Source organism: Sturnira hondurensis, unplaced genomic scaffold (assembly GCF_014824575.4).
Source record: "Sturnira hondurensis isolate 20B ecotype Veracruz unplaced genomic scaffold, ASM1482457v3 Scaffold0021490, whole genome shotgun sequence".
In the NCBI taxonomy this organism is placed as follows: Eukaryota; Metazoa; Chordata; class Mammalia; order Chiroptera; family Phyllostomidae; genus Sturnira; species Sturnira hondurensis.
In genome coordinates, this window is record NW_028094121.1 from 1,399,321 (window position 1) to 1,687,678 (window position 288,358).

At 44.0% G+C, this 288,358-nt stretch overlaps 3 protein-coding genes, 1 long non-coding RNA gene, 1 other non-coding gene and 2 pseudogenes across 15 annotated transcripts in view; 5 read left to right on the top strand and 2 right to left on the bottom strand.

Moving 5' to 3' along the window:
* LOC118977628 (uncharacterized) overlaps positions 1-3,361 on the top strand; it is a 4,781-nt gene extending 1,420 nt beyond the window's left edge. The window contains exons 2-3 of the long non-coding RNA XR_005064572.1: positions 1,654-1,727; positions 2,676-3,361. This is a non-coding gene — a long non-coding RNA (uncharacterized LOC118977628). The remainder of the gene's footprint in view (positions 1-1,653; positions 1,728-2,675) is intronic.
* A 22,392-nt stretch (positions 3,362-25,753) lies between these two features.
* Positions 25,754-28,643, top strand: LOC118977602 (peptidyl-prolyl cis-trans isomerase A-like; annotated as a pseudogene).
* Positions 28,644-41,325: 12,682 nt separating this feature from the next.
* SCMH1 (Scm polycomb group protein homolog 1) lies at positions 41,326-178,530 on the top strand. Of its 10 annotated transcripts, XM_037032480.1 has the most exons (17): positions 41,331-41,510; positions 74,848-74,928; positions 79,447-79,576; positions 85,190-85,258; positions 85,694-85,717; positions 94,642-94,712; positions 104,715-104,949; positions 123,167-123,255; positions 126,254-126,497; positions 143,286-143,518; positions 147,090-147,216; positions 157,767-157,967; positions 159,732-159,923; positions 167,764-167,958; positions 169,743-169,808; positions 176,183-176,325; positions 177,378-178,530. In XM_037032480.1, exons 3-17 carry the CDS (start codon positions 79,564-79,566, stop codon positions 177,501-177,503), a joined length of 2,028 nt encoding a protein of 675 aa, XP_036888375.1. In that variant the 5' UTR covers positions 41,331-41,510; positions 74,848-74,928; positions 79,447-79,563; the 3' UTR covers positions 177,504-178,530. The 10 variants fall into 10 exon arrangements, with proteins under 10 accessions (XP_036888383.1, XP_036888384.1, XP_036888375.1 ...); XM_037032482.1 differs by lacking the exon at positions 85,694-85,717; XM_037032481.1 differs by lacking the exon at positions 74,848-74,928.
* LOC118977689 (U6 spliceosomal RNA) lies at positions 114,744-114,850 on the bottom strand. Its single transcript, XR_005064583.1, has one exon. It is a non-coding gene; the product is annotated as a U6 spliceosomal RNA (small nuclear RNA).
* Positions 178,531-180,804: 2,274 nt separating the features above from the next.
* Positions 180,805-184,460, top strand: SLFNL1 (schlafen like 1). The gene is made up of 4 exons (XM_037032549.1): positions 180,805-181,292; positions 181,843-182,363; positions 182,642-182,785; positions 183,712-184,460. The coding sequence occupies exons 1-4, from the start codon at positions 180,896-180,898 to the stop codon at positions 183,838-183,840; spliced, it is 1,191 nt and encodes a 396-aa protein (XP_036888444.1). The 5' UTR covers positions 180,805-180,895; the 3' UTR covers positions 183,841-184,460.
* Positions 184,461-186,739: 2,279 nt separating this feature from the next.
* CTPS1 (CTP synthase 1) lies at positions 186,740-216,313 on the bottom strand. 2 transcript variants are annotated; one of them, XM_037032568.1, is made up of 20 exons: positions 216,173-216,313; positions 213,871-213,934; positions 212,819-212,997; positions 210,867-211,037; positions 208,312-208,412; positions 207,453-207,569; positions 204,762-204,845; positions 204,223-204,303; positions 200,533-200,684; positions 199,140-199,272; positions 196,460-196,548; positions 195,337-195,431; positions 194,711-194,773; positions 192,978-193,021; positions 191,689-191,785; positions 190,400-190,455; positions 190,220-190,316; positions 189,544-189,688; positions 188,961-189,047; positions 186,740-187,627 (listed from the first exon to the last, which is right to left on the bottom strand). In XM_037032568.1, the coding sequence occupies exons 3-19, from the start codon at positions 212,982-212,984 to the stop codon at positions 188,963-188,965; spliced, it is 1,776 nt and encodes a 591-aa protein (XP_036888463.1). In that variant the 5' UTR covers positions 212,985-212,997; positions 213,871-213,934; positions 216,173-216,313; the 3' UTR covers positions 186,740-187,627; positions 188,961-188,962. The 2 variants fall into 2 exon arrangements, with proteins under 2 accessions (XP_036888463.1, XP_036888462.1); XM_037032567.1 differs by lacking the exon at positions 213,871-213,934.
* A 69,951-nt stretch (positions 216,314-286,264) lies between these two features.
* On the top strand, positions 286,265-286,664 carry LOC118977603 (heat shock factor-binding protein 1-like; annotated as a pseudogene).
* Positions 286,665-288,358: the final 1,694 nt, after the last annotated feature.

Genomic DNA, 288,358 nt, shown 5'->3' on the forward strand with positions numbered 1-288,358 from the left:
CTAAATGTGGTCTCCCAGTGTGGAGCTCTTGCCTTGACAACTTGTTTGCAGCTCTGTCTTGCACACATTACCCTCTGGCACTAGTAGAGGCTGACAGGAACAGAGATAATTTCTTGCCTACTCAACATTCAACCCATTGTTCCTAACAGGAGTCTAGCTGGGCTCAGGAACTTCCCTTCCTATATGGGGCCTGTGCTTCAAAGCAGCTGGCCCTAGCCCCAGGGGAGAATTTTGACTGGCATGAGTCAGTATTGGTGACTTGCCTCCCTGCCCATGATGGATTTAGGCACAGGGGTATAAGGGACAGCTTGATGGGGGACATCTGGGAAAGGAACCTCATTTCTTCAAGGGACACTATGTTGTCTATGTCTAGGTGAGATGCTTGGATCTGGGGTAGCCCTCTTATGACCATGAGGATGAAACGAACATACTCAAGGTAGCAGCAAAAGACAGAAAGAATAAACCTGGGCCCTTGGTAACACCACTGAGTGACTGTATAGGAGCTCCTCCTCCTTCTCTGGAGGGAGTTCCTATTATGTGAGGTCATCTGTTTTCTCAATATTCAAAAAGGCTGAGTTTAAAGTATTCTGTTGCAAATACCCAAGAGACTGATATACGCTAGACTCAGGCATCCCTCCCTGCTCACAGCCTGCGCCTCTGAGGCTGACCCCTGTCTGTAGGCCTGTGTAGACCCTGGACTTCGAGATTCCCCACCATAGCACTCCTCTTACCTACCACGACACTCACCTTGTCGGTGACCTGCATGTGGCACCACAGCCCTCCTTCCCTTCAGCCCCAGCAATCTAGCTTTAGATCTTCCATCGTGTCTTGGACCTTGGTTTCCTCAATATACCTTGGACCCTTTTCCACTGCCCCCACGCCCTTATAACGGAGGATAAAAAACACTTTGCTCAAGTCCTGGGTGTTCTCTAGCTGAGCTGTCCATTGTCTGGTGCCCTGGCTTGTTCAGCAAGAAATCAGACAGAAGCTGCTTCATGTGTTGATCCTGGCAAGGCTGTGATCAGGAAACTAAGTCAAAGTCAGCACTTGGGAAGATGCAAGATGACAAGTATACCGAAGGGAAATGCAAGATGATGGTTCAGGACCAAGAGTTCAGAAACCAGTCATGGAGGAACTGAGTGTGAAGAGGCCTGTTGGATTAAAAAAAAAAACACAAAAAACAAACAACAGTGTAAGGTGTGGAGGCAGGTCTGCTGGGTTGAAGGCGTTGGGCAAGACTGAATGGCCCTCTGGATACCTAACAGCCCCTCTCCTCTCTTGTCCATCCTCACCGAGTGTCTTGTGTGGATTTCCACGTTCCCCTTTAGTGAACTACAAACTCCCTACTTAAAGTGGTTCAGACTTTGACTCCAAATCGACTCAGCACACAGACCGCCTACTCCTGTACTCGGGTGCAGAAACGCTGTGGTAAATAAACAAGGGCCCCTGCTCACGGGGAGCTTGTTGTCATCGAGATGGTTTCCTGTCCCAGCCCCAAGTCTTGCAGAATCTGCCCCTAGTCCCTACCCCTAAACCCAGAACATTCTCCTCTTCCCTCTGCATTCTCTTTTCCTTATGATTCCACTGAATATTTACATCTGTCAGGAAATTTTCTCCAACTCTCACCACTGGGCTCATTTTATGCCATTCCAGCAACCCTTGGAAATTTCCTATTGAACTATGTCCAGCTGGGAAAAACGCAGCATGTGTCCTTTTGGCCTTCAGAGGTAGGTAGGGATGTGTGTGTTCGCCTCATTACAGCCAAAGGTCACATCCCCCAATGCATTGCTGTCCGAACCCATTTGGATGGCAACCTGAACCGAGGCCCGGCTGCCCTGGACTCTCCCGGAGCCCCAGCCCTGCTTCTCTAGATGTCTCCCCTTGATGTTCTGCCAAGACCTCAGACTCATCACATCCCAAACCGTCCTTCCAAACTGCTTCCCCTCCCATGGCCCCGTTCTTGGCTTGCAGCCACATCAGCCGGCCAGGCACACTGGCTCAAGACCCCCGACTCATTCTCCAACAGACACACATGCACTGTTATACAGCCACTCTCAAAACTTAGAGACCCCATAGCTGCATGAGATCTTCACCCTCGTTAACAGCCCATTCAGTCACGTGACACAAAAACTCACACTTCTTCCCACAGAACTCACATCAAATTCAGAGGCATAGTCGGTCCCACAAAAATAAAGTCAAACCCATGCAGAACTTCGCTTTCCTGCCCAGTCACATCAGATCATGTGTATGATACATACAGGCACACACTCACCCATGCATGGTCCTGGGTGACAAGATTTTCATCAGGAGCATTCTGGGAAAATGAAACATCGTAAAGTCCCATCATCTTGAACCCAGACCTGGGCCCTGAACCCATTAATCCTGCAGGGTGGGGAGAGCAGGCAGTGCCTCTCCCTGTGCCTGATAGCCTCACGATTTGCACCTGCTCTCTGGGCCCTGGCGCCATAATTCACCCTGGGTGCCCACAGGATGACTGCCCAGCCTGGCATTTTCAGCAACCTAAACTCCAGACTTGCCTGTGCCTATTCTCCTGGCTCCAGAGCAAAGCTGTGTCCCTAAGATGGGGATAGATGTAGAAAATGTAGGTGCTCTAAGGGCTCTATCTCTCAGGAAAGAGAATCACAAGATGTTTTTATCACCTGTATGTCTTCCAGGATCCCCTGTGCTCAGCAGTTGGCCAGAGACTCCAGGACAAACTCTTCTCTCTGCCCAGAACACAGTCAAATCCAAGCTGCTTTAAATAAATTGGCAAAGAGGATCCTAGCAGCCTGAACCTGGGGCGCAGACACCAATGCAACCTGCAAACTACTGCTCCCGTCACTTTGCCTTCCCTTTCCTCCACCTCCAAACCCATATACAGACCGCCATGGCTCTGGGGCTGTCTTCCTGAAGACAGGCCATTCCTAAGCCATCCCTGGAGCTGCAGCTCACTGCTCGGGGCGGTGGCAATGTAGAGGCAGAAAGCAGGATGAATTACTTACATACTAGTGTGATATCATGGAGTATCTGGGCACGTGGCTGGAGTGGATAAAAGAGATAAGGTAAGGAGAGGATCTGACAAAGATACAAAGTTACAAGGCAACTTACGATTGACTCCAAAACAAGGAGGACAGTTTTTCTTTTCAGCCACTGAGAGCTGGGCCCAAGGCTTTCCTGCACTCATACAGCCTTCCGGAAGAGGCTCTGACTGAAATGCGGGGTCTGGCTCAGCCCCTCTAACTTCCTGCTTCTTCCTATTAAGGGTGAGCAGGCCCACAGTGAGGAAGGATTGCCCAGGGATTAGCTGCCAGCGGATTCTTGTGCAGGACTGCTCTTTCCACCTTTTCTGTCTTGGAACTTTATTTACTTACCTTTGTTTCCTCTCTGGACCTCACTGGGGAAAATATCAAATAATCAAATGTTATTGGCATAACTGACCAAGAATTTGGAAAACAATAAAGCTGAAATCATATTTCACTCTTTTTTTTAATCCTCACCGAGGACAATGTCTCATTGCTTTTTTAGAGAGAGGGAGAGCGAGAGAGGCATCGATCAGATGCCCCCATATGTGCCTGGGCCAGGGATTGTGGGCATCCGCATTCGGACTGGGGATCGAACCCTCAACCTTTCAGGATGGGACAATGCTCCAACCAACCGAGCCCCACCGGCCAGGGCCATACTTCACTCTTTACACAAAAATAGATTCAAAGGAAAAAACATAGATGGTAAAAAGTGAAACCACACAAGTACTAAAGCAGAGTGGATATATTTGTATTACCTGAAGGAAAAGTGCCCTTTCTAAGCATGACATGAAATACAAAAGTTATAAAGGAAAAGCCTGGTAGGCTTAGCCACATAAAAATCAAGTACTTATGAAGGACAAAAAAATAAATAAGATTGAAAGTCAGGATCAAGTAGAAAAAGATTGGAAATATTAGTTGTAATATATAAAAGAGCCCCTACAAATATCAAATAAGATAAATATTCCGACAGAGAAGTGGGCAAACAACATGATGAGACACCTTGCAAATGAAATATGAATGCCCATTAAGCACCAAGTATGCTGATCAAAGAAATGCAAATCAAAAATCAATTGTCACCTATCAGTGAGCAAAAGGTTTTTCAAGAACTGCCAAGGGTGTATGTCATTGGCAATGGTGTAAGGAGAGGGACTCTCTCCCACCCTGTGTTCATGGGTTGGAAGACTTACTACTGTTAAGATATCAATACTACCTAAAGCAATCTACAAACATAAGACCAATAGAATAGAATAGAAAGCCCAGAAATAAACCCTTGCATATATGGTCAAATAACGTTTGACAAGTATACCGAGACCACTTAATGGAGAAAGGATCATCTTTTCAACACATGGTGCAAAAGAATGAAGCTGCACGTTAACCTAATACCATATACAAAAATCAACTCAGAATGGATTAAATACCTGAACATAAGACCTAAAACTATAAAACCCTTAGAAGAAAACATAGGGCAAAACTAAATAACATTGGATTTAGCAATGATTTCTTGGATTTAACAATAAAGGCACAGGCAAAAAAAAGAAAGAAACTGGACTGAATGGAAATGTGAAAATCTGGTGTGTCGAGGGTGAAAAAGCAGCCTGCAGAATGGGACATAATATTTGCAAATGATATAGCAGGTAAGGAGTTAGTATCCAGAATATAGAGAGAACTAACGCTCAACAACAAGAAAATAAACAAACCAATTCAAAAATGGGCAAAGGATTTGAATAGACATTTCTCCAAGAAAGATACAGAGATGGTCAATAAACACATGAAAAGATACCCAACATCATAACCATTTAGGCAATGCAGATCGAAACTACAACGAAATACCACCTCATGCCCTTTAAGATGGCTACTATCAAAAAAAAAAAAAAAAACCAGAAATGCCCTGACTGTCCAGCAAAGCAAAACCCTGGTTTGATTCTGGGTCAGGGTACATGCCTGTGTTGTGGGACCGGTCTCTGATCGGGGCGTGTGAGGGAGGCAACCAATCGATGTTTCTCTCAGACAATGATTTTTCTCTCCCTCTCTTCCTCCCTCCCTTCCCCCATCTCTAAGAATAAATAAATAAAATCTTTAAAAAAAAACAAACAGAAAATAACAAGTGTTGGTGAGGATGTGGACAATTGGAACCCTGTGCACTGCTGGTGGGGATGTAAAATGGTACAGCCACTGTGAAAAACAGAATTAGAACTAAAAATAGAATTATCATATCGTTCAGCAATTCCACTCCTGGGTATAAACCCGAAAGAGTTGAAAGCAGGGTCTTGAAGAGATATTTGTACACTGATATTCATTGCATTATTTACAACAGCTGAAATGTGGAGGCAACCTACATATCCACCGATGGAGGTGTGGGTAAGCAAAATGTGGTGTATACATGCAATGGAATATCATTTATCCTTAAGAAGGAAAGGAATTCTGACATACGCTACAATATAGATGAATGTTGAGGAGATTACGCTAAGCGAAATAAGCCAGTCACAAAGAGACAAATACTCTGAGATGCCACTTCTGTGCGATGGCAGTCAGGGTAGTCAAAATCAGAGACAGACAGTGGAAAGGCCGTTGCCGGGCCTGGGGGCAGGAGAGAACGGGGGCTGCTGTTTGACAGAGCAGTTTCGGTTTTTCAAGACGAAAAGAGCTCTGGAGATGGATGATGGTGACTGTCACGCAACGTGGTGGTGGTCGCACAACAATGTGACTGAACTTAAAGCCTCAGAACTATACGCTTTAAATTGGTTAAGATAGTAAATGTGTGTTACGTGCATTTTAGTACAATAAGAAAATGGGAACAAAAAGCTAAAGAAAAAACCCCCAAACCCGACAAGGGTGTCTGTGGTTGGCAGTGGCATAGCACAGGGGCCCTCTCCCGCACTGCTGGTGGGGGAGGAGAGAACAGCTTCAGTGTTTCCGGAGGCCAGCGGGCCATGGTACCCACAGCGGAAGCTAATATATACCTACCTTACCACACCCCAGGCATCCTCCTGGGTGCTTTGCATGTACTGATCTCTTTAATCCAAACAGTAATCCCCAGAGTAAACCTTATCATTACCCCCACTTTGCAGATAAGGAAACTGAAGCCCAGAAAGGTTAAGTAATTTGCCCAAGGTCCCTTTGCTAGGGAATGGCAAAACGGGTATCGAATCCCAGGCATCTATCCCACAATGTTAACTGTGCAAACCTTTTGTCCCAAAAATTCTACTCCTGGGAATCCATCTTAAGGAGTTAATTAGGCAAGCGCACCAAGATGTGTATACAAGGATGTGACTCTCTGTGTCAAATACATCAGAGAAGAAAAGGGAACAATATAAATGTTCATCAGTAGGAGATCCATTGACTAAATTATGTTACTGCCATAAAACAGAAAGCTATGCAACCATTAAAAACTACGAGGTATATTTCTATTCACTGATAAGGAAAGACTGCAACAACATATTGTTGAGTGGAGAAGCAGGTTGCAAAACAGCATGCATAGTATGATCCCATTTAGGTAAAATTATATATATATATCACTCAGGATCTGGGAGGAGGCTCACTGAAATGCTAAAGGTTATTGTCTTAAAATGGTGAGGATTTCAGATAATTTTTCTTTTCTTTCTTCTCTCTCTTTCTTTCCTTCTTCCTTCCTTCCTTCCCTCTTTCTTTCTCGTGTTGTTTGGATTTTGTGCAGTGAGCATATATTATCTTTGTAAACAGGCAATTTTTAAAAAAGCCTCCAGGAATTGATATCTTCTTATGTGTATCTCTCTGCACTTTGTTCAGCCAACCTATAATGAGAACTTACTATGTGTTAGGCCCTAGATTGGAAGGCAAAAGAGTGAAAGGGATACCTAGAGGCATGGGCTGGAGGCGAGGGGGTCTGGGGGGGGAGGGCGAGTAGAGACAAAGCCACAGTGGGAAGACTGGGGAGAGAGATGCCTACAGTCTGTTTGACTGAGACAGAATCTGGGCCAGAGCAGAAAGGCACCAAGAACACGCAGCAGCGAGGAGGAAAGATGAGAAGGTACAGACACAGGTACTTGGTATGGGCACCGTGTCTCACTCCCAGGTTGGCTAATGCTGTCCTGTTAATGAAGTGAGTGATTAATAGCCAAGGGGATAGAGAGCTGGTATATGAGATTAATCCCAGTTAATGAATCCATTGTTAACGGCATTAAATAGCAACGGGGGGAGGGGATGAGGGTGAGGCAGCCTCCTCTCAGCACATCCAGGCTTGGGCTGGCTCTACAGCCAGCGGAGGGGAGCCTTTGGCATGGGGTGAAGAGAGAGAGGAGAGAAGGAAGACAAGCGATGAACATGCGTCGCATACCTGCTGCAACTCTGGCACTTTCTCACACGCCCTTTCTTGCTAGTCCAGCGGCTTCGGTGTCCCCATCTCACTGGACCAAGGAAATGACAGCCTGCCCCATCCCTGACTGCTGTGCCTTCATCGACCTGACTCCAGGCCAGGCTCTGTCTGTCAGGCCACACTCCCTTTAAGGGGGAGCTGAGTGACAGGTCTGGGGAAGGGGGTGGAGGGTGAAGAGAAGCGGTCACTAGTCACTGGAGACAGGAGGGCATGAAGGGACAAGAAGAGCTCTCCGAGAACCAAAACAGGAAGAGCCTTTCATGGAGGCAGAGAAAAAGTAGATGGCAGAAGTCCCTTTTTTTGGAGGACAATAGAGCCCAAAGGTGAGGTGGCCCAGTGTGCACTGCCTCTCTTCCAAGAGACCCAGGCCTCACGACTGTCAAAGCACCAAAATGGAGACCTCTGTCTCCCCAGGCCCCCTTCCCCCTGGCTCTAGCCAACCACCCAGAGCCATCTGAGTGGGAGCTTGAGGCTCGCTCCTGCCTGCCCGATGCTTCTCCGCACGTACAAAGAACATTTCCTCAACCCTCAACTGGTCCCAAGGCTAGAAGCTGAACACACGCTGATTGGCTTGACCCTCATGATATCCCCGAGTAACAGGTGTTAATATTCCCATTTTATAGATAAGATCACAGAGGCTCAGGGACAGACACTGCCTGGCCGGAGATCCCACAGCAAGCTGGTGATAGAGCCTGGATTGGAAATTAGTCCTGCCTGGCTCCAAAGCTCTGTTCTTGCTGCAGCTCCTCCTTCCCCTAGACTGGAGGCCCTCCAAGGGCAGTCTGCACACCAGCAGCTGCAGCATCAACTTGTTAGAAAGGTGATTCCTGGGCCGCACCCCAGACCTACCGGAGGCGGCTCCCACATTTGTGTTTTAACCAGCTGGGATGATTCTGAGAGCCACTGCCCTATACGCGGGCGGCGGAGGAGCTCCTCCAGCATGATGCCGGGTGGGCCTCCTGGACCCTCCTGCTCCCCCTACACTGAAGCACCGGGGGCCGGTCGCTCTCCTAGCTACACTCCGCGTGATCTCATTCTATCCTCTGGCTTTAAACAGCATTTATATGCTGACAACTTCCCAATTTATATCCTCAGCCCTGACATCTCCCCTGAACTCTCATACATCCCGCTACCTACCTGACATCTCCTTTTAGATGTCACAAGGCATCTCAGAATTAAAGTGAATCATGGTTGTCCCCCAACCTGCTCCTCTCTCATCTTCCCCCTCTCAGTAAACGGCAGCAGCAATGACCCAGTCGTTCAGGCCCCAGATCTTGGAATTGTCTTTTTCTCTTTATCTCATAGCTCACATCCAAGCCAGCAGAAGACCCTGCTGGTTCTGTTTGCAAAACATAATTCCAATCTGACTGCTGTTTGCCACCTTCACATCTGTCCCTGTGCTCCAAACTGTCTTTCTCTTCTCACCTGAACTCATACAGTCACTTCCTAAACAACTCCTCTGCTCCGACTCGCACCCCCTGCAATCTTGTCCATAATCAGTGTCCAGAGGGATCCTTTTAAAACATAAACCAAAGATTATGTCACTTTCCTACTCAAGCCCCTCCGGTGGCTTTCCACCACATACAGAATTCAACCCACAGTCCTTGCCTGACCGCCAAGGCCCTGTATAATCAGACCCCCACATCCTTCATTTCTCTCCACCCTCACCCACTTTCTCACCTTACCTGCCCACCACGCCACAGCCACATCTGCCTTCTCGCCCGACCTCAGGGCCTTTGCTCGGGCCATTTCTTCTGCTCAGAATGTTCGTGCAATTGCTTCATCCCATTCTCTGCCTACCACCCCTGATCCTTACTCAGCTTTGTTTTATGCAAAGCACTCATTTCCCCTGACATCATGCCACCAACTCATTTGTTTCACTGTCTGTCCCTCCCGCCAGGCTGTATACTCCATGGGGACAGGGACTTTTCATTCACTCAGTAACTAGAACCGTGTCTGCCACGGCGGGTGCTCAATCTGCATTTGCCGAGTGAGTGAAGGAAGGAATTCATTAATTAATTTCTCTGAACTTCTGTTTCCCCACTTGTAAAAATAAGCCTATTCACCTCATAAAGTAGCTATGAAGATTGAATAAATATGACAAAATACATAGCTTACGATTGGCATAATGTAGATCCTAACTAAAGATATTTTTTATCATTTTGGATCTTACCTTCCCTCCATCACTTAAGAATCTACTCTGGCTCTGTATTTCCTACCACGTTCAGTGTGAGCCTTGACCAGGCTGGTGAAGGGCTGACCAGGGTTTGCCAAAGTCCGCCATCAGTCAGACGGCAACCCAATCTGCCTTCTCTCTGTCCCCTGAAAGAAATCAGCAATAAATTCTCCTCTATATGATACTTTACACTTTTACTGTTCGTCTTACACTGACGTCAAACAGCCTTCACAACCATCCATCAAGTCCGTACCATGATGCCCATTTACAGAGGAGTATACCAACAGTGTGAGGGTGGAGCCGGGGTGGCAGGCACAGGGCGTGGCTGAGATGGGGATCACCCCTAGTCATCCGAGGCCAACTCCCCCTGCTCTGTGCTCTTTCTTCTACTTTAGGATTACCCTCCATACCCTCACTTCCCACCTTTCTCTTGTGCCTGGACTGCCCTTCCCTCTGCTCCAAGTCTCAGTTCTACTCTTGCTGAGATCCAGCTCCCCTTTCTCCTCCTCCTGGAAGCCCTCCTGACTACCCCTCTCTCCTCCAAACTTCTCTAGTACAGACTGCATTCTGTACTCTCTTGCCCTGTTCCCTGATTGTTTCCCATGTATATTCTCTCTTCAACTACAATAGTGACCCATAATTTTAAAATTACATTTGCTATGTAGGCAAACAGATTACAGAGATATAGAGAAAAAAATAAAAATTCCCCTTCATTGCTCCTCCCCAATCCTACTGCTCCTCGGAGTAACCACCGCCAACAGCCTGGCCTGACGGCTGGTTCACAGACTCCTTCCAGGCATTTACCCACCTACACATGCTCACATGCAAACAGCAGCGTTTGACAGGTGGGCTCATACCGCACCTCTTCTCCAACTTGATTTTTTTGACTTAGCAATCTTCTCAGTGATTGTGCCCTGTCAGCACGCACAGACCCCCTTTTGAAGAGCTGTAAGACCCAGGATGCACCACGATTCAACAACCCATTTCTCTGGTGATGGACGATGGGGTCATGTCCAATTGTTCGGTGCTAGAGAACATGCTGCCCGTCAGCCCGCGTGCACCTCTCTGAGCACACGTGCATTCCTGTGGGAAGCAGAGCTGAAGTGGCAGGGGCAAGCCCGCCCTTCAGAGAGGCTGGGCCACTTTATACTCCACGGCGGCGGCCCGCAGACTGACCCTGCACTCTGATTCACAAAGCACTTCCACAAGCACTATTTTATTTGCTCCTCACAAGAACTCTGAGAGGTATCAACATGAGTACCATTTCACAGGCAAAGACTGGAATTCGGCCCCATCCTGTCACTCTCTGAGGCTGGTGCTCAGATCTGAGCTCATACAGACAAGACAGGTCCCCAGATTCTGCAAGTGGTGGAGGGGATCGCATATGGGCACTTCAGGAGTCCCAGCAGGGTCCTGAGCAGCGGAGGAGCAAGGAGACTCAGGTGGGGGGGCACACAGGTGAGACACTTGGTAGGGGCTCAAAAGCCTGAGGAGGGGCTTTCTTCCCACTCTTCGCACAGCTCAGAAGAGCCTGGGCTCAGGCTGAGAAGCAGGGCTGCTATGTTGCCATGGAAACGGAGGGTTCCTCTCTCCCTCACAGCAGGAATCACGGTGATTGGGGGGTGGGGGTGGGAGGAGGATGTTTCCCTGGCAGCACCAAGGGTTGGGGCTAGGAGGTCAGTCACTCCACCCCCTCCTTCCCCCTTCTCCTCCCCATTCACTGTCAAGGCCAACAGGCAGCAGGAGGTATGGTGTAGGTGCAGGGGGTGCTGGTGTAGAGAAGAAGGGACCCAGTCCGTTGGTGGGAGTGGGGTGAGGTGGGGAGGCAGGGGATCTTGGAGGAAGCTGCAGAAGGTACCTCCTTTTAGACATCCCATGTATCAGAAGCTCCCTTATACCCCAAGCCCTGCCCAGGGACTCCTACAGGACACGGCCTCCACTCACACTCACTCACAGTCACATGGTCAAGCCCACTCTCCAGCGCAGCAATGTCCATGCTGACCCGAGGCACATGTGCAATGAACTTCTTGCACACACTGCCAACCACATGCATGCAGAGTCACACACTGATATGCTCATACGCTGACACGTTTCCACATTCATTCATACACAGTCACACGCAGACATGCAAACCACATGCACCTGCTACCTGATGCACAAGTGTGGTCACATTTTCATGCACACGAGCAAACACGAATTCTCTCTCTGCCTCTGTGACTTATTGTCAGTCCTGGAAGCACCTTGCCTTCTTCATATCTTCTCCTGCTCACCTCCTCTCCCCTTTGTCTCTCTTCTCCTCTCCCCCTCACCCTCAGCCTGTCCTTGGAGGGAGTCCTGCCCTCTAGGCTCAGCCGTGGAAGGAGATGTTGTCATTTCCGAGAGGGCAGATTCTCAGACACAGACAGCACTCAGCCTTGAAGAAGCAGGAAGGGCTGGAGGATGCTGTGTGGAGTTTAATACCCCGCCCACCTCCCTTTCCTTGCAGATGATACTCCTGTCTCATCCCAGCTGGATTTAAGAGCTGCAAAAGCTCTTCCCCTCCCCCCAAAACAAAACAGACAAAACCATCCTATAAGCTTGCCACTGTAAAGGAAATTGTGAATATCTGAATAACTATAGTTAACAATAATAGGCAGTTAAGTGGCTAATTATTGAGGGCTTGAGTACCAAGTTCATGGTCCCACTTATTCCTCACATCAACCTCCAAGGCAGGGAATAGTATATCCATTCCACAGAGCAGGAAACTGGAGTTTAAAGAATCCGTGCATCTTCTAAGTGATGGAGCAAGACCTCAAACTGAGGCCTGCCAGATCCAGTGATCCCTAACCAACATGCCCCAAACCTTCAGCTGCCCGGGTTCCGCACACTGAGCTCCTGCACTGCACAAGGGCACGTTGACAGGAGGTCTTGGGTGTCAGCAGGGTGACCGGCACAACCAAGCAGCAGCGGCTGGATGAAGCAGAATACTAGGCAGCTCTCTCCTGAGGGTGCTGGTCATTGGCCTCCCACTCAGGGAGCTTCCACAGGTAGTGCCCAGGGTTCGAGCCGCCTGCTCTGTGTTTGGACTCCTCCTTGCAGCCTCTCCTCTCTGTCACTAGCTTGCTCATCCTTCCAAGTCCCCAACTGCAAGTAGTCCTTTTGCAGTGAATTATTCTAGTTCTATTTCCCTTCTGGCCCACTCCAGCCAGGCCCAGAGAGCTATTAGAAATGACTACAATGGCTCATCAAGGTGTTATGCTAAACACAACTTAGCTCATTTCTAAGGAGAAGTCTGTTCTCAGTTACTATTTTTTTCCTCCCTGCTACACAGAGATTATTATATTCTCCTAGCTTTTTGAAGGTAAAATGTTCTTTTTCAAAAATGTCCTTACTTGATAAAATTTGAAGATGACAAATTCTATGAATTTCATTTTTTTTAAAATTAAAGGGCCTGGGAACTACTGGTTGCCTACTAATCTAACCCAACCCTTCATTTTCACTGACAGAAAAAATGAATGCAAGAGAAGAGGCTCGTCAAAAAATTGGCTTTATTTGTGAGTTCCACAAACCCTGGAATCGAAAGACACAGTTCAAAGCCAGCCCAGCAATTGTGTGACCAACATTGGGCAAGTCACTAGACCTACATGAGCCTTAGTTTCTTCATCTGTGCAATGGACTGATCTGAGAATCCAATAAGATACCGCATGGTTATCGCTTGGAAACTATAAAATGTTAGCAAGATTTAGTCATCACATAACACTTCCGCTGCAAATCTGGACCAAATACAGGCTTCCTGACCCTTGTCCTGCTGTTTCTCCACGCCTCGGTACGTTCAGTTGCGCCAAGGGTGGACCGTGGAGTGAGAAACCCGCATCCAGCTCTAGCTCCTCCATTTACTAAACATGGCACTGTGGGCAAAATAACTCACATCCCCGTTGGTCCTTCATCTGAAACCAGGGAATTAGAATCTTTAATTTGTGGTTGCTGGGATCAAATGAGTTAATGTAAGGGAAGGGACCTGCCCAGTGCCTAGCACATGGCTGGCTGACAGTCAGTGGGCGTTTTCTCCCTTTCCCCTCAGACTCTTCCCCTCCAGCTGTCATTCTCTGAATTTCTTCAGTGGTGACCAATCTCTTGCTTCCTTTGAAGGAAGATTTGATTTTGGAAAGAGCCCAAGGTCACCGAGAGGCTCATCTGGCCAGGGAGGCAGATGATTAGTAATCAAGCCCAGGAAGAAACACCCTTTGGATGTGCAGATGGGTTTCAGCCCTGCAAGGGGGAGGAAGAGCTTCTCCCCCGGTGCCTCCAGCGCCAGCTTGGAAGGAAGCCAGTCTTGCTGGGGGTGGGGGGCCCATGGTGCTACTTTGCAGGGCCTCTTCTGGAGGCCACCAAGGGAAGCAGGTCTGCAGCTCCCAGGAAGGGGCAGTCATCCTGTGTTGGCAGTTCAGAGGGGATGGTTCTGGCCTCTGTGACTGCCTCTCATCCTCGCCAAAAGGGATGTCAGAGCCAGAATAACACATCATCCGGTCCACTCCCCCATGTTTTTAAATGAGAGAACTGAAGCCCTTCCCTCCCCAACCTGTTCCATGATGGACGGAAGTGAAGCTTCAAGTGCAACTCAGAATGTTGGAGCTAATAACTGACCTCGGAGATACACAACCCAACTTTCTTTCTTTCCCAACACACTCTATAGACAAGGATGCAGAAGGCAGGGACAGAGAAGTCGTGTGACCAAGGCACATGTTCCCCAGGTAGTGACAGAGCTGCTTCACACCCAAGTCTCCCGCCCCAGACCAGTGGTCCTCTACTGCCCAGAGATACGGCTCTGTGCACGAGGAGCGAATGACCGCTCCTCCAGCCCCTCCTGAGAACATGCACAGAGGAAGGAGGGCAGCCCGGGAAGAAACCTAGGAGCAGGGAGGTCACCCAAGGGAGCAGCAATGTGGGCTTACATCAAGGGTCCTCCAGGAAGCATCTAATCAGCAGAGGGGCCAGCAGCAGCTCTGTCCGTGCCTGCCAGGACCAGGCAGTCCCCGTCCTCTTCCACCTTCAGCTTCCTCATCTGGAACAAAGAATAGGTGCTGCACTGTACGCACTCCTGGCCCTTTACCCCCTCCTCCAAGGGCTGCAGCCCCTTAGGGTCCCACAGCTTGATCCCACGGCAAGGGTGGCAGGGGTGTCCTGCCCTGCTCATTCCCACATTGGCCATTGGAGGAACAGCAGGTGTCAGCAGCGGCAGAATTCTACCTCAAATTCCCCCTTTATGGGGTTCCAGTATTATCTTTGCCCCTCAGTTTCCGCGACCCACCCCGCCCCCCCGCCCCCCAGCCCAATCTCCTCACCCCTTTGGCAGCGGCTGCTGGGAGCTCAGCCTAGGGAAGCTGCGCCACCTAGGGGCTCTCAGCCTCTACTGCAGCTTGGCAGGGGGAGGAAGGCTGGATCTGGGAGTTCCCTTCTCTCTCACGGCGAGTTCCGGATGCTTACCTATCTATCCTCTCCGTCCTCACTACCACCTTGAAAAGGACAGGCTAGGGTTTTTAAGACAAGGAAACTGAGAAGATCAAGTGACAGCAATGTGGCAGAGTCCAAATCAGAGCTCAGGCCTTCTGATTTTAGCAAACTTTTACTCCTTTTTTTTCTTTCCCTAATTTCAAGGGTATCTCTGGGAGGAGTGACAGTTAAACATAAGAGGTAAGTCCTTCTTCAACTACTGCCCTTAAGTGGGACAGGGATAATCTTAAATGGCTGTGAAGCATATTTTGTTGGTTTCGATATAGGTGTAGGATGGACAGAGTCTGACCATATGCTGCCTTGTGGCCTAGGAGAAACAGCAGGAGCTGCGACAGACTGGGGGATAAAGTCCTTGCTCCGTCAAGGTCTGGTCCATCCCCACCCCCCCACCCCCCCACCCCCATCTGGGAGAGAAGTCTCTAGGAAACTGCATTCACTTTTTTACAGGGTCCTTGAGAGGATTGGCAACAAAGTGTGAGAAACACCTGACACCTGGCTGGTCTCAGCAAGTCGGTCCTCCAGGCAGTAGCCGGAGCAATCCTGTTACTGCGCCCGAAACCCACCACCGGCCTCCCAGCCCCCACAGCAGCCTGGAGGCTGCTTGGGACCTGCCTCCCATCACCTCTCTCCTCACATTCCTCCTTCTTCACCCCTGGAACCTCATTTCGCCAGTACATCCCCATCCCATCCTCCTCCCCTCCCCTCCCCCCGCCCCCCACTCTGTGCCCAGCCTCCTCTCTGTTTCTAAACACACGAGGTGTGGTGTTCACTCTTCCTTCTGTCTGAAATGACATTGGCATAACCTGCTCCCTCCCTCTCTTCTGGTTTTACTCAAATGTCGTCTTCCGGAAAGGGGCTTCCCTCCCTAACGTTTCAACAACCCCTCCCTTCCTTGCACGATTTTGTTTTTTCTCCTTTCACGTCTGTTACCACCTAAGATACCGTCTATATCTAACTTACTTCTCTTGTTTATTGTCTGTTTACCATTTGCTGTGTTCCCTGCTGAGTTCTTGTCATATAATAAATATTTGTTAAATATGTGGATGACTATTCAAACAATAATTTTTTAAAGAATGAAAAAAAAACCCAGAACGCCGACCTTTCCAATGCCTTTTGGAAACTCAGAAGATAGTTAACATGTTTAAGACTTCTATCTATAAAATCTTTTTCAATATAATACTAAGTGTTATCCCCAGAGCACTGTGAGGAGCCAGGAAAGGGGCTGCGTGCCCACTTTACGAGTCGGGAAGTGGAGACTCTGCAGAATGAAGGGCCTGGGTCTGGGTCACGCAGCTGCTCAGGGGCTGAGCCGGGAGCACCCAGCCTGCAGGCTCGGAGAGCCCAGTTTCTAGGCTCAGAGGCTGCAGAGCTTTCTCCTTCCCGTATTTCAGTGCTCCCATGGAGCAGGAGACCTGGAAGTACTTACGCAGAAGCACTTGGTTGAAGGATTGTTCTGAGCATAAGCACAGTACTTAAGTGGCCACCCAGCCAGCTTTCTGAAGGCTATCCCACGGGACGAGAAGAGCCTTTCTAACATCTGTGAAAGCTTATTGGGCTCCAACTCTAAGGCAAGATCATGAGACCAACGCCAGGCAGAGAAAGACAGACTGCTCAAACCAGCGTGGCTGGCTTCCCAGAGTAGAAGCCACTCCCATCAGGCAATCCCAGGGGCCATAGATAGTCTTGGAGGGAAGCAGTGAGAAGTCCAGGAATTGAGTAGGGCACAGGGATCTTAGGGTGGAATCCCAACTCCATTGGAAACTTGCCACATGACCTTGGCCTTGTCACCACTGGGTCCAGTTTCCCAGGAGCCCCTCCTGTCTTCTCTGCCACAAGGCACCCATGCCTACCTCTGACAGAGCACGCAGCATGTTGTTTTGATATGTGAGCCTCCCTTTCTCCCCAAGTCAGTGGTTCTGGACGAGGGGGAATCTACCCCCACCCTTCCCCAAGAGGACATTTGGCAATGTTTGAAGACATTGTTGGTTGTCACAACTGGGGGGGATGTTAGTGGCATCTAGTAGGTAGTGGCCAGAGATTCTACTACACATCCTATAACACACAGCTTCTCACAAGAATTATTCAGGCCCAAGGATCAAGTGTCACCCTAGAGAGCTCCCAATTCTTCTCTGCACACCCAGTGCAGGGTGTGCTGCGTGGCACATGTAAAGCCATCCACATGTTTGCTGATCACAGAAGCTCCTGGGTGCCCCTTCACTCTGGGTGTGTATGATTTAAAACCCCTGACTCTACCCTGCTGACCCCACTCTCCTCCTCATTGGCCAGGCCAATGGACCTGGGGTTGGAGGTCAGAGGGCCTCCACAGGAGGAGGTGGCTCAATTATCTTCTCCTGTGGTTGCCACATCTCCCCGAGGTGCACAGCCCCCAGCCCTGCCCCCAAGTCACGTCAGTTTCAGAGACGGCTGGGGCCTTTAGAATCAGACCAACATGAGTTCAAGTCTTAGGTTCCTACTCACTCTCTCTCTGTGCACTTCTTCAAGTCACCTCTCCTCCCTCATCTGTCCCTCCCTCATCTGTGACTGCCTGTGCAGGGCTTTTGTGAACATGTGTGAAATGCTGGACCAGCCAGAGGAAAACTTCCTATCAACGGTGACAAGGTGGCTGGTTCCCGTTAGAATATCCTGTTTCAACAGCACGGCTGGAGAGAATGGCTTTCCTGGAAAATCTCTGCTTACCACGGCCCCTAAAGCTGTGGCCAACTGGCATGGCCAGGAGCAGGGTCTGGCCCAATCGGCGGTAAGCCAGCCTCAATGGAATGATTCAAGAAGATGTGCAGAGTCCAGGAGCAGCCCTTTGAAAGCAGGGCTGTGTCTGAGATGTTTGCCCACGCATCCCTAAGGCTCACCACAACATCTGGCACCTGGTGGGCTTTCAGTGAACACTGGTGGGCAAACGCATATTCACTATTGCTCTTGATGGAGCCCTTTCTGTGCCTATGCCCGTGCCCTGCCCAAGCTTTGCATACAATCCCGTTTAATCCCGTAATAGCCCTATAGGTATGATCTACATCCTGTGTTTTCAAAGGAGCTGAGGCCCACAAAGTGAAGCTTCACGCCCAGGGTCACAGAGCTCATAGGTGGCCTCTCTGGGATTTGAGCTCAGATCAATTGCCAAAGCCCACAGTATTTTTATAACCCTCCCTGTATCCCCTCTATCCAGGGGTCAGAAACTCTCTTGAGAAATAGTTCTAGGAGCAGGTCCCTCCAGCCCAAAGTAACTCCATGTTGCACTCAGGAGAGAAGCCAAGGGCCAGCTAGGATTCTCACTTCTCCAGCCGCCCCCCCCCCCCGAGTCTTGTCTTCGCCAGTGTCGGAGAGTCCCTGGAGCTGGGGGAGACTTTAGTGAGCACCTATCGCCATTCCTAGCAGAACCTCCAGAGTCGAGGGCCAGAAATCCACTCTTGCCAGCGACGTCCAAACTTTATTCCAGAACTTCTGACATGGTTCAAGTCCCTTAGCTCAGCTCCTGGGATGCGTGTAGCAGGGCATCATGGCTGCTCCCTGTGCCCGACATTTCCTGTTCTGTCTTCCGCCAGTCTCTCCAAACACCTTGGGTTCTACCTCTTAGGTCAGTGTGACCTTGCTGGGATCCGTCATCACCCTCACACCTCTGAGTCTTTGCTCATGCTGTTTTCTCCACCTAGGAGTGCCCTTTCTTTTTTTTTTTTTTAATATTTTATTTATCTTTAGAGGGGAAGGGAAGGAGAGAAGGAGAGAAATATCAATGTATGGTTGCTTCTTGTGAGTCCCCTGCTGGGAACTGGCCTGCAACCCAGGCATGTGCCCTTACTGGGAATCGAACTGCGATCGTGTGGTTCGCAGGCCCGCACTCAATCCACTGAGCTACACCAGCCAGGGCAGGAGTGCCCTTTCTATCTGCTCTGCCAATTGGATTCCTTCTCAACCTGGGCCTGCTTACCCATTAGGCACAGTGGGCCCACAACACGTTAAGAGACCCACAAAAATGTTTTCATGTAAGTCAGAACAAAAAATTAAACTTTGCGTCAAAGAAAATGTTTTTTCCCCATTTTATTTTTTGTACTCTTTTTTTATTTGTTGTTCAAGTACAGTTTTCTGTCTTTTACTCCCATCCCAGCCTACCCCCCCAAAGAAAATGTTTTAATACATAATCTTACTGATTTGCATTTGTACCAATAAGGTTGTAAAATGTACTTTTAGTTATGTATGTGCGTGCGTGTGTGTGTGTGTGTGTGTGTAGGAAGACACCACAAAGGTAAAGCGTGTACTGCCCACTAAAGTCATAAGGGGGCCTATCTTCACTCTTCAAGACCAGCTCTTGAGTCACCTCCTCTAAGAAACTGTGCCCTGAGCCCACCCCCAACAGAACCATCTCTTCTCTGTGTCCCCACTATCCATTTTATGCCTCGCACATGCCATTATAATCATTGCCAACCTGTTTTTCCATTGGATGGTGAACTTGGTAAGGTAAAGGGCCATATCCTATACATCCCTGTGACCCCAGCACCTAGCTTGGGGTTAGCACATGGCAGGTAATCAGCAAATATTACTGATTCAGTTGGAGCTCCTCATACCAATAAGGAGCAAAGGCCTCACCTCCTCAGGTCACCCAATAATGTAGACAGCAAAGCTGTGTCTAATTATGTATTCAGTCACATGTGCCCATTGTGGGCCAGACACTCTCCTGGGCAGCAGGAGTCAACTGATGATAAAGAAAGCAAACCTGGTCCTGCCCTCAGAGAGCTTCTGCCTGCTGGCTCCTCCCTCCAGGGCCTGCCCTGACACTCTCCCACCATCTCCCCATCCTGCCCCGTGATGTGCCCTGACACAGGTGCAAGGAGAGAAAACACTGCTCCCCAGCCCTCCTTCCCCACCTGCTCCAGCCCCTCAGGCCCCACTGCCTCTCCCACAGGGTTCGCATTCCTCCTTCCCCCTCTCCTGGAAGGTGACGACTCCAGCTCCTGCGTGCTCATTAATTTCACGCTCCATCTCCTGTGTGACTGACCTACTTTCTGCCTTTTCCCCACGTGGCTGCCCAGCAGCTCTGGTTCTCTCCCACACCTGGGGCTGGATTTCTGAAACCTCTCCTTCTCCCTGCAGCCAGGTGTCCCTTGGATGCCTCTGCTCCCCCACCCTTACGCTGCACCAGAGGGTATACATTGAAAAATATCCCTTCTCCCAGCCCCATCCATGGACACCCTGCCCTTCTGGAATCCACCATTTCTGAAGAAGTCTGGTACTTCCTCCGCTCACAACAGGGCCCAGGTCCTTGCTGGCCAAGCCCCTTTATCCTCCTCCTGCTTTCCTTCAAGGCCAAGTGCAGGCTGTACTCTCCAGTCTCCCATTCCCCCCACCATCTTCCCTCTCCTTCAGCCGGTGTCTATTTACACCCTGCCCACTCAGAAAGGGATTTGAGGCATGACTTTTAATTGGTAATCCTCATTTGGCATTCAACACAGAGACTCACATCTGGGCTTTTCTGGGACAGCCCCAATGTCAAATACCCACTTCCCTATTTCCATGAACGCATGGTGGAATAATAAAAATAATAGCTAACATCCACTGTGAGCTACTCCAACACAGGCTTTGCTCTCAGGGCTTTACACAAATCAGTTTCTTTAATCCACACAATGAGTCTATGAAGTAGGTACCATTTTTCCCTTTGGGAAAACTGAGGCACAGAGAGAGAAAGACACTTGTCCAAGGCGGTGGAGCTGAGAGTAGAACGAGGCAGACTGGCTGCAGAGCCCGGCCCTGGGCCATTAGCGAGGCAGGCAGACTACAGACTGTTGCTTGCAAGTGGAACTGGCTCAAAAACTCTGTGCAGAAGAATGTGCCCCAGGCACTATATGTAAGTTTTCATATAGCAAATAGGACAGATTAATTGCCTTCTCTCATACTCTCTCTCAGGCAGGAGTTAATGGTGGAGTTGGGGCTTCTAGAACTCTGTGCTCTTTCTAAGTACATTGGGCTGGAACGAGGGAGCTCTGGGTTCCCTGCACATACCTGGAAGTTTAGCGCTGTGCCAGCTCCCAGCAGGTCCAGCTGCTTGCTTGCTCCTTGTGAAGGGGTGTGTGCTGAGTCCACAGGGGCTGTGAGGATTGTCTAATCCTCTTCCAGGCTGTGAGGACCAAGGACACTGCATCACGGGGTGGGCAGTACCTGGCTTCAGAATCACAGCGCATAGGTGCAGAAACATCATCAGGCCCGCTCCACAAACTATTTGACGACATGAGGGGCGCAGGGCAGCCATGCAAGGTGGGTTGTGGCTTTCTACCCACTTGGCCCAGTAGGCAGGGCCTGAGCTCAAGGAAAGAAGTCAGCCCACCCCGTGCAGGGGAGGTGCCGAGTCCCCACACCTCCGGCACCACAGTGGAGAGCTGTAGGATTGGCTTTTTATGCAGCAGAGTTCATTTAGTTTTAATAATGCATATTTGTTTCTGATTATACAGATAAAACATCCTTATTGCAAACATTAAGAAAAACTTGAAAAGTCATCTATGATCCCACAATCCAGAAATAAGGATGGTTAACACTTTGCTGCCCTTTCTCTCAGCCATTTTGCCCTGCCTACATATTTTCATATCATTGGGATTCTATCAGTTATACCATGAGTATTTTCCCATTCTGAACAAGTCTCCAAATTGTGATTTAAAAATTTTTTGATCCCACAAGACATCTCACAACATCTTCAACTATTCTTATTGGATGTTTATTTACATTATTTTTGATCAACCCCATTTCAAAACTGCAACGGTTGTTGGAGGAAGAGGCTGCACGGTCTGGTCATAGACAACTGAAAGAATAAATGAATGAAGGAGTTCGGTCCAGATGTGTGAGGCTTTGAACATCCAGAGAAGGGTGTTTAGACCTGATGCTGCAGTTGCCAAGGGACTGGAAGGCCTCGAGCTGGCCATGAGAATGCTCTTTGAACTCTCCCAATGCCAGTCCAAGGCTTGGCTTCCTCAGGAGCCGGTAAAGGGGCAGTCCCACCCCCAGGACTGGCCTAGGGAACAAAGCACTGCGGGAACCCCAGGGAACTTGCCAAGCAACCTCCCCTGGTGGTGCAGGACTGAAAGAGGCACTCGCTCTAGTTTTCACAGCATTCAAAGGCAGAACTGTCAAAAGCTGGCCCCCAAATGTTCATATTATGTGGGAGAAAGTCTTGGGGAGAAAATGAGAAAGGAGGAGAATTATGCAATTGAAAACATGTACGAATCCAGACAGAATAATGAAGCACAGACACGAGATTCTGCACTCAGTGGAAATTGCATTTTGCCATGTTTTGTGGTTTGAGAGAAAGAGAGAGACTGACTCAGAGAGACAGATGGAGACACATGGGGCAAAGAGAAAGAGAAGGGGGAAGAAAAGAGACAAAGATGCAAAGAGAGAGGAAGCAGCAGCCAGATGGAGCTCCTCAAAGGAGAAGAGAGGGAGCAATGGGGATTGGGGCAAATAGCTTTGTCTTCTCCTTGCCTCCTCTCCCCTGACTTTGCAGCTGGGCCTGCAGAGGGTCACCCCGGCAAGTCCCAGGGCCCAAGCTGGTTCTGACCTGGGCAAGAAGAAAACCAGGAGACCTCCACCCTCCAATCTGGGATGTTGGGATTTTTTTTTATTTTTAAAAAATATTTACTCTGGATTTTTTTCTATTTTTAAAAAGTATTTTCTCTATTTCCAGTTTTGTTAAAAAACTAACCACTCATGAAATACTACTTAACAATAAAAAGAAACCACCTATTGCTACATGCAACAAGCTGAATGAATCTCAAGGGTATTACATTGAGTAAAAAAAAGTCAATCTCAAAAGGTTATATACTGTATAACTCCATTTTTATGACATTCCAGACATGACAAAATTGTAGAAATGGGGAGATTAGTGACTTCCAGGGGAGCGGATGGTGGGAGGAAGGTTGGTGGGCAGGACTTTATGGGGCAGCACAAGGGAACGTCTGTTGTGATGGAATAGCTTTGTATCTTGCTTGCAGCTTGCATGAATCCATACATATGGTGACATGACACCGACCTAGACACACGCATTGTGCCCACGTCAGTGTCCTGTATTTGATATGGCACCATGGTGGAAACTGAGGGAGGGGTTGTATTTTTGAAGCTTTCTGTGAATCTGTAAGTATTTAAGAATAAAAGTTATATACATGAAGTTACTAAAAAAACAAAAAAGATCGCACATTATTGTTATAATGAGAGGCTATCCCAAAATCTTAAGCACCACACAGCTGAAAGCTGAAATCGTCATAACGACCTAAAGGCAATAACCCACACACAAAGTCTTGCTTAAGCAGAAATCCTCTCTGAGAACAGAAAGCTGAGCAGAGACCAACTGGAGGATTTGCAGAGAGCGTGGCTGAGAGGGCAATGCACTCTGCCTCTTTCTGGCTGTGTGACTTCCGGCAAGCCATTTCACCTCTCTGGGCAGATTTCTTATTTGTAAAATAAATTTACAGACTAAAGGGACAGCATTTACAAAGCACACAGTGCTCAGACTATGAGTCCCTTCCTTCCTTGAGGTAGCCACCAGCCACGACAAGTGCAGTGGCCTACGAGGACCCTGACCTCTGCTGCGGCCGGGAAGGGAGATTACCACTGAGGAGGCTCCTAGGAGAATCCATTATGTGCCACCAATCATGCTATAAAAGTTTTTGAGCCCCACTACATTTGGGGAAAAGATACCCATTTTCCCCTGAGAAGGTCTTTCTGGAATTATATATTTTAGAAGAAATTTGATAACATTGAGAGAAAAAAATGCTTTGGCTTTAAAACACAGACAAAACAGTAATTCCATTAGTATTTTTAAATCATAAAAGATAGAGATAAATCTTACTGCCACTTTAACTGTAAAACACCCACGATAATGCAGGTGTTGAAGTGCAATAAGTAGCACTAGCAGGTGTGGTCACCTGTTCAGAACTGGTCACACAAGTGGGTGGACATATGTGGGGCGGACTGAGTGGGCCGAGTTCTCGGGAGCTGTGGAGAAGCTCCACCTCACCTGCATTCTGAAATCTGCTGGTGGAAACACTGAGAACCACTAGGTCTGAGTCCAACACTTTGACTCATAGGTGCAACCCCAAAAGAAGAACAATGTCCTGGGCTCTCAGGGCCCACATGGCAGGAGGGTGAGCTTTCGGAAATACATCAGTGTGTGGAGTGAGGTCGGCCTTCAGGGCAGCAGTGTAGACTCTGAGGACAGTAATAACATTTGGGTGACACTTTTTGATGCACAGGATGCTTTTGTGGAGCTATTTCCTGTGCTTCTCCCAGAACCCTCCTTCCTGCATTAAGCCCCCTCCATCCAGGCGCCCAGTGGAAGGTCAACCATTCGCCGCTTGAGTTCCCCCAGTGACAGCAGCCCTCTTCTTGTTGGACAGCTCCTGTCGTCAGAAAGCTCTCCCCGCCAGCCCGGTGAGATGTCTCTGACCCAGCCGATCGACCCCACACACAGCCTGTCATTCAGCCAGTTGAATTCTATTCCCGCACACTTTAAAGATGAAAACATTGTTATGAGTCCCTTGTTGAAATTCAAGTATGGCCACGAACACCTAAAGCCCCGCGTCAGGGAAGACCTTTGAGGTGCAGTGTTGGCAGGAAGTCCCATGATGGAATGACTTGGGACAGTCAGGGCGCAATGAACCAGGAAAGCTGAGAGGCCGGGAGGCCCCAATACATTTTATTCACAGGGCTCCTGGGCCCTCCAGAGCCTGTGTCTCCTTGGGGAAGAAAACAGATGTACCCAGAGGGGCAGACTCCTTCCTTTCTGGTACCTGCTCACTTCCCTGCAGACATAGTCCTATCGCAGGCAGAGTATCTCCACTCTGGGGAGATTCGAAGGGTCCAGAAACTTCTGGTCAAGATGGTACCGTGAATTCATGTGTTGAATCCCATTTTCATGCACTAAAGTCATAGCAATCAGAGTAAAAGATAAATTCAAAACAGGGATAGCCATGCTCAAACCTGGGTAAACATCTTTGGGGACCAGGAATGCAACGGTCACACAAAGGGTGACAATAATGCGGAAGCTAGGGCTGAGTGCAGAAGCAGGGGGACTAGCCAGGAATTTGACTCCCTCGGGCAGTGAGCCCCAGGTCAAGCCAGGGCCAAGCCTCACGCAGGTTCAGTGACAGGATGCAAAACTTCCAATTGCCATCACATGATGACAGCTTTGAGTTATCGATATGAAACCTGGTTCTGGACAGGGTCTCAGGAGTCCAGGGTGCCTTTGCAGCAGCTTTTACATTCACTACAGCATGTCTAGGTGTGAACTTACTTTTGTTTCATCTGTTCAGCATTGAGTATGCACTTTGAATCTGAGCCTTCAAGTCTTTAACTCTGAAAAAATTCTCAGCCCTTATTTCTTTAATCTTGCTTCTTCTGCATCCCCTCTGTTCTCCTGGAACTCCTGTATAGCATCCCGTCAACCTATACTCCGTGTTTCTTCATTGTTTGGGGCATAGCACACCAGTTATCCCCAGCATCTATTTTCTTTTTCCTTATAAATAAAATTCTTGACTCTTTAATCAGGTGCATGGCCTCTTAGAATAAAGAGTACACATCTCAGTCTTCCTTTTAGCTGCGTATGGATTTATAACCAAGTTCAGGACAATGATCATAAGTAAGCATGAGTCTTGAGGAACTTCCTTGAAATGTATTTAAAGCAAGGGAGCATGCTACATTTCTGCTAGCTGGAAAATACACGAGATGGCTGGAGCTGGTGGAGCCATCCTGGACCACGGGCAGGAGCGCATAGTAGGAACCCTCATGAAGTTATCCTAAAGTTCCTTGTGCTGGAACTACTCCATGATAGAGAAATGGACTGGTGTCTTGTTTAAGTCATGGTTATTTTCCCATGTCTTATTTTGGGTTTCCAAAAAACAGACTCCAAGACAAGAATTTGAATGCAAGTAGTTTATTTGGGAGACGATGCAAGGAAGCACAGTGAAGGAGTTGGGAAATGAGACAGGGAAGGGAGAAAAGCCAATAAAGGACTTGATCATGAGCAGGTTACTGCTGGGGGTACCTGAGGCTCTATCTCCCCGTGGGACAGAAGACTATGTGAAATGGGCTGCATAATTTCCCAGAGGAAACTGGTTGAGGATCTTTCCCAGGGCTGGCTGACCCAGTACGCTGCCTGCCCTTCGTGAAAGCTGAGCATGCTCCTACTGCCAGGAAACGCCCTCATGTGGAGACGCCGGAAGCTGTCATCCTACAGAGAGCTGCCTTCAGGTGACTGCTGGGATCAGCCAAGGAATGTGGGCCAGGCACAGAGTGTGTGCAACCTATCTGTTGCCTTAGAACTTCTCTGCCTTCTACACTGCTCTTTCCCACAACTTATCTGTTTATCTCTTGTTGTATCCTGAGTGAAATCCCCAGTTCTCTCTTCCAAATAATTAATCTTTTCTTCTACTACATCTAATCTAGGTTTATTCTTCTAAGTTTATTTCAATAACTGTATTTCTCATTTCCAAAGTTTCTAAATGGTTAGGTTTCCTTTCTGGTTGTTTTTCATTTATAATTAATTATCTTTTTATGAATGTTATTCCTGACTATACTTGAAGGGCTTAAACATTTATTTTGAAGTTGTTTCCAGATAATTCTATCCTTTTACTTTTCTCTGTAGGGGAGTCATTCTTCTGATTATTAATTTTGTTCACTGTTTTCATCAGCATTAGTTTTCCATGAGTATTTCAGAATTTTAGTTTATGGGTTTTACTTAAGTGGGATTAATTTTTTTCTGCATATTCAGCCTGCCTCGTGGTTTGATGCTTTCTCTCCAGACTCCAGGGACCCATCCAGAACTAGGTTTATGCTGATGACTCAGGCTCTCACCCTGTGATGCTGGCGAGGGGTTCACACGTCCGGTCACTAAACCTGTGTGATGTGTGGCTCTGGCTCATTACACACAGAGGAAAGCCAATTACTCAGTTATTAGTCCAACTACTATTTATCGAGCGCCTTCTCTGAGCCAGGCCTGTTCTAGAGGTGGGAATACAAGGATGACCTATACAGTAAGTATAAATAAGTCTATCGTTAATTATCAGTGACGATGCCCTTGGAGAAAAATAAAGCAGAGTAAGGGAGTAAAAGAGATGCAGAGTGAGGGTTAGACTATCTTCGGTAAGTTGTTTATGGAAGGCCTCTCTGTACACTGAGTAGAGAACTGAATGAAGTAATACAGTAAGTGATGCAAAGATCTGGGCGGGGGAAACACCCCAAACAGAGAGAAGAGCAAGTGTCAAGGCCCTGAGCTGAAAGTGCACTTGTTATGCTCAGGAAACAGAGAGGAGGCCAGGGATCCAGCAGAGCAGGCAGGGAGAGGGATAAGCGGCTCCTACGTGTGGGGCCGGAGCCGACTCAGACGAGCTATGGAACGCTCATTGTCCAGTGACGTCAGGCCAGAAGCCTGAAACTGGCTGTGGAGGGAAAACAGTTAGCAAGTGCTACAAATCAGGGCTCCCCACCCCTGAAAGCCTGTTGTTAAGCATTTACCAGCATACCACTGCTTGTAGCTGGTGAGAAATTTATTCTAATCGGAACAGGAGGCCAACGAAGGGGTTTTGAACTAGGAAATAACTGATGTGGTTTCATTTCAAAAGATCCCTGTGGAGGGCAGACCCCAGGGGTGCAAGAAGGGAGGCAGGGAAGCGAACCAGGAAGCAACACAGTGGACCAGGTTAACAGGGGTGGGGACCTGGTCTCGAGAGGTCACAGGGGAGGAAGCTGCTTTAATTCTTTGTTCTGTTCTCTGGTGTTTCCTCCCTTAACATCTTCTTTAGCCTCTGTCCATAGTGATTCCACTGGCCCGGAGAACACATTTTCCTAGAAAGAGGATAACATGGGAATCAGGGGGCCCAGGTAGAGATCCCAGATCCACTTCTTAATAGAATCACTTTGGGGGAATTATTTAACCTGAGTCACAGTGCCTGTGGGTAAAACAAATAATACTTAAAAAGGGTGGCCATGAAGAGTAAAGAGTGTGCCATTTCCATTCACATTCTTTCCTGGGTCACAGCACCTGACCCTCAGGTCCCCGGGGCCTCTTCCTCTACAAGGCAATGTCCTAGAAGGAATAAGAATGAAACTTCTGGCTGCCTTGAAGATGCCACCGCTGCCTCGGACCTCCTGGTGCCCAGCCGTGGTCAACCACACCGTGTTCCTCGACATCACTGCTGCCAGTGAGACTTTGGGCCAAGTCTCTTTTAAGCTGTTTGCAGAGAAAGGTCCAAAGACAGCAAGAAAAAAGTCAGAGGAGAAAGGATTTGGTTATGAAGGCTCTGCTTTCACAGAATTATTCCAGGATTTATGCGCCACACACCACACTGGCACAGGGGGCAAATCCACCTTAACGGGAGAAATTTGATGAGAATTTCACCCTGAGCCACACAAGTTCTGGCATCTTGTCCATGGCAAATGCCGGTCCCAACACAAACGGTTCCCAGCTTTTCATCTGCACTGCCAAGACCGAGGGGCTGGGTGGCAAGCATGTGGTCTTTGGCCAGGTGAAAGATGGCAACGATGTTATGACAGCTAGGGGTCCAGGAATGGCAAGACCTGCGAGAAGATCACCATTACTGACTGCAGACAACTCTAATACATTTGGCTTGTGTTATATCTGAACCACCAGACCATTCCTTCTGTAGAGGAAGGAGAGCTCTGGAAGGGTGCTCTGGAGAGCTCTGGAGAGCACCCTTTCATGCCCATGTGCTTGGAATGTTCTATAATGTTCATGCTCTCAACGCACTTCATTGGGTTCCATGTTTTCCTTACCTCTTTCAGCTGGTTTGCAGAGTTAAATTTATGATTATGAAATAAAAACTAAACAAACGAACAAAAAAAGAATGAAACTGCTGATCACCGGTTCCCCTAGTTGTCGGTGGTCTCTCCTGCTTCCTAAAATAGATCGCTAGCGCCACCTAGTGTCTAAACTAGTTCTTGCAGGCCAGCCTTTCAGGGATTTCTTTTATTTTTATTTTTTTAAAATATATTTTATTGATTATACCATTACAATTGTTCTGTTCCCCCCTTCATTCCCCTCCACCCGCACACTCCCTCCCCCACCATTCTCCCCCCCTTAGTTTATAACCATGTGTCTCAAGTTCTTTAGATTCTATATTTCCCCCACTAATCTTGCCCTCCCCCCTATCTATTTTCTACCTACTGTCTATGCTATTTTCTGTACCTTCTCCCCCCTTCTCCTCCTCCCACTCCCATTGCTAACCCTCCATGCGTTCTTCATTTCTATGGTTCCACTCCTGATCTAGCTGTCCTCTAGGTTTGCTTTTGTTTTAGGTGTGATTATTAATAACTGAGTTTGCTGTCCTTTCACTGTTAATATTTCTCATCTTCTTTTTCTTATGTAAGGCCCTTTAACATTTCATATAATAAGGGCTTGGTGATGATGAACTCCTTGAACTTGACCTTATCTGAGAAGCACTTTATCTGTCTTTCCATTCTAAATGAAAGTTTTGCTGGATAAAGCAATCTTGGCTGTAGGTCTTTGGATTTCATGACTTGGAATACTTCTTTCCAGCCCCTTCTTGCCTGTAAGGTCTCTTTTGAGAAATCCGCTGACAGTCTGATGGGTACTCCTTTGTAGGTGACTGTCCCCTTATCCCTTGCTGCTTCTAGGATTCTCTCCTTCATTTTAGTCTTGGCTAATGTAATTATGATGTGCCTTGGTGTGTTCCTTCTTGGGTCCAACTTCTTTGGCACTCTCTGAGCTTCCTGGATTTCCTGGAAGTCTATTTCCTTTGCCAGACTGGGGAAGTTCTCCTTTATTATTTGTTCAAATAAGTTTTCCACTCGTGGCTGTTTCTTTCCCCCTTCTGGTGCCCCTATAATTTGGATGTTGGAATGTTTAAAGATGTCCTGGAGGTTCCTAAGCCTCTTCTCATTTTTTTTTGAATTCTCATTTCTTCATTCCTTTCTGGTTGGATGTTTCTTTCTTCCTTCTGGTCCATTCCATTGATTTGAGTCCCAGTTTCCTTTCCATTGCTATTGGTTTCCTGGACATCTCCCTTCATTTCAATTAGTTTAGCCTTCATATGTTCCTCTAATTTGTGACTATAATCACCCAGTTCTGTGAGCATCCTGATAAACAGTGTCTTGAATTGTGCTTCTGAGAGGCTGGCAATTTCTCGGTCGCTTAGAGTTACTGGCTCTGAGACTTTGAGTTCTTCTTGCACCATCTTTTGGACTGTTCGTATCTGTTACATAGCAGGATTGGAGCCCTAGGTGTTCACCAGAGCAGGGCAACTCAGTCGTGGGGTTGTGACGCTATATGTGGGGGCGGGGTCAAAGAGGAGTAATGGTGTCCTGTCTGCTGTCTCCTGCTGTGGCCCCCACAGGTGCGGCAGCTGCCACCGTCGCGTTTTGTCCCACTGCACGCAAGTGTGCCACCACCGTCAGCCCTCGCCCCCTGGGGTCTGCGCGGTCCGTCTCACTGTGCGCGAATGTGGGACCGCAGTCAGTCTGCCCCACACCCCGACTGGTTCTGGGCTGCCTGCGTGGCTAGGTCGGGGGATCTGCCCTTCCCGACCCTGCTCCGCTGCTGGCTCCACCCCTCTTACCGTCCCCATTGAACTGTTAGTGGTTGTTGGACTTCCGTGTAATTCAATTTTGTATTTTTTGTCTGTGTCTTTGTTCTCCAAACCTTTGTTGTATTCAAATTTGGTTGTGGGAGAAGGCACAGTGTTTCCACCTATGCCTCCATCTTGGCAGAAGTCCCAGGGATAATTTCTTGATTGTGAATCCACTCAAGGTTAAAGACTCCTTTGCCAGGTGAAGCCAACAGCACATTAACTGTCCTAACATTCATTGTCTGACCTGCCAACAAAACCTGCTCTCTGTTGTCCCCCAATCCCTACTTACACGTCAGCATTGCCTCCACATCCAGAATGTAGAGGGCAGGACCTATAGCTTCAGAATCCACTCCTATTTCTTGAGCAATTATGTTGTGTCAGGCACTCTGCTTTAATCCTTAAGGCAATTCATTCTTAATGTTCATCTGGAGAAATTGAAGTCCATACGTATAAAGTGACTCGCTTAACATCACTGGGTAAACAACGGAGGTAAGACTTGACTCCCGGACTCTGCAAGTCCATATTTTTTCCACAAAAGCATCCAGCACAAGCTGGGCAACCAGAGGATGTTCAGAGCATCATTTTATTTGTCAGGCTCTTTGAAAGTAGTGAAGCAAAGAACACTGAGCAGGAGTCAGGTTTAAGGTCTGAAATAAAAAACTTGCTGAGTAACCTTGGGCAGATCAATATTCCTTTGTGGTCTTCAGCATCATTATAATTAAAGAAAAGAATGGGACTACATGGTCCCAAAGTCTCCCTCCAGGACTGAAGTTTAACAGCTGCAGAGTTGGGAGGGCTCTAGATGAAACTCAGGGCTCTGAGGCCATTGCAGAGTGAGCCCCAGCTTTGCCACTCAGTGGCAGTGAGATCGTGGGTGAAACACTTATCCTGGCCTCCATTTCCTCATCTGCAAAGCAAGTATATAATGAAAGTGCTCGCTAACTCTGAGTTGTCATGGCCTTAGGGCAGACTACTCCTGCCAGGAATGGCAATCTCTTCTTCATAACAAAAGAGGCACATGCCTGGCTTTCAATAGGTACAGTGGTTTGGTGTAGTTAAGAATGCAGGAACCTGGGCTCTTTGTCCCAGGCTTGCCAGTAATTCCTATGTGACCTGCAATAAATCATTCCCCCACTTTGAGCCTTAGTTTCTTTGTCTAATGATCTAAGAGCCCCTGAGCTCAGGAAATCTATGAATAAATATTTATTGAGTCAATGTGTGAAATGAATGGATGAGTGAATAACAACCTAATGTTACTGCCCTGCCCCTTACCCATTCACAGAGGATCACTAGTCGCATAGGCAATACTCATCATACACGAAGATGTATGCTGTAACCAATACGCACTGTTGGGGGAGCTGAGTGAATGGAGGTAACAGAAAAGGAGGAAGAGGGAGGTTTCAAGCAGGATGAGCAGGACTCGGCCTGGAGGACGTTTCAGTCAGATGGAACAGCAGGTCAAAAAGCAAGGCTGTCTTAGCACGAAGTCTTCCCGCTTGTCTGCTCCCAGATGAAGTAGCAACTAGGCCCTGAAGTTAACATAGAGATAAAACAATCTCTTCTTTCTGTGACAGATGACTGATGTTTTTATTTCAATGCCATACTGAAGAAAGTGTCTTCTCTCTCAACCAGAAATATGAAATCATATCATTAGCAGCTGAGTTAAGGCTGAGAATTAAAATGCACTGAATTCTAAAGTTCTGATTCTAAGGAGAATGTTAAGTGAGTCTCACTTCCAGTGCATATGACACACTTTAAAATATATTTTATGGAGCTTGACGCTGTTAATTGGGACATGTGTGATCTGTGAGCGATACAGCTGCTGCAGGAACCTTTGGAATCTAATACTTTTACATCCATGATTTCATGATCATAATTACTTAGACTCTCAGAATCCTAGAATGTTAGTAATAAAAGACCCCTCAGAGACTCAACCACCACATCTTCCTGACAGAAAAACTCAGGCCAACACATGGGAAATGAGCTGTTTAAGACCATACAGCAAAATCATTAATTTCTGACACCAGAATGTAAGCCCCTAAGCTTCATATCCAGGCCTCTTTCTCTGCACTAGGATTACCTACTCCCAAGGGACTATTATAAATTGAGAGTCGGTCTTTTCAAATTGTACACTTCAGTAACAAATGTTCATTTTGAAAATGGTTCATTTCCTTTGGGTCCAATGAACTTCTTTCAACAAGGTCAATACTAAAAAGTTGTAACAGGCCCTGGCCGGTGGCTCAGTTGGTTGGAACATTGTCCTGTGCACCAAAATGTTGCAGGTTTGATTCCTGGTCAGGGCACATACCTAGGCTGTGGGTTCATGAGGCAACTGATCAATGTTTTTCTCTCGCATCGATTTCTTTCTCTCTCATTTTCTCCCCCTTTTTCTGTCTCTAAAATCAATAAACATATCCTCAGGTGACAAGTAAAAAAAAAGTTGCACCAAACCTCAGATTTTTTACCATCTCCTTAGTATTTAGGTGACAAAATCATAAAATCTTATAGTAGAAAGAGACTTGACAGATTTATCTCGTTCCACCAAAGAAAGAGCTTTCTTGAACATATATAGTCATAATATTAATTTCTTCCAAGGGACTTTAATCACATTGCTTGGTCACAATTCCCAGGTTCAGTGAGCTGAATTCTGTTTCTATGCCTATTCTACTCATCAAGAAAAGGGGAGGAAGAAAATGGTACTCATTTGGGTATCAATCACATGTGAGGGGCTTGGATATAGTGCCTCATTTGATTTTTAAAATGCCTTTTTAAAATAGATGTGATCATCCTAATATAAGGCAGTGGGGTTGGGGGAGAGTTCAGAGTTTTAAAATGCCCAAGTTCACCCACAGTAAGTGAAAGATTCAAGCCTGTGTGTAACTCTTTGGAACACTGAGAAGACCTGTCTCTCTTGCCTTCTGCCTTTCTTGTAAAACTCAGTATGGCTCATTAGAGCTTTCCTTTTAAAATAAAATCCAACTACTTAAGTGCTTTGATGGTTCTTACTCCAAGTAAACAGTCCAAACTCTCTAGCTATATATCCAGTATCCTTGATAATCTGCACCCAGCTGGACTTTGCAGGCTCATTTCCCTCCACTCTTCTAGCACACCCTAGGTTTTCCGCGAGGATCCCTTCTGTCTCTGCACACGCTGGACTTGCTGCATGTGTGCCCTCCTCCTCTTTCTCTGCCTAAAAAAATCCTGCTTTTCCTTCTAGGTCCTCCTAAATATTACCTCCCTGGTGGAGCCTTCCCCAGTGTCCGCAGAATTCACTCCTCTGCTTTCTCCCAGTACATTGTACACACCTCCGCATCAGCCCTTTTGCATGTCATGGTCCTTTGTAGTCCAAATCCTCAAGGAGAGGGATTGTGTTTTACTTTCCTTTGCATTCCCAGTGCCTGGCACTTCACAGTGTTTCAGAAATGTTTATGAAATAGAATGGAGGCTTAATCCTTTTCCAGATGGTAGCCCTTCACTTATTTGGAGACCCTTCTAAGGCCTGCCCTATGCCATTCCATCGCATATTAAATATAATTTATAATATATTACATATTTTACATATTTATTGTGCATAAATATATGTTCTATTCTACCCTAGTTATTTCTCCTCTAGACAAAAGATCCCCAAATCCTTCAGCTGGTTATTGTAAAGTCAGATTTCCAGATTATTATCATCTAGGTCATTTGTGTCTAAATGATAATTTGTAAACATCCCTCTTTTAAAATATGATGCCTAAGTCAAAACTTAATGGCCCAGGTAAAGTCTGGCTGCAGCAGAACAGAGAGGATTCCAACTCCCGAGTTGATGTAACCTTTGTTTAACCTCTACCGTGTGCCAGGAACCTCTGCCTATCTTATTTTCTTTCACTCTGACAATAATTTTGGAAGGTAGGTGTTATTCCTCCCATCTTATGAGTGAGGCTACTAGCCGTATGGCACTTTGAATGTAAGTTAGCATAAAGTTATAAGTACAGAGCATATAGTGAGCGGGTGGTCAACTAATACCTTTCCAATAATTTTTACGTCCATTGCTGTCAAGTCATTTCTTTCCAGGTTATGAGCTAGTGACAGGCTTAAGGGCAACTGAGGACAAGAAGAATCAGTGCCTTTAAAAGGGTGTAGAGCCACAGCACAGAGAAAAGGCGGGTTTGGGTTAATGACCAACTTCCTAACAATAACAGCCTTCATCTCAAAACTCAGACAGAGCCTGGAATTTCTCAGCCACATAGCTTCCTGGAACTATTTTTATTTGGTATTTTACAAGAGGAACAAGAGTAGAAGTGTCTTAGATAAACAATGAGGTCTGAGGCTCAGCACTCCTCTGCAGAACTTTCACACCATCATAATTTGAGCAGCCAGTCCAGGCAAGGCCCTGCGAATTCAAGTAGACAATAAGGAGGCTGCCTCTTTGATCCCTGACCTGAGCTTAAGAGGGCCCCACTGTGCACATTCACTCCATAAGTACTACTGAGGACCATTATGTTCTAGGTACAGTGCGAGGTGCTGGGCATTTAATGAATGCAGAGAGACTTCCAATCTTCTGGAGCTTACCATCAGGGGGAAGACAGATACAGAAGCAAATGATATGAGCAACGATGACAGAATGTGCCCAAGCTACTTGGAGAGCAAAAGAAGGAACATTTAACCCATCCTGGGGTGAGGTTGGAAGAGAAGGGACCAGAGGAAGCTCCCTGGGGAGGGCAATCGTAATTAATAAGTAAGAGTTATCCTGGTGAAGGCAGAAAGAAAAGACAAAAGAAAGAAGAAAAAGTTTCATAGCAGATCTCAAACACAAGACACAGCATAACGTTTCTATACAATGTGGAAAGAATTATAAGCAGTTTGGTGTTTAATTAAGTCCCAGAGGCTGGGAGGTAGACAGGATTATTAAGTGTGTGTTGTGTGTTAAGCACTGTGATAAAACCTGCACATACATTATTTCAGATTGTTAATTCACTGTGTGACCTTGAGCAAGTTACTGCAACTCTCTGGGCCTCACTAGTAAAATGAAGACTAGATGAGTTCCAAGGTTCCATCTAATCTCAGCCTCTGGCATAACTGAGTGGGAAGGCATTCTCATGTATAGTCTGTCTACCACATTTACAGAAATGCTAGTCAGGTTGATGGAGCAGCATGGCTTCCCAAAATTACAGGCAGAGTATTTAAGAGGAAGTGAATTCTATTAGACTCAAAAACACTTACTAACATTTACCAATGTGCACAGGATGCAGAAATGATAGAGATCAAAACAGCTGTCTGGCAGGGTAGAAGTGTTAAAAGTCTCTGGAAAGGGTCAAATGGGGGCTGTAGGGAGCTCAGAGTTGGGAGCTCCTAGTTGGCTGGAGGGTTGGAGCAAGGCTTCTTGGATGAGAGAGCATTTGTGATGGGACCCAGGATGCAAAAAACGGTGAAGAGGATGAGCAGAGGCATTTCAGGCAAAGGAAGCAGCAAGAGCCTAACAAAGACAACCCAAAACTATACTTCTGCTCCCCTCACCTGCCCTCTCCACCCCTGCAAATCCTCTGCTCACCCTACCCTACCCATTCTCAGGATTCCTAGCTGACAGTTGAGACTCTCCACAGCTAATTAAGCCTCATTCTCTCTTCAATAAGACCCATGTATCTCCCATATAGATCCCTGGCTCCAGCCTCACAAAATGACTTGCCACTTCATAAACGTGCCCTTCAGTTTGCTGTCCCTATCTTACCGTGCCTTCTCCATGCAATGCCCCACACCATCCCTCCTCCACCTCCAACTTTCCTACCATTCAAGGCCCACCTAAAATAGCATTTTCTTTATGAAGCCCTTTCTGAATCTCTTCCAAACACCACAACATTTTGATTGCATTTCCCTTGCAATGCAACTTTCTGCCTTGTATTACAATACCTTTCCTCCTCAGATTGTAAGCTCCTTGAGGAAAAGTGCTATGCCATTTTTGTTATCTCTCCCAAGGGTCTTGCACTGGAAGCGCTCAATAACTAACCAGACAGCTGGCTCCCCAGTAAACACATGGGCTGTGAGCCACGTGGTCAGAGGGCAGTCTGAAAGAACCTGCACTTTGACTATCAATTAAGGAGAACCAGAGTCATTCTGTCACCTTTTGGTTATCCAGCTTCATCCTGCTCAACTCAGATGTGTGTTTTGGTGGTAATGAGCCCACCTCTAGTGCCAGCAGTCAGCTGTTATCCCACCCTCCTAATTGTTTCTAAGAAGGCCAAGGTTCCTGATCAGACTAGAACATTTCCAACCATTCTTCTGATTCCAAACAGAATACAGATGAAGTCTGGTCAAGCTGCATGTTGAATGATCGTAGGCAGTCTCGAAACAGAAAAGAAGCAAGGAAAGGCCAACAATAACAAGATGTGAAGGGGAAAACATCCAAATCAAGGAGTTTAAGGCCCTTATGTGTTCCAGTGCTACACCCCCCGCGGGCACCCCCCTTTCTAAGCACCAAAAGACATCTTTTTCATTTCCTTCATCAACTCTCCCTCGGGGTCACTGTCTGCCAACTAGCATGCTGAAAGTAGAATACTGTTCCCTTGATTATCAGCCCGGGGATAGTAACTCCTTCGTGTTTTGCTGTCCCTTATGGAGGGTTCTGCAAGTTTTATTCCTTAATCTAATATATAAAACAGCAGGCCCGGGGGTTTTCCCTTCTTTTTACATCCTCCTTTTAAAAAACTACATCCTGACTGATTTGCCCATTTTCTTCCCTCACCATTGCCTCTGTACTTCTTGGTTTCCTCGATCTGTGACCCTTTCCAAGGGTCTAGTCATAGCCCAAATCCACCCTCCATCTGCCTCTTGCTTTTTAAACCCCTTTCATCTCCTCTTTAAAAATTCAAACATTAGCAATTAATGAAATCTGTGCTGTGCTGTGCCCTGGGACACTAAGCAGAATCAAAGCGAAGACCCACCCTCAAGGAAACTACGGTCTAACTTAAGATACTACAGTATGGTAGATCTCATACAGAGGCATTTATAGCACAGAGGAAGGAGCAATTAATTCTTCCTGAGAAGTGTCAGAGAAGTTTTGAGCTGGATCTAAAAAAGAAGCAGGGCTTCAAAAGAAAATGTGTACACTTTTTAATTTTTTCAGCAGACTCGTAGAAATATCTCCTTCATGCAAAGCCTGAAGCATAGAAGCTACACTTGTAAACAAAGTTCTTGATCTCAAGAAGCTTCCAGCATAGGAGTTTTAAAATGTATCCAGTCCTAATAAGGGCAATATTAGGACTGCATATTAGGTCTGCATACAACTGTAATAGCATAATCAATCAAATACACTTAATAAGAAATGCATTGCACAAAAAATATAAGTATGATGCCACACACAACTGATTATGCTATTACAGTTGTATGCAGACGTGGCTCACAGCCCATGTGCCATGGAGAGTTACATGCCATGGAGAGTTACGTGCCATAGGAGTTCTTAGAGAAATGTAGCAAAGAACATTCCTCACTGGGTATAGCAGGCAGAATTTTTAAATGGCCCCCAAGGTTCCTAGCCATTTGTGCACATGCCCTGTATAATCCCCAAGAGCGTGACGGTTAGGAACCTTACTCCTATGATTAGTTTGTGTTATATGGCACAGTTTCCCCTAAGTAGGGAGTTTGTCTGGGTTGACCTACTTATAAGTGTTTTAAAAGCTCAAAGAATTTTTTTTCTGACTGATTGAAAAAGAGGATATTTAAGAGATTCAAAAAGTGAGTGGGATTTGATGTGAGAAAGGTTCTCTCTTAAAGAAATGGAAGGAGCTACATTTCCACGCATGTCTTTATACTTTTACTACATGTGTACATGTGTCCCTAAACAAAATTGGTATTGTTTTGCTTATTTTTAAAGGTTGTGTGTGGCATCATACTTATATTTTTATGCAATGCATTTCTTATTAAGTGTATTTGATTGATTATGCTATTAAAGTTGTCCCATTTTTTCCACTTGGCCCCCCTCCACCTGGTACCTCCATTTCCTCCAGCAATCCCCCACCCCTTAGTTCATGTCCATGGGTTATATATACAAGTTCTCTGGCCTCTCTATTTCTTATACTATTGTTAACACCCCCCTTTCTATTTAGTACCTACCGATTATGCTTATTCCCTGTGCATTTACCCCCATTTTCCTCTTCCCCCTCCCTACTGATAACCCTCTATGTGATCTCCATTTCTATGATTCTGTTCCTGTTCTAGTTGTTTTCTTATATATTTTTTGTTTTTGTTTTTAGATTCAGCTGTTGATAGTTGTGACTTTGTTGTCATTTTACTGTTCATAGTTCTGATCTTTTTCTTAGATAAGTCTCTTTAACATTTCATATAATAAGGGCTTGGTGATGATGAACTCCTTTAACTTGACCTTATCTGAGAAGCAGTTTATCTGCCCTTTCATTCTAAATGATAGCTTTGCTGGATAGAGTAATTTTGGATGTAGGTCCTTGCCTTTTATCACTTTGAATACCTCTTGCCAGTAACTTCTTGCCTGCAAGGTTTCTTTTAAGAAATCAGCTGATAGTCTTATGAGAACTCCTTTGTAGCTAACCATCTCCTTTTCTCTTGGTGCTTTTAAGATTCTCTTTATCTTTAACCTTTGACTTTTTAATTGTGATGTGTCTTGGTGTGGCCCTCTTTGGGTCCAAGTTGTTTGGGACTCTCTGAGCTTTTTGGACTTCTACATCTGATTCCTTTGCCAAGCAGGGGCCTCTTCTTTCATTAGTTTTTCAAATAAATTTTCAATTTCTTGCTCTTCCTCTTTTTTTCCTGGCATCCTTATGATTTGGATCTTGGTACGTTTGAAGTTGTCTCAGAGATTCCTAAGCCTCTCCTTGTTCTTTTTTTGAATTCTTGTTTCTTCTTTCTGTTCTGGGTCAACGTTTATTTCTTCCTTTTGTTCCCAATCATTCATTTGAATCCCGGCTTCCTTCTCTTTACCGTTGGTTCCATTTACATTTTTCTTTACTTCACTTTGTATAACCTTCACCTCCTCCTTTATTTTGAGGCCATACTCAATTATTTCTCTGAGCATCCTGATCAGTATGTTGAACTCTGCATCTGATACGTTGGGTATCTCCATGTTGCTTAGTTCTTTGTCTGGAGTTTTGATCTGTTCTTTCATTTGGGCCCTATTTCTTTGTCTCCTCAATTTGGCAGCCTCCAAAGTCAGAGTATGACATCAAAAATGGTCTCATTACAACAACTACATAGGTTCAAGAACTGAAAATAATACAAGAACAAAAATCTGTTCACAGTGCTGATTATTATCACCAAGTCTTTGGAAATAACAGCAAGTTTCTCCCTCAAAGCCCATTCCAAGACACCCAAGGAGAAATCACCCTGTCACCCTCTGCCAGCTCAGTTCAAGGTTGCACCAAGAACCTCTTCTCCCACCCAAAAGTATCATAACATAGGTGATTTAGGTGGCCTCCAGTTGCTGTCCAGCTCCAGGCATCTTTCACAGTCTGTGCACCCAGGCCTCACTCACAGGTTCCCATGCTCACAGGTGGACACGCATCACTGTTGGCACCCAATCCTCAGGCTACCCCCACTCCAGGGCAGGGAGAACCTGCCTTTTCCCTTTCCCAAGCTCCTTTCAAACTCCTCTCCCAGAATTCACTGGGGGCCAAAAGCCAGTGGGGCGTCTAGCCTTCCAACCCATGAGGGCCACACGTGGGCCGTGTTGGCTTTTGCCCCTCTTCCAGCCATGTTTAGCAGGCAGGTAGTCTCCAGTTACTCCTGCACACTTGCAGACCCTCAAGAGCTAAACGGAATGCGTCTGCCTGTGGATTCCCTCCTTCCATCCACTCTACCAGAGGTGACCACTCCCGGTGGGAAGGGCACAGGCATGAAGTCAGTGACACTGGAGATGAGCCTCCACCTTGTCATACTGGCTTGGTGACCTTGGAAAAGTAGCTTTGCCTCTCAGAGCTTCAGTGTCACTGAAGGCCTCTCTGAGCCCCCTTCTTCTAAAATAGGGCTAATCCGGTGTGGAAGTGGCAGTTAACCAGAGGAGTGTAGCAAAGAATGCTAAGGGGCACCAAAAGGATGAACTTGCTTAACGTGTGAACCAGTGAAGGACTATGCAAGCTTATACCTACTAGATATTTATTTACTAGATCCCCGCACTGTTCTGTGGGCTTTACAAACATTAACTTACTATTTCCTCGCACCATCCTTCTGAAGTAAGTGCTATCGCACTTAAGATGAGGGCCCTGGGGTAGAGGTGCGAGGTTTCGCACCCAAGCTCATCCATCACACAACTGGTCACGAGCATGTGACAGTAGAGCACCTGCTCTTTGCCCGAGGCGGCGCCCCACGTTAGCCGCCCTGCGTGGCCGAGACCTGACTGCTCTTGGGTTCGCCTTCTCCCTCAAGGGCCTATGCGTGGCCTTGGGGCGAGTGACACGCCACGGCGGGATTCGAACTCAATGCCCTGAGCTCTCTTCAGGGCTGGGTTTACCCATCCTTGAGACGCCGCTCGGACAGCCGGCCAGGGGACGGAACCGGGCCCCACGAGCAGAAAACGGGAGGTGGCCACAGACAGCGAGGCTCAGACACTGGCGGCGCCCCCACCACACCGCTCCGCCCCCCACCGCCCCCGCGCGCGGGCCTAACGGCCGAGGCGCGCGCCACAGCGCGGCGTTGGGGCAGGGGCGGGGCCGGGGAGCTGCGGGCCCGCCCACCGGGGCACCTCCCCCCTCGCCCCTCCCACGCCTCAGCCCCAGTCGCAACCGCCTGGATAGAGCCCCCCGCCGCTCGCCCCGCTGCTGCCGCCGTCCCGAGCCGTCCCCGTCCGCCCCCTTCTGGCGTCCTCTCCTGCTCCCGACGCAGGGGAAACATGGCGGCGGGGAGGGAGTGAGCCGCCCCGCGCTGCTTCGCGTCCGCAGGTAAGCGCCTCAGCAGCTGCCTCCACCAGCCTGGACAGACTTCTCCCAGAGGGGCCTGCGTGACCGGGGGCCGCTCTGGGAGAGGCGGCGGCGCTGGCGGGACCTGCCAGCTCGCGCTCCCGCCCCCCCACCCCGGACCCTGCTGTCTCTGTAGGGGTCGCTCGGCCTGTCTGTGGTGCAGGCGCGGCCGCGGCCCTTCCCCACCTTGTCAGCTCCGCCGGGAGTCCCGGCGGCCAGTTCTGCCTCCGCGGCCGGGCCGGCGCGGCTCAGTGTCCGGCCGGCGGCCTGACGCGGTCGGGGCACCCCAAGGGCCTCGGCACGGGGAACCCAAGGACGGGGGGACCTTTGGAGGCTCGGCGTCTCGGGGTTGGTGGGTGCAGGAGCCGTTGCGTCCTGGCCGGCGGGGCTGGGGTCGGCGGGGGAGGCTGGCTTTGAGCCGAGGGCGGAGAGCCAGAGGGCTTGTCAGTCCGAGTGCGGGTCTGTTGGCCTGCGCGGACTCAAGAGCTGAGAGACGTCCGTGGGTCCTGGTCCCCGTGGGCTGTCAGCAGCCGTCCTCCGGACTGGCTCCTAGCGGCCGGGGCTGCGCCGGGACACTCACGTGTGCCGCAGGGGACCGGCGGGGAGCGCAGGTTTCAGACCTCAGACCGTGGGGCGAGGGCGGGGGCACGGGCGCCGGGCACCCAGGTGCACAGCTGCCAGGAGGGCCGGACGCGTGGGCAGAGCGCTGGGCCAGCCCGGGAGGAATGAAAAAGGGTTTCCGGGAGATGGCTTAATCCCAGAACCTCTCCAGACTGGAAGGGGATTTAAAAGCCATTCAGGGTCCGTTTCTCCTATCCCATTACAAAGTAGCTTTGAAAATCTCAAATTCTACCCTGATAATTTGACCAACCTGTTTGAACACCTCCAGTGGTGGGAAACTGACCTTTTCCCAAGGAAACCCAGTCTGTTCCCGGACACCTGGTTTTGAGAAATATATATACTGCTGTTTTTGTTGTTGAAAAAAAGAGCTGCTTCCTATTCTTCCTAGTTCTTTTTCCTTCCTAGTAGACTCTCTTTTAAGAGACCTTAAAATAACAATGATATCCTTGGAGTCTTGTCTTTTTACTAATTCCAGTTCTTTCACTTGATTATTGTATGTTGTGGTCTCTGATCCCTCCTCTGAATGAGCTCTAGTTTGCCAATATCCCCTTTAAAGGAGAGCTTCTTGATGTAAGAAACTAGTAAGTTTCTCCAAGAAGCTCCTTGGCCCCAGGGTTAACCTGCNGGGAAACTGACCTTTTCCCAAGGAAACCCAGTCTGTTCCCGGACACCTGGTTTTGAGAAATCTATATACTGCTGTTTTTGTTGTTGAAAAAAAGAGCTGCTTCCTATTCTTCCTAGTTCTTTTTCCTTCCTAGTAGACTCTCTTTTAAGAGACCTGAAAATAACAATGATATCCTTGGAGTCTTGTCTTTTTACTAATTGCAGTTCTTTCACTTGATTATTGTATGTTGTGGTCTCTGATCCCTCCTCTGAATGAGCTCTAGTTTGCCAATATCCCCTTTAAAGGAGAGCTTCTTGATGTAAGAAACTAGTAAGTTTCTCCAAGAAGCTCCTTGGCCCCAGGGTTAACCTGCTTAAATTAAAAGTACTCTAGGCCCTTCCTCATTTCTGTGCTGTTTTGATCTTTTTTTAAAAAAAGGTCTAGTACTGTTTGTTCAAACTTGGGGGTTTTCCCTCATTTTATAAATGTCCATAAACACTTTATCAAATGAGCTAATGTATATCAGAGTGTTGCAATGCACCATGCAAATAAAAGTGTTTATTATTTTTACTCTGAAAAAGGATTGAGACCCAGTTTGGTGCCAAACTGCAATTTAATATTTAGTTGGCAAGGGAAATGCTTTATTATATTGAAGTCTGTGCTCTATTTCTAACTTCCAGAAGAAGGCCCAAAAGTACTATGAAAAAGAGTATTTTTGTTAGTCACCAGCATTATTTTTTACCGGCCTTTTCACCACTTAGCCTTGGTATATGGGGTTAAGTTTTTAGAAAAGGTCTTTTACCAAGGTCCTAAATCCCTGCCTAAGCAATCCTGTTGGTTAACAATTGGTTTTTTTTTTTTTAAGATTTTCTTTATTTATATTTAGAGGTGGGGAGGGAGAAACATCAGTGTGTGGTTGCCTCTCCTGTACCCCCTACCAGGGACCTGTCCTGCAACCTTGACGTGTGTCCCAACTGAGAATCCAACCAGGGACCCCTTGGTTCACAGGCCTGAGCTCAATCCACTGAGCTACACCAGCTGGGGTGGTTAGTAATTTTTTAAGGCCAGAATAATGGGTGATGGTCTTGCAGACAAAATGCTAAGTTCTTATATCTGGGACCCTGTTTTGATTCTAAGTAAAGTTCTGCTGTTTTTGTAACATAGATAAGCAGTCAGAATTGGTTCTTTATCCTTTTTCTTATGTCTTCATTTTTTTTAAAGTTGTTTAGTGGTTTTAAAGTTTGTAGTATACATATTAAGTTTTGATTTCTGGTATGTAAGTTGGATGAAAAATGTATATAACACTATTCTGTATAGACCCAGGAAAAGCTCTGGTCCCTTCCCTCTGAAGGACTTGGAGTTAGTAGTAGGAAATCCTAAAAACTGAGAAAAAACTGGTGTGAATATCTCACTGAAAATTTAAGTTCAGCATAATCTGACCTTTACTCTACATTGTGTATCTACTGTGTGTCAGGCACTATGCCATGCGCTGTGTTTAGCTGGTATACTAAGATGAGTAAGATACATTTTCAATCTTTGTGCAGCCATATAAACTGAATGCTAAAATAGGACATCTCAGAATAAGAGATAAGAGCTATGCATACAGTGTTCCAAGGTTAGGATGCTTAGACTAGCCTAGGACTTTAGGGAAAGCTTTGGGGAGAGATGACACCTGACCCAAATCTTAAATGGTAAGTAGGAGTAAGTTACACAAAGATGAATAAAAAGTGTGCTTCAAACACAGAAACCAGCCCTGGCTTGTGTGGCTCAGTGGATTGAGTGCCCGCCTGCAAACCGAAGGGTTGCCAGTTCAATTCCCAGTCAGGGCACATGCCCAGGTTGTGAGCCAGGTCTTCAGTGGGGGACTCAGGAGACACAACCACACAAACATGGAAATCAGCGTGAGGAAAGTCATCAATGCAAGAAAAAGAATAGCTTGCATGGAGAATCACAAGCAGTTTGGGACCCCTAAAATTAGCTTCCCCTTGCAGACTCTTTCAAATCACTGAAAGGTTTTTATCTGACATGGCTGAATAACATGTTTAATTGTGATCAAAGGGATGAGAAAGAAATGAAGGCGTTATGATTGATTGGATATGCCAGTGAGACAGTGAAGAGTCTGGCATGATCAGATTTTTGGTTTGGGTGACTAAAGGGATAGTGGTGATAGTAACTGAGACAGGAAACACTGGCTGGTGAGTTCAGTTTTAGAATTGGATATTGTGTGATTTTTTGAGTTAGGTCAATGAGCAAATGTGGTGCAAGTAAGTTAAAAAGGAAGTTGTGGTCAGAAAGTGGAATACGGGAGTTAAATTGTCTGATGTGGAGCTGTTTGTAGGTCTGTCTGTGTGCGTAGCTGAAGTACAGTAGAGGTGAAGGTTCATGAAGCTGAGTATGACAGGAACTGTGAGGCTGTTTTATTGAATGAATCTTCTCTGTGGATGGTGAAGTGATTTAGGATGCTAGAATGTGGGCGGGGGGGGAGAATATTGTGACCCAGGTGCAGTGAATGTAGTGGATTAATCGGGAGGGTGGTGGATAACAGATGAGGAGAAGGGTGGAAAGTGATATAGCCAGATGGCATAAACCTCAAAGGAGGAGGAGTTTTTAAACAAGAGAGCGAAAAGTAATGGCTTTTGACTTTTCTTCCCTGGAAGCAGGCTACTGATCTCTTCATCTTTATTCAGGACTCATATTAATCATTCTGTTTGTTCTGAAGAGTCTGTTCTTAGTCTTGGAAAGTAGGAGGGCAAATATCCTATATCAAATCTCTCCTGATAATATTTTATGACAAAGACAATGGAGTTTTATTCCTGAGATTAGTGGGTGGATAGGAAACAATCAGATCTATCTAGACTGTGTCACTTACTCGCCTTAGGACTGTAAGCAGATTGTTTAACCTCTGTGACTTTCAGTGTCCCTAGCTATAAAAAATTAATTTCTACTTCATAGGGTATCACAAAGATTATATAAAATAATGTGTGTATACAGACATATATACATATGTATATGAAGAGCAATTGGTGCTTCATAGATGCAAAGTAAATGTTAGTTCTCTCCCAACTACCTTTAAATGACTTCACCTCTACTGGCAGAAATGAAGTGTTTTCACGCTTAACCTAAATTATAAGGCAGTAAGTACTCTACGGGAGGTTGGAGCAAAGTGATATAGGAATTCAGAGGAGGGAGCTGTGATTCTCAACATTTGGAAACAACACACTCAAGATGAATTAGACATCACACTCAAGATGAATTTCATCTGGGCCTTGAAGAACACCATTTCAGTAGATTAAATAATTTAGGTTGAGATACAAGGTAGGGAAAGTATAAGGTACGTTTGTTAAAAAATGGTGGTTGCCACAGGTTTAAGTATTGTATTTGTTAAGTCATTAGTGAGAAATGGGGCTAGGGAGATCATATTAAAGACCTGAAACTATGGAGTTTGGACTTGATTCCAGATACACTAGGGAGGTGTAGATCATATATCCTCTCTCACAATCTTAGTTTCCTATCTGTAAAATTAATAAGCATTAACTCAGAAACTTTGGATTTGTGTTTGAAGCAAACCAAGTAAGAGATTTCACATTTGGAAATAAGTTCCTATGTAAGCCAATTTTATGTTTAAAAAAATAAACGCTAAGATTTGTTTTGTAGTTGTAGTTTAGTCTTTGCATTAACTTTGCTTGTTAGACAGACTTACTGGAGTTGAGAAACATACAGAATGCTCTGGCCAGTGTAGCTCAGTTGGTGGGAGTGTCATTCCTGTCCCATGCACCAAAACGTTGCAGGTTCAATTTCTGATCAGGGTACAAAAAGGTTCCATCCTTGGTCAGGAAGCCTACAAGAGGCAACTGAATGATGTTTCTCATATCAATGTTTCTCTCTCTCTCCCCCCCCTTCCTCTCTCTCTCCCTCCTTCTCTCTCCCTCCTTCTTCTCTCTCTAAAAGCAATTAAAAAGTGTCTTTTGGTGAGGATTTAAAAAAAGAAGAAACATACAAGATTTCACTGGTAGAAAGTGACTAAAGATGCTCTGATTTCACATTCTTTTTTATACTATCATACTAATTTAGATTTGAAAAGAAGCCTGGACTCCTCAACGTCACTAATATTAATTAAAGAACCCAAAGCTGGTCACTTTGCTTCCCTGATCCTTAGTTGCCTCATATATAAAATGAGGGAAGATATAGGTATAAGGTTTAGCTAAGATAGTATGTGTAAAGCACTTTATATAAGGTCAGTTACATGCTAGGTTCTCAAATGTTGACCCCACCCCCAAATCTGTAAATGAGAAAATTTAACCAAACCATTGACAAGGCCTTAGTGCTAACTCCCTGGTGACCAGGAAATTGCTAGAACTAATTATTTTGATAACCTTATGGCCAAATAAACCCAGAAAATCTTATCATCTGTTATCTTTGTCCCATTCCTCCCAATCATCTCTCTTCTTCTATACTATTAGTCCTATGCTGACTTGGCTTCCTTTCCCTGTCCCTCTCTCCCAACCCTGCTATTTGCTCCCTCTCAAACCTTTCCAGTTCTCAGAAACTCCAGTTTTCTACATTCTTAACCATTTTGCTGGATTGCATGTGTGTGTGTGTTCTGGCCTTAAACGGAAGCTAGGTTCTCTGCTGAGTGATTGGAAAGCAATATCACTTGGGTGAGGCCCATTCTCTCACACCACTGATACTCGAAAGGAGAGTGAGAGGATGACTGTAGTTTCTCATGTACCACTATTAATAGACTGTTATCTCTGCATCTTTTTAAAACCCCTGTGCTCTCTGGCACAAGGGCTATACCATTTTGTCTTCTTCTTCTTTTTTTTTAATAGATTTTATTCATTTATCTTTAGAGCGGAAGGGAAGAAGAGAGGGAGAGGAATATCAATGTATGGTTGCCTCTCATGTGTCCCCCACTGGGAACTGGCCTGCAACCCAGGCATGTGCCCTGACTGGGAATCGAACCGCAATCCTTTGATTCGCAGGCCCGCGCTCAATCCACTGAGCTACACCAGCCATTTTGTCTTCTTATATATAGATCTTCTCTCATTTAGGACCTAGCACACACATTCTTCCCTTACAACTCAATTTCTGTCCTCATTCTAAGTATCTTCAATATACATATGGACCGTTGTTTCTCCAACACATTGGCCTCTTCAACTCAACTTTTTTTTCTTTCTTTCTTACTCTTTTTAGCTAATCAGACACCATGGGCCTTGTTATCACCCAGAAGTGGCCAACCTCTGAACTTTTAAATGAAGACTTGCAGCTTTGTTCAGAATTTCTCCTACCTGGCCTTTCTCCTTACTAGATCTGTTCTTTGACCTCATTCAGTCCTATCTTTACTTCCTTCCCTGTCCAGCTTAATATTCTTAGTCTGCCACGTATTTCATTCATTCTTTTGTCATTATCTGCCATTAGTTTGCTCCGTTGTCCTTCCGTCTCTGGGTAAAATCTCAAATAACTTCTCTCTTCTTGTCTAGATTAGCTCTACTGTGCCCTGCTAAAAAAATAAAATCACAAAATTGTACAAATTAAAAAAAATTATACATTAGACCTTTAAAACCTAATCATTTCTTTGCCGTCTTCTCTGTGAGGTCTTATGTCAAACCTGTTCCTTAAACTATGCCTGTATTTTCTGGCTTTGGAAGAAGAAATCTTGGGTAAGATTTAACCTCTTACCCAAGGTTAAATCTCTGACCCCTGTCTTTTCATTTCCTTCAACCTCTCTCTTCTGGCTCTCTCTTTCTCTCTCTTTTTAATGTAAATCTGCTTAGAACTTCAAAATTTATCTCATCTTGAAATAAAACTTATAAATAAAATCTTAAGCCCATCTTTCCCTCCAGTACCACTTAGTCCCCTGCCTACACTTTACTTAAACTTCTTGAGTTATATACATTTCATATATGAACTTTTTCATTCTCACTTCTTGCATTCTCGTTTTAATCTTCATCACTTAATAATGATAAACTTCAGTTTCCTCATCCAAAGACAGATGATGATAGTATGTATTAGGTACTATAGCACCTTAAGATTTGAGTGATTTTTAAAAATATTTTATTTATTTATTTTTAGAGAGAGGGGAAAGGAGGGAAAAAGAGAGGGAGAGAAACATCAATGTGTGGTTGCCTCTCACATGCCCCCAACTGGTGACCTGGCCCGTGGCCCAGGCATGTGCCCTAACTGGGAATCAAACCGGTGACCCTGTGGTTCGCAGGCTGGCACTCAGTCCACTGAGCCACACCAGCCAGGGCTTTAGTGATTTTTTTTTAAATATTTTATTTATTTATCTTTAGAGGGGAAGGGAAGAAGAGAGGAAGGAAACATCAATGTATGGTTGCTTCTCGTGCATTCCCTGCAGGGAACTGGCCCCTGTCGGAAACTGGCCTGCAACCCAGTCGTGTGCCCTGACTGGGAATCGAACTGCGATCGTCTGGTTCGCAGGCCCGTGCTCAATCCACTGAGCTACACCAGCCAGGGCATTAGTGATTTTTTTTAAAGTGATGTAATCTGCACGGTGTCCAGCACATTGTAGGAATGCTATATATGTTACATGTATATGTTACTTTTATTATTATTGCTATGTATTTGTAAAACACTCATGTGGCGATAATCGCCTTTTCCTTCCTTCCTCCCTCTCTCCCTTCCTTCCTTCCTTCTTTCCTTTCCAAACAAAGGAAACTGAGATTTACAGTTTTACAAACTTGTCCAAATCACACAGTAGTGGCAGAGTCCCTGAAACTGCTCTGATCAGGGTCACCAGTCTTACTGCTAACACCAGGCAGGGGCCCTAACAACAGCATTTCACACTCATTATTATTTCCACTTCCTCAGAACAGTTTTTCCTTTGGCCTAGGTGCACCTCAGTGTATTGGGTCCTCCTTGGCCACCTCATCTCCAGTGCTGTTTGGATGGGAGCTCCCTTTCTCTTTCATCTTTGGTCCTAGGCTAACTTCTCTACATTCCTTTAGCAATCTCACCCACTCACTTGGCTTCCAGTAATATTTATGTACTCGTAACTCAAATTTCTATCTACAGTTAAGGTATTATTTCAAAATCAGTAGATCTCAAGCTGAACTCAACTTCCTTGCTACTTTTCCTGATCCTCCTCCTTTATTTAAGAAATTTTTTTCTTCCTTATAGTTTAGAGAAATTTATGTTTACTCAATAAATGTTGTTGATCACTCAGATCAATTATATATATTCCTTTCAGGGAGCTCATCATTTATGATGCATACTTAACTAACTCTTGCATAGCAATATAAGGTTAAATGCTATATAACTATATAAATAGTCCAACGATTCAGAGGTAGTAGGAGAAGTCACTAACTTCTGGAGTGGTCATATAAAGTCGCCACATTCATTGCTGAAGGAAATTGAACATACATAATTCAGGAATAGGGGCTGAAATGGGGAGGATGAGCATTTGGAAACAATTGCTTTTGGAAAGGTAAAAATAAAAATTTGTCATTTCTCTTAAATCCTTAAAATATAACAAACTTCATTAAAGTAAAAGTTTTCATAGGATAGATCGATTATAATTGATCATCATTTCTTGGCAGAAAGTTTCGTAGATGCAGTTACCAGCAGTTCTTTGGCTCATTCTGTTGAGTGTATACTATGTGTTACACTGTTGGTATATTGAACAAAATCATATGTTGAAATCCTACCCCCCAGTGCTTCATAATGTGACTATTTGGAGGTAAAGCCTTTAAAGAATTAAGGTAAAATGAGGTCAAATGGGTGGGCCTAATCCAACATGAATGATGTCGTATTACAGGCTTACTCTGATTTTCAAAAGTTTGTTTTAAGCCACTTCACTTTTATGGAAGACCTACATTAGCAGTACCTAACTGAAAGAAATATGAAGAGGAATTTTGCTTTTACCAAAAAATGATTGAAAGTGAAAATGGTGTTCAGCGCTTGTTTTGCAGTGAGCCAATACAGAGGCAGCTTGGACGCGGAGCATTGAGAGTGGCACAACCAAGCTCCTTCCTCAGGAACTTACTTAAACTCAGCATCTCAGCATCAAGCCACTGTAGCTTTGATCTGTGTCTGTGAGCATCTGTGCTTTATCTTGATTTGTTTTATATGTCTGTTAGCAAGATGTGTCCTGAGGTGATTACTTTTTGACTTTACACCTTTTGGCTTAGAAAGGTTTTGTAGAAACTAATTTCATATAGTGGGAGAATCCTACATAAGAGGTTAAGACACAAAGGAAAGACCATGTGAAGATGGAGAAGATAGCCATCTGTGTAAGCCAGGAGAGAGACTGCAGAAGCAATCAACCCTGCTGACACTTTGATCTTAGACTTCTAGCCTCTAAAACTGAGAAAAAAATAAATAAATTTCTATTGCTAAGTAAGCCACCCACTCAGTGGCATTTCTCATGATGGCCTGAGCAGACAAGTACATATCTATCCCAGAGGAGTTTGTATCCAGTTCTGCCTAAGAGTTTCAGGGGTGGTATAAGTGGCATTGGGGAAGAAGGAAGATGAGGAAGGATAGATGGTTACAGTTGCATATCATTGAAGAATGTTATACACGTTCTCTATACAAATTGAAACATGTAATAATCCTGTTAGGTAGGATGCCAGATGATAATCAGCACTATTTACTGATAACAAACCGAGTTGTATGTGAATTAAACGATGCACTCAATTTCAGACAGCTAGTAAATGTCAGAACAACTCAAAACCAGCTCTTCTTACTGCAGGTTTTGTGCTTTGTCCAGAATGATTCATTGCCTCCTATGACCCATCTTTTAAGGCTCTGAACTGTTGGAACCCCCTGCTGGAAATACTTAAGGAAATTTAAGTATTTCCTTAAATTTTGAAGCATATAAAGGCTGCTACATTCTTTTTTCCTTCTGTATTTATTTATAAATGTTGCAAATGTTAGCTTTTAAAATTAAAGGGTGTACATACTGTATATTCATTTTAATCACTCTGTTTATTGCTCATTGGTGTATTATAGTCATGTCTCTAAGTGCTTTCTTATTTGTTATGATTATTTTACTTTCATACTTACATACAGTTTTCTCTGGGGCATTCAAACATGAATAAAGTCCATTTTAGTCATTGTGTCTTGTAAAATAGAATAGAAAACATGAGAGCCAGCATACTTGTTTTTGGAGATATTTGGAATGTTAGATTTCTAGTCGAGTGTCCGGTGTTCTTTTTTTTTTTTTTTTAAGGGATGGGGAGGAAGGGGAAAAAGAGAGACAGAAACATCAATTTGAGAGAGAAACATTGATCAGTTGCTTCTCGCATGTGCCACATTTGTCTGGGGATAGAACCTACAGCCCAGGCATGGGTCCTGACTAGGAATTGAACCGGTGACCTTTCATTTAGTGGGGTGCTCAATGAGCCATTCCAGTCAGGGCTTGGTGCTTTGTCTTATCTCCAGTTACCTCAAGGGACTGCTAGAAAGTCCCCAAACTGATTAAATTTGTTTCTTTAAAAATAAATGAATTTGGGAGTATAAAAGTTTATAAAACCTAATGGTATAGAGGGTCACAATTCCAAAATAAGGGAATATAGGATCTTAAAAACATCTAATTTACTTGTCTTCAGTTTTAAACTCATTCATTCAACAAATATTTATTAATGTTTACTAACTCTGCTATTTATAGTGGCAAAGATGAATGCCATAAATTTTTCAATTCAAGGACAAGCCGCCGATTTAAAGAATGTTTTAGTGATAAACATAACAGCCAAATATTACTATCTATAACAAAAGATTCCTACAAATAGATTAGAAAAAGACTAATAAATAGAAAAATGACAAGGCATAAAAGAGACAGCTTAAACATTTAACTATTCTTTAGTAATTAGTGACAGGCAAATTAAAGCTCTAATGAGATATCATTTCATACCTGTTAGACTGGAAAAAACTAAGTCTGATAATACCGAATATGGTGGGAATGTGAACTTAAGAGAACTTTTGGACACTATTGATGGTAATAGAAGTCGCAAAACTACAATAAAGAATAATTTGGCAATATCTATTAAAACTAAAATGCATGTAACCTACAATCCAGTTACTTCACTCCTAGATAAATACTCTTTAGAAACTCTCCAATGTATGTGTAAAGAGGCATACAAAAATATTCATACATTATTATAGCATAAAATTCAAACTAGTCCAAATGTCTGTCAATAAAATAATGAAAATATTGTGGTATGTTTACCAGTGGAACTGTATACACTAATGAAAATAAATGAACTAGATGTATATAGTAACTAGATCTATATAGTGAATGAACTAGATCTATATTTATCACCTGTTACAAATAAAAGGTTGAGTGAGTGAAGCAAATGGGAGAACACATTTATATAAAGCTTAGCATTCATTACTATTTAGTGAAATGTGCTTACATAATAAATATTCAAAGAAATGCATGGTAATGACATTGGGTTGGCCAAAAAGTTCATTTGTTTTTTTCCATAAGATGGCTGTACTAGCACTTTTAGTTGTCTTCAACTTCATTCAAGATAATTTTGTTAGATTGTATTGTGACAGCTGTCAGACCAGTGTGTATTAAAAAAACATCAAAATTGGTGAATTTTTATATAGCCATTTTAATATTGAAGACTGAAGAAAATGCACAACATTTTCGGCATATTATGCTTTATTATTTCAAGAAAGGTAAAAACGCAACTGAAACACAAAAGCTTTGTGCAGTGTATGGAGAAAGTGCTGTGACTGATAGAACGTTTCAAAAGTGGTTCGCGAAGTTTCGTGCTGGGGATTTCTAGCATGATGCTCCACAGTCAAGTAGGCTAGTTGAAGTTGATAGCCATCATATCGACACACTAATTGAGAACAATTCATATTATGTGGGAGAAGGCCAACATACTCAAAATATTCAAATCAATAAAGTTACTGGTGAAAATTTAAAAATGTGTCTTTTATTTTATGGAAAAACTATATGGATTTTGGGCCAACCCAATACATTAAGGACAGTGGGTATCTCTGAAGGGCAGGTGGTAGACTGGTAATACTGCCAGGTAGAGCACACAGGAGGCTTAAACTGTATTGATAAATATTTTTCAGCTAGTTTGTGGATAAATGTGTGTCCATGCTTTATACCTTTTTATGTATCTAGAATATTGTATTATGTATGTATTTTTAAAGAATAAGGACATATAGTCCTTGTAGAAAGTATAATGGCTGGGAGGGAGGGGGTAGCAAAAATATGAAGAGGCATTATTAGACCGAATCATGTAAAATAGTTGTTTTTATGGGTCTAAAATGGTCTAATATAGGCAATTTCAAGTGGCTCAGTCTCATTAAATCTAGTATAACAAGTGCTGTCATTGAAATATATTCAAAGTACTATGGGAACACAAGGGCAGGAACAGCTAACTGCCAGGGTAGAAGGAGGAAGGTGATCTTTGGAAAGACTCCAGAGAGAGACAGAGGGAAGAGAGAGAGAGACAGACAGACAGACATTTAACTGTATCTTAAAGGTTGAGAAGGAATTCACCAGATAGAAGAAAGAAGGCCTTTCAGATAGAAGAAAAGACTCATATTGAATGGATGGCATCTCCTAGGTGGAGTGTGTGGAGGTCAGAGAAGTACAGTTGAGGAAGAGACTAAGAAGGAGAACAAAAATAACAGCAAATGTCTGTAAAGCGTTTACTATGCATATTTATAAACATAAAAATGTACATAATCTTCCCAGAGTTAAGTAATCTGTCCAAGGTGACAGAGTTATTAGCAAGTGGTAGAACCAGGATTTCAACTCTGGCATTCCAGATCCAAAGTTTATGCTCTTGGCCAGTAAGCTATGCTCTGAATCACTGTATTATAAGCAAAAGTTAGGAAGAAATGGTGTTTTGAATGTCAAGGGAACAACAGTTAAGTTTCAAAAAGAAAGGAACAGTCAGCCGTGTGAAAGTTCCTAGGCAGATAAAGTAAGAATACTACAAAGAGACCATTGGATAACAACAACAAATCATTGTGCTCTGAAGTACAGTAAGGGATACCAAGATAAGTGGATATCTGAGAATAGTAGTAATTCAATCTACCAGTTCTGTGGGCTAGTAATTATAATTCCATTTAATTATGGAGAAATGGAGTCAGGGAAGCTACAAAATAGAGCCTCTCTATTTTTAAACATTTGATATATCAACACAGTTGAAAGAATTTTAACCCTTTGCTGTCTATATTATCATTTCTCAAAAATGTAACTAGGGTTAATATTGACAATCTTGTTTATTCTGTATATTCTGGTTTTACTAAAAATAGAACTTAGGCTGTTGCTACTGTATTTTCAGAATTGGATGATATTCTAATAATCAGTAATTCGGTCTCCAATATTTCATAGGTAAGAAGGTGAAAGAGACCTTGTAAGTGACATGATATGTGGAAAGAATTTTGGCTTAGTGGTTGAGTCCCAGTTCACATCTCTGTCTGCCACTCACTGGCTCTGATTTAGGCAAGAGGCAGTTGCAGCCAGTGATCACTTAAGATTTATAGCTCTCAGATTCTATGACTATTAGGTCAGTTATTCAGTGAAGAAACTGATGCTTAAAGAAGGGAAATTTCCAGAGTCATGAAAACTGGAATTTGATTCATTTGACTCTTGGTTCAAGAAATCTAATAAAAGGCCCTGACTGGTGTAGCTCAGTGGATTGAGCGCAGGCCTGTGAACCAAAGGATCTCGGTTCCATTCCCAGTCAGGGTACATGCCTGGATTGCAGGCCAGTTCCCATCAAGGGAGGCACAAGAGGCAACCATACATTGATATTTCTCTCCCTCTCTCTTTCCCTTCCCTTCTAAAGATAAATAAATGAAATCTTAAAAAAATAAAAAATATACTTAAAAAAGAAATCTAATAAAAGGATCATCAAACATTTGAGTGACTGCTGTATATCAGGCACGTATTAAGTACCTGGAAAAACTAAAGGCACACGAAATTGTTTTAGAATTTAACCACTATACAACCAGCATCTCCTTCTTTATTTATACATATCCTGTCTTATTCCAGAATGTATTTAAAGCATACCAACTCTGTGTAACATATGATAATTAAGAAAGGGAATAACCTTTTTTGATTATCTGTCAGTCACCCATTGTAACATGCAAACACAGTTTTTTCACCCACCTGCATACAGGTGTTATTAGCTCCATTTTATACATAAAGAAACTGAGACTCAAAACTATCTGCCAAAATCATATAATTTATAAGTGATAGGCCTCAATTTCAAATCCAAATTAGCCTGACTTCAACTCAAATGCCCTTTCCATTTCACCATGTACCATATTTTGCCATGTATAATGCACACATTTTTGCCCAAATTTTTGAGGGAAAAATAAGGATAGGCATTATACATGGGTATAATGACTACGTACCATGGGTATAATAATGGGTACAATAGTCCCATGTATAATGGGACTATTTTGCTGTGTATAATGCACTCCTATGTATAATGTGCACAAAAACATGGGTGCACATTATACACAGGAGTGCATTATACACAGCAAAATATGGTACACTTCCCTTAGCCAGTGTTAACAGAATTCTGAGACTTTATCAGTGAAGAAGGCAAGGTTTACTGGTAAGAACAGGGTGGCTCAGTTGGTTGCAGCATCATCCTGTATACACCCAAAATTTAAAAAGTTACAGGTTTGATTCCCAGTCAGGGCACATACCTAGGTTGCGGGTTTGATCCCCAGTCAGGGCATGTAGGAGAATCAACTGATAAATACTTTTCTCTCTCCATCTTTCTCTCTCTCCCCCTCTCCACTGCTCCCCCACCTTCCTCTCTCTAAAAATCAATAAATGTATCCTCAAATAAGGATTAAAAAAAAAGAATGGACTTTTTAATGTATCTTATCTCACCAGAGAATGTAAGCAAACTAGAAAAATCGTAGAACACTTTAGTGAATCAGAGTCATGATTATTTTTAATTTGAGCAAATATATGAACAGTTTTCTTGTTAGAGCCAGTATTTATATTTTAATAAGTTGCAATGTTTCTGTACCTCCTCAACCTTTGGTGAACATCCACTTCTTCCTTCTTAACCAATAAATATTTGCCAGACACCTAGTAAGTATACAAAATTGAGAATAAGATGTGATCCCTTCCCTCAGTAAGCTTGTGATCCAGGAAACAGTTGAATTAAAAATGTTAGAACTTTACCTCAGTGGTCTTCCTCCCCAAAACCTGTAACTTTAATCATGAGAAGAACATCAGACAAATCCCAGTTGAGGGGCATTCTGCAAAATACCTGATGAATATTCCTCAAGACTGTGAAGGTCATCAACCAAGGAAAGTAAAGAAATTGTCAGCCAGGAAGAACCTAAGGAGGCATGACAACTAAATGTAATGTGTTTTCCTAATTGAGATCCTGGAACAGAAAAAGGACTTTAGGTAAAAACCAAGAACATCTCAATAAAATGTGGAAGTGTGGACTTTAGTTAACAATATACCAATTAATTGTAATAAATGTATTATACTAATGTAAGATGTTAATAATAGGGGAATCTGTGTGCAGAGTTTATGGGGACTCTGAATTACCTTTGCAGTTCTTCTGTAAATCTAAAATTGTTCTAAAATACAGGTTTATCTTTTAAAGGTTATAAAATTTAAATAATTTTCTGTGCTATTTCTTTGGGATTCAAAAAATAATCAAATGGGACTACATCAAACTAGAGTTTTACACAGCAAAGGAAACCAACAAAATGAAAAGACAACCTACTGAATGGGAGAAGATGTTCACAAATGATACATCCAATAAGGGGTTAATATTTAAAATATATAAGGAACTCATATGACTTACCAAAAACACAATCTAATTAAAAAATGGACAGAGGCTAATAAAAAGCAAAAAAAAATGGGCAGAGGGCCTGAATAGAAATTTCTCCAAAGAGGACACACAGATGGTCAATAGACATGAAAAGATACTCAAAATTGCTAGTCATCAAGGAAATACAATTTAAAGCCACAATGAGACATTGGCTACCACCTGTCAGAATGGCTATCAATAAATCAACAAACAGCAAGTATTGGCGAGGATGCTGAGAAAAGGGAACCCTTACACTGTTGGAGGGATTGTATAGTAGTGTAGCCACTATGGAAAACAGTATGGAGAGTCCTCGAAAAATTAGAAATAGACTTGCCATACAATCCAGCAATTACACTTCTGGGTATATAGCCAAAGAAATCCAAAACACGAATTCAAGAAGTGCACCCCGGTGTTCATTGCAGCATTACTACTAATATCCAGGATATGGAAGCAACCTAAGTGCCCATCAGTAGATGAATGTATAAAGCTTGAAGCACCTCTCCTGGTATGAAATTCTCAAAAACCTTTCAGTCTGTCCTGTATTTCATGGGGCCCAAACCGTCTGATAAGAGGGTCCTCCACAGATCTTTCCTTGGTAACTGTGTGTATATGTAACCACATCTCTATTTCTAATTCTGCAATGGTTGATTGTATCCATGAGTCAGGCAAATGATTGTCCAGCCACACCCTTGTCCCTGTTTCCAGAGCACACTGTTTGGATAGCCGAGACTTTTCCAAATCATCAAGTGCTGGTTCCTTTTTGCTTAACAGTTTATTCTTCAGTTCATCTCTTCTCATATTTCACTGTAAGCACCAAGGAAAAAGTAGGCCACAATTTCAACACTTTACTTAGAAATCTCCTCAACTATCTAAGTTCATAATTTACAAATTCACCCAATGGCTGGAGACAATTCAGACACATTTTTCTGCCAATATAACAAGTAGTGTTTTTCCTCCAGTGTTTAATAACATGTTCATCATTTCCTTCTAAAGCCTCACTAGAAGTACCTTTAATGTTCATATTTCCACCCACCATCTCTTCAAGGTAGTCTAGGTCTTCTCTGTCAGTCCTACTTATCCAATTCCAAAGCTACTTCCTTAGTTTTAAGTTCTTGTCAGAGCAGCACTCTACTCTCATCATTACCAAAATCTTCATTGGTTTGCTGGGGCTATCAGAAGCCGGAAGGAGCAAAGAAGGAGCTCTCCAGCAGACTTCAGAGAGAACATGACCCTGCAACATCTTTATTTTAGATTTCTAGCCTCTAGAACTGTGCAAGGATGAATTTCTGTTGTTTATTACATCCAGTATGTGGTACTTTGTTATAGCAGCCCTAAGAAGCCAAAATAGTTACCTGGAGGTACTCTAGTCATTAGTGAAAGACAGTGAGTATATGTGGTATCTTTCAGTATCCACAGGATTTTCTGCCATTTCTCTTTCTTCTTTTAAACTATATTTGTGTCTAGGTATATTATAAAGTTTACTGCATTTCACTGTGTATAACACACACTGATGTTTTTGTGTGCGTTATGCACAGGATTATTATACCCAGTGTCATAACCATGGTATGTGATCATTATACCCATGTATAATGGCATCCTTATTTTTCCCTCAAAAATTTGGGCAAAAAGATCATGGCAAAATATGGTACTTGTGTTGACAGCTTATAATGTGGCTTTATCTTAGGAGAGTACCTCTAAAGCATTGGTAGGGATGCTTTGGTACCAAGAAACCTTTATTTGTTTACTTATTTTTTAAAAGTTTATTGTATTTTTTCCATTACCATTTAACCTCCTTATGCTCTGCTTCCCTGTAATCGCCACACTGTTGTCCACATCCATGAGACTTTTTTCCTTTTTGCCCTATCCCTCTACCCCTTAACCTCCCCCCACCACCATGGCTGTCAATCCTGTTATCTGTGAGTTAGTTTCTATTTTGCTTGTTAGTTCCGTTTGTTCATTAGATTCCACATGCAAGTGAAATCGTATGGTATTTATCTTTCTCTGACTGGCTTATTTCACTTAGCATAATGTTTTCCAGGTCCATCCACACTGTCACAAAGGGTAGAATTTTCTTCTTTTTTACAACTGAGTAGTGTTCCATTGTGTAAATGTCCCATAATTGTTTTATCCATTCATCTACTGATGGACACTTGGGCTGCTTCCATATCTTAGCAATTTTAAATAATGCTGCAGTGAACATAGTGTTGCTTATAGTCTTTCAAATAAGGGTTTTAGGTTTCTTCAGATATATTCCCAGAAGCGGGATCACTGTATCAAAAGGTAGATCCATTTTTAATTTTTTGAGGTATCTCCATACTGCTGTCCACAGTGGTTGCACCAGTCTGCATTCCCACCAATAGTGCAAAAGGGTTCCTCTTTCTCCATATCCTCGCCAGCACTTGTTTGTAGATTTACTGATGATAGCCATTCTGACAGGTGTGAGGTGACAATCTCATTGTGGTTTTAANGCAGTGAACATCGTGTTGCTTATAGTCTTTCAAATAAGGGTTTTAGGTTTCTTCAGATATATTCCCAGAAGCGGGGTCACTGTATCAAAAGGTAGATCCATTTTTAATTTTTTGAGGTATCTCCATACTGCTGTCCACAGTGGTTGCACCAGTCTGCATTCCCACCAATAGTGCAAAAGGGTTCCTCTTTCTCCATATCCTCGCCAGCACTTGTTTGTAGATTTACTGATGATAGCCATTCTGACAGGTGTGAGGTGACAATCTCATTGTGGTTTTAATTTGCATTTTTCTGATGATTAGTGACATTGAACCTCTTTTCATATGTTTATTGGCCATCCGTATGTTCTCTTTGGAGTGTCTATGCAGATCCTTCACACATTTTTTAATTGGATTGTTTGCTTTTTGGTGTTGAGTTTTATAAGTTCTTTATAAATTTTGGATATCAACCCCATATCAGATGTATTGGCAAATATGTTCTCCCATTCTGTGGGTTGTCTTTATTTTGTTGATGGTCTCCTTTGCTGTGCAAAAGCTTTTTAATTTGATGTAGTTCCATTTGTTTATTTTTTCTTTTGTTTCCCTTGCCTGGGGAGATGTATCAAATAAAATATTGCTACAAGCAGTGTGTGAGATTTTACTACCTATGTTTTCTTCTAGGAAGGAGGAGCCTTTAAACTTTTGGAGGGTTAGGGCTTTAGTTTTACAGACCTTCCTTCTGCTGGAAAGCCTAGTACTGGTTCTTGGTTTCCCTCTCATCTGGGTGATGCGAGAAAGCTACAGTGGCACTTCTGTTAGCTTTTGGATAGGCAGTTGACCCATAAGTGATAAATTACCTAATGAGTCCTTTATTATTACTTCTAATGGACATCTGTGATTTTCAGTTTTGAGTTATTTTTTAACAACACATTCTTTGCCTCTACTAATAAGGACCTGTGCCTTTTTGGATTCCCCCTAGTGCCAGTCACAGAATTTGTAGGTCTCTTATAAGATACTCTATAAATGCTGCTTTATCTGTGGCATCACTAGTGAGAGACCAGCTCTAATGATAAATAAGAGATGTTAGTTGCCAGAGCTGTCATTTCAATTTATCTTGCTTGCACTGAGCTCATTAATAAATTGCCACAATGGTAATATGAAAGTAATGAACCTTCTGGAGGCCCAGCTGGGGCACAGTGAGCTAGCAGGGACCTTCAGGGCAACTGCCATTGTTATTGACAGTTCAGATAAAGGATTTCAGGCTTCCCCCACCCCCTTTGGAATAGTTATATTTTGCAAAATCGAAATCCTTTTTCACACTTTTGTACTTTTTAATTTAGTGGGTTTGGATTTAACTCTGCATATACCTGATGCCTACTATTGTTGGGCAGTGTATTAGACCTTAGGGATGAATAAAATATCCCTTAGGGCTTCACTGTCAAATAGTATGTAGAGGCATACAAACAAGTAATTGTAATACCACATTTAAATGTTGCAAACAGAACCCAATATCAACATAGCACAGAAGAAGAAATGATTATCTAAGGAAAGGTACTAAGAAGTCTGAGAAAGAGGAGATACATTGATTTCTGAGTTAAATTTTGAAGGATGAGTTGTAAGCTGAGAAATTGAATGGATAATGGGAAAAGGGACTTCATTATAGATGAGTTGAGGGACAGTAGACCATTTAGAATAACTTAGGGGAGGAAGGTAAAAAGAAGGAGAATGGGTAGATGAGGTTGGAGAAGTAAGTAGTGGGGCCAAATCTTAAAGAATTTAGGTTTTGAAGGGTTACACACGTAATGCCAAGGACTTCAGTGGATTTCATTCTATAGGCTACATGAATCCACTGAAGGATTTTAAATAGAGAGGCAATATGATTGACTTTTTGTTTTACAGGGGCTACTCTGGTTGCCACACACATGGTGGGATGAAGTAGAGAGGGGTCAATCAGAAGGCTATTGGTTAGTTTTGTGAAAGCAAAACAAAGTATACTGCTAAGTACACTATGCATACTATACTGCAAAGTAACAACATAGTATACTGCAAAGAACATGATCTAGATTGTTTAACATCCCAGTTCAGACACCTAACTCTAACTCTGATGTTTCCTCATTGGTGAAATGGGAATAATAGTAATCTCTTACTAGATATTATAGAAAATCATGTGAAGTAACATTCATACATGGAATGGTGCCTATGAGCTGAGTATAAATCTTAGATGTTATGTATTTTTTATAAAGATTTTATTTATTTGTTTTCAGGGAGAGGGGAAGGGAAGGAGAAAGACAAAGAAGGAAACATCAATGTGTGGTTGCCTTTCACCAGCCCCCTACTGGAGACCCGGCCTGCAACTCAGGCATGTGCCCTGACTGGGAAGCCAACCAGTGACCTTTTGGTTCGCAGGCCCACACTCAATCCACTGAGATACACCAGCCAGGACAGATGTTATATTTTTAACTTCTGTGTTTTTGACTTTTAGGTAACTTATAACCAAGTATGGGATTTTTAAGAATCATTTTTATTTTTCTAATACCACTCTGTCCCAGTAAAACAGAGAGAAATCAGAACATTTACCAACATTTTATATTCACATTAAGATCCATATTTTAGGGTTTTCCAAACATTTAAAATATATAACTATAACTAAAGCTTTGTCTTTGTTTAAAGGTTTTCTTTATTTATTATTAGAGAGAGGGGAAGGGAGGGAGCAAGAGAGGGAGAGAAATATCTATGCCAGAAAGAAACATTAATGCAGGAGAGAAACATTGACTGGTTGTCTCTCCTTCTCCTACATGCTCTGACCCTGGGGACTGAACCCACAACTCAGGCATGTGCCTTGACTGGAAAAGAACTGGTGACCTTTAGCTTTGTGGGACAATCCCACCCATCTGAGCCACGCCCAGTCTGGGCCTAATTAAAGCTTTTTCCTTTGGCCACCCTGCCAGACTCTCAGTTGGAGAATCAGGTTTAGTATCTTTGATTTGGTGCTACAAAAGGCGAAGACTGGAACCTTAGCTCAGCAAATGAGCTTTTTAGCTGAGAAATAGTATTAGTTTACTCTGCCTTTGTTTCTTCAAGTGCTTAATAAGGATAATGTAACTAGGTGTCATAGCCACCTTGTGTATCTATTGTGAGAATCACATCCTTTCTGTAAGTAAACATTCATTGAACTAACTATGGTTCCATTACAAAGAGTGTAGAAATGAATCAGATCTGGATCCTAATTTCAAGGGAATTATAGTGCAAAATAACTGTAAAAGATGTATACAATTAACTGTAACACAAATAAGAATATGTTAGTCATTTAACTTTGAAAATTATAAAGGAGTGAAACTAGAAGTCATTTATATTTTGTATAGTATATTGTAAAAATATGTTTTATAAAATATATTTCATTTGTTCTTATTTAAATTGCTTCTCCAAGTAAAGCTGGAATAGAATCACTTTCTTATATACTTGTGGAAAATAAATGATGAAGATAGATTTAGATTTTAGGGAGATTTTTAAACCTGTATGCATATTTTGATCCCAGGTTTAATATTCACTAATTAAGGTATTCTCTGAGACTTAGGGGTGGGGTGGGGTATATGTGTGTAATGGAGATAATGTGATTTGCCTCTCAGATTTGTTGTGATAAAATGGTTGCGTATGTAAAAGTGCTAAAAAGACAATGTTGGTTCTTTTAGTCTTTTTGTTCTAGCCTACCCAACTTTTCACTGTTTCCCAATGTTGAGTTTTGAGACAGTAGCTTCTCTGAGATATTTTAAAGTAGTCTTTTTTACTTGTGAAAACTTCAAACATACAACAAAATTAAAAGGATTTTACAATTAAAAAATTATGTTCACCTCCTGAATTTTACCATTACTTGTAAATATTACATGTCTATTTATATGTCCCCCTACCTATCCAGCTATATTGAAATTTTTCTGGTGATTATTTAGGACTTTTCTGAAAGAGGTTTAAATTAATTTAGGAAGCCAGGTGTGCCAATATATTTTAAATATTTATAACTAAATTATATCTTTTCTATTTGCATTGCTTGTTCCTATAAAGAATTTTATTTACTAGGTTATTCATTATTTGGATCTCTTTGTACTGTCTGTGCTCCTACCCAGTCATTTCTAACCCTAACTCATCACCATTGCATCCTGAGGGTGCCTTGGTTAAGCTTTTTTCAATGTCACGTTTAGAGTAGGTTCTTTATGGTAGTCTTTGTTGTCTTTTTCTCCTTTTAAAGTGTCTTTAAAATTAATTTTAAAAGATACTGTATGTCTTGTGCCTCATGACAAACAGTGTAGCTAGAAGCTTTTTTTGATTAAGAGTAAGATGCTAGCTAGCACAGGTCTTAAAATCTCAGGTATCTCATTACTTTCCATCAACTCCCATTTCTTGTTTCTTAGCTTGGTTTTTTTCCCAGGACAGTTGATTTATTTAGTATGCCCTGGGAGAAAATAGAATCCTTTACCTACATTTGGTTAGAGGCTATCGGCAATGGATTGATTTTCTCCATTATCCAGCACTATTTAGATTGTATGTTATAGAAATTCTTCAAAGTTTCTGATTCTTTGATGGTACTCTTCCCCATTTTCCAGGGCTGATAAGTAGCTGGGTACTTACTCATATTTTTAAAAGACAATACATGTCTTTTAAATGAGTTTTAATCAGATAGAATTTGTCTTCATGTTACATGGATTTCTTTAACAAGTGTGAGGACTGTATTGAGAAAAGTCCATGCAATCAAGACAGGACATATGATGGAGAAAATCAGCCAGTGCTGGAAGCCTCTATCCAAACATACGTAAAAGACTGTGTTTATTCCTAGGGCATACTAAATAGTCCAATTTTCCTGGAAAAACCTTAAACTTTAGAAATAAGAAGTGGGTCAAGATACCTTGCTTTGAATCCAAGCTCCACCATTTACTGGATTAGTAAATTTACTGTGTAACTTTGTGCAAATTTTAATATATCTCTCTGCAATGGTTTCCTCATCAACAAAATAAGATAAGATAATAGTATCTATCTTACTGGATTGTGAGAATTGAAAAATTTAGTGCAGACACTTAGAACCATGCTTGGCACATAGTAAGTGCTTAACATTTAATTTTGGTATTTATTTCCTCTAGATAATCGGTTGTCTAACACAATAGCTGTGTATTTAGTGTGACTGAAGTACTAATTTTAAATCTTACTTATTAAATTTAAATGTAAAAACTGATTCTTGATATAGTTATTGGAAAAATTTTAAGTATGTTTTAAATAACAGTATATGAATCTTTTTCAACTATAAATTTATATAATATTAATACAGGTCAAGTATGTCTAATAAAAATTTAGCATCTGAATTGAGATATACTATAATACACACCAGATTTTGAAGACAATATAAAAGAGAATGTAGAGTATTTTCATTGACTTTTATAATGATTACTGGCTGAAATGATATTTCAATATATTTTGTTAATTAAAATTCATAATTAAGATACTTTTATCTTTTTTAACTTTAAAAACTGTGATTACTATAGAAAAGTTAAACCAACATACTTGGCTTGAATTACATTTCTGTTGGACAACACTGCTCTAGAGCATGGGGCCAAGGGGAAGAGCAATGGAAGAAGCTTATGGACTGGAGAGGTCTTTTTCCTAATTATACCAATACCCACAGAGGTTCTGAAAAACCTTCACCTAGTGGAGCCTCCCTTCCCGTCAAATTAATCCTAATTCCTACCCTCTTGCTGAAACTCAATGCTTTCAATGAGTCTGCCCTTACTGATAGTGTTTTGTATTCTTCAGATTTGTGAGGGTAGGAAAAAAGTTATGAATCGCTGCTCTGTGTTAAAGAGCATTGCACCAGTTAGACACCTATCAGTGATTTTTAAGTGTATTTTACTGATTATGCTATTACAGTTGTCCCAGTTTTTTTCTCCTGTTTATCACCCTCCTCCCTGCACTGCCCCCTACCACCCAGCATTTCCTCCCCCACTTAGTTCATTCCATGAGTTGTACATATAAGTTCCTTGGCTTCTCCATTTCCTATACTGTTCTTAATCTTCTTCTGTCTATTTTGTGCCTACCTATTATACTTCTTATTCCCTGTACCTTTTCCCCACCATTCCTCCTCTGCCTCACTGATTGATAACCCTCCACATGATCTCCGTTTCTGTAATTCTGTTCCTGTTTTAGTTGTTTGCTTAGTTTTTGTTTTTCAGGTTCAGTTATTGATAGTTGTGAGTTTATTATCATTTTACTGTTTGTATTTTTTATCTTCTTCTTTTCCTTAGATAAGTCCCTTTAACATTTCATATAATAAGGCTTTGGTGATGATGAACTCCTTTAACTTGACCTTATCTGGGAAGCACTCAACTGCCCTTCCAATTATAAATGATAACTTTGCTGGATGGAGTAATTTAGGATATAGGTCCTTGCCTTTCATGACTTTGAATACTTCTCTCCAGCCCCTTCTTGCCCGTAAGGTTCCTTTTGAGAAATCAGCTGATAGCCTTATGGGAATTCCTTTGTAGCTAACTCTCTCCTTTCCTCTTGTTGCTTTTAAGATGCCCTCCTTATCTTTAATCTTGGGTAACTTGATTATGATGTGTCGTGGTGTGTTCCTCCTTGGGTGCAATTTCTTTGGGACTCTCTGGGCTTCCTGGACTTCCTGGAAGTCTGTTTCCTTCACCAGATTGGGGAAATTTTCCTTCATTATATGTTCAAATAAGTTTTTAATATCTTGCTCTTCATCTTCTCCTTCCTGCACCCCCATGAATGGGATATTGGAACACTTAAAGTTCTCCCATAGGTTCCTAAGCCTCTCCTTATTTTTTTGAATTCTTGTTTCTTCATTCTGTTCCGGTTGGATATTTATTTCTTCCTTCTGTTCCAAATCATTGATTTGAGTTCCAGTTTCCTTCCCTTCAATGCTGGTTCCCTGTATATTTTCCTTTATTTCACTTTGTGTGGCCTTCATTTCTTCCTTCATTTTGCGACTGAGCTGAGTCAGTTCTGTGAACATCCTGATTACCAGTGTTTTGAACTCTGTATCAGATAGGTTATCTATCTCCTTATCACTTAGTTCATTCTCTGGAGTTCATTTTCTGATCTATTTTTAATTTGGGCCATATTTCTTTGTCTCAGTGCACTGAGATAAAATCAGTCTGGATGATTGTTTCTTCAACTCCTTGGTTGTTGGACTTCCATGCAAATGATTTTCTGGCAGTTTTGGTTGTTCTTTATTTTTAAATCAGTTGTTATCTGTTGGGGACAAGAAAAATAGTCTCAGCCCCAAGGAGCCTGCATCCCTAGCAAACATCCTGTAAGTTGATTGCCATCTGTTTAGTTTCAAAATTTTCCTTTCAGTTGAGTCAGACCCCACCCTGTTCCCACACTCGGGCGCTGTAAGCCAATAGCTAACCACCACATCTGCTTCTGTGCAATGCTTGCTTGCCTGCCTCTATATAAGGACTTAGCTGTAAGCACTGCGCGCGACTCTTGTTTGTGGCACCGTGTTTCCAGACACTTTGAGAGTTCACCCCTGCGCAGGTTAAACTTGGCCAATAAAGTAACATCTTGGAAACCCTGAAAGTCTCCAACATTTGTTCTCACGGTTGGTGGATGCAACATTATCCTTTTTTTGGTTGTGCAAGGAAGCAAGGTATTTCTGCTTATGCCTCCATCTCAGCCAGAACTCACCTGTCAGTGATTTTGATGAAGTAAATATCTGGAGTTCTCTGAACTAGTACGACTATATAAAATTGTTCTCAGAAATAAAGTCTCCCACTAAACCTGGTCCAGTGAACCCTAGAGACTTGAAGTGAGGGAGAATTAAAATAGGTTTTAATTAAGGGATAAATTGCTAGGTCAAAAGCTGAGGAAGTAGAGAAAGGCATTTTGTGTTCTGAAAGCTAAATTTCTGGAATTAAAAAATAAAACCTCGCCTGGCTAGTACAGCTCAGTGGATTGAGTGCAGGCCTTCGAACCAGAGGTCGCAAAAGCAGGTTTGATTCCCAGTCAGGGCACGTGCCTGGGTTGCAGGCCAGGCCCCCAGTGGGGGCCATGTGAGAGAGCCAACCACACATTGGTGTTTCTCTCCCTGTCTTTCTCCCTCCCTTCCCCTCTCTAAAAATAATTTTAAAAATTTTTTAAAAGGAAGCAAGCAATGAATGCATAAATAAGTGGAACAACAAATTGCTGTTCCTCTCTCTCCCTTCTGTTCTCTCTCCAAAATCAGTCAATAAATTTTTTAATTAAAAAAATAAATAAATAAATAGAACCTCAAGAATCCATGCAACTGGACATACTTTTTTTTCATCTCCAATGCCTCTTTGTCCCTACTTATTCTATGGTTATGTACAAAGGTTTTCTGACCTGTTTAAAGTGGCATTATTCTTAGTAGTTAACATGAAAAAGATTCCTACTAAATACCGAGTAACTCAGCAAATGGTACGACTTGTCGGCCTTAGCTGTTTGGAATGCTTATTATATATTCTTTTTGTATCATCCCCAAATAATTTTTTTAAATCAATGATATGCCTTAGCTTAATACCACTCAATGATTATTCCATGCTCTCTCAGTGAAGTTCGTTTTTATAGAGAAGTGAACCCTTTCCTTAGATAGCTATACTGTTTTGGATTCACATAAGGCACATTTATTGTTACAGAGAAGAAAGAGCTAGTCTCAAAGTTTCCCAACCAGAAATGGACATCAGGGTAATTGCCTGAGGAGCTTGCAGAAAGACAGTTGATAATATTTGTTAAATTTTCCTTATTTCAGTAATAACAGGATTTTCTATGAAACTATAAAATCAGACACTTGTAGAGGTGGATGATGATAAGGGAACAGAGGCATGCAGCTAGTTTGCAATAAACATGGGACCTGCCTGGGAAGGCACTATAGAGTTCTAACCTCCTGGTTTCCAGGTGAAGAATGTGAAGCCTTGAAGAAGTGGCTACAAAGAATGAACCAGGCCAAGTTTAGGTCTAAGTTGCCCCTCAGTTTCTTGGTACATAAAAAAGAATTGTCCCAAATATCTCCATGGCCTAAGCAGGGAGGATTTCATCTAGTTTCAGAGCTGTATCTCTGAGGAGGTAGTTTTCTATACAGGACTCTATCCTATTCGACTCTAATAGCATAGAGTTGATCTTGAGATGTCTGGTACTATGTGGCATAGACGTCTTTCAAAGGTCTGCTTGGGCAGTGTGAACAGATAAGAGTGGTAAATGGGTTAATAGTCTCTTATGGGCCCCCAAAGCCATATGAGTCTGACCTCAGATTTTAATTTTGTCACCATGAAAAGCTTTTAATAATAGTAGCTCCTGTCTGCAGATGGTGACATTCAAATCTTCACTGTAGGAAACCTTGGGGAAATAAGTCACTTTTAGAAGTTTAGTGTTCTGAAGCTACAAGTTTGTTTTATTCGTTGCACATTAAAACTTTATTTTAAAAAATTATTTTAGTTGGAAATTATTCTAAAATGGATTGTACCCTTTCTTCTTTTCAGTTTAGTTTGTTGGGCCTAGTTTAACCTTTTCTTAATGACTTAGACCGTTATGGGTGTGTGTGTGTGTGTGTGTGTGTGTGTGTAAAGGGTACAAAGTTCCATGGGCTTTTATTTTTAGTAACCTGTTTCTAACTTTATTTTTTCCACAAGCCTAGTTTTAATACATATTTTTTTTACAGAATGTAAGGTTTTTCAGAAATGCATAATGTAAAAACACCTGTATTTAAGTCTGTGGATCTGAATCAAAAAGGCTTGAAAACCACTGCCCTAAGTAGCTCCTTCTTTATGCTAATAATAATGTCTTACAGTTGCATAGTAGCTATTTGTCAAACCTCTATACACATATATGGCCTAGGATAAATAAACTAGGGAAGGGATTGATTTCCTCTTGTTTTTAAACTGTGTGGTAGGCAAGCATAATGGAATCTAAGAGAACATGAACTTTGAAATGAGACAGTCTTTAATTTTAGCCTTTCTTTTTAGTAGCCACATGACCTTGGGTTCCTTAATCTAATTTCAGACCACAGGTTTTTTAAAACCTTAAATGGGAAATGCTAGAATGTTAGGTGCTTAGATCATGTAATGAAGATAAAAATGCCTGGTAGGAGCACTGTGAATGAATCTCACAAAATGTTGAGTGGAAGGAAGTGGACATAAAAGAGAGTACATATGATGTAAGTATTTCTGTAATGTTCAAAGCAGGCAAAACTAGTCTACAGTGGTAGAAGTCAAGACAGCATTTACTCTTGAGTAGAGTAATGCTGGGAGATGATGCAAAGGGAGTATTTCAGGTGCTAGTAATGATCTCTTTCTTGGTTTGGAGACATATTGTAAAAGTTCATTGAGCTTCATACTTATGATTTGTGTGCTTTTTATTAGGTATATTATACTTTAACAAAAAAAAATTATTTTTAAAGTGCTTAGCATAGAACCTAGCTCATAGTTGGTTCCCTTTCTTCTATGATGGTTCCATTAAATTAACAATATGGAAGTTTATTTAGCAAAATGATCTTAGCCTACATTTTTTGGTAACCTTTCAATTTCTTTTTTTCTGTTGTGGTTCTCTTTGTCTCCTAATCCCAGTTTTATACCTAGGCTTGTGTATATTGATGGTAATCCTAAAATGGTGTAGTCTCAGTAGTTCAGGTCAGTCAGACATGATGAACTTTAATGTCTGAGCAGTGTGATCTAGGAGTAAATCAGGAATATGAATCTTTTTTTTAGATTTTATTTATTTATCTTTAGAGGGGAAGGGAAGGAGAGAAATATCAATGTATGGTTGTCTTTCGTGAGTCTCCTGCTGGGAACTGGCCTGCAACCCAGGCATGTGCCCTGACTGGGAATCTAACCACAATCCTGTGGTTCACAGGCCCACACTCAATCAATCCACTGAGATACACCAGCCAGGGCCAGGAATATGAATCTTGATTTGATGCTATTCTCTAATCATTATGTGATTTGATGTTTTGCTTTAAAAAAAACAAGATTTTTTTTTCTTTTTAGAGAAAGGGAGAGGGAGGGAGAAAAAAAGGGAGAGAGAGATCTGTGTTTGAACAACTATTAAAAAAGGTGGAAAAAAAGAGAGAGAAAGATTTCTCGGTTGCCTCTCACATGCCCCCAAACAAGGGACCTGGCCCACAACCCAGGCATGTGCCCTGACCAGGAATAGAACCAGCAACCTTCCTCTTTGTGGGACAATGTCCAACCCACTGAGCCACACCAGTCAGGGCTGATGTTTTGCTTTTTACATGGAGATTAAATGGATATTTTTTTGATCTGTATGATCTAACTTTGTCTTCTATTAGACCAACTTCATTATTGAATGTTTTCATGGTGAGATATTAGGCTTACTCATTTATCTCTGGCACTTTTAATACCAGCCAATTATAGTGTAGCAGGCTTTGAAATCCTAAACTGTCCCACCCATTAACACCTTATAGATTTTTCTCAGCTTCTTAGCACTGAAATGGAACCATACTTACCATTTTTACCTTGTTGTTTATACTCATTGTTTTTGTACTACAAATATAGAACTAGAACTTGTATACTTGGGAATTTATGCAAGATCTGTTGTAAAAAACTTAGAATTGTTGAAAATTCAGTTTTAAAAAATTGAGAATGTTATTTTTTTCTAGGCAATGTTTGTGATATAAAATAAGCCTATGACAAGTGTCTGCCTTTAGGGATGATGGAATCCTGATGGAAGGAGAGGTTTGTGATATAAAATGAATTTGTCTGCATTTGTTTTTGGTCTTTTTGACATTGGCTTTAAAAAAAATTTATTGTTGTTCAATTACAGTTGTCCCCATTTCCCCCATTACTCTCCCCTGCCCTGCCCACTAGCAAGGCCTTCTAAACCACAGAGAACTGTGGTGATGCGTGGTTGCTGATGGAGCCAAGATACAGAGAACTGACTTGTGAGTGATCAGTAGTATGACAAAAGGTTAGGGAGGTGAGGAAGTACCTCCTCTCTATCAGATGCTTATTTCTTTTCATTCATTAAAGTAGTTAATGCCACTTAACCCTCACAGACCCTTTGGAGTAGAAGCTATTATTTTTTCCCACTTTAAACATACATAAATTGAGGCCCAGTGACATTTAGTCACTTGTCCAAGTTTACATAGTTAGTGACAGAGTTAATATGCAAATCTAACACCCATCTGTACTACTTGCTATATATAGATAGCAACATTATCCAAAGAAAGGATGTGTTTATCAAAAGGTATTAAGCTTCAAAACATACTAAATGGGAGGTCATAACGAAGACTAATTGGAGGTTACATCTATGATTACCCAGGAAGGGGAACGCTATGACTCCAGGACTTACTTTCGGAAGAGTCCTGTGAGGCTTTTTGTATTCCTGTTATAAGTTGGTTGAACAGGACTATCAAACTCAGCAGCAGAGTTGCTTGTTGGCTGTTTTGGTTTTTTGTATGTGGTAAAATACACGTAACATAAATTTTACCTTTTAACTCATTAAGTACATTTCAATGTTAGGTAGCATTCACTAATCCATTTTTGCAACTTTTCCATCATCCCTAATGGAAACCATGAACCTGTTGAATCATTACTGTCCATTACCCACCCTGCCCAGCCCCTGAAATCTATTTTACTTTCCATTTCTGTGAATTTGCTGATTCTAATTACCAAATATAAGTGGAATTACACAATATTTGTCACTTCAGTTTTGGCTTATTTTACTTAGCATAATGTTTTGAGATTCGTCATATTATAGCAAATATCAGAATTTCATTGCTTTTTATGGCTGAATAATATTCCTCTGTGTGTATGTGTGTGTGTGTGTGTGTGTGTGCACGTATACACCACATTTGTTTATCCATTCATTTATTGTTGGATACTTGGATTGTTTTTTCCCTTTGGCTATTGTGAGTAATGCTGCTGTGAACATTAGTGCACAAGTATCTGTTTCAGTCCTTGCTCTCAATTATTTGGGTATGTATCTGGGAGTAGAGTTACTAGATCATGTGGTAATCATACGGTAATTCTGTGTTTAACTTTCTGAGATTTTCCACAGCACCTGTACTGCTTTTCATTCCCACTAACAATTGCAAGTGTTCTAATTCTCCACATCCTCACCAGCACTTATTTTTGTTTGTTTTCATAATAGCCCTTCTAATGGATGTGAGTGAAGTGGTATCTCATTGTAATATTGATTTGCATTTCCCTAAAGATTGATGATGTTGCAGATCTTTTCTTGTGCTTATTGACCATCTGTGTAGATAAATGAATGAATGGCTATTCAAGTCCCTTGCTCATTTTTGAATTGAGTTGGATGTGGGTTTTTGGTTGTTAAGTTGTATATGTTCTAGATATTAATCCTTTATCAGATACATAGTCTGCCAGTATTTTCTCCCATTCTTCAGGCTGCCTTTTCACTCCTGTAACAGTGTCTTTCATGCACAGTGCCTTTTGTTTTAATGAAATTCGATGTTGTTGTTGTTGTTGCCTGTGCTTTAGATGTCTTATCCAAGAATCACTGCCAAATTTGGTGTCATGAAGATTTTCCCTTATGTTTTCTACTAAGAGATTTATAATTTTAGCTCTTATATTTAGGTCTTTGAGGCATTTTGAGTTAATTTTTGGTATAGTGTGAGATAAACATTCTATTTTTTTTTTTTGCATTTGGATATCCAAGTTTCCCATCATCATTTGCTGAAATGGGTATCTTTTTCCCAAATGTGAATGGTCTTGGCACCTTTGTTGAAAATAATTTTACTCTGTACATTAGGGCCTATTTCTGGGCCCTTTATTCTTCTATTCAGTTTGTCTATATATCTGTCCTTATACCCATATCACACTGTTTTGATTACTGTAGTTTTGTAGTAAGTTTTGAAATCAGGAGGTATGAGTCTCCCAAATTTGTTCTTCATTTTCAAGATTGTTTAAGATACTTGGGGTTCTTTGAAATTCCATGCGAATTTTAGATGACTTTTTATATTTCTGCAAAAAATAATCATTGGGATTTTGATAGGGATTGAGTCTTTAGATCACTTTGAGTATTATTGTCATCTTAACAATATTAATCTTCCAATTTATGAACACAGATGTCTTTCCATTTATTTATGTTTTTTCCATTTTAATATTATCATTGACCATTTGACACCATTTACTGAGTCTTGGGGCTTTTCAAGTTTATTTATTTATTTACCTTTAAGCCTACTCTATCTTTTTTTATTGTTGTTCAAGTACAGTTGTCTCCATCTCCCTCCCCACCCCACCCATCCCCACCTTCCACCCTCCATCCTACCCCCTTTTGGCTTTTGTCCATGTGTCCTTTATACATGCTCCTTGATGACCCTTCCCCTCTTTTTCCCCATTTTACCCGCCTCCTCCCCTCTGGTTACTGTCAGTTTGTTCTAAGCCAGGCAGTGAAAGACAAATACCATATGACCTCACCTATAAGTGGAACCTAATCAACAAAACAAACAAGTGAGCAAAGTATAACCAGAGACATTGAAATATTTATGTTTTCTTTAATATTTTCAACAGTGTTTTGTAGTTCTCAGTGTACAATATTTTAGTTCATCTGGCTGTTATATTTCTCACAGTAAGTTAATAAATGAATATTCTAGTTTACCTATCATTGTTTAATGACCAAAGATCTGTCAAGAGTCAATCTATTTTTAACATAATTAGGATTCCGAACCTACAAAGCTGAGGGAAGGATCCCAGAAATTGGAAACATAACCAAATCACAGCCCTTGGAAAGGCCTGTCTGAGTGTCCAGACTGCTGGTTTCCTCTGATAAAATCCTAATTTCACCAATAGTTTGGTGAAAACTATTTTATCTACAATAGTTCGTTCACATTTCTAATTTTTTCTGTCTTTTGCTTCTAGATTTCTTCATCTCACTAAAGAGAAATGATTTCCAATTTGGTATAGCTGATGGTACCATGCAAAAATCAGATCCTCGAAAAGGTCAGAACCCGTATTTATATGTAGTAGAAATAGAGTTATCCTCTATTAGGCTGTGTATGAATGTATGTGTCACAAATAGTGACTACAGTGAATAAAAGAATCTCACCCTTTCTTGCCAACTTAATCCTGCAATTTGAACAAGGCTGGTACATCATTTATACAGCTCTTTACAGTCTGCAAAGTACTCTTCACATAGTTATCTTACGCAGTCTCTACAGTAATCTTATGAAGTGGTACTGTTGCTATTCCTGTTTTATGGAAACAATATGGGGTTATGAGACTTATTCAAAATCTTAACTCTGAACAGCAAGAGTTATTTGTAGATCTTTAGCCTCTAAATTTTGCCCTTCTTACTACATCTTCTTACTACATATGAACTTACCACATCATAAGTTGATAATCAGTATCAGAATTTAGTAAACATGTAAGTGTTGAAGCTGTATGAACATTGGAAATAATGTATGTAAAAGTCTGAAAAANTAGTTATCTTACGCAGTCTCTACAGTAATCTTATGAAGTGGTACTGTTGCTATTCGTGTTTTATGGAAACAATATGGGGTTACGAGACTTATTCAAAATCTTAACTCTGAACAGCAAGAGTTATTTGTAGATCTTTAACCTCTAAATTTTGCCCTTCTTACTACATCTTCTTACTACATATGAACTTACCACATCATAAGTTGATAATCAGTATCAGAATTTAGTAAACATGTAAGTGTTGAAGCTGTATGAACATTGGAAATAATGTATGTAAAAGTCTGAAAAATGTTAAAATCCCTTTAGATATAAAATACCAATAAGAAATGAGATCTTGATATTGAATGTCTAACATAATCTTTGGGGTGGCACCAAACGCTTCAATATGTAATGTACCATTGTCTTAGTATGGCAGATGAGTCTGTTCACAAGTTGCTGCCTACCTACTTACCTATTCTCATCTCATTCAGTTGTTGTCATTTGTCTCCGTAGATTACCCTATTAAATCTATAATAAACTATGGGCTGTTATCCAAATATACTATGCATTTCTAGGAATTATGATGTGCCCTTTAAATCTATAATAAACTATGGGCTGTTATCCAAATATACTATGCATTTCTAGGAATTATGATGTGCCACCACTGGTATTAGTAATCTTCCCTGTTCAAAAAGCATGAGCCAAATGCATTCTAAAAAGCATTATCTTTTCCTATGCTCTGGATCACACCTCTGTAAGCCTCTGGAAAGGATAAACATTATACATAGTTGAAGCCTACTAGGATGGCCTGTAAGACAAAGGTAGTCATGGCTTTTCTGCATTTTCATTAGCCACTTATTGTTTGCTGCTTGGCTTGTTAAAGGAAATAGTGATAGTCTCTGGGGATTCTTCTCTCCGTGCATGTGCAGAGATGCATAATCGCTACAGAGAGTAGGGGGAGGGACAGTCACCAGGAGAGATTTGTTCCATCTCCTTTGTTCACATCTGCTGCATGTACAAGACAGAATTCACTGGTCTTTTAAAGAAAGTGATTGCCTAGCTTACCTCCCCGCCGCTCCTCTTCTGGGGGATCATCCCAGAGGAATATTACCATCTCATCACACTCATCTCTGAATGGAACAAAGTAAATGGAGAGCTGGAGGCAGAGGATCATTTGAGAGTCACTAGGAATACTTGCTAAGAAGAGAGTGGCTGATCAGTGGCACATCTCAGATCAGTCTCCAGCCTCCCCTATAGCTTGTCCTCCATGACCACAGTGGGATAGTCCTGCTCCCAACGTTTCAATTTGATTTCTGTGCATATTGGAATACAATTATGGCTTATTAAAACCAGTGTTATCTAACACTGAAAGAGTTCTGTCTTGTAATGGGTTTTCAGAAGTATGTTTAATATTTCTCCAGTTTTCATTCTTCCTTCCCTGGTCTCTTCCGCCCTTCCTCCCCCAGCATGTAAGCCTGCATTACTTTTGTATTTTCCAAGCTCTGTGAATATTTAAATCATGGTACCAATGGACATCCTTTGTTTAAACTAATTTTACCTCATTAAATCCCAGACTACGCCTAATCTTATTCAGTGTCCAGATCAAATAAAATGGGTAGAACATCCACATTCACACCTGGTTGTAGTTCTTTCAAGCAGGCTATTTTATGTTGAAAGTGATTATATGGTTTCTTTTTTATTTGTTTATTTATTTTAAGGGGAGAGACAGTGATATTAAAAGCATAGTTTTTGTGTTCAAATCCTGACTTTTTTTCTAACTTTTTAGAAAATTAATCACCTCCCTGGTATCATTTCCTTATTTGTAAAAAGGGGTAATGATATCGTACTAAATGGTATTAAACTGGAGAGGGCGGTGTTATTGAAATACTTAGCACAATATCTGGCACATAATAAACACTTGAAATACAAACTACGTAATGCTAATAATTGCTATTTTAATATACAAGTGATAATTTGCAACTGAATTTTTTCTTAATATCACAGTATATGAAGAATTTTTTCTACTTTTTGTTGCTTCAAAATATGACCTATTGTGATTTTTTTGTCACATTTCAAAAGGATGCGTCCATAGCCTTGTAGATTTTTCTGTTGCTTATTACCTTTCAAAGGTTTCCAGAAATACTAGAATCTTTGCACTGTCAAGATCTGTGCCATTCAGTAGAGTGGCCATTGGACATGCATCTAGTTAAATTTAATAAAAATTAAATACAATTAAAATGTGCTGTTCAGTCACACTAGATGCATTTCGCCTGCTGGATGTCACATGTGGCTAGTGGCTGCCCAGTAGACAATGGAGATATAGAACATTTCCATTATCACTGAAAGTTCTATTGAATGGCACTGCTTTAGGTGTTACTAGTCTATGCTCTTGCACTCTTTTATCAGAAATCAATGAGTGCCTATTTTCTAGGATGTTCCAGAAACTACTGGACATCAGGGCTCTGGACATCGAAGGACTGAGGTTACTCTTCTTACTCCAGCCTCTTAGTGTCGTTACTGTGTTTTAAAATAAATACAGAAACTTTCATTTCCCCCAAGATCACATTACCTTAATTTGTAAATGTCCCAGTCAACAGTAAGAGAGGAAGCCAAAGGGAAAAGAAGCAAAGTAAAAGTAATTGTAGCAGATATTCCTATATTAGTTACTCGAGTTGTGAGAATTAGCATCCCTAGAGGTTCTAATGTCCTTTTGGCAAGTACATTGTATTATTCACAGGATGAGTTTTCTCTCTGAGAAAGGTAGTAAACATCAAGTTTTTCCTTAATAATCTCTATTATCCATATTATGCACTTTAAAAAGTCATCTTTTTATTCTTCACAACAGTCCAGTGAAGCAAATAGCATTAGCGTTACCATTCCCATTTTTTTTGCTGATAAAAAACTGAGGTTCAGTGCAATTAAGTTACCTGCCTAAAGCATTTAAGGAAAAATGGTCTTTAAGGAAAAATAGAGTTAAGATCCAAAACAGGATAAAAGTGAACTTCCAGTTCAGTATTTTATTTTCTTTTGTTTTTATTTTGTAAAAGAGTGAAGTTTCTTTAGAGCAACTTGGAAACCGATGACTGTTGCATGAAATACTCTCAAGAGAATTACTATAGTCTCATTTGTCCAATGACCCATGTGTATTTGTCGGGGAGGGCTGCCATAACGAAATACCACAGGCTGGGTGGCTGAAACAACAGAAATTTATTTTCTCCCAATTCCTAGGCTGGAAGTTTAAGATCACGGTGTTAGCAGGGCTGGTTTCTGATGAGGCATCTCTCCTTGGCTTATAGACAAGTGTCCTCACCGGGCCTTTCTCTGTATGTGTTTGAGGGGAAGAAGGGGAAGAGAGCTATCTCTGGTCTCTCTTTCTTTTTTTTATAAGGATACCAGTCCTGTCAGATTAAGGCCTACCCCTATGACCTCATTTAATCTTAGTTATTTCCTTAAAAGTCCTATCTCTCAACACAGTCACATTGGAGATTGCAATTTAACATATGAATTTTGTGGGAACACAGATCAATTCATAACATCATGGTAATGGTGTTTAGTATCTTTTGTTTTTTCTGGCTTTACTTGGTTAATTGGAAACTATATTTATATTCAACATTTGCGTGGAACTGGATGTAGCAAATATTTTTATCTCTGAATATTAAGGCTTAGTTAAATTAAACTCGTATACTTGCTATAAGGTACTATCCCACCCTGAGATATTCTTTTTTTTTAATATTTTTATTTATTTTCAGAGAGAGGGGAAGGGAAGGAGAGAGGGAGAGAAATATCAATGTGTGGTTGCCTCTCATGTGTCCCCCACTGGGAACTGGCCCGCAACCCAGGCATGTGCCCTGACCGGGAATCGAACCACGATCGTGTGGTTCGCAGGCCCGCGCTCAATCCATTTAGCTACACCAGCCAGGGCCCACCCTGAGATATTCTAATAGGCAAAAAATTTGTATCTTACTGTCCTAATTTTCTTACCATGTAGCCTTGTTTGTTAATAGCTGAGAGTCTCAGTACTTTACTGGGTAATAAATGTTCCCCTTTCCTTTCATTTTACAGATGGAGAAATTCACATACAGGGAAACTGTTTTCTCGGAGGTCAGAGTGAGGTATTGGTGGATCCAGGGATAAATCCCAAACTTCTTAACACCTTGACCAGTTTTTAGTTCATTGAATATGCAGCCTAGTGGTAAGTATCTTTTTACCCTCCCATCCTGGAGGTAAGCAGGGTTAAGAGCATTGGCAAGGACTGAATTTAAGGAATTTCTCACTACTAATTAGGTCACTCATTATCCTTTTCAGTTAGCCATCATGTCATTTTTGTCATTAGCATGAATTTTTCTGGGTCATGAAAGGAGTTTTGCTTTATAAATACTTTAGAATATTTCTCTAATGGTTCGGCTATACTAGAGATTATAATTAAGAAAGGAAAGAAAGAGAAACCTATTTCATGAATTTGTTCTCTGTTTTAGGCATCATGCTAGACACTCTGTATTATGTTATCTTACTTAAAATGTCCTTAAAACTTATAACCATTTCTGGAAGGTATACATTCTTATCATCGTTATAGTGATATTTTTATAATATTAGTTGAATTAAATAGACAAATATCCTATAAAATTCGGAATTTAAATTCTAGTAAAATTTGAGGTTTGTGAAAATGTAAGAACCTTATCAGAAGTCTTTAAAGCTAAAATCTCTTTGTGTTTCAGCATAGTTTCTGAGGTGGGATGATTTGTCTTATCTGATAATTAAGTGAAGCTTGCTTTTCCACTTGACACTAAAATCATATTTTCTCTAAATCTCTTTCTTCTGCCTCTCCATCAAAAATAGTTGTGATTCTTTAAATCACTAGGGAGGCTGTTAAAGCCTCCCAACAGTTAAAGCCTTGTGCAAAGCCAGGCTATAAGTGGGCCTCCAGAACCAAGGTCCCATCGACCATAAGCATATTCTCTCCTGTATTCCTCACCTCTGCTTCTCCGCCCATTGCCTTCTTGCTTTTTGTAGATCTTCATTCTCCATTATAGTAAAAAACAGAGCCACTGACAGGAACTGTATTTTGCTTCTCTTAGGATATCCCCTTCTGCTTCAGCAGTGCTGAACTTCAGTTGTCCAACATGACAGTACTGTCCATAATCTGTTTTTCTCTTTCATGGATCAAAGGCTGAGTGCCTTGCTATATATGTCTGTATCTAAGTATCAATCTCATGTCAAAATTGTTTCCATGAAAGCATGCATTTAAATATTAACTTCTTAATATGTATAGTTTTTCTCTCATTGTATAACTATTTTGAGTTTGGTAAAAAGACGGACTTTTTTATTTTTATTTTTTGAGTGCTTGTTGTGTGCCCAGTCCCAGCAATATTGACTGGCTTAGTAATATTTAGCTCTGATACTCTGTGACCGGCACAGAGTACTATAGTATAGTACTATACTATAGTACTATAGTATACTATGGTACTATACTCTGCTTGGGGATGTTACCAGAAAGCTATTGCAAAGTAACAGTTGCCCTCGACTGTGCTGAATAAATAGGAATCTCCCAAATAGAGAAAGATAGAAAATTTTAGAGAGATGAAATAGTATGACGTGTTTGTTATGTATGGATACAGTTTAGGGCTTGATCTTTGAAGACTTTTAAAGGAGGTAGTGACAAGTTTTATCTTATCCATACTTTAGAAAATTGATACTAAACTATGGATTGGAAAGGAGTGAGATGAGACAGGAATTAAGTAACTTTTCATTGGTCAAGGTGAGAGATAATTAAATCTTAAAAAAAATTGTTGTTTGAAATCTTAAACTCAGATTTGAAAGAGATGAGATAGTCATTTTAGAGGTAGAACTGATATAATTTGATAACCTGGTCAATTGGAGGGCTTGGGAGCACAGACAATTACAGAGGATTTCAGGCTTTTGAATTGTTACTGTTAACTGGGTATGACTGCCAGAGAAGAAATATACTGCTTGGGGAAAGGGAATAAAACAAAACCAGTTATTTAAAAATGGTAGCTATATATCATAATATACTCTGAAACATGGCTATAATTCTCATCATGCTTTGAAAAATTATGTGACTAGCTCCTTTTTTAATGTGTGAAATTCTATCAGATTCTGTATTCTTTTCATTTAGGAATTGACATGGGGACAGTTATGTAATCCACTGAGTAATTTATGATGATGCTTTAAAATTAAGCATTTTGTAAGGTAGTTGTTGTCTCCTTTTCTTTGTGTGCTGCTTCCAGGCTCCACTTGTTTGTGCCAGGAGCTTCAAATATTTCTTCTCAGAAGTTCCTTTTCCATTGTCTTAAATTAAACTTCATTTGGTGCCTCCCTACCCAGTTACATTTGTTAGTCCTTTTGTTCATTTTGCTTAGTCTTTGAGTCTGGCTTTCATTTTTTGTTTTTACTAGGATTTTTTTTCTAAATTGCATTAGTTGCTTTTAAATATTGTTTTATTAATGATCATGCAGCCTGGTTTCTATTTATCATGGCTTCCTGAATTAGTTTTGCACATACTAGTACCTCATCTTTACTTAGGTGCTATAATACTGAAAACTTGTATATATAATGTACTGTATATTGGTATTTAATTTTAAAGAATACATTCCTTCTCATTATAACAATAATTGTGAGAAACTTTAAACATAAATTCAGTTATGATACCCTAATATCTTTGTCAGGAATTTTTAAGCCTGATCAACTTTGTAGTTTTTAATAATTATTTAGAGGAGAACAAATATGACAGATTACTAGAAAGATAGGGGACATCAAACCAGGAGAGAAGGCACACTCTTGGAGTGGGACACTGGCCAGTATGACTGCAGGGTAGTAGAAAGGGGAAAGTCATAAATAATAGGGTCAGAGGAGCAACAAAAGCCAGGTCTTGCGTAGCTTTGTAAGGCACCCTTAACTCAGTGTGGAGCTGCTGGAGGTCCTCAAGCAGGTAAGTGACATTATCTGGGTAATGTTTTAAAATGCTTACTTTGACCTGTATGTGGAGAATACTGTGGAGTAGGGCAAGAACAGAATCAAGAAAACACATTAGCAAGCTGTTGTAATGTTCCAGGTAAGAGGTGATAGTGACTTGAACTACAGTGCAAATGGTGAGATTAAGATCAGTGGATGGATTTGGAATGTGGGCCAACAGAGCTTCCTGATGGGTTGGATGTGAGTGTAAAGGAAATAGAGGCATCAAGGATAATTTTAAGGATATTTGGCTCGAGCAACTAGGTGATGGAGATGACATTTATGGTTTGGGGAAGGCAAAAAGAGGAACTGGTTGGCAAGAGGGGGCATTTCGTTTTAGCCAGACTGTTTCAAACTGTTTAGTTTGAAATTGCTTATCGATAACCATGTGGAGATGGGCTATAGGTAATTGTATATGTAAGTGTGGAATTAAAAAAAAGAGGACAGTGCTGAAAATAGAATTTGGGAGTTATGTCAATGGGGTGGTGAGCAGAAAAACCCTATTTGAATGAGGCGATTATTTGAGGAAGTGTGGAGTCAGTGATTATAGACAACTCTTAAAATAAGTTTTCCTATGAAGGAGAGCAGAGAAGTGGAAGGATATAGCAGGAGGGACATGTGTGGGAGTAGGAGGGGATGTTTGTTGGCTTTTTGTGTGTGTGTGTTTGTTTGATAGGTGATAGAGTGATAAGAAGGCTGGCGCAAGCAATCTATTAGAAGGGGAACACTTGCAGAGTCCTTAAGAGGATGAGAGGAAATGGGATCTGAAGTAAAAATGGAGGGTTGGCTTTTGGTAAAAGCAAGTTCACTTTATCCTCAGCAACAGGAGAACAGTCAGAAAGAATGATGAATATGTAGCATCATTCACTCAGCAAATGTTAACTTAGAACCTACTGCTATACTGTGCAGCTGGGGGTATACCACTAAACAAGATCTGTACTTTTCTGAAATGAATGGCATGCAGAAGGTTCCTATCTCTTATTTCTGTTTTCTCAATGAACTCAGAATCTATATACTCCCCTAAGAGTGAAGGTGAAGGAGTGCATATTTGGAGTATGAAGAGAGAGAAAAGGATATTAATTTGGGGGGTGTTTTTTTGAAAGTAGAAAACCTAGTAGGGAAATGTGGCATGATTTCTAGATGATGTTAAGTAGCATTTGAGAATTATGGCCATGAGTTTAAAGTGAGACTAGTGAGCCTGCATTTGTTTTTCTTCAGCACTGGTGAGCTGTTGGGGTAGGCGTGGGTACGTGGATAAGTGCCTTTAACCAAAGTTAGGATTGAGATTTGGAGGGAGTCAAGAGTGTTTGCCAGAAAGTGATTTTAATGAGAGACCATGGGATCTGAGGTAGGTAGGAAGAGAAGTGAACACATGATGGGTGATTGGTGGTAAGAAAGTGGTAGATCAGTACATGAATCTACATTTTCAAACAAGGAAAATGTACTCCCATTATATAGTAATATATCCTCTTTGTAGAAAATTTTTAAAATACATGAGATTAGAAAATAGAAAGGAGAAAAAAATAGTATCATCACCCAGAGATAATTTGTTGTTTATATTTGCTGTTTACTTCTGTGTTTTTTAAATCTTTTTAAATATTTATTTATTTTAGAGAGGGAAAGGGAGGGAGAAAGAAAAGGAGAGAAACATCAATGTGTGGTTGCCTCTCACACATCCCCTGCTGGGGACCTGGCCTGCATCCCAGACATGTGCCCTAGACTGGGAATTGAACCTGTGACCCTTTGATTCACAGGCAGGCACTCAGTCCACTGAGCTACACTGCCTAGGGCTGTCTTTTTCCTAATGATAATTTTTTAGGCTTGTCGTAGTTTACCAAGGCCACCACAACAAAGGCTGTGAACAGGTGATTTAAACACAGACTTATTTTCTTGAAGTTCTAGAAGCCAGAAGTCCAAGATCAAGGTGTTGGATTTGTTGGGGGTTTTTTTTTTTGAGTCCTCTCTCCTTGACTTGCAGAGAGACACCTGTCTTCTCCCTGTGTCTTCATGTCATCTCTGTGCCTGTGTCCAAATTTCCTCTTCTTAGGTAGATACCAGTCATATTAGATTATGGCCCACCCTAATGACCTCATTTTAAGTTAATTACCTGCTTAAAGACCCTCTCTCCAAATAGTCACATTTTAAGACACTAGGGAATGAGGATTTCAACATGAGTTTGAGGTGGGGACACAATTTAGCACATAACACGAGTGTTTTGTTTGTTTGGTTTTTACATAATTGTTATTACTCCATGAATATAATTTTTGATCCCATATTTTACCAGATACATTATAACTTAAACATTTTCTTATTTTTGTTGTTTAGTCTTTGTAAAACAGCTACAAAATACTGTCAAGTGAATGTATTGCAAGTAACTTAATCAGTCTTCTCTTTTGCACATTTAGGTGTGTCCCCCGCCCCGCCCTTTTTTAAAAAAGATTTTATTTATTTATTTTTAGACAGAGGGGGAGGGAGGGAGAAAGAGAGGGAGAGAAACATCAATGTGTGGTTGCCTCTCACACATCCCCTACTGGGGACTTGGCCTGAAACCAAGGCATGTGCCCTGACTGGGAATCGAACTAGCTATCCTTTGGTTCACAGGCCTGCCTTCAGTTCTAAGCCACACCAGCCAGGGCCCCTACACCCTTTTTGTTACTTATAAACACTACTGAAACTTTTAAAGTAAACCTTTTTTCCCCCTGTAGTTTGGATTATTTCCTTAGAATAGAGTCTCAGAAGCAGATTATCGGAAACTAGTAATACATATTGTTAAGTTAGAGAAGTATTGAATCTTTTTTATTTTCTTTTCACATGACTGATTTCCTATTCCCCACAGAAACAGACTGGAATGATGTTAGAAAACACAAATATGGTCATCTGTTTGAGTTTGCAGCCCAACATCAAGGTAAGAAAAAAACTACTTAGCATGGAAGACTTTTATTTGACATCTCTTACCATAAAAACTTTGTACAAAGGAATCATTGGATTCATCAGTTAAAACAAAAGTAAATAGAGGTATCTGTAAAAAGAAATATGCTTTCTTTTGAACTGGAAGTCAGGAAATTTAGATTCTATGTATAGATAATCCCAAATTAGCTTCATTGCTTTAGGCACAATTGCATAGCTTCTCTGGACTTATAATTTTTAAGAGTTTAGGCTTAGGAGTTAGGCAGAATTGGGGTGTACTTCCACAACTATTACTACTGAACTTAATGTCTTTTAAAATGAGAGAATTAGACTAGACAAATTCTTAAGCCCTTGTTTTCCCCAGATTTTCACCTTTCTGTCATTTCGGTATGTTTGTCATAATGACTTATGCTGTGACATTTCTCTTTAATAGAAGCTACTGACATCCTGGAGCTAGGTAAGATATTTTTCTTGTATTTCTGTTAAATAAGGGGAATTACTAAGCCAGGAATTTGATATAACTAGGAAAAGAATTCCATGTGTCTGTCTCATAGACTAGTGAATCCCGTGCTCTTGTCTGCCTGATGAGCCCCTGTAGTTCATCTCGGTTGCTCTGTCAGATTCTCCTTATCAGGGGGCCACAGGCCAAGCTAAGAAAAAGGGAGGGGGGGAATTTAATTACATAGAGTACAGAGAGGATGGAAACTGAACCAAACTGGAAATAACTTCTCAATTTATTAAATCCAGAATTAAAGCCAGCCCCCACCATCCATAATTCAGGATTTGGTGGGATTCTCCCAAAGTAAATGTTTTTTTATTTGAGAGATATTGAACTGAAATTAAACCTAAAGATTTTCTAAATTGTTTAACTAAATAAACACTAAAATATTAAAGTATCAAATAACAACAGTCAGACTAATACTGCATTTGGTTTTCGTCCCTGCATGGTACTTTGAGAAGTAAAACTAATATTGGTATTTCTTGATGAGCTTTCAGGGTCCCTATATAAAAATCATTCTTAACTTCTTAGGGTTCTTTTTTTTAAAAGATTTTATTTATTTGTCTTTAGAGGGGAAGGGAAGGAAAGGAGAGAAGGAGAGAACTATCAATGTATGGTTGCCTCATGTGAGTCCCCTGCTGGGAACTGGCCTGCAACCCAGGCATGTGCCCTGACGGGAATCGAACCTTGATCATGTGGTTCGAAGGCCCGCATTCAATGCACTGAACTCCACCAGCCAGGGCAACTTCTTAGGGTTCTTTAAAACTTTTCTACATGGTACATGAATATTGATAGTCTGATGCATTTATAAATTTTTGTTTGAGTATTTTTACATCTTTTGTTACTACGACTTCATGTGGTTAGCTCTGTTATTATCATTGCCTATTTGCTTCCTCTGCCTATTTTTTCAGCAACATATTGCCTTCATTGCCCACTGACAAAGAAAATAATGTAAGGTAGTAGAATACTAGACTAGACTAGGAGCCAGAACTTCTAGGTTCTTTGGAAACCAACTCTACCACTTAGTGACTTGGTGATTCTGATCCTTAGTTTTCTGACTTAGCACACAGGGATAATAATCCATTCTGCCTACTTAACAGGGTTGTTAAGAAGATTGCATGATCTAATGGATGTGAAAACATCTTAAAAACTCAAATACTTTTCACCTTTGGAGGATTGTTATTTTCATCCTGTTCAGCGAATATCCTCAGACTTTAAGTCAAATTTTGTGACATTCTTTGAAGTGAAGCATTCTGTGAATGTGAGCTGAAGAAATGAATGAAATGAAATAATGCAGGTAAAGGGCCTGGCACTTGATAAACGATAAATGATAGTCACTTTTTATTATTCTTTAAAACTTTCCTCAAGCATTCTAAGGTGTTAGAAAAACAGGACTAAGTATCAGACAGGCCTTAGTTCAAATTCCTATTCCCCACTTCCCAGTTTTGTTACTTCAGGAAAATTACTTAATCTTTTTGAGCCCAATTCCTTATCTTTAAAATGGGAACAAAACCTACTTTTCAGGTTATGATGAACGTGGGAGATACTGAACATACAATGGTATGGTGCAGGCACACGGAAGGCACTCGGCGATAGCTGTGGTTTGGGCTGCTTATGATGATAACAATTATGGTTCAGTGACAACATAAGGTATATTATAAACAATATATTTTGTTGACAGGGAATTGTGAAAAGTAGATTCTCAGTTGAACATAAAGTGTATAAACTGATATAAAACTTTGAAAGTGTATTTCTCCTTGTGGGAGTAGGGGTAGTATGGCTAGGTATATCCTCTGATAAATTAATTCTACATCTTTCCTTTTGCCCATCAGGCATAAAGAGCAGCCCCAAATATCAAACTGAAATAAAATTCAATAGACTTTTAGGATCTCAGAATTTGAAGAGGCCTTAAAATAATCTAATTTGGCCCAGCATTTTTTAAAATCTGGTATTTTGAATTGCTTACGAATTATCTTGTATTGAACTCCTCATAGTCACTGGGAACTTCTTCCCCAGGCAACTAATATTATATTTAGACAGATAATTATTGGGTCAATATATGTTTCTTTGTAAATTCTGTTAGTCGTACTTATAACTTTTAGGGCTGCATTGAGTGGTTTTACCTAGTTTTTCACACACTGGCCTCTAATTAATTAGGAGGCAGCTTTGGGGACTGCCTTCTCACCACCACTCTACTTTCCCGGCTCAGACCAGCATAGTCTCACACCTAGGTGTTAGAACAGCTTCCTAACTAGTCTTCCTGCCTCCAGCCTTACCCTCCTCTGGCTCAGACCAGCATAGTCTCACACCTAGGTGTTAGAACAGCTTCCTAACTAGTCTTCCTGCCTCCAGCCTTACCCTCCTCCGGGCCATCTGCACACTGCAGACAGAATAACTCTCCCCAACCCTTCAGCGCTTCCTCTTTTTAATGTGGTGTATGAGGCTGTCTGATACCCAAATACTGCTTTTCTCTACAGCCTCTCTTCTAAACTGTTTCTTTAAACTTCACCCAGTAGCCATACCAAAAGATTCAGTTTTTAGAACTGCTTTTCCTCACTTCTGGGCCTTTATACATGCTTTTTTTTCTTTCTGGAAAAGAAAACAATTTTCTCTTTGATTCCCACATTACTTCCTGTGGGAATCCTTTCACAATCCCTCTAGGTGCTCCTATATAGCACACTTGACTCCAAGCATAGCATTTATCACAGTTTATAGTAGTTGACTGTTTGGGCTCTGTCCCTCACTGGACAGAAGCTCCGTGAGAGCAAAAATAGTATTTTCATTATGATTGTATCTTCAGCACCCACACACTATAAATATTTGTTAGATGGATGAAAACTTTGATTCCTTATTCATGCTAAATGTTTATTGTTCCTTCAGCTGGCTCTTGGGTGACATGGTTTTGTGTTCCTTTATCATTTAGGTCATCATTTAGGTTTTGGTTTGTTCTATCCCTCTCAAACTATAGCTCCCAGAACTAAACTTAATATTTTAGAAGTGAATTTACTAGTCCAGAAAAGAGTAGGACTATTGCTTGCTTCCCTTCATTCACTAAACTTTCATTTAGCCTGTTTTAAGTTTCAGACACTGTGTTAAACAGTGATGATTTTTTAAAAATTAATAAAAGATAGCCCCATCCTTACATAAATAATTATGATGATATAATGTGGTGAACATGAAAATAAAGGTGCTAACATGTTATAGGAGAGAGGGAAATGGATGGATTTGTTCTGGGAAGACAGGTAAAGTCAGAAATCCTTTTTTTAAATTTGGTGTTTTATTTTTAGATGATCCATTATCAAATATCAAGCTATTGATCTAAAAGCCCTATGGACACTGTGTATATTAAAAACTTAGCTTTGGACATTTTAAAATAACTGGCTTTTATTCATGCTGAATGTGCCACAACTTATTAATCATTTGAAAGTGCCAAGAAAGCATAAGGTTGAGGGTATGACTTATTAAAAGGACTTGCTCTATCAGATATTTAAATTAGTTATGAAATTATAAGAAACAAAGTATTCCTGGTGCTGGAATAGACTGACTAGTGAGAAGAACAGAATGTGGAGTCTGGAAATAGATCCAAGTGTATATAAGAAATCAGCATATGATCAAGGTGGCATTTTAAATCAGTGGGCAAGGTGATTTAGTCAGTAAGTGATGTTGAAGCACATTTATTGAGTAAAGATGAAAGGGAAAGCTCTACGTTGGCCTCATTTGTCTCACAAAATAAATTACAAATAGATCAAACATTTAGATGTGAAAAAATGAAACCTGAGAAATTCTAGAAGTAAATATGGGTGAATATTTTATAATTCTGAAGTGAGGAAAGAGGATATAAAAACCAGAAACTATTTTTTAACAGGGGCTGAGAAATTTAAGGGCAAATCCTATGACACTGACACAAATGTCTTCAACATATATGACAGAGGACTAATACCTTTAATATACAAAGAACTCTTAGAATCTGAGTAAGCAGAAGACTAACTCAGTGAAAAATGGAAAAAATAAAATACAAATTGACTATAAGCCTAAAAAGATCTTCAACTTTATTAGTAATCGAAGAATTACAAGTAACAGCATAAGAGCATTTTGTCTTTTTTCACTAAGATTTATCAGAATTATAGGAATGGTTAAGACAGTTGTGGCAAGGAACATAGTTTTAAGTACTATTGGCAAGCATTATATTGTATCAAAATATAAAATGTTATGTTTTGTCCATTGATATCACTGTTGGGAATTAACCCTAAGGAGTTCATCTTAAAAGTGGTAAAAGATATGTGCACCAACACTAGATACTCGTCAAAAATTAGAAAACAATTAAATGGCCAATATTATTTAACAGATACTGTTGTTATGTAAATTATGGTACATATAAACAATGGAATACTTTTCAGACAGTAATCTTGGAGTAGAATTTATGGTCTAAAGACTATGAGTGTCTCTATTGTTTTTAGAAATTTGGGTTGCACACTTTAGGTGGAATGAAGTGCAGTTCTTGTAGAGGAATGTGGCCACAACAGTGGCCAGCGTGCGTGGAGATGCCTGACGTAACTGTGTGGAGTTAGGAGCATTTGAGAGATTTAGGACATGTGTAGAAAGATTAGATGTATGTCTAGCGTCAGTGGGTAGAGGTTAAAAGAAAATAGACTTTGGCTGACTGTAAGGGTAAAGTCTGTGCTTTTGTACCGCTAAACAATAGCAAATAATGAGTTTCTCATCATTGGAAGTATTGGAGTAGATGCTGGAGGAACCTTTCAGGTCTTAATTTTCATATCACCTCATCAAGATTCCTTCTTGACCATCCTGCCTCAATTAGAACACAGAGTGTTGGCATTCTCTTTCCTCTTACTTTGCTTTATTATTTCTTTACTTGAAAGGGGCCAGAAATTGTATAATTATTATCCTCGGTCTTTGTTGCCCTCTGGACCAAATGATATATATTTGTTTATTTATTGCCTCTCTTCCCCTTATAACATGAGCTTTATGTGGGCAAAGAGTTTGGTTGTTTTATTCTTTGCTATATATCTATCACCAGTGCCTAGAACCAGGCTTGGCATATAGTAGGTGCTCAATAAATAATTATTGAATGAATGACTATTGGAGAAAGGGATTCATGCATTCAACTAGGTTGATCTCTTGTGCTTTATGTTTTGGGGGGATCTTGTTTTATAATAATAAATATAATTTTGTTGTGTGCATTACAGTTTATAAAACATTTTCATTAGTATTATTCAGTAATATAAATGAGATGTCTGGCTTTTTCCCATCCATAAGGTTGCAGCTCAGATACTTTCTTTGTAGGACATCTGTCCATAACTTTGCCATCTAAGATAGTTCTCAGCCTCTATGCATCACACCTCATATTTTATTTCCTTCAAGCTTTTCTCACTTACTACCTTATTTATTTGTTTATGTGTTAATTGTGTCTCATCATACACCAGAATATGAATTCCATGAGGGCAGGTACCTTCTGTCTTATTCTAACACTTAGAATTTGGCACATAGAGGATACTGAAACATAAGTTGAATGAATAATTGAAGCCACTCTGTAAACTTTAAAATGTTATATTAGTTAGTGTTAATCTTCACAATAATTTTTGACCCCAAGCATGAATTAGTTTTCCCTGTTCTGCATTCACATGGCAACCTGTACTATCTCATTAACATAAATTTACTGTAATTATACCACATTATTTGTGTATTATTCATATAGCTCTGCTTATGTTTAGACTATAAGCTCCATGAACTTAGGAACTATGTCTATCTTGTTCCCTTAACAGTTAACACAGTGTTTTTGCACTTGGAAGTTTAATCAATATTCATTGAATGAATGAGTGTATGTAGTCTTGTGCAATATGTATTTTCTCCATCTTTAGATGAATCAACTGATACTTGGAAGGATTAAGTAATTTATCCAAGATAGTTATTTGTAGAAACAAGACTTTAACTGACATATTCTTGCTCTCAATATCATATTCTTTCAACTATAGTAGTAATTTATAGATGCAAGTGTTAACCATAATTACCTAATGAGCCATTTAAGATTTTGTTTATTTATTTATTTATTTGTTTGTTTTTAGAGAAAGGTGAAGGGAGGGAGATAGAGGGAGAGAAACATCAATATGTGAGAGATACATTGATTGGTTGCCTCTCATACACCTCAACTGGAGACCTGACCCACAGCCTATGTGCCCTGACTGGGAATTGAACCAGCAACCTTTCGGTTTGCAACCTTTCAGCACTCAGTCCACTGAGCCACACCAGCCAGGGCGAGCCTTTGAAAATACAGATTCTCAGACCACACTCAGAGCCTACTGAATGAGATCTTCTTAAGATGGGGCCCAGAACTCTGCTTAAAGAAATAAGAAAATTATTCAGGAGATTCTGATGATAGGCAACATTTGGGAATCAAGGATAATAGCTAAGGATTGGCAAGCTGGTCAGATCTAGCCTGCTGCTTATTTTTGTAAAGTTTTAGTGGAACACAGTCATGCTCATTAATTTACATATTGTCTGTGGCTATTTTCACACTACATTACAAAGTTGAGTTTGTGACAGAGACTGTATGGCTCACAAAGCAGAAAATTTTTACTGTCTGGTCCTTTACAGAGAGTTTGCCACCCCTGATATATTTATACTTTGCTGCCTGTCCTATTTCTGTTGTGGCTATTTTAGTGCTTGGAGATGTGGTAGACATATTTGTTTCCATTGTGGACATCACAGTAGGTGCCCGCATATTCTTACAAATTAACTTATTTTGTAATTGTCTTGACAATATGGGACTAAGCCGTAGGTAGCCTAAAAGTCAGATATAAGAAAAATGCTAAACTATGTATGGTTCAAGCCAGACAGCCCTCACAGTGGGTGAACTGCTTTTAATGAAAAGATTCCTTTTCATTCAGTTGATGATAGGGTGTTCCCTAAATGGTGGCAGATGTGAGGTTTCTTGCCTGTATAACAGGGATTGATTACCATAACTGATCTGAAATTAATATCCTTATTATTTTGGTACCCCTGATGCTACCATAGTTCTTCAAACCAAAGTCTCTTGGGTGCTTTAAGTCAGAACTCAAGCTAATACAAGCAATTACCCAGCACCGACCAAACCTCTAGACCTGCATTGCCTAGTATAGTAGCTGTTAGACATATGTATGTATTTAAATGTAAATTACTTAAGATTAAATAAAGTTTAAAATTTAGTTTTCTTATTTACACTAGTCATATTTCCAAGACGTATTATTCAACTGAATCTTTATTTATGGAATAATTTGTAATGTTTCCATTCTCTTTTTTAAAAAGATTTTATTTATATAATTTTTTAGAGAGGGGTAGAGAGGGAGAAAAACATCATGTGTGGCTGCCTCTTATGCACTCCCTGCTGGAGGACCTGGCCCACAACCCCAACTGGGAGTTGAACCAGTGACCATTTGGTTCACAGGCCTGCACTCAGTCCACTGAGCTACACCAGCCAGGGCATGCTTTCTTTTTCTAACAGCCAATAGTGATTAAATCTATTCAGTCCTTGTGTTAGGGCCATCTCAGCTAAGAACAAACTTTATTAAATTCTGATAAGCTCTTTAAATCTTGACTCCAGGAAATATCCATCTCATTTACCCTATGGACCAACTGTCTCTTCATGATGATTAATCATTGACCAGTTCATGAAATGGCTTAGAGACTGAGATTTCTAGCCAAATCTATTTGGCTTGGTAAATGGTGGTGGGAAAGGGACCAGTTTTAAAACAAAAGTTATAAAGTCAGTAGAATATATAGTCTTGGCATCATCTTTGAAGTTATTTAGATTTCATCATTCAGTAACTCATTTTTATTCCCAGCATCTAGTGCTTTTTGCATGGCCCAAAGTGGCTCTGTGCTGCTCCACTGCAGAGGAAACTTCAAGAAATGCTGGTTTGCTACAGTGTTTTAGCTTGTGAGCATCTCTGGGATCTTCCCTGCTCCGTCATGGGGGCTCCTCTAGGTGGGTATGAGGGGGAGATTGGTAACTGGTCTAACTTTTAATAAAGAACTTGGTAATCTTTTGTGATCCAATAAAATATGTATTCAACAGCCCGTCCCTTAAAATGTTTTCCCTGGTCCCAGGATAGTGTCACTTTAAAGATTGTTCCCCTGATGCAGTGTTCCTTAAACTTTAAGAGGCCCTAAGACCACTTCAGCAGGCTAAAAGACTCTGTGGACACCCACCCCCCTCAATTGATTCTTAGATACCATCGTCAGAAATGCTACGTAGGACCTACTTTTCTCTAAATTACCAGACCTTTGTCATTTTGCACCTGAGAGCCATGCAGCATAGGCAGGGATGGGAGGAGGGTAGAGGTGGAGGAGAGAAAGCCAGTTTCTAAACTGAGGATTCATGTATAATTTCACTAATTCTGGCTTTTTCTGCTCTCAAATCCTCTTACCTAATGTTTCCAGATTATATATATTTGAGCTGAAAAGGGATACAACCATATTGTGTGTTAAATGCCATCTCTGTGGCAATAAGGGACCTCTCCAGGAGTCAGATTGTTCAAAAGGAATCTCCTCATCCATTTTCTACCTGTTCTGTTTTCCACAAGCTTCTTGGGCACTTCTTTGAGACAGTGGTATATATTCCTTTGGCATTTGGGGTCACTTTAGTAACTAACATGAACAACACCTCAGGTCATCTTTAGACCATGGTTTAAAAACATGGATCTAAAATGATCCACTCAGGTCACCTTGGTTCCTCACCCTAATATTCCTTTGAGCCCAAACAGGGAAAGGTAAGTTTTATTACACTCCAAACCAGTCTGAAAATAGCCAAATATTTAGAGTAGTTTACATCCTGAAAGCATTTTTAAAGAAATTGACTGTGATAGAGATTTCTGTTTCCTTTACAGGTCATTTTACCTGGGACAAATACCTAAAAGAAACATGTTCAGTCCCAGCGCCTGTCCATTGCTTCAAGCAGGTAATTGATTCTCAACATCCTTAGTAGGTTGGAGGCAGATAGGCTTTTTCTGGTCCTTAGACAAGCAAAGCAAAACATGAGGTTGGAACTGTTGGGTTTCTCACTTGAAGGCCCTGTAACGAAATTCTAGGGAAAAATGCAACTCAAGACTCACTATGAGTTTTGACAGCATACATTCTCCTCAACTTCATTCCAAATAACACCTTTTCCTTCTTTACCTCCTTGAAGATATTCTGTATTTCTGAAAACAATAATTTTTACTATAGCTCTTAGATTAGACAGATGTGATACATTGTTATAGCCCTTAGTTCTTGAAAGTAGAGCAGTGTTTGTTTCTCTGTACTCAACACCCCTGCCACAGTCATCTCTTTCCATAAAAATACTGGCACTGAGTCCTGTGGAGCAAGGGAGTATTCTAGGAGTTCATCAGAGGTCATTCAGAGCTTCCCACTTAGGATTAAATGCCTCACAAAATGCATAGATGATGTTGACTATATCAGTACATAGTAAGGCTAATAAACAAAGATGTGTACTGCTGCTAAACAGCCAAACATTAGGAAGTTATGTACATTCTTCTTCCTTTAGTATTCAGGGGTTATTTTCTCAAATTGTCAACATATTTGAGTTTGAATTTTGTCTATGCTCTAAATAAAGAAAAAATTCAGGACTTCTGCTCATTCTAAATAGTAGGGACTAAATTCATATTCCCACCTAAAAAATAAAAAAGACAAACTATATTAAACAGTGGTTTTTAAATTACTGAAAATCAAGCAACCAAGCACAGTGAGTGCACTCTGAGAGATGGATAACAAATAAGCTGAGCCCCTTATGACTTCCCGGCTTAGTGCCTTAAGAGAGTGTTGAGACATGGCCCAGAGAAGGGAAACCAAGGTTGAGCCCGTCACACTCCCTAATTTGAGGATATGGATCTGAGAGACTAAGGAAACCAAGGTGGCTAGAATTTGCAGGACACAGTGACACAGAGGAGAGAGCTGCACAAAAAGAAAACAGCAGAGTTCTCCCTTCCAAGTATTCAGCAAAGTACAGTATAATTGTTCAGTGTATGCATGTGAAGGAACTACCCAAACCCAAGGGAAAAACCATCTGAAAGGTTTAAATGGAATAGAGTCTGGCACTCACAGTGGGCTGGGAATACTGCCTGATCCCACCAACTAGACTGGAAAATCTCAATTCATGTGGTATTGGGTCAAATACTCAGGAAACTCTTGCTCAGTAGTGGTAAATAATTAGCCTTAATGTGAGTACTGTTCTGGGCCTGCCTAGCAAATCATAAAGCAAAACTCAAAATGATCAAACCAGTTCCAAGTAAAAGAATGGAGAGTCATATACCATACTGACATTGTCTGTATTAATATGAAAGTACATTTCAGATCAAAGAATATTGCCAGGGAAAGAGAAGGTATTTTATGCTAAGGGATCAGATTCCTCAGATCACAGGTGGCAAACACAAGGCCCACAGCCAGAATCCAGCCCTCCACCTTGTTTTATCTGGACTGGCACCTTGTTTCTACCCAGTGGCAGCTAAGAAGTAGTTACACTTATACAGTCCTAAAATTACATTCAGTCCTTTGAAGGCAACCACAAGGCTGATGTGGTCCCCAGTAAAAAGAAGTTTGACACCCCTGCCTTAGATGAAGCAAAAAATGATGAGACATAAATAAACCTAAAATTTATAGCCAGACTTTAAATACTCTATGACTAAAGAACAAATAGACATAAAATAAACAAGTATGTAGTACACTTAACAGTATCAACTGACTTGACCTCATTGATACTCTTTAATTACAGTAGAATATGCATTCTTTTCAGTTGTACACACAACATTTACCAGGTTAGACCATATTCTGGACCATAAAATAAGGCTTGATAAATTTAAAAGGCTTTAAATAATACAAAGTATGTTCTCTGATACATTGGAATAAATTAAAAATCAATAGCAAAAAGCTACCTTGAAGATCTCCAAACATTTGGAACCCAGTATCACATTCCTAAATATCTTCAACTAAATGAAAATGAAAGCAGAGCATTTAAGAATCTGTGGTATGCTTCCAAAGCAATTTTTAGAGGGAAATATATAGCTCTAAACACTTACATTAGAAAAGAAGAAAAGTTTCACTTAGTGAAACTTTGACCTCAACTTCTACTTTAAAAAACTAGGAAAAAAGGACAAGGTAACCCCAGAGTAGCTTAGAAAAGGAAATAGAGCATAAATCAATCCCATAAAAAACAGAAAAGTAAAAATCATTGAAACCAAAAGCTGGTATTTTGCTTTGACATAAACCTCTGGTTAGAATGATCAAGAATAAGAAGAGAGAAAATATAAATTACTGACATCAGAACTAAAGGAGGTAACATCACTGTTAATTCTATAGATATTAAAGAGATTTAAAGCAATATTATGAACAAATTTATACCCCTGACTTTGACCACTAAGATGAAATGGATAATTTGACGAACGACAAAATTTACCAAGCTCACTTAAGAAGATAGGAAATGTGAGTAGCTCTATTTCTGCCACAGAAATCTAATTTTAGAAATTTAATTCCAGACCTAGATGACTCCACCAGTGAATTGTTACAAACATTTAAGGAAAAAATAATGCAAATTCTGCAGACTCTTTCAAAAATTTAAGAGAAGAGAATACCTCCCCTTTCATTGTAGGAAGCAAGCATTATTCTGATACCAAAACCAGGCAGACACATTGGTAGAAAACTACAAAATGACATCCCACGTGAAAATAAATATAAAAATTCTAAAAAATTTTTAAGGAAATTGAACCTAACAATATATTTAAAAAATTCACAAACAAGCAGGGTTTAATTTTAAGAATGCAAGCAAGATTGATTTAACATTCAAAAATTGACCAGTGTAATTCATTCACCACATGAACACACTAATGAAGGAAAAATATGATAATCTAAATAGATTATCTGCATTTCCAATGCAGAAAAAACATTGGACAAAATCCAGTGTCCATGGCTAATGATAATAATAATACCTCACAGCAGACAAGAAGGTAATTTTCTAAATCCTAAACTGCAAAGAGCACCTATGAAAAAAATCTACAGATAACGTCACATTAAATGCTTTTTCCTTAAGGTCAGAAACAAGACAAGAATGTCTGCTCTTGCCACAGCTATTCATCATTGTACTACCAATGTGACCAGGCCAAATAAAAGAAAGAAAAGGGATCCAGACTGAAAGACTAGAACAAAAACCAAAGAAAAATATATGGGAAGACTGTCTGCATTTAATCATGGCAAGGTTATGGAGCATAATATTATCATGAACTACTGATGAAAATGTAAAATAGTTCAATTACTTTGAAAAATACTTTGGCAGAAAAACTTTAACATATTACTGAGCAAAAATAAAAATCATTAAATTAACTAGTAACTAGTAATTACACCCTAAACTTGTAAAAAGTATTTATACCTCAGTACTAAAGCCAGTGTTTTACTCAGTGGTAAAAAATAACTCAATAAAGTTATAATAGAAGAGAAATTCCCACTTACATAGCAGCAAAAATTAATATTTATGAATGAATTAACAAATATGCAAAACTTATATAAAGAAAACTTCAGAAAACAGCTTAGTAAAAGCATGATCTATTAAAAATTCATAAAGTAAACTTTTTCAAAATTAAGAACTTCTGTTCTTCAAAAGACATTGATAAAAGAATGACAATGTAAGCCACAAACTTGGAGAAAATGTTGGCACATCACATAGCTGACAGCAGTACTCCAAAATGATCTATTGATTTGACATGATTTCTGTCAAAGTCCCAGATGCCTGTTTTGCAGGAATTGACAAATTGACTCTAAAATTCATATGGAAATACAAGGGACCCAAAATAGCCTAAACAATCTTGAAAAAAAAAGAGAGTAAAGGTAGAGGATTCACATTTCTTGATTTCAAAATTTAGAACAAAGCTATAATACTCAAGACATTGTGGTACTGACATAAAGATAGACATGTAGACTAGCGGATTAGATTTGAGGGCCCAGAGATAAATCCATACACTTAAGCTCATTGATTCTGGACAAAGATGCCAAGGTAGTTCAGTGGGATTTTTAACAACTAATCTGGGGACAACTGGATATCCACATACAGAAGAATAAAGTTGGGTCCCATCTCCACACCATATACAAAAATTAACTCCAAGTGCATGATAGACCTAAATGTAAAAGCTAAAACTATGAACCTCTTAGAAGAAAACAGAGGAGTACATCTCAGATTAGGCAATGGTCTCCTAGATATGGCACCAAAACCACAAACAACAGAGGAAAAACTAGATAGACAAAATTAAAAGCTTTTATATTTCCAAAGACACTATCAAGAAAGTGAATGGGAATACAGACTGGTACAGCCATGGTGGAAAACAGTATGGAATTTCCTCAGAAAACTAAAAATGGAACTGCCTTTTGACTCTGCAATTTCACTGCTGGGGTTCTATCCTAAGAACCCTGAAACACCAATCCAAAGGAAACTATGCACCCCAATGTTCATAGCAGCACAATTTACAATAGCCAAGTGCTGGATGTAACCTAAGTGCCCATCAGTAAATAAATGGATCAAAAAGCGATGGTACATTTACACAGTGGAATACTACACAGCAGAAAGAGGGAGCTCCTACCCTTCGCAACAGCATGGATGGAACTGGAGAGCATTATGCTAAGTGAAATATGCCAGGCAATAAGGGACAAATACCGTATGATCTCACCTTTAACTGGAACCTGATCAACAAGAAAAAAGCAAGCAAAATATAACCAGAGACATTGAAATTAAGAACAGTCTGACAGTAACCAGAGGGGAGGTGGGAGGGGATAAAGGGGGGAAGGGGTGAAGGGTTTTCAGGAACAACTATAAAGGACACATGAACAAAAATCAAGAGGGGGGTGGAAACAAGTGAGGGAGGTGGGGGATGTCTGGGGTTGTGGGGGCAGTGGTGGGGTTTAATGCAGACAACTGTACTTGAGCAACAATAAAATAATTTTTTAAAAAATGAGAAAAAGAAAGTGAAAAGGCAACCCACATATTAGGAGAAAATACTTAGAAATCATGTATCTAATTAAAAAAAAAACTTGTGTCCAGAAGATAGGAAGAACTCTTACCGCAAATAACCTAAGATTTAAATAGGCAAAGAATTAGAGTATTACATATTTCCCCATATATATACTTACAGCCAACAAGCACATAAAAGATGTTTAGAATCATTAGTCCTTAGGGAAATGCAAATCAACTGCAATGAGATATTACTTCACATCTACTAGGATAGCTGAAATCAAAAAAGCAGGCAATTACAAATGTTGCTGAGGATGTGGAGAAATTGGAACCCTCATATAGAGCTGGTGAGATTGTAAAATGCTGTAGGCACTTTAGAAAACAGTTTGAAATTTACTCAAAAGAAAATTACCACATGACCCAGCGATCTCATGTTTAGGCATGCACCTAAGAGAGAGAAGTGGAAACAAGCACACAGAAACTTATACACAGATGTTCCCACCATCATTAGACATAATAACCAAAAAGAGGAAACAACCCAAATGTCCATTAACTGGTAAATGGATAAGCAAAATTAGTATATCCACATAATGGAATGTTATTCAGCAAAGGAAATGAATGAAGTACTGATATACACTACAGATTAATGACTTTTAGGGATTGGGCTGAGGGGAGAATGGGGAGAGAAGGCTAGGGGGTATGGGGTTTGGGGGGAGGGGATACAAAGATTTATATATGTATGTTCATAAAAGATTTATTTGTAATAGTGAAAAACTGGAAACACCAAATGTTCATCAACATGATATACTACTCAGGAATCAAAAGAAGTGGATTATTGAAGCATTCAACAATGTGGATGAATGTCATAATAGGTATGCTGAATATTAATATCTATCAAAAACGCTATAGCCAACATCACACTTTGATGAGAAGCTGGAAGCTTTACCACGAACATCAGAAAGAAAGCAAGGATGTTTCTCTCACCACTCCTTTTCAGCATCGTATTGGAAGTCCTAGCTAATGCAATAAAACGAGAAAATAAAATAAAAGGTACATAGACCAGGAAGGAAGAAATACATCTCTATTTGCTCATGACATGATTGTCTATGTAGAAAATCTAAAAGAATCTACAAAAAAATTCTAGAACTAATAAGCAATTATAGCAAGGTTGCCAGATATAAGGTTAATATACCAGAGTCTATTGTTTTTTCTATATATTACCAATTAAAAAGTGGAATTTGAAATTAAAAACTACCTCCAAAATGAAATACTTAGGTATAAATCTAACAAAATATGTATAAAATTTATCTGAGGAAAACTACGTAACTCTGATGAACAAAACCAAAGAGGAATTTAAAATTGGAGAGATAGTCCATAACCAAGAAAAGGAAAAAATTTGTTTTTTGTAACAAATGTCGGTATTGTAAAAATGTCAGTTCTTCCCAACTTGGTCTATAGATTCATCGCAAGCTTAATCAGAATTTCAGCAAGTTATTCTGTGGCTATTGACAAATTGATTCTAATTTATATGGAGAGGCAAAAGATCCGGAATAGCCAACACAATATTGAAGGAAAACAAAGTTTGAAGACTGATACTATCCAAATGCAAGACTTGCTGTGTAGCTACAGTAATCAAGACAGTGTGGCATCAGTGAGAGAATAGATGGATGACCAGTGAAGCAGAATAGAGAGCCCCAGAATAGTCCCACATAAATATAGTCAACTGATCTCTGACAGAGGAGCGAAGGCAATACAGTGGAACAAGGTAGTCTTTTTAACAAATGGTGGTAAAACAACTGGACAGCCACAGCCAAAAAAGACTCTAGACACATACCCTATTCTCTTCACAAAAATAATTCAAAATGGGCTACTATAAGATAAGAGAAAAACAAGATGAGCTTTGCTGAAGTGGTGACTCTTTAGATCCAACACAAAGGCATGATCCATGAAAGAAATAGTGGATAAGCTGGACTTCATTAAAATTAAAAGCTTCTGCTCAGCAAAAGACACTATCAAGTGAATGAGAAGACAAGCTACAGACTAGGAGAAAATATGTAGAAAAGACATCTGCTAAAGGACTTTTATACAAAATATACAAAGAACACTGAAAAACTCAAAAATAAGAAAACCAAGAACTTAATTTAAAAATGGGCCAAAGATCTTAGATACTTTACACACACACACACACACACACAAAGATATGCAGATGACAAAAAAGCATATGAAAAAATGTTCCAAATACAAGTTAAATACCACTACACACCTATTAGAATGGTGAAAATCCAGAACATTGACTCCAAATGCTAGCAAGGATACAGAGAAATAGTAATTCTCACTCATTGTGGGAATGCAAAAGGGTACAGCTATTTTGTAAGATAAGTTAATGATTTTCCTTATTTTTTAAAGGATTTTATTTATTTATTTTTAGAGAGAGGGGAAAGGAGGGAGAAAACAAGGGGAAGAAACATCAATATGTGGTTGCCTCTCGTGTGCCCCCTACTGGGGACCTGGCCCACAACCCAGGCATGTGCCCTGACTGGCAACCCAACCAGTGGCCTTTTGGTTCACAGGCCAGCACTCAATCCACTGAGCCACAAAAAGCCAGGGCCAAGTTGGTCATTTCTTACAAAACTAAATATATTCTTACCATATGATATAGCAATCATATTCCTTAATGTTTACCCAAAGGAACTGAAAACTTATGCCCACACAAAAACCTGAACATGGATGTTTATTGCAGCTTTGTTCATAATTACTAAAACTTGGAAGCAACCAAGATGTCCTTCATTAGGTGAATGAATAAATAAACTATGGTATAGCCAGAGGAAGGATTATTATTCAGCCCTAAAGAGAAATGAACTATCAAGCCATAAAAAGACATAGAGGAAACTTAAATGCATATTATGAAGGAAAGAAGCCAATTTGAAAAGTCTCTATACTGTATGATTTAAACTATACAAGGGGGGGGTCGCAGAAAAAAACCCATAGTTATCTTCTGGCAGGTGATGAGTACAGGCTTTCCCCTCTAGGTGAGTGTTCTAGGAACCCATCTGTGTCAGTGTACCAGCTGGTGGTGTTGTGAGGGGCTGTGTTTGGCGTCATTATATTTTTTTGAAGACTCAACATGTTTGCCCATTTCATGATGGTTATTTATGAGTGTGCCTGCCCACACTACACTGAGTATTCAGCACTTCTTGACCAAAAATGGCATGACCACCATATTCCACCCTCCGTATTCACCCCATCTCACCCCAAGCAACTTCTTTGTTTCCTCGAGTGAAAAAAAGTCCTCAAAGGAAACATTTTGCCAATGTGGAAGAGGCGAGACAAAAAGTAGCAGAAGAACTGAAAGGCATCAAAATTGATGAGTTCAAAAACTGTGCTGAGCAGTGGAAAAAACATCTCAATAGGTGTATCACATCAAGTAGGGAGGACTTTGAAGGTGACTGAAGTTTAAACATGTAAATACACAATCTTTTATAAAGAAATTCTGGGGTGTTTTTGGGTCCCCCTTCATATGACATTCTGGAAAAGGCAAATTATGGAGACAGTGAAATGATCACTAGTGGCAAGTGGTTGACTTGGGGAGGGATGAATAGACAGACTACAGAGTATTTTTAGGTGGGTGAAACTTTCGTATGATACTCTAATGGTTAGTATGTGTTATTACACATTTGTCCAAATGCAATGTACAACACCAAGAAAGAACCCTAGTGTAAACTGTGGATTTTAAAGAATTTTGATGTACCAATGTAGGTTCATCAATATAACAAATGTAACACTGTGGCAGGGGACACTGATAAAAGGAGGGATGATGCATACGTGGGGGCAAGGTGTCCTTGAGAAACTCTGTATCTTCCTCTCAGTTTTGTTGTCAACCTAAAACTGCTCTTCAAAATTCTTTTAAAAAATTAATTTTTTTAAAGATTTTATTTATTTATCTTAGAGGGGAAGGGAAGGAGAGAGAGAGAGAAATATCAATGTATGGTTGCCTCCCATGTGTCCCCTGCTGGGAACCGGGAACTGGCCTGCAACCCAGGCATGTGCCCTGACTGGGAATCGAACTGCGATCCTCTGGTTCGCAGGCCTGCGCTCAATCCACTGAGCTACACCAGCCAGGGCTGAAAAAAATTAATTTTTGATACATTTAATAATATGGGTGAATATCAGCATAGTTATGCTGAGTGAAAGAAGCTAGATCAAAACAAACATGTATATTCTCTGTTGTTCTATTTAAGACTAGAAAATGCAAACCAAACTACAGTGATAGAAAGTAGATCAATGATTGCTCACTAACAGTGGTCTTGGAAGGGCTAGACAGAAGGATTATAAAGAGACATGAGAGAACTTGCATATGTTCATCTTCTAGATTGTGGTGATGGTTTCAAAGCTATGTATAAAATGGCATCATGGATGAATACATATGCCAAGATTTACCAAAGTGCATATTATATATCAATTAGAACTTAAAACTGTTTTTAAAGGTATGAATTTGATGCATTAAGTTAATGTCAAAACAAGAAAAAAATTGACCCTCAATAGATTGTCTGTATGCTAGACATACAAAGTAATATACTAAGATGCTTCATGAAGAGACACTTAGGATATGATAGGTATATAGGATGATTTCTGTAAAGAAAGCATTGTGAATACCTAGAGGATTAGGGAATTGGAGAAGACAGAATGAGAAGGCATTTAAGTAAGGACTTTTTGAGGCACTGTTGTCCTTTTCTTACTGGTGTGAGTCAGTATTTGATGCTTCACTGGAAAGTAATTTTTCCCCTTCATCCTACTTCCAGTGTTTCTTTTCCATGTAACTCTTCCTAAGTATTAGGAAATAATTCAGTGTTTTGTCCCTGACTCAGCTGTAACCACTTTGAGTCCAAAGCATACATTCTCAGGTTTCATCTCTTAACATCCTTACTGAATATGCCATTTGCCTTAGTCTGCCTAATCCCCATGGCTTGTTCTCCTCAGTCCTACACACCTCCAAGCAACGAGTTCAAGATCAGCATGAAACTGGAGGCACAGGACCCCAGGAACACCACATCCACCTGTATCGCCACAGTAGTTGGACTGACAGGTGCCCGCCTCCGCCTTCGCCTTGACGGTAGTGACAACAAGAATGATTTCTGGCGGCTGGTTGACTCAGCTGAAATCCAGCCTATTGGGAACTGTGAAAAGAATGGGGGTATGCTGCAGCCCCCTCTGGGTGAGTAACTAAGTCCAGCCCACCGTAACCAATGAACTATCTTCCCAAAATTGTACATCCCATTATAGGAAAGCCTAGGGTTTTCTGCCTACCTCTTCTTTTTCATATGATTCCTCCCCCACAAAAAAGCCCACCCAAAATAAAATGAGCTATAAAATCTGAACATCTCCATTTCTACATTAGTTATAATATTCAAGCATCTCTCAAATGCCCCTTTTTCTAACAAAAAGAAAAAACACACTCTTCTTCCTTCTTTGTAAGTTCCCATTTACCCTGATAGAGTGGAAGGAGGTCATGCCATTTAATCTGCCTCAAAAACCATAGAGCTTTTATGAAATCCTACAATAATAACAAGAAGTAAGGGGAAAATCTCTTAGTAGGAAGGATGACTATTTCAAGCTTCCCTTATCTCCTTTACCCTAAATGCTCACTTGGTCCTAGGAATTTTCTCACACTCAATTAATTATTCAGTAAAATGCATTATTTTACTTAAACTAATAACCCTACCAGATTTTCTCATCAAGATCAGATTGGCCTTTTTTTTTGTCTTAGTATGCCTGAGAGATATAGCCTATCTCTTCAGTTATTATGAATCATTATTGCAGTGAGTCTCCATGGAGGATAGAGAGATGGGCTATGTGGTGTGGACTGTGTTCCCACCGGGAGGCTGTGCTAGATTAATTGAGCATCAGAAAACATGTATTGTTTGAAAGCATTCTCCAGGTTGTTATTTAGCATTTTCCCCCATTAAAAATTATTTGTAATGTAAAATTTCAAACATATACAAAGGTATTAATAGCGCTGTGAGTGTCCATGTATCCTTTATCCTTGATAATTAACACACAGTCAGTCTTGTTTTATCTATATCTTTACACATTCCCTGCCCTCTTGTGCCCAGTTGCCCAAATACAGTATCATTTGTTCATTAAATATTTAGTATGTATTTCCCATAGGCAGCAGTTTTAAATACAACTGTAATAGCATCAGATGTAAATAAACTAATGATAATTTTTAATATCAACAAATTTTTATTCAGTGTTTAAATTTTCCCTCTTCTCTCTCTCTTTCTCTCTCTCTCTCTCTCTCTCTCTCTATTACAATTTCTTTGAATCAGGATCCAGATAAAATACACATATTGCAGTTGGTTGATATGTCCCTTAAGAGTCTTTTAATCTTTGAGTTCTCCTCTTTTAATTTTTTCTTGTAATTTATTTGCTGAAAACCTAAGTCATTTTGCTGATTATACCTCATAGTATCATTTAACGTGTTCTTCTATCCTCTTTCCTGGAAATTGTTAGCTAGATCTAGAGACTTGATCATGTTTAGGATCAGTTTTTTCCTGAGAATATTTCATAGGCTGTCGTGTTTACTTCTATAGGAAGTACATGTAGTATGATTTTCTCTCATTTTTATAATGTAGCAGTCAGGGACTGACAGATTTTCTTAACAGGTCAGATGGTAAATCTTGCAGGCTTATGGGCCATAGGTTCTCTATTGTAGCTACTCAACTCTATCTTTGCAATGGGAAAGCAGCCATGGATAATACATGAACAAACGGACAAAGCTATGTTCCAGTAACACTTTATTTTCAAAATGGGTGGTGTGGGCAGCCTGCTGGCTATAGTTTGCTGACCTCTGATTTAGATTCATCAATGTATTATGCTTGTAAAATGGGGAATTTTAATCTTATCATTTCATCCATGTAAATTAAGTGGAATATGCCTATTAAAATAAACTTTCATCAACTATTTCATTATTCTTAGGCACAGTTCATGTAAGAAGGATGGATTAATGCTTGATTCTTTTCTTTCTTTACCAGTTTTCAAAATAATTGCTTTCCTGATATCCTCCAAAAAATATTTAAGAAGGGTTTTGTTGTTGTTGTTTAGTATCAAAACTCAAGGATTCATACATATTTGATGTTTTTCACTTCCTTTCACTAATTGTTTATTGAATTGTCCCATCTTTGGCCTCCTAAGAGCCTCATCAAGTTGTCTCCTGGCTCTTAATTATTTGATAGCTTTCTTGGATTTTTGAAATTTCAAAATGCTTTTTGCTCATCTTACACATTTTTTGGCTCAAATAAGGAATCAGCTATTTCTTTTAGCTGCCCTAGGCTCTTTTTAGTGTTTAGATACCATAATCTGAGCACTAGAGTGCTCAGTGCTATTGAGTTGGTCGTTCTTTTTTGATCTTTTTAGTGTAGAGAGGTAGGAACATCTTTTTTTTTATTAAGATAAAAAGTCATTAGTTTATAGTGATACTTTGTACTAAAATGCAGGACAGTGGTGTTTTTACTGATTTCATCTTAGATGTTTAAATCTGTATCTCCTTTGTACCACAGCAAAACTCTAGTTTTCCATGTCACTAAAATTAATTCATTTGCTTTATCCTACAATACACATACAACAGTCTCAGGATAACTGTCAACACTACTACCATTATGACAACTAAACAGTGTTTGAATTATTTACAATATTTTGCTTCACCTCAGGGGATGTCTGATAATGTTATAAGGTCATTTGAATTAGTTTCTCTCTGGGTGGTAGTGCTACTAACTTGATATAAACTTAGATTCACTTGTTTCATTTTACTTTTGATTTTTAAAGATTGCTTTAAAAAAATTTTCTTTATAGATACATACATAATGTACATTGTTTTTAAAGTGAAATCTGTAAAACCAAGCATTTTCAGAGAAATCCCCTTCATCCTGTTCCTTTCCTTTGTCCTAGGTAACCACTTTCTTTTACTTTTATAGTTTATGCTCCATTTTTTTAAATATAAACAAATATATCTGTGTGTGTATCAGTATGTACATATATAGATATGTATCCTCTACCTTATAGAAACTACAGCATACTATACATACTTTTCTCATTAATTATATGTCCTAAATGACTTCTTACTAGTATGGAGGTTTTCGTCAATCCTTTTTATAGCTGCATGGTACTGAATTATTCTCAACCTACTTTATGAATCACTGTTTAGAAGTACCTTGAGAGGCTATTAAAAATATAAGGTCCCAGAGATAATGGTGACCACCTAAATCAAAAGTTTACCATAAATTCTTCAGAAATATACAGATCAAAAAGGAGAGTAAATCAAACCACCCACAACTTGTGTCTAAACATAACCAAGAATATCACAAATTTCAATTACATGTTCACATATTCACTGGTGCCATAGCAGTGGAACTTGCTGGAAATTTGCCCTTAGGGTGTGTGGGAAAACTGTTACAGAGAGGTGTCTCTCTGGAGAAACTCTGCTCCAAGCCCACTTCAGGTGAGGGAGAGAGGTGCTGCTGCTGCTGGCTACTGGTTACTGCTTGTTCCGGGCACTGCGGGAAGTGGGCCGCAGAGAAGACGGGAGTGCTGCAGGAGCCTGCCAGGCGAAACACAGGAACCGGAAAGGAAACCTCTTTTCCTCTGTAATAACTTTAGATGGTATCAGAGAATATCACTTAAAACTGATAAACCAAATAGTAGAAGCACACTTGAGGAAAAAGAATTAAGGAAATCATAGAATATGTTAATATAAAGGTAACCACTAAAACAAAACTTCCTAAATACCAAAGGAACAAAAAGATCAACAAAAGACCACACAGTGAAAGAAATAAACTAATTACAGAAAACACAGGAAATAAAACAGAATTGAGACCAAATGTGTAATTTATATGAATAAATGTAATTGCTTTTAACTCAACTCTTAAAATAATTTTTAGATTAGTGCTCAAAGTCAAGCCCAACTTAATACTACAAGTAGAAGACATACCTAAAGGAAAGTGAATCAGAAAAGCTTAAAGTAAAATTATATCAAGGGTACACCAAGGAAATTCAAGTGAACAGTAGCAGAGGTTATAATTCTGGTATTAGACAAGGTAGAATTCAGACCAAGATGTATTAAACAAGACAGAGAAGCAACTTTATAATGGTTAGAGATTTCATAATTCACAGTACAAGTATAATAGTTAAAAATACTTCAGTATCAAATTACAAATCATCTGTCTCACAAAATAGAAATTATGGTAGGTACAAAGACAGACACACTAGTAGGAGATTGAACACATCTCTCTTTAGGTAAGACAGTCTAAGAGGGCAAAAAGGAAAGGTATTTGAAGACTAATGAATAAGGTAGATTGTGTGTGTGTGTATACATACCAAGTTTTATACCCTGCCAAATACCCTTTCTATTTGAAATTTAGAACTCTTTAAACAACTCTTGCTCAAAAAAGGTGAATATAAATCAAAATTGTAAAATTCCTAAAACATAATGATAATAAAAATCGTGTGTCCAAATTTTGAGATACAGTCAAAGCAGTGGTTGGAAGAAAATGTGTAGCCATAAATATTTGAAATCAATAAAAATGAAAGGATAAAAATTTAAAGATTTTAATTCCCAAGTCAAAAAGCTAGGAAAAGAATCACAATACAAAGAAAAGACAAAAGAAGAAGAAAAATAAAGATAAAAACAAATTAATGAAGTAGAAAATAGAAAAGCAATAAGTCACAACACCAATCCATTGGGGAAAAAATTAACAAAATACACAAACACTAGTTAGCCTAATAAAAAAGGAATAAGCACAGATACACAAAAGTAGAAATGACCAAGAGGAAATAGCTCTAAATAAATTTGAAAGGCTAAAAGAAATGGGAAAATTCCATCTTTCCAAATTGATCCAGTAGCATTACAATGTTTTAATGAATTCAAAGAACTGTACCTATAAAAAAGCACCACATACTTATTTTACAAGGAAATACTACAAAAACTTAGCGATCAGATAATTCCAATGCTACTTTAGTTGTCATAGGTCAGTGACACCAACAGAACTTTTTGTGTTGATGGACACATTTTGTATCTGTGTTGTCCCGTATGGCAGTCACGAGCCACATATGGCCGTTGGGCATTTGAAATGTGGCTACTGCAACTAAAGAACTGAATTTTTAATTTTATTTAATTGTAATTTAAAACTTAAAAGCCTCTATGGCTGGTGGCCATTGTACCTAGACGGTGCAGCTCTGGACTATTGGAAAAGTAGGAAAATATCCAAATACTTTTTATGAGGCAGGTAAAACTTTTATATCTAAATTTGATTTAAATGCATACACACAGAGTCATGTATGAACATTGTTATAAAAATCCTAATAAAATATTAGGAATTAGAATTCAACATGCTAAAACAATCTATCATGGCAAAGTATGTTTTTCTGGGGTTGAAAAGAAGATTAAACTTTAGAAAAGTCATAAATGGGATTTACCATATCAAGATAAGGAAGAAGGTCATATGAACTTTGACAAAATTCAGCACACTACTAAAGAGTCAGGTTTTCCAGTTTCAAAACTTTTACTGCAAAGCCATGGCACTTAAGATATGTGGTACTGACAGAAATACAGACTTCCAGATAAGTGGATTCGGTTTGAGAGTCTAGAAGTAAACCCGTACAGTTATGCCTGACTGATTTTCAACAACAGTGCCAAGGGGAGTCGGCGGGGTTGTCAGCAACTGATGGTGGGAAAACTGGTTATCCACATGTGTAGAATGAAGTTGGACCCTACATTCACACTGTGTATAAAAGTTAAGTTACAACTAGACAATAGACCTCAGTTTAAGAGCTAAATCTATAAAACTCTTAGAAGAAAACATAGGAGTAAATCTCAGATTAGTCAATAGTTTCTTAGATATGGCACCAAAAGCATAAAGGCAGAAAATAAATTAGTTTCCAGGCACTGGGAAGAAGGGAGAAATGGATTGGCTGCTGGTAGATGTGGGTTTCTTTTTGGAAGAGTGATTAAAATATCCTACAGCTGGATAAAATAGTTTTTGTACAACTCTAAAACTCACTGAGTCATAAACTTAAAAGTATAATTTTTATGGAATGTGAATTATATCTCACTAAAACTGTTATTTTTTAAATCATATAGTGTTGGGAAAACTGGATATCCCATGTTCAAGAATAAAGTTAAGGACTTTTACCCTACACTATATACAATAATAAACTCAAAATGGGTCAAAGGCTAGAATGTAGGAGCTAAAACTTAGAAAACTCTTAGAAGAGTGAAAAGCTTAATGATTTTGCAACTGGATTTGGCAATGATTTCTTAGATATGACAGCAAAAGCACAAGCAACAAAAGAAAAAATAGTTAAATTAGACTATCAAAATTTAAAACTTTTTGTTCATCAAAGGACACTATCAACAAAATGAAAAGGGAACTTACACAATGGGAGAAAATATTTGCAAATTACATATCCGTAAGGGGTTAGTATCCAGAATACCTGTATTTTAAAAACTCCTTCAACACAAAATAGAATACTCATTTAAAAATGGGCCCTAACTGGTGTAGCTCAGTGGATTGGGCGTGGGCTGCAAACCAAAGGGTCACTGGTTTGATTCCCAGTCAGGGCACATGCCTGGGTTGTGGGCCAAGTCCCCAGTAGGGGCACATGAGAGGCAGCCACACATTGATATTTCTCTGACTCTCTCCTTTCCTTCCCCTCCTTCTAAAAATAAATAAAATCTTTTTAAAAAATGGGCAAAGGACCTGAATAGACATTTCTCTAAAGAAGATATGTACCTAAAAAGGGCTTAATATCCAAAATTTATAAAGAACTTAAACAACTAAACATCAAATCAAACAATTTAATTTAAAAATGGACAAAGGATCTGAATAGACACTCCGGCAAAGAGGACATGCAGATGGCTAATAGACATGAAAATTTGCTCAGTGTCATTAATCATCAGAGAAATGCAAATTAAAACCACAATGGGATAACACCTCACACCAGTCAGAATGGCTATCATCAATAAGTCAACAAGTGAGTGCTAGTGAGGATGTGGAGGAATGGGAACCCTTGTGCACATAGTTGGTGGGAATGTAGATTGATGTTCCCCTCCCAAAATTTAAAATGTAGAAAGCAGTATGGAGTTCCCTAAAAAATTTTTAAATGGAACTGCCTTAAAACCCAACTATTATACTTATGGGAATATATTCAAAAAAAGCTGAAATGCTAATTTGAAAGAATAGATGCACCCTTGTGTTCATTGCAGCATTATTTGTAGTAGCCAAGATTCAGAGGTAGCCCAAGTGCCCATGATTAGATGAGTGGATGAAAACACTATGGCACGGTACCCTGGCTGGTGTGCCTTAGTTGGTTGGAGCATCATCCTGTAAACCAAAAGGTCACAGGTTCAATTCCTGGTCAGGGCATATGCCTAGGTTGCAGGTTCAGTCCCAGGTCAGAAGTGTATGAGAGACCACTGATTGATGTTTCTCTCTCACATCCATGTTGCTGTCCCTCCCTCCCCCTCTTTGAAATCAATGAGCATGTCTTCAGGTAAGCATTAAAAAAGTAAATTAAAAAAAAACCCTGTGGTATAGTTACACAATGGAATACTACTCACCATGATAAAAAAAGAAATCCTACCTTTTGCGGCAGTAGCTCCAATCCCACCTCTCCAGTAGCTGGACCTGGAGAGTATTATGCTAAGTGAAATAAGCTGGTCACAGAAAGACAAATAGCATATGATTTCACTTACATGTAGAATCTAATGAACAAAATTTAAAAAGTAGAAAGAGGCTGATAGATATAGAGAATAGACTGACAGCTGTCAGAGGGAAAGGGAGGGAGAGAAGGCGAAGGGATTAAGCAAAAAAAAAGAAACAAAACCTCAGAGACACAGACAACAGTATAGTGACTACCAGAGGAAAAAGGAAGTGTGGGGAGTTAGAAGAGCGTATAGGGGATAAACAGTGATGGAAGGAGACTTGACTTTGGGTGGTGAACACACAATACAGTATACAGATGATGTATCATAGAGCTGTACACTTAAAACCTATATAATTTTATTAACCAATGCCACCTCAATGAATTCAATAGAAAATAAAAAATAATTTAGAAGGTGCTCAATATCACTAATCTTTAGAGAAATTCACATCGAAACCGTGATGAAAAACCACTTTACACACATTAAGACTGATAGCCATTATCAGGTAAATAGAGAAAACAAGTGTTGATGAGGATGTGAAGAAACTGGAACTCTTGTGTATTGCTAATGAGAATATAAAATGGTGCAGCTACTATTGAAAATAATATAGCAATGCCTCAAAAAAAATTAAAAACAGAATTACCATATGATCCAGAAATTTCACTTTGGGGTATATAGGCAAAAGAATGAAAGGAGGGACTCAAACAGATGTTTGTATACCTATGTTTAGCTGTATTATTCACAATGACCAAAAGGTCAGAGCAACCTCAGTGTCAGCAGAAAAATGTGTAAAGAAAGTGCGGTATATACACACAATAGAATATTATTCAGCTTTTAAAAGGAAGGAAATGCTGATACAGTGTGGATAAACCTTGAAGACATGCTAAGTGAGATAAGCTCATTGCAAAGAACAAATGCTATATAATTTCATTTACATGAGGTACATAATGTAGAGAAATTCATATAGAGAAAATAGCATGCTGGTGGCCAGGAGCTGGGAAGAAAGCAGGGAATGGGGAGTTACTGTTTAATGGGTTGAGTTTCAGCCGAGGAAGATGAAAAGTTCTGGAGATGGATGGAAGTGATGGTTGTACAGCGTAAATGTGCTTAATGCCACTTTTGAGAAAGAGGGGAGATCTCTATCTATATACACATATAGCATACAGGAAATTGTATTTTTATATAACTTAATTTTATGAAAAGAAACAATGGGATGTTACACCAGAAAATAATGAAATGGTCATCTGTTGGGAGTGTCTGGGAACATGGTAGAAATTACAGGAAAGAGAGGGAGACTTCTCTGAGGATACCCTTTTATATTCTTTTGACTTTTGAATTATGTAAATGTTTTAGTTAATAAAGTTAAATCAAAAACAGATGTAGCATATCCTAAAATTGATTACAAGCAGCAACAAACTGAACTTTTCTTTTTTTTTAATTTTTTTTATTTAACTTTTGTTCAAGTACAGTTTTCTTTCTTGTATTCCCAGCCCTGCACCCCCCCAGTGCTCCCCATCCCCCTCCCATCTCTGCACCCCGTCTTAGTTATTGTCCATGTGTCCTTCATACTTATTCATGTGAGTCCATCCCCTTTTACTCTGTGCTTCTCTCCCCTCTACCCTCTGGACCCTGTCAGCACGTTCTGTATTTCAGTGTCTTTGGTTACATTTTGCTTGCTTGTTTGTTTTGTTGTTTACATTCCTGTTAAAGGTGATATCATATGGTATTTGTCTTTCACTGCCTGGCTTATTTCGCTCAGCATAATGCTTTCCAGCTCCATCCATGATGTTGCAAAGGGTAGGAGCTCCTTCTTCCTTTCTGCAGCATAGAATTCCATTGTGTAAATGTACCATAGTTTTTTGATCCAGTCATCGACCGATGGGCATTTAGGTTGCTTCCAACTCTTGGCTATTGTAAATTGTGCTGCTATGAACATCGGGGTGCATAGGTTCTTTTGGATTGGTGCTTCAGGGTTCTTAGGATATACTCCTAGCAGTGGAATTGCTGGGTCAAAAGGCACGTCCATTTTTAGTTTTCTTAGAAAATTCCATACTGTTTTCCATAGTGGTTGTACCAGTCTGCAATCCCACCAACAGTGAACTAGGGTCCCCTTTTCCCCACAACCTCTCTAGCACTTGTTGTTTGTTTCTTTGTTTATGATAGCCATTCTGACTGGTGTTAAGTGGTATCTCATTGTGGTTTTAATTTGCATCTCTCTGATAGCTAGCGATATCGAGCATCTTTTCATGTGTCTCTGGATCCTCTGTATGTCCTCCTTGGAGAAATGTCTGTTCAAGTCCTCTGCCCATTTTAAAAATATGGAACGCTTCACGAATTTGCGTGTCATCCTTGCGCAGGGGCCATGCTAATCTTCTCCGTATCGTTGCAATTGTAGTATATGTGCTGCCGAAGTGGGCACTGAACTTTTCATCAAAGGGATATCATAACCACATTGAAAAAAGAATTCAAATAACCTGAACACAGAACCTTCACAGTACACTTTTAATGGGGTGTATTAAAGAAAAAACAGAACTGCAAAGAAATTCTGACTTTTTCTTAATAATGTTAATGGTTTTGCCACGAACTGGAACTACTTTGTATATATTGAAGATAGAGCAAATGAGTAAATAAGATACAAATATGGAATAGGAGATGAAGAACCTTGCCATACAGGATTTTTGAATTGGAGTTATGTATATGAACTCTTAACTTTAAAGTTAAGAAACATTCAATTCAAATAATTCATATACAGGGATGGGCAAAAGTAGATTTATAATGCCATTGTGACATTCTTTTAAGTTAATAAAGCTGTTTTGTGTAATACTCATGAGCTGCGTGTCTTCTTCCATACAAACAACTGTAAACCTACTTTTGCCTACCTGTGTATGTGTGTGTCTGTCCCAACTCTGTCCATTGAAAAGGCCTAGAAACAATGACATCCCAAAGACACCTCAGAAGCAAAGAGCACACCTTGATTTTGGTTTCTAAATCCCATTCTCTACTAAGAGGAATTAAGCTCCTTGGAGAAATGGCTGATTCTAAGGCTGAGCAGAAGAGAGAATACAAGGTGACTCTGGAACATCTCTAGCCAGGAAGCAGAGAAGTCTCAAAGAATGATGGGGACATATTAAAAAGATGTAGGAACCAACTAATAAGAGTTCTTACTAACCAAAATTGAAACCATATGAGTGCCAAAAAGGACAATAAAAATAAAAGAACAGTGGTGATGGTATCCATGGATCCCTAGTGATACACAAAGAACAAAATCAGGAGTTTCAGGGAACAGTCTTCTTTATAGAATGCCAGCTAATAAGTATGGGTGGAATGGTAGAAAATTGCCATTTTATTGTTTCTTGGAAGGATAATCAATGAATTAAACTGGAGTGTAAAAAAGCTTATTGGAGAATAGAATATTCACATAGTCTCCAAGTTTCTTCCTACCAATTACCTGTTAATTACAAAGAGAAATTGCAGTGAGGGAATCTGTTAGCCACCCCCTAACAAGTCATTAAATTTAGTGTCATCAATAATTTGACAAATTGACAGTAGGTGCCTCTTGAAGTAAGGCAGTAAGAAGTACTCGACATCAGTTCTATAGTATTTATGCCAAAACTGTTCAGCATGAATGTAATCCTAAGAAAACATCAGAAAAGTTCCAAGTTGTGGGACATGCTGTAAAACGGCTAGTGCAGACTCTTCAAAAATACCAAATTTATGAAAAACAAACAAAAGGCAACAGTGCTATTGTAAATTAAAGGAGTCTAAAGAACATGACAACCAAATGCAATATGTGATTCTTGATTGGATCCTGTATTTTAAAAACAGTTACAAAGAACATTTGGGGAACAATTGAGAATATCTTTAATTAAAATTCTTGGGTATGGTAATATTGCAGTGTTAAAGGAAAATGTCCTTATTCTGAGGACAAAGGTACTGACATATTTAAGGGTGAAGTGTCATGATGTCTGTAATTTGCACATAGTTCAGAGGAAAAGTGTGTGTAGGTATATGGAGACAAAATGGCAAAATGTTACTAGTTATTGAATCTAGGTGAAGGGTACATAGTTGTTCATATACTGTTTTTGCTACTTTTCTCTAGGTTTAAAATTTTTCAAAATAAAAAGTTTAAAATAAGTTATGTATATAATTATACATATATATGTGTGTGTGTTCATGTTCCCCAGGCCTCCTCTGGACCTCTCCCCAGAGTTGCTGAATCAGAATCTCTAGGTAATGGGGCTTGGGATTCTGCATGGTAAATAGCTCTCCCGAGACTCTAATGCAATTGGTCTGTATTTGGGAAGCATTGCTCCAGAAGAGCATTTTTCTCCATTAAAATCTTGTATGGTTTGTGTGTGTGTGCATGTGTTTGTTCTGTTCACACAGGAACGTTCATTACTCCCTTGCAGAATCCTCTCAGGGGGGATAAAGGTGAAAAGGCAGAATGGTTCACCGGTGAAGCTATCTCAGTGCTGCCAACCTTTCCCTCCCATCCCCTTGTTTTACTGACCTCTTCTACTACTCAAGACTGTGATTATTCTAAACAGGGCTGTCTGGGTCACTAGTTCTCAAACTTAGTTGCCAGTGGAATCACTTAGGGGATTCTTAAAATGTTCAGTGCTAGGTCTTGGATCAGTTAAATCAGAATTTCTGGGGTGATGCTGATGTATTCTTTGATACCCGCAGGGCATTCCAGTGTCCAGGTGTGAGAGTCACTGATATAGATAGAGTAGAAGCTGACCTCCAGTGAGGCCACTAGCCAATTATGTCAGGATCCTAGTACAAACACCCTGCTCAGCAGACTTGGTCACGTGCTCTGGTGTGTATGTGCTACATTGACTTGAAAGGAACCCTTTGTATGTTCCTATCACTGATAGCCTTCTCACTTGCTAAGTAGCCTCCAGGTCCTGTCAATTAAAAGAGGGATTTAAAAATCCACATCTTACTTTCTGGTCACAGAAATTTGACTTCTGTTAATAGAAGTGGGGGTGGGGGAGAAAAGTTTAGAGAGAAGTGACTTTAACCATGCTGACTTAAATGCTTATTTTATAGAGTTAATTTGTACAATATTTACTGAGCTCCCTTTTTTTCTGCAGCAAGGCCCCTGGCATCAGGCAATGCCAGAACCATCTATACCTATGCCTATCTCAAGATTAGTCACAACTCCCGCCCTCAAATTAAATTGAGTTAACTTGTGTTTGAGTCTGAACATGGAAGTGTAGCAGCAGCAAAGTGGAGATGAGTCCTATCAGAACTAAATCCCAAGAGTCCTCCCCTGGTACAATGATTTCTTCAGGGAAGACTTCTCAGTATCTCCCTTCCAGTTCTGCTTCTTACCTCTCTGAGTCCAGGGTAACATTTAGATGGGCCACCAAATGTCAGTCTGGAAGCACTGCTTTAATTCATTGTCCTCATCTGACAAATACAGAAACAAGGAAAGGGAAATGAGTTGCCCAAAGGTGTACAGTGCATGACATATCTCTCTACATATATCTGTGTGTGTACATGTAGCTAAAGCTCCTCTTGGGGGAGAGTGAGTTGGGAGTGTCATGCAATCACCTTGACAGCCATAGGGTCTAATAATTTCCCGAAGCTTGGAATTATGCAGAACAATGGCGGGGTGGGAGGTAGGGCCCCCACTGTGGTTCCTGGTGTGAGTGCTGTTCTGATACCTGCCACCAGAGGGCAGGGACTAGGATTGGATTCTAGACCTGTTCGACGTTGGAGTTCAGAGCTTCATCAGAGCACTGTTAAATTTGAACAGCTGGACCCTAACCTAGTCAGTAGTCCCACCATCTGGGGAGCACCTGGAAGCTCTTTATAACTGGTTCCATATCAATATTTTTAAGGTAAGCACTGAACACTTGCACCATGCCTAGGTTTAGAATTAAAGAGGTCTGGCTTTGTAATATTCACCCAGCCACTTATTAGTTTAATTGTGTCACCACTGATAAGTTACTTTACCTTGACTTTTAACCTTGAGTCTCAATGGCGTCATTTGCCAGATCATTAGTAAACTCTGCCACGCGTGTTTTTTGTGAGGATTAAATGAAGTCACATGATAAAACATCCATCAATTCCTGGCTCCCATTTAATAAGTGGAGATTTCCTCTTCAGTAAAATTCTTATGAAGCTTATATTTGAGTTGGAAAATGGAAAATACATACACATTATAAAGAAAAAAGAAAGAAAATGCAGGCAGTGATAAAAGCTGAGGATAAATAGAAGGCAGAAGGATTTAAGGTGCTATCTTAGATAGGACAGTCTAAGAATGCCTCTCTGAGGAGTTGAGATTTCAGCAAAGAACTAATCCTGAGGATCTGAGGAAAGGGAAGGGTGCTGTGGCAGATGGACGCAGCTTGATGTGTTTGAGGAAGAGAAAGACCAGGGCGTGGGGCACCAGGCAGTGATAGGAGATGAGTTATGAGGAGTAAGCAAGTTCCAGACAGTGTAAGTGTTGTTAGCATGTGTAAAGAGTTCAGCGTTATTTTGTGTTATGGGATAGGAGCATAAGAATGTAGTCTGATTTATATTTGAAATAACATGAACATGTTATTCTGGCTGCGGTGTGGAGAACAGACAGCAGGAAGCAAAAGTAGAAGCCGAGAGTCTAGATTACAAGTCTGTTGCAGTAGCCTAGGCAAACTCTGACGGTGGCTTAGGTTAGGGTGATTAGTAATGGTCAGGAATATGTAATAGTGAGAAATGGTTTGAGTTAGGGTAGATAAGATGAAAGAGCCATCAAGACTTGTTGATTAATAGCAAGGGAGGAATCAAGAGTGACTTCGTGTAGGCTTTTTGGTCTGAGTACCTGGGTTTAATAAGTGGTGACATTAACTGAGATGAGATGACTGGAGGAAAAAACAAGTTTGGAGGGGGAAGCAAGGTCGAGATTCTGTTTTAGACCTATTCATTTCAAGAATTTGTGGCATCCATGTAGAATTATAGGATAAGGCGGTTGGAAGTAAGAGCATGAAACTCTGGGCAGAGGTGTGGGCTGGAGATGTAACTTGGCAGTTGTTATTTGACAGGAAGAGAGTGGGGACCAAGAAAGGGCCAGGCCCTGGGGTTCTCCCGCCTTTAGAGATTAGGATCTCTTACCCGCCTGTCCTTTTCCTTGCAAATGCCCCAGGCCATTGTCTAATTTGAAGAGACCTTCAAATTATTTTTTATTCTTCTCTTCCTGCTTTCACAAATGTATGACTTCAACTCTTTTTTACCAAAAGAGACAGTATGGAAGAACTGAGTGAAGAAATATTTGAAGATATTTATGTGATGATTAATAATAAGGGCTGTGGAGACAGAGGAGTTAGATTTAAATCCTGCCTTGTAAATATTTTACTTAAGTAAAATTGTAACCTTGAATATTTTACTTCTCTAACCTCAGTCTTTTCATCTATAATATTAAAAATAATGGATAGCATTTATCTAATACTTACTATATACCAGGCAGAATTTTACGTTCTACACATGTAACCCTTAGAACAACCCACGGAGGCAGTTACCACTCTTCTTGTTGAGGGAACTAAAGCCAGAGAGAGGTTTCATAATTTACCAGGCATGCACCAGGTTGAGTGTCAGAGCTAGTTCAGAGTCCAGGCGGCCTCCTCGCTCCGGAGCCAGTGCTCCCTTGCTGTGTCTGGCTCACGGAGTTGCAGTAACAATTAAATGAGATAACCTACTCCAAGTGCTTGTTGGAGAGCTGGATGGAAAGGCCTAGGGCTCGAGTCCAACTCTGTGGAACCAACTTACATCACACTGAACACATTTCCTAGCCTCTTTGGACTTCAGTTTTGTCATCTGTAATATAAAATGAATTTGGAGCAGGGTGGATAGTCCCACAGTACCTTGGGAGTTGAAGATAAGGATCCTTGGTACTTCCTTGGGTTGTTAACATTTCTGCTTTGCCCTTCTACTATTGAAGAAGCTTGCTAGGAGGTGTAGAACATGCTAGTTGAGAACCAGGAGGTCTGGAATAAAGCCATCATATATTGAAATCTGCCTCCATCACTTATCACCTTGGATAAGCTACTTCTCTTGAGTTTCTGTCTCATCATCTGCAAACTAGGGATAATAATAGAGTATACCTCATGGTACTATTTCAAATACCCAGTAAGAAACTGCATGTAAAATATTTACTACATTAAAAGCAGTCAGTACATATTAGCTATTATAATATTATTATAGGGTTTCCCAAAGCTGAGAGGATTTTTTTAGTTCTTCAAGTTCCAGGTGAGAAAGACATCCCTCAGTAACCTGGTCCTAAAAATTGGAATTGGGTGTCACATGGTGAGGCTCTCCAGTGTTGGGAACCTAGGGCCTGAATACGATACTTCTAATTGCGCAGGTACTTCTCCCTACTCCTCTCTTTTACCAAGATGTAGGGAGCATTTTTCTAGAACAGCTGTGCTTCACTTTGCCATTTCCACAGATGTACTGAACCACTCGTGGCAGATCTGCTCTAAGTTTGGCTTGCTTCAACCTTTCCCTGGCTTAAGGGGAGTTGTTTTTCCCACAGACAGACCAGGCCTGTATCTGAGTTTTTGGAGAGATTTAATTGTCTTCTTTTAACCATGGTCAGAGGAAGAGTAGTAGCCAACACTCTGGGCAGTGAGTGCAAAAACCCAGTTCAAATCGATTTAGAGGAGAGAAGAAGGAGGAGATGGGGAATTGCTGACTTATGTTAACTGAGAAGTCTAAGGCCTGGTGTTGAGTGTGTGTCTGGACATGGGGTTCTAAACATCCTCATGTCTTAACCGTGGCCGGGTAGATTGGTTGTTTAGAGAGTCATCCCAATATGCCAAGGTTGAGGGTTCGACCCTCTGTCAGGACGCACGCAAGAAACAACCAATGAACGCATAAATAAGCAGAACAACAAACTGATGTTTCTCTCTCTCTCTTTCTTTCAAAATCAATATAAAATAAGTAAGTAAATACTCTCATATCTCTCCATTATTTGCCCACCTTGGCTTTATTCTCAGTTTTGTTCCCCATGCAGCAGTGCCAAGTGAACAAACATCTCTCTTGCCATGGTCTCAGATAAAAAGACTCTGTCCTCCAATATGCATATATCATATCAGAAAACAGTTGACCCCACTTGGGATATACATGTAGACTTTTGGTCTGGGGGAATCTAATCCTCTTAAATGGCATTATTTTCCTTTCCGTGGTCAGGTAGGTAGAACCATGTGCCAGACATTCCCAACAAAGCACATAGATTAGGATAGGGTTTTTTCCAAAAGGCAAAAAAGCTAGACAAGCAAAAAAGTAAGTGGTACAGTTTTAGGTGAGGAGCGTCCGTAATGCTGTCGCCACTGTTGATGTGAGCGAGCCATCCCAAGAAACCGGACTTTGGGAAGCTTGGCTTAGTCTAGCCAGCTTTGGGACTACAAGTTTAAACCATAATAGGATGATAACTCTCCTTCCATATTCTTCTCTCTTCTCACCTCTTCCTTGTTAATTATAGTTATTAATGAATACTTAAGCCCCAAAACCGATTATTCCTTTTTCATTTTATCTACATACCGATAGTTTAACCTAGTGGTTAAGAGTATGGACTTAAGGGTCAGATAGCTTGGGTTTTGATACTTGGTCATTTGCTCACTTAGAAATCTTAAGCAGTTTACTTTGTACTTCTTTTCTCATCTACAAAATGAAGATAATGTCTACCTCACTGGGATGTCTTGAGGATTAGGTAGTCAGTGGAAAGTGATTGGCACAGTGTTTGGCACACAAGAAAGAGTTCAATAATATCAGTTTCTATTGTAATTTTCCAGGTCTGAAGCTTTGGTCCAGCCTATTGTTCTTTTGTCAGGAATGGGAAAACTGAGGTACGCTGGGAGACTATCAAAAAGGACTAGATTGTGGTATCAGGAGAGAGAGTTGAAGCCAAATTGAAAGAAGTACTGGGAGCTTCTTTCCACTAATTGGAAGAACTAACTACAATTACCATCTTATTTTTGTAGTTTATTAATGGTACATTCTTACTGACTTTACTGAATGACAGTGAACAATTAACATCTCCAGCTTTTTACTTCTTTTGTAAAATTAATAGTTTTGGATAGGGTGATCCCTTTCATCTTCATAATTTCCTGATCCTTAGTTGTTTCAAGTAAAAATTAATATCAAAAAGTGTTTGTACTGTGTGTGTGTGCGTGTGTGTGTGTGTGTGTGAAAGAGAAGTGAGAGAGAGAGAGAGAGAGAGAGCACACTAGAGAGTGAGAAAGCAAGAGAGAGAGAATAGTGGGTTTATGTTGAGATAAACCAAAACAATTCATTTGTCTATTGGGTTAATCAGTTGACATATTTAGTGTCGTCTTAAGAGATTATTAAGAAGAATAACTTTCATACTCTACTGTCTAGACAGTTTCTAAGTGTTTGTTAATCCTCTCACATCTATTTTGGATTTTTCAAGGAAAACTTTTTAGGCACTATGATGAATAATCCGTGTTACTTATCTCAAAGTCAGGACACTTGGCTAGGGACTTTGTTCCACCACTTACTTTGCAACATTACACTTGGGCAAGTTACATTCCCTGTATGTGCCTCACTTCCCCATCTGTCTAATGAGGCATTTCTTCTATTTAACCTTTAAGTCCTTTCCTAACAGTCTATGATTCTGTAACTTATCACAGTATAGGTTGTGGAGGAGTAGCTGAATTCCAAGGGGAAAACTTGATAATGTCTTTCCCTTTGAAACGTATCGTTCATCTGTTGCCTATTATGTTTGCTGCAGGATTTCGGCTGAATGCCTCCTCTTGGCCCATGTTCCTTTTGAAGACGCTAAATGGAGCAGAAATGGCTCCCATCAGGATTTTCCATAAGGTAGGGCGTTCCTCAGATACCACCAACTCCAAACTGCTTAAAATCAAATGCTTGCACCCTTTAAATTGCTGAGCCTCTGGTGTCTATATGATATTTATGGCCTGAGGATGCCTTCTGAGAAACTAGTTCCGCAGAAGGAATGTTGAGTGCCGTGTGGAGCGGCAGTTGTCCCCAAAGGAATATTAGACTCTAAATTATGAGTCCTGATTTTTGGGTCCCAGCTCTACGACGGGACATGTGAGAGGCAACCACACCTTGATGTTTCTCTCTCTCTCTCCCTCCTTTTCCCTCTCTCTATAAATACATTTTTTAAATGTATTTATTGGTAAAACATATAAAATGTGACGCAAATCTAAAGGAGTGGTTCTTGTTATAGGTCTTGGAACTTCATAACATTCATATACTAAAGGAGGAGAAAGAGACAATTTTTGAGTGCCTACAGTAAGTTTAGAGCTTCTATACACTATCTCACTTAATACCCACGTGTGGATAAAGCTGATCAAGCATTGCCTATAACTGTATAAAAAATCATAACCACAAAAGTGATTAATTCTCAGTATAACAGTATGGAACTAAATTATCAAATACCTATTAACTCAGGAGCAATCAAAATATTCCAAATAAAGTCCTTGTATTGTTTACGACTAGATAAAGATGAGTTTTAGACTTATTGATGCCAACTATACAATTTTAAGGGGATCCACTGAAAGTTTATAAATAGAATAGTTAACATCTGAATCAATGGGGGATGGAGGGATGAAAATTCAGCCAATTTTAAAGGAGAAAAAAGAACCTTAAAAATCAAGTAAAATAGAAATGTAGGCAATATAAATAGTTATAATAAATATATAATTTGCCCTGGCTGGTGTAGCTCAGTGGTTGAGCATGGGCCTGCAAACCAAAGGGTCACCAGTTTGATTCCTAGTCAGGGCACAAACCTGGATTGCGGGCCAGATCCCTAGTACGGGGTGTTCGAGAGGCAACCACACATTGATGTTTCTCTCCCTCTCTCCTTCTCCACCCCTCTAAAAATAAATAAATAAAATTTTTAAAAAATAAATATATTGTTTATCACAGGAAATGAGCTTGAACTCATCAATTCAGTTAGACAGATTAGATTGTTCTTAAATTTAACTACATGCTATTACAAAAGACCCTGATAAAATACGCTACAAAAATCTTGAAAGTAAAAGAACACGAACTATATACTAGGCAAACCTTTATCAAAATAATGTCACTATTAACTATACTGAAGTCAGACAAAGAAGATTTTGAGGCTAAAATGCATTTAAAGAGCTCACTATCTAATGATAAAAAAGTACAATTCACCAAGAAAATAAAAGTTATAGCCCTGGCTGGTGTAGCTCAGTGGATTGAGCGTGGGCCTGTGAACCACACAATTGCGGTTCGATTCCCAGTTAGGGCACATGCCTGGGTTGCGGGCCAGTTCCCACCAGGGGACTCAGGAGAGGCAACCATACATTGATGTTTCTCTCCTTCTCTCCTTCCTTTCCTCTCTAAAGATAAATAAATAAAATCTTTAAAAAAAAAAGAAAAGAAAAGTAAAGTTATAAATATACATGCTCCTAAAAAATAGCCTCAAAGTATATAAGGTAAAATTTTTCAGAATTACATGGAAAAATTGTAAAATCACTAGGGGATATTTTAATACATATCTCTGAATAATTGATAAATCAAACAGACAAAATTGGTGTATCAGTCAATATATGCTGAGCAGGATTAAATTAGCTAATCAATTTGTAAAAATCAGTTGCATTCTTATTTAACAAATGGCTTGAAAATAAAAATTATAAAAAATATTTATAATAGCAGTAGTTAAAATGTGCCTAGAAAATGTTAGTAAAAAGCATGAATTTTTTATAGAGTGAATTTCAAAGTATACATTAAAGAATACTTAACAAATTGGAAATGCTATTATGTTTATGGATTGGGAAGGTTCAATATTATACATACAGAGTTTATTTTTCTGAAATTAATCTATAAATTCATTAGGATTCCAGTCAAAATCCAAATAGAGTTTTTCTGTGAAACTTGAAAAGCTGATTTTAAAATTCATAAAAAAGAGCAAGGATAATGAATAGCCAGAACAATATTGAAGAATTACAGAATAGGAGGACTTTTTCTTTCAGATGTCCATTTAATGAGACTATGTTACCTGACAGGATTAAACAGCAAAACCAGGGTAACAGAACAGAGTGTACAACACTTTTTTATGACTTTACTCTTGCAGTTACATTGCAGTTCAGGAGGGCAGGGAGCAAGAGAGAACACTGCTAGACAGAGTATACTATGTCACAATCACTTTGGAAGGCAGTATAACAATATTGAATAAAGCAGAAAATGTGTATAGCATATAACCCAATAATTTTACTCCTAGGTATTATATATCCTAAAGAAACCCTGCCACACATGTAAAAGGAACAAGTGTAAGAATGGCCATTAAAATTTATTTTGAAATAGTAAACAGTTGGAAAAAAACTTAAATGTCCACCAACAGAATGACTAAATTGTGATATATACATATAATGGAATACTGTTAGTAATTAAAATGAACAGGAACTACATTTATCAACATGGATGAATTTCAGAGACATGATGTTGAACAAATAACTTATAGAATGGTATGTACAGTGTAATGTTACCTATATAAAATTTAAAACATGCAAATGGATATGTACATATATGGTAAAATATAAAAACATACATGGGTAATGGGATAGAGGAAGGGCACAAAAGGAGGTTCAGCTTTATCTGTTACCTTTTACTTCTTTAAAAAATACTAAAGCAAAGAGGTCACAGTGTTAGGATTAACAAAGTGGTTCTTCAGTATTCTTTGACATTCATTTGGAAGAGTAAATCTCCATTATCAGTTTTAGATAGCAGTCCCTGTTTAGTCATCCAAGTGACGTAGCAGGCTTTTGGCATACACGGCCTTTCTCTTTGTGCCTAGGTCTGTATATTTCCATTTCTCATCTAGGAACCACCATCACCTTCCCACAACTTCTTCAAAACGGGAATGAAGCTAGAAGCCGTGGACAGGAAGAACCCTCATTTCATTTGCCCAGCCACTATTGGGGAAGTGAGGGGCTCAGAGGTGCTTGTCACTTTCGATGGGTGGCGAGGAGCCTTTGACTACTGGTGCCGCTTCGACTCCCGCGACATCTTCCCTGTGGGCTGGTGTTCCTTGACTGGAGACAACCTACAGCCGCCTGGCACTAAAGGTAAAGATCCATCTATGAGTTACTGAAACCAGGACCCAAACTGCTTGTGAAGATCACCTAGATCTCTCGTAATAAGCATATCTCCACAATAAACCTCACTAGTAGGCAGAGGAGAGCAGGGTGAGCAACTGACGTAAAAACCAAAGTCTACCTGACAGTAATTAGAAACAGTAAGAATAAAATGTCAAATGAAGGTAGGCGTGGAGTTTGTGATAAAATAAGTAATTCCTTTCTCTAAATGTCTTGGATTATTCTCAACAGCTAGCTTCTCATCTCTCTTATTTTCATCTCTAACCTATTTCAGAGTTTGCGTGGTGTCATTTTCTAGGTGCACAGCTTCCTTGGTTCTTTGGGCCTTTTATATGAGCTGGAGGAGCACTGTGTTATAAACATACCTGAGAAGCACTGGAGCAGAGCGGGAAAGGCGTGGGCTTTGTCGTAAGCTGGACTAGGTTTGCGTTCCAGCTGCGTGACTTTGGTCAGCTAGTTCACCTCTCCAGACCTCACATTCCTCCTCTGTAAGAGAATACCTGCCTGCCTCATAAAGTTACTGTGAGGGATTAATGAGATTACATGGGTAAATTGCTTACATAAAATCTTGCAAAAAGTAAGTGCTAAATAAATGTTTTGATTGTATTATTGCTGTTAATATAGTAATTGTATATTATATTTATTACAATTGTGCTATGTTTTTACTATATCATAATATGCTATGTTATCATTATTATAATACTATTATAAAAATAACTGCTACTAATGACAGAAAAAATATATAAACTACTAGAATAGTACTACAGAGTAATTAAATAGTAAACGGTATTACTAATAATGATAATGTTGGAAAATATCCAGGATACAGTTTGAGATAGATGCTCTTAATAAAGGGAGTAATATGAATCTTATCCCCTTAAGTCTAAAAAGTAGTGATGAATCCGAGAGAATAGAAAGTCGTCCTTTGTATCGTCTATAGGTCTCTTCTAAACATTTACTGGATTCATTCATTGAATTAGCCAACTGTTTATTGAGCACCTAACTCTGAACCAGCCTGAGGACCCAGCAGTTAGAAAGATGAACAACATTCATGCATTCATGGCACATCCATTCTGCTGGGGTGAGATAGTAAGCACATAAATCAAGTAATAAATGAGGCAATTTCAGACATACAATTCTCCTAAGGAAATAAAGTATGATAAGATAGTGATTGTGAAGGGAGTTTTTAAATGTTTAGCAGCTTCATGAAAGTAGAAAGTAAAATAAATTGAAAATACATAAAATGTACAATTTGAAAAGTTTTGACATGTGTATGCATCCATGAAACCATTACTATAATCAAGATAATGAATATATCCATCAACCCCCAAAGTTTCCTGGTTCCTCTTTGTGAAGCGGCAGCTTCTTTAGATACAACGTCTTTTAAAGAAAATTTGTCTGAAAAGGTGATGTTTGAATTGAATGGTGAGAAGGAGCCATTCGGGAAAGAGAATTCCAAGCAGGCATTTTCTATTCTCGTGGGTACTGTATGTACCCACGAGAAAGAAGACATCTGTCCACACAAAGATGTGTGCTGGGGCAAACACACCAGTGGTGCTGGGAACGACCACTGCAACTGTATGCAGTGAGCCGTGTGGTGGGGAGAGTGGCACAGTCTGAAATAGGGCCTCGTGAGCCAGAGTGGGAACTCAGATTTTATTATAAACATCGTAGGGAATCATTAGAGGGTGCTATATAGGAGATGTGACAAAGCTGATTTACTTTTTCAAAGTCACCTGAACTTATATCCTTAATATAAAGGAATATGTAACTCAACAATAAAAAGACAACCCAGCCCTGGCTGGTGTAGCTCAGTGGATTGAGCGCAGGCCTGCGAACCAGAGTATCGCGGTTCGATTCCCAGCCAGGGCACATGCCTGGGTTGCAGGCCAGTTCCCAGCAGGGGACCCATGAGAGGCAACCATACATTGATATTTCTCTCCCTCTCTCCTTCCCTTCCCTTCTAAAAGATAAATAAATAAAAATTAAAAAAAAAAAAAAAGACAACCCAGCCCTGGCTAGTGTTGCTTAGTGTTTGGAGTGTCATCCCATAACCAAAAGGTTGCAGGTTCAATTCCCAGTCAGGGCACATACCTAGGTTGCTGTTCATCCTTGGTCCAGGCACCAGCATGTGTGACCCCTGGTCCCAGTGTGGACCCCCAATCTGGATACATGTAAAGGCAACCAATTGATGCTTTTTGCACTGATGTTACTCTCTCTCCCTTCCATTACCTCTCTCTCTCTCTCTCTCTCTCTTAAGAAAAAAAGACAACCCATTTAAAAAAAATGAGCAAAGGGTTTGAATGGCCAATAAGTACTTGAAATGATTCAACATCATTAGTCAACAGGGAAATGTAAATCAAAGCCACAATGAGACATCACCTCACACCCATGAGTATGGCTGTAATCAAAATGTGGAGAAATTGGGACTTTTGTACATAACTAGTAAGACTGTAAAATGCTGCAGCCCCTGTGGGAACAGTTTAGAAGTCACTCCAAATGTTAAACATAGAGTTACTTGTGACCCAGCAGTTCTACTTGTGGATATATACCCAAGAGAATAGAAAACATATGTCCGCACAAAAATGTGTCATTAATGTTCAAGGCAGCATTATTCATTATAGCAAAAAATTGAAATAACCCAAATATTTAACCTCTGATGAATAGATAAGTAAAATGTGGTATATCCATATGAAGTAGTATTTGGCAATAAAAAGGAATGAAGTCCTGATGCATGCTACAACATACATGTATCTTAACAACATTATGGTAAGTGAAAAAAACAGTCACAAAAGACCACAGATCATATAATTGCATTTATATGAAATGTCTAGAATAGGCAAAAACAAAAAGGAAAATTAGTGGTTGTCAGGGGGCTAGGGGGGAGGAGAATAACTAATAGGTACGGGGTTTCTTTTTGAGATGATGAATATGTTCTAAAATTAAATAGGGATGATGTTTGCACAATTCTGAATTATATACTTTAAAAAGGGTGCATTTTATGGTATGTAAATTATACGTCAACAAAGCTGTTATTTAAAAAAATCACTTGGGTTGCTCTGTGGGGAATGGGTTGTACTGTGGTATCTATGGAGAAGGGAAAGGCAAGAGCGGTTTGAATTAGGTTGGTGGCACTGAGATGGAGGGGACTTGAGGGGGGGTTGGGGGAAATGAGACACACATCTTGCGTCAGGAAAGTGCTGCTACCCCTCTACATGCTTTAGGAAACAAGTGCCCTGGGATTGGTGTGAGAAGTTTGTTGCAGTCCCTCTGCAGGCCCTGTGAGAGAGCTCTGTGGACGCAGCAAGAAAAGTGCCTTGGAAGCTGTAGCAGAGCCATTTTTGTTTACTTGAGACTAAAACAGAATAAGCTTTGTTGATCCAGGCTATATTCAGTGAGGTTTATTTTCTTATTTTCTTGCCTAGAGAACTCTTATTTTGACCGGTGACTCTCTTACAGCAGTTAGGCAGTTCTCAGACCCAGAAGAGCTGAGAGTCTGTGTCCAAGAATTGCTGGACATGCATTCCTTTCTGACTGCACACCATGCTGATAAGAAATATGACTCGCTGTGTGGTTGATGCTTACAGAGGTATTTGCTGACTGTTTTCCTTTCCAATTCTGTGTGTCTCTTAGATTTTTAACAGAGATTACCAGAAGGACCAGGCTCAGTAGGTAGAAAGAGACCATCCACTTGGCATTTCCAGACCAGGTCCTTCGGTCATCATCATTCCGGCAGCCAGGTCATTTCCTCCAGCAACTTCCTTCTTCCCTACCCCACACCCACAGTAGGTTCTGTAATGTAACTTTCAGTAACAGCAGAACTTCAGCCATCTCACTGTCCTGGCTAAGGAACAAGTGATACAATGTGGAAAAAATGTGATTACTCACTTCATTTCACAAAACAAGATGTTCTCTGTATATGTAAGCCTGTTCTCTTTCTAATCACGAGATCTCCTTTATTTCTACCTTCTGGTCATTAGTATGCAAATGTGAAAAAATTGAAAGTGGTATGAAATTGTTTCTTGCTTGCAGTAAGTAGGAAAAAGTACCAATGTTTTTTAATGTTCTTTTACACATGTTATTTCATTTTATCTTCCTGGTAACTCTGAACTAAACATAATTATTTTGGGATGCATTTTATTTATGAGAAAAGTAAAGTTAAAGGATTAAGTGGCTTGACTTTGTTGGTATCTGAGTCTAGAGGGAAGGCTGTGGAGATCTTTCAGTAGAACCAGACTTCAGGGCCATCACTTTGAGTCATATTGCCCTTGCACTTCTCCCTTCCACTGTCCCCATTCTCCTCTGGGCTCTCTTTAAAATTTCATTTCAGACTCTGGATCTTGGCTTCCAGATCCTGATACAAAATAGGAAAGAAGCAGTGTAGTGTAACATTAGAGCATTGAACTGGGGGTCTAATCCCAACTGGGCCACAAACTTGTTTTATGTCTTTGTACAAGTCATTACAAATCTGAGAGGTTCAACTAGATGATCCCTGAGGTGCCTTCCATCCCTGCAGTACTGTATAGTTTCCTGATCTTGGGGATGGGTAACAGGTGACTCCTGTGACTGTCCCCTACTTGATTCCAGATCCCTCAGCTCACCTCCCACCTAGCTCTGCCCTCCAGCCATACTGGGATCTGCCTTTCTAAGCTGTTTCTCCCTCGCTTTGCCAGCTGTTTCTCCTTTGCTAAGCCAGATCCTTTTTAGCTTCTAAACTCCTGGGGCCAAGCCAACTTTGATGGAGAGCCTTGCAACTAATCCAGGGTACTTGGTTATAAAAGGCAACAGCTTTTTCTTTTCTTTTCTTTTCTTTATTTTTTTAGCTCATCACTTTTTGTCTGTGTAATTTTAACATGAAACAGAGGTATGCATTATTTTCTAAATTTAAGAAATCAAATAAAAAGTTCAATCCATTTGGCATAACCATTAATGCTAATTGGGCCTTTAGACATCTTAATAATCCATTTAACTCACCCTTGCTCCAATTTCAGGCTGGACAAGCCAGTTTCAGATTTTAGGTTAGCTTCTTATGTAGTTTTACGACAGTAAGAGAACGTGAGATGTAAGCTATTTCATGTTCATATTTTTATTAAAAATCTATTGTGTTCTGTATTATATGTAAATCTTTTATGATTTCATATAGTGTAATCTGAGTCTGGCTGCTCTCCATGTGCTGTTAGAAACATAGGGTCCGACAGAAGTGCTGAGCACACCTACTGGAGTAAATGGTCAGCTGAGGCTCCTTTGCCCTGTCTGTCTGCCCTTTCTACCTGTGGCATTGTACATAGAGAAAACAGAGAGAAATCGGATTCACTGCTGTGCTGGGTGTGCAGGAGTGTTACCATGGTCTGGGGAGTAAGAATTTGATGCTAAAAACAAAACTATCAGAATGTTTCTCTTTTTTCCTGTGAAACTTTTAAAAAGTATTTCCCTTAACTGCATAAGAAACTACACTATAATCACTTTGTTATTCTGGGTTAGAAAGAGGGTTGCTTACAGTGTTATCCTAAACTATACAAGGAAAAACTGAGGCACAGGCAAGGATAACACAACCAGTGCTAATCTGTGGGTCACAGCACGTAGGTCAAGGGATGGACTGTCTAATTTTATGCAACGAACCAGCGATTCATTCAACCAGCCATTTGATAGTTCTAACTATCAAATCACAACTAAGTGCTGATCATTGAGTCAGTTGATAGGGGATTCTGCCTTTAGAGTTCACAGTTTTGTGGGCATATAGACCAATAGACAATTACAACTTGGTAGTAATAAAGTTCAAAAGGGCGCCTAACCTACATTGGAGAATTGGAAGTTGGAGGTCAGGGAAGACTTCCAAATGAAGTGACATATAAGCTGAAACCAGAAGACTGGGGAGAGAGAGAAAGCATTCTGGCTAGCAGAGAGAACAAATCAATGGAGGCCCAAGATTTTTTAAAAATGTAGTCAAGGAACTAAAAAATGTTTAAGTGGCATATTTGTAGGGCGTAAGGAGAGGAAGGCACAGGAAACGCACAGCTTCCCTTTAGATCATTTTAAGGATCCAAGTCTTTACCCCAAGAGCAAGGAGAACCATTGAATGAGCTTTAATTAGTGGAATTACAGGTCAGATTTGTGTTTCAGAAGAAGCAATCTGGTAGCAGCGAAAGGATAGGTGACTTCCAGGAGCTGAAGGCAGAGGGGAGAGTTAACAAGCCGTTAGGTATTCCAGGTGAGGTAAGGGATTGAGGCAGCAACACTGTGGTGACGGAGATAGGATTGGGAGCAGAATCTTTGACTAAAGAAGTCAGAATGCGAGTTCTTAAAGTTTATCCTAACAGCCATCACAACTATTTATTTAACAAGTATCTACCAATGTAACATGTAAAATAATGCTAGTTTTTGCAGTATAAACATTAATAAGGGAGCTAAAATTCTCCTTTCTGCCATGTCTAGAAAGTTAGGATTTATTCCTACCTGCAGTCCTTATTAAATGGAGCTAATATATTACCTTCATCTTTATATCCCCAGTGCTCGACACACAATTATTCAATAATATTTGCTGAGTGAAATACATCATGCTGTATTTTCTGATTTCATTTCTGTTATCACCTAAAGCTATTATTCACTTAACTGTAAAAGTGAGAGTGCTACTGCAATTTTAATAAATTAAAAGTTATTTAAACTGTTGTTTTATTTTTCAGAGTTTGTAAACCTTATAGCCAAAAATAAGAGTGGCAAGGGGCACTCATCTCCAGAGAGGCTCATTTCCGAGCCCTTATTCACCCACTTGTCTGTCACTAAACATGTGAACGGCTCTATACCTGGACTGCCCTTCCACCTCCCTTCCACCGAACTTCTTCTTTCACTAAGCTACAGGAAGCAGGAGACTGTCCTCTCTGCAAGAAGCTCTGGCGACCAATATGCCCCTCTTGTCTCCTGAGAAGATGCTTCACTAACCATGTGAGAAAAAGTGCAGGCACCTTGGGTGGTAGTGAAACGAACTCTACTTGGCTACTTTCCCTTTTCCTCTCTCAGATATGCTAGTTCCAGGCCTTGCCTTTGTTTAACACACGGTTTCCTCCCTTCCTGCACACATGCACACACGCTCATGTGCACATGAATGTCTCTGTCCTTATTTCACCTTTGGCCTTACACTCTGATCACAACTAGAAACTCTGAGCTTTATTCATTCATCTATCCAACAATTAGCAGTGTTAGGCTCAGTAATAGAGAAGTGTTTCCTTTCCAGGTTGAGTGACTTAAATGAAAAGTGGGTGTGCGAATGCATAGTACCATGTAGTCTGTAAATGGATGTCCACTGTCTGTTAGCTGTATCTGAATTAAGATGCCTAGACATCCCAGGAAAAGGGAACTGCACACACACAGGCATTTTAAGTGCTCTATTTGGTCAGGAGGAAAATATTTATGAGATGAGGTATATGCAGTGAGCCAGACCTCCCATAACAGGTTTTCTCTTATTGTATGCCTGTGGTACACAAATAGAAATAGGAATATGAGAAATGAAATGAGCAGCACTAGGTTATGAAATGGGATCTGGGTTCTCTTGCTGATTCTAATTATATCTGCCCAAGAGACAAAAAAATTCTGTTTCATGCCTCTCTTCTATCTTCCTTAAGCTGCCCCTTGGCTCTGCCCAGTTCTCTTTCCTGCCCTCACCAACCACAGATGCCTGAGAATGGTAGCAGTTTTTCAGCATGTGTAATGAAACAGCTGGCCTCTTTTAAACTTCCTGGAAATAGCGTGGAGTAACTTAGGCAGTTTATAAATTTGACCAACATACCTGCTGTTTCCCTGGGAATACTTAGATCCACGAAGTTTTCTTTGGCCAGCTTTTACTGTAACGCTGCCTGTATGCCAGCACCAATACATCAACTTGCAAAGTCCCCCATTTAAAATAAATGTATGTGGTTCTTAGGAAAGTCATATTGGAAACCAGTAATATAAACTCTGTGTTATTACATTTTCCCCTTAATTCCCTAGATGAATTTTGAGAAAATATTACAGTTATAAATGAGAGTTTCTGAATATCAATAATGACTAAAAGAAAAACAAAATATAAACATTCATGTACATCAAGAACATGAGGGGAACTTGGCAAACTCTTAAAGAAAAACAGAAGATTATGAGGGTGAAATGGTAAAAAGGCAGGAGCTGGTAAGATTCTGAAATGCATTGTCTTATGCTAAGGAAAGCTGAATGTATTCATTTGGCTGTGGCTGGCTACCAGGCACTTCCTCACAGTGAGCTTTCACACCCATCGCCTCTCTGCATAGTTTAGACTTGACCAGACACACACAGACTCATCTGAGAAGACAGAGCCCTCCATCTGCTGAAATTGCTCTGGAATCCTCTTAATTATTGCCCCAGGCAGCTAGGATCAGTCACTCTTTTGAGTTTCAATAATAAGAAGCTTTTGAAGTTGGCTTGTGGTCCCATCATGATGATTTTATTATCCTTCTGTTTTCCCCAGTCTCTACAGATTGATCAGCCTAAAAGGACCCCAGGAAAACATGAAATGTCTTTATTATTCAGAGGTCCTCTCTTCATTCTGTAGTAATAAGGGTCAAGAGGGGAAGGAGCTAGATATGAAGAACTGAAAGTGTTAATTGAGTTAAATAGGCCCAGAAGGAAACCTCTGCTTTATTAAATGAACTGGAATTTAGGGGAATGGAGCTTCAGCCTTGGCATCAGCCCAGCTGGCAGCATATAGCTGAACCCAGCCAAGCTGAGCAAAGCTAATAAAGAACACATCCTGTAAATTATTGTGCTAAAGCCAATGAATGATACACTGCCGTGAAAGAAAACAAGACCCCAGTCCAGGAAACTGATAAACCAAATGGGTTTTCTCATGTTCTTTTTTCTTTTCCATGGTTTATGTTCTATGTCATGTAGATACAGATTCGTACAGACATGTGTGCACATGCACACACACACTAGCTGGACTTTATTTTTGATTGTTGTTCAAGTACAGTTGTCTGCCTTTTCCCCCACCTCTCTCCCCACCCCAGCCATTCCCACCTTCTTCCCCTGACTTCACACCCCGTCCTTGGTTTTGTCTATGTGTCCTTTATAGTTGGACTCTGAAAACCCTTCACCCTTTTCCCCCCATTATCCCCTCCTATCTCCCCTCTACTTTACTGTCCGTTTGTTCTTAACTTCAATGTCTCTGGTTATATTTTGCTTGCTTGTTTATTTTGTTGATTAAGTTCCACTTAAAAATGAGGTCATATGGTGTTTGTCTTTCACCGCCTGGCTTATTTCACTTAGCATAATGCTCTCCAGTTCCATCCATGCTGTTGCGAAGGGTAGGAGCTCCTTCTTTCTTTTTGCTGGGTAGAATTCTATTATGTAAATGTACCATCGTTTTTTGATCCATTCATTTGATGATGAGGTTGCTTCCAGCACTTGGCTATTGTAAATTGTGCTGCTATGAACATTGGGGTGCATAGGTTCTTTTGGATTGGTGTTTCAGGGTTGTTAGAAAATAATCCTAGCACTGGAATTGGCAGGTCAAAAGGCAGTTCCATTTTTAGTTTTCTGAGGAAATTCCATTCTGTTTTCCATAGTGACTGCACCAGTTGCAATCCCACCAACAGTGCACTAGGGTCCCCTTTTCTCCACATCCTCTCCAACACTTGTTCATTGCTTTGTTCATGTTGGCTATTCTGATGGGTGTGAAATGGTATCTCATTGTGGTTTTAATTTGCATCTCTATTTTTTTCATTGGATTGTGTTTTTATTACAGATTTTAGGAGTTTTTAAAATATATTCTGGATATTCTCTTTCTGGCATATGTGTTTTGCATATCTTTTCCCACCTCTGGATTTTTTTTTACTCTCTTGGTGTTATCATATGATGAACAGAATTTTTTTTTATTTTAACAGAGTCATATATGTTCATCTTTTATAATTAATGCATTGTGTGTCCTGTTTAATCAATCTTTGCTTACCCCCAAATTTTGAAAATATTCCCCACTGTGTTCTTCCAGAAGTTTAATGTTTTAGCTTTCACATTAATTTTCATATCTGGTATGAAGTGTAGGTTTCAAGTCACATTTTTGGGTTTTTTTGCCAAGTGGATATCTATTTGACTCACCACAATTTTATTGATGAGATCTTTTATCCTCCACCCATTCCAGCCACACACACAGAATTACAGGGACACCTTTATTGTAAATTAGATGCCTGCGTATGTACGTCTATTTCCGGACTCTCTGTTTTGCTCCATGGATCCGTTTGTCTATCTTTACACCAATAAACATATATTAATTACTGTAATTTCATAATGGGTCTTGATACCTGGTGGTGTAAGTATTCCCTCTACCTTTGCTGTTACTCATCAAGATTGACTTGGCTATTCTAGATCCTTTGCATTTCCGAATAAAACTCAGAATTAATTTGTTGATTTGAGTGCACATACCCAAATATTTTTTAAACCTGGGATTTTAATTGGAATTGCATTGACTCTCTATATCAATTTGATGATAAATGAGAGCTTGACAGTATTGAGTCTTCCAGTCCATGAATGTGATATATCCCTTTATGGCCACATGGTATCTAGAACTTCTTTAATTTCTCTGAGAATATTTTATAGTTTTTCGTATAGATGTCTTGCACATGTTCACTATATATTTGACTTGGGGTTTTTAATTTATTTTCTAATTGGTGGTGTATATAGAAATATAACAGCCCTGGCTGATGTGGCTCAGTGAATTGAGTGCCAGCCTGTGAACCTAAGTGTTGCTGGTTTGATTCCCAGTCAGAGCACATGCCTGGGTTGCGGGCCAGGTCCCCAGTATAGGGTGCACTAGAGGCAACCACACATTGATGTTTCTCTCCCTCTCTTTCTCTTTCCCTTCCCCTCTAAAAATAAAAACTAAATTTAAAAAAAAATTTAAAGATATACAGCAGATCTTTGTATATTGAGTTGTATTTCATGACCTCTCAAAATCAATTTTTTAACAGATTTTGTAGGTTGGAGGGGTACAGTTTATGTAAAAAATATTGTCATGCAAATAAAACTTCTTTATATTTTACATTTATAGATTTTATTTATTTTTTCTTTTTTGTTATCTTGGCCTCCAATGCAATGTTGAAAAGAAGTGGTAACAGTGGGTATTGTTGTTTTGTTCCGTAATTCAGTAAGGAAGTCTTCAATATTTCACCATTAAGTATACTGTTGGCTGTAGATTTCTTTATAGATGCCTTTTTCTGTTAAAAACATTTCTTCTGCCCTGGCTGGTGTAGCTCAGTGGATTGAGCATGGCCTGCGAACCACACGATCGCAGTTCGATTCCCAGTCAGGGCACATGCCTGGGTTGCAGGCCAGTTCCCAGCAGGGGACTCACTAGAGGCAACCATACATCGGTATTTCTCTCCTTCTCTCTGTCCCTTCCCCTGTAAAGATAAATAAATAAAAAATAAATAAAAACACAAGAAAACATTCCTTCTATTCCTAGTATGCTGATAATTTTTCTCATGAATGGGTGTTGAATTTTGACAGCATTTTTTTCTGCATTTATTGGGATGATAAATGTTTTCATCTTTATTTTGTTAATGTAGTGAGTTCAGCTGATTTTTTCCATTATACCTTTGTATTCCTGAAATAAACCCAACTTAGTCATGATATATTATCCTTTTTATATATTGCTGTATTTGATTTGCTAATATTTTGTTATGGATTTTGTATCTTATGATCATGAGAATATTAGTCTGTAATTTGTCTTTTTGTAATATCTCTGTCATGTTTTGGTACAAGGGTTACATTGGCCTCACAAAATGAGTCAGAGAGTGTTACTTTTTCTATTTATCTAAAGATATTTTGTACAATTTGTTATCATTTCTTTCTTAAATATTTGCTAGAATTCACCAGTGAAGCATCTGTGCCTGGAATTTTATGTAGAGAAAGGTTTTTAATTGCAATTTCAAGTTTAAAATTATGTATAGGGCTCTTCATTGTCTGTTTTTATGTACATTTTAACAAGTTCTGTTTTTTCAAGGAAGTTGGCTATTTCATGTAAAATTTCAAATTTATCTATAACATCCTGTTACTATCTTCTCAACGTCTGAAGGATCTCTATTATTCTTGATATTTGTGGGTTGTGTTTTCTTTATACACTTTTTAATCAGGCTTGTTAAAGGGCTATCTCAAAGAACCAACCTTTGACTTTATTAATTTTTTCTGTTATATGTCTACTTCCTTTCTTCATTGACTTATTCACTCATCTCTATTATTTTCTTACATTTCGTTTCTTTGAGTTTAGTTTGCTACTTTTTCCTAGTTTTTGAAATAGAAGATTAGATCGTTGATATTTCACCTTTCTTGTCTTCTGATATAAACAGTTAGAGCTGTAAAATTCCCTCTGAGCACTGCGTTAGCTGAATCTCACACATTTGGATATGTCACATTTCTATGAATTTAAAGTTCCAAACGTGTTTTATTTCTGTTTTAATTTATTTGATATACGAGGTGCTTGCAAGTATGTGTTTTTTAATTTCTTAGCATTTGAGGGTTTTCTAATTAATTTTCTGTTATTAATTTTTATTTAATTGCCACTGTAGTTAGGGGAAATTCTGTGTTCTTTCACTTCTTTGGACTTTATTGAAGATTGCTTTTTCATCTCACATATTCCATAAGCATTTGAAAAGAATGTATATTTTACATTTATTGGGTGTAGTGTCCTATATGTGTCAGATTGGTTGGTTATTTATTTATGTTATTAGTTGGTTATTTGTATTACTCAAATCTTTTCCATCCTTACTGATTTTTCTTCTACTTCTTGATCTATCAGTTACTGAGAAGTTAAAATCTCCGATTTACAATTGTGGAATTGTCAGTTTTTCTTTTTCATTCTTTAAAGTTTTGCTTTACATATGTTTATGTTATTAGGTACATAGGAATTCAGGTTTATTATATAGTTTCCTTTTGAATTGACTGTAGTCATGAGCCACATAATGATGTTTTGGGCAACAACAGACTGCATGTACAAAGGTGGTCCCACAAGATTATAATGGAGCTGAAAAATTCCTGTTGTGTAGTGACATCCCAGCCCTCGTAACATCATAACACAATGCATTAATCATGTACTGCTGATTTTTAGATGGGTTTAGAGATACAAACCTCATTGTGTTACAGTTGCTTATAGGCTTGTAGCTAGGAGTGGTTGACTGTACTGTACAGCCAAGGGGTGGTATTAGGTATTAGGTATTAGGTCCTACCATTTTGGTTTGTGTAAGTATAGTGTATGATGTTTGTACAATGATAAAATCATCTGCAATACATTTCTCAGAATGTATCTCCATTGTTAAGCAGCATGGGACTATATTTTATCTTGATGAAATGCCCCTTTGTAGTTGTCATACTTCTTGCCTTAAAAGAACTGTCTTTTGGTCAATGTTTACAGGGTATATATTTTGCCATCTACTTGCTTTTTCTTCCTTTGTCATATTTCAAGGTCCTTTTATAAAATAGATATAATTGGATTCTGGAGGTTTTTTGGCTTAGTATATCTATTTTTTCTATTATTTTACTTAACTTGTTTTTAGTAAGTGGCAAAAGGTGTGTGTGTTCTGAAGAGAAACCAGAGTATTTAACTCATTATTAATATAATTATTTATTTGGGTTTGACTATCATTTTGCATTTTGATTTTTGTTTTGTCTTTATTCTAAGTTCTTCCTCATTTCTTTTTTCTTCTTTCTTGCCTTATTTGGAATTAATCAAGTATGTCTTATTATTTCATAATTCTCTCCTTAGCTTTTAGTGATACATTCTTATATAATACTTCAAGTAGTTACCTTATGCAAATATACATCTTGGACTTATTTAAGTCTACCTTAAAAATGCTCTCTAACCATTCCCCAAATAATGCGAAAGTCTTAACAAAGTTTTGCTCTATTTACCCCCCATTTTTGTCCTTTGTGGCTATTGCTTTTATATAATTTACTAAAATATATGTACGTATATACATTGGTATGTATGTATGTATTATAAGCCCTACAAGCTATTTTTTAAAATTCTTGTTCTAAATAGTCAATAGTCTTCTTGGTTCTACACACGTATCTACCCTTTCTTATGCTCTTCATTCCTTCCTGCAGTCTCATCCTCCCGTCTAGGAGTACTTTCCTTCAGCCTGAAGATCTTCCTTTTTATGTTTTGTAATTTAGGTCTTCTGGTAACAAATCCTCTCAGCTTTGATTTGTCTGAAAATGTTATTTAATCTTCTTTTTTGGAAGATATTTGCACTGAGTATAAAACTCTAGAATGAGTATATATGTAATTATCTTTAAAGGGCTAAAATATATCAACAGCCAACCTGGAGTTCAATACATATTAAAAAGATCCACATTTCTTGGATGTGGGCCTTCTTAGGCTCCTAATTGAGAACCTAATAGGGCTTCATCTCCTTAGCCCTGAAAAACCATCTTACTCTTGAGAAAATTAGGGCTTAGTTCTTTGACCTCTCTTCTTAAAATTTCACAATCCTGAGGAAATCAGCCATGTGTTTGAGATAGAGCTTCTCCTTTTAGTGAGACCTTGTCTCCTAAAACCTCAAAATAATGGGAGATTTTATTCTACATTTTAGATGCTCTCAGCCTTGCTTCACAGCTCCAGTGCACAGGCTCAGAATTCATTAAATGTTCCATGGGGGAAATTGGCCACATACATGGAGCTCCACAAGTTCCCGTCTGTCATAGAAATCTCTGATTTCTCTTTCGTCCAGTAGAGCTCCTCTGCACAGGCCAACCCTGACCCTAAGTTCATGCCCTTGAATTGGCAAATGCCCTTAGGAAAGAAAATGGTGTCAGCTGCCACACAAGCCCTTCCCAGACAGGTCTGGAAAGTTCATCTAGTGAGTTCTTCTAATCTCCATGATTACTACAGCACTGCAGTGTTTTTCACAATAATTTATCTGACTTTTCTGATTGTTTCATCTACAACATTGCACTGTCATAATCTGTTACATCCTGCCTGGAAGCATAAGAAACGTAACCTTCTACCCTTCCATCAGAATGAGGTTTTAACTAGTCTCTCCAATTCTGATCTTGCCCTGCCCACTCCCAGAGCAACAGCCACAGTGTTCCTGTTAAGTACATCGTGTTACTCCTGTGCTTAAAACCCTCCAGAGCTGCCCTTCAAACTTAGAGTAAGTTCAGGTTCATTGTCTTTTTTTTAAGGTTTTATTTCTGTATTTATTTTTAGAAAGTGGAAAAACGAGGGAGAAAGAAAGGGAGAGAAACATCAGTGATGTGTGAAAGAAACATCACACACATCCTAACCAGGGTCTTGGCCCACAACCCAGGTATTTGCCCTGACTGGGAACTGAACCAATGACCCTTTGGTTCACAGGCTGGTGCTCAATCCACCAAGCCACACCAGGCAGGATGAGGTTCATTTTTACAATCTACAAAGTCCTACATCATCTTATTGCTACTCTCTTTCTAACATATTTTCCTTCCACTCTCCCCTTTCCTCACTCAATTCCAGCTATATACTAACCTTCTTTCCATTTCTCAAACACACTAACATGTTGCCATCTCAGAATCTTTGCAATTGTTATATACCCTCTTGAAAGGCTGTTTTCTCAGATCTTCATAAGGCTTTGCCTTTATTTCATTTGGGAGCTCTGTGCAAATGTCACCTCTTGAAAGAGGATTTTCCTCTATCTTTTTAAGCTTGCTTTAATTTTGATAATACCAATTACCTAATACTGAGCAATTACCTAATATCATATTGTATGTGTGTTTGTTTATTTTCTGTCTCCCCCACCAGAAGGTAAGCCCCTTAAGAGGGGAAACTATATCTGTTTTGTGCACTGTTCTATCCCTGGGCCTTCTTAGAACAGAGCATAATCTATAGTAAATGCTCAACAAATACTCATGGAGTGAATTAGATATCCCTTATCTTGAAGAATGATCAATTTAAGGAGAAGATGAAGGACTGGAGTAAAATTGAAAGTACATAGGTATCTACAGAATGTTTTGGGGAAGGAGACACTGACTTAGTTGGGGTGAGTCAAACAAGGCATCAATAAAGAGGCAAGTATTAAAAATTGAATATTGGTGTGTGTCTGACCAGGAAAAATAGAGACATCAACATTTCCTTAACACAAATGACTTAGTGTTAAGGAAACAGTGGGTCTAGAACTTGGAGGTGGGTGGCAGGAAGTGACATCACATATAACTGGAGAGCAAGGAAGGGGGAAAAAAGTCACAGAAGTCCTTGGATATCAGAATAAAAGAGTTTGGACTTTACCCTAAAGATAATATGGAGCAAAGATTTTTCAGGTGAGGAGAAATGCAGGCAGATGTATTTGTTTCCATGTGTTTCATTATGCAACACTCACGCTGAAACTTTAAGTGGACTGATGTAGAAAATTTCTGACTTGGTTAAAGGGCCTAGTTCCAAAACATGAGACATCATCTCAACTCATGGTGTAACCTGGGAAAGGCATCATTTTCTCTTCTGAAATTCCATTCTTCATTCTTAGAAGGAAAGGATTGTATCCCTGTGGTTGTGTTTATGTGTTTTAATTTGATGCCTTGGGGAGAATTTTTTAATTTTTTCTACTACACCTGCCAGAAATAATTAAAACTTCCAATTCTAGCTAACCTAACCTCAGCTCTCCTCTGAGGTTTTCTAACATTTAGGTCAAATGCCAGGAAAATAGTAGCAAGACTAGTAGCAAGTCTTTTTTCCCTCTGGCTGGGATCGGAATACAGGTGGGGGAGGGGGTGATAGAATAAGTCTTTTTCTTGCAGTTGTGATTCCAAAGAGTCCCTATCCTGCATCTGATGTGAACACTGAGAAGCCCAGCATCCACTGCAGCACCAAAACTGACTTGGAGCATCAACCAGGGCAGAGAGGGCGTAAACCAGGAAAGAAGCGGGGCCGGACACCTAAGCCCCTCATTCCCCATCCCATCGCCACCCCATCTAAGTCAGCTGAACCTTTGAAATTCCCAAAGAAGAGGGGTCCCAAACCTGGCAGTAAGGTAGGTAAAAATGTGGGTTTCTCAGAAAGGAATAAAGGGTTATCAAGGGGTAACCCATTCATATCCATCCATTTGGGAAAGGGGAGTGTCCAGCCCTATCCTCCACCTTGTGCATGCTCTTAAGAGGAATCTCCTAGGTTGTCATCCCTACTTAGCTACTTACCTGGGAATCGATAACATTAGATACAGTGTGATGTGGATAAGAAACAAATTTTGGCTTTGAAAGTTACTCTCATTCAAAGGAATTCTGATCCAATGTCCTCCATAGATGGAAGGCCCTGGTCCTGATTGTTAACCTACCAAAAGTGAATGCCCAGGCATGTAAACAAAAAGAGGAAATTGATTTGATTTCGTAAATATATTTTTTCTATTCCTGCCCCTTCTTTAAAAAAAAACAACAACTATCAAATACCTACTAAGCATGAGGTTCTATACCAGACCCCATTATATATCACATAATTTTCACAAAACCATGGAAGATGATAATGTGAATGTTATTTAAGAGTTAAGTAAATTGAGACTTGCAGATATGAAATGACCTCCCTAAGGCCACATGGCAAAGGCTACAGAGCTGGGTCCCCAGATTGTCTAGTTTCAATGTCACTGCTGCTCTACCACACATCCACTCCCTCGCATTTTTTGAGGGAGCTAACACTTCCCTTTAGTGTAGGAAAAGACTGCTGAGTCAATCTTCACTGAGCATTGTCCCTAAAAGTACCACCTTTAAGTCATGACCAGTCCTTCATGCGTACCTTCCTTAGGGAAACCATTGATGCCAAAGTTCCTCAGCGGCTTCTCTGGGGCTCCCTTTGGCATCACCTTCTGCACTCCCTTCCTCCCTGTTCTGGATTTCTCTGCAGCTCCTTCCTGAACGGGACTGCCTGACTTCCACCATGGAGATGATGCCCAGTCCTCCTGGGAACTCCATTCCGGTCTCCTGAGTTCTTCCCTAGGTTTTGTTTGTTGGTTGGTCCATATTCTTTTGTTTATTAGCTCCAGCTGACTTCAGTCCTAGACTATAAGCTCCCCAAGGTTAGGAACGTACTCTTTTTCTTCTCTCTTTCTCCTGCAGTGCCTTATATATCAGTCTCTTGAGAGATGTTCAGTGTACGCGAATGGGTGGATGGATGGTTCGAGTGATGATGTTCTAACTGAGATTGTTTCTGTTGTTGGCTTTGAATTCTCGATGTCACATCCTAGTATTTGTATGTAACACATAACGCTCCTGACCTACTACCACTAACCCCTGACGCAGGTTCTGATTTACTTTTGTCTCCATAACTCTAATTCTCATGTTGTGGAGGAGGGTCTGAAGGCCCTAGGATTGCAAGGCCAGAGAAGCTGTGCTTTTGATGATGCGAAGACATCTTGAAGATAGTCAGATTAAGGAGGGAGAAAATTTGTGAGGTTCTGAAGATGGTCAGATCAAGGAGGGAGAAAATTTGTCTGTGAGGTTCTGAAGACAGAACCAGAACCAAACAAGCAGAAACTCAAGCAGACAGGCTTTTTCTCAGGATAAAGAAACTGTTAAATTCATTCTAAAATGCAGGGTCTGGCAAAAGTAAGGCCTGTTAGAGTGTGGTTGGTAGGGTAATAATGTGGGTGTAATAGTTTATAGTTTTAATTCGAACATTTCACCTGAAATGTCATATGGTGTGCTTGAGTGTAATATTGTTATGTTACAAAATTTCATGCTGATTATTTTGTAATAAAAGATTGTGTAATAAAGCAGGGGCGCTATTTCTGCCAGACCCTGTAGCAGCAGTGATCGCCCGTTATTAGAGGCGTTTCATCAGGGACTGGTTGGATGACTATAGGCGAGGCATGTTTTCAGGGACGAGGAAGCAGACACTAGATGGATGGTTGGATTAAATAGCCTTTAAGGTCCTTCAGAACCTAAGAGCTGTGACTCTATGATTGCCTCTCCTCGGCTGCTTCAGCCAGTCCCAAACATAAGTCATCTTTCTTTCCAGCCTCTTGAAGACAATAATTCTCATCTTATCCTGTGTTTAAATGACCTGGCATTTGACTCCCTGATTCCCCTTCCTGGTATTTTTACCTACTGCTATAAGTGTATATCCTTTCATTTTAGCCCATAACCCTTATATTCCTTTCTGAAGCAAAGTGGTCTTGTGACTAGAGGCTTTGAAACCAGACAAACTTGGTTTTGTATCCCACCTCCATTTGTTACCACCTGTGTGATTTTGGGAAAGCTTCTTTGAGTAAGACTCTGAGCCCTAATTTTCTCATCAATGAAATGGAGATGAGGTAATATATGAATAGATATAATACATGTAATTGCACCTATCTCAAATAGTAATACATAATGTCTTCCATTTTCCTGGTTTCTTCTACAATATTTGGTCACCTAACTTACCAGGATTGTCCCTTTAGGGACCGCATGAAATCCTATCACCAACTCAGTGAGTTGAACCTGGTATTCTTTCCTACCCTGACTCATTGTTTATTTGGATTTTTACTTTTAGCAATATAAAAAAAGATGAGCAGCTGTCCATGTCTCATGTATGCTTTCATAGGTGTTTGCGTGACCACTTTCACTGGCCAGGCCGTCTTACAGTATATGTGTGCTGTTGTGGGTGCTCTCTCTTTGGATAATAGTGCCCCTAGGAGACAGACAGGTTTATACAGCCCCCGGCAGTGGACCCTACGTGGCACTTAGTGAAAAGGGGGCTTCTGGACCTCAATGATGATTGTTTTGCTTGCATTAGAAAAGAAAGGCTTTTAGAAAACTTTATCTTGGCAAGAACCTTCTGAGATCCTTCTCTCCCAGAGGCTGCCCTGACCACCATAGGGAAAATTCTAGATATGTCTCAGATCATTTTTATTGCTTCCCTCATTGGCACTCTGTACTTTATGCTTCATGGAAAAACATGACATGTATATGTCAAGTGTCATGGTAGTAATCATATCAAAATCAGACTCCCAGGAAGCCCCAGGCTAATAGCAAATGCTTTTATAAATATATGTGATGACAATACCTTGTGACAGAGGTAGCAACAATACCAAGAACAGAGATAGCACGAAATAGACAGTAACTAGAAAAAATCTAGAAACATTTCCTGGATAAACAAATATTTGTAAGATTAAAAAAAGAAAGGTCATTTCAAACGGAACAGTTTATTATTATAAAGGTATAGACCAGGCATGGTTTTTAGAAAAGTAATGCAGTTAGAGATTACTGGAGTACAGCGTTGAAGATAATAAGTGGCAGGAGATGAACCCAAGAGGTAGGCAGAGGAAAGTAGTTTGTAGAACTAGAGGAAGGGACATTTCTACTTTTCGGGAAAGAGAAAGTAAGTATGAAAGGCAGTGAATTAAGCTCTGGCTGTACAGAAGCCCAGAATATTGTTCACTGGCTCAGAAAATATTTACTAAGCACCTGCTGTATGTACAGCTTTGGACAAGATACTGTGTGCAAAATAAAGATAAAATACAGTCCCATCTACAAATATATTTTTGTTTCATGGGTGAATTAAAGGCTAGGAATAGGGGAATGAGAAGACAAGTTACCTATCATGGGTAGCAAACTTTTCCTCATCCATTTTGACAGAGGAAACCTCGGACTTTGATGAACCCACCACCCACCTCACCAACAACCAGCACCCCTGAACCGGACACCAGCACTGTACCCCAAGATGCTGCCACCATCCCAAGCTCAGCCATGCAGGCCCCCACAGGTAAGAGCAGATCATGGTACTAGCTGCAACAGCCCCAGGCCCCTGTGTCTGCACTTTCTCATTTTTCCCCACTAATTAGCCCCCTATCTATTTGTAAACCTATGTACGATCTTTTTTTAAAATTATCTTTGGCATTTGAAATAGCTTCAGAGACACCTCCATCCTATCAAAAATAATCAAAGAAACTTGGGTAGGTAGTCTGTGAACTCAGAGTTGGGGAGCTAGGGTGGCCCAGTTTATAATATTACAAATCCTTTCCAGTTCAGGGTGCTCCATTCTTAGTGATTCCTTCCAGAACCCTTCCAGCATTGCAATAATCCTGACACTGCTCAAGGTCACACAGAATGAGCCAGGGTCCAACTGGGGAATGGTGACACCATGATTAATAAAATCTGCCATAGCCTGGCCTAGAGCAGGCAGTGGATACAAAGTTAGTTCCCATTTTTCCTAGGCTATGAGATTTAGGCCAAGGATGGCACTGTCAGAAGAGATGGTTGGCTTTATTTAAATGGAATAGTGAGGCATGGTCATGAAGATTCCTCTGCTGTGGGTCTTCTACTTGTTGAAAAGGCACCTAAGCAGCATCTAGAATGATGTAGGGTAAACCAAGCAGGTATACAGGCATCTTGGAAGGGACATTTCTACTTTTAGAAAGATTTGAAGATTTGAAGATTATAAGATTTGAAGTCAGTTCCCTTTCTGAGCTTTAGAGTCCCTTCAGATGCTAACAATAAAAGTTATCATACATTAAAAGCTATGTTCCAGACTATATTCTTTTTTTAGCAATTAACTTCGGTATTTTGCTGCTAAAATATCAACAGCTCAATTAAAAATATGCGTTCAAGTAGTTTTTTCATGGGGTCTATAGAATATAAAGGACTCAACTATATTCTTTATTACCTACCTTTTACTTTTTAATTGTACAACACTTTTTAAGAATTATTATATGCTCATAGTCTAAAGGAAAATGAACTCTACAAGAATTATTACAAAAATGAAAGCAAACAGACCCCCATCCCCTATTATTTACTGCTCACCAAAAACAATCTCTTTTTTTCTAAAGATTTTATTTATTTATCTTTAGAGGGAAAGGGAAGGAGAGAGGGAGAGAAATATCAATGTATGGTTGCCTCTCATGTGTCCCCTGCTGGGAACTGGCCTGCAACTGAGGCATGTGCCCTGACTGGGAATTGAACCACCATCCTCTGGTTCTCAGGCCTGTGCTCAATCCACTGAGCTACACCAGCCAGGGCAACAATCCCTTTTTTAAAATATATTTTATTGATTGTGCTATTACAGTTGTCCCATTTTTTCTCCTTTATTTCCTTCTACCTTGCACACACCCTCCCACCCACATTCCCCCACTTTAGTTCATGTCCATGGGTCATACATACAAGTTTTTTGGCTTCTACATTTCCTGTACTATTCTTAACCTCCCCCTGTCTATTTTCTACCTACCATTTATGCCACTTATTCTCTTTACCTTTTTCCCCTCTCTCACCCTCCCACTCTCCTGCTAATAACCCTCCATGTGATCTTTATTTTTGTGATTCTGTTCCTGTTCTAGTTGTTTGCTTGGTTTTTTATTTTTGTTTTAGGTGTGGTTGTTAATAACTGTGAGTTCGTTGTCATTTTACTGTTCATATTTTTTATCTTCTTTTTCTTAGATAAATCCCTTTAACATTTCATATAATAAGGGCTTGGTGATGATGAACTCTTTGAACTGGACCTTATCTGAGAAGCACTTTATCTGCCCTTCCATTCTAAATGAAAGCTTTGCTGGATAGAGCAATCTTGGTTGTAGGTCCTGGCCTTTCATGACTTGGAATACTTTTTTAAAGCCCCTTCTCACCTGTAAGGTCTCTTTTGAGAAATCAGCTGACAGTCTTAAGGGCACTCCTTTGTAGGTAACTGTCTCCTTTTCTCTTGCTGCTTTTAAATTTCTCTCCTTATCTTTAATCTTGGGTAATGTAATTATGTGCCTTGGCATGTTCTTCCTTGGGTCCACCTTCTTTGGGACTCTCTGAGCTTCCTGGACTTCCTGGAAGTCTATTTCCTTTGTAGATTGGGGAAGTTCTTCTTCATTATTTGTTCAAATAAGTTTTAAATTTCTTGCTCTTTCTCTTCTCCTTCTGGTACCCCTATGATTTGGATGTTGGAACATTTAAAGATGTCCTGGAGGTTCTTAAGCCTATCCTCATTTTTTTGAATTCTTGTTTCTTCATTCTTTTCTGGTTGAATGTTTTTATCTTCCTTCTGGTCCACACTGTTTATATGAGTCCCAGTTTCTTTCCCATCACTCTTGGTTCCCTGTGTATTTTCCTTTATTTCCCTTAGCGTAGCCTTCATTTTTTCATCTAATTTGCAACCAAATTCAACCAATTCTGTGAGTGTTCTGATTACCAGTGTTTTAAACTGTGCATCTGATAGATTGGCTATCTCTTCATTGATGAGTTGTATTTTTTCTGGAGCTTTGATCTGTTCTTTCATTTGGGCCTTTTTTTTTTTATTGCCTTGGTGTGCCTGGTATGTAGTAAGAGGCAGAGCCTAGGTGTTCACCAGGGCAGGCAACTTCCTCCCTGTGCTGTGATGCTGTATGTGGGGTAGGGGTCCGAGAGGGAACAATGCTGCTTGCTTCCTTCTCTGCCAGAAGTTTTCAGTCACTTCTCCTGCTACCCACAATCAAATTGGGCCCTTCTGGTGCTGATTCCCGGGTGGGTGGGTTTGTGTATGTTCTAGGACCCTGTGGGCCTCTTCAATGAACTCTCCTGTGAGGCTGGGAGCATCTCAACCCCCTTAACCCCCACCGGTGTTTTCAATCAGAGGTTTGAGGCTTTATTTCCCTGCCCTGGTACCCTGGGTTGAGTGGTCTGTCTCCCTTCCGAATTGCTCCTCCCAGTTTATCTGCATGCAAATGTGGGACTGCCAGCTTCACCAGCCACCACCTTGCCAGCCAGGTGCAGCCTTGCCTGTCCCACTTCACAATCTGCCGCCTCGCCAGTCTGCCAGGTGCTGCCTTGCCGCCATGAGTCCTCTCCACTGGCTGCCAGTCTCCCCACCTCCTACTGGTCTGCATAAATGTTTCTTCTTTAATTCCTTGGTTGTCAGACTTCCATACAGTTAGATTTTCTGTCAGTTCTGGTTGTTTTTTATTTTTAAATTGTTGTTGTCCTTCTTTTCGTTGTATAAGGAAGCACTGTGTGTCTACCTATGCCTCCATCTTGGCCGGAAGCCCAATGCTTTTAATTTAGTTGATTCTCTCATTTACCTCCGTATAAGAAAATGGGATGTTTTTTTAATTTCTCTTAATTTTATTCCTTTTAGAAAACGTAATGTTTTTTAAATCTGTCTTAATTTTTTTGTTTTTATTGTTGTGCAATTATAGTTGTCCTCATTTTCCCCCAGTTACTCTCCCGCTGCCCTACCCACCCCAGTTGTCGTTGTCCATGGGTCCTTTATACATGTTGCTTCACGACCCTTCCCCTTCTCTGCCCCGTTATCCTCTCCTCCTCTCTTCTGGTTACTGTCAGTTTGTTCTTTATTTCCATGTCTCTGGTTCTATTTTGCTCGCTTGTTTATTTTGTTGATTAGGTTCCACTTAAAGGTGAGATCATATGGTATTTGTCTGTCACTGTCTGGCTTATTACTCTCCAGTTCCATCCATGCTGTCTAGAAGGGTAGGAGTTTCTTCTTCCTGTCTGCTACATAGTATTCCATTGTGTAAATGTACCACAGTTTCTTGATCCATTCATTTACTGATGGGCACTTAGGCTGTTTCCAGCACTTGGCTATTGTAAATTGCGCCACTATGAACATGGGGGTACATAGGTCCTTTTGAATTGGTGTTTCAGGGTTCTTAGGGTATAATATTGCCATTTTTTAGCTTTAGGCATGGTTCAACTAACAACCCAATTTAGATGATGAAGATTTAATTCTTCTTGATATCCTAGCTCCTTATCCACCCACGTGTACTTCCCTATCTTAATACTATATGAATACCCTATATTTTATTAGGTTGAAATTCAGTATTTTGTTATTGTAACTTGTTAAATGCTCTTCTCAGTAGAGACATGTAATTAACTATGACTGTTTTTCCTTTGTTGCACAACATTTTGATTTCAGAGTAAATCTTGTTAATTTTTTATTATTTGTTTATGTCACTATGTATTTATTCAAACTTAAACTGCCTTACTACTGTATACATCTCTCTTTATGTTCAAATACATTATATATTATGTCCATTGAACTCTGAAAGAAATCTATCCTGGAGGCCTTGGAAGTTCTCGACACCCTTTTCACCGGTCTTCCGTGTTATCCTCAGTTTGCTGCTTTCCATGCTTTCCATGTCTTTGTTTTCCCCTGTAAATATTTCTTATATGTACTTCTTTAGTTTTGTATAGAACCTGTTTATTCTCTTTGAAGCTTCTCTTCATACCCACTATTCTGAAAGTTCACCTAAGGTATGAGTATCTTTACCTACAACGCTGGACACTTAGGATTCCCATTTCCATTCCTTAGTTTCTTGACATTTTTAAAAATTCATTCATCAGTGACTTTCTACTTTTTCCTATTCACTCTTTCTGGCATACATGTTACTCAGGTGTAGAACCGCTTGAACCCCTCTAATACTCTTAAGTTTCTGTATTCTTCTTCCTATTCTCTTTGTCTTTTGCTCCACTTTCTTAAAGCTTTTCTCAATTGTCTCTTTCAACTTTGTATTGAGCTTATTGTTTCTGACATCTCCCTTTTAAAAGTATCATTATTTATTATTGTAGTGGCATTTTCCAAAGGGTGTTTGGTGGAAAACCAGTCTTGCAAAATGCTCTCCATAAAAGGATTTATCATACATTTAGGAAATTGGTCACATACAATTAGGAAATGCTTACATTCTGCTTCCTTGCTCTTGAATATTTGTATCTACTTTGAAGATCTTTCTTGTTCTCTGAGAGTTTTACTGGACTTTTTTTTTAGGTTACAGCAAAATTGAGCAGTGGTTATAGGGACTTTCTTCCCATATCCTCCTGGCACCCCCACATGTATAGCCTTCTCCATTATCATCATCCCCCACAGAGTGGCACATTTATTTCCATTGAGGAACCTACATTGAAATGTTATCATCACCCTAAGCCCATAGTTTACATTAGGGTTCTTTCTTGGGGTTGTATATTCTGTGAGTTTCAACAAGTGTGTAACAACATGTATTCACCATTATAGGGCCCACTTATATGTGGATTTTTTCAGTAAATATACAGTTGGCCCTCCATAGCCTTAGGTTTTGCATTCACAGATTCAACCAACCACAGAGCAAAACAGTATTTTCCATGGGTTTTCACTGCATAGTGGTCAGCACTCCTAACCCCCACATCTGTATTTCTTCCCTGGATTGTGACTTTTGTGTTGTATCTAAAAAGTCATTGCCATACTCAAGGTCATCTTGGCTTTCTCCTATGTTATCTTCTAGAAGGTTTATAGTTTTGACTTTTACATTTAGGTATGTGATCTGTTTTGAGTTAATTTTTGTGAAGAATGCAAGGTCTGCATCTAGATTCAATTTTTGGTATATGCATCATTTGTTGAAAATATGATCTTTGCTCCACTGTATTGCCTTTGCTCTTTTGTGAAAGATCAGTTAACTACATTTAAGTGGGACAATTTCTGGACTCTCTTTTTGTTCCATTGATCTATTTGTCAATTCTTTCACCAATAAACACCATCTTGATTGCTATAGCTTTATAGTAAGTCTTGAAGTTGAGTAGCATCAGTCTTTCACCTCTGTTCTTCTACAACATTGTGTTAGCTATTCTAATCTCTTGCCACTCCATATAAACTTTCCATAAGTTTGTCAATAGCCACCAAGTAACTTGCCAAGTAACTTGCCAAGTAACTTTGATTAAGATGGCATCGTATCTGTAGATCAAGTTGGAAAGAAGTGACATCTTGACAATGAGTCTTCTGTCCATAAACATGGAATGTCTCTCCATTTATTTCATTATTTTATTCATCAGCTCTATAGTCTTCCTCATATAAATTTTGTTAGATTTATGCCTAAGTGTTTTGTCCTCCTTCTTTCTCTCCTTTTCTTTCTCTGTCTCTAAAATCAATGAACATATTCTTGGGTGAGGATTAAGAAAATAATAATAATAAATAAAAGTCTCATCAGTTTACAGCATCAGGCTCCAGATGTAGGATCTCCTGATCTAAATCAGATCCAGGTGCAAATCAGACCTCCCAGGCACAGTTTCCCAGGCTCAGCTCCTTGACTGTAGTTCTCCAATCTGAAGACCTGTGAACTAAAGAAGCCTGTGTCTAGTGTGGTGGTTACCAGAGAGGAAGTCAGGGGGAGTATGAGAGGGTAATGAGGGTCAAATATATGATGATAGAAGGAAACTTGACTTTGTGTGGTGAGCACACGAAGAAATATACAGATGATGTATTATGGAATTTTACACTTGAAATTTTTATCTTCCTAACCAGTGTTACCCCAATAAATTTCATAAAATTTTTAAAAAATAAGTAAAGTGCACTGTGAAATAACAGTGAGACATACTGGGGGGAAAAGGAACATGTATGTTGTCTGCTCCTCACGTACCCAGCATACAGTGGTTGGATGGGCAGAGAATAACTTACAGATACACCTGTTCAGAGGGGAGAAAAACTAGAGGCGCACAGCAGTCACTGTTCTATACAAATTCCGAAATCCAGTTTGGCACATGTTGCCAATTCATTAATTTGATCCAGTACTACTTTCTGGGAGCTGTTTTTCATTACTCTTGGTTTTGTCCTCTGAATCGTCATTCCTTTTCCATGAGAAAACTGAGATTGCTTTCTCCATCTTCTGCCCGCCTATAAAAAAGATTGGGGGCTCTAAAGGATTCTTTTCATTTTGTACCAGCTTTGTCTTTTTAGTCCTAACTGGCGATGCTTCCACCAGAATGATTCTCTTAAAATCTTGAGGGATTGTCTGTGAATTCTGTTGGGATTTACTTCATTAAACAAAAGCTACAACCACAGATCTCTTAAAGATAAGCCCTTCTCTGGTTTGGCTTCCTGTGCAGCTGTTGTGAGACAATGCCCAACAGATTCTATTGTTTAAGGGAGAGAATCTGAGAGATTTACCCTTAAGATTATAGGGCCTTTTGGTCTGAGGGAGTCTGTGGAGCATAGTTTTAAATCACTCTGACTTCTCAGCAAGAGATTTTGTTTTCCCATTCTGGATTTGACACTTTCTCAATTTAGGATATTTGCCTCATGGAGAGATTGGAAATGAGAAGCAAGTTTGCTTGTGAACTCTGCAAGTCCTGAGTTTTTTTATGTTTTATGTTTTATTTGTTTCAAAATGATTCCTCATCTTGCATTTTTATCAAAGGTAGTGAAAAGAAGCTGGTGGCACCTGCATCACCGTAGCTCTTTCACTGAGTTCATCAGGTACAAGTATTTCCTTGTTCTTCAAGTGACAGGGCTGCCCAACTTCCCATCACTACCTCATGTGTCCCCTGTCCTCCATCTCCCAATAAGATTTTTCTCACTTTCCTTTCAGCTCTCTCCGACAGCCTTCTCAGCACTTTCTTGGTGGCCCTTTATGCTTCTTTCTGATTCCCAATCCCAAAGACAATGTCATATGTGTCTGGCTTTTGTTACTGCTGCACCCTATTTCTGGCACTACAATCTGTTCCTATAATCTTTTGCTACATAACAAACCACCACAAAACTTGATGGCTGGAAACAACGGTGTGGGCAGGGCCGAGTGGCAGCAGCTTGTCTCTGTTCCATGCCGTGTCAGTGTGGCAGCCAGACTAGGGCTGGAGGATCACTCCCATACATGCTGACAAGGTGCTGCTGGCTGTCAGTTTCTGTCCACATGGACCTCACCACGGGGCGGCTTTGCCTACTCACACGTGGTAGTTGGGTTCCAAGAGTAAATGTCCCAAGAAACAGGAAGTAGAAACTGCTAGTGTTTTAAACCTTAGGCTTAGAAACTGACAATGTCATTTCCACCATAGTGTATTGGTCAAATATCACAGAGATCTATGTAAGGAATGTCAAAGAATTTGGAGGCCATGTTTTAAAACTGCCACACTCTTCCCTTGCTGGTGTAGCTAATTGGGTTGAGCATTGGCCTGAGAACTGAAAGGTTGCCAGTTCAATTCCCAATCCAGGCACATGCCTGGGTTGCAGGCCAGGTCCCCAGTTGGGGGCACATGAGAGGGAACTGATTGATGTTTCTTTTCCTATTGTTCTCCCTCCCTTCCCTTCCAAAAAATAAAATCTTTAAAAATAAGTAAATAAATCTGCCACATTCTTGTAAGGGTTTCATAGTTTTTCTTTTATATTTCATGCTTTAATCCATGTAGAATTTCTTTTTTAAATCATTAATGGATTTAATGTGTTCCTTTTCTTGTGTTTTAATTAGATGATGTTTTCATACAGTGAAATATACAAATCTGAAGTGTATAATTTGATGAATTTTAGTCAGTGTAAGCACCTTGTAACTAACTGCTCCCCAAACTCCCCAGAAGTTTTCCTCATGCCTCCTTACAGTCTTCACTTTCACCTTTGATTTCTATCACTGTAGATTAGATTTTTCTGTTCTTGAACTTAATATAGATGGAATCATAGCATATATATACTTTTTTTCTCTCTGGTTTATTTCTCTCAAAATGATGTTTGTGAGAAGCGCCCTATCAATGGTTTGTTGTTTTATACTGCTAAATGATATTTTAATAAGTGATGATGCCACAATTTGTATATCTATTTTCTTGTTTATGGACATTTGGATTGGTTCATGTTTTGGACTGTTATGACTAAGCTGCCATGAACAGCCTTATAAAGTTTTCATTTATTTTCATTAGTCTTCTTATCTCTTTGAGTTCTTGCATTTTTATTTTGTTTTCAGCTAAATGGTCAAGCTTAAAAATTTTTATTGATTTTAAAGAGAGAGAGAAAGGGGGAGAGAGAGAGAAACATCAGTTTGTTGTTCCACTTATTTATGGATTAATTGGTTGCTTCTTGTGTGTGCTGTGATCCGGGTCAAACCTGCAACCCTGGCATATTGGAACAATGTTCTAACCTCCTGAGCTACATGACCAGGGCAAAAAAATCATGTTTTGACATGGAAGTCCTATTTCTTAACAGACTTCAACCAGTCCTTCAGTTGTTAGATCTACCTCCACACCCATCTCCAGAGGCACCTGCCTGTTCTTGGGTCTTTTGTGAATTGTAAAATGAAACAGGTTGGTTCTCATCATTGCCCATTTTTGGTTAAGGATTCGGCTTTCCTAGATCTGCTGAGTCAGTTACTACTTTGCTGGTGTCCTTTCCTGCTTCCAAAATTTTATGCTGTCTTCCCTTGTTATCTGGCTCCATTTTAATGGGTTTCAGGAGAAAACATAGTTAAATATTTATTTCAATTTATCTTATTTATCCTTTTTTCCTTTTCACCTCTCATTTTCTACAGCCGTTCTCTCCCTTTCTATTTATCATTTTCGTCTCTCTACCTTTCTTCCCCTTAGAATCAGAATGATACAAGTGGGAGAGTCCTCAGAGAGCAGCTGGCCCAGCCCCTCGTTTTACAGGTCGTAGGCATGAGGCCGTAGAGGGTGGCAGTTCCTCCACAGCCCACACAGCTACCGCTCTTAATCTTTTTGGCCTCTAAAAACAAAGGGGACTTTTTGCCCTCCAACCCCTTCAGTGTGAGAAAGGAGAGTACCCCTGCTCAAGTGGAAGCCTAGAAGGCAGGTCAGCAGGGGGAATGCCATAGCTGTGCAGGCTGTGGCGAGTCCTCTCCAGAGACCAAGGAAGCAGCTCCATTTAGGACTGCCTCTGTCTCCGGTGCCTGCCCGCCCCCTGCCCCACCACAGCGCCTGTTAGGAGAGTGCCCAGCTGTCTTAACAGGAGACGCTTCTGAAACAAACAGACATCTGAGGGCCTCAAGGGCCTCAAGGGCATCAAGCCCCTTCCATGTTTTTCTTTATTCCTTTTTTTCCTCTTTTTATTGCTTTCTTTGGGCCTGAGTGTTGATATAGAAGATAAAAAGGGGACCTCAAGGTCCGGAACAGAAAGCAAGGCAAGTGACCAGTGGTGTGACCATTTTAAGTCCAAGACCACACACACACACACAACCACACTCTTGCTAATATTGCCGTGGCCCCACAACTCCTTACACATATAAGGTAAGACAGATAAAGAATATGTGAGGCAACCACGTACCAAAAATGGATGTGTGTGTGTATGTATGTATGTATCTATGAAATTGTTTAGATTTTCTCTTCAGTGCACAGAAGACAAAGTGCAAGTTCCGTGCCTTGGCTTTTGGTCAGGCTGTTCTTCCAGCAGGCTATGTTCCCAGAGCCTTTGGTCATGCAATTTGGGCTGGAAGCAGCTGGGCACAGCCACCCTCTGCCCCCTCCCACACTGTGTCACTAACTTAGCAGCTGGGAGTCCTGCCCAGACCGGAGTCCAGGGTAGAGAAGATAGAAGAGCGCCCTGTTATCTAACTTCTCTATCCCAAGTACTCTGTAAGGTTCTTTAATTTAATTCTTTGTCTCCTGCAGTTTGTATTTACTTGAACAAGAACGGCAGCACAGGCCCCCACTTAGATAAGAAGAAGGTCCAGCAGCTCCCTGACCATTTCGGGCCAGCCCGTGCCTCTGTGGTGTTGCAGCAGGCTGTCCAGGCTTGCATCGACTGTGCTTATCACCAGAAAACTGTCTTCAGCTTCCTCAAACAGGGCCACGGTGGTGAGGTTATCTCAGGTAAGCTCCCTTGGGCCAGTATGGCCTCCCAGCCAGAGGACGAGGCCTTCTCAACTGGCTAATTTCTGACAAAGCCATCCTGGTCCCCACTTCACACCTGAAGGCTCTAGAGAAGGGTGAAGGTGTGCTCTTCCACAGAGAGTCCTCGTTTTCTACACCCAGAGCCTCTCTGAGTCTCATGCATACCTCTGCAAGTAGAGTACCCGCGCAGACTGTTAGGGTCCTGATTCCTCTGTTGGCTGCCTGCTTGGCCTCTCCATACAGCGAATACGTGAGTGTGGCACCCCAGACGATAGAAAACTCAGGAGGGGGCTGTACTGTGGCAACAGGGGAGTTTCTCCAAACTGCCACAGCCTCCCACCTGGTGTGAGGGAACCTCGAACTCTTCTTTCATTCTTTTGACTCCTTAGCTTCCTAGTTCGGAGCCAGCCCTGATACAAGGGAGTTAAATTCCAGGGCCGAGTGGGAAGGGCCAATCCCTCTTTCTTTCCTGCTATGAGAATCTGAGTCAGCTGTACAGTGAGTTGTTGTTTTCACTGAGAACACTTACTTTTTCTGCTGTGCCCCTATTCTGTTTCAGTTTTCGTAAGTCCAAAACCCTATTCTTGACCCACCAAACCTATGAAGACTTGACCTAAAGCCTCTCAATTTTAACTGCATGCTACTCCATAACCTCCCATTCCTTCCTTCTAACGCGTCGCAGTATTTGGCCTCAAGAAGCAGCTGACATGGAAAAACCCATAAATAATCCAACTGTATTCTTTTGGAACACATTTACTGAGCCCTTACTATATGTCAGAGGTTATTCCCAGGACATTGGCTGGGGACGGGGAGAAAGGAGAATGACATGCTCAGGCTCTGCCCTGGTAGAAAGGGAATAATACCTCACAGCCGACTGTGGGAGGGGTGACAATAGAGAAATACGTGCAGGGTGGTGTGGGAGGCCAGGCGAGGGAGGAATTGGCTGAGAAGGGGGTGCAGCAGGCAGGGGAGGAATTGTTAGAGAAGGGGAGAACTGCAAGGGAAACCAAGCCTTCCTTTCCTTCTGAGGCAGAGGCCACTACCAGTCTCTCCCTTCCTTCCGCAGCAGTCTGCAGGAACCTGGCCTTCCTTGCTGCCTCTCCTTAGCTCCTAGCTAGCACCTGTACCTCCTGTAGGGTCCTTTCTCTGCCCCAAAACTACTTCCTGAGAATGACATGCCCCCACCCCCGCATCTCCTGTTGCTCTCAGACACAATTGCAGAGATCTTTAGCTTTTTAAGGGCTTTGCAGATACTTTTTGAATAGAAAAAGAGTGAAATTAAACACAGCATGGCATAGTTCCAAATGTTGCCGAAATTCTAGTGCTCTTACATAGATCAGATTGTTCACCAAACCAGTGCTGCAAAGGCTGTGTTCTCTTCTGCCCAGCTTCTGTTCTCGGGCAGTGCTTAGGGAAATAGCACACAGAATGAACAGGTTTCCTGGACAAGGCCCAGCCAACTGATGAAGCAGATAGAATTATGTTCACAGTTGTTTTCACAAGTTGCATAAAATCATTCCAGAGCCCCAGGTGCAAGGGACTGGCCTGGCCACTCCCATTATTTCAAGCCCTTTGGAGTTGGCGAAAATCATACCCTCGAGGGAGGGAGGGAGAAAACCTAGGCGCTGATTGCCTTTGTGTGAGCAGGTAAGCCTGAGGCAAGCTGTGGGCTGAACTCCTCCTGCCCAGCTCTGCGCTGCATGCCTGGCTGACATGCTCAGCCCTGTTTACTTCACTCCACAGCTGTGTTTGACCGGGAACAGCACACCCTCAACCTCCCGGCCGTCAACAGCATCACCTACGTCCTCCGCTTCCTGGAGAAACTCTGCCACAACCTTCGCAGTGACAATCTGTTTGGCAACCAGCCCTTTACACAGACTCACTTGCCACTCACCACCACAGAGTACGGCCACAGCCACGACAGGTACCTACCAGGTAGGAGCTGGGATGGGGCCTGGGCTAAGAAAGGGTGCAGGGCCAGCAGCAGCACCAGCAAGGGCCCAGGGCCAGCCCTCAGACCTGCTACCTTGGCACCTATTTTCCAGAGGTTTGGGTTTCTATCCCCAACCTTTGTCACATCTGGGACTTTTGGGTCTCCTCTTATCTTTGCTCTCTCTTCAGGATTTTGTCCCCTCTCTCTAGGATGAACCTTCTTTCCTCTGGATTGTTATTCCTAGAAAAAGTGGCTCAGGAGTCTCCCTCTGAGCTCCAAACTGCATGTGCAGCCACTGCAAAGTCACAGTACATCTCCCAGTGTGAATCTGGCAGCAGAGGCCTACCATAGAGCTCCCTTGCCAGCAGGAAGGTTTAGTCTCAAGCTACAGATTGAGAAATGTGCTCCCCGGTGATTGGCCATCCACTCTTTCCTTTGGCACGTGGCCCTAACTCCTCCAGCACTGCCAGTCTAGCAAGTCAATTCAAGTTCCTGCTGTTTCTAACTAGGCTGGAAAATAACTTTCTTAGTTAACATACCAGACCCACAGCGGGAAAGCGGATGCCACGTGGCCGGATCAGTGACTAAGCACTTCCGAGAGAGGTTAAAGAGTGAATGGAACGCGGCATCTCTAATCTGGAGCCCAGGACACAGCCGACAGGAAGGGAAGGAAAGCTCGGCCCAAAACATAGCGAGGTAGGTCCTTGTTGAGAGAGGGAAGGAAAGGCCCTTTAAAGGAGCCCTGTGGACTTTGTCCTGGCCAGAGGAGTAGAGAGGTGGCGCTCTCAGTTTCAGGGCTGTGCTGGCTGTTGATGGGGGAGCATATCAATTGAAAGGTGCCCCCTACTGACCTTCTATACAAGTCTTGTTCCCACACTGCCTTCCCTGTAGTCTTTTTATCATTGTCTTAACAAACTCACTTCTGAAAAAAGTGCCACTTCTGATGGAAGTGCCCTGGGCAGTGACTACTGACCCAGCCTCAGCCACACCAACCCTATATTTTTGCACCCAAATGAGTATTACTATGTAACTTGTAAAAATATACCTGAATTTCAAATACCGCTTGTAGGGACCAGACCCTCTGGTTCCTGCAGACATATTTGTGACCCCTTCACTGATCCTTTCTCTCACCTAAGCTGCTCTAGGTTGCTTTCTTTCAGCATCAGAATCTTTGAGAACAGAAAAAGGCATTCTTGCTTACAGTTAGGATGTTCTGCTGGGCATGGTAGAGTGGTGCAAAGGCAGGCTGTTACATATCCCCAGCTGTTGACACTCAGAAACTCTAAGCTGCACTTCAGTAATGAAAGTTAGGCCCACCTAGGATTCTGGGAGAATGGATACATTAGAGGGAATAGCATGTCCATTAGTGTAGCTGCTAAAGACAGATTTCGCAAAGAAATAGCAACTCAGAATTCCTCAGTGGAATATGCTCCTTAAGAACTAAGAGAAACGTACTGGTGGCCACATACAGAGACTCTCAGGGGTGTATACCACGGACAGGCAGTCACGAAGGTAGTTTGGGGTTGGGGACATGACCTTTCCTGGCAATTCGTTGCCAGTTTGCATCTCTGATTCAACTCTGATTCGGATAGGAGAAAGCAAGCTTTAGCCACTCTTCCTTCTTGCCTCACCAAGAAAGACACCAATACCAGGGTTATCACATTCTGCCATTGACTATCCCCCTTCCTTTCTCTCATTTTCAGTCAGACTTAGCCAACTCTCTGCACCCCCTTGTGCTTTCTAACCTTTGTTTCTCATAGTGGGTGCCCAGCAACTTGGCTGCTCTCACCCTAGTTTTTATTTGCTTCCCCGAAATGAGCATTTTAATTATGCCCAGACAAGTCAGAGCATCGCCTAGATTTCTGATTCCTCCCTGCTCCTCCTTCACTCGTCTTCTCTGCCTGCCTACCTGCCTGCCCGCCTTGCTAACCCTTTGTCCCACCTCTGATCGTTTATCATTTCCTGTGCTTTTCTGATTAGTTACCCAAACCTCTGCCGAAGAGTTTGATCTGGACAAGGACTATCCAAGGTGCCCTTTGGATCTGGTGATTATCACTCCCTCCCTCCCGCTTGGTTACATTCTTCTGCTAGTTCACAGCCAAAGGTGCCGCCTCTGTTATCTAGGTACTTCCTGGAGCCCTTTTCCCTACAGGTTCATTTGCACACTGTCTCCCTTGTAGAGTCTTGGCCTAACTGACACACCTCATTAGGCTTCCGTACCTAAGTGAAGGCTTAACGTTTTGTCTCCAACATTTTATTTTGAGAAACTTCAAATCTACAGGAAAGTTGTACAGATAGTACAGTGAACAGCCATGTAGTCTTCACCTAGATTTACCACTTAACTTTTTGTAATATTTACCTATTTCTCCAAGTGTATGTACATATATATATGTGTGTGTGTGTATGTATGTTTTTTGTTTATTTACTAAACCTTTTGAGAGTTAACTGCAGATAAGAAGAGGCTTGGTCTTTAAATACTTTTGTTTGTATCTCCTAAGAACAAGGAACATAATACTACCATCACACTCAAGAAATTAATAAAATCCAGCATTGTTGACCCTTGAAACAACATAGGTTTGAACTGCACAGGTCCACTAACAGGTGGATTATTTTCAATAAATACTATAAGTGCTTTTTTTCTTCTTTATGATTTTCTTAATAACATTTTTCTCTAATTTACTTTATTGTAAGAATAAAATATATAATGTATATTACATATAAAATGTGTGTTATTGACTGTTTATGTTATCAGTAAGTCTTCTTCTGGTCAGGAGTTAAATGTGGATTTTCAGCTGTGCAGGGGCATGGTGGGGGGATGGGGAACAGGTTGGATAAAGGGTGCCCCCAGTCCCTGCATTGTTCAAAGATCAGCTGTAGCTGATAAAGATCATGTTCAATTTTCCCAGTTCTCCCAATGGTATCCTTTTTTTACAGAAAGACATTTAATTTTTTTAATTACTTGAAAAATTTTTAAATTACAGTATATATTTATTATTACTTTGCATTAGTTTCGAGTTCACGGCATAGTGGTTAGACTGTCAAATGCTTTACATAATTATCCCCCTGATACTTTAAGTGCCCACCTGGCACCATAAATACTTATTACAATATTATTGCTATGTTCCCTATGCCAATAATGTTCTTTATAGTTGTTTTTTGCTTTTTATGCATTTTTAACCTAATTCAAGATCCAGTGAAGGGTCATCCATTGTATTTAGTTGTCCTATCTCTTTAGTTTCCTTTTATCTAGAGCGGTTTTCTAGCCTTTTTCCTACATGATATGACATTGGCATTTTGAAGAATCCAGCCTACTGTTCTGGTTGAGGTCATCAAACATTTATCAGATACTTACTCTTTGCCACATCCTGTATTGACCTGGGGAGACAGAGATGAGAGACACAATCCCTGCCCTGAGAGAGGGAGATAAAGGTAAACATGTGCGTGGTGAGAGCATGGAGGTCCTCTGGCCCAGGCAGGAGCAGTGAGCGAGAAGTAAGGCGAAAGAAGACGGCAGGACAGGATTCCTGAGGAAGCTTGGGGTGGGGGGCACTGTCATACCGGAATCCCTCCTTCAGCGCTCCGCACGTCTACGTCAAGCAGGAGTCCTGTGAAGGTTGAGAGGGAGCTCCTTCTGGCTTTCTACAGAACTGACAGTATTAGACAGTAAACAGCATTCATTTAGCTGGTCCCAGTGAACATTCATTCTAGCCCTTGAAATCCACCCAGCATTAACTCTAGGCCTGCTGCTTTGGAATTGCCGGGCTCCCCTCCGCTAGAGGAGGTGGTTCATTTTTCCCATGACAATAGGTTCCTTGTGCCTGTCTTTCGAATTGCCATCCAGGTCTTCTGAGCTAGTTATAAAGTTGTTCTCCAGATCTTCAAATGCACAGTGATTAAAACCAAATAAAAACTGAATTTTCTTAGGATGCCCCTTCATCCCTATACTAGGTTTCCTCACAGAACTGTCAGAGTTTTAAGATGACTCAAATGTTCATAATTAACGGAAACTATTGATTCCATCATTTAGTCAGATAGTCAGCCAGCCCAGTATCTACTGACTACACAATGTCAGGCTCTGATTTAGAAATGGAAGATTCCACTTTAATCTAGAGGGTAAAGTCCTTATTCCCACAGAGTTTCCAGCCTGGTAAAAAATTTAAATAAACAAATAGTTAATTTCATGGTAATGAGTACTTAAATAGGACAAGTTCAGAGTTCAAAAGTTCAAACCAGGTGTGTCAGGTAAGACTTTCCAGAAAAAAATATAACATCATGTGAGAGATGAGGCTGCAGTGGTATGCAGAGGCCCACACAAGAAGGTCTAATTGACCATGTTGCATACTCTAAACTACATCATTGGGCAGTGAGAACCCACTGAAATGTTTTAAGCCAGGGAAGTGACAATCAAATTTGTGTTTTAGATAGCTCACTCGGGGTACTGTGTGGGAGGGTGGATTGGAATGTAGCAAGACGGTAAGCAGGAAAACTAGCTGGAGGTTTCTGCAGAACTCTTTGAGTCTTCCTAGATTTGGGGATTTTCCTTTCTCTTGATACCCAAATCTAAATCAAATCAAATAAACCCCATCCCAGAATAAGGTTACAGTTTCCTGGTAGTTGTTCATATTCCTAGCTGTCCATTCCTGCTCTGACTCCGTTCTTAATTCATTTCCCTGGCAACTCCTGTAGCCCATGGTCTCCCTCTGCAGTCCTTTGCCCCAAACCTTTGATCCTGTTCCTCATCCTTCATTCGATCCAGTCCCTCAAATCTCAGAAGTAGAAAGTTCTGTAGAGATGACTTCCTTTGTATCCCAACAGACAAGGGTGGTCAGCTGGCCTCTGCTTAAATAATCCTAAAAGTCAGTTGCTCACTATCGCCTTTGGCAAGCAGTTTTACTTTTAGACACTTCTGATTGCTAAAATGCCTCTTTTTGTTAGCTGAAATCTGCTTCTTATAACTCCTGCTCACTGTTCTACTCTGTGCCTTCCAAAAGGCCAGATCTACCCAGTCCTCTTCCCATCCCATGACTGCCTTCAGGGGTTTTTTCTCCACTGACCTTTTTCCAGATTCTACACTACCAGGTTTTTCTTCTTTGCCTCTCACCAGCGTTCTGGTTATGCTCCACTGGGAACTCGAGTTTTTAAGGTCAGCCTTGCAATGTGATACTCAGAGATCTGCCACTCGCTGAAAATAAATTATTAAGGTCAAGGTCCTTATCTGTCTGTTTTACCTCTGCATATCCCATACCTAGCATAGTCACTCACAAACAGAGTACGCAACACATTTTTGTTGAATGAACGAATGACCTGCCTCTCATATTGATTGTTCTCATGTCTCCAGCACATCAACAGCAAATTTAATTTATATATACCGTATGAGGTTAGGGTTTTCATCTCTATTTTATAGAATGGCAAACTGAGTCCCGGGTCGGGGAGGAAGCTATGATTGTTGACTCATACTTGTACTAGAAATAGAACTCAAGCCCTGGCTGGTAATAGCTCAGTGGATTGAGCGCAGGCCTGCGAACCACATGATCACGGTTCGATTCCCAGTCAGGGCACATGCCTGGGTTGCAGGCCAGTTCCCAGCCGGGGACTCACCAGAGGCAACCATACATTGATATTTCTCTCCTTCTCTTCCCCTCTAAGGATAAATAAATAAAATATTTTTTTAAAAAAGAAATAAAACTCAAGTCTTCTAGTCCCTATCAGTGGTGTCAAAGTTTGGCTTGTTTTAACAGGCTTGTAGAACTCCTTTTTTACAAAGGTAAGATTATATGGAAGTGTATAAAAGTTAAAACCAGAGCTGTTTTGATAGAAACTGGAATGAGACCCAGAGCTCTATTTCCTTGACTCCCCTCTGGAGGCCCCCGGGGCCCTGTGAAACACAGCTGGACCGCACTGCAGTCTCTGTCCTGTCATTATCCTGGTGAAGGCAGCCGGGGCCTCGTGGACCAGCCCTAAGTGGACTAGGACCCCCCAGAGCCCAGGGTATGATTTTTTCGCTGCATCTCATTAGGATAAGATTTAGTGGCCTTGCCGGGTCCAGGTGCCACCAGTCCAGATTTTCAGACCCATCAACTCAAAATCCAAATGTCAGTTACTATTTTTAGCATCACTGAGAGGAAAAGACACTGAGTTGCATCAGCATCTGGTGAGCTTCATGTTGTCATCATTCTTTTTCACATCTGTTGGCTCTTGTGAGGCAGGTGGTATTATCCCCAGTCTTCACTTAGTAAAATGAGGACTAGAAGGGTGGGGTTCCCCTGCTGATAAATGCAGAGACTCAACTTCACCTTTTGCTTGAGCTCGTTCAGAGGACGTAGGTTTGTCAGTCTGTGAATGAAGAATAAAATAATAACGCTCCACCTTTGTAAAGTCCATCCATTTCTTCATCTGACGTTCTCAGCTTGATACAGGGTGATTTTTCCCAGTGTACAGTTGAAGAAATTGGTGCTCAGAGAAGAGAAACAACTTGCCCGGGGTCACACACCTAGTGCAAGGCAGGAGCTGAGGCATAGTACCCGGGCCTCATGTTTCCTGTTCTTGTCTCAAAGTAGGACAGTAGTATAATCATCTCTCTGGGAAAGCAGGAATCTGGTACCTCCCCTGAGAACAGGAGTGGATATGATTTAGGTATCCTGGAGCTCAGAGACTTCTCTCTGGAATCGTTTCTATGGGAGGGCTTCATCAGTTAAATCGCTTGAGATAACAGTGAAATCTGTGTCATGCTAGGTTTGACTTTAAACTGATGGTTATCAAGGAATTTTAGGTGAATAGCAGAAAGCAGTTCTAAAATCCTAAGCCATCTTGCCACAGAGGTCTTACTGAATGCCAGACACTGTGCTTGAATTTAGTGTTTATCAGAGGCCCTGAATGAACCCCGAGCATTATCTAAACACCTGACCTCTAAGAAGAACCACAAAGGACATTGATAAGGTCCAGTACCCAAGACAACACCACCCCCCCGTAAGTTGCGACTGCTGTGACCAGGGCTAAGGAAATGTTTTGGTATGTGTAGAACCCAGTCATGAGACAGAGTCTGCTCACATTTTGTAGTGCAACGATTAGGGACTGTTGCCTGGTGTTGGGCCATGGCCTGGGAGTAGAAATGTCAGGATGAGATTCCCTTTGCAAAGGCTTGCATAGCCACTTCCTTTTGATATTTACAAACCCCTTAGAAGAAAGGGGCTTCCATTGTTATAGATAAGGAAACTGAGATTCTGAGGGAAGCTTTTTGCCTGCTGAGTGGCAGGGTCAAATTCTAACCCAGATTCTGGTTCCATGCCCACATTCTCACCACTGTACAATCTGGCATCCTTGGAATGTTTCTACAGAACAAGGCAAATACGAAAGGAGGCAAGAACATAAGAGCATATCCTTTGCAGACAGGCCTTTAGCCACGTATCAAGAAACATTTCTGAGATGCCCTGCTGTTTGAGAGAGTCAGTTTCTAATGTGCTCTCATCTAAGCACACGTATCTCCTCTCCAACACCCTATTCTCTGCTCTAGCATGTTGTGTATAAGGCAGCGTCTTCCTATTTTTTAAGGTTCTCCTTATCCAGGAAGAGCATAAGATGTCTAGAGCAGAAGAACCCTCAAAGACCATCTAGTCTAAGAGAAAGTGTCTCTAAGGAGATCCAAGTCCAGAGAATGGCACTAGGCTTGACTAAGGCCACCAAGTGAGAGCCAGAGCCATGACTGGTACACAGGCCTCCTAAGACCCAGCCTGGGTCTGCTGTTTTGCTGCCTCTTGCTCCACCCAAACAGGTACCTGGGAGCCAGCACCCCAGCAGTTCCTTGAGGTTAGTCCCTTCTCTAACCCTGGTGTTACTGTTTTTCAGGTGAAACCTTTGTCCTGGGGAATAGTCTGGCCCGGTCCTTGGAGCCACACTCAGACTCAATGGACTCCACCTTGAATCCCACCAACCTTGTCAGCACCTCCCAAAATCTTCGAACCTCTGGGTACCGGCCTTTGCTTCAGTCCTGTGGCCTCCCACTGAGCACTGCCTCAGCTGTGCGTAGGCTGTGCTCCAGGGGTAAGCTTACTAGAGTTGTGGCGCTCCCGCCCTCCCTCACTCTTCCCTTCCCCCCTTCTTTCCGAAGGTCTGGGAGTCCAGAAGGGACCTAGCTCTCTTGCCCTCTGCTTGCTGGTTGGACTGGGGTCTGCTAGGCACCTGAGAGGCAACTGAAACTCTGGGATTGACTTGAGAATAATGGAAACTGAGACCTAGAGCCAAAGGGACAGGAAAGGATTCATTGATTGCTTCATTAGCTATTTATCTGAACACCATATGTGTCTGGCACAGGGATACAAAAATTGGCCCTTCTTGTCCTCAAGGAGCTCACAGTAGCGTGGAGGAAATGCCTAAACAGGTCATTGTAAAACAACACCTTGAGTGCAGTTACATATTATTATAAAAACTGCAAGAAGGAACACCTAACACAAGCTTGGCATCCAAGGGAAGCTTCCTTGAGGACATGACACCCTGAGATTTAAAGAGTGACTCCATGAATGGCAATCTCAGGAGAGAGATGGGGAGGGAGAGCTTTTCAGAAAGAGAGTCCAGCATGAGCGAGGGTGAAGGGAAAGAACTAGCAGATTGTACCAGGAGCTGTAGCTGCTTGGTATTGCTGAAACCAAAGGTAAAACTGAGGCGTCAAAGAGAAAAGCCTGGAAAGGTCAGGGTTATGCCATAGAGGACCTTAAGTGGCACGTTAAAGAGTTTAAAGTTGATCTTATAGGCAATGCAAAGTTTTTGAAGGCTTTTAATTAGAGGCAAGACCTAAAAAGGTTTGCGCTTTCAATAGATCATTGACTACCACGTGGAGGACGGATGCGAGGAAGGACAAGACTGGAGAGACCCGTTAGAGGTTACTAGCATGGGCCAGACCAGAAGTGATAAAGGCCTGGGTGCAGGCAGTGAGGGCGCATGTGAAGGCATTGCTGGAGCTGGAGGGAGAGGAGTTCAGATCAACACTGGATCTGGGGAGGGTGGGGAGGCTGAGCAAGGCTCAGCCATACCAAAGCAAGGCTGAGAAGTCTGAAGGTTGAGGAAAACTGTAACATTGATGTGCTCATGGTCTTGTCATTTAATGGTTATAAAGGACATAAGTCACAAGACAGTTGGAAAGACAGGAGGTTGGGTCAGAAAATGGGATGTTTAATACTGTGAAGTGAATTTGTCCCCAGTGATAGCAAGACCCAGGCGGTAAACTCAGCAGTAGGTACTTGAAGTAGTTGTGAAAGTACTGGTGGAGGCAAGGAGGTTGAACAGACTGCCTCTGAGGGTTATGGCAAGGATTGGGGTGGAATAGAAGGCAGTGAGCTAAGTAATTTGAAAAAGGCTTCATTTAACAAGGGGTAGAAACCCAGAGATTTACAAATACCAATGATCAGGAAGGGCAGATGGTAAAGTACATGTTTGGCCTCTGAAGAACATGAGCTTTCATTGGAAGATGGTCTAAAAGCAGCTCTTGGTAGACAGGAGAATGCCGCCCCCCCCAGCCTCACTGTGGCCTCTCCCAGCCGAGATGTGTGGGACATGAAAGAATAAGAAGGCTCAATTAGCAAGGCCTGCAGTGGAAAGAAGGATCTCAAGAGAGAGAGTTTTCAGGAAGGCTGACTGGGGAAGAAGTCTGGGAGGCCCCAACCCCGACCCCAGTGAGACAACAACATGGAGTGTGAGAAGCTCTGAAGTAGAGGTAGAACTCAGAGTTGATCCCCCCTCTTGAGACTTGGGTAAGTCATCTCGCCTCACACATCCGCACATTCCTTATATGCAAAATGGAGATGGTGATACCCCCCTGGTCTTTTCCACAGGAGTGTTAAAAGGATCAAATGGAAGCAGGGATGTGGGATCGTTTTGGAAACGAACTCATTCCCCAGGTATGAGGGTGTTACTGTTACTGCGACCTTCTCCAAGGCCACGTAGGAGTGCCTCACAGGGCACTGTTGTCCCCCAGGCATCTCCACTCTTCCTTTGGAATACATTGAGTCTGTTGGCCAGGTCATGGTCATCTCTTCTGACCCTGAAGAACCTAATAAGGCTATGAAAGGATTCTATTCGGTTGGCCCTAAAACTCTTTCTCTCACAGCATGTAATGGATGCCGAGTCTGTCCCCTCTTATTTCCCTCTCTGGGATGATTGGGCATCCGTCTGTTAGTTTGGCCTCTGTGGGGACGCCTCGCCTGCCCTAGTCATTCTCAGACTGAGACACACTCCCTTCCTTGAAGAGTGACCACCCCTGTACCCACTGGGTGGAGGGAAAGAACGCTGATCCAGTCTGTCTGGAAAATGGGCACAGGAAAAGACAGAGATGAGGCAACAACTTGTCTCCTTCCCACCTGTGTGGTCTTGGGCAAGACAGTTCACTTCTCTGGGCCTCAGTTCTCTCATCTCTAAAGTGAAGATGATGGTAATTCCTTCAAGAGTTATTTTAAGGGTCAAATGAGCTGATGATAGTGGGGATTCTTTACAATGTCAATATATCGGACTGTTCTTCCCCACATTCACCACTACCCCATCGTGCATGCCGCCGTCACCTCTTTGTCTGGACCGTCATAGGAGACTCATTTACAGCCGGTCTCCCTCACTTCTGTCCTTGCCCCCTAACGTCTGTTTTCAACAGACCATGAGAGCAGTCCCTTTCATTGTAAATCGGTTCCTGTCACTCCTGTGCTCAAAACTAACCTACACACTCAGAAAAGCCAGTGGTCTCTCAGTGGCATACCAGAGAGACTCTCCCTGCCCCCTCACACACGTGCGTACTCCCAGATGTTGTTTCCTGCCACTTCTGCTCATTCGCTCTGCTCTGGCACGTTGGCCTCCCTGCTAACCCTTAAACGTGCCCATCATTCTTCTGCCTCGGGGTCTTTGCTCAAATGTCTTCATCTCAGTGGAGTGTACATTGTAAGGGGAATAGGCTGACAGAGAAACACATAACGTATTAATAGTATTATATATGTGGATGTATATATGTGTATATATATAACACCATTATATACATTACATGCAAGTATAATACTCTGTGTATATGCATGCCTGTGAGATTCCTAGCTCCCGTGGGTAGAGGAATTAGCTAAGACGGTCCAAGAAGGACACTCAGTTGTGTATCTTCTCTCTGCCCTCCATAATCTCTGCACTTGCTCTCTGTCTTAGCATCGCAGTGGACTTTGAAGAACTGGCAGGCTCACACAGAGCCCTCTCCAACTTCCTCTCTACTACCACCTCTAAAAAGCCGTCGGAATTTCTGTGGTCCTAATCACCTCTGCTTGCTCCAGCACACCTCTCCCCCGTCTGTTCAGTGCCCAGCCACAAGCTTCATAAATAATTGCTAGAGTCTTGAATACAGGGAGCAGGGGCTAGGGCAAGCAAACTAAGCTTTGACTTTTAGACCTGGGACCCAGAATGCAGAAAAATGAGAAGATATTTTTAGGCTTTGCAAGAGGTAATTAAAGAGTAGGTTCCTTCTGTTTTCACAGGTGTATTCCAGATCTGCCACTTAGTATATGACTGGGCATTCCCTGGGTGGGAAGAATACAGATATGAACAAGACAAGGTCCCTATCTGAAGACAGACACAGTCTAGCAGGGGAGACAGAAAAATACACGAGTAATTGATTATTCATTCATTTAACAAACATATTTGAACATCTGTGGCTGATGGGGCACTCTTTTGTGTGCTGGGCACTGTAATGGGAAAATTCCTCCTGTGTGTCCCCCCTACTTTCCGTACTCTGTTCAACAGTACTGCACTTCTGAAACCTAACCTGTGGGTTCTCCACACACCAGTGGGGTGTCCTGCAGTTTAGCTCAGTTCTGACACTACCTGGAGAGAACATGGAGATAACAGGATAACACTACCTGGAGACGGTCCAGACAAAGAGGTGACGGCGGCACCTGCTACAGATTAAGGGCTCAGGCCCACAAGACTGCTGACCCACCCCCACTCCTTCAGAAGCCAGTCGAAAGTCTGCATTATTAGAAGTCTTCTGTACTTCTAACCAACTACATACGTTGGAGATTACCACCATCCCCTCCTTAGATTTAATTAATTTGCTAGAGTGGCTCAGAGAACTCTGACAAACTGTTTACTTAACTAGATTACTAGTTTTCTGTGAAAGGATCCAGCTCCAGAACAGCCAGGTGAAAGAGATGCAGAAGGAAGGTAGGAGGAAGGGTCATGGGGCTTCCGTGCTCTCTGAGCTGGGTGAGCCACTCTCCCAGCACCGCCATCTCTTCTTCACTGTAGTAAGAGACAAAGGACAATACATAATGATAAAGAGAACAATCCAGCAAGAGGGTATAACCCTAGTAAATGTTTACACACCCAACATAGGAGCACCTAAATATGTAAAGCAAATCTGGATGAACATCAAGGGAGAGATGGACAGAAATACAGTCGTATTCGGGGATTTTAACACTCTATTGACTTTGATGCATAGATCTTCCAGACAGAAAGTCAGCAAGGAGACAGCAGCCTTAAACGACACACTAGAGCAAATGGATTTCATTGGTATCTTCAGAGCATTTCACCCTAAAGCAACAGAATATACATACTTTGCAAGTGCACGTGGAATGTTTTCTAGGATAGACCACATGTAGGACACAAAACAAGTCTCAGTAAATTTAAGAAGATTGAAATCTTATCAAGCATCCTCTCTGGCTATAGTGCTATGAAACTAGGAATCAGTCACAAGAACAACACTGAAAAACATGCAAATGCATGGAAACTAATAACATATTATTAAACAATGAATGGGTCAACAACTAGATCAAGGAAGAAATCAAAAGATACGTTGAAACAAATGAAAATGAGGACACAACAGTCCAAAATCTGTGGGACACTGGAAAAGCAATCCTAAGAGGGAAATTCATAGCATTACAGGCCTATCTCAAAAAATAAGAAAAAGCTCAGATAAACACTCTAACTTCACACTTAAAGAATTTGAAAAGGAACAATAAATAAAGACCAAAGTGAGTAGAAGGAAGGAAATAATAAAGATCAGAGAAAAAATAAATAGAGTCTGAAAAATGATATAAAAGATCAGTGAATCCAAGAGCTGGTTCTTTGAAAACATAAACAAGATTGATGAACCTTTAACCAGACTCATTAAGAAAAAAAGAGAAAGGACCCAAATAAATAAAATCAGAAATTAAGAAGAAATCATAACTGACATCAAAGAAATACAAAGGTTTGTAAGAAAATATGAACAACTATATGCTAACAAACTGGACAACCTAGATGAAATGGACAAATTTCTAGAAACATACAATCTTCCAAAGCTAGAGAATCTGAATAGACAGATAACACCAAGTGAAACTGAAGCAGTAATCAAAAAATTCCCAACAAACAAAAGTTTCACAGGTGAATTTTACCTGTGAAACATTACAAGAACTAACACCTCTCCTCCTCATAAAATTCAAGAGGATAGAAAGCTCCCAAACTTATTTTACAAGGCCAGCATTGTCCTAATTCCAAAAGCAGATAAAGGCACCACAAAGAAAAAAAATTATAGGCCAGTATTCATGATGAACATAGATGCTAAAATCCTCAACAAAATACTAGCAAACTAATACAGCAATGAATCAAAAAGATCATACACCATGATCAAGTGGGATTTATTCTGGGAGAGCAAGGTTGGTACAATATTCACAGGTCAATAAACATGATTCACCACATAAACAAAATGAAGGATAAAAACTACATGATCATATCAATAGATGTAGAAAAGGCATTTGATAAAACCCAGCACCCATTATGATAAAAACTCTAAGCAAAGTAGAATTAGAACATACCTAAACATAATAAAGGCCATATGTAGTAAACCCACAGCCTACATCATACTCAGTGGGCAAAAACTACAAGCAAGCCCCTGAAGATCAGGAACAAGACAGAGATGTCCACTTTCACCTCTTATTTAACATAGTAGTAGAAGTCCTAGTCACAGCAGTCAGACAAGAAGAAGAAATAAAAGGCATCCAAATTGGAAAGGAAGAAGTAAAACTGTCATTATGTGCAGATGACATGATACTGTACATAGAGAACCCCAAAGATTCCACCAAGAAACTACTAGAACTTATAAACGAATTCAGCAAAGTAGCAGGATACAAAATTAATATCCAGAAATCAGTTGCATTTTTATATGTCAATAATGAAGTAACAGAAGGGGAAATTAAGGAAACAATCTCATTTACAAATACTTCAAAAAGAATAAAATACCTAGGAATAAACCTAACCAAGGGTATAAAACACTAGTACTTGGAAAATTACAAGACACTGAAGAAAAAATTTGAAGAAGATACAAATAAATGGAAGCATATACCATGTTCATGGATAAGAGCAGTTAGCATCATGAAAATGTCCATACTACCCAAAGCAATCTACAGATTCAGTGCAATTGTTATAAAGATTCTAATGACATATTTCACAGAACTAGAGCAAATATTTTGAAAATTTATATGGAACCACAAAAGTCCCCACAAAGCAACAGTGATCCTGAGAAAGAACAAATTTGGAGGAATTAAAACTCTACTAAAAAGGCCATAGTGATCAAAACAGCATGGTGCTGGCATAAAAACAGACACACAGAGCAGTGGAATAGACTAGAGTCCAGAAATAAACCCACACCTTTGTAGTCAATTAGTATTTGACAGAGGAAGCACACATACAATGGGCTAAAGATAGTTATTTCAGTAAATGGTGTTGGGGAAATTGAACAGATCCGTGCAGAAAAATGAAACTCTATTACCTTCTTACACCACACACAAGAATAAGTTCAAAATGGATCAAAGACTTAAATGTTAGACCCAAAACCATAAAAAATACTAGAAGAAAACTTAGACATGTTCTTCTCTTTTTAAGTGGTTAAAGATGGTCTTTTTAAATAAACTTTTTTAGGAAAAAAAACTATTTCTGTATGCTCTGAAAGGGATGAATCTCCCAGACAGAATGATGAGTTAATGGAGCCAGACACAAAAGTGTACATACTATGAGTCAAGGGTCCCAAAGTTGAAGAACAAGCACACTAACTGACAGTGGAAAAGAGTCAGAGCAGAGGCCGCCAATAGGGAGAGAGGCATTGATTGGGAAGGGGCACAGCATCTGTATCTTGATCTGGGTAGCGGTGAAACAGGAATATATAAATGTCAAGGTCCAAAAAGTTCTGTCCTCAAAAGGTGTCCCCTTTATGTGTAATATGCCACAATGAAACAAACTTAAGACACCAAATAAATATCTAAATATAGAACATACCAAAAATACTGTGCTACTCAAATGACATTTTATTTAAAAGACCAAGGAGTTGAGATTTCATATCTGGTGCAGTGGGAGCCATTGCATTGAGTTTTTAGGGACTGGCAGAGTCCAGTTACTTTTTAAAGGGTGCTTTGGCTGCTTTAAGGAGAATACATCAAGGTGATAGATGGGGAAAAAGTGTGGAAAGATTGAGCTATACCCAGAAGATACACAAAATGCTTTGTGAGACCAATCATTTCAATATTAGAACAGAAAAGTTTCATAAAGGAGCTGGTCCTAAAAGCCATCTCTTGCTTAGCGAAGTTGGAGTTTGCTGAAGAAAAGAGAAATGGAAAGGAGAGAAGGGACCTGTTCCAGGCAGTGGGGATGAGACATGCCAGAGACCTGTGGCAGGTGGTGACCAGAATACAGAGATCTCAAATCCATCAGGGGAAATGGGAGGAGCTGGATTCGAACCATGATTGAGATAAAAGCTCTAGGCAGAGCACTAAATTAATGAATGTTGAGCCTTCTGGGAGCCAAAGACAAACTGTTTTTCTGCCTCTGAGCATTAGGCTCTAGTGAGGTCAACTAATCCTCAGTCTTTGGAAGAGTCAGGGTGTTATCCACTGTTTTTTTCTCCCTAGACCCCAGGGATTGGGCTCTACTCTTGCCTGGTTCCCAAGGTCTCTCTAATGGTCCCCAGAGCCAAGGCCCACGGTGAGCCCACAGTTGACCTCATTGTTACCCCAACTCAAGTCCAGAATGAATCACAGCCTCGATGTTAAATTCCTTCTGACGATTTGCAAAATAGATCTACCCTTAGAGGACAAATATTTGGCCTAAGACTTAGCCCCTCAGATGCTTTGTAGAAAGCCCTCCGCTGCTTCTGCCCGCTCTGGTTCCTCTGCTCTGCCCAGACCGTTAGCCTCACCCACACAGGCTTGCAGGACATGCCAAGGACAGTGGCAGGGAGTTCAAATCAGTCCCCACTCGTAATGGCAGATACCCTTCTGTCCTACAGGGTCAGACCGATACCTGGAAAGCCGGGATGCCCCTCGACTGAGTGGCAGGGACCCCTCCTCATGGACAGTTGAGGATGTGATGCAATTTGTTCGGGAAGCTGATCCTCAGCTTGGACCCCACGCTGACCTCTTTCGTAAACATGTAAGTGCCCCTGCCTGATCGCTCATGCTTGCTGGGAATATTGCTTCTGCAACTTGTAGACTCCTAAGGGCATGGGCTATGTATTTGTTTCAGGTCCCTCGAAACCAAGCGCAGGAGATTATACAAACTTAGAGACAGAGTCTGGGGTCTCAAACAGTCCTCACTGGGCACTGAGTTCAGCTTACTTCCCTAGTGTAGGGTCTGATTCAGCCACATTCCTACAGGGTATACATACACCCTCTGGGCTCAGTGTCAGGCCCTCCTCTTGTCCTTGCTCTCCCATTGCCTGCCTTGGCCTGAAAATAAGGGGCCACAGCCCAAGTTACAGAGTCCCTTGGCAAGTGGCCCCCAACTCTCCATCCTCATCAGTCCCCTCATCTTCTACTAGCCCCTCAAGCACCTGTTCAAGAGACCATTTGGCCCTGTGGCCAGAGACTACTCCTGACCACCCCCGCCCCCCCCGCATTGACCATACTTCTGATTTGGGGCCCAAAGCCATTTCCCCGTCGCCCCTGCTGCTTGGTGCTGTTCTGCCCCTTAGGTACTCAGAAGAGATCTGCCACCATTTGTTGGTCATTTACACCACTCACGCCAGGTGGGTGTGGAGGGTGCCCTCAGCTCAGGCCCGAAGGTCTCAGAACTGCTTGATAAGTGCCTGCCTTGTGTGTGGTTCACACAGAGGGTCCCTGCCGTGCAGGAGGGAGGAGGACTCACAGAATAACAGTTGAGGGTCAATCAGTGCAAACACAGGCTGTGAGAAGTGACTGGCACCCTGCCTGTGGCTTCCTGGATGAGGTGGAACTGAGCTGGATCCCAGAGGTTTGGAAGGGTCTCAGCAAAGGAAGAAAATTGGCGCAAACATGTGAACAGCTTAGCTGGTTGGGCTCAGCAGTAGATTTTGCAGGGAGGGATGGTTGGAGACGGAAGGTGGGAGACCAGATAGGCTTTAGTGTCACAGCAGGTTCCCTGGAGTCCGTGTGGCTGGTACTTCCCTGGGGTGGTCAGACCAACCAGGCCTCTGAAGGGACCTCCTCCCCCACCCCCGCCTGCAGGAGATTGACGGCAAGGCACTGCTCCTGCTGCGCAGTGACATGATGATGAAGTACATGGGTCTGAAGCTGGGGCCCGCGCTCAAGCTCTGCTACCACATCGACCGGCTGAAGCAGGGCAAGTTCTGAACAGGAAGCACGGCGCAGACACCTGAGTGGGGAGCGGGTGGGGCCGGTGTTCTTCTCCCAGGAAGCAGGACCAGCAGCCCACTCCCGGTGCTCACTGGGTTTCAGGGCCACCTCAGGATTGCAGGAGGCTGTGCAGAGACCCCACTGCTGCCCTCCTGCCGTGACGTGTCCTTCCATGAAGGGCTGAGATGGGGGAGCGTGGGGCCTGGGGCTGGCGCTGCTCTTGCCTCTGCCCTGCCTCTGCTCTGAGGTCCCTCTATTTATTGCCCAAGCATGGCCGGCCTCTCACCAGAAGTTTAGATTGAACAGCTACCATGTGATGGCAGAAGGAGCCAACCCCTGGGCTTCGGAAGGAGGGGCCCTGAATTGACCCTTGTGCCCGGTTCCCTTACCACCTGCTGGGCCTGCTGGCACCGTTGGCCCACAGTTCCTGCCTTCTCCTACAAGACCCCCAGACTTTAAACTCATGGTGCAGACCTCTTCTTTTTTTAAAAAGATCTTTTCTTATTGCTAATTTATTGCTTCTGGCACTGGGGCAAGCCCTTCAGTTCCTACTCCTCTCACTGCAGACCTGAGGCTTCAGGAAGAGAGACTGCCCTGCCCTGGTCCCAGAGAGGCATGGGCCCTTCACAGAGGACACAGCCCCGGGGCACTTTCTTTTGGGGATGGGCAGACCCATAAAGCCTTGACCACGTCACTCAGCGTGGAGAGGAAGGGTCCTTGTTGCCTTGCCCTCTCTCCCTCCACTGGGCCCTTTGCAGCCCCAGCCTGGTCTGCGGGAGTGAGTGCCCCGCACAGCACAGCTTCCTGCTGTGGCCAGAACTGCTGCACTAGAAGGTTTCACCAATGATTTTAGGCCGAGAAGGCCCCAAAGTGGGTGGGAGGAAAGGTTCTCCAGGCTGGAGCCTGGCTGCACCCAGGCCACCGTCCACATGCTTCCTTCATAAACAGGTCAGCAGCACCGCTGCCCTGCTGCTGTCTAGACTTATTTTATGTCAATTTGTTTATAAATAAAAAACAACATAGATGTCAGTGTCTTTTTAATCAGTCAACAGCCAAGTCACTGTTTTCCAGTGGGCAGGTCATCCCTTCCTCTTGGCCTTAGTTTCCTCACATATAAAATGAGGAACTTGGACAAGGTGACCCCTAAGAGTTCTTCTAATTCCAGGTGTCCCCTGGGGCCCCAGCATTATGTGACCCCCAGGAAGACAAAGGGCTTCACTCAGCGAGGCAGCAGTGGGCACAGCAGCTATGCGTGCCCAAGCGGAAAGAACACGTTAGGGTGAGCAGCTCCAAGGAGCCTTGGGGACAAGGAGAGATGCAGACTAGCCCAGCCAGGGGCCAGGCACTCAAGTCCAAAGCCACACCTGCCTATTTCTCATGGGGCATAGGGGCAGCGGCACAGTGCAGTAGAACCTGAGAGTAACTCACACTTTTCTGTCACTACTCCACAAACTGTTCTACATGAATTCGAATGATCTCATTCAATCTTCACAACAAACCCATTTTATAGATGAGAAAAGATAAGCTGAGATCACATAGCCAGGAAGTGCTAAAGTAGCATTTGAAGCCAAGTAGCCTGGCTTCAGAGCCAAGGCTGAGGTTCCCGCCAGTCCAGCTATTTGCCGTGGCACTTCGGGTGAGTCATTCCCTTCCTTTGAATCCGTCTGGCTCTAAGGGGTTTGGATAAGGAGACTCCTGTGGGCCCTGCCAGCTCTCACATCCTGATGCCCTTTCCCCTTGGCCACTGTGAGATTCTACCTGTGAAGCTGACGGTCAGGGCTGCCAAACCAGAACAGGCCCGGGTTTTCCAGACTCCTGGACAGTGGGGTCTGGTCATTTGGAGTACTCCCAAAAAGGGTCTTGACTCTTCTGGACAGCAGCCTTTGTCTCTGAGGAGGACCTGGTGTCAGAGGGAGTCCTGGAACCAACTGTACGCGTTGGCCCTTCATAAAAGTAGCTGGGCCCTGTCAGTGCTGAATGGAGCCTAGGATTGGTTACGTCTTCTGCCCCTGTGTTCTGGGAGCTGCATAGCTCTCTCTATTGACAGTGGGGTGGGAATTGGGAGGAAGTGGGAATTGGGGGGAAGCATCCCCCTATGAGACTTCCCACCCTGGCCACCTGAGTGCCTGAGGCTAGCCCAGAAGGCAGTGGTGACTCAGATGAGATCACAGAGGGAGTTGCAAGGCCCCGCCCACTTCCTCCAGCCCTGGTTCTCACTGACTCCCACACCAAGCCCCCAAGTACCCTTGGGAGCTGCTGGCCAGGGGTCAGGGGCTGTGGGAGCTCAGGGCTGGCCCCCAGGAACAGTCAGGATATGAGGGTCACAGGCATCCCTTTTCCTCCTACTTCCATTGGCCCTGAATGTCCCCACCCCAGCTGAGGTGGCCCCCCAGGCCCTGCCTACCTCAAGGATCCAGTCTGAAAAGATGCGGGCCGGTGGGCCCTGCCACGCAGTCCAGAGGCTGGGTGTGCGGGGGTAAGTACAAGGGTTGGTGTGTGCATAGCAAGCAAGCGAGGTCCCTGGCTTGGTGGGAGACTGGGTGGAGCTAGGTAGCGGCCCAGCTTTGCCCCTCATTCTGCCCCTCCTCACTTCAGCCCTCTGAACCAGGAACAGAGGACTTGGTCTAGACTAGTTCTTAAGAAGGGCCGCAAAAATTATACATACATACGCAAAACCCATTCTTCCGGGGAGAGGCCATGGCTTTCGTCAGTGTGCCCAAAGCATAAAAACCTCTGCTCTAAAACCCTCTGAGCCAGCTCTGACTCCATCAGAGCCTCCTCCGGGCTCACACCAGGTTCAGACCAGGCAAGTGGAAGCAGCAGAGGGGCCTCAGGCAGGCCTCGGAGCCCTGGGTAAAGAAAGCCTCCCCCAGGGCCCTTGAACAGCCTTCCTTGGTGTCTGAAAGCAGCAGTAATCTCTGGTGCGCAGGAAACCCCATGGCCCCTGCCTGTGGACTAGGGAGGGAAGTCAGGACCCCTGGGCCAATGAAAGGGTATGAGGAGCCTCAGAGACCTGAGTTCTGGTCCCCTCTGTCTCTATTTGGACACATGCCCCTCAGTCTTCCCTTCTGTGGAATGGAGGGACAGGCTCACAGGCTCCGTTCTCCAGACCTGCCTGACTCTCCGCTGCCCTGTCCTAGGCCTGGGGTGGGTGGCCGGCCTGCCCCTTGCTGCTAGTCCTTTGCCGTCTCTCTCTCTGGCTCTCCCCAGCCCCTGCCCATCTGTGAACCTCCCAGGAGCCTTACTTGGCACCCCTAGAGTTCCCTGGGAGGCCTGGGCCAAGCTGAGAGCCCAGGGCCTTGGGAACAGCAGCCAGCAGTAGCAACCCTGGAAGCCCCTCCAGAGACCCCCAGGAAGAGATCAGCACAAAACAGGTGCAGGAGCCCCTCATGGAGCCCCCAGGCAAGCAGCCCCTGCAGGAGCTCCCCACAGAGGAGTCCCTGCCTGTGCACTCAGGCCTGGAGCAGGCTCCCAGCACGCATATTCTCTACGTGGGCCACCTCAACCCCCAGTTCTCGGCGCCGGTGCTCACCTGTCTGCTCCGAGATGCCCTGGAGCAACTGGAGGTGCCAGTGGCACGGGAGCACATCGAGGTGGTGAGGCGGCGGAGGAAGGCCCATGCCCTGGTGCGAGTGGCCACCCACGCCGACACCCTGGCCTCCCTCCCCTGGCGCCTGCAAAGAGCCTTGGAGGAGCACCAGATCATCAAGGAGCTGGTGGCCCACGGGAAGGAGCTGGTGTTGGGAGTAGGTCCCCGGCCCGCAGACCACAGAGAGGTAAGGGAGGCATTCCCGGAGCCACCAGGCCTACAAGCCCCAGAGCCTCACCCAGGCGTATGGTGTGCAAAGCCTCACTGGGGTTTAAGGGAAAAGTTTCAGGAGGATCAGGAAGAGTCGGGGGTGGGGGGGACCCTCTGAGAGCCCCTGCTGTTCAGAGACCTGTAGCTGTCACATGGGACCTCAGGGCACTGAAGGACCTCCTGGTGATCCAGTCCTGGGCCTCAGAGGTCTATCCACAACCTGAGTGGGAAGAGATTGCCCCACAGGTGTCTCAGCTTCAGCCCCGGAAAGGAGAGCTCTTCTTACCCAACATGCATTTCACAGTTCACCTGGGAAGACAGCAGCCCAGCCAGGAAGAAACAGTAGCCATTTTGAGCCCTTGATCCAGCAGGCATTCGCTCACTGGGTGCATGATCTTGGGAAGAATGAGACCCCTCCACCTGGGAGGGGCCATAGGGATTCCTGAGTGGGAATCCCTAGCATGGTGGAGGTGGGTGTTCTGGGCAGCCTGTCCCTCTTGGTGCCCTGGTCTGGGCTCCCGACTCTTGCCCCACCCCAGCAGGAGGAAGACAGCGGCCCGAGCCCTGGCCCCAGCCTGGGCCCCAGTCGGAGCCCCGGCTCCGGCCTCCCACGGGCCAGGAGAACCAACGCCCTACCTGCCCAGGCCCCAGCGTGGCCTAGCTCCCAGTACCAACCCAGGGGCACATGCTCGGACAGCGCCATCAAGCACCAGGAGATCCAGGGACAGGAGCGGCTTTTCCAGGGAGCCTTCCTGGGCAGCGAGACACGCAACGTGGAGTTCAAGAGGGGTGGCGGCGAGTACCTGAGTCTGACCTTCAAGCACCACCTGCGGCGTTACGTGTGCGCCTTCCTCAACAGCGAGGGCGGCAGCCTGCTGGTGGGCATCGATGACAGCGGGCTGGTGCAGGGTGTCCACTGCAGCCACCGCGAAGAGGACCATGTGCGTCTGCTGGTGGACTCCATCCTGCAGGGCTTCAGGCCGCAGGTCTTCCCCGACGCCTACATGCTCACCTTCATCCCCGTGGTCAGCACCAACGCCAGCAGCACGCCCCTCAAGGTGCGCTGCAGGACAGGAGGGTCTCTGGGGCTGTTTTGCCATCTGTCGTGGCATCACTCTACACGTGATGGCCCAAATATACTCTGCCGAGCAGTGCTGGGCATGAGGTGGTGGCAAAGACGAGTCGAGGAAATGAGTGACTACAAAAGAGACTTGAAACAGCCCTGCCCCGGCCCCACCAGGCTGCCCCCAGGCCCGGGAACCAGGAACAAGCAGGGTGGTGTTTGGGCGGCACACTGCCGGGTGCCGCATCCAGAGCTGCTGCTGCCCTCACCCAGGTGATCCGCCTGAGCGTGCACGCCCCCAAGGCCCAGGCAGAGCCGCAGCTCTATGAGACAGACCAGGGAGAGGTGTTCCTGCGACGGGACGGCAGCATCCAGGGCCCGCTGACCGTCCACGACATCCAGGAGTGGTGCAGACAGGTGAGTGGCTGAGGCCGCCCCCCCCCCCACCCCACTCACTGAGCAGTCCTGGGCCAGCCCTCGAGTTTCCCTTGGTGCTGCAGTGCCCCGTGAGTGTGCCGCAGGGGCTGGATCAAAGTAACCCTGCTACCTCCTCTCCTCCCCTGCTGTGTGGCTTGGGGGAGCCAGCAAGTAGAATATTGAGAAGTCTTAAGACATCCCAAGGACTCTATATCAAATTTTGGGGGAGAATCTCAAGATAGGGGACAGTGAGTGCTAGACAGTGTCAAAGAAAGGCATTTTTGTGAAGCAAACATGAGGTGGCAGAAAAGCAGAGGAGGGCAAGGGGCGCACAGAGAGAAGGACATGGGTGGTGGTGGGAGACAGAGGAGGCCTGCCAACCGGAGTCTGCCTCTGATACTCAAGGAGGTTGCAGAGGATGGGTCATCCCAGGGCCTGAGACACTCAGCTTCCTTAAAACCCTAGGGCTGACTCAGCCAGGGGTGGCTGCACGGCCAGAGGATTTGGCTTCTCCACCTCACAGGGCCAACCCGGTGCCGAGTGGCCTTGAGCAAGCACCCCAGCTCTCTGAGCCTTGCCTTCTCCATCAGTTCAACCCCAGGAGGAGGGTGTGAGCACCTGAGAGGAAGTCAGTTTAGACCAGCAATTTTCAGCTGGGGTGCCCTAAGAATTTTTAAAATGTTCAACATCTGACGATTTAGTCAGGGGCACTGGCCTCTTTTCCCTGAAACCGTCAAATAAAAAATGACGACAATGAACACAACAATAGCCGTCTGGTGTGAATGAATCAAAATTATACTTATTTGTCAGACCCGCAAAAACTGTATTTCGTGTGCCATATAGTTTTAGTAATTAGCTTCTGCATGCCACAAAACAAAAAAGGTTGAAAATCGCTGGCTGAGACACCTGCTTCTATGTCCCTGCAGAAGTGGGCAGCGGAGCAGAGCAAGCTGGAGCAGAGGGTGAAGGCATTGACGGTGGAGAAGGAGCAGCTTCAGCAGCAGCTGCAGCAGCTGCAGCGCAGCCCCGTCTCCTGCACCTGCTGCGTCCTGTGAGGCCCCACAGGCCAGTGAGGGCAGGGGAGAAGCTGCCGCTCTCCTTGGGAGATGCTGCAATTTCCAATTGGAGCCAAAGTCCTCCCAATAAACCCATCTGGCTGCTCAGAGGGCGCTCCTTTGGGAGCACTGCACACTCACGGGCTGGTCCCCAACGTGGCTTCAATCCTGAGCAGACCCCGGACTGGGTAGCTAAGAAATTGCTTTTAGCATGATTTCCAAGGAATCTTACCTTCAGAAAGAACCTGTAAAAACCTGGCCAGATCTATACTAGGGCTGAGCTAGAAGGGACCCTACCTGTCCCTACTATGTTCATCTTGCCCAGGCCGGGGTCTGTTGACTGCGGTTGGCTAGACAAGGCCAGAAAGGAATTTGTGATCTTGGAAAAACCCCCGTGCAGACGGCAAGGTGCATCGCTAACTGTGGTTACAGGGCCAACAGGCTACCTTGCAGCCCCCACCCCTGGCATGCTGGAAATTGTGATTCGTGTAGCTTTTTAATAAACTACAGGAACCTGGGGCATGAATGATTACTTCTAGGACACCTGGCCAGCCAGTTGGATGCAGCTGGGCTACAAGTCCCTTACCCAGTTCTGTCCAGGTCAAGCCTGCCCTGGGTTTTTACCACTCAGAGATGAGGGAGAAGGAGCCCAGATGGGCAGGTTCCAGCCCAGCTCTGCCTTAATGACTGGGTACTTTGGAGGTCAAGTGCTACCTCCTTGCAGCTAACGGTGCACTTGGTCAACATCAGGCTTGTGCCGTGTCTCTCCAGCACATACAGCTCCACAGCTCCTGCCCCAAAAGGGTCAGACCTCCGTTCCAAGCGCCCTCTGGCCACTGGAGCAGTCCCGCTCAGCCATTTCCCCGCAACCATCTCCACCAACAGAGCCAGAAACACTAGAAAGGCAGCATCTGAATCAGGACAGGCCTGGGCTCCCCAATACCTTGAGAACAAAGCCCACACCATGATCTACGTGGCTGACCTGATCCATCTGGATCAACGCCTCCTCTAGCCCCTGCTCATGCACTCCAGCAACACTGACCAACTTTTTTGTTTAAAGATTTTATTTATTTTTAGAGAGGGGAAGGGAGAAAGAGGAAGAGAAACACCAATGTGTGGTTGCCTCTTGTGCGCCCCCTATTGGGAACCTAGCCTGCAGCTCAGGCATGTGGCCTGACTGGGAATGGAACCAGCAACCTTTTGCTTTGCAGGCTGGTGCTCGCTCAATCCACTGAGCCACACCAGCCGGGGCCCCACTCTAGTTTAAATTACACCCCCGCCCCCTCCCTGCTTCCACGCCCAGGCATCTAGCCCAGGCATCACAATCCTCAGAAATGCTCTGACTGGGAAACAGCGGGTTTCTACACAGGCAGGTGCAGTCGTGTTGCAGTGGAGCCATTCCAGGCTGCGAAGAGCCAGCCTGGAGCACCTGGGTTGGACACCAGAAAACCTTCACCCAGTTTCCTCCCACAAGGCCTCTGGGTGCTGGTCAGTGGACACTGGGCATGGAAGACCACCCTCTGATGCAGTCTCATTCCTAGTACAGTCTCCTCTGCACAGCTGGTTGGCAAGGTTGGTCAGGCTTCCCAAGCCACGGAAAGGCATTGGGGTCCCTTTTCTACAAAGTCGTGCAAGTGACCAGCAACTAACAGCTGGTCATCTGAGACACTCTTAAAGGTGGGGTGGGGAGACATCTAACCACTGTGGTTTCTGCAAACCACCTCACACCACCCAAGGCGTTTTCCCAGGGGGCACTGCTGTCACCACCTCACCACCGGCCTGTCAGAGCCCTCAGTCCAGAGAGCAGCCCTTACAAACAGAATTGATGACTGTCTGCTGGGACCGCCGGCCCTATAGGGAGAGGTGGGTTCATCTGGTAAGTCCCCCTCAGAGTACTTTGCCAGGTGAGTACGAAGGCCACCAAAAGTGAAGGCATTTTATTTTGGCCATGAGATAGGGAGTCACAGGCATCTGGGCTGCTCTTGGTCAGGAAGAGGAACAGCAGCTTCTGGGCCTCAGCAGTGACTTGGCCCTGGACTAGTCAGTGAGGAATGAAAGGGACCCACTTCCTTTCTGGGTCTCTCTGATGGGGGAACGCAATGGGAAGAAACCTTTTCTCCCCCATCCCCGGTTTCTCAGAGGTGAATGACAGCTGTTGACCAACAAGCAACCTGGCCTGAGCCCTGAGCCTCTGCAGAGGAGAATGTTCATGAATAGCCGTGCTCAGCAGCCACAGCATCACTAAGTTCAAAGGAAAAACCATGCAGGGAGGGCCACGGCCTGGACTCCAGGCTTAGGGAGTAGGACCCACAGGGCACAAGGCAGTTCTGCAGCCCCGGCCCTGTTGTGGGGGGGGCCCGGTCTGGCCCGGCAGCGGGAGGGCTGCCTTCATAACATGTCCATTCCCCCTTTCTCAAGAGCAAACAGGGCACACAGCGCCCATGCATCTAAGAATCTCTTTTCTTTGTATGCTGAGAACCTAAATTTGATGTCTTTGGGGAAATTCTGGTTCCTACTTTTAAAAAAAGTCTCCTCTATCAATTTTTTTAATCTGAGGCTATTTTTTAATTGATTTTAGAGAAATATTGATGTGAGAAACATGGATTGGTTGCCTCCTGTACACACCCTGACTGGGACCAAACCCACCGCCCAGGCATGTGACTGACCAGGGATCGAACCTGCAGGCTTTTGGTGTGCAGGTCAAGGGTCCCATCGACCAACCACCCAGCCAGGGCTCCTCTCGTAGTTTTTGAACTAACCATCAGATTGTCTACTTGAGGCTGCCCAGCTGGAGGAGAGCCTGGGGCTGACAGGTAAGGTGACCGACCACACACAGACACACCTGGCACTTAGCTTCCGTCGGCTGTGACACAAGTGGGTTACAAACAAAGTGCGAAGCTCTTGTTCTGCATTATTTATTTCTTAAGTTAGAGTATACAAGTCCAGCCAGAATATAATGGGCACACAGCAGTGCCTGTCATGACACCAAGTGAAGAAAATAGAGTTTCATATGGCCTTTCGACCGCAGTGACGCCGTCCTGGAAGGAAGAATTGCTTCAAGCAAAGCTGTCTATATGTGAGAGGGTTTTAGAGGCAGCTTCCCCCCAAATTCTTTGTTCTTTTTTAAGCGACCCCTTGATGCAAGGAGTGTTTCCCAGCCCCAGGAGAGAAGTACAGCCAGGGGGCAGGGATTCTAAAATTGGGCTTCAGAGACACAGACTTACTGCCACTTCGTGTGACAGCAAACTGGCTGTCCCTTTGAACGGGTACCAGCCACAGTGGGCACGGAGAGTCCCCGCGGCACAGGGCAGTGCCAAGGCTGTTTCTGGTGTCACTGCCCTTGGCGGCAAGCCCTCGGGTCGCCAGCACCAAGTGCTGTGTTAGCCACAACCCCCCTCCAAGCTAAGTGCACGAGGCGCACTCCTTATAACGGTCTGGGCCTCCCTGGGGAGGCAAGAGGCTGCGCTCTCGAATCCGGACTCCCGGTAGCTGGAGGAACGAGGTGACTGGCAGGCACTCTGCCAGCCCTGTCACCCACTCCTGCCCAGATGTCCTGCTTCTCGGTTGAGGCTGGGGGACCGAAATGGAGAGTGCCAACACCAGGCCTCACACCGTGTAGGAGCCGAGGCACATGAAGGGACATGCGAGTCACACAGTCTTCCAAATACCTTTCCCCCATAATAAAATATTCTTAATAAAAACATAATTTAAAGGAAGTGTCAAAAGCCGAGTGTAAAATCAAAGCTGTAAACTCCCAAAGTCTGAAGACTCTCTTGAAGAATCACCCCTGTTTAAAAAAAAAATAAAAATAAATTAGCAATTCTGTTACATGTATGTTAAAGTAGAAAAGTCAGGATTTTTATCAGCTGCTGGGGTAAACTATGTCTTTTTCTTTGAAGACTAGTACGAGCCTAAAATGAATAATTACAAGCTAAATTCATAACCCCTCTGAAATCTTACATTTTTAAGATCTTACATGGACTTCTGCATCTGCCCCAGTAAGAGCCCTTTCCACAGCACCGCCTCCTAGCCGTCCCGCGGGCAGCGCGTTCTCCACCCAGCGGGGCCAGCAGGGACCCACGTCACTGACCAAACCTGCGCCCCGACCGCTGAAGTTTCCTTTCTCTCTGTTGAAATTTCTTAGACTATGGACCAGCCTCTCGCACACCATCAGGTGGACGGCACCCACCACTCCCTGGGGGCTACACACTCGCCCCGGGGAGGGTAAGCAACCACCGCCCCCTTCCCCATACCAGTCTACCCCTCTCGCCCACCCACCTCATTCCGGTTATCACAGGCCGTGTGCCCGTTCAACCAGATCTGCGCAAAGCAGAGCCCAACGGTGGTGAACGCAAGGTACGGGGGAGCCAAGGCGGCTACCTGCCCGTGCCCTGGGCAAGAGCTCCTCTTAACTGTGAGGGGACCCCCACCCCACATATGAGACCATGCCACATCCCTGGCTCTCCTTTCAGACCCCACAGATCCCTGACTGACACCCCCAACCCCCTCTGATACCCTCAGCAGGAGACTGTGCTGTGGCTGCCACAGTTCACGCAGTTGCCTGAGCAGGACTTCACGCCCCTCATGGCGGTGCGCACAGCTGCCGTGCTGTGTGGACTCACGCGCCCTGTCACTATAAAGACTCATGTGCTGAGTTTGTTCAGAGATTGTTTGCACTTTAAGGGATCTCCAGAATAAGCAGCAATTAACATCGAAGTGCTGCATGTGTAATTTCTACAGCTCTGCCTGATGAAAGCTGAGGCTCTGCAAAAATGACAAGCACCACACTGTCACACTCGTCTGCCCCCTCGGGATCTCCAGTTCATGGATCCAGGGAGCATCAGATGGCTGAGAACCCAGTTCTCCGGGATCTGGTCAGACGGGCACCTGAACACAGCGATCGGCGAGGAGACGCCGCCCAGGCCCGGAGCCCCAGGAGCAGGGTGGGCCACGGTCTGTCCCAGGAGCGGTCGCACCCATTTGATGCCCATGCCAACCTCACCATTTCAGTCTCTGACAGATGAAAATTTTAACACTAAACTCACGATATTCTTGCAATTCTAGGGTTACCACCATTAACAACAAAAACCTAAACTCAAGCTTAAAAATTCACACGTTACCTTCAGTCATGATTTATTGACGGAAACTTCAGTTCGGTGATTTCCGAGTCAGGGGAGCTGCTCCCGCTCCTGTCACTGTACGTGTCCCTGTGGAACCCACATGGCTGAGTCATCATCTCCCACCAAAACCCGCCAAGCCCGTCTCCGCGATCACCGTTAGCACAAGGACATTCGTCTGCACAGAGCGGACGTCAGAAAGACTCTGCACTGCGCCACACATTCAGCATGAAGCTGTAGAACTTCTAGTTACAAAAGATACACATCGGAGTTACGCTTCAGTCTTGATCCCCCAACCATCGGCTCAGAGTAACTAACAGGCTCCGGGTTAAGGCACACAGGCCCGTGACACTGCCCAGGCTGTGGCCGGCACTCTGGGAAAAGCCACAGCTCCCCTTGGACCATAGGGTCCTACTTATAGATGTAGCCCCGGAACCCCAATGCTACAGACAGGGGAGCCTGAGCAGGGGGAAGGTCACGGCAGCACAGGAACACCCTGGCTCCTGTGGCTCTGCTCACCACTAGGGGGCGACGGCGTGCTGTCATAAACCCGTGACCACCTGGAGGACGGGCGAAGTGGACCCACCTGGGCGAGAGCCTGCAGCCTTTCTGGAGGTAATGCTGGAGCCTCCCCACGGAGGCTAGGAGGAGGCCAAAGTATGGTGGGGACGGCTTGATAGGTCTGGACAGGAACTCGGGGTGGTACTGAACCCCGACAAAAAAGGGGTGCTCTGAAATAGAGACGCGATAGAGAGAGCTTCGCTATGTGTGTGCATGTCAATTGCGGACAAGGAGGAAAAGCTTGTTAAATGTTTCACATTCTCACAAACACTAATTATCTGAAAACAGTTTCTTGATCAGAGCCTGGGAAAAGTAAGCACCGGGCACAGGAGATGTGAAGCCCCCTCCCTACACGCTGTCACAGTCCCTGTCACAGTCCCGTTGACGGGACCTCCAAGGGGCTGCATCGTGCAGGTCACCTTAGATCAGAAAGTGGGGCTCGCACACCAAGTCCACACTCTTATCCCGGAGAACGAGGGACCGAGGCCAGAGGGCACAGCTGCCCACAGACACCACGGCGCAAAGCTCATCCTTGGGGACCCTGCTGTCCCAGGGCTCCAGACGCCCTCCGCCCCCCAGAGGACAGCGCTGCTTCCCAACTGTGGGAGGTCGAGGGCAATAAACTAACGTTTTCATATTTTCCCACACACCAAGGAAACCTTAGTAAGTTTCCCACTGAACACAACAGCCCAAGTAATGACCTTCCAACTCCACAATCTCCATCCTCTCTCCTCCAATGTCTTGGCCAACAAACTTCAAGCCTTGCTCCTCCAAACACTTTTTCAAGACTGGGTTCACCTGTTGACGAATGAGGAATAACTTCTCAGCTTACTGTCCCCAAAGTAACAGATTATTTCAAGTCACAAATCTCGATTCCTCACCTCAAATCTGTGGCGGTGCCTCTCTTCCAAGTAATCTGGATCTCCATAGAGTTTCCCTGGCAAAAAAAAAAAAAAAGGCAAGTAAGCTGATGTAAAGAATTCTGATTTTACAAAAAATAAAAACCCTATTCACAACCATATCCTGCTTTCCACTTTCCTTCTATCACACACACAGTCAGGCCTCTGCAGATTACTGCCGGGGCTCTCCCGCCCACCACAGCCACGGGCTGGGAGCGGCGCAATGGGGACTAAGTCCGGGCTTTGACTCTCCTGGACCACACAGCACAACCGACTATGACAGAAACAGACTTGCACCGCCACCCGCCAACACACGGTCCCTGAGGCACAGAGCGCTTCTGCTGCAAACTTCCCTGGAGAACAAATCAGGATGCAGCAAACGCCCCAAGCCCCGAGAGACATGTGTTAGGAGCCACACCGGTGACCACTGGGGCCAGCACTGGGCAGTTAAGTCACAGTCGTCCAGATCCTCAGCACCGGGGGGCTGCTGTGAACGAGTAAGGGCTGCGCTGGCAAGTGGGCTGTTTCACAAGACGCTCGGGTGGCCGGGCGAGAGCCCCACCCCCACGGAGCGTTAGAGGTGGAAGGACTCAAGCTCACACCGTCGACTCCAACCATGCTGCTGCTGCCCAGGCCCTACCGGACACACAGCTGCCTCTGCTGATGCAGGGTGGGGCGAACGCAGGGCTACAGCTGTGAGTACACGAGACAGTTTACTCCCGTATCATTATTTAATTACAGTATTATTTTCCATATGAACTGTAACCCTATTTTGCCCCACCTTGTATAGACAGAATTTTCCTAGTAGGCAAGAAAATTAAATCTTAATTTTCTTAAATATTTTCCGCCCTAAATTTTCCCTAAATCTTTAGCACCTGCAGGTATTTTCAGAATTAAATCTACCTAGGTTGAACCTTATAAAACTGCCATTTTCTTTTTTTGTGGGACAAAAACTGCCAACATCAGCCATTTCATATGGTTTAATCTCACAGATTAGGTAAGGAACAGATTACAATGGATTTCACCTAACTGCCTCATTCCGGTGACACACCCACCTGCGGTCCCCCCGCCCTGACTGCACTGCCTACCCTAATACCCACGCTGCGGCTTCGCCTGTTTCGGTGTGCCCGAACAGGGCACCGCTGGGAAGGGACAAGAACTGCTCAAGTGAGAACAGAACCAGACACCCCAGAGCCCAGCACCACCCGTGCGTCCTGGAGGAACCGAGCCCAAGGCTAGGCCTCTTTGGGGGCGGGGGAGGCCGCTCTTACTCATGACGGAGTTCTTGGTCTGGAACAGGGTTCTCCTCTTGCCCAGCCGCATGGTCCCGCCCATCTGCCCAGGGTTGTGCTCTGGCATGTCTATAACCTGGAGGTGTGGAAACACAAACACACACTGGCAGGCCGCTTCCGTTACAGACGGACCGCCGGCACTGAATGAAATGAGCCTGTGCGGAGGCCCTCATTCCCCAGCCTGTCCTTGTAGGAGACGTCTGTCACAGGGGAAAATGCCTCCCAATGAGTATTTTTCAACCATCACTGAGTAGGGGATGTATCCTCTGGCCGGTCCTGTGCCCAGCGCTTGGGCTCACAGGTGCTGCTGGGCGGCAGCAGTTCTCACAACGATGAGCACAGCTGCACGTACACCGGACAGGACCTGGGGTCACACACGTCCCCCTGTGCCGTCTGACCTTCTCTGTGCCCTGTGCCTTCACTGCCCCCACATTTCAAAAGCTTTGTTTTTCTCCTGCAGTCTTGGTATTAGCAAAGTTCAATTTCAAGTCGACAGACATATACTGACGAGGTCGAAGCACCTTGAGACCAAGAGCTTTGCCCATCCTGTTTAACGCAGCTTCCTCGGGGTCAAGAACAGGCCTGCCGCCCCTGGGCTGGGGGGTCAAAGACAAATGAGGCACCGTCCTTGCCCATGAGCCACGTTCCTCTGGGAGGAGAGACAGCGTGAGGCGTGCTGGTCTCCAAAGGCTTCGGTGACCATTAAACAAATCGGTGCTACGTGCCGGAGCTTCTTTAATGATATGCTCATCTCCCAGCAGTGGGGGGGATTAAATGAATCAATACACGGGTGGGCAAAAGGGGGTTTACAGTTGTGAGTACACAGAACAATTTCTGTGTTACTGTTTATTCTTGTATCATAGTTTCCCAGATGCACTGCTGACCCACTTTCGCCCACCCCTGTATATAAAGCAGTAGACAGTGCTCAGCACATAATAAGAGCCTGTAAGTGTTCCGTATCAGTGTTACTATAAAGTGCTCCTGGGAGCTAAGGGGAGTCAGGATGGGGAATTACTTCAGGCAGGACCCCCCAGCTGGCTGGGGTGGCACCTGTCCTTAAAACCCTTTGTGGCGATCTGGGAAGAACAGTGAGAAGTGATACAGGAAAAAGGAAACCCCTCCCGCGCAGCAGGCCTGAGAGTCAGGTCCACAGGGTTCTCTAGGACGCACCCACGTGGCCTCACTGCCTGTCTCCAACCACCAACCACCTTCATCGGTGACCCACTCCCACCCTCCGAGCCCTGGTGAGAGGCAAACACTGGACTCACCACAGGATGGCTGGTGTTGGGGTCAAACTCTGTGGAATTGGCATCTGAAAAATCAAAGTATTTGTGCTATGAAAATATTTACAAACAAACCCAATTTCTTAGAAGTTTCATTCCTAAGCTCACAATCACAATTTCCCTCCTATTTAAAGTCATTCGGTGATTAGAACAAAAAGTTGGGACAGTATTTTAAAGATATAAAATATACACACAAGCACAGTTTCTCCATTAAACCCGTAACTCTCTGGGAGGGGTCGAAGCCGTACAAAGTGGCAAGGCGGAAACTGACTGCAGCCTCAAGTGTGTCCACTTTCCGTCTCAGACCATCTCCATCTGGGGCGGGTGAGTCCTGTTTCTTCATCCTCAGCACCTTACACGTTGCCCCACTTAACTGCCTCACTCAACAGCTACATCAGAAACCAGCTCATTTGAAAAACCTAAAAAACTTTTATCTTTTGCTGAATTGAGCATAAGCAAAACCACTAAAGACTGGAAAGAAAACAGCCAAGCCACTCATCCTCCGGGGAAGGTGAGTGGTGGCAGGAGGTGACGGCTGCGAAGGGGCAACAGTGCCCAGAGGAGCAGCTCCGGGGGGGCAGGGGGAGGTCAGACGGCACCTGCTCAGCAGCTGAAGCCCAGCTGTTACCAGCAGGCCAGCCACAGAAGAATCACACGTACTTCATAAAGCCAGACACTTGTACGTTCCTTCGGGTTGTTTTGGTTCCTTTTCTTAGAACTCAGGAGGTCTTTCTGAAAAGCTAGACTGTCAGCTGGGCTACAGGGAATGAGGGGCCGTGGCAGACTCTTCCAGCAGTGGCTGCAGTGAACCCCGCCCCCCGTATTCACATTGTGTGGTGGTTCCCCCACAGCCCAACCACCCCCTCTGGGCTCGGCCATGGGACACCAGCAAGTTCATCACATGCTTGTCCAGTGGGCTTGTCATTTGGAAGCTGGTCAGTCTCCATGCTGTGAGGCAGCTCAGGTTGAATGAGTAATTGATGAGCTGCCACATGGAGAGACCTTTGCGATGTCCCTGCCAGGCAGAGCTGAATGAAGGGCAGGGTAATCTCAGACACGCCACATGGCGCAGAACACCAGTCCCTCCACAGAACAGAGACATATACTACTGTGCTGGAAGCCAACGGGCTGTGGGCTGGACTGGACACAGTGACACAGGCAGCCAGGCACGGAGCCAGCAGGACTGTTCCCTGTCTGCCATCCCCGCGCTGGGCCTGTCCGAGTGCACTGTTCCATTTACCATTTGCAACCGTGTGAAGTGGACAGCAGTATCACCCCCTTTTACAGAAGGTACAGAGGCCTAGAAAGGCTAAGGAATTTGCCTCGATCATCCATACAAGTGATAAAGTCAGAATCTGAGTCCTGGTCTGACCAGCCCCACAGCCCAAATTCATAATAACTGCACAGCCTCACATAGGCGGCGTTTTCTCACTGACACCAGCTCGGGGATGATGGCCATGGCGACCAAAGTGTGAGGATCTCCACAGCAGGAATTACGGGGTCAGAGAGCAGCCTCAGCCGTGCTCCCTCCTTCCTGGGGGGTCTGCCTGGAGGAGCCGCGCCCTTCCTCAATAAAGGTCCCATTAACAGGCCCCGAGAGGTACTGAGAGACCGGGTGGTCCTTCTCCGTGGCCCCCCGATGACCCAAAAGGCACCAGCCTTCACACCTCCTGGAACGTGTAAGCAGGAGTTTAACAAGCTTTTAAATAGACTCTTACCTTGCCATCCCAGCACGTTTCTGGAAAATTCCACCACTGCCAGCTGCATTCCTAAACACACACCTTGCAGATGGGAGAGGAAAACAAATGAAGTGCCGCTGAAAAGGCGGCACCCACACTCCCCATCAGCTGCTGGTCCACGGCACTCCCATCGCAAGCCTCCTAACTGCCTGCGGTAGACAGGCGCCCGGCTATGTTTTGTCCATATCGGATTTCAAAAACTGGATCTCCGCGTATGTGAAGACTCCAGGTTTGGGAAGTTGTTCAGTTTTAGAAATAAACAATATTCTATTCGGTACATCAAAAAGTCAAGTCTCCCTGCCCCACGAGAAAGCATCCCAAGTCACTTCGCCCAATCACAGCCCCCTGCTGTTTCATGTGAGGGTGGAAAACAGTCTCCAATGTGTCTCGCCCAAAAGACAAGTTCAGTAAATAACCAAGATTTCCTGACATTTCATTGTGACTTCCACCACATCTACATGCAACTCAAAGTTTAAACTTCGCATCTTGAAGGAGGGTTTGAATTTCTCCCCAAGAGAACCAAACAGCCTGCCTTTGGCTGGGCTGATCCCTTTCACTCACAGCCTCCTGCTGGCACCTTCTTCATGCTCCTTCCTACTTCTTACCCAAAAAAGGCTTCTTCTGTTTCCGAGCCCAGGCGATAGCTTGGATTTTCCCTTCCGTCCCTCGAACGCCGAATCCTCCCGGGACCAGCACTCCACTGCACAAGAGAGCACAGCACAAGGTGACCCCTGTCCACCCGTCCGGCTCCAGATCACCACCCAGAAGCCAATTCCTGGATGCAGACGCGGTGAGGTTAGTCCGCACACCCCGCACTAGACAAGGTCTTTGACCACAGGCCTGCCAACGAGCTGAATGCAGACACGACGAACTTGGAGCACACACAGAACCGCGGACTTTCCTTAGTAACGCTACAACGTGCTCGTGGCGAGTGGAAACAAGATGCTACACAACAGTGAAACACTGCGCCCCACGGCCTGTCACAGGCACAGCCTCTTTCCTAGTGTTTAATCTGTATTAACATAAACACGGTTTATTAACCATACAGTGCTCCCCGGGTAGGGGAGGCCTTGCCTCTTCGGCACAGAGGGCCGCACCGACCCAGGGCCTCAGCCACAGCTGCGGTCACAGTCAGTTCTCCTGAACCAGAAACCCCTGCTCATGTTTTAGGGTTATAAACAGCAGCTGCTGAAAACAAACTACTCGCAATCCTCTTCTAACAAACACTCGTCAGACCTTCTGGGTGGAAAGCCTTAAATGAGCCTCCTCGATAGATGCAGACAGTAACCAGTATCAATGAAGTGAGAACAGGTTCTCTTCAGATTTGACTACACGGATAAGCTGTATTTGGTAAAGATGAAATCATCCAGAATGCAGGCTTTTCAATAAGGAAAAGACAGTTAAACAAGCAGATTTACTACCAGTACATGAAAGCACAGCACTTTGTGCATTAAAAGCACCCAAGCCGCCTCAGTTGATGTGGCTCTGTTGGTTGGGTGTCGTCCCACAAAGTGAAAGGTGGCCGGTTCAATTCCTGGTCAGGGCACGTGCCTGGGTTGCCGGTTCAGCCCCCACCGGAGCACACATGAGAGGCAACTGAGTAGTGGTGTTTCTCTCTCTCTTCCTCCCTCCCTTCACCTCTCTCTAATAGTAAATAAATAAAATCCCAAAACAAACAAACAAACAAAAGCCCCCAATTCCCTGAAAAGCAGAGGCAGAGCTACTCACTGGGCACTGCAGAGCTTCTGCCAGGCTTCGTGGTATCGCACGGGCTCCTCCTGCAAGGTGCTCGGCTCCAGGTCCGTGGAATCGATGTACTGGGGGCGGGGAGAAAAGGGGCGGGCTGTGACTCCAGAGTCTCGCGTGCTTTTGTAGCTTCTATGTGGTATAACCCATGTCCTTTCTTTCTCAGTTTTCAAAGTTTTAAAATGATACTCTTAATAGATTTAAACCTAGTAATCACTTAAAACAAGCACTAAAATCTTTCTCCTATTTTAAATTACAAGCATTTCCTTCAAAATCCTTTCACTCCCAAACCCATCTCCGTCCACTCGGAGCGCTGTCCGTTTAGGACCTGCTGCAGCAGGCTCCACAGTGTCTCTCTGGTCCACTTTCCCCTGTCCACCTCCCAATGGATTGCTTTTCATCATTTCAAATTTATTAGAGTTGAATTTACATACAGTAAAACATAAGCACAGTATCTGTCCCAGACCTCGGGTAGAGAAGATGAATTTTATCACTCACTCAGAGATGTGACAAACACTCATCAGACCTTCTGGGTGGAAAGCCTTAAATGAGGGGGCCACCTCGATCCACTTATGAAAAGGTACTGTCATCCCCAAAAGGTCCCTCTGCCCCCCGTAAACCACTTCCTGCCCGCTTTCGTTCACCACAGGTGTTGCATCTGCTAGAACGTCACGTAACTGGCACCACACAGTATGGAGCCTGTTCTGTCTGGCTTCTTTTGGTCAGCACGTTTCTGAGATTCATCCATGTTGCTGTGTATTTCACAGTACATCCCTCTTTATTACTGAGCAGTTGTCCACTGTAGGAACAGGCCCCGGCGTGTTTATCCACTGACTTGCTCTGGACATTTGGGTTGTTTCCAGATCTTGGCTCTTATGAATAACTGGCCCATTTATATAAAAGTATTTTTGTAGACACGTTTTCATTTCTCAGGTATATATCTGGGAGTGGAATTGCTGGGTCATACAGTGAGCGTGCATTTAACTCACAGGAAACCATCAGACTGTTTTCTAGGGGCCACACCACTTTACGCTCCCACCAGCACGGTCCGAGCTCTGCTTCCTCACCTACACTCTCAGCCACTCTGGGCAGAGTGTGCTGGTATCTCACTGTGATTTCATTTGCACTGATTTCCCTGGCAAATAAAAGATGTTGAGCATCTTTTCACATGTATTGTGGGCAGCTTCTATGAAAGTGTCTGTTTGAATCTTTTACCCATTTTTAATTAGATTGTTCAACTGCCTATTTCTTCCTGCCCTGACTTCCCTGAACACGGAGGCAAGAGCCAGGCATGGCCCAGCTGAGGACACCCATGACCGGGCCTTGGCCGGCCTGCCTCCAGACTCCTCCCATTCCCCACTCATCCCCGCTCCAGGCCCTTGGACATGCTCTACCTTCTGTCAGGAATGCCCTTCCCTTCTGCCTCATGCATCCTCCCAAGCTCACCTAGGTGTCCCTCCATGAGGAACTGCACCATCCTCACACATCTACTGAGGCCGGATCACCCATCTTCTGTGTGCCCCTGTCACACCTAAGAGACCCCACCACCATTCTAGTCACCTCTCACCTGTACCATCTAACACACAATAGGCACAGGCCACCTCCAAATGGATAAACCAATGAATGATCCAAAGAACTAGCAAAAACAGGTCAGAGCAGTGTAATGAGGTCCCGTATTTCTTAAAAAATGCGTAACAGGTCTTCCTACAGGAATCTGCTCACCGACACAAAGCAAGCTAGATTATCGCACTGGGAACCCCCTGGAGACATAGGAGGCAAACCCCAGTGTCCTTGGCGAGCACATCTCCTCCTGAGAAGCTCCAGCCAGGAGCTATGCCGCTGGGGAAAAGGTATGAAAGGGACAGGTGGAAGGTTCTCCGGAAGAGCGAACACATACAACACTTCCTCCATTCCAGGCACTGTACTCGGCACTTCATGTGAACTCATTTAACTCTTCTAATGGCCAGAGGAGGAAGGCGCCATCACTACCCCTTTTTAAAGGGGAGGAAACTGAGGCACAGAGGGTTAACTCACTTGCCCAGGGTCACATATCTTGTAGGCAATAAAGCCAGAATCTGAGCCCCGGCTGTGTGGTTCTGGAACCCACAAACCACTCTCTGCGCTCAGCTGCCGCAAGGAGACAGGCCGGGGCCACGCGTTGCCATTGCACCAGCTCAGCTCTGCCCTCCGTGGCACAGAACAGAACTCCCAACTGCTATTACTGGGTCCCACCCAGGTTCCCAGCACTGAGCAGGCAACTGGACACGCATTTCTGAGAAACCTCCCAGCCCTATGGGGTGGGTATCAGCCTTCCCACTTCACAGACGAGGGAAATGGAACCAGCAATTTTCAAAGTGCCGCTGGCCAGCCAAGACTCCCCATCCCCATAGGGCATTTGACTTGGTCACTTGATATTCAAACCCAAGTATTCACTGTCCCTCAGCATCTATTCTGACCATCTTTCCCCTTCATTATTTCCTGAAAATGCTCTGCTATTCCCTCAAAGCCAGGAGCCCACCATAAATCCTTTCTATTCCTACAAAGAAATTCTGAGCTCCAAAACCATAAAGCAGATATGTAGCACACAGGGGACGTCCAATGGCCTCCCTGTCCACGCCTCAGCTGCGCCTGTGCCGCAGCCAGTCTGGCCCTGCCTCCTTACCTTGATCTCCAGCTTGTGGTTGATGGCCAGTGCGGAATGCTCCAGAGCTTTAATGACAGAGGCGTACGAGTCTGAGAACTTGGTGTACTTCCCCACAAGGGCAATAGTGCAGGTCTCCAGCAAGCGATCATATCTGTCAACCAAAGGTCAAGAAACAACAAGTTACTGGAATGTACATACAAACATGAGGTCAAAACTCCTTCTAAAGAGAAGAAAAACAAGTCTGGGAAGAATTTAACAGGAGTGTCTATTATCTGAGTACCAAACAGTAAAGAGGAAACAGTTTTCAGATCCATGTGGCAGGCTTTTTAACAAAAGCGAATTTCAGAAGCTATCATGAAGAGCTGGCATCAAAATCCCAAGCATACTGGGGTGGTGAACACACAACACAATGTGCACAGCTGATGAATTATAGAACTGCACACCTGAAACCTTTATTTACCAATGTCGCCCCAATAAATTCAAAAAAAGAAAAAACCTCACACACATTGTTTTACAAAAAATTAAAATCCCAAAGGGCAAAAAAACTAACAGCAATTCACAAGAGTTAATCTGATGAAATAAATACTCAATATTATAGGACATACACACAATAGTCCATATTCATTAAAAATCTCCACTATAAACTTGAATTACTAACAGAGGAAAAATGTTTCTAACATTTTATGGAAAAGATCCTAAAACTGTGTGCCATTCTTGTAGCTACGTGAAGATATACATATAAATGGAAAATCTGAAAGGGAAAATGTCAAACTGAAAACATCACAGCAATGAAATGAGAGGTTCCTCCTCCCCAAATGCTGACTAATATGGTCCCATTAATTCTGTGCCCACAGTGAGGCACACCCAGCGCGCTGAGGCCCTGCGTGAAGACACCTGACGTGACGTGTGAACACACAGCTTTAGGAGGAAAGGAGAATGGGGACAGCTAACGTGGCGAGTTCTGGCGGCAGCAGTATGAAAAGACTGTCACTTCTGCTGGTTCTTTTCTGGAGCGGGGGAGTGCTATGTTCCCGAACACAGCTCAGGCATTTGGGATGCCACCCAAAAGTGCTCCAGCCGCGGCCAGCCTGTGTGTGTGTGTGTGTGTGTGTGTGTGTGTGTGTACACTTTGCACATGCGCACTGACCTACTGCCACTGGGATGCCTGTTCGCACTGATTTTCTAGTTGAAGGGAGACAAGGGTTTAGGTGCGCAATCTGAACTCACCTGCGACCTGGTGAGTCCAACTCTACAGGACTTCCTCACCCATGATGCAACCACGTGACAGCCGAGAGCCTTTCTTAGCGCCCCTTACCATTTAGAACCTTTTTCAGCAGGAGTTGAGAACACAAGAGTTGAATTCCCTGAGCCCCTAACAATAAAGAGAACAAGACTGGAAGTGCCAGCAGACCTGTCAGCCATCTCTTTCCACTTCATCAGCATCCTTCGTGACTGCCTCTCCACAGGAAGGTCAAGCCTCCTGAGGAAATAATCCACGACCCCCTGCTCCTCCAGCAGCAAGGGGACTCGGTAGATGGACGAGACGTCGTGCACGCAGATCACCTGTTCGAACGGCAGAAAAGGTTATTTGACGAAAATGAGTCAAAACTCACGGGGCTGACAGCCTCCTACTAGCTGTGTGACCTTGGGAAAAGAAAGTGTTCTAAATCTGAAAACAGAAAATAGGGCAATTTTCTAGACAAAAATATAAATGACCAAAACCAACTAACTCAAGAAGAATTTTAAAATAGTGGTGAGGGTTGAGGGGGGCAAAGGGGGAAAACTGGGACAACTGTAATAGCATCATCAATAACATATAATTTAAAAATAGAATAAAATAAAGTAAAAATAGTCGCTAATCTCTTACAAATATGGGTAAAAAAATCCAAAAGGAAAATAATAAATTACACACCAAACTACAAACATAGTTTAAAAAAAATCCTGTCCATGCAGGCTTGTCCCCAGAACAGAGCTTCTCAACTTTGGCTCCGCACTAGAGTCCGTTGGGGGAGCTTTAAAAACCCGTGGGACGGCTGCCCCCGCGGGGGATCTGGGAGTAGGAGGCGGGCACCAGTACTTTTCAAAGCAGAGTTTGAGAACCACTACATTAGGAAATTTAACAGTAGAATTCACTACATGAACAGGTTAAAAGAGAGGAAAAAAATACTTCAGTGGATGTAGGTTTAATAAAAATTCAAAACCTATTGCCCCGGCTGGTGTAGCTCAGTGGATTGAGCGAGGGCCTGCAAACCAGATGACCGTGGTTCGATCCCCAGTCAGGGCACATGTCTGGGTTGCAGGCCAGTTCTCAGAGCAGGGGACTCACGAGAGGCAACCATACATGGTATTTCTCTCCTTCCCTTCCTCTCTAAAGATAAATAAATAAAATCTAAAAAAAAATCAAAACCTATTCATAATAAAAATTCTTGGTAAATTATGAACTTTAGGGAAAATATTTTAAAAAGCCCCATAGCAAACATCATTTAGTTGCTATTTAATATTAATGCAAAAGTCTGGAACAAGGCAAAACTGGCCACTATCACTACTTTTACTCAGTGATGTGTTAGAGGCATTAGCCGTTACAATTAGATAAGAAAAAAATGTATATGAACTGAAAAATAATCCATCACCACCAACTGTATACAATATTATTGTTTAACCCACAAAAAACAAGAGAATTTGCAGGTAAACAACCAGAACAGAGTTTTAGTAATGTTAGCTTGGCTTGCGATCAGCATGTGGGTTGTATCTAATCAGGAAATATAATTTTTAAAAATATGCCATTCATATAGTAAATTGTAAATAGCTATAAATAAATCTAAAAAGCTTTCCAAAGATAAGTAAATCTAAAAAAACACCTTTGTAAAGAAAATTACAGATTATTAAAGGGTAGTCCTGTCAACAAATGGAGCTGGAGCAACTAGGCATCTACGGGCAAAAAGATGACTTCCAACTTTTACTGAAGAGTTACTATATAGAAAGGTCAACTCACAAAGGATCCTAGACCTAACTGCAACACCAAAAAGTGTAAAAGTTTCAGAAGAAAACACAGAAGACAATCTTTATGACCTTGGTTAAACAGAGCGCTTAGAAATGACACCAAAAGGATAATTGTGTAAAGGGAAAAAATGGATAAATTAGAATTCATCAAAATGTGAAAGTTTCTGTGCGCCAAAAAATACCGTTAAGAAAATGAAAAGATAAGCCACAGACTGGGAGAAAAAAATATGCAAATCATATCTGATGAAAGACTTACATTCAGAATATATAAAGAACTCTTGTAATTCAATCAGATAAGCAAAGCGACTTAAAACGCATAAAATTTGAAGTTCAAATTTAAATATAGAAATACTTGTCACATTTTTAAAGTGAATAATTTTAATGACAACCTGTTCTTTAACAAAATTGAACTACCTTCATTTGCTAGGATTAGAAATATCTAAAGTAACTGAAGTGTGGAAGCATATTTCTCAATCTGTTGAGATGTTGCTTCCAGGTGTGTCCTCTGTTCTGGCTCAAAGAAACTCATAAAACTCTTCTGCAGGTTTGGACATCCTCACATGGAGAAACACAGCCACTTCAAAACGGAGGCACAGCTGCCGTCCCAAAGGAACCCCCTGCACGTCTTACGTCTCCAACCTTGAGAATGTTTCAACAGGGCAAATAACCTTTGCACTGGGCCAAACCAACAGTGCATTCCAAACAACTCTTTACAAAACTAACAGGAAAACACAAATTCTGACTATTGAACTGAAAATTAAAGGCACTGTTTAGAATCAGCACTGCCATGCACAACTAAAGAATAACTTAGCGTGTTTGCACCTATAGAAATTCCTTCTTGAACTCATTAATACCAACAGAAATTCCTTTCTTCTATTCATGTAACTACTCTTTTTTTTCCTTTCTCATAGAAACCTCCTGCTTTCACCTTCTAACTGGAACACTGTTTGGGTTTCTACCTGAATTGGTGCTTCCCAAATAACAAAAAGCTAAATTAGTAATAATAATGATGATAATGGCAGTGCATGGTAAAAAAGCTGTTCATAACAATGAAATTATCCTGCTGCTCTCCCTATTTGTTATGGCTCCCTTGACCTCAGCTCAGGGGTCACACCCAGGGACCTGGTCGCACGCAGGCCCCAGGCTACCCTCACACCGGGAAGCCATCCCCCACACTGGGAGAGCACAGCTGGCTTCGTGGTAGTGAACGGCTTTCCTCCAGCCCTCTTGACTTCAAAGTCCAGCCACTGACTTTAACATTTCTATATTCGCTTCCATATTCCTGCTAGTCTGTAAATGGATTTCTCTTACTTTAACCCTGCTGTTTCATTCTCCCCTCTCCAAGCCAGCTGGGCTCCCCTGCTCAGTCTCCTGATCCTTAAATAACCTGGCAGCAAAACAAAGCATCCATAACTTAACCATAAAACACTTCAAATCCATAAAAACGCTTCGCCAACCAAACCCAACCAAAGCTACAATCCCAACTCATCGCCCTTAGAATTCCCATTCATGCACCACATTTAGATGCATTACAGTTCCAAAATTTTGAACTTCCTGTACCGCAGGTACCCTCCATTAGCACAGGTAACAAAAAGACTGTAAAATGGGCTTAGAGCCTGCAACGCCTCACACACCAGGCACCAGGAACAGGAAGTTCAGTAGGTGACCACTGCCCTCCAGAAGCTCAAAATCTGAGGGGAAAGGCACACACGAAAGGGAGTGTGCTAGGCTCACCACCCGCACCTCTGAGCCCAGACCTGAGGCTCAAGGGTGAGAAGGTGTGGCAGGTAAAGCTGCTCAGATAATACTGTGTCCTGGCTGGGCCCCAGAGGAAGAAAATGAATAGGAAGATTGTGAGGCCAAGAGAGATGGGGGACGCACCCCTTCAGCATGGCTACAGCAAACAGTACAGGAAGTGGAGAGAGAAGGAGCCGGGGAGGTAAGTTCGTTTGGAGAACCACAAGACACAGGTGACGGAGTCACGGGGCCAGCAGTCTAGTCTCAAATCCCGAAATGACAACAAGCCTTATGAAACTGGTTAAGAGACTTCAGGATAATTCGAAACAAAAATGACTCACATGGAGATGGAATTTCTACTCACTTGCTCAGGTTCAACATGGCAGAACATTGATATTTTCTCCTTCACTGCTGTGTCCAGGGGATTTGAGCACCGGCACACAACCTGGGAGTAAAGAGAGCAAGGCGTTTGGATAAAACGGAGTACAATGCTCGGCTTCTCCCCTGATTGCAATTAAAAGAGATACCACAAAGTTAAGCTAACTCCCAGCACAATGCATGTACATTGTGACAATATGACCTGTTTGCAAAGTTGAGATCCCTGAATCCCCAACTGGAAAACATAACAGAGTCGCAGCCCAAATACACAGGCTACTGGGCCACAAGAGCCAACTGTGGTCCACTCAACCGTCGTCCTTGGTCAGGAGGGGAGATACAAGACACGACCATGCACGTGCCAGGTCAGGAAATCTTTGTAAACCACAGTCCCGGTTCCAAGAACCAGATTTACTTCTCCACCATCAATTAAAAGCATGCCAAGAAAACAAAGGGCTTGGGTCCCACGGAGGAGATGTTAATTAGACACCCCAGGCCAGGCCAAAACCAGGCGGTCAGAAGTCTCACCAGATCTGGGGAGAGCCCAAGGCCTCTGAGTTCCCGAACACTGTTCTGCGTAGGTTTAGTCTTCTGCTCCCCTGTTGAACTTGGCTATTTCACAAAAGGAAAAAAAAAAGTTAACTTCTGTGTGATAGGAATTTTCAACTATGACTTTTCCCTGAACACCTTTTGAATAGGGAAATAGATCATTTACCTACTTTATTTTTCATGTTTTGTAAAAGTACACATGCATATATGTTAGAGTCAGAGAGCTCTACCGAGCTTGTCCAAAGACCATCGACATCAAGCCCGAAGGACCGTCCCTCTTTCACTCCTTCCACCGGTCCTTCTGGCGTGCCTTACTTCCCAACATCTAGTTCGAGCCACTCCTGATGACTTCGGTTAGACACAATCCCCGCATGCGCCCTGTGCCTGCAGCCCCCTCTCAGGTCGTGCTCCCTCTCCATGTGCACGACTCTGGCGGAACTGAATCACTGCCCGCCATTAAACCTGGGCCTTACTTTTCCTTTCTGGTCCAAACGTTTGTTCTGTCTTGTGGGTCAGTGAGTTTTCTATGTAACTAACTTTTCTTGATTCTCCTCTCACACTGAACAGATCCATTTGCTGGGTATAGAATTTAGGTAGCAAGTCATTTTCCCAAGCATTTTTAAGGAAACAGCTTCACTATCTTTTAGCTCCCAGCATCGCTGATGAGACGTCGAATGCCATACTGATTCTTGATGTTCCTCTTTACAGTACTAAAGAGTTTCGGCCCCATTACCCTGAAATTTTGGCAATGTGCCTCAGTGTGGTTCACTTTTCGTTCAATGCCCTAGGCATTCATTGGGCCCTTTCCATCTAGAAACTCCTATCTGGATATTTCTTTGAATTGTTCAGATAGAGTCAATTTTTTTCTATAGAGGGCCAGATAATAAATATTTTAGGTTTTGTTGGCCATACGGTCTCTGTCACAACCGCTCAACTCTCCTGATTTAGCACAAAAGCAGCACGGACGGGACGTAAACATCAGGCTGTGGCTGTTACTTCCGTACAATTTTTTTTCTAAAATGGGCTGGGGGTTGTTTGGGTCTGTGAGACATAATTTATGAACCCCTCAAAAAACCCCTCATTCAGATTTCTTTTCTCTCCATTTATGTTATTTTTTGAGAAATCCTATTATTCGGATGTTAGAACTCCTGGACCAGTCCTCACACTTTCTTGCTTTTTCTCTTTTTTTTTTTCTCTCTTGGGCTTTCTGCTCTACTTCCTCAGGTATTGCCTCACCTTTCTTTCTCTTAAATTTTCAATTCTGTTATCCAATTATTAATTCCCAGGAATTCTTTTCTGTTCTCTGTTCCCTTCTTAGGGTATTCAGCTTTGTTTAATGGATGCAGTTTACCTCAGTTCCAAGGCTGTTAATGACAGGCTGTTTTGCTTTAGGTTTCCTACTCCCTGCAGAGCCGCAATTTCCTCTAAGTTTCTTTTCTTCCTGTTGTTTTGGTCTCTTGCATGTTAGATAATTTCTCCGAATGTCTGGTGATTGCTAGCTGCCAACTAGTATTTAAAAGCTAACTAGGGGTTCTGTAAACGTGGGATTTGCCCACCAGGGTCCTCACTCTGGGAACCTGCAGGCCTATTTCATGAAAGCAGTGTGCGTTCTCCTGGGCTAGTCACGCACCCCCAGAAGAACCCTGGGAATCAACCTTCCACTCTGGGAATCAAGCGGCAGAGGAGGGTAGGGTGTCTCAAGAGCATAAAGTTATACTTGACCCGATGTTTTTAGTTCAGTACTATTGCCCTCAACTGTCCCCAGCATCTGCTCATCCAGAATACCTCTTCACAGGGGAAAAAAACCCTCCAGTCCTCTGCCAAGGCGGGGGAGGGGCTAAGGCCCCACTGTGCACACTAGGGAAGGGCTTGTCAGGGTCTGACTAGTTCTGGAAGGGCAGTTAGGAGCCCGACCCATACCCCCCACGCCCAGAGGCGCCTGATGTGGCCCACTCCCGAGCCTCTGGGGGTTCCGCAGGGCAAACGGGGTTGCTTCTCTGCTTTTCCTGATGCAGGCTGAGGAGCCTGCTGTCCCAGGCCTGCTGGGTCAGTTTGTGCGTGTCCATCTGCTTCCTGCCTTCCTAAGTCCTGTTGCTGCTGACTCCTCTCACGGGGTTTACCTGTGCGAGTTTTTGTCCATAAAACAAGTCCCTGCGCTGCAGTCATCACGGGGCTTCGCCACGCGGGTGAAGACAGATGAACGTGTTGGACCCACCCGCTTTAACTGCAACATCCCTGATTCACTTTCCAAATGTTCCCACTGGACCTTTCTTTTGCCTCAAGATGTTATTTATTTATTTTTAGAAAGAGGGGAAGGGAGGGAGAAAGGAAGAGAGAGAGAGACACATCCACATGGGAGAGAAACACCAACCGGCTGCCCCTCGCACGCTCCCAACTGGGGACCTGGCCCGCAACCCAGGCATGTGTTCCCAGCTGGGAAACCGGTGAATTTTCATTTGGGGGATGACGTCCAACCCACTGAGCCACACTGGTCGGGGCCCCACTGGATCTTCTTCAAAAGTATGATTATAATACTTTAAAATTTGGAAAGAAGTTTTTTTTTTAATTTTCTGCTTCCTGCAGCTCAAATATTTAAAACAGAAAAGGAACGCAAATCATCCTTTTCTCCCTCCTCTCCATCTCCCCAAAGGAAAGTTTTGATTGACTTACCTGAGGAACCAGACTGACGTGGATATTACAAAAGTTCTCTCTTTTGACCTTGAACTGGAACTGACGGAAGGCCTCGATAAAGGGCATGCTTTCTATATCTCCCACTGTTCCGCCGAGCTGGAAGGACAGTTACTTTAGCGGCTCCGCACCCAACCTTCCCCCTGTGGTTGGGTTCAGTCATCTAACACACACGCTCTGTCCTCTCAATTCCATGGTCCGTGGCAGTGTACTATGGACTCTCCGGGTCCATACAGTGCCAATTAACAGTACTGAGACATTTATCTGGGCTAAAAGATCACCTTTTTAGATGCACTTACAACTCCACAGGGTTTTATCATGGATCGTGGGTCTTCCCACATCATTTAAGAAAAAGGTCAAGTGAAAGCTGTACTAGGGATTTTCTTTGTAGGAAAGCCACAAAGCAAAGAAACCTAAATCTTACCCTCTCAGCCACAAATAACTTTTGTATTAAAAACCACCCGTTACAAACAAGCTGCTGAAACTTTCAAGCCTCCTGTTCCCACGGGAGCACTGAGACCGGCCAGCGAAGATCAGCAATGTGGGAGCACAGACACTGAAACCCCCAGGGGTTCAGTCACGCAGAGACAAAAATGGGTCCCGGTCTCCACTGCGTGAACACATAAATGCTGAAACAGGAGAATCGCTTAGGCGAAGTATCACTTCGGATGGCCATCCACATGACTGCTGCTGTGCCGTCACCGGCCACATCACTGGTAGGAAGGGCAAGGACTTAGCTGGGAATCGTCTTCTCAGCTGCTGATGGCTGATTAAGGGAGTGAAAGTGCACACCTGGTCACCTACTCGGGAATCGTGGAGTTTAGCAAAGACTCATACACACCTCAATAACGCACACTTGAGGTTCTAGGCCATCTTCATCCACAGGTATTAACGCCTGTCTCATCACCCACTCCTGGATTGCATCTGTGATGTGAGGGACCACTGAGAAGGAGAGAAGTATGTGACTCACACTTTCCATCAGCATTGATGAGAGATGCATTTAAGATGACTACAAATGGCTGCACTCTTTGCCTTCACAGAGAGGCAAAGTGTCCACAAGAATATTGAGACCACTCTTAACTGGCCTTAGAAAAAATCTCTGGGCTCACACTCCCCACAGCCTCCTTTCCAGGCATCCACGTTGTGGCTGGAAACACTACAAGAGAGCAGCGCTGAGAGTGGAGCCCTTACCCACATCAGGCCTCTTCTTGCCCATGAGCAGGCTTTCCCCTGGCCGCACCGCCACACACAGCCACACGGCCGCCCTACTGCTTACAGGCAGAGGTGGGCGTATCACACCTGGGTGCTTTTCCAGGAACAAGGGAAAGCAGGACCCTGTCCCATCATGTTTCCAGACTGCCGAAGTGGGGACAATCCACTGCGAGGGGACGGCACGGTGTAGCAGAGCGATTAGGGCTCAGAATGTCTGGATTCACATCTCAGTTCCACCACTTGTTGGGACTGATCTCTGGGCAAATGAACTATTCTTAAGCTCTATTTCCCTATCCATGAACTGGCAGTAACAGCCTCAACCTTATAAAGCTGTGGAAATCAATGAGGCAGCACTGGTAAAATGCTAAGGAGAGTGCCTACCAAGTCGGTACTCAATAAACGCCAGCTCCTGCCGAACACTTTCAAAAACCACAGCTGTCAGGCTCTGACGGCAGATCCCCAAGGGCAGGGAGCGCTGTCTCACTCGCCTGTGTGTAGACACAGCCAGCAGGGCCTCGAGCACAAGGATGTTCGTCGCCTCCTCCACACTGATCGGCCAAAGTGATCTTTTAAAAATTCGAATTAGAGTTCACCACTCCCTGAGTTTCCGTTCTCAAATGCGAACTCCAGGCTGTGGCCCAGCGTGTAACTTGGCTGCACCACCACTCCCGCCCATCACCTACCTCTCTGCCCACCATCCTGGGTCACTGCTCCCGCCCGTTCCATGACCAAGCCCTCTGTGGTCCTGGGCCTCTGTACAGGCCATGCGCACTCTCCTCCCTGCAGTCCTCCCACTGCCGGCCTCCTGGCTCACCCATCCTCCCCCTGGAGGCCTTCCCTGGCCCCCTGCCCAACCAGCTCTCCCCACCACTTCCTCAGTCTCTCTTCACTCCTCCCCTGCCACAGCTCCCTTCGGACTTCCCATCCCACATGCCTGTGACCTCCACAACAGCACTGGCCTTTCTGATCTTGTTCCTCGAGTACTCCCAGCACCAGGGAGGTCTGACCACCGGGAGCACTCACAACATATCTGAAGATGAATGGATGGATAAACAGATAAATACACTGGAGCCTAGAGCCACAAACTACATAGTCAAGATCATCACAATTCCAAACGGATCCCTTTGTGTGTATCAGGAACTCAAGAGAAATACTTGACTGGCTGAACGCCTTTCATCCTGCTGACACACTGGAGAGGCAGACACTGTTATTATCTTCATTTTGTAGAAAAGGAAAACAGATTTCAGAGAGGTTAAGTAATCCGTCCACGCTCACAAAGCTGGTAAGTGGCAGAGCTGAGGTGTAAACATGACCCGGTTAACCTAGAAGCTGGGTCTGGGGCTGCTCACTGTCGGGGGACCCTCCGCTATCAGTCCGCTGCAGCCTAAAGCCAGAAGCAGATTTATTCTCAGAACTCAGGCCGTCCGTCCTGAGTGCTAGCCTAAAACCAATGTCCACGATGGGCATTCTTTTCTCTGTCACTGCCTATGCAGACATATCACACACACACGTGCGCGCGCACACACATGAAGTCTGGCTCACTACCTAGTCTAGTAGCCTTCATCACTGTAGAAAGCAGGAGTGTCGGACTCATTTTCACCAGGGGCTACATCAGCCTCACGGTTGCCTTCAAAGGGCCGAAATAATTTTAGGACTGTATAAATGTAACTACTCCTTAACTGCTAAGGAATTGAAATTATATTTGGCCCTTTGAAGGCAACCACGAGGCTGATGTGGCCCCTGGTAAAAATGAGTTTGACACCCCTAGTATAAAGACAATAGCTCTCTGGCCCTGACTGGTATGGCTCAGTGGGTTGGGCGCCCGTCTGCACTAAAAGGTCACCAGTTTGATTCCCAGCCGGGGCACATGCCTGGGTTGCAGGCCAGGTTCCTAGTTGGGGGCGTGTAAGAGGCAACTGATCGATGTTTCACTTGCATGCACATTGATGTTTCTCTCCCTCTCTTCCCCTCTCTCTAAAAATATTTTTAAAAACCCGCAAAAACCAGTTTTCTGGACTCAAATCATGCCGCTGGACTGACAGCCTCAAGGCCACCCATAGAGCAGTGATGGCTTCTCCAACTTATCTTTTGAGTCAACTGAAGGCATATTTCAGCAACAATACATGAAAGAAATTCAACCGGTTAAGATTTTTAAACTTTAAAGGCAAATAAATCCAGTATTACCTTGGACAGTTTTTCCCAAGTAATCCCCTTTGCGTTCCTTGTTAATAACATACTGGTATATCTTCCCGGTGGTCAGGTTATTGTCCTTGGTGAGGCGGATGTCCAGGAAACGCTCATAGTTCCCCAGGTCCAGGTCTACTTCCCCACCGTCGTCCAGCACGAAAACCTCACCTGGGGTGCGCAGGGGCAATGTTCAGGGCAAGGGAAAAGCACGTGCCATGACACAGCTTGTGAGCCAAAACGTAAACACTCGACTAGAACAAAGTCTCAATTACCCATACACAAAGCAAAAGAAATTTATTTCTAGATCACTAAAGAGGACACGAACAGAAAAGCACCAGTCACTCTCCAGTAGGTAACTTCACACTTCCGGTCTGTCCACAAACTCAGTCTGAATCAGGCAGAGTTCTGAAACAGCGTGGAGTGGAAGGAAATCACAGCCCTAAGGGCTGGGGACAGACGGGGCCTTACAGTTCATATGGCCCCTGCTATTCTCAACAAAGTCGACTACTTGAGCAAAGCAAGGTTTGCAGTCTGACAAAAAGCATGATTTAGTTCGAAAGTTAACCAAGATATACCATTAAGATCATCCTAAAAGCCATCTTCTGGGCTGCACTTTAGTCCTAAACAAAGCTGTGAAACTACAAAGTTTTCCCATTTCTTTGTCTAACATTCATTCCTCAAAACATCAGTCTAGAAAAGTTTGCCCAGTATGGTTCATTCCTACCATCACAATAAAATACAAGCTCAAAAATAGGAAAGGGGGAAAAACCCATCTTATTTTCCCCCTCAGAGAAAGAACTCGTCCTCTGCTCAGGACTTCTGTACGAACTGCTGCTCCAGCTCGTCCCTCTTTTTCTGCTGCTATTTATTACGCCAACGTGGCCGCCCTGGTGACACTCATCTGCACAGATTTCTGCCTCAATGCTAGAAAGCAGGAGTATGACAACAGAATTTAAAAACTTGAAAAGTGTGCTTTAACAATACATCCACCCCCCATTTTAAGCAAATAATCTTTTAGGTAATTCAGATAACCACATAGCCACAGATGACAGGTACTCTCCTAACCTCCCTTAACAGTTCCAACTTTTCACTCACCTCAAAAGATCCTCGTTTATGGTATCCGAACTCTGTTCACAAAACAGAATCTCCAGCTTACACGTCACACAACCCCAGCATTTATCTGTGGTCTAAATCCCTACAAAGTGGTCCTTCAGCCTTTTTGAATGAGCATGCCTCCATCAAAGGAAATCCCGGCTTCTGGAAGTCAGTTATCTCAGTCTTGGAAAGCACTTGCTATTATAAAGATCTCTCTTGTATTGCAGAAAAATCTACTTTCTTATCATTTCTTTCCATGCATCCTATTTCTAAAGCTTGGGACCACAAAGAATAAATATAACCTCTCTTCTCAAATATTTAAAGAAAGTTATTATGTTCCCAGATTACCTTTTTTCAATAGAAGTGACAAATTTTCACTCATCCACCAAAAAGATAATTTCCATTCTTTCTGTTACAGAACCTCTAGACTCTAATCACTACATTGCATACTAAGATTTCTGCTTCCTCACCCTGACCGGCGTGGCTCAGTTAGTTGAGCAGCGTCCTGAAAAGTTAAGGGTCACCAGTCCGATTCCCCATCAGGGCACATGCCTGGGTTGTGGCCCAGGTCCCAGTTGGGGTGCATGTGAGAGGCAACCACATGTTTCTCTCCCTCTCTTCCTCCCCACTTTCCTTCTCTCTAAAAATAAATTTTAAAAATCTTTAAAAAAAAAGAAAGAAGGAAAAAGCTTTCTGCTTCCTCTGTCCAGGTGAGGAAGGCATCGTTCTGCTACTCTAAGGACCTGGACCTTTTTAGAAGGCAAGAAATGGCAGTTATGCAAAATACACACAATTTCCAAGGGCCGACTGGCACCTTATTCTACACACTACACTTAAAAATGCACCTTGCTTACCATGCTCATAAGGAGAGAATGTTCCTGCGTCAATGTTAATGTATGGGTCGATTTTAATTGATGTGACGTGTAAACCACATGACTTCAGGATTGTGCCCACACTGCTGGCAATGATCCCTTTTCCAATTCCTGATATAACACCGCCAGTAACCAGAATGTACTTCATTTTCCTTTTTGACCTGTGGGAAGGGAAAATTATAGATTAAATGTAGCTCAACAAATCAAACGTGTCTAGCTTCAAATACTGACTGCCACTTAGTAGGTATAACCCTCTCAGAGCCTTTGTTTCCCTGTCTGTCGCATGACTTCGGAAAGTTGTTTTGTGGGTTCCTGGATCACTAAATGACATCAGTCAAATATGAGTTGAAAAACAACTGCTAATCAAGTAGCGTACCTTTTTTTTTAAGCTTTGACAACAACACTGAGAGTCAACCTAATTTAAAAAAACAAACAAAAAAACAATGCTTTAAGCTATCGGTAGAACACTATGCCCCAAATGTTGGCTGGCATCACCACCAGACAATGGCATACCAGGCAGGTACCTCACTACTCTCCCTACGTGAGGAAAACAATTTCACTCTTGGGAGAGCACTCTGACTTCCCATAAAATAGTGTCTTTGGCTAAACTACAATGCAGCATCAAGAAAACACAGCTCCTCTAGGTTAGGGAAGACAGAATAAAAGGAAAGAACTCCAACATTCAAAGGAAGCTGCAGTTACACCTAAAAATCTTCTCATTAAAGGCAGCTCTCTTCTGCAGTTTACTAATAACTTACTCCTTGCCAGCAATCTCTCCCAGGTACACCCTGAAGAGTTTCATATGTTGGAGGAAAGGGACAGCAGATAATAAACCAGTCTGAAGCACATAATGAGCAGAGGACTCAAAAAGTGGGCAGATTAGATTAAATCCAAAGAGCCAGACGGTTATGGCAGTGTCTGGAAGAAAGAGACTCGATGCGAGATAAAAGCGATGGACAGATGCAAGAACGGCAGAAGCAAGGAGCAGGTAAAACAAAAGCGTAGACAAGTGGAGGAGACAGTGACAGGCTCACCAGGGAGAATTTCTCTCTGGCCCACAGCTTCAGAGGCCCCCAAAACATCGTTTGGTCAACAAACCTAAATGTGATCAAAATGAGAAACACAATCACCAAGGCGAAAGAGAGAATACTTGCTTTGGCAAGGTCGGGTCCTTCTCTGGGAACACATCACGTGAAGCCAAAAATAAGCTACGAAAAGGAAGAAGGAAATGGGAGTTCTGCTTCACGCATTGCCCTCACCTAGCTCCTCCCCAAAGCAGGAATACACACACTTGGCAAAGAGGTAAAATGTTTAAAATGTCTTCCCCCCAACAGGCGGACACCATCACCACACCCTGCCCTTTCCATCCTCTGTTGCAGCATTTCCAAAAGCATGCTTCTTGGTTCCTACAAAATGCACAAGGGGTTCCCCAAAAGGATTTAGGGACAAATGAGAGAAATGCTGGAATATCAGTTAAATAGTCAATTGGTTTCTTTAATGCAAGACTTCTAGCTTTTAATAAGTTAACATTCAATGTAACCTCCAAAAAGGAATATTCAGTATGCAGTTTTCCAAAACTTGTTTGAGTCCAAGTCCCTAACATTGTGGGGGAAGACACTTCTCTGACTGCTCCCTTATAGTTGAATGAGTCCTTACTGACCCATGAATATCAGACTTGGCTGTATTTTAGACAGGCTCTAGCCAGGTGTACCCCAAAGATTATGCCTGGTCTTACCAAATTTTGGATGTTCCTAGAAATTCTTTCAGCCACTCTGAGTGGTTTACAGAGTGAGAAGTCTCGTCTCATCAATTTACATTGGATTTGCCCCAATTTTACTCTAAAAAGGTAACACCACTCTTTAGGGGTGATTCTTGCACTCTCCCACAGTGCCTGGCAATAAATATTCAATGTACTCAAAGGCCAGGTCAGAGCTCACAGGACTCATCCACTCACATTCATGTATGCCCATCACTGTCAGTGTATATGTGCAGGCACTCTGGGTACTACCATTAATCAGATTTGGGCCCACACCTCAAGTTGCTGGCAGTCCAGTTTGAGACAAAACATTTACAAAGAAAGGGGTGATGCAGTGATGGTGAGAGCAGAGGGACAGTATGTGAAGGGTATAAAAGGGGAAGAAGAGAAGAAAGTTTTCAGTGGCAACAGCAGAGTCAAGTCCCAAGGCCCATACTATACCTGCTTTGTTGACATGAAACTTGCAAGGGCCTCGAAGGGCTGACTGCCTGACTTAAAGCATGGGGAAAGGAACAGAATGAACAGGAAGGTGAAAGCTATCTACGGAAACCAGAGGTAGGGCTGAGACAAGTGGTGGGGGGAAGAGGGGGAAGACAGTGGGAAATAAGTTGTAAGGGGCCCAGTCATGTGAAAACTTGAATGTCCAATATGAACTTTATTCTGAAGGTGATGGAGACATCGGAAGGTTTTCAAGCACAGAAGTAACAAAAATCAAGATGCAGCAAAGGAACTCAACAGAGATGGAAAAAAGCTTCTTTTTTGTTTGTTTGTACATTAAATGTTGTGAGATCCAGTTCCAGCTCCATCCCTTGGGTACTGAGACCTGTCAGGTCACTTAAGCTGCCTGAGCCCTTACATCTGTAAAATGGGGGTGAGAATCTCCACGTCACTTTTGTCATAGAAATGCTGAGAATTCAAAATTACAATGTGCAGATGAAAACGCGCAAACGTAGTGATCTTAACTTTAAAATGCAACATCTTCACCCCGGCGGCCGAGAAGGGAGGTGGCAGGCTGTGGGGACGAAGGGGACAGCACCCGGAGACTGTCAGGCCCGGCGAGATCCAAGGCCCCTTCCGCCACAGGAGTCAAGGCGCGCAGGAGGGGGCCGAGGCCAGGCCGCGGAACCCATCCCACCTCGACCATCCTCTTTCGGATCTTGAACCCCCTCCTGGCGAGGTGCCTTGCGGCTGGAGGGACATAGCCCGGGGCAGTCCGCATGGAGCAGTGGCTGCGGGGTCCAGCGCTTTAAGGCCCTCTCCATCCCATGAACCAACCTCGGCCTCCCGCTGTGGAGCCCTGCAGCCCTTCCTGCTGCCCCACGCCCACTGCGGCCCGTCTCCCCAGCGGCGCCCGGCCACGCGGCCCCGCGCGCGGGAGCCGGCTCCTAGCCCGCCTGGCCGCCCGCCCCACTCCCGTTAGGCATGGAACTCATTGGGCAGGCCTGCCACCCACATCACCCGTGATTGGTGGGAGCGGTGTCTGTCACCCGGCGGTAGGGCTGTCCCGCGCTGGGCTCAGCCCGCGCTGCCGATTCCTGCACCAGAGAACGGCTCCCCTGGGATCTCTGGAGTCAGCCTACCTGAGGTCCGCTTCAAATTCGCCTGTCGGCTAAGGAGCTAGGAGGGAGATGCACACGGTGGCCCCGGCAGCCAGTGAAGCAGCCCGGCCGCATGCGCCGGGGAGTCTTTTACGGAGGCGGGCCCTAGGCGGTGCGCACGCAGAGGTAGGGGGCGGGGCTGGAGCTTAGTCCCTCCCTGTGGCGGAGCCTGGATGCGCGCGACGCAGGGCTCGAATGCGCAGGCGCCCGACGGACTAGGTTTTCCCACCGGTCGGGAGAGCTGGTTGGAACAGTCTTTCAGCTCCCGATACTGGAGCTATTAGAGACTGGGGAGGTTGTGGCATTTCTGCCAAGAAGCTTTTGTCATAGCCAGTGGTGCAAGCTTCGTCTCTTAAGGGGGAGGAGGCCGTTTTTGGATTCACATCTGGCAAATCCTTCGCCTGGCTGCAGCCTCCTGCCACAACAGCCTTTCCAAAGAAGTCTGTATCCATCCCACCGAGCCTCGGAACCTCCTGCCTTATGAGCAGAATGGTCAAGGCTCCTGGTGTTGCAACCCCAATCCCATCTCTCCCGCCGCCCCTCCTGGGCCCAGGCTTCTAAAAACGAAGTCCAAAAGGGTGGCTGGGCACAGGTTCCTTCCTTATCAAGCTCCCTTTCCTCTACATCAGCCCCGACAGTGGCTGCTTTAGCTGGACAATGATCCAGAGACCTACCATGTCATCCAGCTAACGTTCACTGAGCGCTCACTGAGCCAAGCGCTGTGCTGGGCTCCGAGAGGCCCTGTCCTAGGTTCAATGATGCAGTGCACAGGCCGACTAATCGGCTAATTACAGTTCACGATTTTCCTAAGTGCTTGTGGCTGAAGTGCCCCATGGCAGGGGAGTGAGGGCCCAGCGCGCGCGCGGGGCCGGGGGAACTAGCCAAGCCTCATGGGGGTTGAGGATGTAGGCAGTTAAATCTTTCCTGAAAAGGGTGTCTTTAAAGCTAAGACCTGAAGTTTATTGGTAAAAGAAAGGGAAGGGAGAAATCAGAGTAAGGATGCGTGAGGCATAAGTAAAGCCTATGTAAGGGCCGTGAATCCCAGAAGAGCCTAGCCCGGCTGAACTGGAAGGCCAAGTGTAACTGCGTTGGAGAGCAGACACTAAAGGAAGAGAGAATCATGTCAGGCTGGAGAGGTGGACAGAGCTATACTATGCAGAGCATCATAGACCGAGCTAAGGATTTATTTTCTTCTAAGGGCAGTGGAAAACCATAGAAAGGTTTGGGGAGGGTTTTTGTTTTTCTATTGAGTGGTGAATACATGCGCATGATTAATTATATTTTTTTCATGTAACACTCTACAAGGGTACACTTGCAAAGTGAGTTTCTCATCTCTGTACCCAGTGTCCCTGTTTCTTCCCTAGGAGCAATTTGTCACAAGTTCTTCTGTATCTTCATTAAAAGATGTTTTTTAAATGTGTGATATGACCAAATTTGCATTTCAGGAGAATAACTCAAACAAATGGATTTTTAAAAAGCCTTCCAAGTCTGCATCACCACTGCCCCTCCTCTGCCGAGCTGCCCAAGCTGCACTCGGCTCCAGATCTAAAACAGGCGTGGGGTGTGTTTGATCTGTACGTCCACACGTTCTTTCAAGAAGTAGTGGGTGTTTATCGAAGTGTCTGGGACATGGTAGACTTGAGGACGTACTTGCCGAAGTAATGAGGAAGCTGTAGGAGACACTGCACAAAAATGAGCCATTCTCTCAGCCACGCTTCTGGATAACCACTTACACTCCCCTCTCCTTCCTCAAACCTCTGCTATCCCCACCCCCATACTCTCTCAGCTGATGGCCTCAGTTCTTCTCTCGCTGAAAAAATAGAAGCCACCAGGAGAACTTCCTTCAGCTCTCACCACCGTACCCACCATCTTTTTTTATCTGTGCACACACGCTCTGCCTGCTTTCCTGTACTGGAGAAACTGAGCTCCTAAAGGTCAACCGCTTCTCTTCGCTTTGAGTGCCATATTCTTGCAACTCAAGAACGTCACTCTAGTTCTCCCCGCCAGCATCAGCAACTCTTCCCTCTCTGCTAGATTGTTTCCACTAACATGATGCAATTTCTCCCATCTTTAAGATTTTACTTATTTATTTTTAGAGCGAGGGGAAAGGAAGGAGAAAGAGGAGGAAAGGAACATCAGTGTGTGGTTGCCTCTCACGCAACTTCTACTGGGGACCTGGCCCACAAACCAGGCATGTATGTGTCTTGACTGGGAATTGAACGCATGACCCTTTGGTTTGCAGGCCGACACTCAATTCACTGAGCCACACCAGCCAAGGCTAATTTCTCCCATCTTAAAACCATTTCTTGAGCACATCGTTTTCTGGCTACTCCATCTCTCTGTGCTCCTTTTTGGCACGACTCCTAGAAAGGGTTGTTTATACTTGCTGTCTCCAACTTCTTCCCTCACTCTTGAGCTCATTCTGATCACACTATTGCTTATGTAAGTTTACCAAAACTGTTCTTGTCAAAAAATTAATGTCCACATTCCCAGACTTCTTCCCTGTATAGCAGCCTAGACTGACAAGCCCCAGGTAAAGATACCAATGTAGCTGAATGTGCATGGTGTGAGTGCCTGTATGTATTTGCACATTTGGGCTGCTCCTCTCCCCAACCTTGAGCTCACAGACTCCCTTTGGGCTTCTGGGTGCAGCCATACTACCCCCAGATCCTGCCCCTAAACTAGTTCCCTAAGAGCATTTATAACAACTAGTCATTCCCTCCTTAAAACATGTTCTTTACTTGGCTTCTAAGAAACCACTTTCTCCATTTTTCTGCTATTTCACAGGACTCTCCTGGGTCTCCTTTCTTACATTCTTTCCTCTCCCTGACCTGTAAACATTGGGATGCCCCAGGGCTCAGAAGATCCCCTCTCCATTCTCTAGATCGGGGGTGTCCAATCTTTTGGTATCTCTGGGCCACACTGGAAGAAGAGTTGTCTTGGGGTACACATTAAATACACAAACACTAACAAAAACAGATGAGAAAAGAAAGGTCAGTGCATAATTTTCATGATATCCGCCACCACAGATAAGCAAAAGTCCTCACACAATAACCCTAATTGTGCAGCGGCCCTTTTGATAATCTTAAAATTGTTGAGCAGGTCCCAAGTTTGTAATCACTAATATAGAAAATGTACATATCTAAGTAATAAAACATCATCGATTTTTTCAAGTATTTTTTACTTATAAAAGTAAATGAAAAGAGGACAGCATAAAACTAGTGGGATGTTTGACATTGTATTTGAGAAACTAGTGCCTTGATACCTGGTTTGATAGAAGTAGTTGCCACTCAGTGAATTCTCAAAGTGTCATCAGATATTTTGGTTCTAATCTTACTCTTAATGCGCTTCATTCTTGAAAATGGCTGCTCACAAGTGTAGGTTCTGCCCAGTAGCAATGACATGAATAAGGTGTGATTGTGAAGTTAGGCTATTTGACTCTGGGAAGACAGGGCCTGGGAAAGTCCAGTGAAGAGACACGGTCACATTTTTCTTTAGGTCAAATGTCAAATTGCAGTTCTATGCATTCCATTTGAAAATTGGCAGGTAACATTGATGTTGACTGAAAATGGAATCGCAAATATAGCAAAATATTGATTTCTCCCCTGGAAATCTTGAAATCTGTTTTCAAATTCTCGTATCAAATCGAAAGGCAAGGCTGCGTATTTTTCACTGTTCACAGGACTGTTTAGCCAATTGTCGAAATGCATAAAATTGTTTGCCTTAATTTAAGCCTGCCATAATTTCAGTTTCATTTGGACTGCTGTTATGGTTTGAAACATGGTATTGGTAAGTTGGTTTTCACCTTGAAGACACATGTTTAACTAATTTAAATGGGTGGTTAAAGCCACTGAAATTGCTAAATCTTTTTTTAAAAGATTTTATTTATTTATCTCTAGAGGGGAAGGAGAGAGGGAGAGAAACATCAATGTATGGCTGCCCCCACCATGCATCCCCTGCTGGGAACCGGCCTGCAACCCAGGCATGTGCCCTGACTGGGAATCAAACCGCGATCCTCTGGCTTGCAGGCCTGCGCTCAATCCACTGAGCTACACCAGCCAGGGTGAAGTTGCTAAATCTTTAAGCCAGTTTTCATCGTCAAGTTCCGACACAAATTTGTTTTTTGATACCATAAATGACTTGATAACATGTTGCAAATCATAAACTCTTTCAACATTTGGCCTCAACTTAGCCATCTTCCGAAAAGTAAATGATGTCGCCATAGTCAGCATCAGTACTTCTAAGGAATTCCTGGAATTGATGATTCAATGCCTTGGCCTTTACGGAATTCACAGTCTTGATTATCTGCATGATGTTATCCGTTTTTAAAGCTTCTGTGCATACATTTCTTTGGTATACTATGCAATGATACTTCATCAAAGGTGAGCTTCGAATGGCAATTGCATCATCTTCTGTTAATTTTACAAACCCTTTTACCTGCTGATGCTGGGGCCCCACCACTAGCTTCACCAGATGTGTTAACAGTGGACTGAGAAAAATGCTGTAACATATTTTTTACTGCTTCATATAAATCTCTTGATTTAGTTGCATCTTTTAATGGCACTAAAGAAGCCATGTCTATAGTGACATTATATTTGCCATCAAAACCTCTAATAAAAATGGCAAGTTGAGCTGCATCTGTAGCATTAGTGCCATCACCCATCGCCAAAGCACGAAATTTAAAATTAGCAGCTTTACTCTCCAAATGTCTTTCGATAGATTTTCCAAATTCTTCAACTTGTCTGGCTATAGTCTGGTGAGACAAACGGATTTTAGAAATATCGCCCCCTTTCTCAGGCCAAATTATATCTGCTACACTTTCTATATGTTGCTTAATAAGCCCACCATCAGTAAATGATTCTGAATTTTTAAAAAAGATTTTATTTATTTATCTTTAGAGGGGAAGGGAAGGAGAGAGGGAGAGAAATATCAATGTATGGTTGCCTCTCGTGAGTCCCCTGCTGGGAACCGGCCTGCAACCCAGGCATGTGCCCTGACTGGGAATTGAACCATGATCCTCTAGTTCGCAGGCCTGTGGTCAATCCACTGAGCTACACCAGCCAGGGTTCAGTAAATGGTTTTGATTTTTTTTCCCTATTAAATGTGCTACCACATAACTAGCTTTTACAATAGAATCTGCCCAAGTTGTAACTTTTTGAAAAAATTTTTGAGAAGAAATCCTTTTTTCAGTTCTACTATTTTGTCCTTATGACAAAATCCTTCATATGCATTGAATTTGGCTGCATGTTTTTTGCATGTAATGCCTTTTCAAATTATAGTCTCTGAAAACCTGCACAAATTCCGTACACACTAAGCGAAGTGCCTTACTATTTGCCTTGACAAAAAAGTAGTCACCTGTCCACTTTTCATTGAATACTCTTCCTTCATCTGTAATTTTCCTTTTGGGGGAGTTCTTTTTTCTTTTGAGACATTGTAGAAGCTTTCCTGGGATTTAAAAAAAATGATGGTAATTCAAGACAGTTCAGAAACTGATGGTAAAGCCATTCAGATTTAATTTTTTTCTTTTTTAGACCATTTTTACCTTTTCAATTACCGTTGACATTCAATATTATTTTTTGTTAGTTTCAGGTGTACAACATAGTGGGTTACACATTTATATAATTTACAATGTATTCCTCCCAATAAGTCCAGTACCCCCTGGCACAATTCATAATTATTAAAATATTACTGACAATATTCTCTACACCGTGACTGTTTAGTAACTAACAATTACACTTCTTGCCCCCAACCCTTTCTCAGCCAGCCCCCCACTTCCCTCCTGTCTGGTAGCTGTCAGTGTGTCCTCTGTATCTAGGAGTGTGTTTCTGTTTGTTCATTTATAGTGTTCTTTAGGTTCCACATGTAAGTGAAGTCATATGGTATTCGTTTCTCTCTGACTTATTTTGCTTAGCATAATACCCCCTCGGGCCATCCATGTTGTCATAAATTGCAAGATTTTGTTGTTTTGTGGCCGTTTAATATTCCATTGCATATATGTACCACAACTTTTTCATTCACTCATCTGCTGATGGGCACTTAAGATGTTTCCATATCTTGACTATCGTAAGTAGGGGTGCAATGAACATAGGGATGCACGAATCTTTTTGAATTAGTATTTTGGATTTCTTCAGATAAACACCAAGAGGTAGAATCGTTGGGTCGCCGGGCAGTTCCATTTTTAATTTTCTGAGGAGCCTCATACTGTTTCCCATGGTGGCTGCCCCAGGCTGCCTTCCCACCAGCAGTGCAGGAGGGTGCCGTGTCCTCTGCATCCTCACCAGCACTCGTTTGTCGATTTATCGATGATGGCCATTCCCACAGGTGTGAGGTGGCGTCTCATTGTGGTTTTAATTTGCATCTCTCTGATGATTGGTGGCATTGAGCACATTTTCATATGCCTACTAGCCATCTCTATGTCCTCTCTGGAGAAGTGTCTATTTAACACCTCTGTCCGTTTTTCATATGCCTACTAGCCATCTCTATGTCCTCTCTGGAGAAGTGTCTATTTAACACTTCTGTCCGTCTTTTAAATCAGATCATTTATGGGGGTTTTGGTGTTAAGGTGTATGAGTTTACAAAGTTTGAGTATTAACCTTGCATCAGATGCACCGTTGGTGAATATCTTCTCCCAATTGGTAGATTATTGTCTTTTCATTTTATTGACGGTTTCCTTTGCTGTGCAGAAACTTTTTAGTTTGATGTAGTCCCATTTGTTTATTTTTTTTCTCTTGTCGCCCTTGCCTAAGGAGATATATCAACAAAAATATTACTGCGCCCTGGCTGGTGTGGCTCAGTGGTCGAGTGCCAGCCTGAAGATCAAAGGGTCGCCAGTTTGGTTGCCAGTCAGGGCACATGCCTGGGGTGCAGGCCAGGTCCCCAGTAGGAAGCATGGGAGAGGCAACCACATATGGATGTTTCTCCCCTTCTCTTTCTCTCTTCCTCTCGCTCTCTAAAAATAAAATAAATTAAAAAATTTAAAAATATATTACTGAGAGTAATGTCAGAGCATTCATTGCCTACGATTTCTTCTAGGAGTTTTACAGTTGTGGGTCTCACCTTTACGTCTTTAATTCATTTTGAGTTTTCATTCAGACTTTAAATACCATCTAGATACAAGAAGCCATCTGGAAGTTAGCAGAGGAGGGAGGGATGGGGGACAGGGAAAATTGGTGAAGGCGAAAAAGAGGCACAAGTTTTCAGTTATAAAATAAATGTCATGGGAATGTAATGTACAGCATAGGAAATATAGTCAATAATATTGCCATAAATTTGTATGGTGAAAGATGGTAACTTGACTTATTGTGGTGATCATTCCATGATGTATTGCGATGTAAACATCGAATCGCTCCAATGTGCGCCTGAAATGCGCTGAGTGTTGCATGTCAGTTAGACTTCGGTTAGGAAACAAGTCTCTGGAGGAGACGAGAACCTGGCGGTGGCAGTTGTTTCCGGGGAGTACAGAGGTGTCTGAGGAATAGAGCAGGTGGGGTATTCCTTACATTGTAAAAGTCTTTTTTTCCCTTTTGAACATTTTTATCATGCATACATGTTACATATTCTAAAATATGAAAAAATAATGCAAATAAATATTCACATAAATGAATAGCTCCATGGCTAGATAGATACCATTTTTATTCAGACAACTCCCAAATTTGTATTTCCAGCTTGGAATGCTTGAGGCCCTGCAGTCAGCCATGGAGCAAGGCCACGCGCCGTGTCTTCAGGAGGGACGATTCTGCACGCTGTTCAGGACCTAGAGCTCCCCGGGGGCAGAATGAGGCTTAGACTCAGCAAAACCAGGGGTTGGCAAACTTTCTGTAAAGGGCCAGATAGTTAAAACTCTAAGCATTTGGGGCCGTACAGTCTTGGTCACAACGACTCAACTCTGTGTTTATGGAGCAGAGAGGCCATAGAGAGTACGCAGACAAGGTAAGTGCAGCTGACTGTGTTCCAGAAGACTTGGGCCGAAGGCCAAAGAGTGCCTCCCCCTGAGCTAAGTACACCGCCTGTCTAGCTTCTCCCCTGCCCTCCCTGTGACCATTCCTTTATCTGTCACTCGCGCAAGAACCCCATCTCCGACTTCGCTCCTGGGGAACCCAGCCTAAGGCAGCATCCCTCCCACCTGTCCACCCTGTGGCACACTTGGTGCTCACCCGAGAGACACTTAGCACAGCGTGCCGAAACTGCCTATTGACCTGTCTGTCCCCTCCGCGTCAGACTGCAGTCTCTTTGACTTAACCTTTCTGAGTCTCAGTTCCCTCATCAGCTACAGTCTTGCTCACCTTTTAATAACTAGGATCTACTACCTTATAATGCAAATGCCATCATTATTACTGTGTTATGTGAAATGAAGCCAAGACTGAGAAGTATAAACACTGTCCTTAAAGCACACAGTGGGTTCACTTTGAACCCTCTTTCTATTTGGTTCCCCCCTCCCCTCTAATCCGACTCATCACCAAATCTTGTTCGTTGTTTCCTCCCCAAGGCTTCTTTGGGTTACTTCTTTCACTTTCACATCAATATGCTGTCCCCCTGGTCTGGCATTTTAATTTTTTAATTTAAAAAATTATACTCACCTGAGGACATTTTTTTTCATTGCTTTTAGGAAGGCAGAAAGGGAGAGAAACATGAATGTGAGAAAGAAACATCAATTGGTTGCCTCCCACACGTGCCTAGACCAGGGATCGAACTCGAAACCTAGGTATATGCCCTGACTGGGAATCAAAGCTGCATCCTCTCGGTTGTGGGACGGTGTTCCAACCAACTGAGCCACACCAGCCAGGGCCCAGTCTGACATTTTAATAGGTTGTCTGGGTCAGCAGTGGGGCAGGAGGAAGACTGCAACTATTGACTTAAATTTGTAATGTTTTCCCAGATTGAGGCTATATTCTAAAATGAAACTTATTTAGTTTTAATAACTATGCAAATGGCACAAAGTTCGGAAGGTAAAAGGGAATGCACAGTAAATGCCTTCCCCCTGCCTACTCCCCAGCTACCCAGTTTGCTCCCAGAGGCAACCGCTGTTACCAGTGTCTTGTTTATCCTTCAAGAGATAATCCATGGGTGTCTACACCCTTTCTTACTGGCTGTGTATCATTGCAGTACTGATGTGTTATGTTGGGTTTTCCTCCTTTGAGCTAGCTTTCTTTAATGTTATTTAGTGAATTTTTTGGTTATACCCTCACTTTGCTCATGAAAGGATGTCAAGGCTGTGTGTGTGTGTGTGTCTGTGTCTGTGTCTGTGTGTGTGTCAGTGTGTGTGTGTGTGTCTGTGTGTGTGTGTAAAATATGAAGAGAAAAATGAAGCCAAGGAAAAATAAAGGTAGGAATTTATTCTCTTCAATGACACTTCGTTGCCTTCAGGAGAAATGGAGAGCTACACATTGGCTTACGGGGATATGCACCAAATCCGGACTCAGTTTACCTCTCTAGCCACAGGGCCCACTCCATGCCCTAGCCACACTGAGCTCGCTCAGCTCCCTGCACTTGCCATTTGATCTCCTCCCACTTGTGGGTCTCTGCCTAGACAGCAGCTGGCACACGTCCCCTCCTGTGTCTCACTAATGTCCCATTTCAGCTTGGCCTTCCATTCCCCAGAGAAACTGTGCTGGGCAGCCTCCTCCTCCCAGGCCAGGGTAGTCTGCACCAGCAGCCCCATCCTTCTATTGCTGCCTGGATGTCCCCACGCGTGGCAGGTGCCTGTGGTGCCTCTCCTTGTCCAAAGCTCCCTCTTGGGAGACCTGGGACCTGTTTTCCTCACCTGTTTACTGCTGTCTGCTCAGGGCCTAGCTGGTCCAAGCATGTGGTAGGCATTAGATAAATATTTGCTCCACAAATAAGGGAATCCAGAAATTAAATTAGATCCTGAATCCTATACCCTTTCAAGAGATGAGTCACAAATTTGACTTTTAACTTCCTGGCAACCAAAATGAAGAGGGTCAATATGATTAAGAAAATTACACAATGTTCAGGAGAAATATTACATTTTTAATAACCTTTCACCAACCTCATGAGCCCCTTACAAGCACCCCTAAGTGCCCCCGACTGTTTTTCCTTATTAGCATTAATTGAAATTACAATAATTGATGGAGTAACTGGATGTTTGATCTCTGTGTTCCCTACCAGACTGCCTTTCATTTTTGAGTACATCCACAGCATATCTCACATGGCCTGCATGTAGTAGGTGCTCAGTAAATGTTTACTAAGTGAATTAAAAAGGCCATTGTTCCTGCCACTGAGATGGGAAATTGATTTCTCCTGTGAATCTTCAGGGAAAAGACACAGAGAATATAATGTAAAGATGACCGGTCTCCATAACACCCGCACAGCAGACACCGGGCAACGGGCACAACAGGGCTGTGTCGCAAGGCTGATGGCAGCCTGCGATGTGCAGTTTGGTTGAGGCAAAGGGATCCTGCAGAGAACCAGTGGGGTGCCAGTGGGATGCAGGGCGCGGGGCCCTGGCTCACTTGGGACTAAACGACAAGCCCTCTTCTGCTGTTCCTCTCTGAGGGCTGTCCTCTGACCTGAGCACCGGGGAGGCTTTATGGGGAGCAAATTCAATACTACACTCTCTGAGAGATACGTGGACTAAGGCTATTCTGAGCTTCCAGTTCAATTCAAAAACTTTTAACAGTCATTTCAGCTTGGGGGTAAAGTTCATATTCACCCCGAGATTAATTAATGTTCTTCGCAGGGAACATGATGACAGGTCAGAATAATCTGATAGAGACACTTGTTTCGTGTAGGCATGTAATAATATGCATTACTATTACATATGCCTGGTTGTTACAATCATACACTAGTGCCTCAGTAATTCACGCAGGGGAAATGCGGTAAAAGGGAAAGAAAAAACACTTTACAAAGACATGTTATTATGCAAGCATAACCAACCCTCTGTTTATAAGTCTACTAGGGTATACTTATGAACTGAGCTCATCACCACATATTCCAGATTTGGGGGCATAGTCTGATTTCTCGAAAGTTTCTAATTTTTAATAAGAGTTATGTGTTACATATGGAACTAAAGTCATTTTGCCATTAAACTACTATAAGACTTTTAATACAAATAAATAAGCAGCTGGAAAAAATGAATGCCTTTCCAGGTCCCATGTTGTGACTTTGGGGTTCAGAAATGGCACACAGGACCCATTTCCAGTAGCCCCCCGCCCGCGACAGCCCCCAGCCTCGCCTGCTCATTGAGCACCACCCCCCTGACACAGAGAGCCCTCTCTTTACTGTCCCAGCATCTGGCACGTCGTGCTGAGATGATCTGGATTTACTTCTTTCTAGATTGAGAGAAAGCGCTGCCTCTTTTCAGTTCCAGTAACTTCAAGAAAAGGTGGTGAAGCGCCCCGAACTTCCATAGGCCCCCCAGAACTGCCTCAAACATGCACTACCCCCAAACCATGCACTGGGGGGTGCAAACAGAGCTTTGAGACAGGCTCCCACCACTCGCTCCCCGACACACTGTGACCCCTGCCTGCTTCCGGGGGCAGAACATTCTGTCCGCAGTGACCAGCACAGAGCTTGGCACGGCACAGGCCCTGGATAAATATTTGATGAACTGAACCAAGACTATGAAATTACCTTGTGACTTTTCACTTCTTCATGATCTGGCTGTTTTCCACCTATCTGACCAAGACAAATGAGTGTTCTTGCAAGAAGGTCAATTGCTGTACTTCAGTTGGTGGGAAGACACGGGAGAGAATCTTTATATCAGCTCAATAACCCAAGGGTCTTCAATGTTTCCAGGAAGTGTTTCTCCAGGGTGACTTGTGGACAAATGGTCACTGAGGGGGTAAGTGTGTCAATGTTCTCTGGGCTCCCTCTGGGCACCCAGCATTCTCCCAGCTGCCACAGCGCTCAGTGACCCGAGTAATGCACAGTGGAGGGACAGTCAGGAGACTGAGAGATTCGAAAAGATTTGCATCTGGGAAGCACTCAGTGGAGCCATAATATGTATATAGAACTCAATGGTTATAATTTCAAATTCTGGGGCCAGGCTCCAGACATCTGCGTCTCAGATCTCTCTGAGATCTATTTCTGTCTCCGAGAAGGACTCATACCCCTGCCATTAGTGCCACCATTTCTTGAAAGGCACCCTCTAAACCCTGGGGGATAAGGACTCAGAAGATGTCCAGCAACTACCAAGAGCTTATATTATTAGCTCTTCGAGTTCTGTTGTACATGATGAGAGTTTTTAAAAATGATTCAACCACTTAAAATGCCTGTCTTCAACATACATCTAACTAATTTGAGGTCCAGAGGAAAACACCCATCTGTTTATAGGTTTAAATAACCAGAAAGACTGATAAGAATGGCACAATAGAGATGATGTGATCTTGGAGAAAAAGTTTAGGGCTGATTTTTTAAAAAATTATTTACTCATACACTGTAAACTTTTTGAAGCATGACATACAAACATCAAAGCATGAAGAAGATAAGGGTACAGCTGATGAATGTTTTCCTACCTGACCACACCCAGGGAACTCCTGCCTGGACCAGGAAGCACCCACAAGCCCCCGCACTCCCCTCCCAGTTCCCAGTTCCCCGAGCGCATCTACCACCTGGATTTCTAACACTATCGATTCGTTTTCTCAGGGTTCTTTTTAAAGCTAAACTGGGAATAATATGTCATCTACTAAAATGCTTCATTTTTCCAAGAATCTTAGGATTCACCACATTCTATTTGTCTCCTTTAAAGTGTCCCTGTCTCCTCTCTCCCCCCTTCAGGCCATATTCACTTCCTTTTTAGGGAAACAAATTATTTTCCTCTGATTCCCATTGTGCAAACAAAGCAAATGAGTTGGCAAAATGGGCATGTAGGTCAATGATTTATTCACGGAGCATCTATTGGCATCTCTCATGTGCCAGGTGCTGTCCCAGGCACCGGGGTTACAAAGGCAATTTCAGTACTGAGGTCACTATGATATTGGGGAAAGCAGTGGGTTGCCTAGGAACCCCCAGGAAGGGCATCTAGTCCATCCAGGTGGCCAAGAAAAGCTTCCCAGAGCCGTGTCTCTAAGGGTGGGCAGGTGCCAACACAGGGAAAGAAGGAGGCCAGGCTGGTGGGGTGGGGGGACGGGAGGGCTGGAGGGAGGGGGATCGTGTGCTGAGTTACAGAGCGGGAGGAGCTCACCCACTGGGGCAACTGCAGTTTATTCCACGTGGAGGGGGCCCACAGTGGTGAGAAGATTTCTGGGTTACGGTGGTAGATTGAACAAGTACATCAAACTTTCCCTCCCCACTGAAACCTCGCCGAAACCACAATAAAGGGTAAAGGGCGCCAAACAGTAATGTATGGTGACGGAAGATGATTTGACTTTGGGTAGTGGATACACAATGCAATATACAGCGCATGTATCACAGAAATGTACACTTGAAGCCTGTATGATCTGATTAACCCATGTCACCCTAATACATTTAATTTAAAAAAGAAAACAAGGACAGAGAACAGAAAGCTGTCTACTGCTAAAGAAAAAAAGGAATGCATTTAAAAATACATAAAGATGGGAGAGCAGGACAGGTGACAGAAGTATAAATTTTGGAAGCAAGAAATTAGATGAATGCATGTAAACCAAGCAGACAAAGAAAGCCAAAGCCCAAACAGAACTCCCCTTGATGGCATGAGGGACTTATCATAGGAATTAGACTGCACAACTGTAGGAGTGGCCAAGAAAGTGAAGACCCAGAGTGGGAGACGAGGGAGCAGAGGAGTCGGTAACAATCTTGAAAAATGATTACAGGTGGGCACTGAGGGGCTTTCTGGGAGGCAGAGAAGCCAGATGTGCTGGCCCCTGGGCCCGGGAACTTCGAAGCCTCAGGGCAGCTACCACGTCAGTGAGCCTGAGCCGCTGGTGATATGCCTGGGGACACCGGGGCCAGCCCTGCCTGCATTGCCAAGAGGAGCTGAATGTGACAAGCTGGAACCCAACAAGGGCTTCTGCATGAGGCTATAGCCACGTCCCCCTTTTAGGGAACAGCGGCTACGACTTCACTGTCACCTCCCCCTCCTCAAGCGGTTCCTCTTCTGACCCTTTCACAGAGGAATGCTGTAGAGCAAGGGATTCCAGAAAATACAATTTCAGTTTAACCAAGTTGAAAATAAAACTTGGACCAAGGAATGCAGGGAAGCAAAAAGTCAGAAGGAAGCCAGGCACCAGCACTGAGGAACCCGGACCCAGGCCAGCTCACACCAACTGGCTGAGAAAGAAAAAAGTTCCGCATTCCTTCTGCTGCTGGGATTTCCGTTCCTTCGGCTGAATGCCTGTCTCAGCTAAAACACCTTCTGCTTTTCCAATTGCACTTGGCGCTTTATAAATTTCAACTCCCTCCAAGATGGGGATCTGCTAGTTGCCTTTCATTCTCCATCAGGCCTGGGCCTGCCATTCTGGTTGGCACCTCCCGCACGGCCTGCCACGGCCAGGCTCAGCCTTGCCGTGCTCACAGCTCACTGCTCAGGGGCTGCAGGGAACCCAGGCCTTTTCTCCAGGCAGGAGAGAAACTCTGCTTTCACGAAGATCCTGTTTTTTCTACTGTGAGCCCTGCCTGCCTCTCTTGCCTCCTCTTCCCTGAACTGACTTTAGGTCTGTCCTGGTCCCCCAGCCTTCCTTCCTCTGGCGGAGCTCACTTACTCCACAGGGGCACCTGTGTCTCCTGAGCAACCTCCTTCACAGGCAGTTGTGAGTGGTTTTCAACGCGGGGTCAGCTCCTGAGGGCCCAGGGGGAGCTCTGCTGCCTTAACCACAAGGCCAAGCCACCCCAGGGCCTGCAGCAAGCTCAGCTTCCATGACAGAGACCCTAACTTGCAAGTGGCTTAAATAAGATAAATATTTATTTTTTACTTATGTAGGGTGAGGGGTTCCGGGCTGACAGGCCAGCTATTCAGGGACCCAGGGACCACCCACCCTGTCACTCTGCCTGCCCACGGGGTGCTGTCCTCCTCTGCGTGGTCAGGGCTGGTCTCTTGCCACATCTGTGTTCACATTCCTGCAGGTGTGGGGAAACACGGGAAATAAGGAAAAACATGTTCCTTTTCAGCAAATAATGTGGAAGTTACACAGACCCCTTCTGACGCATCCCACTGGCAGAACTGAGTCAGGGGCCACAACTTGGCTGGGACACGTCATTGCTAACAGGGTGACCCTCTGCCGGGTAAACTCTGTTTACTGCCGAGACATGGAGACTAGAGCTGGGAGGATAACCGAGTCTGCCCGGCTCCCATCGAAGACCTAGAGGATAATCACTCCCTTCTGCTTGCCACCACCCACTTCTGAGAATATTCCTTCCCCATCCCAGAGAAACACGGAGGGTCCACGCAGAGAATTCTCCCTCACAGTGCAAAACTGGTGTCATGTGGCACAGCGGATGCCGTCCTCACACTGTCCGTGTTCTTAGCCCTCCAGGGCACATTGCCCTGACTTCCAGTTGTCAGTGCCTGGAAATCTTCACCTACGGCTCTCTGTGGCTGCCAGGGCCTGCTGTGGGCACAGGGCAGGCCCTCCGTGAGCCCAGGCCCATTGTGTTCATCTCAGTCAGCGCTGATGCGGGCCTGTTGGCCCAGGCTCCACGCTGGGGCGCAGGGATGCGGAAAGCACCAAAGCACCGGGGCTCCATCAGCCCTGGCCACGTGCCAGGCCCAGCGCTGAGGATGCCTTCCTGCGTCCTCATTTCATTCTCACAGCGCCCTTGAAGGGCAGTTCTCCCCGCCCCCCTTTTCACACGCCTTAGGGAACTAAGGCTTTGGAAGCATTAGTACCTGCTTGAATCCCAGCTTGTAATCAGCGGAGGTGGGGTTTCAATGGCGATGTCTGGCTCCACGGTGGCTGAGTCAAACAGAAATGCTCCCTGTCCCGAAAAGCCTCAGTCCCTGTCCAGAAAGCCTCAGTCAGTAGGCGGAGAGGGCAGGGAAGGGAATGGCTAACAATGAATACACGTTGAAAGCAGCAACGAAATACGTAAAGAGGATGAATGATGGTTTCGTTCGCCTTCTCCTGGTGGGGATGCCTTTGAGGAACGAGCTAAGGAACCGGCGCAGGAGCCCCTTACGTTCGGATTGTTACCGGAGGGGGCAACACAATTCTCTGTTTTCAAGCTACCATTATTCTGAATTTTTTTACAGCAATCAGATTCTTTTAACTCAGTGCTTCCCAACGTTTTCACCTCGTGGAGCACGTAGAAAATGGCGGTACTGATAAGGGTACATTCGGGTGAGGTTAAGATTTGGGAATGTCTGTAGGGCACCCGGTGGGACTCCTAATTGCATTTCCTTGGTAGCACATAATTACGGAAAGAAATCAAATACAAGGTATTTAGCAAAATAGTACATACTGAACCAGAATAAAACTCCCAAATAACATCTTTTCAAATATTCGATGAGAAACACATGCTTTCTATAATAGATTCCAGATCGGAAACGACTGTGAAATTCCTGGTTATGTTTTCTGATTATGCCATCTTCAGGTTCGCCGCTGACAGGAGCTCTGTCGTTTTTTCCTCCAACTGTCAGAAACTCGGGTCTTGCTCTTAATAGAATCAGGATCCTTTGCATTATAACTCTAATGATACCATTGTCCTCTAAATCTATGTTCTGCGCTGGTTTGTGTGTGTGTGTGTGTGTGTGTGTGTGTGTTTGTTTGTTTGTTTTACAAAATGTAATGTTGAAATTTCGTGTCATCATCTCCAAGGCTTGAGACTACAACAGTACTTTGTCTTGGCCGACCGTTTTAAGGTTATGGTGAAATTTTTTCCAACACACACCAGTTTTGCTCTGTTAGTCTTAATACCTTTTCTTTTGGACTCAAATAATAACTCCGACTTAGTTCACTAGTAAGCCATTTATAATTTCCTTCTCCAAAGGTAAGTTTCTTCTTCGAATTCACAAATGTGGTTAGCACATATTAATATTGCATCAAGGGTCCCCAAGACCACCCTCGATGATTTGCTAGAAGGACTCGCAGAACCCAGAAAAGCTGGTGTGCTCCTCGTCATGGTTTGTTAAGGCGGAAGCTTACAGATGAAAATCAGTGAAGGGAAAGGCTCTTGGGGGACATCCAGCAGAAACTAGGCATTCTCCCTGGTAGCCTCACACAGAGAGGACCTAGTTCTGCCTGCAGTGATGGGTGAAAATGTGGGCAAAGGGCTGCCAGCCAGGGGAGCTCACCTAGCCTTGGTGTCTGGGGTTTTCAACTAGGACTCAGTCACACAGGGCCGCAGCACCTGCATGACTGACCTTGGCTACTAAACCTCCAGGTCCCCAGTGGTCAAACTATGCAGCATGTACCACAGACTCGGGGATACAAAAACTCTTTCATTGGACAGGACATTTCAAAGGTTCAAAGGTCAAGGGCTAATCTTGAAGACCTTTGGAATGTGCAGGGTTTCGGCAACCCAGGGCTTGTGAATTAACTCATTACTGCACAAAATACATTTTCAGATGACTCTTTCAGTTTTTCATCAAGTTCATTCAAAGACTCAAAATGTCAATTAAGTCAGATTGTGAAGCCCATTACTATCCTTCAAAAAATTTGCAAAGTGATACTGAGTCACGATTTTCAAATTTTATTTTTATTATGTTTTAAGTTCATAAACTCTTGACAAAACTCTTCTTTGGAGAGTCAACCCATTTCTACGTGGGACAAGTAGTTTTGTTGTCCTAGTTCACAGAAGGCTGAAGACATACAGGGCTGAGAGCCTTGGGGTTCAAGTCATCATTTCAATCACATCATTCACTGTGGAATTCAGATCTTCAAGGACACCTTCACATACAATAAGTTTCTGCAGATGAAAGACCATGTTGCTCAAGTCTCAGAGTTTTTGGAGTGAACCCAAGAATAAAAAGCCTGCACCTCTTGTTATTGCTGCAGCCACCCCATGAGACCACAAACTCACCCAGTGTTGCCACGTGACCTAGTCCACTGAAGGCGCTCTCGGCCTCAGACCGGCTCCTCCTCGTGGGTTCCGAGACGCTGCTGGTGCTCTGAGTGGCCGCAGCCTCTGCCGGCTGCAGAGTCGTCAGTCTTAGTCTGTAATGAAACTTTTTTCGAGCTTCAGGATTAGCTTTGTTTCCATGTCGCCTCAGGTTATTGTCATTAAAACGGTCTGTGAAATTGTTTGGAAGTGGCAACTTTTCTATTCTCTGGCCCCAAATTTAGTATTGATCATTTTCATGAGGGCCAGTAAAGTGAGAGATTCTGCAAGTGAGCAAGATAGTTTGACTTTGGCTACTGAGTTCAGGACCAGCTGAACTCAGCTTCTTGAGCTCTGCCTGCAAGGATTGTAACCAAGCTCCTAAAAGAACTTTGTTTCTTATTTTGCAAATACAGACATTTACCAAAATCAATGTTTTCCTGCAGCAGCTGAGTGGTTTGCTGTTAGTTGTAAGCAGAAATGGCCTTCTTCTTAAAAAAAAAAGTATTGTTATTTTCCATTTCATCCTCTTATAAGTGAACATTCCTATACATTTTTATATGCTGTGAGATAGATTATAGTGTGGGTTTGTTTTTTTTTTAAGAGAAAGATCATAGTATTGCATTGGTTTGGAAATTAGGTTTCATGTAATCTTGGAATTAAGCTTCAAGAAAAATACAAAGCTTGGCCAACCACACACATCAGTGACAACTTAGACTAGTCCATATTATATTTAAAGAGGCAAATTTTATGAAGGAAAGATGCATTACAAAGCAAAGAATGAATTCAACCTGTGTCCTGTGCAAAATAATACACTATCTTTGACAGTTCTTGAAAAATATAACATGTTCAGTTCCGAGTCTATCATTGTTCTGGCAAGGTTGTCTGGGCTCCGTGGAGGAGGAATACGTTCTGGGAGGATCAGAGTACGGGCACATCACTGAGCAGTATGAAGAATGCTTGGTTCCACGTGATGTCACGTTGATTCCCGGGGAAACCGGCAGGGCACGTGCCGCCATATGGGACGCAGCATGGGAGCGGTGGTTTGGGAATCTACGCAAAGCGGGTGGCAGACTGAGGCATGCAGTTCAGGGCAGTGTCTGGGGAAGGCACTTGGGCGTGGATGGTTCTCACTGGGACCGGGACTCGGGGTCCTAAGGGGATGCTAACAGTCTGAATGGGACGTCCCTTTGCAGGGACGTGTAGGCAGAGATGGCCTGGCCACCTGGCTTTTCATGACAAGTTTTGTGGGACAGAAGATTTCTGGGCCAAAGGGTAGAACTGGGGGACCCCAGACTGCACGTGGGAGCTCACCCTTGGTATATTTATTATATCTTGAGTGACAAGCATTTTTCATACTGCCTTGTACAGTGATTCTTATGACATCCAATTTTAATTAAAAAGTTGTCTATTGTGGTGGGAAAAATAACTTTCCACAAAAATCATATCTATTTAAATATAAGGTACTCAAGGTTACTGTAGGCCTTTANTCGTGGGACAGAAGATTTCTGGGCCAAAGGGTGGAACTGGGGGACCCCAGACTGCACGTGGGAGCTCACCCTTGGTATATTTATTATATCTTGAGTGACAAGCATTTTTCATACTGCCTTGTACAGTGATTCTTATGACATCCAATTTTAATTAAAAAGTTGTCTATTGTGGTGGGAAAAATAACTTTCCACAAAAATCATATCTATTTAAATATAAGGTACTCAAGGTTACTGTAGGCCTTTATGACTAGAGGTCTTCTGCCTTGCTAAGAATATTTTATACACATTGCATTAAACTTAGACAAGAAAAGAATTCAGTAAGCAAAATAGGAAGGATTAAAAATCAATTTCACTTAACTTAGTAATTAAAATTCTGAAAATCGACAACATATAACTATTGCTCATATTGATATCTGATAAAAGTATTTTGAAATCAATTTTGGAGAACTCTGAAGTCTTACATTCTCTTGAATAATTGATTTGATCGATTGATTTTCTATTAGCTCTGGTATAGGAAAAAATTTGTGTCTTTATTCATAATTATTCTTACTGGTGCATAAAATACACACAGTGAGGATCGTGAAGTGCAGTGACGTGTGTGCCATTCCCCTCCCCCTAGAAAGCAGCCTTACCCCGCCCCCACCCCCCCACCCCACCCCCACCCCCGCGCAGGTGACTGTGGATCCGACCTCTACCCCTAGAGGTCAGACTGCCCGTGTGAGGACTTCCCATGGACGAAATCATGCAGCATGTGCCCTTTGATCTTGCTTTTTCACTCAGCAGCGTGTCTGAGAAACCACCTTCGTGGTGGTGCGTAGCTATAGCTCATTTCTTTTCAGTGCCAAGTATTGGCATCCCACCGTGCGTGTTTGCAATAGTGGATTCATTCGTCTGCTGCTGAACACCTGGGCTGTTTCCAGTGCAGGGCTGTGGTGAATAAAGCTGCTACCAACGTACCTGTGCACGTCTTTTCTTTCTTTTCTTTCCTCCTACTGCGCATCCTTTGGGGATAAGGACAGTCGCCGCTGCCGGGTCAACACAAACCCAGAGTGGGCGAATGTTTAACCTCAGGAATATTTTCTCATTTTTAAAAGCAAACAGTAATTCATTCTAAAATTCCATCAAGAATCAGTCTGTGCTAAATGGTACCATTAAAAATTAATAGTTATTCATTCAATAAAAAGTAACAACGAGAAAATGGACAAATGATTTTCACTATGGAAACACAACTGAAAGTAGTAATAATATCCATACTTCTATTTTTAAAATGTGGAAAATAGGAGACAATTCAGTTAAAGAAGCATCACTATTTTGTATGTATTTACAAAATAAAACATTGCGGATGTGAAACAAACCACGACAAGGGTTGTAATCAGACCACCTGAGAGGGTCTGATGGGTGCCTCTCAGGAGTGTGGTAAGATGCGGCCACAACAGAGCCGTTCCGGCAGCGGGCGCTCTGTACAAAATCTCAGCCATGTACATAACTGTGGCCAAGTTCAGGAAGTTCACCGAGGGAACAGCTCAGTGTCCAAATATATTTCCAGTAGCAGTGAGTGGTTGGACAAGTCAACACCACTAGAGCCCATTGCCACCACGCCAGTTGGAAAGCTCTGCCCAAACTAACAGAAATAGTGATTCCGAGACAAGATGTGTTCCGTGGCCCAATAATTTTGGAGGATTCTATACTAAAGTTACTCTACAAGTTTAATACTGCAGGAATTCTCAGAAACTTTAAGATTCCCAGGCCCACTGTGGACTCTTTTTGACTATGAAATAAAAATGCACAAAGCACAGACACGGGCAGTGCACTTGAGTAGAGACAGGTGTTCCTGTATAAGGTAGGTTTGGGGGCAGTGTCAGTTCAGGATGGTGCTCAGCTGCATGGAATAAAAAGTCTGACTTTATCAGATAGGGGTTTATTGCCCTTCATAAAGGAGTCTGGTGATAGGCGTCCCAGGCTGGTGAAGCTGCTCCACGATCTCACCAGGCGCCTTCTGTCTTTCTGCTCCGTGGTCCTTAGCATGAAGCTTTTAGTCTCACACTTACCTCACTTGTAATCAGGCCTCATGATTACAAGAGGGTTGCTTTATCTCCAGCCTTGGGTCCACATTCCAGGCAAGAAGGGAACAGCAAGGAGGAGGAGATGATACCTCCACCAGGAAATCAATGCTTTTTTGGAAGCCCCCAGCACCCTTCTACTTACATCTCAGTGTCTAAAAATGGCTACCCCTTCTGTAAGGAAGGCTGGGAAATGGAGTTTTTTAGCTTGGAACATTGCCTCCTCGAGCAAACTCAGTTGTGGGTTTGCTTATTCTGGTCTCAGCTGACTCCTATTTCATCTCACATTTTCCCCTTGATGCCGCTCTTAAACCTTATTGGTTGTAACAGGTAATGTTACTGCTCCACCCAAATGTCTCTTTTCTCTTGGTGTATGGTCCTCGGCTTCATATGCTTTCGTTTCAATACCCAGTTCCCGTAACTTTCTTGAGAGGTGGGCTTGTCCTCAGCCTACCAGAGCCCACTTTTTCAGAGTAGAAAAGCAGCTCTTTAAAAACCCATGAGCATTCATTGAGACACCAAGGATGAGTCAGGAGCTCCCAAATTGTTTGTGGTCTTGAGGACCCAGACCCCTGCAAACTAGTACGTATGTGCACTAGGAAATTGCTGCAGTGGCCTGTGCATGGGGTGTACCAGCAATCACTTCTTCCTGGGAGAGTCCAGGAAGGCTTCGTGGAAGAGGCCACGTTTGACTTTAAAGAAAGAGCAATTTTTTTTGCCGGGAGAAGGTGGTCGTGGTCACATTAGGAATGTTTGCATGTGGGAAGGCATAAAGTCCACGGCCTGGCTGTGTGGATAAAATAAATGCACTTGAGGGCAGCAGCGGGAAACTGAGGGACAGGTGTACAGGGTGGGGCAAACCTAGGTTTACAGTTGTGAGTGGGGAACACAGAATTTATTTTGTATTATTATTAATTATGGTATTATTTTCCCTATGAACAGCTGTAAACCTAACTTTGCCAACACTGTTGTGTGTGGTGAGGGGGAGGGCAGACAGCAAAGGACCTTGAATGTTTAGCTTTGTCCAGAAGGCAGTGGAGAGCCATGGGTGGGGGATGGACAATGGGGTATATGGTCAGAGCTGGGTTTTAGCAAGTTACCTTGGTGGTGACACGAACAAGGTCCAGAAGGGAAAGCCCATCCCTGTCACCCATCCACTCACAATTCCAGATGCAGACCTCAGCTGTTGGCACCAGAGGGCGCTATGACCTAGGACAAGGGCCTCCCGCCTTTTCTGACCTCTTCGCAGGCACTTCAGCAGACACTTCCAGCGGGCTGGGCACCACTGTCTGGCTGTCAACACACAAGGCCTTGGGTTATCTCTTGTATCGCCTCTTGTTATTTGACTTTCTCTTCCTGTGTAATAATAACTTTTGGGGGGCACCGCTGGAGCTGCAGTGGGAAATAAACAGGGCAGATCCCTGGTGTCTTAGAGCAGTTGCTCTAACCACAGGTTCTCAAAATGGGATCCCTGGGGCCAGCAGCATCAGCAAGTACTGAGAATGTGTGAGCAACGCAGATTCTCAGGATCCACTCCAGACCCACTGAATCGGACACTCCGGATCCAGGCGGAGCCCAGCAACCTCTGTTTTCACAAGCCTTCAGATTGATTCTGCTGCGTGGTCAAGGTTGGGAATCACTGGTGTGGGAAAGCACTGCACAACACAGTGAGTGCCCTCAAAGGAGTAAGTCCAGCGTGCTGCAGAAGGGCCCCAATTCGGAGGAGCAAGGGCCACAGAGAGGCTTCCTGGAGGTGGTGTCATGGAAGGAGGCAGTCAGGCGGGATGAGGGGAGGGTGGAGAAAGTCCTTGCAAGCACAGAGAACAGTTACGCCAAGGTCCTAAGGAAGGAGAGCTTAGCCTCTACTAGACTCCAGTTGGAAGGGAACTCACACAAAGGGACTCAATCTTTGTCCCCTTATGTACACTCCTGATTTTTCTCCAGGGTGTTTCATGTTTTAAAAGATGTCGTCTTCCAAAAAGCTGCCCTAAATAATTAATAATCCATTCACATCCTACTATTTATTAATCAATATGTATCGGTACAGAGATTGTGATTAGAATGAGATGTCCAGACTTCCTAGCCTAAATTAATCATGATAGTAACTACCATTTGCCAAGGGCTGACTTTGGGCCAGGCTGGGTGCCAAGCATTCTATGTGCGTTAGTTTATTCCACCTCTCCGTCAGCTTCCAAGGGGGTGCTGTTATCAGCCCATTTCACTGAAGAGGAAACCAATGCTCAGGAGAGGCAAGTCACTTGGCCCAAGACCCAACTAGGTGTGACCTAACCTAGGTCAGCCCTCCTGCACATCCGGCTCGACCAAAATGCATTCCTGTTTCTTGGGAGTGATGGACTTCAGCCCCCCGAAAAGACACCTGGCCTGTCAGCACATAGTTTCATCCTGAGCAAATGCACAGTTCCTGCTATGCATTTAAAAGGACCAGAAGAGCTCGTGGTACCCATTTCTATCTTGAGAGCTCCCTCGGGTTCTGGTACTCCAGGTCAGAGGCCCCGAGCTCGGCCAGCATTCTCTCTGTCTGCACAGGAAAGAATAAGGAAGCCTGAGGACGGTCAGCGAAGTGCAGGCCGGCTTCCGGGGCCCCTCTGAAAGCATGCCCTGATATCAGGAAACTAGAAAAGAAGTCTGGTCCTTGGGTCATTTTCCCCCACCTCCTTTCCCCCTCTCTCTGCTGCCCTCCCTTGCTCCTTTCTGCTCTGCGCCATGCCCTGGCCGGTGGGGAGACAAGACAACTAGGACCTTCGTGCCAGCCTGTCAGTTTCCCGTGGGCCGTAGCATGTTGCCTCCACGTGCTTTAGTTAAGCCGTCTCCACCTCAAAGGCAGTTCTCCCGCTGACGGCATCAGTAGCAGCACCAATTACATCCTCACCCACTGGCTCTGCAGGAGAGAATATAGTACAGCCCGGCCCTCCTCCCACTCCACCTCTACCCACCTCTCTGCCCTCGGTTTCTAAGGACAAGCCCCATTAGCCCTACCCACGGTGTTTAGGGGGTGCTGGCTGCCTCCTCCCTTTCTCCAAGGCTCTGTTTGGTAAACTGACTTGCTGTGTCTACCCTTCCTCCCACCTGCCCTCCAGCCATTGATGGCTCACTGCCGGTCTCTTTTCTTACTTCCCAACTGCCAGTTTTACAGCCAGGCTTTACCATCTGCCTGGTGGGCGAGTTTCCTTAGTCTATGTTTGTGATAATAAATTAGGTCAAGTAACACTCTCCCTGCTGGGTCCTAGGAATACGAACAGTTAGACCTGGTGCCTGCCATGGGGAGCTCACAGTCTGCCGTGGAAGGAAGGCTGCTATTACCAGGCTGTGAAGGGGAGATCAGCAAGGTAGATTAACTAACTGCTCAAGGTTGGCCTGGACTGCCCTTGGGGTATGCTTACCACGCTTCAGCGAGTACTGAGCAAACACAAGTGGCCTGTCCGGCTCTCTCAGGACACAAGGCAGTCCTTGCAAGCACTAGCCCCAAAAGGAAGCCAGCATTCCCAGTGGGACGTCTGTGATTGCCAGGGGAGGGAAACGAGATGCAGCAGACAGCCCTGTGTGCGCAGGCTGAGGGGCTGTCTTCAGAGGCAGACTTTCAGTAACCAGCTCGCAGACACAAATTGTCAGTGAAATGTATTTAATGAAAGAGATTTTTATTTTTCAAAAATTTATTTATTGTTAGACAAGAGGGGAAGGCAGGGAGAGAGTGAGAGAAACATCAGTGTGAGAAAGAAACATCAATCGGTTGCCTCCTGCACTGGAGGGGAAGCAAACTTCGACCTAGCCACACGCCCCAAACGCAAATCCAACTGGCGGCCTTTCGCTCTGCAGGAGGACACCCACCCAACTGAGCCACACCAGCCAGGGCGAATAAAAGTGATCTTTAAAATTGCTACAAAAGTCATATGGACTCCCTGCAAACATTTTAAGTGACAGAGAAATAAAATGTGCATTTCAAACTTCGACTCAATCTAAATCACTGTTAACACTTTGGTGTGTGCATTTCCAATATATATACTCATATATGTGTGTGTTATATACAAATATATATGGAGAGGGTAAAAGATCATTTTAAAATATGAATAAAAATGTAACATTTAAATATGTTATACACTGCCCTGGCTGGTGTAGCTCAGTGGATTGAGCACGGGCCTGCGAACCAAACAACCAGTCAGGTTGTTTTCGATTCCCAGTCAGGGCACATGCCTGGGTTGCAGGCCGGTTCCCTGCAGGCCAGCTCCCAGCAGGGGACCCATGAAAGGCAACCATACATTGATGTTTCTCTCCATCTTCTTCCCCTCTAAAGATAAATAAATAAAATCTTAAATAAATAAATAAATAAAAATGCTAGTAAAAACCAAAATTGCAAATAAATAAATAAATAAATAAATATGTTATACACTTATCTACATAATAATATAGGCATAGATAACACACATTGTATTCAACTTGCTTGTTTTTTCAAAATGGAGCACCAAATCGTGGGCATCTTCCCAGGCTGGCATGTGTAAAAAGATCTCTCATTCTTTATCAGCCCTGTGCTATAAACATACCAGGAATTCCTCCATCCTCTGCTGATACACATGTATTTCCAGTCTTTTGTTACTACAAACAATGCTGCCAAGAATTTCCTGTATATTTATCTTTGCTCACTCCTGCCAGTGGTTTTATAAAATAAATTCACAAAGGCGGAATTGATTACATCAAAGAACACATACATAAAAAGCCTTGGTAGAAATTGATAAATTTCCCTCCAGAAACAATGTACCCGGTTTGCATTTGCCCAGCAGCGACAGAAAACCTACAGGTGCTCCACCCCACCTTCTGACATTTGCTAATCCGATGCGTGAAGGATACAATCACATGGTCGTTTTCATTTGGATCATTCTCTTCTGTGGAGTCCAGTGTCTCCTCGTGTGTTTTTGGGCCATTCGAATGTCATCTGCTGTAGGACGTATTTTCCCATGGTATTTGCCTATTTTCCTTATCCATCTTTTTCTTTCTTACTTTTCTTCTTTTGTACTTTTGTAAAAAGTTGATTTGTACGAGTTTTTTGCTCACCAGGTTCTTAGCCCTCACCTGCCCTATAAAAGGGAATCTGGTATTTTCCTCAGTTGAGTGTTTGCTATTTGCTTTGTGTGTATGGTTTTTCTTCCTGTAGAGAAGTTTAAAAAAATTCATGTAGTCAGGTCTGTCCATTTCTTTCTTGATAATTTCTGGGATTTGTGTCATGTTTTAGAAAGATTTTTCTCCACTCCATAACTATAGAAATAAACATTCTCTGATATCTTTTTCTATTATTTTTATTTTTAAAGATCTTATGTATTTATTTTTAGAGAGAGAGGAAGGGAGAGAGGATGAGAGACTTTGGTGTGCGAGAGACACATCCATCTGTTGTCTCTCGCCCACCCCCAACTGGGGACCTGGCCCACAGCCCAGGCCTGTGCCCTGAGTGGGAATCAAACTGGTGACCTTTTGGTTCCTGGTGCCAGCACTCAATCTACTGAATCGCACCAGCCAGGGCTATTATTATGGTTTTTAAAAAGTCTGTACATATTTGACCCACCTGGAATTTACTCTAGTGCACAGCATGTGGCCAGACAGGGAGACAGGGACCCAGCTAGAGATTTTCCCAGATGCCCAACTATTGTCCTGATCCCTATTTCCCCTCACATATGTGAAATGCCACCCTTATTATATACCAAACTTCTGTCTATGTTTAGGTCTATTTGTGAATCTTACTTTACTCCATTTATCTCTTTATCAGTTTTTGAGCAAGTTACACACATTAATTACTGTAATTTTTATTACATTGGCAGCTTTCTCAAACCCCTCTCTCCGGAGGACCTTACCGAATCTGCTGGTAAGCTACATACCTTTTCTCTGGCTTTAAGTGTCTTTAGAATGTGGTCAAACTGTCTACAAAGTGACTCTTCCTCTCTCTGACCGTGTGCACTTTCTCATTCAACACATGCTCACCGTGCCCCTACCGCTCCCCCAGGGGCCGCAGTGGGATCCCAGGAGATGCAACGCAGATGCCCAAGGCCACTGCACTTCCACAGTTCCTGAGAGCCAGGGGCTCTGCGCTGGCAGCCCAGTGACTGACCTGGAAGCCATGCCCGGACCTGCTTGTTTTCAGATGCCCCTGAGCCGCGGCTCCACCACGGCCAGTGGTAACAGGGCCAAGCAAAGTTGGATTTTAAATAAACCTGGCTTCCTCCCCAGCATTGTTGGGAGACCCTTACCCAAATCACTGAGTTCCCGTCAGATAGGAGAGAGCCAGGGCAGATGGGGTCTTTGGGAACAATGGTGTGCCGTGAGCTTTAGAAAACTGATTTTTTTAGATCGAGGAACAACATAGAGAAAAGAAATGGAAAAGACTAACTTATCCAGAGATGATCTTTGATTCCTGGCGGTGGAGAGACAGTATGGGGTCAATCCAGTTGTGTGACCTCAGGCACCTCCCTCAACTTCTCTGGACTTCGCCTCAGGAACACTCAGGGCCCGCACCCAGACACTGTGCGGAGACCTTGTCTCTCCCACAGTGTCATCTGACCCTCGGGACACCTTCACTAGTAGCTTCGTGATTAGTAGCCGGTTTACACTCAGAAACCCAAGATTCAAAATGGAAATTGATCCGCCGGAAGCCGCTCATTTAGAAGGAGCTGAGCTGGTTCCCTGCTGGGCGCCAGGTACTTGTGGGAAGAACGGGGAGGAGGGACTTGCCTCACCCGAAATGAAATCAGCACTTACCGTGGAGTCACTCTGTGAAGGTGGTGTGGTACTGACATAAGGACAAACAGACTGACCCACGAGATGGAACAGACATCCAGGGTCTGACCCACACACGTACACAACCTTCGTACATGGCAAAGGTGGTATATCACGGTGAAGAAAAAAAAGATGTCCAAAAATGGAACTGGAAAAAATGACTTTAAAACACACACAACGATCAGCTCTGCATGGATTATGGACTTAAATTTGAAAAATAAAACATTAAAACATTTATTAGAAAATGTGGGTAAAGATCTTTTGGAGGTTGGAATAGAGAGAGATTTCTTAAGGCCCCAAAGACTATACTAGCTATGAAATGAAAGACTGATAAACTTGACTGTGTTAAAATTAAAAGCTATGTTCAACAAAAAACACCTTAACATAAAAAGACAAATAATCAAGTAGGAGGAAAAAAATCTCAAAACACACAAGCAACAAAGGATTAATATGAAGAGTATACAGAGAACACCTACACATCAATCTTTTTGGAAAAAAAGAGAAATGGACAAAAGCATGAGCATGCTCTTGCAGAGAGGAAGAAAGACCGCCGCTAAGTGTGAAGACGCATTCAACATTGGGAGTGATGGGGAAGTGGGAACTGAAGCCTCCACGAAGCACCAGTTTACATGCGTTCAATTTACAACAGCCAAAGGTCCGACACCAGGTACTGGAAGGACGTGGGCCCCCAGGACCTTCTGCACATAATCAGCAGGAGCGGAAGCTGGCGAATGTGTTGGGGGAAAGTCTGGCTCTCTCCTCTGAAGCGGAACGTAGTTTCCGATGCAGCAGCTTCACTCAGAGCGGGCTTTTCACGGGGCAAAGCCTGGAAACCTTCGGGGATCAAATGCATTGTTTGTTCATAACTATTTATTCCCTGTTCACCCTTGCCAGGCCTGCCTGCTTGGCAAAGACCCTTCCCCAGCAGAGCCTCAGCCTCACAGAATGAGAACTAGAAATAAACGTTTGGCGCTAAGGCCATTGAAATATCGGGGTTGCTGGTTCCTGCGGGATGAAAAAACGCCCACCCTCACCATCCCTCAGTGGGGGAGTGATGAATACGCTCCAACGTGCGCTCACGTGGTATACAACAGACAGCAGTCAAAATGAATGAGCTGCAGGGACACGCCTCAAGGACGAATTAATATTGCCAGTCTAACACTAGAAAAGACAAATAAATCTCAGCAATTATATACAATATGATATTCTTTGGTAAAGTTAAAAATGACTAACAGAAGAAATATTCTTGCCCTCACTGGTGTGGCTCAGTGGGTTGGGCATCGTCCTGCAAAGCGAAAGGTTGTTGGTTCGACTCCTGGTCAGGGCGCCTGCCTGGGTTGCGGGTTCCATCCCTGGACGGGGTGCCTATGAGAGGCAACTAATGGATGTTTCTCTCTCACACCAGTGTTTCTCTTCTCCTTTTCCCTCTCTTCCCCTCTATCTAAAAATAAATAAATAAAATCTTTTTTGAAAGTATTCCTTTGAGGACTACATATAGTTGCAATAAGGGAATTTATGGTTACCTATAGGTCAAGTTACCAGCTTTGTCTCTGGGTAACCATTACATTATGGTAAATAACTGAACCAAGTGTGACATGCAAGGGCCAGTGTTAACAGACTGTCGTAAACCCAAGTTTATGGCAACCTAATTCTGTGCACCTGGGATCCCCTTGAAAGTCAAGTAGCAAAGATACTAAATGTTGAACTTGTAAACACTCCCTAAAAATCTTTTCAAAATTTTGACTTAGAGATTTGAACTTGCTTCTGTGGACATGCATTTTTAGATCAGATTTTGTACCTTTGTGTTTCTGTAGAGAGAAGAGAGTGGGGATTCGGCCTTCCCTCTGGCATGGTTCATTTTTCAGCATGGAAAAAAATTATTGATAATTTAGAGAAGCTTCCTCCAGTTTCACGACTTGTTTGTTATAGGTCACGTGTGCAAATTTTTAGGATTGTCCAACTTGGGAACAATCCCTGGCAGGTCTCTTGCAGGGCAGTTTAAGTTTTCTTGTGCACTTCAATTAATCCCAAATCCTCTCTTAATTGCCGAAACTCATTGTCCAGTTTGTCATCAGTGTCTTCTGTAGTGGTACCTAATACATTTTATGTTCTCTTCTGTATTCAGTCATCTGTGCCAAGGATGCACAAAAATTCAATATCTTTGCCAATGTCTCCACGTGGTTCAGTCCTTTTTATTTATTGGATTATCAAAGACCCCCGGAAACTTCATACCTGCTTTTCATATTCATCTGTTTTCTCAATGAGTTGCTGTTTTTGGAATGACCTAAAATTTGGTAGTAAAATTTTCTTCTATTAGCTTCGTTGTTCACTTTTATGGATTTGATTTCATACTCTATTAAGTGTTGAGTATGTATGTCAGTTATTTAATAATACGTATTCAAGGATGACCCAAATATAAAGGGGTTCCTATATAAATCCAATTCAGAAATCTATAATTTCTCAATTGTTTCATTGAAACTCAAGAGTCTCTCCTTCAGAGAGGCCTTGACCTCTCACCTCGTAGAGGTTTCTGGTCACTTTCCAATCCCTGCTTCTCCTTTTCCCCTTTATAACAGCTGATCTGATGTTAAGTTATATACTGATGGGTTTCCTGTCTGTCTCCTCTAGGAGAACCTAAGGAATTTCTGGATCAGTTATATTCTCAAAGCCTAGACCACTGGTGGATGAATAAATAAGCATTTGTTGAATGGCTGAGTGAACCTCCTCAGGGACAACAGCGCTGGTCTGCACTGTTGTCCAGATCCCGCCCTCAGCCACTTCCAGGGCTGCTGAAAGCCCGGGACTGCTGTGAACTCGCAGGGGTCTAAAGCCCACAGAAGCTCCCCACCCTCATCCCTGCACTAAAACCATCTGCATTTTCTTTTAATTTTTACTGAATGTATTGGGGTGACATTGGTTAATAAAATTATATAGGTTTCAGGGGTTCACTTGAATAATATACCACCTGTACATTGTGTGCTCGCCACCCCGAGTCAAGCCTCCTTCGGTCGCCATCTATGCCCCTTTACCCTCTCCTGCCTCTCAAACCATCTCCACTTTCAATCTCTTTTCTGTGAAAAAGGAACTGCCCCACCTTTTCTGATATAACACCCAAGCTATCTCTCCACCCAAAGTCTCTGTTCCACGTACATTATTTTGCCTACTTTTATCTTTTTAATATAGTATGATCTGGCTTAATATACTTAAGTTTCTTTTAAGATTTATTTATTTTTTAGACAGAGGGGAAGAGAGAAAGAGGGAGAGAAATATCAATGTGTGGTTGCCTCTCACACGCCCCCTACTGGGGACCTGGCCTGCAACCCAGGCATGTGCCCTGACTGGGAATCAAACTGTGATCCTTTGGTTCACAGGCTGGCACTCCATCCACTGAGCCACACCAGGCAGGGCTTGTTTTGTGTCCTTATATGTGGTCTAACTTTGAGAATATTCCATGTACACTTGAAAAGAATGTATATTCTAGTACCTTGGTATGAAAAGCTCTGAAGATATCAATTAAATCCATCTTCCTAAAACCATGGTTTTCTTAGTGATTTTCCATCTGCAAGATCTGTCCGTTGATGTCAATGGGGGGGGGGTTAAAATCCCCGAATACGACTGTACTCCTGTCCACCTCTCCCTTTATGTCCATCAAGCTTTGCTCCGTACAGTTAAGTGCTTCGATGTTGGGTACAGAAATGTCTACAAAGGTTATACCCTCTTGTTGGACTGACTCCTTTATCATTACATAACACCCTTTGTCTCTTATGAAAGCCTTTGTTTTAAAATCTGTTCTGTCAGATATAAGTATTGCTACCCCAGCTTTTTTTCTTAATTTCCTTTTTCCTGAAATACCTTTTTCCATCAATTTACTTTTAGTCTGTGCGTATCTTTCATTCTGAGGTGGGTCTCTTATAGATGGCATATATATGGGTCTTATCTCATTCATTGAGCTACCCTATGTCTTTTGCCTGGAGCATTTAAGCCCTTCCCATTTTATGATTATTGATAGGTATGTGTTTATTGCCATTTTATTCCTTATAACTATGTTCCTCTGTTTCTTCTTCTTCTTCTTAAAGAAGACCCTTTAACACTTCTTGAAATAGTGCTTTGGTGGTAATGACCTCCTTTAACTTTTCCTTGTCTGGGAAACTGAGAGAGATTTTTCTTGACTGGGGCATATAGAAAATGTCCTTGGGGAGAGAATCACAGGGGAAAAGGGGAAGGACTCACATGAACAAGTATAAAGGACACATGGACAATAACTAAGGTGGGGGGCAGAAATGGGAGGGAGGTGGGGAGCACTGGGTAGGGGGGCAGGGCTGGGAATACAAGACAGAAAACTGTACTTGAACAAGAATTAAATAAAAGAAAAAAGAAAAAAAATGTCCTTGGAGGAGGTACTTTTTGATGGCCCTCCAAGAACAGAGAGCAGATAGGACTCACACGGCTTGCAGGCAGGGAAGGGGAGAGTAGGGAGGCAGAAGCTGGGAAGGAGGCTGGGAGCAAGCAGCCTGGCAGGGGCGCCCGAAGTGCTGGGGTAGGGGCTTGTGCACAGAGCCGAGGGAGCCCAGCGGAGGGGCTCACTCTACTAGACCAAGGCGGGGTCTCCCGTCTGGGCCTCTGGGTAAGTAAACAGGTCCTGGGGAGGAAGGGCTTTGTGGGAAGTAAGACTAAGCTACAGAGCAGGCAGGCAGGAAATTGCCAAGGGTGTTCAGGAAACAAAAGCATGTTCTGTGGGATATTAATAGGGCTCCACAGTCAAACTCATTTGGAAAATGCTGGATGAACAGAGTGAAACAGATTTCTTTCCTGCAGGCTTTATATGTGCTGCATTTCCAAAAAGGGCTGTAGACTCGTTTATTAACTTGACAATACATTAGTTATAAAGAAAAGGCAGAGAAGCAAGCGGGTGCAATAGCTCAGGGTGCCCTAGAAGCCAGACTAAGGACTGCTGACATTCCCTTGGAGGCCACTGGAAGAGTAAAGACTGTTAAGCAGGGGGTGACCTAATCACAGCTGAGGGGCAGGAGGCTGCCTCCAAGGTCACGGTGGGGTGTGGACACGAGGAAAGGGGGACATTCATTGTTCCAGCCACCTTGCTAGCACTTTGCGTACACATCCACATTTCATCTTTACAACTCTGCAAAGCTAGGTGTGATTTTTTTGTGCTTTAATATTGTGGAAACTGAGGTTCAAGATGTGTTGCACCACCTGCCAGCACCCAGTGGGGCCAGAGCCGGTTCTCAAATCCAGGTTAGCCAGGAGCAAATGGGTGGGCCTCAGCCAGGCAGAGCGTTGGGTGCTGGTGGGACCTCCAGTGGTGTGGCCGTCTCCCAGGACCTAAGCCTGGAGCTATCTGCCACCAACCTGCTGGGTGATCGGGCCAGCTTGTGCCCCCTCTCTGGGCCTTGGTTACCTCACATGTCCACAAGATGACTGCTGTTATTCCTCCCAACTCCGAATTCCTATCCACACCGGTGCTGCCTGGCGAAGTCCTGGACCTGGCCCTCCATGATGGAAATTTGGGGTTGACTGTCGTATATCTGACAGACCAGCTTCATCTCATCCCACCCTCACAACAACCTGCAGGTATTCAGTCAGCGAGGATGTACCCCCCTGCCCCCGCCCACCCTATCTATGCCCGGCCCTATCCCAAGAGCAGCCATCTGCTATCTGTGAGGCAGAGACCGCTCTGGTGTCCAGTTGTCCAATACGGAGCCTCATCCTAGGTCTCACCGGGCTCAGCTTTGCATCGGGTCTAACTACACCGACAGCCCAGCTCCTGCCCAGTCTGTTTGGCCATCACCTGTGTAAGCCCATGGGCTCAGGGCTGGAGCCCAGGCCTCCAGAGCAGAATGAAGAGGGGAGGCGTGGGGAGGCAAAGGTAACAGCGATGTTAGTCCAACCTGGTTGTGATTCTTGGTCCTGCCACCTACTAGCTGTGTTACACGGTGCCAATCATTTTGCTGCCCTGAATCTCAGTTCTCACAGCTACAAAATAGCTCTAATCGTACTTGCCCCGTCAAGTGGTTGGGAGAATGACGGCTCCCCCAAACACCCTGTCCCTTCTCATGCTCACTTCCAAATGCCTGCAAAGAGGGATCCAGAAACAAACGAATAAGTAAAGTGATTTCCTAGATTCCTTGAACTCTGGTGTTAGAGCAGTTCTCTTTCATGCGTCTCTGTGTGGTCCTCTGTGTGACAATGACAACGACTAGCATCTGTCGAGCATGGAACAGGCTCCTCTAAGACTCTCCCTGAGTGTTTTACAGACCACAGCTGTGATGGACCAGAGCCACGATCTGGTCCCAGGCCGTGTGGTTCCATGGCCCACGCTACTAACCACTCCACTATCTGGCTCAACAGGTTCAGTACAAAGCTCTGTGTGTAAGATGGTGAGACCCCTGGGGTTAATAACCGTATCTTCTGCAGGATCCAGAAGCCAGCTCAGACCTAGCCCTGAGTGAGTTTCAGTAAATTCATTCACTCACCTGTTCACTCACTCACTCTTTCACTCATGCATTTAGTATCTATTGAGCACCTGCGATACTCCCAGCACTGTTCTAGGAGCTGGGGACACAGCAATGAAGAAGGCAGAGAAGACCCTGTTCCCATGGCAACTCCATTCTCGAGGCGATGCAGGCACTAAATGCACAAGCAAGAAAACTATCAGCCAGTGATTCATGCAGAGTTAAAATAGGATTATGTGGCAACCAGTGACTGGGTGGCTGCTTCTGATGGGTGGTCAGGAAAGAATTCTCTAAGGAGGCCATGGTGTAGCTAGAACTTGAATAGTAGGTAGGGGCCAACCAGGGGGAACAGAGCAGCCAAACAAGGAGAACAGCAAGTGCAAAGGCCCTGAGATGGGCACAGGCTGGGCATGTTTGGGAGCAGAAACCACGTGCGGTTGGAGAGCCAATGAGTGGAGGGAGACGGCGAGGCAGGGCCACGTCCTGGAGGCCTCCTGACCAGAGGAAGGAGTTTTGTTACTTGCTATCACTTTTGCAAGATGGGATAGGAAGCAGTTGTAGGGTTTTAAACAGAGAAATGACATGATCTATTTTAATTAATAGGCTTTCTTTTTTGGAGTAGTTTCAAGTTTACAGAAAAATTGAGAGGAAAGTACAGAGAGTTCCCATGCACACTCTCATCCTTCCCTCCACAATTTCCCTTACTAGCATCTTTCATTAATGTGATACACTGGTTATCATTAATGAGCCAACAGTGATACATTATTATTAACTGAAGTCCAGAGTTTACATTAAGGTTCACTCTTGGTATACATGGGTTTGACAAATGTATAGTGAGCTTCCAGGGCACAAAACATCCCCCATGCGCCCCCTACTCACCTCTCCCTCCCCCCAAAAGCCCTGGCAACCGCTGACCTTTTCACTGTTTCCACAGTTTTGCCTTTTCCAGAATGTCATGTAGTTGGAATGATACCGTATGTAGCCTTTTCAGATCGGCTTCTTTCACTTGATTGGGCTTTTGAAAAGACCATGTTAGCTGGTTTGCAGAGAACACATTGGAAGGGGACAATACAACAGCAGGGAGGTCAGTAGGGAGGAGAAGCCGTTGTCCAGGGGCTCAGACAGGCAGGCGGCTGGGCGGGCGGGCGAAGTCCCGGCCGAGGACGCCTGTGGAGGCCGGACGGCAGACGAGGGAGGGTTGGCAGAACAGTGTGGCCGGTTTCACCGCGGGGCTCAACCAGGTCCTGGGTAGAGCGGTGGCCTCGAGTTTTCATAAATCTTGTTGTTTAAATTTCACTTACTTAAATACTCTTGGTTTTCTCTTAGAATTGAAGAAATTGATCCAGAAGGATTTTCCAGTATAGCACCACACGGTGAAGCTATAGTCAGGTCTACAGGGGGGCAGCCAAGCTCCGGCCTGTTCACCCCCCACCCCCGTCTCCCTCCACCCCCACCCCCCACCTGCCGCTCCAGGTCATCAACTGCCAGCTCCCCACCCCTCTGGGGGGGCCTTTGTTAAGTATTTTCTCTCTCGTTGGTCATTTTGTTGCATCATCAATAAACCGCTAACAAAAGTAAAAGGCTCCCAGACTTAGAGGCTGACTCCCTGCCTGGGTAGCCTTCCCCTCTGCCCTCCTGAAAACCCTCCTGGCTTTCATGGCACCAGGTGGGAAATCTGTCTGGAACTAAATCTCAGCAGAACTGCTTGTTACCTTACCCTGACCCCATGAATTAGCTCAGTTTATTAAAGCCAGAACAAAGTGGTGGGAATTTGATGGGTTTCCTACCAAGGAACCTCACAGATTGAAGGACGAGGATACATGATCAATTTGAAGGACAGGTGCAGGGTCCAGTAGAAGCACACTGCCTTCCAGGGACAGGGCTGCTGTGATTCCAGCACTGTGTCACCCCACTCCCCTCGCCCTCCCAGAAGGCAGTAGGTGGTCCCAGCTTGGGTCCGGAGCGCCATTTGCCCCTATGCTGACCAATCAGCTCTTGCCGGTGGCTGGGGGAGCACAGTGGCTCACGGTGCAAACAGGGTGGCTGCCAGTGAGGGCAGAATCTTCAGGGGAGATGAAGCTGCTGGTGTCCCTCCAGGCACATTGGCCATCCTGTCCCCGGAGGCCCCTAATTCAACCACAGCACTACTCAGATGGTCTGGTAATCACTCCTTGACATGTGCTTCTCTCTCACTGGACAGTTGGCTCCTCGGGGATTGAGCCTCGACTTGCTTCGTCTAGCACGCTGTGCCAGAGGCCCCCAGTTGCTGCCCCCCCTTCTCCACATTAGCTAGAATTTTCAGCTAGGCCCACAGCCACCCAAAGGAACGACAAGTCCCAGTCTATCTTGCAGCTAGGAATCACAGAACTTTGTGACTTTGTGCAGGGGACAAAGTTCTGACCAAGGCCTAAGAATGGAGGTGATGCGGGCAACTTCCAGTCACATCCTTCCTGCAGAAGAGCCTGCCCTTCCCTTCCTGTGCTCATGTTGCTGGCTGGACTGTGGACGTGGCGGTGTGCCCGATCAGACTGCATGGAAAAAGGGAACTTGCCTAGAAACAGCAGAGCCACCAGACAGAGAGATCCAGGGTCCCCGACACCCTGAAGGTGCCACATCGGCTTTGAACTGCTTACCCCAGAATATCTGGAAAGGCAATAACACCTCTTTGCTCTGTAACCCTCCTTCAGTCTGATATAATCCACACTAATAACCATGCTTAACACAGTGACTGACACTTAGTAAGTGCTCACCACGTTATGGTTGAATTATTAAATCAATTACAAAAAAGAAACCCCTAATTCCAGCATTTAACATGTCGACTGTTTGCATATTCCCTCTCAGCTCCTGTCTATGTGCACTTGATATTTTAATAGAGGTGTAATTAGAGCAGAAGTAGATTTTATATCCAGCCTTTTCCCTTTAACAGTAATTGCATAATAAACATTTTCCATAAGTCATATTAGCATCATTTTAAGTAGGTGTGTAATTTTCCACCGAAGAGAGCAACCATCATTTACTTAACTTACGGTGTGATATTTGAATACATACAATTTTTCCCCATTTTTTGTAATTACCAGGAATGCTGCAATGTTACCACTCTAGTTTTTTATCCCATATTTTTGATGATTCCCCTGAGAATGGGATTGTTGTCGTTTCTAATATCTTAGATCACCCTCTGCCTTTACCAGCCACTCTTAAGCTTTGTAACTTCCAGTTAAATTCTGAGCCACGGTGATGATGAGAATAACAATGACAACAATTACAGCAGCAACCGGTGCGCATTGCCGACCACTGACCACGTCACTGTGCCCTGCTGGGCCCTTGCTGTGCACACGCATCTGACAGTCTGTGCGCACTTTGAGCACTTGCTGCTTGCCAGGCAGAGGGAGCGACGCCAAGTGCGGGTCTGAGCTCAGATTGAATTCAAATCTCAGCCAGGCTGCCTCCTAATGAGGGCACCTTGGGCGATCACCTGACCTGTCTGTGCCTCTGTTTCCTCACCAATGAAATGGGGAGCATAGCCCTGGCCGGCGGGGTCAGCTGGTTGGGGCACCCTCCCACAGCGGAAAGGTCGCAGGCTGGGTCCCTGGCCTGGGTGCGTGTGCGAGGCCACCAGTCAAAGCTTCTCTCTCATGTTGCTGTTTGTCTCTCTCCCTTCCTCTCTCTCTAAAAGCAATGAAAGAATGTTCTTGGGTGAGGATTAAAAAAATTTTATTTTCGTTTTTAAAAATGGGGATAATAATGCTTTCATCATGGGGTTGTATGACATTTAAATGGGATAACTGTTCCCTGGGTGCCAGTCCTGTGCTAAAGGCTTCATGTTTGTTCCTTGCATGTCCTTGCACAGGACATGTTTCCACCCCCATTTTGCAGATGAGACACCTGAAGCTCAGAGCCCAGGGCAGAGCTATTGTCACTTAGGTCAGTCGCTGACTTCAAAGCCCGAAGTTCCTTCCGAAGGGATTCCTCCCTTGTGGTGCTCATCAAGCCAGCGCCTGGGGAGCCAACTCCTCCAGCATAATCCCCGCTTCCTCCGCCAAGCAACTTCCTGTCCTTCCTGCCGTCGTCATCCCAGCGTGGAGAACCCCAGAGGGTGAGTTAGGAGCAGTTGGGGGAATGCACTGCCTCTGGGCAGATCCTGTGTTTGGTGCTTTTGGTCATTATCTCATTTAATCCCCAGAACAGTCCTAGACTGTAAGCACCATTACCCCCACTTTACAGGTGGAGAAACCCAGGCCCAGGATGGTAAAGCGAGTTGCCTAGTGCCACAGGGTTATTGCAGCCAAGCACTGAGTCACCGCCAGGCCGGGAAATGCAAGCCTCCTGTTCTCACCCGCAGCTGCCCGGGATGATGGCTTCCAGCAGGTGGGAAAGGCACGCTGCCATGGTCCCAGGTTGCCACTGTCTACCCCAGGGCAGTCATGCAGAGGCACCAGCTCAGTGCCTGCTGGGTTCCCCTGGCCTGTCAGGGCCCAAAGACAGGGCTGGGATCCAAGAGAGAGCTGTGGGGGAGCTTCCTGTGCGGGCCCCTGAAATAGTCCGGCTCACAGCTGCTGCTCCAGGAGGCGGCAGGCGGGTCCCGGAATAGCTCCTTCCTGCTGCAAGGCGACCTAGTTAGTAGGTTCCTCTCGTCACATGGGGCTGGCTGAGCAAGACATCACCTGCCTCTCTCTCCAGGGAAAGCCCCACCCAACACTTTCCTCTCTCCCCTCTGCCAGGGCCGCTCCCCCTCTCCCACCGCTCACGCAGCTTAGAAGTTGGGGGAGTGGGTAACAATGCACTGAGGCAAGACTTGCTGCCCTCAAAACATGCTCACAGCCCTGGCTGGTGTAGCTCAGTGGATTGAGCACAGGCCTGCAAACCAGACAATCGTGGTTCGATTCCCAGTCAGGGCACATGCCTGGGTTGCAGGCTAGTTCCCAGCAGAGGACACATGAGAGGCAACCATACATTGATATTTCTCTCCCTCTTTCCTTCCCTTCCCCTCTGAAGATAAATTTTTAAAAAATCTTTAAAAAGAAACATGCTCACAAACACCTTCACGCTTCCTTCTGACAGCGGGTGGGGGTGGGGGCATGGGGGCATGAAGACCTAACATCATCCCCTTTCACAGGTGAGGAAATGAAAGCACAGAGAGGGTGAGAAACATGAGCAAAACACACAGCTGGGAGGAGGCAGAGCCACGACAGCAGGTCCCTGGGCATCCCGGGCGCAGTGCTTCTCTCTGAGGGCCCCAGTAACGATGCTTTCCTCACCTGTCTGCTGATGGGTCTCCTGAGCACCTTGGAGGTGGAATTGGGTTGCAGAGGTTGAAATCAAAGAATTTGAGGCCCATCAGACCTGGGTCAGGGCTGGGGTTTGAGTTTTGGTATTTATCAGCTCTGTGACTTCAGAAAAGTCGTTTACCTGTCTGAGACTCAGTTTCTGTATCCGTAAAATGGGATGTCACAGATGAGCTGCTGAACTTCTCTGAGCCTCCGTTTACCCATCTGTAAAAAACGAGCATAATATAACCTCTCTCATGATGGGAGGATTGGATGAGGCACAGCACACAGTGGGTGCTGAGGAAATGTTTGGGAATCTGAGCTTGAGCAGCCTAGGCAATGGATCCCAAGACCTGAGGTACCATCTTAGAGGCAGACAGACAGGTAAAAGGAAAGATGCTGGCAGTGTGGAGGAAACAAGGAAAGCTTCCCAGTGGTGATGGGGCTGGCGCCGAGGCCTGAACTCCAAGGATGACTGAGAAAGGTGGAGACGCTTGGGGAGGTCATCTCAGGCGGAAGACCCAGCAGGACAGAGCCCGGAGGTCGGACCATGCAGGACACGTGGGCCAGCCACAGCCTCCCATCACTCTTCGCAGAAGACGGACACTCTTCCTCCGTAACTTCAACTCCCAGAGCTTTTGTCCCTGCCCTCACTCTGCCTTGGTGGCTGCTTCCCTGTCACACACACACACACACACACACACACACACACATTCCCGCCATCATCCTCATCCCCTTTCACCTGTGTGACTTCCTTCAGAGCACTCATTCATCTCATGTTTTGATGTTATATTATTTGGTCACCTGTGTACATGTGTCTACTTCAAAGAGGCTATAAGGCCCCGAGAGAGAAGCCTCTGTCTGCCCCACTCACTGGAGCTCCCCCAGTTTCTAGAGCAATGACAGCACATAGTATATGCTCAATAAATAGGGATAAAGTAGGTGATGAGTCAACAGTGGCAAGTCCAGGCCAACAGAGGGAAGGTTGATGCCAAACTGGGGCAGGCCAGGAAGCCCAGACTAAGAAATTTTTTAAATATATTTTATTGATTATGCCATTACAATTGTCCCATTTCCCTCCCTTCATTCCCTTCCACCCTGCACACCCCTCCCACCCACATTCCCCCCTTTAGTTCATGTCCATGTGTCATAAGTTCTTTAGCTTCTACATTTCCCACACTACTCTTGCCCTCCCCCTGTCTATTTTCTCCCCACTGTCTATGCTACTTATTCTCTGTACCTTCTCCTCCTCCCACTCCCCTGTTGCTAACGCTCCATGTGATCTCAATTTCTGTGGTTTCACTCCTGATCTAGCTGCCCACTTAGTTTGCTTTTGTTTTAGGTGTGGTTGTTAATAACTGTTTGCTGTCCTTTCACTGTTCATATTTTTCATCTTCTTTTTCTTAGATAAGTCCCTTTAACATTTCATATAATAAGGGCTTGATGATGATGAACTCCTTGAACTTGACCCCATCTGAGAAGCACTTTATCTATCCTTCCATTTAAATGAAACCTTTGCTGGATAGGGCAATCTTGGATGTAGGTCCCTGCTTTTCATGACCTGGAATACTTCTTTCCAGCCCCTTCTTGCCTGTAAGGTCTCCTTTGAGAAATCAGCTGACAGTCTGATGGGCACTCCTTTGTAGGTGACTGTCCCCTTATCTCTTGCTGCTTCTAGGATTCTCTCCTTCATTTGAATCTTGGCTGATGTAATTATGATGTGCCTTGGTGTGTTCCTTCTTGAGTCCAACTTCCTTGGGACTCTGAGCTTCCTGGATTTCCTGGAAGTGTATTGCCTTTGCCAGATTGGGGAAGTTCTCCTTTATTATTTATTCAAATAATGTTTCCACTTGTTGCTCTTCCTGTTCCCCTTCTGGTACCCCTATAATTCAGATGTTGGAATGTTTAAAGATGTCCTGGAGGTTCCTAAGCCTCTCCTCATTTTTTTGGATTCTTGTTTCTTTCTTCCTTCTGGTCCCCTCCATTGATTTGAGTCCCAGTTTTTTTTTCCATCACTATTGGTTTCCTGTGCATTTTCCTTCATTTCACTTAGTGTAGCCTTCATTTTTTCATCTAATTTGCAATGAAAATCAGCCAGTTCTGTGAGCATCCTGATCACCAGTATTTTGAACTGTGCGTCTGATAGGTTGGCTATCTCTTGGTCACTTAGATGTATTGGCTCTGGGACTTTGATTTGTTCTTGCATTTGAGCTATTTTTGGTCAGGTCGCACCCATTATGTAGTGAGAGGCAGAGCCTTAGGTGTTCAGCAGGGCGGGGCAACCTGGTCTCTGGATTGTGATGCTGTATGTGGGGGGAGGGGGGGCGTTGAGAGGGAGCAAGGGCACTTGTTCTGCTCTCCCTCAGATTTTGGTCTCCTCTGCCCCTTTCCACAAGCAAACTGGGCCTTCTGGTACTGGTTCCTGGGTGGGTGGGCTTGTGTACGTTCTAGGACCCTGTGGGTCTCTCCAACGAACTCTCCTGTGAGGCTGGGAGTCTCTCCTGGCACCTTTTCAATCGGTGCTTTTAGACTTTATTTCCCGTCACTGGGGCCCTGGGTTGCGTGGTCTGCCTTGCTTCCCATTTTTGCCTGGTTTATCTGCGTGATTGTGTGACCGAGGTCCACCCCGTGCCGCCTGCACTCCCGGGTCTGGCTGCCACTGCCTTTTCCTGCCGTGATCCCTCTCCGCCGGCTGCCGACTCTGCCCCTCTTACAGATCTCATTGAATGGTTGTCAGACTTCCATACAGTTCAGTTTCCTGCCTGTTATGGTTGTGTTTTTGTCTCTAAATCTTTAGAAACAAAAAGACAACCTGGTTGTCCTTAATTTTGGTTATGCGAGGAGGCACAGTATTTCCACCTACACCTCCAACTTGGCCAGAAGTCCAGACTAAGGAGTTTGAGTGACTTATCAAGAAGAAGTAACAGATTTGTGACCAACCGGGTAATAGACTGGTCAAATTTCTGGCCTGGGTGATGGGGAGAGAGGTAGTGCTGTTGGCTGAAACCAAGTGTTTGTTTCTCAAGACCTTGATATGTCTCTTCTGGACCAAGTTCCAGGTTAGACACCAGGGTCCAGGTATGAACAAGCCCTGCTTCCTTCTCCCCACAAGCCCCCATTCCCATGAGGGTTTGTGGAGCAGCAGGACCTCCAAAGGCAGAGAGGAGTTTCACCTGGAGACACGTGGGCCTGGCTGGACCTCCCCTGAGCAATGGGGGGGGGGGGGTGACAGGAAAGGACGGCAAGAGCTGGGAGGTGACCGAGAGGAGATGGGGGAGAGCAGGACTGGGAGGCCTCCTCCCGGGACTGGGGTGCCGTTCCATCCCTCGAGGGCCTCCGAGGTCCCTGGGGACGCGCTTCCTACCTGGATGCGTCTCCTGTGGGCAAGGGCGGTGGGGGGGGGAGGAGGGCACTGAGCTCAACAAAGGGGCATTCTCCTAGCCACCACCCAGAATCAATAGAGGCTTGTTCGCCTAGCCGGCCAGGGGCCTGGGCCGCAAGGCGGGGACACCGAGTCCTGAGCAGCCCTCCTGGAGCATTGTTCTGCCCCACAGTGGCCATGACCAAGGCTCCCAGCATCTTTTTCAGAGCAGGAATGGGGGAGGGAGTGGCCACTTTGGAGAGCACCCAGGCCTGTCTGCACCTGTAGGTGCAGCCCGGGGTTCCTGGGGATGGCAGCCCCCCGCCCCTCGCCTCCATAGGATACCCCTCCAAAAATCCCCCCTCTCTAGAGCCATCTTGTCCCCCCTTTGACCAGGTCATTTCACAAGCACACAAATGAGATGTTATTTCTTTCGTCTTTAAAGAACAAGTAACAAACCACGCTTGGCCCCACGGCTCTATGGAGTCCCATTGTTTGCACTGTGCTCTTGTCCTTTAGTCCACAGAGTGATCTGCACTGGCTGTCACCAGCCCCTCCCCTCCCCACAGGCTCCTGCACCCACGGTGCCTCTGACACTGCCCTCGTCTGGGTGTCCGTGGCCTCCGTGTTGCCAAGTGCACTGGTCGGTTCACTCTCCGTCCCCCTTGTTCCTGCCGCCCTCAGCTGCTGTCTGGTTTCCCTCCCCTCCACAATGTGGGGAATGTGGCAACAATCATTGGGCGGCCTCCCCTCACCCTCCAGGGCGAACCCACCATTGAAGAGGGTCTGCCCTCTTCTTTGTGAAGGACTCTGGGTGGTGCACTCCAAGCCAGGGACCCACCTCTGCACCAGTCATTTACGCCAGGGACAGGGCCACGTGAGACTAGATGCTGTTAGCCACATTGCCCAAAAAGGGGTGAGTATAGCCAGGAAGATGTCCTGCATGGACCCGTAGGAGTGGAGCTGGCTTCTCAACCTGCACTTCGGTGGCGGGGCCGGGACGCAGAGGAGCGGGTGGGGGCCACAGACACTGAGGAAGTAGACATTGCATTATTCGGCAATGTTTAGAAGAAGGGAGTGAGGTGCAAGGAGGACCCCACCATGGCCACCCCTTCCTGACAGATGCCTGATTAGACCAGGCTGGCCGAGGCGAAGTGGGGGAACCCAGGAGGAGCTAACAGACGCTTTGGCCCACGAGCAGCAGTGTGGTGTACAAGCATTCGCACTGGCCTGGGGCAGCTCCCTGGAGTCCTCCTCTGCTGTAACCACGGGCAGCAGGGGGCAGCCAGACCAATCGCCCAGACCTTGGAGGCCTCAACTTTGTCCCCCAGAACAAGGAACTGCACTACCTTCCCTCCCAAGATTTGGGGAGGGTTGGCTGGGATAAAACAGCTTCATAACAGTGGCAAGAGTCGTTGCTCTTCTTGACAAAGCAATGGCTTCCTTTGATGACTACAGGAGACCTGTCCTGGGAAGACTGGGGGCCTCTGCCCTGCTCCGGGTGGGTTCAGTGGGAACCCCACCCCCTACCCACCCTGAAACCTCCCCCTAACTCTTCCTCAAGCCCCTACCTCTGGAAATCATTGCTCTTCCATGTCCCACGAGCACAGTACCTGAATCAGAATCACCTGGATCACTCTGAAGAAAGGCATATTTATGGGCTTCGACCCAATCCTACAGAACCCAAATCCCAGGGCATTGCCCAGGGACCCTCCATGGGCGCTCACTGAACCTGAGGACCACTGCCACAGAGCCTTCCACCTCACGGTCCGACATCAGGGCTCACACCTGAGTCTGGCAGAGGGCTCGGAGTTGAAATTTGCATTCAGGTGTAAAGGGCTGACAGCTGACCCCTTTACCCAGGAAGGCTCCCTCCTGGGTAAAGGGAGGGAGGGGGGGGGGCAGAACCTGAGCAAACAAAGGGAAAATGACTGGAGAAGGAAAGAAGACACGGAGAAATGTGGTGACATCCGAAGGCTGATTTGCCTTCCCCACAACTTGCCGAAGGCTATAGTACTAGAGCTCAGCGAAGAACAATTTTATTTCTTTATCTTGGCGCCTCCTCACCCATAAACTCATCTGACCTTCACTGCAGCCTTGGGAAGTAGACAGAAAACGGATTTCTACCTCCTTCCAAATGAGGTGGCTGAGGCAGAGGAGCCAGGTGGCGTGCCCAAAAGCATTTGTCCATGAAACATTTGCTGACACCTGATCAGAGGTCCGTCCCTGGTCACAGCTGAATGAGCCCAAGGCTGAACCCGGGTCACCAGACCAAGGCCTGGAACCCGCTGAGTCCAACATCCCGCTGCGTGGTGGGTAGGGTCTTCTTCCATCTCACCGGTTTCCCTATCTCCTCCTCCTATAAATTCTAGAGACTCCAAGTTCATAATAGGATGATTTGGGAGAGAAAAGTGATGTTTGTGTTTCATACTGTCAAAAAGGGAGGGTTAGAGGAAAGCCTCCTTAAGAGGGAAAAGTTATCACTTTACGTCTCCCACAGCCAAAACCAAGGAGAACCGATACTAAGGCTCCTGAGAGCCCTTCTGTTTGGAGGGCGAGGAGGTGTTTGCAAGGTCGAGTGAGGCAGGTGGTCTCTACATTGCCCTGCCCAGGAGGAAGGGAAAATGGGAAGAGACGGAGAGGGAGCTGAGCGAAGCCTGGGGCGAGGGGGCAGAGAGGACAGAAGGGCCCAGTCAGCATATGTATTAGCTTTCCCTCTGCACTGTGCAAGGCAACACCGTCTCCCATCTTTCGGCGAAATCTTCAGTAAAATCGAGCTTTACTCCCCTGGGCTCCACCTTGGCTCCAGTGAGAGGCAATCCTTGATGGCGGGTGCGGGTTGCCAGCAGAGGCTGCTCCTGGGGCTCTCCACACTGGTTTCCATCTCCAGGTAATTGAAAAATGGTTCGGCATAAAGCAGAAACAGAAAGACCTTTTGTCCCGAAACACAATGCATAATGGAAGTCCTGTTGACTCTCATTAGCGATCCTCAGATGTGATACTGCGCTTCCAGAAGACGGGGGCTTTTTGGTGGCAGGTTACTCTCGCTTCTAGTCCTTCTGTTTTCTCTGGCTCTGGCCTCATCAGTCGAGATAACTCTCTGCTAATTCCAAGGACAGCACCGACCCAGGCCCATCTGAGCGCCCAGGCTGCTGCCTGCCACGCACAAAGGGGCTTTGTGGGTTCCTGGTGAATTAAGTACGGATGGGTGGTGGGGACGGAAAAAAGCTTCGGTGATCGGAGCGCTGAGACGTGCCAAGTCCCCATTCCAGCAGTTACTGTCCCTTGGCCGGGGTGGGGGGGGCAGGATGTGGCAGGAGGCTGTGGTCACACTTTTGTAACTGGAGAAGAACTCATGAGGCGCTTAAAAATTTGTTTTTATCCAAATTGAATTTAAACTGTCTTGAACAAACCCCTAGTGGGATGAGCAGAAAGTCCAGAATTATCTTTGTGGGCAACGCCGCCCGTCCCCCGCTGCTCTGACCACTTTGGGTCATTCAAGAATAGCCAGAGCGGAGGTGGGGGGTGGTGGGGGGTGGGGGGGTGGAAATGGGACGGACATGGGGAGGGCTTGGGGGTGGGCTGGGATGGGAGTAAAAGGCAGAAAACTGTACTTGAACAATTAAAATATTTTTTAAAAATTGCCAGAGCTTCTAAAATCCAACAGGAATGGACTTGCTCAGCCTTCACTTCCAAGACGGGGACAAGCGTCCATAGGGCCATCACTGTCACTGCAATGCAGCACCTCTCCCCTAAGTGACCCTCACACCACACCCCCTCACCATAGGGTTCTCCTGTTCCTGCTCCAAGCAGTGAGGGTGGCACCCCCCCCAACCCTGCCACCTCCAACAGCCTGCAGGGCCCGGGTCAGCTCTTGGGCTGTGTCTCTAAGTGTCCCAGGTCACCCACAGTCTGCCCGAGCCACCTTGCCATCAACCCCAGACCCCTCTAAGATTTGGGCAACTCCTTTCAAACAATAGATCTTGAATTTCCCCTCAGCAGGGCCTGAACTCAGAACTCAAAACAGTTCCCAGGTGGGTGGAGTCAAGGAGCTGTGGCAGAAATGCCTGCTCTCCTCCCTCACCCTTGAAGGGGAGACAAGAGCAAATTTTTGGCACCTTCTCTACTAAAGCAGAAAAAAAGTTTTCGGCGGGCTACCCCCACTTTCTTCTTTTATTAAAGAGAATCTATGTGTGTTTTGTTTTGTTGTACATGGTTTGTTACCTTCATAGTTTGGGCAAGTTTTGTGACATCTAGGAGAGCGGATGTCTGGGTGGTAATTCTCGAATGGGGGGCCCTGAGATTGTGTTTGGGGAAGACATGATACCCGACAACTGTTTTTGAACAGTTGCTGTGCCCGCCAACTACCTTAAAACATTCGGTGTTTGTTTCTGGGTAATCGTGTGAATCTCTCTTTTTTTATCTGTCTTCCTCTTGCTAGTAAGTTATAAAAATAAGTACCAAATGTTGTCGATGTCAGCAATGTCTCATAAGGTGCCAAAGGTCCGTCTGATCTGTAGCAAGAGCTCCCGACCTTCGGGCTGTAGAAATCCAGAAGGGTTTGGAGTTACTGCAGAGGGTTCATGGGCCGCTCTGGGTCCTGCGTGTTTATCACGGACACAGGGATGTCAGGCGGCCAGGGTTGGACCCTCAGCTCCACCAACATTCTATCTGTGTGAACTTAAAATGTTTCACTTGAATTCTCTGAGCCTCAATCTCATCCTCTGTAAACTGGGGGTGATACTAAAGGCACCTAACTCGTAGTTATTGTGGAGATTAAAATAAATATTACATTTAATACGTTGAGCTCTCTGACTGAGGTAGTGCTGATCAACAAATGTTTATAATAATAATAATAATAACAATGGTAACAGCATTACCATTATTCAGATACCTATTCTTTTCCGGACACTGTGCTAGAAACTTTCCCTCTATTATCTCGAATCCCCATGACACTCCTACTTTATATAAAGCGAGGCCAAGTGACCTGCCCAAAAAGAGATTGTCCCAGCACTTTTATTCAATGCTGGTTTTCAAAGCCAGCTCTTTCTGGCTCCAAAGCCTGCTTCCTCTGAGCTGAGTTAAATTGTACCTGAACCAAACTATAGACTGATTATTTAATGTCTTGTGTATATGCACACGACCTGGAAACTATTCAAAGTGCTTAACAATCTGCCCAGCACAGAGCTCACCATCCGACTGAAAAAGCCACCTCACCTCAAGATGGGGCCGAGGGGCCAGGGGGGCTCCAGTCCAGAGCCGAACATCCACTCTTTAGCTGCTGGGCAGTGTGAAGTGAGCAAAATCATCCCAAAACCCACTTCCCAAGACAACGCTTTCACCTGACTGATAAGCAGGCAGTACCCTCTTTTTCTTGCTGCTCTAACAGTAACTATTGTAGACATTCCCTTTTCCCCGAAAATGTCCATTCTAGGCGTGAATGTTGGACTTGGCCTGCTGGAGACTGTTTCCCTTGCAGCAGGACGGTAACCAAACTTGGATGCATGCTCATAACAGAAAGGTCTGCAGAGTTTTTGCTCCTCGTTGAACTGTGGAGACAGGAGGAGAGGTTTCTGAAGACTTGCGCAGGGGCGGGACTTGGAGAGGGCGGAGCAAGCACTATTGACCAATGAGGGCAGGAGTGTTTTAATAAACCGTCAGAGCCCAGGGGGCCCACAGCCCGGGGTGTCTAGGGCTCTGAATCAGCCCCAAATATAGTAAGTTTAACCTCTGTCTAGACCATGTAAATTTTACTGAGGCTTATACGATAAAGAAACTGGATTCACAAGAACGTATCAGCATTACAGATTTTCTCAAACAATGAATATCATGTTTTTGAATGTTAAAAAGTGTTTCATGAAAATAAACTAACAAGCAAAATAAAGACAGACCTGTAGACAGAGAGCAGCCTGACAGCTGGGGATGGGAGAGAGTGGAGAGACTGAGAAAAAAAGAGAAAAAAATTGTACATATGGACAACAGTGTGGGAATTGGGCAGGGAAGCTGGAGGAGGGTATATGGGGGATACATGGAGACGGACGGAGACCTGACTTGGGGTGGTGAACACACAATACAGTGTACAGAAGATGTGTTGTGGAACTGTGCACCTGAAACCTGTATTATTTTGTTGACCAGCATCACCCCAATAAGGTCAATAAAAAGGGGAAACAGTCAGTGTTTTATAGCACATTAACAGTCACTGCAGGCAAGACCCACTGACGAATGCTCAAAGAGTGGGTGAAACTTCAAGGATAAATGGAGTATTGGCCGAGCCTCAAAGTATCTTCTTCAGAATATTCATTACTGCTGTGCTTGTAACAGATGTCCACAAATTCTTCACTACTCCTCGCTCTGGGAAGTGGAACTCAATTCTCTCCTGCTTGGACCAGAAGTTGTACCGAAGTCAGAGAGCAGGCAATTTCCTATGTGGGACAAGGAACTCTTCTGGGCTGAGAAACCGAGAAAATAGAGCAAGAGCTTGGGATTCCCAGCTGGGGCCTGTCCAGAGTGAACGCTCAGGGGAAGCAGATAAAAGACCCCAGAGCAAAGGGGTCTGTGCCTCGCTTCCCTCAGCACTAGAGCAGACACCGTGTGCAGTGGCAGTGAAAAATATTCAGGGAGAGAGAACTTAGCGCCTTGCTTCTAGAGTGCATGCAAGGAGGAACAGTAGCAATTTCACAGTGGAGCCACCTGGCCGATGTTACCTTAACCAAGGGAGAGATTCAATCACCAGTAACAAGAAATATTGACATCAGATATTCCCAAATGCGATATGAGGAGAGGCCACCTCACCTGTGTGACATTCTTCCTCTACACCCATGACCCGAGCCTGGTCATGAGTGGCATCAGACCAAGCTTTGGGGACATTCTACAAAATACCTAACCAGTACGTTTCCACAGCCCTAGCCATATATAAAAACAAGGAGAGACTGGGAAACGGTCGCAGAATGAAAGAGACTACAGCGATGTGATGACTACACGCGATGCGGCGTCCTAAGTGGCATGCCGGAATGGAAAAAGGACATTGTGGAAAGACCTGATGAGATCCGAATAAAGTCTGTGCTTCACAGTGCTGTGCCGCCTTCGACTTCTTAGTTCTGATGGACGTGCCGTGGTTGTGAGACATTACGTAACACCAAGGAAGCTGGGCAAGTGCTCTGTGCCATTTCTACAACTCTTTTGTAAATCTAAAATAATTTCCAAATGACAGTATAAAAATAACAGAAGAAGCAGACAATCACAAAGCTTTCAAATTTCTCAATTCAATAAACAAAAGCACCCTTACAAAGAGGGGGAGTTGAAGCTGACACAACACTCCAAGAGCTGAATGAAAGAAAATCGTAGCAACTCTACCAAAAAGCTGTGGGCAGTGGAGACAAACGTTCCCAGTCATCCCGGTGGACACACAGTCCAGTGCAGTGATGCCCTCTTCTGGGCTGGCATCCTTCCCACTTCAGAGCTGGGGCCTGGGGGTGGGGTGCCTCGTGAATAGGACCCATGAGGCTGGGTGGGAGGGGCGAGAGTGTCTCAGCATGGACTTCAGGGAGTTAAGTCATTCACACACGCAAAGTGCTTAGCCCCGTGCCTGACAGAGCCACGGTGACTGCACACTTTGTAGTAGTAGGTAGTACCTACCATTTATCAAACACCTGTTGTTTTCCAGGCACTGCACCAAAAAGTTCCCATCCATGATCTCGCATCCTTATGACTTTATACTTAATACACAGTGAGGTTCTATGACCTGCCCAGTGCTAGACTCTTCCCGACACAAGTGTGTCTTCCAGAGTTTGTATTCATGACAAGGTTGCACCGCCCCTCTGAGGCCTCGGTTTTCCAAAAGCTGAAGGGGTAGAGTTGGTGTGGCCCCATGGGGCAAAGCTCAGGAGGGGAAGTCACAGGGCACTGTGCACTTTCCCGCAGGCCCCTTGTGAAGGCCAACAGGACAGCGGCTGCAGCTCTTAGCGTGGCACCAAGCATGGAGTCAGTACTCAATTCATGTTATCAGAGCAGGATAACATCAGGAGCTTTCAAACTGAGGGGTTTTTTTCTTCCCCCAAATGTTTCTTGCTGCACCATGGCCCTCCACCCACTGGCCAAGGGAGTAACGGAGCACAGCCCAGGGGAAGGAGGTCATTGTTCAGCACAAAGTGTCAAACTGGACGCTTAAAAGAGTCCAAAGTGAAACTATTTCTGAAGAGCCAGGCATTCAATTCCAAGAGAGAATGAATATAGGAGAGAAAAGAAATTTTCCAGAATTCTAAAATCTCCTTAAATGAACTTTAATATGAAATACTTTTAAAAGATTTTATGTATTTATTTTTAGAGAGAGGGGAAAGGAGGGAGAAAGAGGGAGAGAGGAACATCTATTTGCAAGAGAATCATCCACCAGTTGAGTTGCCTCTCACACGCCCCCAACCAGGGACATGGTCTGCAACCCAGGCATGTGCCCTGACTGCGAATCGAACCAGCAACCTTTTAGTTTGTGGGATGACGCCCAACTTCCTGAGCCACACCACTCAGGGCTAATGTGAAACTTTAGACAAAACTTGGATGATCCAGAGAATGCAAGTTGTACGAACATCAGAGAGCAGGCAGTTTCTCGTGTCAGACAAGGAACCCTTCCTGGGCCGAGAAACCGAGAACATAGAGCACGAGCTTGGGATTCCCAGCTGGAGCCTGTCCAGAGTGAATACCCAGGGGAAGCAGGTAAAAGACCCCAGAGGGAAGGGACCTGTGCCTCGCTTTACCGGGCGCTAGAGAAGACGCCATGTGCAATGGCAGTGAGGGGTATTCTGGGAGAGAGAAGTTAGCTCTCACTCTGCCAGCTCAGCCCAATTCCTCACCACCACCCCCTAGCCCTCAGTCCCCAACCTGGCCCTCTATATTCTGGGTGTTTGGGTTTTCTTCCACTACAGTTTACATTCAATATTGTTTTGTATTAGTTTCAGGTGTACAGCATCGTGGTTAGACAATCATAGACTTTACCAAAGTGTCCCCCTGATATTTCCAGCACCCACCTGGCACCACACACAGTTATTACGTGGTTATGATGGACTCTATTTCCTATTCTTTCCTGTGATGCTGGGGCTGATGCTGCCAGTACCATATCGGTTTTGTCAAAATTGACAGGGCCATTTCTGTCAATAGGGGGCAGCAGAGAATCCAAGACTAGATGAAGAAGGAAGAGCTTGCAGTTCTCTGTTCATTCTTTTTCCACTTTCCCAGACCAGCTTATGGTGGCCCCTCAGATCTACCAGCACCAGACACAGGACCCAAGAGGGCCTGGGTCCCAGTGACTAAGTTCTAGAAACCCCGACTTCTTGCACTGTCCTCCCATCCCTAGGGGCGGTGTCTGTCACCTGCAGTTAGTACCTCTGCTATCTTACTGTTTGCTTTTCCACTTGTCGATGCTCTGTAGCCAATTCCTTATACTAAATGTTCTCTCTTAAAAACAACCAGTGTGATTTTTTTGTTTTTCCTGATGGGACTGACTCATACAGGGGTCTGATTTCCCAAGGCCATTGTGGGTCCTGGCAAGCATCAGAAGCTTCCAGTGGGGACTCTCTAAACCCTGATAAGACACTGTAAGAGGCTTAGAGTCCTGACAACTTGGGCGGGCACAGCCTTGAAAGCAGAGGCCATGACTAAGGAGTCACACTCTGGAGTGACGCATGCTAAGGCCCAAAGCCAAGATGAACCAGTTACGCCAGCAGAGAAGCGTTGGGGAGGGAAGCTGACACCAAAGACCCAAGTGGGCAAGGCAGCCGGCAGGACCGGCGTGCCCAGAAGGCTTGGCCACGAGGCTGTGGGTGTCATGGATGGCTCCTCAGCTGCCAGGTGTCATCGTGAGGGATGGGGGTTGGGTGCCACTAAGAGACAGAGACATCCAAATAGAGAGTTTGCAACCTGATGTGACTATTTTTCTGGGTAAGAGTACACTTTCTTATTTAATTTTTGACATAATTTCAGAAAAGTTACAAAGAATGATGCAAAGAATTTCAAGATAACCTTTGTCCAAATTCTCTAAATGTTAACATTTTACTACATTTGTGTTATTCTTCTGCATGTGTTTTTTGCCCAAGGTCATGTGCATTTTTCCCCTGAATGGTTTCCAAGTTGCAGACAGATGTCTCTTTACCCCTGAATGCTTCATTGTGGATTTCCTAAAAACAAGGACTTTCTCCTATATAACCACCGTAGAATTATTAAAATTGGGGAATTAACAGTAGATGGTACTCTGTCTAAGCTATAGACTTACTATGGGTTTTACCTATTGTCCCTGAATGTCCTTTGTAACAAAAGAAAACGCAGGATCATGCACTGCACTCAGTTGTAAAGAGAATAAACTTCCACCCAGAAATGAAGCTGGGGGAAGGGTTAAGTTATAGAAGAAATAAAGTTTTATTTCTGCATGTCTGAGCTACACAGTATCAATGCTGCCCTTACAAAGTCAGTGATTAATAATAGTGTTAATGAAAACAACCATTTGCGGCCCTTTCTGTTCTGGGCCTTTTTGTCTTTGAGACAGATTTGTGGTCTTTGTTATCAGCCAGCTGCTCCACAAAAAAAAAAAAGTTATTATTCAGATCATGTAGAGGAATGTGAAAGACAGGAGTTTGGAGTTAGACAGACCTGGGTTAAAAATTAGCCTTGCCATTTGCTCATGGGCCAGCTGGAACCTTTCCAAGTCTCAGTCTCCCTGCCTTTGACTCAGAGGGGAGGTTAGGTTAGCACAGGGAAGCCTCGCAGCTCTAAGCTCACATCTGGGCTCCTCACCAACTTGGGTTTTGGTCTGCTCATGCATAACATAGGGAAAACACCGCCAGTGCACCTTGCTGGGCTATTGGAAGGAGGAACGATCCATGCACAGAAAGCCCTGGCTCACGGCAGGTTCTCAATGAAAAATTAATTCCTTGCCATCAGCCCTTCTGGGTTTGGGCATGTGAGTCTTCCTCTTGGGGCCTCAATTTGTTTATCTGTGATACAGAGCCAGTGATACCCATTGAGAAGAATGAGAATTACAGATGGAAAGCTTGGATCTCTGAAAAGCCTGTTGTACTGTGGCCTTGGCAAGAGTCAGTGATTGGCTGCTGTGACAAAAACAGAAAGTGCTCTGGAATCCTGAGGCCTGCCAAAGAATGCAGGCAAACCTGTTCTCCCACTGCTGGCCCCTGCCAGGTTTCCTCCTCCCTCCCCCGGGTGCCTCTGATGCTGGCCTTGTCCTGCCTGCCTTCTTCTAGGAAGCCACTCAGTCCTTCCTCCAAGAAGGAAATTAGGACATCATCTTGTCCTGGGCATATTGTTGGACAACGTGCTGACCTCTTGCTGGGAAGAGAGGAAGGAGGCTGCAGCCCCAGCAGGCTTTCCTCCGAGGAGTCCCATCCCTGCTCCAGACCTGCCTGTCTCCGCCCTGTCTCTCCCACACATACCAAGTTCATGATCAGATCAGGAGAGCAGAGAGCCTTGGTGGAAAGGGCTCTAGCCTGGGAGGAAGAAAGCATTCTTCCCCCATAGCATTCACAGGGTCAAGAAAAACCTGGGGCAGACAATAGACCTGTAAGCTTATTTACTTCATGTTTCCTTTATTTGGCTACTTTACTTAAATGCACTTAGACTCAGCCTCAGCAATAGTTTAGTTAATCATATCCATCACAACAACAACATAATTGACCACGTATCACCTAAATTCCTCTCTCATACCTCCACTGGGCATCTTCACACTCGCTCTTCTCTCTGTGCCTCTCGGTGTTTGCATCTGAGGAGGGACAGCATTTGAACACCATGATCTTCCAGGCCTGACACTCTAGGCATCTATGACTCAAAGAGTCATACACACCCAGGGGAGGAAAACCTAGAGATCAGATGGAATCAGCGGGACAGGCAGCTGGTGAAACAACATGCTTATCTGTCATGTTTTGGAGGCTGAGCAGTGACTCAGGAGGCAAGACAGGAAATCCCTTGGGACTGGTCAGTAAACCACCCTCCAGGGACTACGAGAAACAAGGAGGAGGATCCCCAGGAGCCCCAAACAGCCCCAAAAGCATGAGCTATACACTCTTCACGAGACTCACCCAGAATCTTCTGAAGTTTCCAGAGGCACTGGCATCCCGGACGGAGGAATTTTACCCCTCAAGAAGTCCGGCACTGAGAAATGACTGGGCAGAAAGATGACCCAACTGGTTTTCTCATAGTCCCAGATCAGGCAAGAGGATGTGGGCTCCTTCTTGGGCCCCTGCTCAGGCCACGAGTCCCTATTTGACTCCAACCTAGAGAGACCCTGGGCCCACATTTGTTCTGGGTAATCCAGCCCCTTCTTGTCCAGCTAATTGGCCAGAGGTGGGCACCAGCATTAGAGGAAACCACTCCTGAATATCTGAATTAGGATGAGGAATTGGGCACATGCACGGGTCAGGTAAAGAGACTCGCTGAGGAGCCTGCCTGGGATGCCCATCTGAGAGGGAGGGAGGAAACCAGTGTCCTGAGAGAGGCCCAGGGGAAGCTGGGTGCTCACTCCCAGAGAGCCTTCCATCCTGATGCCTTGCCAGTCCTGGCAGCAAGGCCCTTCTGTGTCCTGCCTGCCCTTGAGGTCTGTGAGATAGCCTTGAAGTACACTTTTTGCTTAAACCAGCTGGAGTGGGCTTCTGTTTCAGGTAACAAATCAATCACTGATGCAGTGAAGTGGGCCCTTCGGTCTTCTGAGTCAGACCTGGCAGCCAGGGTAATAATGATGATGATAGCAGGGACCGCCCCCTACCCTTGCACTTGACTGACACGCCAACACTTTGAAAGTCCCTAACATAGGAACCACCACTTCCAGCCTTAGGAAACTTGCCCCAGACCTACTCTGGCTCAAGACTCCTCTCCCAAGAGCTGGGAAATAACCCAGCTGTGGAGCCAGGGAGACCTAGCTTCTGATCCCCACTTACCAGTCACTTACTACCTGTACGACCTTGGACAAGTTATTTGACCTCTCTGAGCCTCATTTCCTTATTTTTACAAATTAAAAAGCAGGACAGTGCGGACCTGGAGTCAACGTCTCCTGGCTCTGCCACCCACTGGCTAATGACCTGGGAAAAGTGACCAAATCTCTAAGGGCCTCCAGGTTTTCAATAATAAAGTGGGGCTAATGAAGCCTGTTTTTTAACGGATGTTGCAAGGCTTGAATAAAATATGTAAAATGTTTAGTGCCCAGTCTGACCAAACTGTGCCTGAGGCCTTAGAAGCCCCGGACAATTGAGTTCCGTATGCCGCGCTATTCCCATAAAAAACTTACGGCATTGGAAAAAGTGTTTCCCACATTATCTGGCACACAGTAAAAGTGCTCAGTATAAGGTGGCCATAAGAGCAACTTGTTATGTAAAGTACCCAGCGTGATCCTTGATGCCTAATTATCAACCCAAAATTATGTATTAAAAAGTGCACACTGGGGCCATGGCTGGTGTAGCTCAGTGGATTGAGCGCGGGCCTGCGAACCAGAGGATTGAGGTTCGATTCCCAGTCAGGGCACATGCCTGGGTTGCAGGCCGGTTCCCTGCAGGCCAACTCCCAGCAGGGGTCGCACAAAAGGCAACCATACATTGATGTTTATCTCCTTCTCTCCTTCCCCTCTAAAAGATAAATAAATAAATAAAATCTTTAAAAAAAAAGTGCACACTGGTCAGTGCATAGTGTTTGAGTCAACCTGGCTCAGCAGGATCACTTACGGGACAGACAAGAGTCCCAGATGGTAGCGAGCTTTAAGTACAGCCACCGCAAAGCTAACATGATCTCAGGTCATGTTAAGAAAAGTATTGTCTCAAGAAGATGGGAGGTGTTAGTCACACCTCCCTCAGCCCTGATCAGACATCACTGAGAGACAGAGAGGGGGTAGGGCCTGGAAAGTGGGCACGGACCCTTCCCTTCCCAAAGAAAATAAAAGTAATTTCTTGGCAAGTATGCTTATTTGAAAAAAAAAAACATGTATCTAGACAAAGATTCGAAGATTTCTCTCTTCTTTTAATTTTTTTAAGAAGTTACGCTTTTGTTTTGGAGTAGAGTAAGCTACAGTAATCCAAACTATGGTATTGGTGTAAAAACAGAGAAATGCATCAACAGAGCAGAACCGAGAGTCCAGAAATACCCACAGAAGCACAACTGATTTTTAACAAAGGTACAAAGGCACCTCTGTGGAGAAAAGGTTGTCTTTTTAACAAATGGTGTTGGGACAATTACTCATCCATCTGTTAAAAAATACGCATACATGAACCCTTCAATCTACTCATTGTATCATATAAAAAAATAACTCAAAAAGGATTTTTAGACCCCAAAGTAAAACCTATATACATAAAACTTTCAGGAGAAACACAGAAGAACATTTCTGTGGTCCTGGGATGGGCAAAGTTTTCTTAGATACGGCACCAAAAACATAATCAATAGAAGAAACAAACCAATAAACTGGACTTCATAAAAAATGGCACTGGCCTGTGTGGCTCAGCTGGTTGGGCATCGTCCTACAAACTGAAAGGTCACTGGGGTTGCTGGTTCGGTCCCCAGTCGGGATGTGTTCAAGAAGCAACCAATCAATGTTTCTCTCTAACATCAATGTTTCTCTCCCTCCTTTTCTCTCTCCCTTCCCCTCTCTCTAGAATCAATATAGATGGATAGATAGATAGATAGATAGATAGATAAAAATTGTAAATGTCTGCTCTTTGAAGGATATTGTTAAAAGAAAGAAAAGACAATCTACAGCCTGGGAGAGAATATTTGCCAATGATCTATTTGGTATGCAAAATATATAAAGAACTAAAAACTCAATAATTAAAAAACAAGTAACCCAATAAAAAACTGGGGAAAATATTTGAGCAGACACTTCACCAAAGATCTATGAATTTCAAATAAGCACATAAAAATATGCCCAACACCACTAGTGGGGTGCGCAAGCCAAAGCCACAGTGAGCAGTCACCGCAGGCCTGTCGGAGGGACCAGAGCTAAACCGGCCAACCACACTGGGGCTCCCATACCCGGCTGGTGAGCACACGAAATGGTACAACCACTTTGGAAAATAGTTTGGCAGTTTCTTAAAAAACTTAAACCTACACCTTCTGTATGACCTGGCCATTCCAATCCTAGGGATAGACTCAGGAGCAACGAAAGCGTGCATCCACGCGATGACTTGTGCGTGAATGACACAGCAGCCCTCTTTGTGACAGCCCAAAGCTGGGAAGCCGACCACGCACCGACAGAGAAGTGCATTAACAAGCCGGTGCATCCGCACAGAGCACGCCCCTCGGCAATAAAAAGAATGCGCTGTTGATAGATGCAACCAGATGGAGAAACCTCACTACAATCATGCCAAGTGAGAAAAGGCAGACAGAAAGAGCACTGACTGAATAAAATTATATTTACATAAATGTCTCAAAAATGGAGAGCAGATTGGTGGTTGCCTGGGGACAGGGAAACGTGGCTGGAAGGCACGAGGACTCTTTGAGGGTGATGAATATGTTCATTATCTTCATTACGGTGATGGCTACACAGGGATGTATCACAACATAGAATTCTATACATTCAATACGTGCAATTTATCACATGTGGACAAGTACCCTAGTAAAGCTGTTTACAAAAACAACGTGACCACCAAGGGCCTCCCCCGTAAGTCACCTGCGTGGGGCTTGCCCCAGGCGCCTTACATCACCCTGGCACAGCCCTCTGCCTGAGCACCATGGCTCCCATGGGGTCAGAAGGCCCACCCCACTGCACTGCCTGAATTGCAGCCTGTACCACCTGGAATCTTCTTTCCCTGAGCCCCACTCCAAGGAGAAGCCTTGTGGGTAACTTGGTAAATGGAAGCGATAGCACAACCAAATACGGAACACCACCCCTCCGAAGGCCTACCAAATCCATGCTTCTTTTGAGTGCTGGAGGTTGTAGTCTAGCCACCTGCCTTTCACTCTGGAGGAGAGAACGTGACAGGCCCTAGACCCCCAGACCTCCAGAAACATCCCTGAGGTGACAGCCCGTGAAATTCTGTGGCACCGATGTCCTACCTCCAGCAAGCATGTATCTTACCAGGGGACTTAGGGCGTCTGCTACGTCCAGCTCACTGAGTCCTACCTGCATGATGTCATCAAGGTGGGAGGCCAGCATGGCCCACCTGAGGACTAAGGTATGTCTCCCCGAGCCACCAAGCTGGAGAAGATGGTGGGGGACAAAGGAAAGAATGAGCTGAGATGGGGGTTGGGAGAGGAGAATGGATGGTGTTGAAGGACAAGGGAGGAAGGTTCAAGGGTCAATATTGGAGCCTCCTCTTTGGTTCTGATCGGAGAAGCTCCAGGCTCCATCTCTCCAGCCTGGGGTGAGGGAAGGGGTGGTGCGCTCTTCGATGAGCGCTCGGTGGCCATTGTCATCCCTCACAGCTCCCTGGTGCAGGGCAGGCACTGCTCTCCCATCTTCCCACTGATGAAGCTGAGGCTCAGTGGGAAGGAGACCGGGCTGGGTCCCCTAGTCAGGGAGAGTGGGGGTCTCCCCGCTTACACATTCCTACCTCACTCCCTCCAGGTTCTGGAACTCGGGGGCAGGGGCAGATTCTGGGAGGCTGCAGTACCCAGAGGTAAGCTCTCCTGCGGGCTGTGGGAGGAATGCCAGGGCTGGGCGCCATGGAAACCTAACAGAAGCTCCCCATCCTGTGAGGGAATTTCCCCCATGTCATATGTCCCCCATCTAAGATTTGCCACGTTACTGAACTTTTGAGAAGTTTTGAAATTAGCTCAGTGAGCTGAATTTGGGTTCCACATCCAGCAGGAACCAGCGTTCCAAGAGAACGCTGCAGAGAACTTCTGCAGCGCAGCAGCCGCAGGGTGGCTTCTAACCAACGCTCTGGGTCCCGCAGCAGGGCATGGTGCTAAGGCGCGGTTCCTTCCTCTGAAGGGACATTTGTGAGCGCCCACCCACTGTGCCCAAGGCACCCCTTTTGGGGATCTCCAGGCCGTATCTCCTCAACTCTTCCCCACAGTCCTGCGATTCCCAGAGGGCAGTGAAATCCACGGAACTCTGCCGTAATTATAGCCAAGGGAAGGGTTATCGTCAAGGAGACACCCCCCATTCTTCCCTGTGAGGCAGGTCCTTCCCACCCAAAGTCCTACTGACCCAAGCAGCCCCTCCTGCTCTGAGCCACTTCCATCCTCCCTCCTTCCCTGGGCCCCCCAAAGCTTCTCAGTTGAGGTTTCACCTGTTATATTAAGTATTAGTAAGCATGGAAAACACTTTTATAAGATGCATGCACGTTACAAAGATGAGTGGAGCTGAGGCGACTCCTGCTCCGCTGCCCCAGCCCAGACACCTTCGTGCCGCAGCCGTGTCCTTCCTGCTCCGGGCCTTCCCGTCTCAGGGTACGAAAACCACTGGCCTGAGCTGTCTGTCTATCATCCCCTTACTCAAAAATTATTCTTCCCTGTGTGTTTATATCCCTAAAGACACACCATGTACTTCTGCATATTTGTGAAGTGTCTGTGGGGATCACACTGAAGGTATCGGGCTGTGACTTGCTCTGTTGGTTCAGTTTTGTCGTCCTGGGGGACCTGGACACCGGGAGCTGTGTGTAGCTCACGTGTACTCACCGCCGTGAGAATGTACTCTGCTGCACTGTAGAGTACACCATAACCTTTTACGCACTCCACTGGTGATTAATATTTGGGATGTTTCCCGGTTTTTGCCTATTACAAATAGGCGGCTATGAACATTTTTGTACACATGTGCTAGTGTGAGAGTTTCTCTAAAATCTCTAAAGTAAATTTCAAGGAGGGGAATTGCTGAGTGATGAGGCAGGTGGTCTTCAGCTTTACTAATAATACCAGACTATTTTCCAAAGCAGATATGCTAGACAGAGCCCGAATTGGATCCTGCCCTCAAGGGGGTAGGGAAGACAGGCGACCATCAGCTCATCACGACCCAGAATGCCAAGTGACAGCCCTGTTTGGGGTGCAGGAAAGAGAGGAGGCAACCCTGATCCACTTTCCAGGCCTGGACATGGAATTCATGAGCAAATAACCGCATGCTGGGAGCTTGACGTAGTCTGTCTCCTCTCACTCTACGGCAAACCCGTATTTCAATTAGACACCTTTCGCCTTAATTTACAGTTAAGAAAAACCTGAAACACAGGGAGGTTAAGCAACTAGCCCAGGGTCACAGAGTTGGTTAAACCTGAGTCTGGGTCCCAACTTAGTCTCTCGGAGTCCAAAATCCACCATTCCCTTCTGCCTTCCATTATAAACTGCTGCACATAGAATTATGTTTCTGAACCTTGACTAAGGGAGAAATTTCGTAATGTTTACTCTTTCCTTCCCAAGTGTTATTATATTTTTAAAAACCCTCACCTGACGTGTCACCAGCTCCTACAGCGTCAGCGGTGTAAGCCGTCCACTCATCCCCCAGGAGCACATCCCCCAGGGGACCCCAGCAGGGTACCCGCCCTGGGCTGCGGCTGCCAGTCGCCCTGTCTGATTCCTTGTTGTAAAGCAAGATCTACACCCAGGGCAGAATCGGTGCCAGTAAGCATTTAAGGAAGGAGGAAGAGAGAAGGAAAAATAGGAGGGAAAGAATTTTTAAAACTCATAATAGCAATAAATACTATTTGTTGAGTGTTTGTGCTGTGCCAAGTCCTGGCTCTGCATTCTGAGGCACACGCGGTCTCCCTGAAGCCTCTCCACCCCATGAGGCGAATATTTTCATCTTCAGTTTGTGTTAGAGGAGAAAGAAGAGGGTTTCTCCTGCCCAGGGTTGCATAGCAAGTAAATGACTCCACAGCCGGTGTTCCCAGCTCCCCCTTGACAACCGGGAAGCCACTTCCCTGTGCTCTCTGGGGGGAAGAGGGATTAATGCAGTTTGGGTAAAAAAAAAAAAATCTAAATTGTACCCCTCCTGGTCCACTTGGATTCTTCCCTCCCTCCTTCCTTTCTCTTGGATAACATCTAAGAGGGGAGGGGATGGAGGGATGGCTTTGGATAGCCCCGGTCTTTAGGTCTCTAAACTGAAATTCTAGATTCTAAAGCTGTTATGACTGCGCAACTCTTTCAAAACATCCACTCAGAAAGTCAAAGCTGAGGAATAGCTTCCTGTCAGCTGCCGATTCTGTGTCCCCCATAGGCAAGCAATGCCTCCGTGTCCAAGGTGCGGAAGGACGGGAAAATGGCTGGGAACTAAAAATTCACTGGATGGCTTTCGAACACCTTTTTTCACTACACCTACAATGAATGTGTTCTCAGTTCCAGACTGATACAACCTTCGCATTAACCTCGAGAGGTCCTGCAGTATCAAGTTCACACCCTGGAGCAGCAGTCCGCCCAGAGACCCTGGACCCAGTCCCCTGGGCCCACCTGTGGCATCACTCTCATCCATCCCTCCGCTCCACCCTCACCGGTGTCACTGCCCATACCCTGGTCTGACCGTCCCAGCCCAACCACTCACCACTGTNCCGATTCTGTGTCCCCCATAGGCGAGCGATGCCTCCGTGTCCAAGGTGCGGAAGGACGGGAAAATGGCTGGGAACTAAAAATTCACTGGATGGCTTTCAAACACCTTTTTTCACTACACCTACAATGAATGTGTTCTCAGTTCCAGACTGATACAACCTTCGCATTAACCTCGAGAGGTCCTGCAGTATCAAGTTCACACCCTGGAGCAGCAGTCCGCCCAGAGACCCTGGACCCAGTCCCCTGGGCCCACCTGTGGCATCACTCTCATCCATCCCTCCGCTCCACCCTCACCGGTGTCACTGCCCATACCCTGGTCTGACCGTCCCAGCCCAACCACTCACCACTGTGCCGTCATGGGCAAGTCACTTAAACTCTTTGCCTCAGTTTCCTCATTCAGTTTTGCAAACAAGAGATGGGGCACCTACAATATTCTATGCTCTGGGCTTGCAGCACTGAAACAAGCGAACCCCCTGTCCTCTTGGAGCCGACATTCCGGCGTGGCAGGGAAACAGAGCACCTGGGTGGGGGAGAAAGGAGGGTTGTTACTTTAAATAGGGTGGCTAAGGAAGATCCTACTAACAAGGTGACCCTTGAGCAGAAAATTGAAGGAACAAACTACATGAATATCTGGAGAGATGGCATTCCAGGTGGAGGGAATGGCCAAGTGCAAGAATTCTGAGCCTCATGGTGACTTGGAACCTTGAAGGACTGACAGAGTGGTCAGTGCCGCTGCAGCAGGGATGGAAGAGACACGGGGGAGTCTGATAAGGAGCCGGGGAGAGAGGAGCTAGACAGCTCATGTAGGGATCTATCTGCTATTGTAAGACCTTGACTTTGACTCCAGGGAGATGGGGGCAGATCAGAGCAGAGGGGGGACCCATCTGACTTTGTATGTTAAGGTCACATTGGCTGCTGTGTGTGGAAAAATAAGTGGGGAGGCTGGAGGAAGGGTAGAGAGAAGCAGGGACAGCAGTCAGAAATGGGGCCACTGCAGTAATCCTGGCAAGAAGCAGCGGGGACTGGCCCAGCCGGCCACAGCGAGGAGGTGAGAAGGGGTCACATAGAGGATACAGCGGAAGTCAGAATCCATAAGAGTCACTGACAAATCAGGTGTGGGGAGTGAGAAAGGGTGCCAAGGGTACAGGGAGGTGGTGAGGGGAGAGGGTGCACAGGGGTGACGGCCAAGTTTTGAGACTGAGCAAGTGCAAAGACGAAGTCGCTGTGTGCTGAGGTGGGGAAGACTGAGAGAAGAGCATGTCTGGGAAAATCACTTTTGGACACATGAAGGCTGAGACTCCTATTAGACACCCGGTGGGGAAGCGGCCTGTTGGACACGGAGACCTAACAGAGGGGAGGTACAGGCTGGATGTGGAACTGGAAGACCTTAGGGGATAGAGGGTGTTTCTAAAGGATCATGAGAGCACCCACTTTGTGTGGATGCCGTGGAGATCAAACGAGTCGAAGCAGGTAAGCACAAAGAAGGGTGCCGGGCCGTAGCAGGCACCCAGTAAAGGTGAGCTGGTCACCAACATCATTCGAAGTCACTTAGACTCAGCCGCTAGCTTCCCAACTGGCCACCCCGCTTCTGGCCCCGGGCCGCCTCCGTGCCGTCCTCCACACTGCGGGTCGGTGGTCATTCCAAAGCCCATACCTGGCCATCCCTCCTGCTGAAGCAATGGCTCCCGGTTGCCTACAAGGTAAAGCACAACAGCCAAAGGCCTCTCAAGCCCTTTCCTGATTCGGTCACTGCCACCTCTCTGGCCCAATTTCTGCCACAGCCACCCACTTCCCACTTTGTCCTTCAGCAATAATGGGAACCCTTTGTTGACAGCTTGGTGTCTTTGAACACGCAGCTGCCTCTGCCGTGACTTGCCCAGCAGCAAACTCCAACTGATTCTCACAGCCTCCATGAGGCGTCCTTCCCCGCTCAGGGGGCCATTCTTCATGGGGCCTCCCCCCATTCCGGGGGCTGTCCCCTTTCTTGTGTCTCTGCCTCCTTTCCCCGGCATTCCTTGCCCTCAAGAAAGATTAAGCTCCTTCTAGGCCCACTCCTGCAGCAGTGAGCACTGAGCCTGCCACAGAGAAGGGGCTGGGGGAGGGGTGATTATCCACGACGGGTTTTATTACTGCTGCTGTATTTTAAATCAGCAAGCAGAGGCCCAGACCGGTGAAGTCACTTGCCCAGGTCACTTAGCTGGTAAACACTGAGGCCAGGAGTAGACTTCAGGCTTGTCTGACTCAAAGACCTGTGTTCAAATGTATGTGCACATGTGTGCACGCACACAATTAACCATCTCAGACGCCACGGGTAGGAAAGTCCCCGCTTGGGAAGGGATCCAGGGCTACAGGGAGGGCTCAACATTTAAGCCCAGAATAGGTCTTCACTTGTTGATTCGATTATTCATTCATTCATTCATTCTCTCACTCATTCATTTGCTTCCTCATTCTCTGACTCACTCATTCATTCAATCATTCATTCATGGTCAACTGTTTCTGCTTCCAGTTTTTACTCCCAGTAGACTCAGACCCTTCCTCCTGGGAACTCAGAGTCTGTGGAGAGCCTGGCCAGGAGACAGGCTGGCACAGACAGGGAGTGCAGCCCACGGGGCTGGCCATGGATCCTGGGGAAAGGAATTTCCGCCTGAACCTATGGGAGGTAAAAAGGCCCAGAGGCTCAACGAGGACCTGAGCATCAGGGATGGGCTTTAGGGCTGGGACACAGGTGCAGGAAAATCAAGGTCCTGGAGGAAGCAAAACCAGCATTTGCCGCATGGTTTTCGCTTTCCCTCCTCTCTGAAGCAAGGATGTACTGGCGGTGTAATCTTCCCCGGGCCAGGCATCCTGAGCCGTCCACATGTTCTCCTGTGCTCTCTGCACCACCCTGGTGCTGATCAGGAAGCGAACAGCCTGGCCAACACCTGCACAGAGTAGGTGCTCGACCAAGGTCAGTTCTCTCCCCTTACTTCATTCCCCAAAAAGCAGGCTCCCAGAGCCCCTTCTCGGCCTGGCGGCCCGGGGGTGCCGACTCACTCGTCTGGAGGAGTGGGGTCCAGCGGCTGGGGCGCGCCCCCCAACCCCGGCCCCTCGCGGGCCAGCGCGGGGCAGCTGGGGTCCCGAGCCGCCGCGGGCGGGCGGGGAGCCGCGCAATTACGCTAATTACAGCCCGGCCTCCGCGGCGGTGGCGAGCGCGGCCACGCTGTGCGGAGAACGCCCCCGGCCCCGCCGAGCGTGGGAACCGCCGTGCCCTCCGCCCCGGGCAGCGGCGGCGGCGGCGGCGGTGGCGGTGTTGGGACCCAGCCCGGAGGCCTCGATGGTCGATAAGCCCGCCCCGCCGCTCGCCAGGCTAATTACCGGGCGGCGAACCTCGCGATCGCGGGGCCTTTCATCTACCTTCTCCCAGTGCCCCGCACCCATGAGTCCGAATCCCACACCTGGGTGGGAGCAGCGGCCTGCCCGCGGCCCCATCTGCGCGGGGGAAGCCGAGTGGCCAAGCTGGCAAGGAGGTTCCCACACACCATTCATTTGTGCGCCTCTTTACTCGAGACAGTTTAGAGGAGGCTTGGTGCTTCAGGAAGGGCAGGAGGCAGATGCAAGCAACGCAAAGTGCCTCAGTCCCCTGTCTCGGAAATGGGGGCAGCAGTCCCCATTCCGCCTCCCCCCAGCACTGTTGCAGTTTTACCGTTCTTGCCTTCATCGATTGCATGCAGGACTTGGGGGTGCTAAAATTAAGACAGTGCCCTGCCTGGTGTGGCTCGGTGGATTGGGTGCCGGTCTGTGAACGGAAAGTTCTCCAGTTCGATTCCCAGTCAGGGCACATGCCTGGGTTGTGGGCCAGGTCCCCAGTTGGGGGCGTGTCAGAGGCAACCCATTGATGTTTCTCTTGCACATTGATGTTTCTCTCCCTCCCTTCCCTTCTCTCTGAAAATAAATAAATAAAATCTTTAAAAATTAAAACAACAAACAAACAAACAAACCCTGAGATAGCAAACCAGGATGGTTGGTCACCCCGGTTTTGCCGGCTGCTGGGCACATGAGCCACACCAGAGCCTGGCCTGGTCCATCTGAGAACAGGAAAGACTCTTGCCCACAGGGAGGGACGACCCTTGTGAACTGCTGGGAGTGGAGCAGGGCAAGGGCGAGGCTTCCTGGTGCTGGGCTGCGCTCAGCTTTTTCCCAGTGCCCTGGCTCAAGGCCCAGACAGATGTGTCGAAGCAAGCCTACCCATTGCCTCGCTGGGAACGCCAAGGCAGAGAGGCTGGCAGAGGCTTTCCCACAGCGCTGCCATGAGTCAGTGCCCAGGGGCAGGCGTGGTCAATCCCACCCCCCTGTGCTTTGACCTTGAGCAAGCCACCTGACCTCTTAGAGCCGCCTCCGATCCTTACCTAGAGGAGTCAGGGGTGGGGGTATGGTGGTGGCTACGTGATCTCCAGAGCTGGTGGGGGGTGCTACTTGCCACTGCAGGAGGCCTTTCCAGGAGCCCTCACTTCTCCAGGAACTCCCACTGAAGCAGGCCTCCCCAGAGCAGGGGGGTGGTGAGGACATGCCAGGAAGAACCTAGAAAGATCAACCTTTAAAATCAGACAGAATGGACATTAACTCCAGTGACTGGACCTGTCTTGGCCTCATTTTCCTCCTTTGTAGCTTGGGAGCAATACCATCTTCCACCTCTGGGGCAGTGAATGAGATTCTGACGATGAGGGGACAAGCAGGCACTCAGGACATACCAGTTCCCTTCCTGCCCCTTTTCTGGTCCCTGTGTTTCCCTGCCCAGCTGGCTTGGCCTCGCCCTCTGCTTCCCTCTTTTCCCTCTATGCACTGGGCACCCACCACCTGCCGGGTTTCTTGGACCTCAGGTGAGGCAGATGTGAACACATACAGAATTTTCCTTCTTTCATGGGAAGCCACGGTGATTCCTGAGGCCCCAGGGTGGCAGTACGAGGCCAGCTCCCTCACTCCTCACCTCTCCCCAGCTGTGTCACCCTCTGTCTGCCTGGATGTCCTTCCCCTTCGCCCCCCACCCCCACCACCACACTGTCAACACCAGTTCCTCTGTCCAGCAGTGAATCCTGCCCTGGTTGCTCCGGGCAGATTTAACTGCCCCTTGGATGTCTGGCTTGTTTTTATCTGAAACCAAACACAGGGCCTAGCTCATTGTAATTGGCAATAAATGTGGGAAGAGGAGAGGGAATCAGAAGGGAAGGGGAGGACCTGAGTCTACCCGAACCTGGGAACTTACCAAAGGGAGTCCTGCCCACACTGTGCCCAGGATGTGGCATTCCCTCCAGAAAGGGAGAAGGTGACAGATGAGAGGATGTCCACTGGGGCAGGGTACATACTAGCTTCTTCCAGTGTCTTCCTGTCTCATCTCTTGCCCCTTGATGGTGGCCATCAGCAACCCATGTCCACCAGTAGGGGACTGCTGGGACATAGACACCCGGGTGGGGGGACATCAGCTTTGCTGGGAGCAGTGGGGCTTCTTAAAGAAAGTCACTTCCTTGTGTGTGAGGGGCTTGATCAGATGACCTTGAAGTCCTTCCCAAGTCCTTGCAGAAATTTGAGACTCTTAGTTCTTCACACCCAGCATCCCTGGTGTAAAGCTTCTCTGTCTCATACAGTAGCCACTAGGCCCCAGGGGCTACTGAAATCTTGATATGTGGCCGCTCCAACGTGGGCCGGAGGTACAAAACACACCCCAGATTTCAATGATGTAATGTGAACCATGTAGAATACCTCATTTTATATTGCTTATGTGTTGAAATGCTATAATTTTGTATATATTAGATTAAATACATTTGTTGTTATATTAATTCCACTTGTTTCTTTTGACTTAAAGAAAATGTGGTTACTAGAACACATGGGACGCACATTCTGTTTTCATTACACAGCCCTGGTTAAAGAGTGGGGGTCCCCCAGCTAAGCCAACACTGTTTCCTCGGGCACCAATTAGGTCTGGGGATGATGGGGTCTTATTCTCTTCCTTCTCTTCCTTGGAGGGAAGACCCAGACCCTGATACCTTATGAGAAAGTGCTGTCTCCTTGGGTACCCCCCGGATGAAGGTACCCAAGTCTCCTCTTGCCCCTTGAGTGGGTGAGTTATTGGGCATGAAGGGCAGAGCCCATCCTCCAATGCCATGCTCCGCAAGGAAGACGCAAGGAAGACGTGACTGGGAGATTCCTTTCCAGGCTGGCTGCCAGCCCAGCAAGGGACCGGCTGGCCCACCCAGAGGAAACCCCTGGCCGCCTCTTCCTGCCTGGCCCACCCCTGCCCCCTAAGTCAGGCTCAGGGGCACCCCCATCCCCTACTCCCCAGCCAGGACAGCACCAGGCTGGGCATTCAAGGGGGCACATGACTCTCCCCCTTGAATTTACACGCCAAGGAAGCAGGTCACACCCGCAGAGTAACTGGAGATGATCCCACAGCCTCTGCTGGGAAACAGCAGATCCCTGATGAGATACAGGCGCCCTGTTTCTCCCTGCCCCACCCCCACCAACGTTCCTCTGCACATTTGGGAAGGAAATAAGGGACAGGATGCAATGGTTAATAGTGAAACCTTAGCACTCCTTCAGGCACAAGTTTAAACCCCAGTTTGGCCAGCTGCTTGCTGTGTGGCCTTCAGCGTGAACCTCCCTGGGCCTCAGTCTCCTCAAATGTGTGTGAAAAGTGGCAGCAGTCAGAGTACACCCTTTGCAGGGCCATTGTAAGAGTTCAGTGACCTTGTGCAAGCACACTGCCCGTCAGAGCAAATGCTCGCCAAACATCAGCTGCTGTGACTATCACTGATAATAGCAGAATCTGTCCTCGCTCACCCACTTCTTTTCGTGACTAACATCAGCCAAAACAAGACTGACACAGGGAGCTTCTCCGGGACTCTCAGCACCAGTCACGGGAACACGGTCTGACTGGGAGTGGGTTGGCAGGGTGCCTGGTCTGATGGTTTGCAAAGACCAGCCCCTCATCTCTGAAACAGTTTGAACTGGTCCCCTCTGTGGGTGTTGGCTGGCCAGGTCTTCAGCAGCATAGGCTGGGTGAATGGCAGGGAGGGAAGAGGACCCTGCCCCTGGGGCAGCCCAGTCTGTACTCCCCACCCCCATACACCAGACACCTGGGCCAGGAGGTGTGGGGTGAAGTTGAAGGGAAAAGTGCCTGGCGAGTTCCAGAAGTTGTTGGGTTTTTTTCTTAATTTCCCACAGTTCAACTGCAAAATGAAATAGCAGAAAGAGTATTACCTCCATCTCCCTCAATATTCCCACTTAACACTGGATTTTCAACAATAAGTGGGCCTTTTTTTAAGTCCCAGAATGAGCCTTTTGTCTCAGCAATTCCAGATCCTCAAAAGGACAAACTCTATCAAGAAAATAGTCATGAACTTCAGCGCCAAGCTGGGAACCGGGGAGACGGCCAAGACTGACCCCAGGCTGGTGCAGGGCCTCACCTTGGCGGTGCAGACAATCCTGTCACAGAGGCAGGATAGGGTTCAGGCCATGTCCCACCAGATCTTTGGAAGAGCCGATGAAATAAGTAGTTGCCTCCATGACCTGGAGAAAGACATGGCAGACCTCAGGACACAGACTGGGGTGGAAGGACTGGAAGGAGAATAAATTAGCTGCTGCACAGAGGAGTGGAAGCTTGCTAAGTTACACGGAAATCTGCAACATTGTTTTACTGGCCAAGAGAAAACCAAATGGCTTTTGCAACTAACTACTATGTGTAAACAGGTTTTGTAAGTATGTATTCTTCTTATCACACACTTCATAGTTAGTTTATACAGTGATTCCCTCCCACCCCCAGTTTCTTGAACATGGGAACTTCACATCTGGGACCTTGGTCAGTTGTGCTATCAAATATTAACACTAAGAAAGAAATTCCTGGCTGGTGTGGCTCAGTGGATCGAGTGCCAGCTTGCAAAATGAAAGGTCACAGGTTCGATTCCCAGTCAGGGCACATGCCTGGGTTGTAGGCCAGGTCTCCAGTTGGGGGTGAGCAAGAAGCAACCAGTTGATGTTTCTCTCACATATCAATGTTTCTCTCCTTCTCTTTCTCCCTCCCTGCCCCTCTCTCTAGAAATAAATAAACAAGATCTTTAAAAATACACACACAAAGAAAAAAAGAAACTAGTCATACTAGCACGTAATCATGTAAGACAAAGTGTTATGCCCTAATTTTCTGCCTTCAAAATGGTTAATGTAAGCCCTGGCTGGCGTAGCTCAGTGGATTGAGCACAGGCCTACGAACCAGAGGATCACGGTTCAGTTTCCAGTCAGGGCACATGCTTGGGTTGCAGGCCAGTTCCCTGCAGGCCAACTCCCAGCAGGGGACGCACAAAAGGCAACCATACATTGATGTTTCTCTCCTTCCCCTCTAAAGATAAATAAATAAACAAAATCTTTAAAAAATGGTTAATGTAGTCTTTTTTGTTATGTTGATGTACCTTTGTCAACTGCTCTTTCTTGAGAGAAAACAATAGTTCAATCTGAGATATTGTTCAGTCGAATTTTTTGGTGTTAAAAATTTTTTTTTGGTCTTTCCTTCTATGGAGTGGTGAAGTGGCTGGCCGTTTGCTTCAGGATGGCTTGGCTAGCTGGTTAGGTTGTTGTATGTGTCTTGACTTAATGAAATAAAAAACCAGTCACCTTAACACCTGTTCCTAAAATCTGAAAGGGGATGGTTTACTGATCCAAAGGCCTGGGACCACTGCCCCCTGACTCCCCGTTCATCCCCCTACCCACTGCTCCCTTTCCGCTTGTCCTGCCCAGGCTGCACCCGCAGAGAAGAGATGACAGGAATTCTGGCAACTACCACCCCTGCCCCCAGCAAGGGGGCCCCCCAACTCCCGGCAGCAAGGCACTCACATTTCCAGAGGCTTGCATGGCACCATCACACCCCTTTGACTCTGAACAACCTTCGTCCACGGAACGGAAACCCACTCCTGGGGATGTCTGCCCGCTGCCCACGGTCCCAGATTTGTTCTCAGAGGTCACCCGGAACTTGCACTCTCACTGCCAAGGACAGCCAGTTAGAGATCTGAAGGCAGCATGATTTAAGGGCCCGGAGAGGCTTCCCTTCTCTGGGCTAAACAATCCAGTTCCTTCCTGAGAGGGCCTCCACCCTGCCTGCCCCGCAGCCCTCCAGCTCCCCTCCAGGAGCTCAGTCAAGAGGCAGGCAGTGTGGCTGCGAGGGTGCGAGCTCTGGAGTCAGGCAGGCCTGGCGCAGCTCCTGGCCGCACTTCTTTCTGGCTGGGTGACCTTGAACAAGTTACTTCAGTTCTATGTGCCCCAGTTTTCAGTCTCCTCACCTCAGAGGAGAGATAATAACAGCTCTGATAGGACTGTTGTGTTATGAGGGTGATGTCAGTTAACACACGTTAAGCCTTAAAACAGCGCTTAGCGCTGGCT

Bases quoted from the DNA above. Each gene is read 5' to 3' on its own strand.
- CTPS1 (XM_037032567.1), bottom strand. From the start codon at position 212,984: ATGAAGTACATTCTGGTTACTGGCGGTGTTATATCAGGAATTGGAAAA. The intron at 195,432-196,459 runs GTGAGTAGCTCT...TCTCTTGTGCAG, and splicing joins CAGAAGCTCTGCAGTGCCCA to TGGAGTGCTGGTCCCGGGAG. The intron at 191,786-192,977 runs GTGAGTCCAGTG...CCACACCTCCAG, and splicing joins CCAACACCAGCCATCCTGTG to GTTATAGACATGCCAGAGCA.
- SCMH1 (XM_037032480.1), top strand. The intron at 85,259-85,693 runs GTAAGAAAAAAA...TCTCTTTAATAG, and splicing joins GTTTGCAGCCCAACATCAAG to AAGCTACTGACATCCTGGAG. The intron at 143,519-147,089 runs GTAGGTAAAAAT...CCATTTTGACAG, and splicing joins GTCCCAAACCTGGCAGTAAG to AGGAAACCTCGGACTTTGAT.
- SLFNL1 (XM_037032549.1), top strand. From the start codon at position 180,896: ATGGAGCCCCCAGGCAAGCAGCCCCTGCAGGAGCTCCCCACAGAGGAG. The intron at 182,364-182,641 runs GTGCGCTGCAGG...GCCCTCACCCAG, and splicing joins CCAGCAGCACGCCCCTCAAG to GTGATCCGCCTGAGCGTGCA. The intron at 182,786-183,711 runs GTGAGTGGCTGA...ATGTCCCTGCAG, and splicing joins TCCAGGAGTGGTGCAGACAG to AAGTGGGCAGCGGAGCAGAG.